Source organism: Zosterops lateralis (assembly GCF_965231275.1).
Source record: "Zosterops lateralis genome assembly, chromosome: 10".
NCBI lineage: Eukaryota > Metazoa > Chordata > Aves > Passeriformes > Zosteropidae > Zosterops > Zosterops lateralis.
Window position 1 is genome coordinate 19,490,014 of NC_139770.1, and position 267,896 is coordinate 19,757,909.

The 267,896-nt window shown below is 45.1% G+C and overlaps 8 protein-coding genes across 21 annotated transcripts; 2 read left to right on the forward strand and 6 right to left on the reverse strand.

Annotated features, from left to right (window-relative positions):
• Positions 1 to 3,440: 3,440 nt before the first annotated feature.
• ATG16L1 (autophagy related 16 like 1) lies at positions 3,441 to 24,215 on the reverse strand (the record flags this gene model as incomplete). 6 transcript variants are annotated; one of them, XM_083868694.1, is made up of 19 exons in its annotated part: positions 3,441 to 4,907; positions 5,307 to 5,408; positions 5,775 to 5,822; positions 6,201 to 6,350; positions 6,883 to 6,988; positions 7,802 to 7,922; positions 9,819 to 9,890; positions 11,356 to 11,426; positions 11,544 to 11,649; positions 13,636 to 13,738; positions 14,437 to 14,484; positions 14,687 to 14,743; positions 15,479 to 15,565; positions 17,791 to 17,856; positions 18,741 to 18,992; positions 19,182 to 19,255; positions 20,715 to 20,820; positions 22,998 to 23,091; positions 24,101 to 24,215. In XM_083868694.1, 19 exons carry the CDS (start codon positions 24,213 to 24,215, stop codon positions 4,814 to 4,816), a joined length of 1,872 nt encoding a protein of 623 aa, XP_083724820.1. In that variant the 3' UTR covers positions 3,441 to 4,813. The 6 variants fall into 6 exon arrangements, with proteins under 6 accessions (XP_083724820.1, XP_083724819.1, XP_083724822.1 ...); XM_083868693.1 differs by having other exon boundaries at positions 15,479 to 15,568; XM_083868696.1 differs by lacking the exon at positions 14,437 to 14,484.
• A 5,009-nt stretch (positions 24,216 to 29,224) lies between these two features.
• INPP5D (inositol polyphosphate-5-phosphatase D) lies at positions 29,225 to 81,870 on the reverse strand. Of its 2 annotated transcripts, none has more exons than XM_083868970.1 (28): positions 81,656 to 81,870; positions 76,709 to 76,772; positions 57,050 to 57,200; positions 54,770 to 54,941; positions 54,229 to 54,369; positions 48,257 to 48,344; positions 47,459 to 47,539; positions 47,211 to 47,282; positions 46,814 to 46,937; positions 45,635 to 45,741; positions 45,029 to 45,131; positions 44,028 to 44,224; positions 43,160 to 43,277; positions 42,595 to 42,691; positions 41,397 to 41,535; positions 40,621 to 40,729; positions 40,377 to 40,465; positions 40,057 to 40,138; positions 38,838 to 38,927; positions 38,562 to 38,675; positions 37,353 to 37,435; positions 36,295 to 36,382; positions 35,431 to 35,580; positions 34,604 to 34,697; positions 34,262 to 34,369; positions 33,478 to 33,747; positions 30,979 to 31,555; positions 29,225 to 30,223 (listed from the first exon to the last, which is right to left on the reverse strand). In XM_083868970.1, the coding sequence occupies exons 1-28, from the start codon at positions 81,787 to 81,789 to the stop codon at positions 30,221 to 30,223; spliced, it is 3,645 nt and encodes a 1,214-aa protein (XP_083725096.1). In that variant the 5' UTR covers positions 81,790 to 81,870; the 3' UTR covers positions 29,225 to 30,220. The 2 variants fall into 2 exon arrangements, with proteins under 2 accessions (XP_083725096.1, XP_083725095.1); XM_083868969.1 differs by having other exon boundaries at positions 34,262 to 34,372.
• A 4,312-nt stretch (positions 81,871 to 86,182) lies between these two features.
• On the reverse strand, positions 86,183 to 92,089 carry NEU2 (neuraminidase 2). Its single transcript, XM_083868583.1, has 3 exons — positions 91,977 to 92,089; positions 88,911 to 89,115; positions 86,183 to 87,188 (listed from the first exon to the last, which is right to left on the reverse strand). Exons 1-3 carry the CDS (start codon positions 92,015 to 92,017, stop codon positions 86,250 to 86,252), a joined length of 1,185 nt encoding a protein of 394 aa, XP_083724709.1. The 5' UTR covers positions 92,018 to 92,089; the 3' UTR covers positions 86,183 to 86,249.
• Positions 92,090 to 99,464: 7,375 nt separating this feature from the next.
• Positions 99,465 to 148,104, forward strand: NGEF (neuronal guanine nucleotide exchange factor). Its single transcript, XM_083868582.1, is given in 17 exon segments — positions 99,465 to 99,779; positions 107,465 to 107,519; positions 110,295 to 110,669; positions 113,977 to 114,091; positions 123,544 to 123,713; positions 123,716 to 123,958; positions 128,466 to 128,740; positions 133,429 to 133,589; positions 133,730 to 133,882; positions 135,805 to 135,934; positions 136,686 to 136,760; positions 138,707 to 138,796; positions 140,394 to 140,557; positions 141,586 to 141,741; positions 144,174 to 144,253; positions 144,699 to 144,803; positions 145,455 to 148,104. Coding segments are annotated over 15 exon segments (2,361 nt in total). The 5' UTR covers positions 99,465 to 99,779; positions 107,465 to 107,519; positions 110,295 to 110,398; the 3' UTR covers positions 145,628 to 148,104.
• A 157-nt stretch (positions 148,105 to 148,261) lies between these two features.
• On the reverse strand, positions 148,262 to 158,995 carry SNORC (secondary ossification center associated regulator of chondrocyte maturation). The gene is made up of 3 exons (XM_083868707.1): positions 157,410 to 158,995; positions 149,405 to 149,590; positions 148,262 to 148,697 (listed from the first exon to the last, which is right to left on the reverse strand). Exons 1-3 carry the CDS (start codon positions 157,501 to 157,503, stop codon positions 148,588 to 148,590), a joined length of 390 nt encoding a protein of 129 aa, XP_083724833.1. The 5' UTR covers positions 157,504 to 158,995; the 3' UTR covers positions 148,262 to 148,587.
• A 564-nt stretch (positions 158,996 to 159,559) lies between these two features.
• Positions 159,560 to 234,900, reverse strand: GIGYF2 (GRB10 interacting GYF protein 2). 7 transcript variants are annotated; one of them, XM_083868700.1, is made up of 29 exons: positions 234,802 to 234,844; positions 233,908 to 233,934; positions 222,839 to 222,918; positions 220,148 to 220,277; positions 217,905 to 218,000; positions 212,843 to 212,951; positions 206,082 to 206,193; positions 205,489 to 205,529; positions 186,020 to 186,199; positions 180,941 to 181,158; positions 180,693 to 180,852; positions 180,414 to 180,614; positions 179,725 to 179,915; positions 178,906 to 179,065; positions 176,830 to 176,996; positions 176,367 to 176,455; positions 175,262 to 175,369; positions 174,624 to 174,721; positions 174,023 to 174,123; positions 173,088 to 173,249; positions 168,213 to 168,371; positions 166,956 to 167,192; positions 166,267 to 166,389; positions 165,443 to 165,646; positions 165,119 to 165,327; positions 164,658 to 164,812; positions 164,040 to 164,209; positions 163,554 to 163,701; positions 159,561 to 161,465 (listed from the first exon to the last, which is right to left on the reverse strand). In XM_083868700.1, the coding sequence occupies exons 3-29, from the start codon at positions 222,877 to 222,879 to the stop codon at positions 161,398 to 161,400; spliced, it is 3,837 nt and encodes a 1,278-aa protein (XP_083724826.1). In that variant the 5' UTR covers positions 222,880 to 222,918; positions 233,908 to 233,934; positions 234,802 to 234,844; the 3' UTR covers positions 159,561 to 161,397. The 7 variants fall into 7 exon arrangements, with proteins under 7 accessions (XP_083724828.1, XP_083724826.1, XP_083724829.1 ...); XM_083868702.1 differs by lacking the exon at positions 233,908 to 233,934 and having other exon boundaries at positions 159,560 to 161,465; positions 180,414 to 180,611; positions 234,802 to 234,900; XM_083868703.1 differs by lacking the exon at positions 233,908 to 233,934 and having other exon boundaries at positions 180,941 to 181,140; positions 234,802 to 234,900.
• Positions 197,888 to 199,821, forward strand: KCNJ13 (potassium inwardly rectifying channel subfamily J member 13; the record flags this gene model as incomplete). Its single annotated transcript, XM_083868706.1, has 2 exons — positions 197,888 to 198,365; positions 199,199 to 199,821. 2 exons carry the CDS (start codon positions 197,888 to 197,890, stop codon positions 199,819 to 199,821), a joined length of 1,101 nt encoding a protein of 366 aa, XP_083724832.1.
• A 4,545-nt stretch (positions 234,901 to 239,445) lies between the features above and the next one.
• Positions 239,446 to 256,694, reverse strand: EFHD1 (EF-hand domain family member D1). 2 transcript variants are annotated; one of them, XM_083868971.1, is made up of 4 exons: positions 255,474 to 255,818; positions 247,856 to 248,003; positions 242,011 to 242,145; positions 239,446 to 241,027 (listed from the first exon to the last, which is right to left on the reverse strand). In XM_083868971.1, the coding sequence occupies exons 1-4, from the start codon at positions 255,761 to 255,763 to the stop codon at positions 240,893 to 240,895; spliced, it is 708 nt and encodes a 235-aa protein (XP_083725097.1). In that variant the 5' UTR covers positions 255,764 to 255,818; the 3' UTR covers positions 239,446 to 240,892. The 2 variants fall into 2 exon arrangements, with proteins under 2 accessions (XP_083725097.1, XP_083725098.1); XM_083868972.1 differs by lacking the exon at positions 255,474 to 255,818 and adding an exon at positions 256,638 to 256,694 and having other exon boundaries at positions 239,471 to 241,027.
• Positions 256,695 to 267,896: the final 11,202 nt, after the last annotated feature.

The following is a 267,896-nucleotide window of genomic DNA, read 5'->3' on the forward strand; positions in this document are numbered from 1 at the left end:
GTAGAAAGCATATGGAATAAAAACTCTTCAGGAGGATAAAAATAAGGAGGGAGAGAAAGGAGGGGAGGGGAAGAATGGGGGTGGGGGGGGAAGAAGAGAAGCAGTGGAAAAAAAGAGAAAGGAAGAAAAGAAAGGGGAGACCACAAGGGCACAAGAGATATCCAGAGAGAGAAGTCCAGAAAACCTAAGTGCTACAAAGCAGAGATGTCAGCTTTTTATTTTGTTGTCATAAAATAGCATCCTGTTAATGATCAGACAGAAATTTAAAATAAGGTGAAGCACTTCCCCAGTTAACAGAAGATTCAAAGTAGCTCTGGAAATCACCAATATGAATTGAATCACAAGATCAGACACATTCACAGGGAAAAAGGCTTTTGGAGGATCCAGGAGCAACCTTAGCCCTGTAAGATTCTGAAGCAGAGGAGCAGTATCAGGAAAGGATGATGCCACCCTGTCCTTACACTCCTCACCATCAGAGCTGTGTGAATGAGAGCACTGTGTTAGACAGACTCCAGCTCTGATGGGGTATGACTGTCCTTGCAATTTGCTCCCATTCTATTTCTCTGCTTGTTTTCCTATTTTAAAATTGCTTCAGGTGTATAACAGTTCCTAGGGCCTATTTGCAGACAACAAACCACAGAAAAAAGAAACACTTGGCTTCTTGAAAAGCTGAAAAAAATATAAGACAGACATTAGAAACAGACTGCACACATGTAAGCATTTCTATTTTTATTAAGTAGGTTTTTCAAGCCCACACCAGTATTTGTTGCTGACTAGACATGATGCTGTAGACTCAAAGAAACACACCAGCAAATAACATTAAATACCTTGTTGTGTTCCAAATGGCACAGGAGCTTTCACGAGCAGTGACGGGAACTTCTAAATTATTGAAGATGAATTTTCCAAGGCAGCTGTGTCTTATGCTTCTTTGCATCTACCAGAGGGAATTACTGCCCTCCTCACAAACATGGAAGACAATTTGTAGGGGATTTGAAAGCTCGTCTCCAGTTGCATCCATCCAGGATTTCAAGAATTAATCCCTCCCCAAGAGCAAATATTACCTGGGCTAAGATTCAGCTGGGAAGTGGTTAAGTCAGCAACAAGAAGGCATTACCCAAGGACACTCGGGTAGTCAGTGAAGAGGTCTACAATGTCCTATTCACATATTTTGCAAGGACTACAGACTTACATAGCACAGGACAGCTACTGAAAGCAGTTTATTCTAAAGTTCTGGCTCCTCCTTCCTGGGGCTGCAAGACACCCAGCCTGGCAAGAAACTGAACAGACAAGAGCCATTTATGAAAAAGGGAGTTTATAAAACACTAAAATGCCATTTTGATGGACTGTCAAACACAGAGAACAATGCAGTATTCTCATGATCACTAAGCAATTTATCTATTACTGCTTCAACAGCATCCAACTGACATGCTGATGCAAAACAACACACTGCTGGCTTGTACAATCCCCTCCTCAATTTACTTACAAAAGCACAACATCCAGGATTTAAGAAACACAAATATTTCAATTAACTTCAGCTTTTCTGTTCCTTTATCTTCCAAGAGTAGCTTTCCCTCCACCAGTGAATTTGGCCCTGGTATTTTTTACAACAGTATATGTTAACTTTTGGGCTGTGAGCTGCAGGAACAGCTGTAGCTTTCCCCTGGCTGCATCTGTTCATTTGATTACAAGGATCACATGAATCCTGTCCACTTGCCAGCCTAACAGCTCCCTCCAGCTCAAGCAACCTTGCAGTCACAGATCAGGCTTGCTTTTCACAAACAATCACTGACATTTGCCTGAATATAGTGGCTGGGGCTACACAAATTACTCAAAAATAATGAATGACAGAACCAATGCTCTTCAGCTCTTTCAGGGTTCCAGCAACATTTTATTAACTGGAAGTGGATTATTTGGAGAGCTTAATCACTGCTCTGTCTAATCAACTCTGGCAAACACAAACTAGCCAGGCTGGAACCACAGAAATTCACATGTGCCTGTGCTGCAGAAGGAAAGTCAGGTCCTTACTGTAGGAAGTAAGGAAGAAAACTCAAGAGAATTTTGACTCAGTCACACTTTGCAAAAGCAAAAGGGAGGGAGCTGATTTTGTACAAGTCTGTGCTGCAGCCACTTATTAGTTCTCCAGGAAAGGATGAGCATTCCTGTTGGTACATGTACCATTGCAAGCATCTTCAGGGGATCTTGGAAAGGATCAGCTTACAGCTTCTCTGTAACACATGTTCCTAGTGCACCCGTAATCCAGAGAAAGATGCACAACCCACTCCCAAATCCACTTGAAGGGCAGCTCCACCTCTGAGAGCAAAACTGCTACAGCCACCTCTGCACTGCAGGTACATTCATTGGCTCTTCTTCCCTCTGCAGGCTGAAGCAGAAAAGAAGGCAATAGAAGTAATCAAAATACTAGAAAAAAAAGAAAAGCTAGAATTGGTCACTAGAATTTCTTACATACCTTAGTGCTAAGGAACTTTAATCTAAAATGCTTAAGGACTTAGGTAGCTGGCTGTTATCCTTCAGCATTATTAACTTCCTTCATAACAGCATCAATGGGCCTAACAAAGCCCTTTGGGTAAGATCTGTGTTCATGCTGTAGAAAAACACAAGTGTAGCAGCCTAAATTATAAACATCCTAAACCCTTTCTGATCCTCCTCAGCAGAGCCTGCAGTTTTTATTATGCTAATCTCCCAATAATCTTTCATCATGCTGACTTGCCACTTTGTCATCTGCTTTCCTGCAGTAACCAAGGTCACCTGGACTCGTGGCAGATGCCTTTTCTAGAACCATCTACCACTAAGACAGGCATAAGAAAATATATCTTGTCTTTTGAAACTGTTCAGAATGCCAAGTTTTCATTTTTGCTAGTTCTCACTTCCATGAGCTGGATAAAAGCTTATTTTCTTAGGAAAAAAGGAGGGTGGCCAGTGATGGCTATTAGTTCTGAAACTTGTACACTCAAGAGCTGAAGATTTTACTTCATTACTCTAGAGCTGGAACCAGAGCAACATCTTCGACAGGGTTTGTGTTTTTAAAGAAATGTGCAACTCTTATTCCTGTCTTAAAAACTTGACAAGGTATCAGTCGAAGTCTCACAGCAGAAAAAGATGCCTATTTTCAGCAGTGTTTGAAATACAGATCCTGATTTCCTCAATTCAGTCGTTTATCTACAATACATCAACTTTTCAAGGACAGAGACACTTGTTTAACAAGGCAAGACTTCCTTCAGCATCAGGGCAGGACTACTGAGACAGGGCAAGCCCAGGCTGCACCTGCAGGACATCTAACCCCAAGCTAGATCCCTTTCCCCCTCTACACCAAATCCTACAATTCACCAGGAAAATGATATTTCAGTTCCCCCTCTGCACTCATTCCAAACACGATCTCACACACAGATGCACAAAGAAACAAATCGGAGCAGTGTGGGGTTTTAAAAGCAGAACACAGGTTTATTTACAGTCAAGTTCTTATGGGAAGCTGAATAAATAAAAATTTTGCCCCATATACTCTAATTCCCCTCTGCAGAAAGTGTCTGAATGAAAGGCTGGGTTAGAGGGAGACTTTCAGAGCAGCTCCCCCAGCCCAGCCCCTCCAAAGAACACACTTCCACAGTAAAACACTATTGGGAAAGAAGAAAATAAAGTGCAAATAAAAAGGCAATAAACCGCTGGTGGCTTGTCTTGAGGCCCAGATGATGTGGAAAGGTTTGGCTGGATGAAGATATGCCGGTGGGTCACACTCAGTCACATCATGGTTTGGGGTGCCAGAACAGGGACAGAGCTAAGACACTGCTCGGTACCACAGAGGGCTCCAGCGCAAATGGGAATATTGCACGTGTGCTCAAGACTGGGGCAAGTGGCCTGGAATTGCCAGCACCAAAACAATGGATTTGGGATTTGATGCCACTGCTCCCCTGTGTACTGACAGCCGCCAGGACAGGACGGATGAACAGAAAAAGGGACCAAACATCTGTATTCCAGGACTGAAGTCACAGGATTACTACATTCCTCATCACTGCAGCACATCTTCTACAACAACCTCAACAAGCTTAGCTCTCTCCTCACACCCAGTAACCGAACTGCCTGTGGTATAAAAAGGTTAAAAACCGATTTTGTGATGCCCAAGTTGTTGAAGGGCATTTCAACACAAGGGTGCAGAAGTCCTGAAGAACAGATCATTGCCTCAAGAACTGATACACAGAGTTCACATGACAGTGCTGGAGAGCCTGTGCCAGGATCAAAACAGATCCAAACTGAGCTGATGACTCAAAGGCAGAGCTGTCAGAGCCACGGGAGACTCTCTTCAAAAGCTGTTCCAACACTTCCAACTACCTAGGACATGTTTCTTCTCACCCCATGCCTGAACTAGGCCACCAGAACAGAACACAGGAGACAGGACATGCTTTAAGTCAGCATACACAATGACTTCTTTCCAAAGTTTCCACCTCAGAAGTGCTGTAGATACATTTATGTGACAGGGTATTTGGCACAGCTGTCTGGTGAGGAATCCCGCTAGTATCTTCAGCTCCACGTGGTGCATAGATACTGCAAGTAAAGGCATGACTAAGTAGCATTCTCCATCTACAACAGCTAATCCCATTCTGAGTCCGAGTGCCACAGTGCAGTTATGGCCGTGAGAAGTCTCTGACTCAGGCTCCTTTCTCCATTGCTTTAGAACTTCCCTCTGGCAAGCAAAGCCCATGTGCTTGTCAATATCCTGACTCTGGATGGATCTGGGCTCGGGTCTCCATGCTGTGCAGCCACGGAGCAGCAGCACCACACACAGCCTCCCACTCTGTGTCAGTCAAAACTCAGACCACAGCACAGCCTTGTTTCCTTTGTCCACACTGACCACGTGGGCACCTGCCGGCGACCACGTCACTGCATTGATGGAAGAACTGAAAGGGAAGGCAAGAGTAAGTTTACAAGAAAGATGATTTCCACAACAGCACTTAGCACTGGAATGAAATACTATAATACTCTCATTGCCAATTAAAAAAACCCCCACTTTCTCACATTTCAAGTGACTTGGGTTTTTAAGAAGTCTGAGGCAGGTACTATTTCTTCAAAATATAATTTAATGCACTTCATTAGAATCATTTCAGTTTAGCAAGATAACAACAACAAATCTAATCTAATTCAATCTAGAGAATACTGCCATGAATCCACAAAGACTTTGCATATTAATAATTCTCACATGCCAATAAAAGTTGCAAAGCTGTACAACTCCAACTTTTCAATAACTCAGATCCACAACCCAGATCCCCACCCCAGGCTGCATGTCCCACTTCCCTCACCTGTGATGCTTTGCAAGCGTCCTCTCCAATTTCCCAGTAAGCACATTCCAAATGTAGAGGGCCCCATCAGCTGAGCCAGCAGCCACATAGTTACCATCAGGGCTGTGAGATCAGACCAGGTGCAGAGGGCAAAGAACAATTTTCAATTCAGCAATTTTCAGCACACATCATCATTCCACCCACAACTTCCTTGGCAAGCAGCTTGGCATTAAATATTTTTTAGGAGTTATGTGTTATCACCTGCTAATACTAAGAGGTGAAAGAACTTTGAAATCAGAGCATTTCCAAGACATTGGATCAGTATTTACAGATACACTCTGGCTTGACCAAGAGGCAACCTTGGACAAATTACAAACTCTGCCCCAGTTTTTCTAGCTCTAATTGGGGACCAGCACAGCCAAGCACCAGGAATCACTCGGTTCAGCTGGGGAAAGGTTCATCAGGTATCTTTTTTGTGTCTGACCTTACCTGAACACAACTCTTGTCCAGTCAGAGCCACATTTGAATCCCTGGGCACTGGAAAATTAGAATCAGATAATGAGAACTCAATTATGAGAAGACAACTTACTAAAGACAATGTTAAGGATTTCTGCATCGTTCAGAATAAACTCCAGCATCCCTTAATCCCAATTCATGTTTCTCATACACCTTTCTCTCAATGGCACCTGAATAGATCTTCTAAGCCAAGCTGCCTTCTTCAAAGAGAAACATGAGAAGATCCATTAGAGCAGACCTTTGCTGTTTCTAGAGAACATTCTAGAGAACTTCACCATATAGAAAAAGAAGTGAGGAGACTGCTCTATTCACAGAGTCCTGAAAACCACTCCAGCACTGAGGGTAACCCACAATACAAGGTCCTGAAATTCAGAGTGTTCTGGTGAAGAATACACTCACCTGAACGTCTGCTTGACAGCCCCGACCCGCAGATCGATGATCTTGAGCAGATCATCACGGGAACAGGTCAGCAGCTCTGTTCGCTCCGGGTTCAGGTCCAGAGCTGTGATTCTTCCAAGCAACTCCAGTTCTTTTACAATGCTTTCAGTCCTAAAGACAGAAAGAAGGGGAAGAAAGAAAAACAAAAAGGGAAGGAAAAAAGAAGGCAGTGAACTAGGGTCCAGAAGCCAAACCAGTGCATCAAAACTTTGACTTGTCCCAGTGTGGAAGATAAGAAAAAGAATTACTGAGTTTTTCTGACATTTTGTTTCTTTCCCAAGCTAGATTCCACCTGGTGGATAGCATTTCCAGCAAACAGTTAAGACACTACTTTCCTCAACTCAGCCTAGAACAGCAAGCACTGACCAACGAAAACTATTAACCAGCAAGCAGGCTGTCTTTTCAAAAAAGAAATGGCATCCCCCCTCAATAACAAAAACTCCCACAACAACAACAACAACAAAAAAACTATAATACCAAACAGCATAGAAGTAGTAAGGAAGTCTCTTTAACAGCCTTTTGCCACTTCCACAAGAGTCTCCCCAACTGCCAAACTCAGGAAGAAGAGTTCCCTACTTCAGATTAACCTGACAGCAAACCCATAACCACTCCTACACCATAAGCTCTCCTACAATAATTTTACCTGATATCCCAGAAACGAATTTTCTTATCAAAATGTCCACTCATTACACATTGCTCAGTACACACGATGTCATTGCAGCTAGACCCTGCAAACACTGTTTTTATACCTAAAAAGGAGAAACCAATGGTGACACACTTAAATTCACATTATCCGAACTAATGAAAATTGAGACAGAAAACAATCCCTAAACTCTCCTGGCCCTGCCACACAGAGCAGGGTACTGGCACAGGGCAAACTGTCTTAAAATAATCCTGATTAAGTCTTCAACCTCTCTGCCCTTCTCAATCTCCTTTGCTGGGACTTTAAATGACAGCCACATCACTTCCACTTCATATTTAGCCAGCTATAATTTGCTACTGCTAAACAACATGAATCTGTCTCCTTGACCTACGTTTGCAATTCAGGTACCAAGGTAACTTTGAATCTCAAATGCTCTGTCAGTGCAAGTAAGTTTAAGAGCCCCCAGTGGGAGAAAAAACAAGGAAATAAGGTATTTCTCACAAAGAAAAGCCAGGATCCTAGCAATTTCTTCATTTGAGGTATTGAAATTTTCAGTATGTTTCCAGGAGACACTTCCATCCACCCACCTCAGGGTTAAAACCCTGGCCTGGCTCCAAGTTTTTAGTGGTAGACTAAAATACCCATCCTCAGACTGGTAAACAAAGAACACTCCCAAAAACAGCTGCTCTCAGTGTAATAGCATTAACAGTGCTTCCTGCATACACAGGATTTCTTATTCCAGGTAATACAGGCAGAAAGAATTCAGTTATTTAAAGAATTACAGAAAATGGGATGACTGCTAGCTTTTTCCATTTTTATACTGGAGAAAATATTCAGTAACTGATCTGACATTAGACTGCCACAAGCATTCAGCAGAAGCACAAAACATGGATGAAAGGCACAAGTCAGGTTTCCTTACAAACTTTGCTGCGAAGGTCCCAGAGCTTGAGGGTCCGGTCGTGACTTCCCGAAACAATCCGCGCATTGTCCAGCAAGAACTTGGCTGACAGAACTTTACCACTGTGACCTGTCAGGGTGTGCTGGGGACAGGAGATTCACATGGTGAAACTGAGTATCTCCACTTGCTCAAATTGTAATTTACATGTCTCCTGTATTGCTTGGCAGAAAAAACATCTATTACAGTTAAACAGAGATCACCATTGAGTAGGAGTGTTAATTATCAGAGTCCAACCTGGAACTGGGAAACACAGATCAGCTTTTGCTGCAGTTTCTCCAGTTCCTCAACAATCTGTACACCTACACTTCACGGACAGATGGCAACTACAACACAGCCTTGCAGGACAAAGCAATGACAAGGGGTTAAAGCACGCTGAAAATGGAAATTGTGCCTTTCTGCTTTCATATGGAGATTCCCTGAAGGACACAACAGGGTATCAAGTCTCAACTGTTATTACATCTTAAAGTCTGAAAGCTGAGACAACCAGGGATTTCAGAAAAACTCCCTACAGCAGCTTCTCTAAGTGCAGAGGGAGGCTCCCTGGGGCTGAGAACATGAACCACAGCAATTCTATTCACTTAGAATTGCTCAACACTTACATACTAAATCACAAAACAGACAATGAAAATAAGAGTTATAAAGAACAAGACAGAAATCTTTGTAGATAAATTTTTTTAAATACTCAATGGAGTATCAAATTACACAAAGCAATCTGAGCTTGGGAAAACACAAAATAAAAGCCCTTAAGAATGGAAAGAAACGGAAGTTTGGGAAAAAAACCCCAAATCTGATACACAAAACGTCATCCCAAAAAGACCACCTTGCCTTAAGAAAGGAACACAAACTCCAGCAAGGAGGATCTGTCTTCCACTCTGCATTTCTCTTCTGCCCTTGCTGCACAGACATCATATACAGGTATCCACATTTAGGCAGGGAGTTTTGGCAAAGTTTACAGTGGTTTCAGCTTTACTTCCTCTGGCTTATGTGCAAGCCATGAGAAGTCCACAGTGCTCACACTTGAAACAGAGGTCACTATTTCATCTTGGCAAACAATGAATGCACTCCAAAGAATTACAGGAAGATTATGTGAATGTTTGCAGATGTAACTAAGCTTTTGCAGTAACCTATGTCTGCTAAACTTGTATTCACTATAATTCACATCCAATAGTAGGTTTTGCAGCCAGGGAGAAGGTGCAAAAGAACAGATACTCTTCACTTTGCTGAGATTTGGTATCTCCACACCGAGATCTACCCAATGAATTACAGCACATTTGTTGGTTATAACCAATGTTGAAATGTCAGAAGATTTGACTATCAAAGTAGCATCTTACTAAAATAAAAATTTGAGGAGAACTGTACATAAGAAATGACAATTAAACAAAGCTCTTGGAAAGCCGTGAACTTTTTCGTTTGGTCTATCAAAAGATTATTTTCAAATCAGAGACAAGTGTTAGAGAAGAATATAAGTACAAAGTACTTGGGAGGAAAGGAGGAACCTTTCAAAAGACATGTTGAGGCTTGCTGCCTTGGACAGCCAGGCAGAAGGCTCCCTTTCAAGAATTCTGCTCCTGAATTAAAGCAAAAGTACTGCTTTGTCTTCTACAAAGCCCTTTTCAGCACCCTGCCCTTTAGAGAGGCTGAAACATTGAGGTGCTTCTCCATAAATCGTACAAAGCATTTAAAGTTCCCCAGAGGGGTACACAAAAGTGTACACACATTTTATGTGGCAAGGTTTTTCTAGGGGAGAGGTTGTATTGGGAAAATACACAGTAACTGGAGCTTCCTGCAAGACCATGTGGAGATCAACACTGTATTTTAGGTCTTGCTGTGAAGACTTTCAAGAGATATAAAGAACCTCTCAACAAAATTAAAAGAGTCTGTAAATGCCCAACTTCCAAAATTGCCACGTGCCCATTAGACAAAACTGGGAATACAAGACAGAAACAATCTGTGCACTGTTTTGCCTCACAAGACTCACCCGTAATCGATTGTCATCAACTGTCCAGATTCTGCTGGCAAAGTCATTTGAAGCTGCTAAGAGGTAAGAACCCTGTGAACACAAGATTCCTTTAAAATTCCTTCTGCTAGTCGATATGCAAACCAAATTCAAGTATTTCCAATAAACCATTACAACCATATTAGTGCTATTTTGTCAAAGGAAAAAAGGAATAAAACGAAAACCACAGTAGCAAACCTCAGTATGGAAAGCCAATGTAACTCTTCCCAAAGGGCTATGGCACCTGCTTGTCACAAAAATGGGAAGGTTTGTAGAATCATGGCTACAGATTATAACAAGAATAATGTATGCCAATTATAACAATAACCAGACCAGAAAAAGGACATTCATCTTTCCCTTCGGCTGCAGTGAGAAAATCCATTCTAGTTTACCCTCATCTGTTCTGGAGTTGTTTGGTTTTTTTTTTTTCTAGAGGCATAAAGCCCTGCATCATCTACCCCCACTGTTTAGAAAGGTCTCAGAGTGGAATTAGCCTGATTCTTGCCATTTTCATTAAAATTCTAGCATTTTAAGCTAAGATTTCAAAAATGACATCTGCCTGAGGAGAGAGAAATCAACTTGTTTATGGCTTTAGGCTTAGGGCTCCCGCAAGTCATCCATGATGGAGAACAGCCACCACAAAATTTATGCTTACACTCCTGTTCATCACAAAAGGTTTTCCTGAATCCTTTTAATTCTTTGACATCTCACCCAGGTAATTGTCACTGCAAATGTGTTCAAGCAACTTGTCAAACCCTAGGACTAGTTCCTCCTGCAGATTAACAGCACATCTCTAATGAACTGGTCGGTGTCTGAACGAAGCATCCTCTTGGGTGTGTATCGTAATTTAGCACACAGAATCACCAAATGGCAGAAATTATATCAGCTTTGTGCTAAGGAAGAGGTCTCAGCAGAAAAGTCAGATCACATATCCAGTTAGACCAATCCAAGACCCCAAACTCCTTGAAGCAGGACTGTTGGATGCTGATCCCAGTCATGTCTCCGCTGCTCCAGGTGAACATGACCTGAGCACATCTCACACTGTCAGCAAACACTCTGCCAGCCACACCATTGCTGTGCTGTGGCTGGGGAGAAACTGCTGGGAGAAGTGGGCATGGAACTGCAAGTCTTGGGATAATCAGACCTTTTACTATTCATCACAGACCTCAGTAAAGCACTTACAGAAAAAAACACTTTACAGGAATAAAGCCTCAGTGTATTTGCTTCTTCTGTTATGCCAGGTTCAGTGGAAAGCTAATTTCTTACTTTAAACAAAAATCCTTAACAGCCAATGTCTGAGCTGCATATCATCATCTGAATGGTAAAACAAGGATCAGAATTACAGACTGCATCTCATCAAATAAAGATCTTTTGTACAATTTTAACTACTTTCAGCTACTTTCATGTTTTAACCCATTTCTTAGGTAACTTTTCAATTAGAATGGAAACAATGGTAGAGAAGAACATATTTCCATTAATTTATTCCCAGTTATGAACAGTGGGTTGCACAGATACTCACAGCACTATCAAATTCTATGCTTGTAATCCCAGCATTACTGCCAGAGAGGGAACCTTTGGGCTCACACCTATCTGCACAGAGAAAGATGAAGATAAACTTGAGCAATGGATTAGAACAGAAGGTGACACAAAGTGACCCACAATGAGTATTTAGCATCCCCACCACACCCTAAAGCAAAAAGGTTTTACCTCCCAAGACTTCCCAAAGCTTAACCCTCCGGTCCATGCCTCCTGTAGCTAGTAACCGGGAGCCAGGGCTGAACTGCACCGCATTCACCTCCCCATCATGTGCATCCTGAGCAGGGGAAGGAACAGAACAGCCACCCAAAAGGGAATTAGCACACACCCAGAACCCACAGATCAGAAAGCTACAGAACTTAAAGATTACACAGAATCATAGCTGTGCATCTTTCAGCAGTACATCAGAAATAAAGCCACAGACTGAAACTCTGCTGTGGCTGGTGGGATACAGACAGCAAAAAGGCTGATTCTTATCTGAAGGAAAAACAAAGGCACATCAATAAAAACAGGAGCAAGGACTCGGCAGCAATAACAAACTACCAAAAGCCTTACAATGCTTCCTAAGCTTAGGCTCTTAAGTCACACCAGGAAAAAAAATAAATAAGGAAAGGACAAGAAACAGTAACAGGTGATGTGCTGTAGAAGGAAAGTAACTTTTCATTCCTCCATCTAGACAGCCATGGAACATGATCCAAACAGTTCATGCAACCATGGAACAATCAAACCAGGCTTGAGTTAAGCAGATCTACTAGGAAACAGCACAGCAGCTGCACTGCATTCACTGAGTGTGTTGGTGATTATGCAGTACAAGTGTGACAGCACCTGCTTGCCCAGGACTTGGGCTTAAGCTGTGCCTCCTCTGTGCAGATGCACTGACTCCTCAGCACCCCTGCTTCTCACAGCTTAATGTTCTGAATTCTTGAACTTTAAAAATCTATGAGAGTTTTAAGATTCATTCCTTTTTTATTCCTCTATTCATTTTACAGCTTTGCACGACATACAGTATTACCACCACAATCTTAATTATTTTTAAAGTATTTTCAGTAACTGTTCTTTCAAAACCAGCTCTTCTGGAAACTTGTATTTTTACGGAACTTGCTGCTTGAATGTGGTCTGTCAGCTCATGTTTAAGGCTAATCGCATCTCAAATCTGATCTTTCTGGAAATGCAGAGGAGCCATTCACAACAAAACTGGTGAAAGGTCTTGCCTAGAAGCTACACATGGCAATGATTCCTGAAGTGACTGCCTTCTCCATCTCCTACCTGCCTCTCCAAAGGTGAGCCCAGTCTGCTCCCTGCATTTGCCAAACCTCTGCCACAGAGCCCTTGCATTAATTCCTAGAATTCTCTGCCAGACCTAGACATGTCTTGACTTTCCACCTGGGCTCAAAACACTTGAGCTAAAGCCCAACACCTCTTCCCCTGACGGCCCCTATTCAAGCCAGCTCCATCTGCCATTTCAGTCATGACCCTATTCTCACATGAGGTGACATTGCTACTCCTTCCATCCATGACTTCCACTACAGAATATGGTTACACAGCAGGCAAGAATACACGTTTCCCTGGTGCAGTGAGCCACACTGATACTCTAGATGAAGAAAAGAAGTCTTTTAATATCCATGAAAAATCCACATCCAGCTCTGGAGTGCTCAAGAAGGCTCCAGAGGCCATCTTCAAACAAGCAGCCGCATTACAAGACAACTTCCTTTCAGTCACAAGACAATGCTCTGCACAGAAACTTAAGTTTGGCTTTATGAGGCCAAAGAACACATAAAGGAGGTCTCAGCTTGAAAACCTTTGATCACGCACAGCAATTGAAGACACCCCATCACCATGAGCTCCTCTTCAGCAGATTTGTTGGATTACATTTGGTGCCACAACTCCCTTTACTGTGGAGAACTGGAACTGAATTAATCCCAAACTGTCAGCAGTCTCTTCCTCCATCACAGCTCTACTATGGCATGATAGAATACTGGGACTGCTGGGAGCCAAGGAGGTAATAGGGTGGAATATCCCTGTGCCCTCAGAAAACTTCTTTGTCATCATCGACCTCAGTAAGACACACATCGAGCACACTGGCTCTGAGAAACATTTGGGCTAAGAATTAAATGGAATTAATGTTTCTACAAAAACAAGAATTCCTTTCTGTTTGACAGTGCTAATAGTAAGAGTCTCAGGATATCAGTTCCCACATAGAGGATTCTCTTCCTCCAAAACCAGAAGAAAGAATGACAAAGCAGAGAATTCCCTCTGTACTCACAAAGACACATATGGCAGTAGTGGGCACTCTCACTTCTTTACTGGCACCTGGATGTGGCTCTGCATTATCCTGGGGTGCAGGGAATGAGGACAGAGAACGCCTCCTGAGATGAAACAAAGCAGAAACATTTTAAAATGAGAAATGAACACTGTTTCTCTTGAGTTCATCCTGATCTATACCTGCCAATTAACTACTCTGTACAGAAAGTAAAAAATGGGGAAGGTACTTTTAATGTTTTCTTTTTATCCCATCTTTCAAAAATTACATTTGTCATGTAACACTACATTCACTTGTGGCTTTAGATATGTCACAGTTCACCACATAAGTTACCTGAAATGATTACTGACCTCATTTTGGAGCAGTGTTTTAATGTTTTCAATAGGAAGAGAAACATGGGCCTAGCAGCAGCTCCATCTCTATGTCTAGGAAGACTTAACACCATTTCAGCACTACATCCCAGGCAGCAAAATGCTCTGTTGCAAAGCTTGGGCTGCTCCACTTAAGCAAAGACATCCACCTACTGCAGAGCTTAGCTTAGGACTGGCTCCACTCTGGATACTAAGCACAGAGCCCAATGACTTATTTTAAATAACCCTACTAAAGCAGCAAAGTGCAGTGGAAAGTAAGAGCAAAACCCCATGTATTCTCTCCACAAAGAGGGGCTCATTGCCTCTCTCACTGTAAACAGTTTCTAGCCATAGTTATCAACTGCAGAATCTAATCAGCACAATGCAGCTGCGCTCCATGTTACCTCAACGGAATACAATCACATGCTGGACTAAGAGCGGATAATGTTTTCACCTGGCAGTATCAGAAGATTGATGTCCCAAAAGGGGAGACTCAGACAGACTGGAGGGAAAGGTCAGAGGTCAGCACACGGCAAGATGGAAGAAACAGGAAGTTGAGGAGAACAAAAAAGAAAAAAAAAAAAAGAAAGGCAGAAGCTAGAAGGAAGGCTGAAAATATTTGTTCACATTCCCTGCATCACCAAGATTTTGGTGTACATTGAAACCGATAAACAAAACAAGGAGGTGAAAGTGTTCTAACCTACCCAAAGATATTACTGATAGAGTCCAGAAGGCCTCCAGCTGGCTGGGAGAGTCGCTTACTGAAGGAGGGGAGGACAGGTTTAAACCTTGTGAATAGCTTCTCCACATAAAGATCAACACAAACACATTTCATAGCAACATGTCTCTGGAAAGACTCCCTCCCCTCAGACCCAGCCCAAGGCAGGCACCAGTGCAAAAGTCATCAGTAACTACAACTTGGAACACATTTTGTGGGTGAAGTTTCTTCAGTGTCTCTCAACCTCACCCTGTGAATTGCTGGGTTTAGATAAGACAGTCTGCCAAGTCTGAAGTTTCAATCAAATTACTCCATGATCTCACATAACTACCTCTTACTTTCCACTCACTGCTATTTCAGAGAAAGAACAAGATGCATTTAATCTAGGTGAAGATTATTTTCAGCATTTCAGATGAACCCAGCTATTTGCAAAGTCACATTGATATCTTGTAAAGTAATGGAGGCATAAAACAACAGGCATTGTAATACCCATGTTATTAACTATATAGTTTTTAAAACATTTGTTTTAAAGATTAAACAAAGATTTTTCAGGCACTAGGGTAATTTAGCTAAAACAACAAAGGAAAACCAGCACATCCTAAAGTGTGGCAACAGAGAACACAGCACATGAGTTTCCTACTGCTCTGGTAGTAGCACTAAATTGTGTTTCATCTACAGGCAACTAGAAACCTAAGTTACATCCCCAACATTGCTCCAGCTCTACTGTGCCCCTTGCACTTCCTCAGTGACATGCTACAAGAGTCTCTTGGTCACAAACCTGGACGTCCGGCTGACAGCTCGCACCGGGGACGTTTCCTCAGCTGTGTCAGAGGTTTCGTCTGCCAGCACTTCAATATCATCATCCCTGCTGAAGTGAGAGAAAACATCTCCTTTTCAACCAGCCCCTGACAGCATGAACTGACAGCATGGCACTGTTCCAGGGCCTGTCAGGGTCCATGCCCAGAGCAACCTGGGTTTATGGAGCTGTAGCAACACACAGGCAGCTCCAGGTAACACACACTGACATAGCTGCCACTGCCAGAGATGTAACTCAAACACAGTGTCTGAAAACAGATACAGACAAGCAACTAAATTTCAGGTTTTTTCTTTCCAGCTGTCAATTCCACTTCACTGACAGCAGGCCTAGAGTTCCACATCCCCATTTCTGTTTTCAGACCTCTTTTTCAGATTCTCTTTACTACAGGCATCCTATTTCAGCCTGTAGTACTAACCACTTACAGCATCGTAACAACCCACCACACCTGAGCAAGGCTTCACTACAGAGTGAATGATATTTGCTGGAACAGTTAAAGAACAAAAACTTGAGTTACTGCCAACACAAAGTATAGGTGATATCAGCACTGCTTTTGTTGTTTCAAAACAAACAAGGGTTATAAAAAACACAAGAGGTTGACTGAATTTTCCTGCTTCACCTACACCAAAAGCACACTGATACTTTCAACACTCTTGTACTTCAGGTGCTGCACCATTAGGTGTGAGAGCTGTTTTTGTTTGCTCCATTAAAGTGCTGCTGCTCAGCTGAACACAAGTGTGAGGTTCCAACCCATGGACAATAAATTAACCCAGCTAAATTACTCAGCTAATGCTGAAGGTTTTCCCCCATTAGTCACCATGGCCTCTGACAGCCTAGTATTTTTTCCTTCAATGATAATTTTTCCTCCACTGCTGATTTTGCAGGACAAACTATTTTTAAACACACTTTACTAACCTAATGCCATTTGACTGAAGAGAAGTTTAAATTCAGTATTTAACCAATGTGTGCCATCAGATAACACTCAGCTGCAAAAGCATTTAAAAGGACAAAACCATTTGTAATCCCTTATTTCAGAATACAGCTGCACTTCCTTCAATTTTAAGATTTTGGTGGAATGTATACATGAAAAGACTATGGAAATATATTCTCTGATTGAATGTATTAGGCTGGTGTTTCAATAAAATAGTATCAAGTTCTGCCAAATTTATTTTTTTTTAAATCTAAACTTTCTGCTATTAAAGCTATGTGTAGTAAAAGAACTTTCCATGTTAACAGTGTATTTTTAAGTAAATATAAACACCAGGGCACACCCCCTGAAACAGTGCCGTTTTTCCCTTCTGTAAGCAGCATATTTATGCAACACAAACTCTCTCAAATTATGAAATCCTAAAGAAGAAATCAAAGCCATCTCTAAAGCAGAGTTTGAGCAGTATATAGAAGCAATTATGCTACAGGGTGTCTCATACTCCCTTTCTGCATGTCCTTCCTCCCTGTCCCAGCCTTTTGCACAGCCCCCCTTCCAGAGGGATGCTCTGCTTCTGTCCTTTGCAAGGGCTTGCAGCACAGCTCTCAGTGTGACTCTGTGATGTGGACATAAAGAGAAAAGATCTCCAGAAAAAGGCTGCAGGCAGCTTTGACACCCTCAGCAGGGCCCAGGCACAGAGCACCAGATGCAGCTATTCTGGACCAGGCAAACACAAACAGCCTGATCAGCCCAGCTCAGAGCACCCACAGCTCCCACTGCCCACTTCAGCCACCTGACCCAACACCGCCCACCGCCAAACACGGCAGGGCAAGAACAAGGACTAGAGGGATTCTCATCAGCTCACCAGGTAAAGTACTCCACTGTTTCTCCCTTAGACAGTAAATCCCTGCCAGTATGGAAGCCATGTATTTTCATCCCGGTTAATTCCTGTTCCTACAGGAAATCCTTGAGCAGGTTTGTAGTCTAATATTTTAAAATCCAGGCATCTCCAGAGTAATTGTTTCATGACTTCACTGTTTCATGAAAAACTATCTTGAAGACCAAAGGTATGTATCTCAGCATAAAAACATTTGTTATAACAACATCTATTGGCCATATGAACCATTCCTGGGACTTTCAGTCCAAGCATCTATTTTCAGTCCTAAAAGAGCTCCTTCTTCTCTAAGTTCAGGTAGGGAGAGTTACTGCACATTTCTGACTTCACACACGAAGTTCAAACACTTTTCTACATCACACAATTTAGGACTAACAAAGACACCATTTATTATGCATCTGGATAAACCTGAGGCATAAACTGATGAAAGACACTCTATAAATCAAAACTGCTTACGGTTCAACAGGCAAGGGCTCTTTGGCAGCTTCTGCCAGCTCCTTCTGCAGCCTGGCCTGGCGTCTCCTAAGAAAGAGAATCCAAGGTTAGTAAAAAAGAAAAACAACATTTCCTTAATCCCATTGCAATAACTACCCTGCAGAGTTTTGATGGGCTTCATAAGATTAAACAAACAAACAAACAAACAAAAAAACCCAAAAAAAGTCCCCTGCTCTAATTTTATCCTGCTTTTCAAGATACTCCAAGCAGGAGAGGCAGTTTTCTTACTGTGAGTAGCAAAGGACAAGACCACTCAAGTGAGGCACAGTGAACCTATGGCCTTTTATGATCCATATGAATTATGCATTAGCTTGGAGGGCAAGAACTTGCCAAAATAATGCTTATGTTAGTGAATCTAATATAAAACTGCCAGCTACTGTAGATTAGTAATATAGGTCAGTCTCCAGGTATCATTAGCTAGCAAGTAAGCTGAAACAATTCAGAAGAAAAATTATTTTGCAAGGAAAAAAAATCCCACACAAACTACTTTTGCAATAAGTTTTACATAGCTCAGTCTCATGGCAGATGCTCATTCTAGAGGAATGCAAAAAACACTGAAGTTAGTCAAGTCAAAAAAGGATAAAACTAGGAGCAGTATAAGATGCAATATGAACAAGAGAAGTCCAAATCTAATACCAGCAAAACCCCACAGATTCTATCTGATTTATGATCTTCAGTACACAGTTAAATGCTGCTGAAGAACAAAAGAACATGTTTTATTCATTTAAAAGACAGAAATGTTTTCATGACGTATCAGTGTGTGCTGGCTTGAAAAAGAAACAAAGTTCTGGACTGTCACCATGTTGTGCAATAATAGAGATCTCAGAGGTCAAAACTAAATCTGGTTTTATCCTATGCACTCATAACTGAAAAATATATCAGTTTTATCAAACAGAGGTCATGGATCTCACCTTGAATCCTTTTCATTTTCTGCATTCAAACGATTGGCTTCTTGTGCTTTCTCTGCCATCCAACGTGAGACCAGCTCCTGGTTGTCTTCAGTAGTTTTCCTTAGTTTCTCCTCCAAGGCATTGAAGGTGATCTGGAGAGCATCATATTCATCTTTCAGTGTCTGATTAGCTCGCTCAAGATCTTGCAGTTTGCTACGCAATTCCTGGCACTCTGTTTCCAGTTCAGAAATCTTTTGCAAATACTCTGCAATCCTGGAATGGCAACAAAACACACAAAACCATGAGGACCTCCTTTGGGACCTGTGCCATCCTCCTTGTGCTGTTTGCACAATGCCTCACAAAGGCATTTTTAGCCCTAGGCTAAGACTCCTAGAGAATATTATAACTCCAATAAAGAGCTCCACCAGAAGTCCGCTCGCAGACAAAACAGTTCTTACTCACTTGGCTTCATTCATCTGCATCTCTTTGTCCTTCTGCTGCATTTGGTTGTTCAGATCAATTACAGACTGGGCCAGCTGGGGAGAGGAGAAAATTGCATTACAAACTGCAGGGATGTCAGTGGATAACACACTGAGCAGCCTTCAGTGCAAGCAAAGACTAATTTAGCATTAAAAGCATGGATCACACATTTCAGGTCCTTTTTACTCCAGCTCTCTATGCAGATCTGCTACAAAGGTCCTTAAATCTGAAAATCCACTTTCAAAAATGAATTGTGAAAAAGCTGCAGTCCTTTCATGTCTCAGTCTGCTCCCTCAAAAAGTTTCATTAATAGTCAGATCAAACAGAATGTATATTAGGAAGAAATTTTAATAGTGGAAATATCAATAGAGAAACTAGAAATTATCAAGCACACAACAAATGAGTACTGACAACCAAGAAACAAATCATCTTGTTATGGCCAGGACAGCCATTTCAGGAGACACACAGCGAACACAGTGAACACAGGTGCCACCAAGAGTTCTCATAGAGAAAGTTGCTGGTGGAGTGCCTGCAGAGCACAGGGAACAGAAGCCAATGTTGCTGAGCTGCAGCTGCCAGCTCACAGCTTACCTGGCAGCACAGCCTCAGCTGCCCAAGAAGAAGGAAAACTGATTTTTGGAAAGAGTGCCTGCCTGTGTAAGTGGTTTTAGGACAGCAGGCTGGGAGCAAAGAAAGTATTGTGAGTGCCCTGACCACTTGGTGCCCACCTCTGACAGAAAACAGTCTCCTCTTTGGAAAGCTCAGAATTGCTGACACTGGAGCTTCTCCACACCTCCAGTGGGATGTGATCAAAGAAACATGATAGCATTTTCCAGGCCATTCACACCTTCTCCCTATGAAACTGTGCAGTCCCATTCAGCTTCCAGACTCATTCAGTCCACTGCTGTGCTTTTAAAAACCCAATTCTGCTGCTGAAATTCCATATCTCCTTGCCAAAAAAACCCTCCAAAACACAAATCCAAGACCACCCCCTGGCTTTTCCTCTCTTCCAGGCCCAAGTATCATTACAGAATTCCTGGGTTCTGAACCAGCACTCCTTTTCCAGCCTAGCACTGTGGCTCTTTCGACTTTGGTTGGTGCTTGTTTACTTTGTCCACTGCCACAGAAGTGGTGCTGCAAAGTGAGACCAGTGAAACTACACACAGCCCCCTATGCCCCACTCATTCTAAACCTTTTTGAGTTATTAGTGGTCATATACAGCTCTGCAGCCCAGATCAGTTCCCTCCTCCTCTAATACTATTAGAAACCTATTAATGAAGCAGAAAATTCAGCACTTAAAAAATCATGCTATGCTGACAATGTAAGCTCTCATCTCCTGCTGACAGTATTACAGACCAGCCCGTCTCTGGTTGATTTTAATCATCAAAAATTGGGGAAGCTTAAAAAGGCTCTAGATGAAAGGAGGAAAAAATGATGATTAATGAGCCTGGTAAAATCATGATCAGGCTCCCAAAGGGCCACATATGGACCACAGAGAACATCCGACTTCCCAACCTCGCCACGTTTCTTGTGCAGCTCCGTCAGCTCCTCTTGGTGCTTTATCTTCAGCTGGGCCAGCTCCTGCAGCTGAGCGTCGTTCCACGTGCCGTCATGGCCTGGGCTGCAATTGGACAGACAAGAACAACAGATGTCCCAAACCAGAATCCACTTGTTTCTGTGTCTTTGCCAAGGTCCAGACATTGCTTCCTTTGGATGCTCTGCACACCAGGGACACAGGTGATTTGTAACAAACCAAGGCACAGCTCCACACCAGGCACTCTTCACCAGCCAAAAGGCCATCACACAGGACTGGGGAGTTACATCTCATGAGGACTAGATTCCCTTTTTGTACATTTCTAAACCAGAATTCAAACTTCAACGGAAGATAACTAGTCTTTGTTTAAATGTGCATGATGATGACTGAGTCTTAAAGGTACACTCTCTAAATTCTGGAACAATTACAAGTATTTTACCACCTGATTTGTTCTGGAGGGAGATGGTGAACCTTGAAGATGCAAGATGTCTGGAGAGGGTACAGAACCAAAAGCCAGGAAACCAAGGGAGTATTCCCAGGCCTTGGGGTTACAGTCCCAGGTGTGACAAGTCACTTCTCCATTGGCCTGACTGTACTCCTTTTGTGCATAAGTTTTGAAGTGGTTACTAATTGTGTTTTTCAACACTATTACTGTGAGAAAATCTTCAATTTTTATGTATCAGAACATTTATATCACCCTCTGCCCAAAACAACTATAGAGTTTTATCACTCGTGTCTCTGAAAACACAGACACAGGAACAGAGAAAATCAGGCTTTTTAAAAAGCATATACACACACAAACTTTGAGCACATTATCAGCTAGATTTTGAATTACAGCTTTTTAAAAAATCGTATTTTTAACTTCAACACCAACATCAGACAAACAGAACAAGGTAATTGTATCCCTTTCTGCAATAATTTTGTGTTGTAACAGTCCAGGGGAAACAGATAATCCATTCAAATGCCTCAGTGATATCAGTAACCTAATGCTCTTCTCAAAAAACAACCAACCAACCCCTCACTGAATTAATGCTGCATTAACTGCATTTCCAAAAAAATTGTGTGCAGACAGGAAACCAAGCCCTGTGGTAATATCCAACACATCCTATAGCTCCAGCCACGCTACAGCCAGAACTAGATACCACTCCTTGGCCTTAACAGAAGTAAAAATACTTTTCCTCAGCTATCTAGGATTAGAAAAGTAATTCTATTTCAAAAACCTGTTGAGCACAGTATCAGAGTTCAGCTGAGTATTTACTTTCAGATGCTGCTTCTGTGCCTTTCTTCTCATGCACATTTAGTCCAGCCTCATCTCTCAGAGCTGGCATTTAGCCAGAACATGATTCCCTAAACTGAAATGGTTCAAGACATCTGCAGCCATCAGAAAGCTTTTGGGAACTTTCACAGGGGTATTAACTCCAGCCTGCTGGAGTTCCGCCTGCAATTCCTGTAAACCCAGCAGCTCTTCTTTCCCTGCTATATTGATTTGCTTTGTATCCCAATGGGACACGCTCAGACAGCTCCCTGCTGTAGAGGGTTTCTGGCTCCAGGACAGGAGCAAAAAGAACCTCAACAGGGGAAGCAATTCTTACAGACACAGGAATTCTGAGCTCCTTGGCCCTGCCTCCTCTTAGTACACTGAGGGCAGAGGCAGGCAGCCTTCCCCTGTGAACAGACAGGCTGTCCAAGGGACACTCCTGGCACGTGGGTTTGCTGTGCACCAAACCCCAGCAGAACCAGCACAACCCCTGCCTGCAGCACCAGATGCTACTCCCAGGTCAGGGTGGAAACTTCCCGAGAAATCCTACTAAAAGCAGGCACAAAACACCTTCCTTTTGGCATCTGGTGCCTACTTATGACTGACACTTCACAATCATGGTTTACTTCTGTTATCTCCTTTCATGTGATGACACAGATTGAAAGAAACTAAGCCACTAAACTATCCCATAAGGAAGAGCAGGTGAACACTGTAAGTGTTACAAGGCAAACAGACCAGGAGCAGCAGCTCATTGTGGTCCACCTCTGTTCCATCAGCTTCCTTCCCAAACCTGGCCAGACCTTTCTGTGCTGCACACTCTAAACATGCTCTGACTTTATCACAGATTAGACACAACTGTAAGTTATATTTAGTCCAACAGGATTTCAGTTTGTTGTGTGCCAGGTCACTGTAGGGATCTGGAGCTGTTTGTGTGAGGCACCAAACAGTGGTTTAGGCTACAAGGGGCACAACAGACAGCTGCTGACAAAAAGGGAGTGTCACATACCTGATCTCATGTCTGCTCTGCATGTCATATTTTTCTGCTTGAAGCTTATCAGCCAGCACTGCATGAAGGTCTGACTTCTCCAGCAGCTTGTTATCTGCAGGAGCAAAAGGTGCACTTTAGACAACCAGAAAGCAAATCCAGATTCCCAGATTCTCCTGCCCAGACCACTAGCTGTGATCTAATCCCTTTAATTACTCTGACACAGCCAAATGCTACATGAGCCTCCACCACATCAGTGTGTTCTCCCTTCCCTTTGATCTCAAGAGTTAAGGCACCATCCACCCACAACCCCAGGGACTCATTAATCCAGATGCTCTGTGGGACTGGCCCCATGAAAGCTGAACAGAGAAAGAGAGAGCAACTGCTCAGGTGCATTGCTGTCTGCTAAAACAGAGGGAGGACAAAGTTCAGGCTCCTCCACAGCTCCTCAAGGAGGAGAACAGGCCTGGCAAAGGCCAAACCCAGCTCTGCCATTTGCTTTCCCCCCACAGTGTGTGGGACCCCCCTTCAATCCTGACACAACCCAGGCAGGAGAGGGGCAGGCACAAAAGCCCTGAACAGAGACTGCTGGCCCCTGGTAGCTCCAAATTTTACAAAAGACCACGAGCAAGGTCAATAGCACCATTGTTCTCGGTTCCACAAGCAACTGGGCGGGAATTGCGCAGACAATTCAGACATTCAATCACTGTCCAGAGCACAAAGCGCTTCAGCCTCTGAGAGAACTGAAATAACTACATATTTTCCTCGATAAAGCAGAAATTCCAGCTCTCCCGTTATTACAGACACGTCCCACACAGTCCCGTGAAAACGGCTCGGACGAGGCCCCGGGGACCCACCGCGGCTTTTACACTTTTGAAGAGGAGGAAACCCAGAATGGTTCGGGCTGGAAGGGAACGCAGCGGGGCACCAGGGCCCACGTGCCTGTCCCAGCAGGGCCATCCCACAGCGCACAGCCCCGGACAGAATCCAGTTCTGGAATACCCCCAGAGGGGAAGGCTCCGCATCCTCCCCACGGAGCAGAGCCTCCCTGCAGATACCGATGGGCACCGGCGAGGGAGAAGAGAAGCGCTACTTGTGCCGCTCCCCCGCGGGGCCTCGCTTACACTGGGCGATGATCTCCTCGAACGCCTGGCGCTGCAGCCGGTCCCGCCGCCGCAGCTCCTCCGCGATGTGCCGCTTCCAGGGGGGGAACCCGGCGGCGCGCAGCCCCGACGCCATCTCCGCGGCGGGCCGGGGCAGAGCGCGCCGGGCGGGCGGAGCGGGCGGCTCGGGAGCGCGGGGAGGCGGCGGGAGCGCGGGGAGGCGGCGGGAGCCCCCTCAGAGTCAGGCCCGGGCCCGCGGCCGCGCCCCCGCACCCACCATGGCGCCGCGCTACGTCAGGGGCCCTCGCGTCTGTGCGGCGCGCCTCCACCGCGACAGAGGCTGCCCCGCCGCTGCCTGACGCCGCCCGCCCGCTCCCGGCGCCGCCGACCCCGGTACCGTGTCCCCAGGCTGGAAACCGCCGCGCGAGACCGCGCTGCAAACGCGGGGGCGGGGTCACCCTCAGGCGGGAAAACAGGCACGTTCTGAGGCGAGGAGGTCCCGCACCGCGCCATTTTGTGTCCTCCGGGCAGGCGCCATCTTGAGAGTGGCTCTGCCGCCATCTTGAGAGTGTCCCGCGGCCACGTGGAGCGTGGCCCTGCCGCCATCTAGAGAGTGGCCTTACCGCCATCTTGGGGTGTCTGAGCCGCCATCTTGAGAGTGGCCTTGCCGCCATGTTGGGGCTCCCAACGCCCTGTAGCGGCGCATGCGGACAGGCTGCCGGCTGTGGGGGCGGTGGCGGGGCTGGGCCGGGCCGGGCTGGAATGGGCTGGAATGGGCTGGAATGGGCTGGAATGGGCTGGGCCGGGCCGGGCCGGGCGGGTCGGGTCTCCCAGGCCGAGCCTCCTCCGGTCACACCGCTCGCAGCTCGGTGTCCCCACGGGGCCGGCAGCACCGCGTCCCTGCAGTGACACTGGCGGGGAGGGGAACGAAAATGAGCCAAAAAAATGGGTGCTGGAAATGAGGGAGGGCTGATAAAAGCTGGTGAAACTCGAAACAGGCTACTGGAGGCAGATGAGAATCTCTCCTGCTGGAGGTTTATAAGGCCACTTGCAAACATGGTGAAGGATTTTGTAGTTTACTCTTGGCTGGTTTATGGATTGCAGGGTCCCAGCAGGGCCCCCGTCCAGCCCAGGTGTGGCTCTGAGCTGGCTTTGTGTGACTGACACTCAGGGATCCCTGCTCAAGGTGAGTGCAGCGCTTTGTGATGGGATGTTTCCCTAAGCTTGCTGCTCAGATTCACTTAATTCCTTCACTGCTTCCTGACTGGGAACCAGAAATGTTAATTTTCGGGAAGATCCTGATCACCAGTGTTCATCCCAAAGTTATGCTCAGAACACCATTTTCAAATTCAGCTTTGTTTTGGATCTTCATTTTACCTTAGAAAAGAGGGAACATGTCCCACAACTGGTCATTTTCTTGGTACTTCAAGCCATAATGTCAAGATGCAAATTACTGTGAAGTTTGGAGCAGATGTAAATTCTGTGTTAACTCTCCATCTTTTCTGTTGCAAAGGTCTCTTTTTATTTTCCATTTCCATCCATGCATTCTCTCTCGAGCCCAACATTTACTACCCTGTTCTGTGCCATCTTTATTAGTTATGATATAATCTAATACTTCATTAGTAGCGAGACTAATTTTGTTTTCTTTGTAATCTCAACCAAACCTTGGGAAAAATGCAGTAAAGTGTTAATAATAACTGTAATGTGTAGCAGATTAACATCCCTGGCACAGAATGGTCTCAGTTAAATAGAACCACACAAATATGGAACAGCTGAATCTGGATGGGCCTCTGGAGATTCTCCAGTCCAAGCCCCACATTCAGCAGACCCGTGCCTGGTTTTTGTGATGGATTCTGCAATACTGGGGTTTGTAAAACAGTTCTGAAGACAGTTTGCTGAGAGCTAGAGAAGAATGTCAGTTAGTTTTGATCTAAAAGGATACACTGAAGTATCCTTTAGTTTAGCTGGCTTGGGAGCTGGAGCAAAGATTATCTGCAGATAAAATTAATGGAACCAAATAATGCTAATGAACTGAGAACAGAAGTTCAGGGAAATTTGGTGATGCATAATGAGATAATGCTTTGTGATGATGCATAATAAGTTAATGCAGAAAAAAATATAGCAAATTACAGTAGGAAAAAGAAATCTCTCTCTTCTGTCAACCTGGGATTCAACTCTGAAATAATTTCTGAGAAACTTCAATAGTTTAACACAAATGCAATCTTAAAATACTTTTTATTAGGAACCTCATTCGAAACACCACCATGCACACACTGTGGAGTTAGGAGGATCTTTTTCATATTCATGTGAGTAATAACTTGATGTTTGCTTACATATATATTTAGAAAGAACATTTTGTACCTCTGCAGCTAACACCTTTCCTGCACTTTGAAAGGAATATTTGGATTATTCTGTAGCACTTGCATAACAAATCCTTCTGTAGGCCTTGCAGGAATGCCCTGGGGACTGCAACTGCCCTTTGGTGGCAGGTGTGACCAGCATGTGGGACAGTGCCAGCTGGGCATGGAGAACAGGCAAGGCCATTGACCCCATCACTGAACACTTCAGCCCCAACAACGTGAGCACCACACAGATGTAGCTGATGATCAAGAGGCTTTGCAGCACCCCTCACTTCCCCAAGCCCAGGCCACTGGCTGCACCTCTGATCTGTGATACCAGCAAGGAACATCACAAATGACAGCAAGGACAGAGACTGGTTGGCAAAGGCCCCATAGGGGAAAGTGTCGATTTCTCTCAGGAACAGAGTATGGAAATAAAAGGGAGATATTTGGGTATTGTCTATTTCCAGTCCATCTGCTGATACTGGCTAGGAGATCTCTGGGAACTGTCCTGCATCTCCTTGGTCAGTTAGTCCCAACACCCACAGTTTATTCACATATAAATATCTGAGCCTTCGCAATGTTATAAAAATAAGAAGCTTGGTCTGGGGGTGAAACCTTTAATTGGACAGTAAGTCCAATCACATGGACAATTACTGTATTATCACAAGGACAACAGAAAAACATTGTAAAATTTTAGCAAACCTTTCATTTTAAAAACAAGTGGGAGGATAGTGACTAAATAGTTACTTTTAAGCTGTACAGCAAAAGGGTGCTTGGTCCCAGTAGATTACAGGCTTAAGCAACATCACTTCTAACATCAAAATTACCCCCTTGCTATTTTGGTGTGAGTAACTCAGCTTAATTTGGTTTTCCTTCTGTTTTTCCTCTTCCTTGAGCCACTTGCTCTAATACCCTACCCTTATCAGGATGAAAATCTATCGCCCACAACATCTTAGGAAAAGGCTTAAAGGTGCCCTGTGGGACACTGGTGTTAGGTGCAACAGGTGCAGGCAGGAAATGGGGGGTTTAAAACTTACTGTGTTCTGCAACATCCTGGAGCTGGGAACTTCAAGCATTTTTGACAGCTGGGTCTCCATGGAAATAAGTACAAAAAGACTCCAGCTATTTTAAGAACTTAAAATAAAGGACGCTGGAAGGTTGTGGATAGATAATACATCTGGGGGAAATCAGTACATTTTTGGACAATTCATATCCTTCAGTTCATGTCTTTTGCTCATACTGCCTGTACTAACTTAACTGGACAACAGGAGAGGGGGCAGAGAAATGTGCCTGGTTTGGCAAGAGGGTCTCAGGCTCAGGGATGTCAGAGAAAGTAGCAGCTTGTTTTCAGTTCTGTGGTTTCATGTGGTTCAAGACACGGGCAGTAAAACCAGTAGAGACTTTGTGACAGGAATTAAAAATTAAATTAACAGAAGCACCAGACTTATTTGTTAAATTCAGTTTTCTGATACTCACATCTGCCAAGCTCCCACAGCTGTTGTTACCACTTTTACCATCCCAAGGCACACCCAGTCTGGCCACAGAGACAAGTTCTGTGTAGTGTCTCACCACTTGTCCCACTTCTCCACTCTGTGTCTAAGCTGTTCACCTTGGGAGACTCTCGTCCAGAAAGGCTTCAGAAAGCTCTTTACAGAGCCTTCTTTTGAACACTGTCCACTTGCACAAAGCCTGGTGGCATTTGCCACCATTCCATCAGCCTGTCTTTGGAACCCCAAGTGGGCAGGCAATCCATTTTTAGCATAGGAACAGGAATGGATTTTTTTTTCTGCTGGGAACTTGGAAGAGAGCTGCTTTTCTTCCCCAGCAACACGCCTTTCTAAAGGACAGGCCAAATTAAGTACCTGGATGAATTTTTATGCTTTAGCAAGTCCAGTGTTCTCAAACTCTGTTCATCTGCAAATCTGTGCACAATTTAAGCAGCGTTCCCAATTAGGAGAATGTTTACATAGAAAGCTATATTTGTTTTATATCCAGCTTTCAGTTTCTAAACTTTGGGGAATATACTTTATTTTTTACAGTTTAGGTAGTCAGGGATAAAACCAAAAAACCCTGAACTTGTCTAATTGTTGAGAAGTTACATTTTTTTATAGAAAGCTAATCCCATTTCCATCTTCACACATAGAAGAACACAGCCCAGAATTACTGGGAACTGATTTAACTCTCTGTGTGGGACAGAAAGCTCATCTGCTCCAGGGAGGTTTTTTACTTGGTAGCCACACAAGTTCTTCTGCAACCTGGAAAAGTGAAATGCTCCCCAGGGCCAGGGAAATACCACAGCTACTGAATTATTGCAATTACCCAGAGAGGGTTCTGGTGAATAAAGCAAAAGGAATGCAAGCTCATGGCCTCTCTTGCTGATTTGTAGGTTGGAGAGCCAGGTGCTTCAGTAATGATGCCTTGAAACTCCAACCTGCATGGCACAAAATCATCTCCTCTTGAAAGGTTTCTACCTCTAAGTTGTCCTCTTCCACCCATTCTCACAAGCCTGTGCTTGACCTCTTTCCTCCAGTAAAATTACTGTACCTTTTCTACACTCACACTATTAGTAACTGTGCCTGCTAACAGGTCCTGTGGTTTTCAAACCAGCTAAAAGGTCTGTGCAGACAGACAGACAGACAGATGATTCTCAGTTGTCCTTGTCACGTCCTCCCTGCTCTGCTTGGTGCCTTTGGTGTTTTCTCTGGGCAGGGACTACTGTCACTGAGCAAGCTAATGTAACAGCCACCTAAAGCTGAATCATGTGTCAGGCAGTTCTGAATTCTCAATGAAGAACGACCAGAAAGGTGACTATTTTATTATTTTTAAAGAAATCAACATAGAAACAATAGCAGTGATTAATTCACAACAGGCTTAGCCTTAGTAACCACAGCATTAATACTTAACACAAATATAACAGAAATGACAAGTATGTTAACATTATTCATTCTCAGTCAATGAACAAAAGTGTACAGTAAGGTCAGCATTAATCTATTAAGAATGCTCCAAAACCAGCTGGCCAGTGTCCTCCAAAGCAGAGTGCTTGCTGCCAGGCAGGCTGAGGTGCTGCTGTCTGCTCCTCCTGGGCTGCCATGGGCCCTTCCTCTTCCCATGATTCTGGTGTTTCCCTCTATTTGCTGGGATATCAAAGCAGGGCCTGCTTGAAGGAAAAGGAGCAACAGTGCCACGGGCCAGCCCTCACTTGCTGTGTCCTCTGGGTGGTGCAGGGATGCAGCCCCGAGCTCCAGGCAAGGCTGGCTCCACTGAGAGTGTGTGACCTGCATCAGTATCTGCTATTCAGACTCCTTCCCCACGCTCCCTGACCTCCTTGCTCCATGGACATGCTTTTGGAACTGTACCACTTTTAAGATGCTTTCTTTTACATATCACTCTTTAATAGGAATCCTGTAACACAAAATAGAAATCTTGCTTTTGTAGGAAGGGGGTTCTTTCAATGCACCCCTTCCATCTCCTTGTCCTTGTACCGTACCATCCTCTTTTCCAAAACATTTACTAATGCATGTACTTGGCCACCCACCTCTTGATGGAAGTACCAAAGTGACACTCAAAAGAATAACTTGCATTTGGTATTGTGGTCCTGGCCCCTCTTGGTCTGAGCAACATAGGATAAACTTCTCAGCTAGAACATTTTCATTATCACAGGGAGGGCTACACCCTCAAAAACAAAATTCCTCAGTCTCTTAGAACAAGACTAGAGGACATCAGTGTGAACAAAGCAGTAGTCTCCATCGTTCTTCCCATCGGGACTCCTCCTAGGGTACCTCCAGCTGCTGTGTCATGTTCACTGCAGAGACAAGAGAAGACATCAGCTTGTATACTGTCAATTCTACAAGTTTTGATGGAGATGGGAAAGAAAAAATCTGACAGCCTGCTCAAGTGGGCTTTTTCTCCTAAATGCGCTTACTAAGACCTCCCCTACTCCTTCTCATACAGCTCTTATGCTCTGTTGAAAAAACAAAAAACAAAACAAAACAAAACAAAACCAAAAAAAAAACCCAACACAAAACCAAACCAAACCACAACAAATAAACCCACCAGCCCAGGAAAGTATGTATCTGATTATTTCTGTAGAGGGTTCTGTAATGGTGTTGGACACAGTGTTCCAAGTTTCTCCGTGTTTACCACTAACTACTAGCTACTTTTAATCATGTTTTTACTACTTACAGCAAAGCAAATCCATTGCCCAATACTACAGATTTGTGCTATCAGGCCAGTATGGGCCACTTTCAGGAACAGCACAGTATGCCCAAAACAAGACACAACAAGGTACTATTTGCATTCCTCTTGCAGTCCAGCAGAAGGTAAAAATTCCTGCAAAGCTAAAGCCATAGTTTCACACCATGCCATGCTCTGCAGCAATACTGCCTTAGGATATTCCCTGGCACCCCCTGCTCTGCAAGCCCTGTAGGCTTGTGGGACAGCACTGAGCTCGGATAGGAACCATGGAGTGAGGATTTAGTGACTAAGCCAGTCCTACTCCAGTTGCAGTGATCACAGCCCAAGAGAAGCTCAGCCCACTGCATTGCCCAAGTAACGCACCGGGGTGGTTGTCCTGCTGACAGGGCCCTCCTCCATGCGGTGCTTCCCGGAGTGTGGCAGCTCCGAACTGTCCCGGTAGTCGCGGCCCTTGGAGTTCTGCATGTCCAGCACTGCCCGGCTCTTGGAGGGAAGGGGCGGCTTGTTCTGCTGACCCTGCATGCTCAGGTTGACTTCAGCCCTTGATGGCTTCACGAGTTTCTTGAGAGGTACCGTGTTTTCCAATGGTGTTGTCATCTTTGGTTTGCCTGGGCTCTTTTCCCCTGAATTCTTTTCTTCCAATTGGCAGGGAGAGGTGTAGGTCCGGAATAGCTGTGTGGGCACCAGGAAAGGTGGCGATGCCTGTTTGCCAGAGGTCTTGCTGCACTCAGGCTCCTGTGGCTTTGTGAGATGACAGCTCTGCTCAGGCAGCGGTGGCTGCTCTTTCCGCAAGGCCTTGGCGTATTCCTGCTCCTTCTTGGGGGCGACCTTGCCCTTGGAGGCCATGGAGCCGTACAGTGGGTTCTCAAACATCTCTGGCCTTTGCTGCCCCTCCTCCTGCAGCACAGGCTCTGCTGTGCATTTCCCCATGTCCGGCGGTCTACAATCATAGAAGTAGGGTGAAAAGGAGACATGTGAAGAGCAGACAAGAGAGTCATGGACTGATTTAGAGAAGACATGAATAGTGAATGAGGGTGAGCAAACTAAACTGACTGCCTAAAGGGGCAACAGAAAAACAAATTCGGGAAGAGAGAACAGAAGTGTGCATTGTTTTTACTTTGTTTAATCATTAGTAACATGACAGCAGAGAGCAGACATGCATAACATTGTGTAATCTCCCTGCTAGGTTACAGTCCTATCAAAGTAATGTTTGGATTCTTTTTAAACAGATAAACTGTCGAGCCAGGTCCTTTGATGACTCTGCGACACACACAAATCTGAATTTGAATATTAATAAGAATCTTCAGATCTGGCAGAGAGAATGGAAATGGTTGTCTAGAGGCTTAAAATAAGAGCTCACATCATACTGTGGCATTTTACAACTAGGTCAATCTCCTCTCCAATGCAGCATGGTATTCCTAAGGAAGGGATAAATTTCCTTAATGCACCCAAACGCACAGTGTAAGAGTAATAGCTCTGCTGTGGGATGAGACAAGCCATGTGCATTCCCAACAGAGCCCTTTGGGCTGCAGCTCAGCCTGGAATGACAGCACAGCTGTACAATGGGACAGAGCAGATCCTTTGGGTTTGGGTCACTCGACCTGATTTGGCCAGGCTTTCACCTTCAATGTACTTAAAAAATCAGCCACAATACCACTGAGCAGAGTGGAATAGAGGTGAATGGCACGTTCCTTGGGTTGTGTTCCTTGTCTCAAGCTCTTCTCTGGCAGTCAGTGCATGCAGAGCAGAGAGCTGAGCGATGATGGAGCACTGCTGGGTACAGAACAGATTCAAGCAGTGCTGGCAGCTCTGACTACCACGAGTTTTGACTTCCAGAGTGCCACACCCATTTACCAAGGAGCTCCAGCCCAGCTCAGAGAGCAGCTGTCCCTTGGCTGTGAAGAGGTCTGCTAGAAGGACACAGATTGCACACGTGCACTTGGGTGAAGTAGCCTCATCACCTCACTAAGCTGGGAAGAGATGGGATATTTTCAGTTGCCAGATTGAAATTCTGCATCAAGGCTTGTGGTAGAGGCAGTACATGGAGTCTAGCTTCTGCAGCAAGCTGGACATTTGTGTAGGGCCAATAGAAATTCAGTGAAAGTACTTCATGTATAGCACATGAGGGACCATTCCTTTCCATCCAGGGGAAGGATCTCTGCCACACTCCCCTCTTTTCTTCTTTGTTATTACAGTCAACTTTGTAAACTTCTTCTCTTCTCTTCGTAGACAATTAAACCTACATATATCAGGCTGAGACAACTGAGGTTGTTCAGTCTGGAGAAGACTCCAAGGAGTCTTCACTGCAGCCATCCAGTGCCTAAACCTAAAGGGCACTCACACAAAGGAGGGAGAGTGCAGATAGTGACAGGAGAATGGAAAAGTTTTAAAATAGAGGAGGAGATATTTAGGTTAGATGGTAGGAAGAGGGATGCTGAGGCCCTGGCACAGGGAAGTTGTGACTGCCCCATCCCTGGAAGTGTCCCAAGCCAGGTTAGATAGGGTTTGGAGCACCCTGGGATAGTGGAAGGTGTCCCTGCCCATGACAGGGGGTAGAATGAGATGAGCTCTAAGGTCCATTCCAATCCAAACCATTCTATGATTCTAAGATTCCATTATTTAATTATAAGTTTAACTCATTATCTTTGGCTTTCCTTTCACAAAAGTCTGAGGAACTCCTACACAAATTTTCTTTGAGTATGCAATGTCTGCACTTGTGACCTTCACTTATCTTTCTAATTCTAGAGATAAAATGTGTAAAGAGTATGTTGCACCTTGAACTCTAAACAGATAATGAAACAGTGGCTGTGCAGAATGACAGGAGAGAGGGGCCCAGCCTCAGTGCAAAACTCAAACACTCACTGGTACTCTTGACTCCAACCACCAATGCTTCTGTTTGCTGTAGGTTGGAGGGATGGTTTTGGAGATAGAGGTGACAAGGAGGGTGACGTGGAGGATGACTGACTCTGCCCCATTAGGGAGGTGTTCTCTTTGGACTGTTGCTCATAGTTCCAGAGAGAAGGTGTCTGCTCTGATGAAGGTGTCTGCTTAGGCTGGCAGCTTACAGAGGGTTGCTGAGAGAAGGCAGCCATGCCCAGGTAGTTGGGGTTGCTGATGTCTGTGGGGGTGGAGCTGCTCAAGAGAATAAATATGGTTGTTAGGGAGGTACATGCACAAATACATTTGGGTTTTTTTGTCTCCCTGCCAGCTACAAAGGAATCAGTGCCCACTGACTACTTAGATTCAATACCACCTACTTTTTTTTTTTTTTTTTTTTTTTTTTTTTTTTTTTTTTTTGTCATTGTTGCTTCAGAATCAGTGAATAAATGGGAGTCCTGTTGGTCCCTCACTCCCCTCTGGAGTGAAGCAGCTGGGTGAAGACCACCTCCCCCACCCCCAAAATAGTGCTGTGGCAGATGCTTCCCTTTCCAGGCTGCAGAGAGCACTCAGCTTCTGCAGCCACATACAGGGGCTCTCATGGGTTTCTGGGCCCAGCCAGAAGCTGCATGCAAGGAAAAGCCCCAGTGAAAACAGGTGAGAGGACAGCCTTACCCAGACTCGTCCTATGACTCTCGGAAAGGAAAAGCCAGGCAGTGTGAGCATAGCTCCCCACCCCAAGCTTCCAGAGGTAAGGTGGCAAGGTTACCGTAAGAGATCCTCCTTTCCAGGGCTGTCTGGAGAAGGGACAGCACTCCCCCAGTAGCGAGCGATGGCTGCTGCCTCTCTGGCCATCAGATGAGTAGATTTTGACTTTCTGCTGGAAATAAAAGGGCATTTTTTAAGTGGGTGCAAGGACCCAATCTGGCTAATGCATTCTCAGCTTTTGAAGCTTTGGAGCACAGGAGCATTGACCAGTCCTGACCAGAGAGCCACACAGCAGTTTCCCAGTGCTCAGCACACCTGTTGATGCTGCTCCCACAGCAAGCCCAATTTTGCATTTATGGCACCAACGATTTTCCTGGAACTGACTTACCCACTTGCCCTTTACCTGTGAGTCTGATCCCAATCTTTGTTAGGCTCTAAATTGCTGATGTTCTTTGGTTTCTGACCAGTGATTTCATCACGTTCAATCTTGACAAAATCTGAAGGAAAGATGGGGAATACATATCTCCAGAGTCTGTCTGCTCAAGTTTTCTGTGTTTGTTAAGGCATCTCTCTTTGTCCATCAGAATGATGGAGAGTTTTAAACTGTTGTTGCTGTTATGTTTTCAACTGCCCACTAATACATGTCATCTCTTGTTGACAGAGGAAGAAATGTGTGTCTTGAAATACAAAGGTCATGACCCACCAAACAGCCACATACAGTCATTTTACCATTGAGAATAAATTGTAAATGTCATGAATAATTGTAAATGGCTGCTTCTGTACTCTGAATGAGAACAACAGATAGCAAGGTGAAAAAAGCAAAGTTTGTGATCTTCTAGCTAAGGACTGCTCATTGAGAGCCTAACATATTCTTTGCTTCCCAGGATAACTGGAGCAGGGAGAGCTTGGCATGGAGTGTGTCATGTCACAAGTAAGGTATCCCCATTCAATAAAACCAGTGCCGGTGACAGACAGGGGGCTCTCTCAGTCTGCTAAATTTACTTGAATGATGAGAAACCCCACAGAATCCAATGTTCTGTTTTCCTGAAAGAGTACAGGTATGCTCCTGGGAGCTAACCATACTCACGCCTCCTTGCACTCAGCATCAAAAGCATTCTCTGTGACAACAGGCACTGCAGAGATAGTTTTTAATTCCTTGACAGTTATCAGAAATCTTTTAAGGTGAGCATTCTCTAGCATGAGCATTGCAGAGATGATGACGTTCCTTACCATACAGTTTCTCTCTCTGTTTTCCTTGTGGTGTTTGTAACTTGATTTCACCTTGGAAGATCCCTGTTTTCTCTCCATGGTGTGTCAGCACAGTATGGATAGGAGCTAAGGATTCTGTTGCTTCCATTCGCAAGGCAATGCAACCTTCCCCTAAAAAACAACAGGAAGACAATGCCAGGACTGAGAAACCAAGCACTGAAATAGTTTGTGTCATCTACTACCAAGAAACTGACAGGTCTGTGATTACTGGAGAGAATCTGCTTTAGATCACAGTAAGGAGCATAATATCTCCTGAGAAATGAGGGGCATTTATTTCACTTCATGTACGTGTGAAGAGTTTGGGCATCAAAGATACCTGTCGGTAACTTCAGGATTCTGAGCTTCCACTCCTGGTAAGGAAAACATGAGCCTATGCTGCTCTTGCTGCTAATGGGATTCAGGCAAAGAGCCTTCTGTGGACAAGGACTACAGTCTCTGGCTGCTGAGAATCAGGAGCCACAAGCACAGCCAAATACTTTTCTGTAGCCAGGAGAAATGCCTCAAGTAAGTGCAAGTGAAACAGGATTTGTGTGTTCTGAATAAACACATTTAAACATGTGACTGATGATTTAGTTCCTGTAAAGGACTTTCTTTTTAAGCCACTGCTCTTTCAGAGCTGGTAAAGCTCACACAGGTTTTGCTTTGAGTTCATATTCCTCGAATCATAATTACTTCACAAAATATTGCCCACGGTGTATTTCTGTGTATGTTGAGTTCTAAACAGATGTTCAGTCTATAGGAGTTACTTCTCTCCCACTCTTTCAGTGGTTTGGAAGAATCTAAGTAGATTTTGACTCATCCAGAACTTTAGAGCTAAGCGTTTACCATAAGATTCATCACTGTCTGATGACTTAATGCTGATCAGGATATGTTGATCCAGTAGGTATTCCGGGTCTGAAATAATTGGAGTCAGCTGTAAAGACAAGTTAAGGTGGGTCAATACAACACATGGCTGACAGGAGCATACTTCTCCCTGGGACTCAGTCCCAAATGGGGAAAACTCTGCTGGATAAACCCATGAGGATCAGCCTCTGATAATATCTGGATATCTGTGGTAGAAGACTGCACTCTTTGAGTCCCAGCACAGCAAATGAAATGCTGCAAATCTGACATTTATGGCATGAGCTGCAGTTTTCTGCTGTAGTCCAGGACTGAAAATTGCCTGATGAGGAAGGCATCTGGACTCTGACTACAGTCTCTTCCCAAAAATATATCTGGCTGTTGTAATCACTTACTGTAGAGCCTTTCTCCAGTATAAAGCACTCTTTCCAAAGTCAGCACTTCTGGGCTGTTTCAAAGGGGTATTGACATGCACATTTGCTCCAAATCCAGGAGCTCCTGTAGTTCTTTCAACTCCCACCATGCCAAGAAATGAAGAACAGCTCAAGAAGGACAAGACGTATCTGACACTGACACACAGAACACTACTTCTGGCCACTGATGTTCTTTTTAACACAGGTAAAAAATACTAAATCAACTTTTCTAAAATATACCAAGAGAAAGTTTTGTCTGGCCAGGCAAAGAAACTCCAGGACAGAGTTACTCTTTAAGATATTTTATTTTCCATTTTAAAAAAGGGGGCCTGCTCAAACCAGCATTATGTTCACTAAAAAGTTGAGAAGAAAGTCATGGTCCTGAATGGCATAATCACGCCAGCAAAATTCTTCATAGGCATGTAAGTACACTGACATGAAACTCCTTTCCTGCTTACAACATAATCTGTTTAGCCTAAGCCCATCCTGCATTCTTACAGTCCCTTTGAGTGTAAACAAGACCACAACAATGTTCCTGAAAAGAGTATTTATGAAAGTAAAAGACCTAGGGTTGCTTATGGGATGAAAGCGGAAGCTTCTCTTCCGTATGAACGTGGAGGTGTAGTTTACCTTTGGAAGTGCCTCGACAAACTTTACCACAAGCTCCCCTTCATTGCCATCCTCGTTTTCTCCTTCTTGGCTCTTTACAAAGCCTGCAAAAGGACAAGAAAGGGGTTTACCAAGAGAGAGACAGCAAGAACTGGGCTACAAATCCTCTTCACTATGCCTCCAAAAAGCATACAATTACTATCCTACTTGGACGCAAATTTTAAAGTATTAAGAAGCTTAAAGTCTGAGCTTTGGATGAATTTTTACACGGTAAATTTGCAAGTTGTTTTGCTGTAGCATTGTTAAATGCTTTTATTTTGCAGTTAAACTTGGCACTGAGGAGCTCAGTGCATACATGGACCAGAGGATAAGAACATGACAGCTCTTCCTACGCCACTCAAGATAGCATACTTTTGAAATTCTAATTTAAGATTCGTAATACACTGTTTCCATAGAAATTTATGCAAATTTTGATACAGCCAAAAAATAATCTTTTATGGAACTGTCTTTGACACAGCTCTCTGACATGCGATAATGTGATGAAGCATCCACCAAAGGCTTGCTGTCCCACTTACAAGAGCAGTTCTGTGATGGGAAATTGCTTTAAAAAACCCACAGCAAGGGCATGTAGGCTTGTGTTACATAAACAGCTGAGACTCAGCCCCACAGCATGAGCACAGGCAGTGAAATCTGCAGTGCTGCGGGGTACACAGTCCCACTTACAAAGTCACATCACTAGCATTCATTTCCCTTTTAGTTGATCCTCTGACTTATTCTTTATTAAACCACATTAATTCAATTATTTAAAATTATTTTTGTTAGCGTAATGCAGATGCTTTATTTTGAAATCACCTGATCATTTGTAGCAGGCATAATCAGAAATTTAATCAATCATGTCTTTGCTATGTAGGCATTTTGGTGATAAGCAAGAACAATACATGTTTCCCATCAAGAAAGCAATTAATCAGATTAACAAACAAGGTGAAAAAACTGTTGAAAGGCTACATGTCTAAGCATGGATTACAGCTACCTTGGCTGTGGGGTTTGGATTGTATTGCTGACAGTATAGAATGTCTTGCATACTACAGCAAATCTTTAGGACATTCCTTTTTTTGCATTGGAACAAATGATCCACATAGCTATTTTTTTAGATCAAAGCAAGAAGAAGGAGAACTAATCCAAACGTGCAGAAAACTTTGACAGAAACAATAAAGATAGCCAAATCCATACTTTCTAAGCAGCTCGAGTGAAACTCAATGTAGAACTTGGTCTGGGACTTGGTCTTCAGAGTGGCGAAGCAGTGCAAGAACTCTATCTCCCCTTGGGAATCTGTATATTTGGAGTCTAGGAAAGAGGAAGGCAAAATAATGTCACTTTTAGCAGGAGATAAAGAGAGGGCATTTTTGAATGGACTCTTAAAGAATCAGCTTTTTCTCTCAGCATATACAAAGCACTGCATTCTGTATCCAAGGTGAATATGGCACACGTGCACCCAACCTGACTGACCATTCTTGGAAACAAACTGCGAGGTGACTCCCACTTCAAAGGTGGCAAACACAGGACTGTGGTCACTTGTCATGATGTCAGTGGTGCAGCCTGCCAGTGAGAAAGGGAGGATGGTTACTGCCCTGCTCCAGGGAGGTCACTGCCAAAGAAATACTGTTCGGTAATTTTCCAGAAAACAACAGTCTCTCTGGTAACTGTCTCTAGTCAAAAGTGTTTCTCTACATAAACTCATGTCAGTACACAAAAAGATTTGTTCAAGGGACACCATTTTACTGTACCGTTTTGTAGATGACTGTCAGTGCTAGATTCCTCCAGTACAAAAAGCCCTTACAGGATTTCTGGTTACCTCTGCAACATGCACAGCTAATTATAGCTCTACTATGGCAGGAAAATCAGGCAAGAATACACTGGTGCTAATTCAGTGCTACAAAGCAACTCCTGGCCCAAGGTTAACAGTGGGTGAGCAAGGCCTGATTGGATCTAAGCACACACTGAGTTCCAGCAAACCCAGTCATTCCAGAGGTGCCTATTCAACCCCACACTTCAGCATCATCAGCTCTGTGATCAGATCAGCCTGCCTTATTCTTGAGAGACTTTTGCAGCCCCACTCCCAATCCATGCACAGGAAACCATGAACAGCATACTCAGATGCTCAGTCCTACATATAGTCAATGACATTTCAGGAACTGGTATTTGAGTCTTTTTTTAAACAGGTTTTGTGGGCTTTTTCTCTTCCCTGCCCTGCACTTTAGTGATGCTTCTCAGCAGGAAAGGGAACAGGCTCTCGGTACCACAGAGTTCTTCTGGAATATGATTTGATATGAGAGACATGTTTGCAGCTCCAGTCTCTGCAGACTGGCCTGTGCACACAGGGTCTGTCCTGCTGGCACTCACTGTCAGGAGTTCCTGGTAGTGACTGCACAGGAAAAGTGTTGGTTGCTGCCAAGAAATAACTGGTGTAAAGCGATCCTACAGCATGGCCTAAAGTTGGACAGCTGCAACTGTCCAGGTGGTGTTCTGCATATAAAAGAATAACAGAATGAATTCCCAACCCTGTAAGGTTACAGGCAGAGAGATTTTGGCTCCCCTCTGCCTGGTTTAACATCAGGTCCCTCTATGCTGAGTGCCTGGCAGTGCAGGGAGATCCTACAGACTCTGTTCTGAGTCATTTCCGTTTCAGACTGGTTGCCTTGTTATCGACAATCTGTTCTCCACCCACCATAAGACTGACACACAACGTGCACCATGGGGTAGGATTTCCAGAGCACTCGATCACACCAGGATGGCAAATTGTACTTCATCTGCAAACCAAAGGAGAAGTAATGGTAAGAAGAACGGAAAGGGCCAGTTTGCAAACGAACAGAAAACTCATTCACCAAAGCACCATATATTTGTGTCAAGTCTTTTTGTTTGTATTGACTCCTTTCAAAACACTACAAGGGCAGGAAACACAGAGATTGGTTTAGGTCACTTTCTTCTGCAGGAGTTGCTGTCACAGCTCTGCCATACACCTCTGAAGGGAAATCAGTTTTCACCTACCCCTGTAGCTTTTTGCTTGGTATAAGCATACTTCTCCCGGGTGCCTCTCTCAAAGCGGTAGGTTGGAGCAAAAGTAATCTCCTCCTCCTCTAAAACAGGGAGAGAGCTCTGTTACAGCTTGGCCATTAGGAACCCTCACCTGGGCAAGAGAGCCATTGCCCTGTACACCCTGCCCCATGCTGGGGCTGGCAGAGAAAGCTGGTGGATGTAGCAGAGGAACCTGCCAGCCAGTGCAGGATCTCACCGAACTGCAGGAACACCTTTTGGTCTCTTCTCTCGAGGAGCAGCTGGTCGAAAGCCAGCAGCTCCGGATACTGCTGCTGCCTGATCTTCTGGATAATATTCTCTGCTTCCTGCCAACAGGGAAATAGCAGAGCTGCAGATGATGCAAAACCTTCTTATAAATACTCCCTTCACGGGTAAACTGGTGAGTGCTCCTGAACTGTTTGACAGAGCTGTCGCCCCTGCCACTTCCCCGCCCCTCCCTTCACTGAAAAGCCCCAATCTTTGTGGCAGAACATTTGTCTATCAAAACAGGTATTGAAATGCCCACACATCCCCTACAGAACAACACACACACTGACAACCACATGTGCATCAACACTGAGCTTGGTGTTTTCTCCCACATACTGAAACCTATCCAGTATTTATGATGGCTCGCCTGTTCCTGAAGGCCTGTTTGAGCCATTCCAAGCTCATCCACCAGAGCAGAAGGGCAATCTCTGGACTGAGCCATTCAGGGACAGATGCTTGTTCACAGTGGGAAGGAAAGTTGGGAGGTTTGGGGAACCAAGGCTGCCTGAAGCAGCAAAGTGTGCCAGATGGAATTCCTGGGTCCATTAATCCTTGGAGAGGACAAAGGGAATTTCCTTACTCTCCCTCAACTGGGCCCACAATCACACCCTGGGGATCCCTTCTGTCTCCCCTCTTTTTGCCATGTTGCCCTATATTGGAAGCAGAGAGCACTCCTATAGCAATAGAATGTGCTGTCCCTGCAGGGTGTCCCTCAACATCCCGCACCATCGGGGGCTGTTCCACACGGTAGTTCAAGTCTCCCAGCCAGAAAAGATGAGTAAAGCGATGAGTGATGTTAAATGGACTCAGTTTCTTATCTCCCAGTGTCAGGAAGCGCAGGATGTTCATGTAGTTCTGGTTGCGTCTGTCAAGACAAGAAACATCTGCCTGACATCCTAAATTGCCATGTAATTTCCAAATGCCTGGGATGATGGCAGAGGCTGCAGTTTTACCAGGCAGGAGCTGGTCCGATTCAGCAGCTACAGAGGAGCAGATCAGAAACTGAGAACTTGCCACCCCAGCAGACAGGCCCAGGGAATGTGCTCCTGAGGGCACTTCTTCTGCTTCCTGGGGCTGTGCTTTTCTGACCTACATGTCCTAGAAACCCAGCATTAGATTGTTTCCTTCAGATTTCAGCAGCAAACACATCACTAGATTTTGGCAGCTTTTCCAGGCCCTGAGGAACCCTTCCATAGAAGTTAACTTCATTAGTAGCAGAGACCCTGTGCAGAAATCCCACATCATCTGTTTCCTGGACTAGGAAAGATGACAAGGCCAAAGTCTTAATTTCAAGCCCTCTTCACTTTCAAAACCACTCCTTCCAACTGCTCCTGCTCCTCCCAGTGTGGACACTGATCTCTCAGTGGTGTCAGGATCTTTGCCTTCCAGTCCTATGCTGACCAGAGCCTGCCTAATCCATGAACACTTATTTCACAGCTGGGTATAGAGAATTAGTCACTGTGGGGATATTCCTGTTCTATGCCTCTCTCCTGGTATTCCTGAGGGATCTTTCTCAGCTGTGTCCTATGGCTCACAGCACTGCCTACAGTCAGGAGGAAGACAGTCCCCTTCAGCACATTATTTTGGGATGGGAAAAGCCTTCCCGTATTTCTCCAAAGCACTGTAGACCATGGAACTGTTTTCCTCATGCAGTGGGTTTTCATGACAGGTCATGCAAGTGTTATGTGAGTTACACTTGGCTCTGCAATCATTTTCATTCCCCATCCATTCCCCCTGCACCCATGTGGTATGGCCACATAGCCAAAGTGCCTTGTTTAAATGTCCTTCCAGGAGATATTAAATTCATTTTTTATCATCAGGAAAACTTGTCTGTGCCTGTCTGGTGGGCCCTCCTTCCAAACATGGCCCAGAGAATTTCACCCTGGCTCAACAGCCATTTTTGAGATGGAAGAATGTATCTTACCTGTGTTTCTTTTCACTTCCTGAAGTCAAATGGCTGTTAACAAACCCAAAGGAGGTTCCATTAAACATGAATGACACCCCCACTGCTCCTTTATTACCTGGCAAAGGGGAAGCAAAAAATTACAAAAAATTAATCCACCTTCAGGCTGAGTCTAGCAAAGATAATAAAGCACCTAGCACATGTGAACTGGAGGATGGAGAAGAGAAATTGACTTAATCAGCACAGAAAAAAAATAGTACATACAGCACAGATTGTGGGAACAAATTTTTAAGGGTGTTAAAAAAATTAGTTGAAGGGACAGAAGTGCAACTTCCTTGTGAAACCCAAGAAAGAGCAATCCAATAGCCAGTCAAAAGTGTTTGCTGGGTATATAAATATATATCTATGTATATATCTATATATGTGTGTGCTAAGTATACACACAAATAGATTTCCTATCTTACAGGGTAAAATACAATCAGTGCTAGTGGGACACAACTTTAGGAGTGTCACATAAAGGTTGCCCAAGGAGTGTGGTAAAAGAAGAGCTGTTCCATGTGGGCTGCGCAGATCACAGCTGCCTCACCCAGCGTGTTGGCGATGCCCGTCTTCACATTGGCTGTGCAGATGTGGCTGATGCGGTTCTCGTGTTCTGGCTTGGCCAGGACAACGATCCTGATGTTCCAGAGGGTATGGATGGCTATCTGCAGGAATGGGAAGGGTAGAGGTTATATTTCTGTAAATACCTGCCAAGCTGTTCTGTGGCTGCAGCCTTCCTGACTCCTTTGATAGCACTCCTACAGAAATTTTCTTCCTGTGCTCAGGATATGTTTTCAGTCATTTTAATCAATGCTGGAAGGAAGAACCTTGCTATTTTCTAGTCCTTTTTTTCTAGTTAATCTTTGGATTATCTTGCACAAAATATTTTCCCAATCGCCATGAGAGTTAGCTTTCCAGATATGCTTAGATTTGTTTCCTGATATCACTGAAACCCAGGAACGTCCAAAGCTGGTCTTAATAAGGTTTAGTTTCTCTTCTGACTCTGCCTGTGTACTGTTACATCCTGCTTTGAAAGTGCAATAGCCAAGGGCAAGATCTAGGCTACAACTGACTCAAAGTTTAACAGTCTCCTTCTTTTTGAAAGTCAAAATAACACCAGCACTTGACTTGAGTGCTCAACATCTCCCCTTGCTCCTAGGCTGGCAGGGTCCCTCCTTTGGCAATGGGAGGTCACTGTCCATAGCAACAGGTCCATCTAGTCACCTCCAGGGGGGCATCTTCTGGAGCCCACAGACAAATCCAGTTCACTCTCCCTCACCCAGATGCAATGACAATAAAGGGAGGGAAAGGGAGGAGGTACAAGCAAAATCCCACTTATTCCCATCTCTTTTATTTGTACAACATGTACATCCTCATCTCCTGTGTTCCATGCAATAGCTGGAATAACCCCTTACCACTTTGAAGCTGATACTGGTTATTTCCTGCAGAGATTGCCTTAGGGTCTCCAGCCATTCCTTCTCCCCCTGGGGATCCTCCTGGGTGCCAATCACATAGATGTCATGAGGTATGTAGTCAGCAGTGTCATCACGGGTCCTCCCCTGCCCCTTGGAGAGGAACCAGGAGGTGATCTTCTTTGGGGGTGGGGCTGCACCTTTTATTAACACATCAAACACCAAAGGAAGTCAGAGAATGTCCTGTCAAAACCAAGATGAAGATAACACATGGGGACAGAAATTATGGGCTTCACATCTTGTATCACTTTGGTATCAGCCAGGGCACACTATTCTAAGATGATGATGTTACCCCCACTTGAGTCACTGAGAAAAGAGTGATTCTGCTTTGACCACCCTCCTCTTGTTGATCAGCTGTCCAAGACCAAGGCTAGCACGGAGTAAAGGCAGGGAGCTGTACTCCTCCTGGCCTACCACTCACTTGACTTATTCCTTAAGGATGGCCAAGCAGAGACAGCTCAGCTCACAGCAGCTGAACCAGGCTTCTGTCCCAAAAGGGAGAAAAATAACCTACATTCCACTGTCCTCAACCACACCCTTCTCTAAGGACCACAGACACTCAGCTGTCTTCCCAGGCTGGACATGAACTCTCCCTAGTCAAATGAGAGCAGCTGATGTGGAGTTTGTGGAATTGCTCCTGTCCTTTCTGCAAGGTGGAGGATGATGTGCACGGCTGCACCAGCTTTGTGGCAGCCACAATTCCCTGTCACTGGAGCAGTCCTTCAACAGGGACAACTTCATGGTCCTTTGAGCAGAACCATAAGAAGTGTCAAACCACATGCCAGATTAAGTCTAGATATCAGCTCTTCCCCTGTCTCAGGGAGAGGACAGCCCTGGTATACAGACCTGCCATGGAACACAGAGAGTGTGGAACTCGTGGTGCCAGCTGAGCACACCTTTAGACAGTGTCTGAAGGAATGCCCATGGCAGAAGGGAGCCCATACCCATATTCCAGGTGCCAATGAAGATGGTGATCATATCAGGCTCTGGTTGCTCTGAATGTTTATTCTTCATTTGCTGCAGAAGCTGACAGAACCCCTCTCTCTTCTAGACAGGGAGGAGCAGAGAAAATTAATGAGATACTTAACTCCTCAGATATGACCTCTTGAAAAACTGGCTGAACCAGGAAATCCCCAGCACTCTTGAAGGGCAGATTTAGCTCTGCACTATCCTGAAACCTTCCAAGAGGCTGCCTTTCCTGTGGTGCTTTTTAAGGCATTTAGCTTGTGCATTGCTTTAACAAATGCTGAGCTGGTCAGAAAAAAATCCTTTATTCCCCCTTTGTCTATATGAACCTTTTCAGTCCTTGCTTCTCCTCAGTGCTTCCTCTGTCCTCCTGCCTCAGTGGCAGCACTTAGGTGTTCGGTATCTCCCTTTAGACAGCATACTTGCTCATTTTCTGGATATTTCCAGAACAGAGAAGAAATTAATATTTACAAAGGCAACTACTGTCCTTCAACAGTTCCGCTTTCTACTCAGGAATGCCCCATTGTTCTACTCCCACCTGGGTACCTGCTCCAGGCTGGCAGGAAAAAGCACCATCTACGTACCTTGGAATCAGAAAAAACATATTCCTTCCGTTGTGTTTTTTCTTTTTCTGTTTCCAGAACAATCACCAGCTTGTTTGGAAGCTTCTGGGACTTGATGAGCTGCAAGACTGAACAGAAGGCTGGGTGTCATGAGCTGCAGTCACTGAAATAAGGGTCCCACCAAAACGAACAGAACCCTGCTCAAAGGCTTGGGATTTACATGGTCTTTTCTGTCTGTGCAGCTTGTCTAGCAGACCTGCATTTTAAAGTTGCTTAATCCTGTTCCCAGTAGGAACACATTTGGACTCCAAGTGAAGGGGACCCCCAAAAGTCTTCTGCTTGGAGCTCTTTTCCATCCCAAGCCTTGCAGCGTGAAATGAAGCCTTAACTTATGCAGGCAATCCCCCTGTATCCTGAGCCAGCCTACATGTGCTCCTTCCCCATCTGTTAAAGAGGATGTAAGACCTCATTTGGTGGTAAAGGTGATTCCTCCCATCTAAAATAGCAGCTAATTATTATGAACACCAGGTGGAGAAAGCCATGCATGAAAGCTCATCTTTTCAATTACTGCCAGCAACAGGTTGATTTTCTAGCAGGAGAGAGCCCAAGGGCATCATCTACTCTCTCACAAATCTCTTTGTCTCAACTTCAGTGAGCTGCTTTTTCAGACAGACAACAGAAAAAAGGGAAGTTGTTTGAATCAGGTGATTACAGACCAAACTGGCATTTGGTCTGTAATCAGAGAGAGATACCAATCTATGTACAAAAAAAATCAAGGGAAATTCACTGAAAAATGTAACTGAAACTGAGTGTCTGGCTTTTTACTGTCAAAATCATCATAGAAGTCAGCAGAACATTGAGATTTTTTTTCAGTGACATTGCTTTTCAGAAGAAAAATTATTTTATTGCAATGAGGTCTATAGGGAATCTTCTACCAAAACCTGCTCCCTTGCAGTGCTAATTCCAGTGTCTTCATTTAGACCCGGAGACTGGGTCTAAAACAATCTGTGAAAGCTGGTTATCCCAGTACTGAGATATCTGTGTCTTGCTGACTGGTGCTCATGCAGCACCCAGGACCTAGCAGAATTCCCTGTCCTCTGGGCCAAACCTTGCCCCGACTGAGGCTGAAGGGAACCCCTCCCCATCATCCAGGGACCCAGGGCCTAGTCCAGCATTTGTGACATAAAGCTGACATCTTACTTTTCTTGTGGGTATAAAACTTGTCTTCTGGACCATCCTTAGATCTCTTGATAATCAGTTTTCCCATTTCCACATCCACTTTGAGTTGCATTTTTGAGAAAATTCCTAGGGAGTCAGTTTTCACCTAGAGGAATAGAGAGCGGTTTTCCATGAGGGACCTTCTACACTTCAGTCACATGTATTACAAATGCAGCACTTCCCTCAATTCCTTGACACATATCATTATGCCAGTCTCACCAGACATCTCTTAGGCATTTTCATGGTGCCAAGCAGCATCCAGGAATAGCTGTTATCTCTGTGGCAGCACAGCAAACTTCCCAGGAGCTGAGATACTGACATAAATCTGCATTACTGTCCTTCCACATTATGATCAGCATCGTTAAAGGAGTAAATTTACCTCAAAAGTAACAGGGGGGATAAGGGAGCGCCGGTGTGTTGAATCAGGACCTTCAATCAACAGCGTTTTCACCTGTAAAATAATTATGTGTAATTTATTGCATTTTGTGACTCTGCATTACACTGAGAGGAATGAAATGAGAACAAAACAATCTTACTGCAGCAGAGCACTGCACTGATGATGAACAAAAAACCAACTAGAGGCAAAGGAGGACAAGAAGATGATATAAAATAGCTTGAAAACTCTACCTTTTCTTCAATAGAAGACAGCAAAGAAGTCAGCTGGTTGAGTTTCAATACAATATTGACTGGACTTGCTTCACCAAGCATCTGAAACCACAGTACAGGAGCAAAAAGTGAGAGGGAGATGGGTGATTACTAAGCCCACAGAGCACAGCCTGGAGTGCAGTCCCAGGAACACCTCACACAGACCAAGAAGCAGCACTTGTACCTTTGCCACTCTGATCTGTAATGGGCAGCACAAGAGTACAGAACATGCAGAAGTGTGGGAGGCTGGAAGGACAAATCTGCAAACCTGTTCCATAGGGTCGAGGCAACTGGCCATGCATGGGAGTCAGCTTGCTGCTAGGGACAAGTTTGCATGACCAGGCCTGGGGCTCAGCATACAGAAATCCTGGAATTTTGCTTTTCTGGCAGGGAGAGGAAAGTCATGGGGATTTAAGTGGGCTTGGGAAAAGGAAGGATGTAGCAGTGAAACTCCCTGGAGTGAGGTTTATGGAAAAAGAAGTATGCAATGTCAGCTCACATGCTGAGGGAGGATGGGGAGGTGGGAATCCTCAAGCAGCTGATGGCACTTTCCTCTAGGACAGGAAGGGGGAGCAGGTGGAGAGGACTATGGGATAAGTGAAACTGCGGAACAGAACTCTGTGTGCCCTCTGCACTGCAGCAGAAAGAGGCTAAAGAAAACAGAAATGGTGGTTCCCACCTGTACTCCACTGGCCATGGTTGCACACCAGAACCATCCCTGCCCCTGTTGACAGCCACCCACACACCTGTCCTGCTCTTCCCACCCCCCAGCCCCCTTACCTGGGAGCGCTGGTGGGTACCGGGATGCAGCTGCTGCTCAAACACCTTCTGGATGGACTCCAGAGATGGGAGAATCCTCGAGGCCTCACTGGGAACACAGACACGGCACAGGGCTAAGGCTGTGGCCGGCTCCCTCGGTCTGTCACACTCAGACAAAGCCACACAGATGGGATGACAGACACACCTTCACGCTGGGCACACGTCCACACTGGGCCTGCCCTCACCGTGTGCCTCCTGAGCTGTGGGATGGGTGATGGGAGCAAATCCCAGCTGCCTGGTAACATGGTCGACAGTGCAGTGTGAGTCAGGCAGCTGACTTTGCCTTGCAAAGCTGGAACATGGCCATACTGGCTGCTCCCTGGGTTTTGCTTTGGAGGTTCTAACTTCCTAAATCTCCCCAGAAAGGTATCCCAGTCTGGGCAAAACCCGAAGATAGACTGTACAAGCAGCATCAACCCAAACTATGCCAACTCACAGATCCAAGTGCACTCAAATGCCTCAGAGCCCAGCACAGTCTGGTGCCTCTGAACGCTGCAGCCATGGGAGCAGCTCAGTTCTGTACAGGGCCTGTGCAGCTGTTGAGGTAGCTGAGGATGTGCTGGGGACAATTCGGGAAAGAGGAAACTAATTTGCAGATATTTCATCATGACAAAGAGGGGCCAGGTGCAGCAAGGGGGTGGAAGAGGCAGCCCTTGATCTCCTGAGCAGAACCATTTACAGGTAACAATGACATTCCTCCAGTACTTCCGAATGAGATTCCCCGGGATGCTCATTTGTTGAAACACTGCTGTGTGAATTTGGCACAGAAGCTGCATGCCTGCGTGCTGATAATGACAAGACTTATCCCAGAAAGAGCAGCCAGGGAGCAAAAGTCAAAAGGGAGATGATGGTGGTGAGCAGCACTAGGATGCTTGCACCGTGTCTAGTCAACAGTGGATATTAATGATTTCTCTCACTTTCCTAAGTCTGAACGGACTGGATTTTATTCCATCTTTGTTACGGAAAGTGCTCCAAGGCAAAAGCGTGCCTGCCTGAAGATACTTGTCTAGGTGCTGAACCAAGGATGACTAATTGCCTAAATTAAACATGCATGTTTGACATTTCAATCTGAAAGACTTGCCTGACTGAACCAGATTCAAACCACGGGAGTACAAGGCACATGTAGGAATCTGGTTCTGCTAATTTATTCCTCCAATGCCAATATTCAGCTCTGGGTCACCAGAGCCAGTGTCACTGCAAACAGTTCTGGCCCCAAACCCAAGAGTCCCACTGCAGCCACCCCAGGAGGCTGCAAGCAGTTGCAGGAACATTGGATGAAGTTCAGCTCGAGAAGAGTGAAAAGATATTTACTGTGATGTGCAGGCTATCTCTTGAAAACACAGCAGCAGCTGATTGAAGCAACTCAGGAGTGATTTCCCGTGGGAAAACTGCCCTCTGCTCACAGTGCAACATGTAGGCTTGTGTGAGGAGGAGGAAGAGCTCCTGTGGGCGTTGAAGCCCACTAAAACCACAGGGTGTTTTTTAATTACATTTGTAACTTCTTTTGTTTTCTTCTCTTGACAGTATAAAAACCTTTAATGATCTTAATTGAAGCATCAGAAGCCTGTGTGTCCACATCCAGTTGCACAAGTGCTGGTATCACAAATGCTTGAAAAACTGCCTTAAAAACTCTATGTGCAAATTATCTGTTGAGGGAGAATAGTCAAGATATGCAGAACAGCAACTGATGACCAAATGATGGCTTCAGACAGCAGATTGATTAGACCACTATTGGTGTTTTTCACTGGAAGCTGAACAAATGCCCTTGTATGGGTAGTCCCTGCTCTCTCTGAGTCAGCTTTCCAGCTGCTGAAGGATTCCCTCGGCCAAGGAAACCCTTGCATGGAAACTTCTTTAGCACAGAATGCCTCACAAAAGTACCCAACAGCCTTACAGGTCTGGGTTTTGTTTGTATATTTCCAGTAAAAGATCTGCCAGAGGAAACAGCCTCTCCCCAGGGTGACTGTTTCTGGTACTGAAGGCTCTAATAAGGAGATGTGCCATGGCTGTCTGACCCCCTTGGCCACTGCTAGCCCTAGAAGGTAGTAGCAGCAGTAGCAGCAGAGTTAAAACCAGCTTTCCCAGTCTCTGATGAACACAGGGGTCCAGGCCTTGCTAAATTAATCAGGGACAAAGCATGAGGGAAGAGCTCACAAACTTTGCACTCTGGTCTGCTGTGGCCCAGCTGTGCTTGAGCTTCTTGGCCAGCTGTGCATCCTGTCCATGGGCAATACCTGAACAAACACAGCAATAACTCACAAACACTTGGTCCACTTCCTCTCCCAGCCTGACTGCTCACTGTAAGCTCTTTCTTTCTCCTGACCACTGAGCAGTTCCATTTCTGTCCCCTCTGCCTTGCTGACCAGTCACCACCCACCCACAGCCCGGGGTCACAGCACGGCCTGAGGCAGCAAAGGGCACTGGATGCTCCTTTCTCGCAGCGACTGCAGCGTGTCTGAGCACGACCCTGAGAGATGGCACAGCTGAGCTCTGTGAGGTGGGGAGGAGACCAGAACACAGATCATAAAACCCTCATGTTCACAGCAAGCCTGTGGCTCCCCAGCAGCCCGGCCAACCCAGCCACAATGAGTCTCATAACACTCAGCAGGAAATTCAGAGCTTCAGCTCTACTGCAAGAGCTCTACTGTGCTGATTAACAACTGTCAAGTTTTTGTTTGGTTTTTTAACCTATTCTCAACTAGTGTGAAAATAATGGAATTGGACATTAAAAGAAGACACCACGAAGCAGCCTAGGAATAACCTGTACTTTCAGCTGGAATTCCCTGCACAACTGAAGGAAGCTCAGGGAAATAAAAACAAAATTTAGGGAATGCCACTGGCAAAATTTGAGTTCAGATGTCACATAAGGGAAGTGAAAGGAATGAGACCAATTTGTCTTTACAAACAAACTGTGGGTCTGCTGACAAATAAAACTAGATACTGAGACATAAAAGAAACAATGGGAAGAATTCCACTGATTGATGAAAGGAATGAAGGGATTTGTCTTTACAAACAGTGGGTCTGCTGATAAATAAAGGTAGATACTGAGAAAGAAACAACAAAGAAGCAATAGGAGGAACCCTAAATTCCATGGGAATTCCACTGATTGACACAAGAAAAGGGGAGGGTATATATTAGAAGGAGGTCTGTATTAAGGGATTTGGGAAGTCTGTAGCTCTTAAGTACCTCAGCCAATGGGGAAAGAGAGAGGGAAATGCGGCAGAGGAAATTAGGATAAAAAGGAGGCTGTGTCCTCTAACAATTTGAGAGACCCCAGGGGAATACCCCATGGCCTCTCCCTTTATTCGAATAAAGTACCAGGACTCCTTTGTCTCCTTTTTGGATATAAACCTCTGGTGTTGAGGATTAATTTTCCTGATTGAAGTAATCTTAAACCCTAGACAACCTCAGAGATTAAAACAGTAGGATACTCAAGCATCAGATTATTAGCCAGCTGAAGGTGAGCAAGCAGTTTGACTGGATGGTAGAGATCCATGAGACAATGTGAGCAAAGAGGGAGAGGTTCCTCAGTGAAACCTAACAGGGACTGAAAGCAGCCACAGCCTGCAGTTCTGGACCATCATGAAAAAATTGAGAAGGCAGCTCCAACAAACCAAAATAATGCAGGTATGAGGAGGAAATTCTGGGGAAGAACTGCATGATGATATGCATTGCCATAGCTATGTGCAGAAGGAGAGAGGGCAGGCCCTTGTCCTTTGCTGGGTTTGTGGTGGTGCAGTGTCCTGTTTTGGGGATGGCTTTTATCCCATATCCATTTTTTGGTTTCGGTTTTTTTGTAGTGTCCAGGGTGCTCGCTGCCCTCCGACGCTGGGAGTACCATGATGGGTGAGAGCCATTACCATTTACCCATTTCTTTTCTTTTCCTTTGGCACTGTGACTAGAGTTTACTGGCTTTCTTCTCAGCCCCTTTGCTTCCTTGGGAGCCCAAAGCCAGTGCGTGCTGTGCCGGGAGTTTGCTGATCCCCCAAAGGGCCACTCGCTGTGCCCAGCCCAGCTCCAGGACCAGCCATTGCCCCAAGCTGTCCATGGCAGCGACTCCCTGCCCAGCCTCCCTGCTCCCTGCCGCTCCCTCTGGGCCTCTGCTGCACTGCAACCCAACACCAGGGCACCACACCACTTCTGCCACAGCACAGAGTTTTTGCAACACTTAGTTGGGCACTCCAGGAGTGCTCACCTCTGCCACTCCAATGTTCATTCTGCAGCCCTTGCACCATCCGGAGAGCACCGGGACCAGCTGCCCCTGAGGCTCTGCACAGGAAACCCCTTTTCCCTCGCTCTGCCATTGCCCACGTGCAGAGCGCCCCCTGCAGCCGCGGGGGAGTCATGGCAGCGCCTGCCCGGCCGGGAGCCACTGGCGCCCCTGGTGGCTGTGCCCAGAACTGCACCCACGGGGACAGCGCTCCACCGCCCAGAGATGGCCAGGGCTGGTCTGGTTTGTTTGTTGGGGCTGCTGTTGTTGTTATTAGTTTGTCTTGTTCTATACATATATATGTATTATAGTAAAGAACTGTTATTCCTTTACCCATATCTTTGCCTGAGAATCCCTTAATTTCAAAGTTAAATAATTTAGAGGGAAGGGGATCATATTTTCCATTCTAAGGGAGGTTCTCGCCTTCCTTGGCGGACGCCTGTCTTTCAAACCAAGACGTGTCCCTACACTCAGCAGGCTTCCACCAGCAGCAGAACTCACCCAGCTCTGCTCTAAGATATCACTTTGCAATGTCCAGTCACCAGAAATCCTACAGAAAATCCAGAAATGTTAAAGATGCCCTGGCAGTTATGGGAATTATATATAGCCTTGTTGCATCTCCTTTCTTTCATCTCTCCACGTGCATTTATGAGGAATAGGGTTGTGAAACCCAGATAAGCTGAAGTAAAATAAGAAGTTGGAAATAGGAGAAGCCAAGCATCATTACAACAGCAGCACCGGAGGTGTTTTAGTAACACAAGACTCTCACTTGTGATTTCATTAGATTTGAGTTTCCATTGTTGAGGTTTATTTTTAGCTGGCCACCTGGGTCTCCCCTCCCGTGTGTGTAGAGAAGCAAGACGCTCAGGCAGGGTGCAGAGGGGAAGCCCTTGGAAAAATCTATCTTCTATCCTCACAGGGGTTTGTCTGTGGGCAGCTGGCTTCTAGGAGAACAGGATCAGGCCAGCAGCACAACCAGTCTCACCTCTGCATACACCAGAGAGAAAGGTATGGCAAGCCATGGAGAGAAGTGTGGAAATATCTGCCCTCTGCTACAGAGTGCCCCAAGAGCTCTGCACAAGTATGGGCTGGTCCCTTTGTTTACAATCAGCCAGGGAGAAATAATATCCTTCCACTAGACAAGGAGGGAGCCCTGCAATGTTCTAGCACCCTGTCAGAATTTTTCTATTTGTGACATGGAAGGTCTACAAACAGGAAAGGTAAAATTTGTAGAGTCAAGAGTGTAGGCTTGTCCCTTTTATCATTTGAGCTGGCCTTCACCAACATCAGTGGAATCACTCCAAGTTCGCAACGCATTAGTGGGAAGGAAAATCAGTGTTTAAAATCTAGTTATACACTAATTTGTGCTTGTTTCTATAAACGGCTTGTGCTTGACAATCCTGTGGGTGTCATTTATGCATTACCAAATTATGCAGTTAATCGGTTAGTGCATTTTTTGTTTTGTTTCTTTCTAAACAAAGCATAAAATACAATACTCCACTGTCTGAACCACCTACAAGGAAACCTGATTGTTAGAGCTGTCTCTTCCAAATAGATTTCATACCTTTGGACCAGAATCACAGGTCACGAGATCTAAATACACTGCTTTTGAGGGCAAGCCAATTTCCTATGCCAGAAATGAGGGTTCTGAATACGTGCACATGGGACCTTTGTCAGACTACAGTGTTATGGCATTACACTCTAAAGACCAGCTTCTAGTTACCTGAAGAGTCCTTTGCAAAGAGCTGTAAGTAATTTCTTCAGTTGAGGAAGATTGCTTGAGCCAGTCTGCACGATCTCAAAGTCACTGATGATGTGAACTCGCAGGTAATCCTGGATGAGTTTAAGATGCTCATCAGAGACACTGTGAAGGAAACAGACAGGTTAAAAGTCAGCTCTTGTCTCTACTTCCAAATATCAAACAGCCTCCTTACTTTTCTCAAATTCCCACTGTTTAGGCACGTGGCTAATAAAACAAGTTCTCTCAGACATTACTCACCCTTCATATTGATAACTATACCTCAGTGGAGAAAGTATATGGATGATTTTAATAATTCAGAAATGTATTTTTTCTAGAAAACAGCTGGACTGTAAAGAGCAGCCAATGCACTGTTGATCTGGTTCCAGTGTTTATTTGGTAGTATAAATGAGGAGTAATTTTGTTGAGTCAAACAGGTCATCAGCTGTTCCAAACACAGAGGCCTGGTGAGCACAGAACTGGGCTGAAGGCTGGTTCAGCAGCCCTGTTGCTTACCCTTCCTTACCTGCTCGTGTCCTGGTACTGTAGTCTCTGGAGCAGGGTCTCAGAAAGGGACAGTTTATTCACATCTGCCGCCCGTGAGTTTTCGGGGAGAGAAGAGGCCTCCTTTGTCTCACTGCCCGGCACTGCCATGAGGATGTTGCGTGGGGGGAGGACAGGAGGTGCAGGTACCAGGTCTAGCAAGAAGGAAAGGAAAGGCACAGTCATTCCAGCTCAGAAATTGGACCTCTTGTCCCTCACTCCAGGCAGGGCAGAGCCCACCCTGCAGGGGCAGTCTTTGCAGAAGTCATCTCTTCTGGAGGGTTTGTGGAGGGATGTCAGAGCTGGGAAGCTCAGGCATCAGCACTGGCCCAGCTGTGTTTCTAGGGATGGCAGTGGTGTGAGAGCAGCTGGATGAAGTGTCAGGCTTGGAGCTCACGTGCAGGCAGCACATGCCTCTGCCTCTGTCTCTGTCTCTGCCTGCAGTGAACTCCACCCCAGCCAGTTTTGACTCTCCCGTCTGCATAGCAGATGTAAAGGTTAATTAGTTATGTTGAATATAATGCTTAGAGAACATAGCTGTACCTCACCCATGTCATTCCCATTATCATGGGGATCTGCTACTGAGGCACAATGGATGGAGGGACATGATGGAAGGAGCACCAGAAGCTGCTAATGGAAAGAAGTGAACAGCTAACGTAAGCAAACAGAAATGGAGAAAATAAACCCCATGACCCAGTGCATAGGGGCTGAATATCCTGCCTTGTCTTGTGGAAATTGAGTTGGAACGAAAAAGGATTTTCCTGCTGTGTCATCCTGCTGTTCAGCATATCTCCCTCTCTTGGGAGAAGAGTGGGTTCATCTCCACTGATCCCAACCATGGTTACCTTTCTTTTCATTCCAATTGCTCCAACACTTTGTTACACATGTTGTACTGTAGCTGGTTGAGTTGTGAGGTTTTGTTTGGTTATTTCCTAAGGGTGGAATTTGCATTACAAAAAGACCCCCAGGACTGACACACTGCTTTTGGGCCAGTGCTGTGATTCAGACACACACCCCTGAGCCATAGGTGGTTAATCTGCAGGGTGCTCATCTTCCACCTCTGCAGTTTCACATCTAAGATGACCAGACATCTGTAGGCCCTACACGACTCCACCGTGATGGCACAAACTGCCTTAACAAACCTAAATTCTAAACATGAGCAGCCCAGACCCAGTGCTAATCTCTCTTCATCTGAAGACTCTTAGTTTTGGCTAGAACTTCATTCCCTGCTGCTTGCCTCTCTCTGTATTATTTTTGCTGAAGTTCCTTCCCTGGCCCTGGGAGCTGGAGACTCAGTACAACTGGCAAAAATCCAGGAACATCTTTCCTGAGCAGCTTTGCAAAATTTTGTTCTGTTTCTTCCAGAAAATTGCATACCAAAATCTTCCAGCTCCTGGTAGTGGGTTCCATCAAAGGGTTACACAGACACAGGGTTGCACAGGCACATCAATCTGCCCTAGTTCACAGGGCCTGTCTCTCTGTCCCAGGGACTGTGTCCTTCAGACAAATTTGATTGCAATGCTCATCATTTCCAGACAGACATCAGACAGGACAGGAGGGATGGCTCTGTGGACATGACCTTCCTCTGGGAGAACTATGACAGATCTGAGGGGTGATCCAGGAAAAATCTGAGGAATGATCTGTGACAAGTGAGTGCCAGGAACCCACAGTGGCATTTGATATAAAATAATTGGGATGATGCCAATCACACCTCTTCATCATACATCTGCCTCTGTACATGGAGTTAGGTTGTCTGGCACTGCCAGAGCCATGCCCTCTGCTCAGGACTGTCAAGAATGTCCCCTAGAGTGGAGCAGCTGAGGGGTTTCAGATGCCCCTCAGCAGCTGCAGGTGTGTGGCACAGCAGAGAGATGTGCTCCAAGCCCCAGGAGAGCATCTCTGTTTTGAGAGAGGCCCTACAGATCCAGGACAAGGAGAGGGTGCAGAGGTTTGGGAGATGCCTGGACATAAACAGCTGGAGTCCAGATAAGGACACCAGATTAACCACCCCACACCAGATGCAGTATACTTCCACAGAGGGTCTCACTGTGTTCCCTCAAGTGAGCTAAAGTGATGCTCCAGGTGCCATACCACAGGAGACATGAGGGTTCACTGCCACAGGGCCTTGCCAGCTCAGGCCTCTCTATGCTCTGCTCTATTTTATGGCACAACATGTTCTAATCTCCTGCCTGCACTGCATATCTCCAGTCAAGAGGTATGAGTCAAGGGTCTGCATGACCAAGTCACATCATGAGTTTCTTACCAGTGTCCTCCTCCAGCTCATCAGCAGCCTCCTCCTCTTCCCGCGGCACTGGATATTTGAGGTGCCATACCAGACCCATGTTCTCCTTCTTGTAATACTCTATTAGTTCCTCCAGGTTCTGAAAATACCTCACAGGGACACCCTCTGATGCCTGAAACAAAACACAGAGGCAGTCATGGCATGGGATTTCCTACCATACAAACATTGCCCCTTGCAGAAGGAAAAACAAAGTCATAGAAAGAGGAAAAAGCCAGTGCTGCTGCCCAGAAAAGAACCTGTCCTGGCCTTGCTGCCCATCTGACCACAGGCTCTGTGCAGAACAAACAGAAACAGATAAGCTCACACATTCCAGCCAGAGTCAGCACAGATGCCAACCTCAAAGACTTACTGAAGCCAACTGGAAGAGCTCTCACACTGGGTTCAGGGTGATTGGCTTCACAGCAAAGGAAGGTTTTAAAAACAAATAATTCTCCCAGATTAATCTTTGTATTCTCTCTTTTACTGAACACAAAACCCCATGACTGTGTTATATTTTGTGGTATCCAGGAAGAACTTTTCTGTGAAATTGCAAGGTAAACATGGCTAAATCCAGATGTTAGCATCCCTTCCAGGATTCAAAGGCTCAGAATTGGGTTCAAATGAAACAAGGTACTGCCCACACAGAAATGCTGGGATGGAGGTTTGGAGAGTGGCAAGGACTGCAAATGCACATGGCATGACTCTGTGTGTGCCAGCTGAATTCTGTGACCAAACCTGTCTCAAGCACACTCTGGCCACTAATCTCAGCAAATGCTTACGCACAGAGGCCAGACACAGGGATAAGGTTTTGGAGGTGTTCAGAGCCAAAGCTTCAGTGTAATTATATCCACACATTGGCACAACAGTGACTCTGCCAGCAGGAACAGTTGCTCTGCCAGCAGCTCTGCCCCACTGCTTCAGCTACAGACCCTACCAAAGACAGACACAGTCTCTCATGGCTCAGCACAGACCTTCTGACCAAGGGAAAGGACCCTGCATCACCTCCCAAACTGCACTGAAGTGCCATCCAATCCCAAGGCTACAGCAACACGCAGCCAAAGCTTTGATCCCTCTCCTTGGGGCACACTCTTCCTGGCAGAGTGCTCCTGGACAAAAGGGTTTCCCACAGAAACCAACCCAAGAAAGCCCTGTTTATATCTACTATAAAAGACCAAGAAGTGGGGGCAGAATGGTGGAGAGCAGTTGTTTTCCATCCTCACGAGGCTGTTGTTCTTGATTTAAAAGAGCAATACTATTCACAACTGGGCAATCTGAAGGAAGAACTGATCACCCCAATAGCAGGCTTGACTGGCACTGTTTTGCAGGCATAAAACTAGATTTTGCATAGGAAACATGGTTAATTAGTAAGGACTTAAAGCTGTGCCTCCAATTTGACATAACTTGTTACGCAGACATTCTGCCCCTGACTAACAGGCAAGGTATTTAAATTTATTTTGGGGTTGCAATGATTGCCTGTAAAAAGTAATACACACAAAGTTTCAATACATGTTTGAACAAGTTTATTTACTTGCCATTCATCTTTGCTCAGTTTCTTATTCTCTGTGAACTTTTTTGTTTGAAAGGCAAATGTAGAAAATCCAAGAAATTAAACAGGCAAGATGTGAGCAAAAACCACAGCAGAACACAGGAAAATGTCTTCAGTGAGTCCTAGCAGCAAGAAGATTTCTTTTTAACTTTTCCTAAATAATAAAATCTCAGGCCAGAAATTAGGACAGTGCTTTCAACAGTGAACTGCATTTGAAGTCGTTAGTGCCCTCAGGCCTGCCATTAAAAATATCTTTCATTTTTAGCTACACCTGCACATCTTTAAAGGCTCAGCAAGGCACATTTTCACAACAAACATGGGTGATGTTTCTAGAGCTCTGCCTGTACAGCCTCCTTTTCTGTTTTCCACATAACTGCTCCTGCATTTAACAAGATTTATTATTCTCATACACTTGGAAATGTCATATTCAGCATGAAGGCAATGCTTGGGCAAACACTGGACTATATTTTTGTGAGGCCAGATATGTTGAAGCAAATCATAGGCTAAAACTTCTCATGATTCTACCCAGTGTAGGCCAAATCCTGCTCTGCTAGAGCAGCACAGACTCTGCACATTCAGAATTCTGACTTCTCATTTACACCAATTAATGCAAATAGTGTCAGGGTCCTCAGAGAGCAGACTCTTCTGCTGCTTGGTGCCAAGTGTGAAGGTTGGGAATCAGGGAAAACCATAAAGGAAAAAACAGCTCTAATCCATCATATGAAAGGATTCTGAAGTCACAGTGCTGCACTGGAACAGACCTGGAACAGTTCAGCCAGTATTCCATGCTTCTCTGTTCATCTTCCATCTTCTTCTGCTCTGAAATCCCCATTTTTGTGATTTTTGACCAGCATCCCCCCATCAGCCCAGAGGGCACTGGTAGTAGCTCTGGTGGCAGGATGGCAGCACATTCAGCCTCTGTCCCCTGCCCATGGCAGTGTTACCCACACTTCACCCTCTGATAACTCTGCCTGGGCTGCCTTCTGCCCACCTGCAGCCCCCATAGATGGGCTGGAGCTCATGACGCACAAGGCTTGGGGTGGCTTGCTTTGCCCTAACTACCCCAAAGAGCACCTGGGAAAAGGCATCCGCCCCATCAGAGCACACACAGAGACCCTAAAAAACACCAAGGACAAACAGGGTCAGGGTTTGCCATATGCATCCCTGTAGAAGGAAAGCTTTGCTGTATGTGCTCTCTCACTTCTTGAATTACTGCAACTTACTCCATTCCTATTCTTTCCAAACTCCTCCTTAACTTTCCTTTGCTACTTCACCACCTGCCTGCTTCCACAGATCTCTCCTGACTGTGCCTGAAGGCCCCTACCCTGTCCCTGCACAGCATCCCTGCCACCCTCAGTGCCCAAACACTGTCTTCTTAGCCTTGTTCTGCCCCTCAGCTCCTGCTCTCCCAGGGTGCCTGCAGGAAGACAGACTGCCATGAACCGGTCTTTTAAGGCCAAACGGAGTCTTGATAGAAGTGGTAGGAAAGGCTGAATTAGCACTTTTTTGCTGCTAAGGATAGGTCAGTCTCTGAAACTGTTCTGGTCTCTGTGGTAAGCAGAAGGAGCATTTTGCAACAGGCCTCCTTCCTCTAACTCACTGCACAGTCCAAAGCTGTGTTTCAGCTCAAATTCCCCAGCATGGCCGTCAGCCCTAGCTCTTGTGCAGCCTGGCTGGGTGCACACATGAGCAGAGAGGCTCTGCTGTTATGAACCCCTTCTACTCTGTTAAGTTGGCCCACTGTGCCCAGCCACCTCTCTTGATGAAGCTCCCCTTCTCCTCCTTCAAGGATAAGTGGAATTTGTGGCCATGTCGAGGAGCAGCTGGGCTTTGCATGCATCTGAATCCAGTTGCTCATTCCCGAAGAGAAGCAGCCTCCACCTCACCATCCCACCAGTGCCAGCTCATCTGACAGCCCACCTTCCCCAAGTCCAGTCAGGAGAAAAAGGACCAACTCCCCATGGCACACAGTAAAATAAAGAACAGCATTTCATATTTTAAGACAGAATTTAGCAAAGAACTGAACATGTGGCCTGAGCAGCTGCACAGAGAAAGTGAGAGCTGAAATAAGAAAATGGGGAACTGGCAGAGTCGGGAGCTCTGACAAGCCATGGCCAAGCACAGAGGGAAGGATGTGCAGCCTCAAACCTGCTCAGCACACACCCATGGTGGGGGAGCCTGAGGGTCCTTCCCCACACCACAAAAGGCAGTGGCACCACCTTGCTACACATTAGTTCAGCTGTCAAGAAAGCCTGAAAGCAAAATCACTGGATTATTCTCATTCATTTTCTTTTGTATTATAATTGTTATTATTTGCAAGGACCTCAACAGAGGAAGTGTGTGGGAAGGGCTGCACCCCTCCAACACACAGCTGTGCCCAGCAGCCCTCTCTGCCTTTTGCCTGCACTATGAAATGAGCTTCTCCCAGTTTAAACACCCCCCCAAACATCCCCACTCCCCACAGGAGAGCATGGCGCCCTGCTTTGTGCTGCCTCCCTCTGCACAGAGGTATAGCAAACCCTATACATTGTTTGAAATGGGAGAGAGAACAGTAAAAGCAAGATTTTGTTGCACTTGCTTCTCCCCTTGGGGAGGGGATGAGAACAGAGCCTGCATGACAAACAACAGTCACATTGTTTGGGACACAAGTGCAAGGTACTCAGATACTGCCTGTGCTGTGTGAGCCCCTCCAAATCCAACAGCTCATGGATCTTGCTCCCAGCCACAGAGCAACAGGACCATGGCCGAGGCTGTGGTGTGTTTCCAGCCAGAGCTGCCTGGAACTGCAGGGATGATGCCTGAGCAGCATCAGTTGAATGTGGAAAGTCTGGTTCAGTAATGTTGCTGTGAGTCCACAGGTTGCTGGATGACCTCCCTGAGGGCTGGTCTCTGCCAGCAAGCAAGGAAAGCAGCCCAAATCTGGGACATCTGCTAGGACATCTGCTTTCTTCCCACTTGAACTTGTGGCAAAGGTTTATAGGTGGGGAAGGAAAAGCGGTGGTGGATAATGAAGTACTGGTATTGAGTCAGGTTGTAGATGACTGTGAGCACATTACCAAAAACTGGATTGATGGTAAACTATTAGTAAACATTCTCCTGACAACTTGCTCCTGATAAACAGGAGCAAGGCAAAATGCAGCCTAAACTTTACACAAGCTTGTTCTGGATTTTGAGGAAGGAATCAGAGGCAGAACAGGGCACAGTGAACAAACCAGAGCAGCACGGGGCACTGCACAGTAAGCTGGAGCCACCCCAGCAGAGACAACAATGAAATCCACTTCCCGCCCCCCTGCCTGCATTTAGTCAGTAACTGTTTCCTCAGGATTATCACAGGATAGATCTTGTTTTAATTGCACAGTGAATTGTTTCAAGTCATTATAAATGTGGATGGCAAGTGTCATCTCCATGGCAACACACCACATCCCCAGAAATGTGCTCACAGGGCTCATGGGACGCCAGAGAGGTGTGGAGGGCGGGCTCTCCTTCTGTGGGGATTCTTCCATCATCCCCGCTGCTACCTTGGCTTTGTGCTGATGGCAGCCACAACATATGGAAAGGAAACACCTAGTGAACATATGCAATTTAGGGAACAGCCCACGAAACAGCAGAGTTGTACACAGGAATCTGGAGAACGGTGAATCAGAGACTGAGCAGCAATTTTGTAGTGGGAAGCTACATCCAAAGCAGAAGTCTCTCCAAGATCTATTAATGAGTGTCGTACAAGATGCAATTCTTCTGCTGTATTTAGTTCCCTAAGGCTTTAGCTGGACTGCTGTGGCCGGCTTGGGGCACAAATTCTTATGGAACATATGAAGCAAAATATAAAGTCTCAAGGAAAATTTCCAAGGAAGACCAAAGAGTTGGAAAATGGGTTTCACACAGAAAGCTCAGAAGAAAGGGACTTGTATGGTCTGGGAAAGGGACAGCCTGGAGATGTCACAGCAGCAGTTTTAAATTCTCTTCTAAAGAAGATGGCAACCAGAGGTGCTGCAAGGCCCTGAGGGACAGCAGTGCCAAGCACTCAGGCACTCCTCACAGCCAGTTGGCAAGTGGCTGATCTGCCTCAGCCCAAAACCAGGGCAACACTGGGCTCAGACACCTGCAAGGCCTCCAGCCACTCTGAACTCTGTGACTATGGGAAGCCCTCTGCCAATCTCCCACCTTCCTTTATCCAGATCCAGAACCCTTGAAGAGCATGGGTAGAGCTGAACCTGACCATGCTTTTCACCACCAGCCCTGGCATTTCAACTACATCCCAAACCACAGCTTTGAGACCTTCAACTTCTGACTCCAGCTCTTTTGGCTGTGAACCTTCTTTCCCACAGGAGTCTTGATGCCTCCTGTCCCCCAGAGTCTGCCCCAAATTCTGCCTTCCAGTTTTCAACTTCCTCCAGTCCTCTGTATGCTCACAGTACAAGGGCTGAGCACAACTAGCTACAACCTGCTCTTGTTTTCTTGATGAACTGACTTCTAGGCTGTTAATTTATGAGGATAGGTACAAGTAACACCTTTAATCACTAGACTTTGGTTAAATCTTGTGACCCCCTTTCCAAATTCAACCATCTGAACTGTTCACCAGGTTTTTGTATGGTTATGATAATCTGGTCTTCCTTTGTATCTAGTGTATCCAAGTAAAGCCATCTGGCCAAGAGAACTCCTTGCCAAAGATAATCCAAACATGGGTTTAGTGACGAGCAGCTCTGAACATGACTTTAAGAGAAGTTGGAAATGGAGTATAAAGACATGAAGTAAAAAGATGTAAAGCCTATATTAACTAGGAGAGGAACTGGTTAACTTGGGGTTCATTACAACAATTGTATAAATAGATGGCACAGGAAGTCTGGGGCCCTCACAAGGAAGAGGAAGTGTTTTCCTTTCCTGAGCCAAGGCACAAGGAGGAACTAGGAAACTGATCATCTGGTTATATTGCTTTAGGCCAATCTTTTCTAACTAGAGTACCTTAAAACATGTATTTAAACACATACATAGGCATTTCAGTAACAGGCAATAAGTTTTCAAAGTTACAGAATTCTCGCAAATACCCACCAGCTTAAATGGAAGCAGTAAATCAGGTCAATTCTACTGTGGTGAGAAAGGCTGGCAGGAACTGTTCTTTTAGATTTGAAAAAAAATATATATTATATTTTGAAGTTTGGAAAAAAGTTGTCTTCAAGACCGTATGTTAGCTAGGAAGTCTAGGTGGCATTTTTAAATTGACATTTGGCTCTCATGTAGACAAGCTTTTTGTATTTCACTAAAGAATTGAACCTAAGAGCTAAGAAATTCCTGGTAAATTATTTTTAAAGCATTTTTACCAATCTCACTGTGTTTCAGTTTCATTTTGTTATCAAACCTGCCTTATTTTTAGATCAGATCTTGTGCTAAGAAGTTTAAGGAGCATTTCACAAAAATGGGATCATAGACAGGAATCACAGCTGGGAGAAACAGCTACTTTCCAAAATATAAGCCACCCAGAAATGTACTCTAGTTTGAATGCAACACCTGGGGCGTGGAAGAAATGGAGCTACCTAGGAGCACAGAGGGAGAGAAGCAAGTGTGTAGCTGAGGAAAAGAGGGTTCCTGTGACCTGGAGGGTCAATAAAGAAATTAACTTTAATAGGAGGTGGGAACTTGTGGGCTGGAAAGGGAATTCTGCTGCTGGATAAAGCTCAGCAAGAGAGTCTCTGCCAGGGATGAGAGAAGAGGTAGAGGGAAGAATCTAGGGAACATGGGTAGAGCGTGCTGGTGCGTGGCCAGAGCAGCACTTTCTCACTTGGAAAAAATCATACAAATTTTGGGGAGAATAGCACAGTGTAAGTGCAGTTTTAAGTCATACACCTTGAATAACGTTGGAGGGATTGGAAAGTGAACAGTCCCTGTCTCCTCCAAAGTGAGAGATGATGGAGGCTTTTTGTCTCATTCCACCTTTGGTTTGTTCCTGATATTCAAGTCTGTTAATACATGTCACTTCTGCTACAGTGGCCTTTTAAGACTTTGGGTGAAAATCATGGAAGGCCATCTCACTTTTTCCTATGTGCAGTGTCACAGAAAGGACTTGAGAAGCACAATGCATTCTTTGTTTCAAATGCTTAACAGGTTCATGTGTGTGGAATGTGAGACCAGTTGTAGTTAATTCTAAAAAAGATCTGACTCTCGTATCTGCTACTGTTGTTCTCTTCTGGCTATGCAAGAGTTTTTCTTTCTGTGATCCCACCCAGGCTTCGTTCTGGCAGCCCAAAGACTAGTTGTGTTCACAGGTAGGCAGTGCTCCCATAGCAGAATTGGGACATTTGCAGATTAAGAGAGTCTGATGGAGGAAAGGAATATTGAAAGGAGTTCTCAGTAGCGTATTTTTACTGCCAGATTTTTATCTCAAGTTCCTTGCTAAAATTCTACATTCTAAAGAAAAATGTATTAGAAGTTCTGGAGGGCAAAGAAGTGGAAGTCTTTTGAACTGGCATTCTCCACACATGATAAAGATGTAGATCATAAAAACAATTTACTCAGATCCTACTTAAAGACCTCATTCTTTTCTGCTCCAGCAGTCCAGTACTTTTTATGATTCACATAAAAAGTATGTTAATTGCCAAATATCCAACTAATATAGTTAGATAGAAGCCAAGAAGAGCACCAAACAATTCTAGAAAGCACCAAGACCATGTACTTGGTATAGTTCTTCACATTCTTCAACTAAATAAACCATTCAAACTCCAGCCTTCAAAAAAGATTTTGCCAATACAGCACACAACGATTCAACCTGTAGCACCAAGAGAAACCTGCTGAGAAAACAACCCTTTCAGCATTTCTCTGTGGTATAATAAATAAGATTTACATCAACAAAAAGCATACAACAGTACAGTTCCATAATGGAACATGAAGGACTTGTATTAAATTTAGCTACAGGGTGCAAGTCAGATGAGTTGATGATGAATGAGCAAGAACTGCAGATCCATGAGGATCTGATGCATTTTTTTTAGCACCTCTGTAGTGTGTAGGTGGAATTTAAGGAAACGTTTTGGAGCATACTACTTCTAAGAACTTTAATGATTTTATCACAAGCTTTGTGCTTTTTGGTTTTCCACTGAAGAGCTTCAACACTTGAAGTCAAATGAAAATTTCCATTTTAATTGCTTCATAAATTATCTAGCTCTAGTGTTTTCCAAGATAAGCTTGAAAACTTGGTCTCCAAGAGTTGTCAAGGCACCTAAGGCAGCAAACGTAGCACACTTGTTTCTGAAGGCACTTAGTGAAGGTCACCATGATTCTGTCAGTGCTCTCAGCTGACAGTAGCTGGGCCGGGAGAACTATTGCAGGTTACCTGCTTCTTGTGGAAGTTCCCAGGCTCCCTTCAGATTTTTCCTCTGTAGAAGGCAATAAATAGGTACCCAGGCAACCATGTGTGGAGTTTGATGTTCTCAGGGAAAGAACTTCTCCCTGAAACAGGTGACGACATGCCCACAACGGCTCTGTCTGCACAGCTGGACAGGATCCCTCAGCTCACATCAGTCTTACACTGAGTTGCTGGGGATCTTCTCCAACCTGTGCAGCAGACAGTGGAGGATCCATAATCAGCTCTCTGCTTTCCCTATTGTCCTCTTGGCTGAATGAATCCCAGTTTTAACTGTCACCAATAACTAAATATGCATTAATTACATGAACTATCTAGTGGGAAAGGAAAAATGTAAGATTGAAGAGGTAATACTTATTGAAAATATGCTGCTGAAGCAAAGCAATGCAGGCAGAAGGTGCATGGGAAGCAGCTGCATGCACCACATTGAACTGCATCATTTTCTGGGATTGCATAATTCAAAACCCTAAGCAATGTACAGTAAAGGTAGGCGCCTTAGTTACAATTTCCTGTCTTCAGTCTGCAGAATTTCTCAGGTTTTAGCTACAGCAACTGATTACTATGTTTGTGACACTAAGGATGACCACTTTTCCTTTCTTTCAAGGGGCTGTCCCTAATTTCATTCAGTTACTGCAAACCCATACTCAATCAGTTGGAAGCCCTGAGCCATAGCTGCTGACTGAACAGACACAGAACCCAGCCTGAAGGAGCACTATCATTTAGCAAAACTAACCACAAAGCTAAAACCAGAAAGAAAACACCCTTCAAACCCTCTCCTTTTATGTTCTCCTCTGAACAGCACTTCTGGAATAAAAATAGGGGATGTTACACATTTTTTGTTACACTTTGGCCCCTAAAATTGGACTCACGGTTTCTGGGTTTGCATGCACAGGAATGTACAATGACAACAGGCTACTCAGTGCCTCTGTGAGCAACCAGTGCCTGCCTGTGGCTCCTGCCATGTCTGATCACAAGGAACACTTGATACTAAAGCTGTTACACAGCACAGGTCACTATAGCCCCATCAAGTTTTGGAGAATAAGGCTTAATGCAGTTACTTGGAAATTTTAACTCAGGCTCACCAGTCTGCTAACAGAGAGCAACCCCAGCCCACAAAGAGCTTCATCATCCTTTACCCATGGGGTTTGCTGAACCCAGTTGTGCTGCATGTTGACTCTTAAAATACTGCAGAGGGACAGCTTCAGAACCCTGGGATGGAACAGACCTCAACTAGTTTAGACTTTCAGAGGAGAACCAAGACTGAAAACTCTGGCAGAAGTACAAACTGAAGACATAAGAAGTCAGACAGCTGGGCAAAGGTCTGGGAACAACCAAAAGCTGCACTGTGACTTCATTCTTTCAGAGGGACTGAAACAACTGAGTCCGAGCTATCTTTGCTAAAGTCTGTTTCATTTCCCTAAACTATTTTATCATTTGAAATCAAGCCTTGCATGCATTTATGCAGCAATCTGAAAACTCAAGGATGTTAAATTCCATTTAGAAGCTGTAATAATTTCAACCACCAAAAGGTAAATTTGAAGAGTTTTACTTGTTTACCTAAAACAAGTCCAACCAGGACAATACTTTCAGTTGATATTCAAAGGTGATTTTATCTTTTTATTTCACATTTATGTCAGCAATACATTGCAGCCCATGTAGGTTGTATTGGTCCCATTCCCCAGAGGTGCAGTGCAGACTGCCTGAATGAGATCTAACTGGAGCCTACGTGTCACTTGTGATGTCCTGGATGAGTTCCATGTCTGCATGGAGAAGGATGCAGACTGCAATGATCCATCTCATCAGCAAATCAAGGTAGATCTCTGAAGAAGAAAGGGCATCACCTCTTCAGTATGGAGTGTAGAAACAATTTTTTAGTGACAGTGGTATTTGCCATAAGACTCATTGTAAGCAAATCTAGTATCTGTGTTTTCCAAGACTCATTCCTATCTTAAATGATGAGGACAAAAAGCCTCATACCACATCAACAATATAATAATTTCTCTTTCTTTGAGATAACAACTCAAGCCTTGCCTGTAAATGAGCACTTTCCTCTCTGGCCCATCATCCCTCAAAGCACAGAAGCAATAGAACAGAGCATTTCATTACCACACAGCTGAGAGGGAAATAATTTATTGTCTTTCTGAATACCTGAAATTGAGTTATGAAGCTTCATCAGAAATCTTTGGAATTTCTGGGCTCATCTCAGGGTTTGTAACTCTCAGGGTTTGTAACTTACCTGTTTGTAACTCGATTGTTTGCACACCTGAGCTCTTGTAACAGAGCAAGGGGAAGATCCAGCAGGGTAGGAAAGAGCTGGGGGTGTGTGATTTTGGGTGGTCAAAGCCTTTCCAAAGATAACAGGTGAAACAATTAAACTGCAATTGTTAAACTGCTTACTGTATAACAGCCCTAATCCTTATCTTCTGAGTCTGGAAAGATTTTGCAGCTCCTGGAAGCTGCTTTGTACCTTCAGTGAGGATTGGCTATTTGCAATTTTCATTGGAGCGTGATGAAGGCTTTACAACATAACACAATTATTGGAGGGCAAACAGCAAAAGAAATTGATGACATTTGTTTGCATTGAACTCATTAGAGGGAGATTTTGTCTGATAGCACATCCAGATAAAAGGAGAAGGGATTTCACTTCATGACATGCATTAGCTTCTAAATACCTGATTTGAATGTTGAAAAAAAATAATATCACTTTAACTTGGTTTAAACCATATTCTCTGATTTATTTATTTATATTTTTTTTAGTATTTCAGGAAACTGGAAGCATTCTGGAAGGGTTCAGTGTAGACAAAAGCTGGATATGGTTTGTTTGTATGAAGAATTTTGTATACTGAGAGATTCAGCAGCAGGAATGTGCATGTTTCAGGAAATACCTAGTTCTCTTATTAAATACTGTTTCTTTCAACCTTTCAAAATCTGTGTGGTACATTATGTTTGTTCCTACCTCAGATGCAAGAATGGAAAAAACATTTTCCTTGTATAAACAGATTTGGATAGTTTGCAGAAATATGAAATATATGGATTTTGCTAAGCACTGATCATAAAATATTTTCAGTCCTCCATGTAAAGTGCTTTGCAAATTGATTTAAATCAACATTAAATTATGTTGAAAAATATCCAAATTTTAATATCTACAATTTTTGGTAATAAAATGAAGCTTAATATAATTAAATCATGGTTTTGGACACACTAGAAATGTGCTGCCCTAACCATGCTTCAATACATTGCTTATCAGTATTGTCTGGTTGTTCACCTTTCCCTTCTTTCTAACCAAGAAAAGTTATCACCCTGATTATCTCAGCCCTGCAGTATCATCAGAGTCCCATGAGCACAGTGAGTTTTCTGTGGTAACAGATAACTCAGGTGAAATCTGTTCCATTCTCATAATTATCTTTTCTTAAGACAGTCTCTGTGCAATCTGCAAGTGGCACTTTGGGCAGACTTGTGCCTGCCCTGCCTTCACTGGAGCCCATGAGGTTGCACCATCAGAGCTGAGCAGGTATAAATGCCTTGCAGAGCTGTGACAGAAGCTGTAAGTGGTGGATGGCTGAGCCTCACCTGAAGTGTTTTTGCTTTATCACCCAATGAAACCAGCTCCAGAGCAATTTCCCAGTAGAAAGGTTTTGATCAGTTACAGAGAGATTAGCTAAGTCCACAGCAAATCACAAAGTCCTGTTACAGAAAACCTTTTGGTGGCCACATGAGCCAGAGCAGCACAGCACACTGAGATTACAGTGCAGCAGCAAAGAGAACAACAAAAACCTTGCATCTCTCAGCAAAGGGCTGACAATGGACTTGGTACTGCATATGACACAGGCAGACAGTGTCTCTGACGTTGGTGACAGCAGCAGTGACATCAGGAATACAGGAACTGATCTAAACTGATAGGTCTTATCAGATGCTGCTGTCAGGACAGCAGTCTGCACTCCAAAGCAGATTTGCACACCGGAAGAGGCTTGTGCTCCAGCTCCACCCTGCAGGACTCATAAACAGAAGGCAGAACTAATCCTGCTCGGGAGCAGGCACAATCATACCAACAGTGACATGACAGGCACCCTTCTCATTGTGCATCTTGCCCATCCCAGGAGAGAGAATTTCATTTGTTCTGGCATATTTAGTCAACACATATACGGTGTAAATCAAGGTGGTTCCCAAAAAAAGTGTTTCTAGGAATGCACTGGGGAGGGAGGGTTTCAGCAGAAAACCCTATACAGTGTTTAGGGCTTCTCCTACCTCCTGGGAGCCGCAGTGATCTGCTCTTACTGTCAGCTGGCACAGTGAGTCACAGCTGCTGGCCTGCTTTCTAACTGCTCACATAGCACTATTTGTTTCCTGTTGCACAAAGCCCCATGTCAAACCAGAAGAAAACTACCAAAAAAAAAAAAAAAAAAAAAAAAAAAACACCACACCTAAATGATCACTCACTATAAAACTATGCTGCCATCTATAATTTTCACTGAAGTTAGCAAAAACCACAAGTTAAAAGGGTCAGGCCCTCACTTTGCAACAGGTAATAAGTAAAAATGTAAGTAATGTTTTAAAATAGTGAATTTCAGCACAAATGCAAGAAGTGCTCATGCACACAGGAATGATGATCTGGCACTATGACTGCAAAATTAACATTTCCCATGTTTCCCCATGGAGCAGGAAGATGCACACACACTTCTGCCTTCTGTCAAAGAGCTGGGCAGCTAGGACAGCCCAGGGAGGGGAAGAGGAAAGAAAGAGACAGCCTGTAACTAACAACACTAATAGTTTCCTTACTGTAATACAGTCTCTTGTACAGCATGAGAAGAAGGCCGTTTTTCATGATCCCTTCTCACAACAAGGTAATCCACAAAACTCTGGAGTTGGTCAGAGTTTTGCTCAAAGCAAAAAGAAGTTATTTTAAAAAATGAAGGAGCTTCAAGCATGTGCTATGCAAGGCATAGCCTTAGTTCAATACCCTTTCTCCCATCAATGTGAAAAAAGGTGATATGTCAGGTTAGGATTTTCCCAGTTTTTTTCCTTTCTTTCAGGGAATTTTCTCCCATTTGTTTCCTAAGAGATGATAATGATGATACTTAAGAGAGAGAAAAGACGTAGCCATGGAAGAGAGAAAAGGGTGCAGCTGGATGCAGTCTGTTAGCTCAGGGGCTTTCTCTTTGGAAATACAGAAATGCAGAGAGATGCCAGGTCATGCCCACAGGAAAGCATGAAGAGGCTGCAGCTTCCTCAGGCTGAGGCCAGACTGCCACACAGCACAGGATACAACACATTATATATTACAATAAAAATATATTTATATAATAATTATATATATTATAGAACCAGAGAGCCATGGAATATGCTGAGCTGGAAGGGACCCGTAGGATCATCAAGTCCAACTCCTGAAACTGCCCACAGGACTGAAGGTAAGGTTGCAGGTGCTACCAAAAGGCTGCTTTGCAGGCGCCCCAATTTCTTAAGGAGACTCCACCTTTATCCACAAGCCAAAGCTGCTCCTGTAATTACTAGGTTCACTCCCTCAGCAGCTTTTACAAAGGATATCTTTGGTGCCAGCCCTGTTTGTGCAGTGTGGCAACATCTGTCCGTCAAGATACCTCGCCCAGCCTTCACACACAGTGGCACAAGGCCAGTGCTTGATCCTGCAAATGACCTATGAAGTGTTATCTGACAGACTACAAGCAGAACATAAGATGCAATCTAGCTGTCCCTGAGAAATGATTGATTTCACTGCACAGCAGACAACATGAGCTGTGAACTCCTGTTTGAGATGTACCAGAAATTGAAGGACATCAAAATCTGCCCTACCCTGTTCCAGTCCATATTCACTGACCAGCCAAGACCAGTGTCTTGTTATTTCTCAGCACCTCTTTCAAGCATCCTCACTCATGAGGCAAGTTATATTCTTGTCAGTGATCCTTTGAAGGTGAAGCATATGAAGGCAATAGAGGGTAAAGCATTTGGCAAGGGTAGTACCACAGGTTTTCAACAGCAGCTCTTGACTTCAGCACCTTCTCACACAGAACTAGAGTCACTTGTACTGAGAATATCCTCACCTGACTGCAGCCTGCCAAGGTTGGCAGTTTAAGGGGGTTATCTTTAGGCAGCAGAGACAGGACCTGCCAAGGACAGTTTAGCCCAGCCAGATGAGAAACTGATTCCTTTCCCACTGACTACAGACACAACTCTGACAGCTTTGACTGCATGTCCAAAATGAGGAGGGATGAATAGTGATGTTTCACACACATCCTCTGATCCTGGTAAGGGCAGTCAGGGATGGATGTTTAAAATTACTTTCAGTAACCCAGTCCTCAACTGGGCCAAGTTCCCTATTTGTTGCAGGGATGCAAGGTCATAAGGAATGCAGAGTGGGCCTTGATAAGGGTCATATTGACAACCCAGCCAGTTGAATAAATGAGATGCTTTCAGTGACAGCACAGGAAAGTTACATCTTTTGTGAATCTGGATGGCAAGAACTGACCTAGATGCCTAGTTGAGAACTGCAATTTTACTGTCCTCAGTTTGTCTCCAGTGTTTAGTTTGATCCTGTGATGCCCAAGGATTCCTTTTCTGCTTTACCTCTCTTTGCACAAACATGATTCCATTTAGCTAATCTCCAAACATTCCATAATTACACATTAATTATGTCTCCCCATATGAGCAAGGGAAAGTCATATTTGTTTTCACAGAGAAGAAAGTGAAGTACCACGGCCGTGACTTGCCCACAGGCAGGCAGCAGCTGAGCTCACTCAGGGGCAAATATTTCCAGCCTCCTGCCCCTGCTCCTGGATCTTTGTGCAACTGTGTTTTTTGCTCTCTTCCTGTTCTCTCTTATTACAGCAAGAGTTTGCAAACTAGCAGGGATATCTTGATGACTATCTTGATGACTCAGCCTGAAGATCTCTACTTGCTGTTACAGATCCTGTGTTTCAAGGGGTTTTCATTACCCCTACTCTCCTAAAATGTTTTCATCAGCAGGATGCAAGTTTGATTCATCTAAGCCATGCTTCCATATATACTGGAGTCTCAAGTAATGAAAGGAGAAAATTCATTCAGAAAAGAAAAGCAAAAATTCTATTTGTGTTTAAAGAAAACAGTCTGTGACAGTGACCTCTACAGCTCAGCATGCTTTGGGAGGACACCAGATAAGTTCCAGATATGGCAGGCAAGAGAGATTCCTGATCCTGCTAACTGCTGCAGAACTGCTGCAGATGTAGAATCCCAACGGCAGATGACAAACCATGCTACAAAACGCTGGAAGGACATATGCCAATATTTTTTCTTCAGCCTGAATGCAAAAGTCCACCTTTGCATGTAAAAATATGTACTTTCCTTTCTGACACCTGTCCTTGAACAGTTAATTTAACCATAAAAAAAAAAAAAAAGACACTATCGTTCCACGAGTTTGGGACCAGACTCAAGAAAAATGAAATCTACTCTCCAAGACTTAACAAAAAAAGTGGTGCAACTTGCAGCTTTAAAGGTGAAAAACCTCCCCAGAGTGGCAGAGGGAGAGCTGTCATGTACTCTCCAAGACTTAACAAAAAAGTGGTGCAACTTGAAGCTTTAAAGGTGAAAAACCTCCCCAGAGTGGCAGAGGGAGAGCTGTCATGTGCTGTGTATGTAGCTGTGATATGACATCTTCTAAACCTGCTGTCATCAAGAAAAATTCCTGAAGACAACAGCCGAGATCTGGGCAGGAAGACAGCCCTTTTATTAGGAAGAAGCACTGTGTAGATTTTTTTAAAAATAATAAATAAATTTTAAAAAATGTCACATTGATAATCAGGGATCATATTATCATATTTGTAACAAATACAGGCTAATCTCAAGATTGAGTATTGAACCTTTCCTATATAATTTTTATAAACCCAGAAATGAGAAGTATCTACTGATTGCTGTATTAATTTAATACCTGATCCAGTTCCATAGGATTAATAGACCCTTTCCTTTTTTTAATCTTTTTTTTTAAATGTCCACATTCCATCCTATTCAACAGCTTTTACATCCTTGCAAAGAAGTAATCTTTTCAAAAATCTGATCTTTTAAGACACATTAAGTAGTTTTTTGCTTTATCCAAAAATCAATAGACAGATAAGTGACCAAAAAGAGCCTGGCCCAGTTGGAACATTGTACCAAGAACTATACTAAGGCAGCACAACGCAGGAGGTGTAGTGTCTTCAAAACATGAGTTAACAACACACTTTATTTAGCCCACTCCTGATATTCAACCTACAGCTCCTGGCAACCCATCTTACAAAGGTACTCCACCACAGTCCCTCTGCATTCCGTGACACAGGAACAAGAGACATCCCTCGCAATCACAACATAGGGCCCAAGACAACCTTACAAATTTCTTGTTCATAAACCTTGATCCAGCATGAGAGCTGCCCATTGCTACAGCAGAGAAAAACACAGACTTCTTATGGCTGCAGTGCTCTGAGCACTGTACATGTACAACTCTGCAGACAAGAGCTGCACATGAGAACAGGCCCTTTGTCACAGCAGAAACAACCACGGTTCCAGTACAAACTGGGAAGTAGGACTCGCACCTTCCTGGGTAACGCACACAACTCCCTGCACAGACCTTCACTGGCAGGTGCTGTGTGCAGCCTGTGCCCCAGCGCTCTCCAGAGAGTGGCTGCACACAGGTACATTGCTCTCTGCTCAGGTTTCAAACTCTCCTGTCACTCACAGCATCTCTGTGCTGCTAGAACAGGCTGCAGTCCAGGCTGCATGTCCAGCACTTCTCAGACAATCTGCCAGCAAGGCAGCTGAGGGACAAGAGGGCACAGAGGAACAAAGTGTGTGCCTCTCAGTGCAGATACCCTCCGGCCTGCCTTTCTTCCTCTCCCACAGGGGAAAACCCAACATAGGATAATTTCTGTGCTTGTTTTCCAAAAGACAATGCAGTGTCAAACTCATACCCCAAAGTTATTCAGAATTAGGGCTCCCCAAGTTCCCTTCATCATAAAACTGCCAGTGCAAAGAGTAAGGACACCTTAAGCAGTGCCAAGGTCCCACACTGGCCCTGCCACAAAGCTGGTGTGGGACATAGATATTTGTGCCCATTGCCTGGGCCTCAGGTGTCCCCCAACATTCTCCCTGCCTGTGGGGCTCCATAGCTGTCCGGCACAGTGAGGGTCTGGTCTCTGCAGCTGCTCTGGGTACTGTCAAAGATAAACACTATATCACCTTCTGGGCTCTTACCACCACCACATCACACCAGCACAATGCATCAAAACACACTCTTTAGGACAGAATGGCAGGGATATATCAGAAGATGGGGGGATATCAAGTATCACTACAAAGAGCCTACAGCACAGTGTGTGGAGCCAGGTGGGGAATGGCAAGTTATTGGTTCCAGCTGGGTGCTGGTCCCTGGCTTGCATCCAGCTGAGCCTGCACAAGTTCCTCTGCACAATGTCACCCAGTGCTCCATGAAGAGGGATGAACTCTGGTGACATGCCATAGTAACACTACAGACTCAGATCAAGTCCAGCATAGACTCCTGCTGCCAGTTCCTCCTCAGAAACAGAAGTGCAAGTGAGGCAGAGGAATCTCAATGGCTCTGGGGAATCCAGCTGTCAAGGCCAACAGGGCCATGGTGCCTGGCCCTGGGCACACAGTCCTCTGGAGCATAGTGCCAAGAGGCTGGAATTAGCCTTGGAGGCAATACAGCTGTGTCTGTGCAGAGCTGCATCTGAGTGGGGCTCCTGAGAACAGCCTGAGCTACCCAAAAGTGGGTCTTGAATGAGCCAAGCTGGATGTGTGCACCCAGGACACACAATCCATCATTCTTACCCAAAGCCCACAGCTGAAAGCAGGCTGCCAGCACTCATCTGTTCTCACTAACTCGTGACTCTAGTTTCAGATATGCTGCCTCTTAGCGGAGATCTCAAAGAAACACTGATAACCCCAAAGCACATGAGGAAATACACAACTAACATGGTACAGGTGCATGAGAGACATATAAGCTGCTCATGAAGTTGGTAGAAATCTGATTTCTAGTGTGGGAAGCTAGTTGTCATCTGAAATGGGAAGGAATTATTGTAGAACCACTCTGACTAGCACGGCAAATTGGGTAGCATGGGCATTTCCAGCCCAGGCAGCACTGACTGTGCTAAGAGCATGGGTCAGCTGCAGCCCCCACTGCAGTAAACCCATGCCCAGTTCTTGGGGCTGTAGGAGACCACGCCTTTCTCCCCATCCCAAGTTTCATGATTTATATTTATAAAAAAAGAAGGGGCTAAGAGGTGGCACCGCAAGGGGAAGTGGCTCATTTAGGCTTCTAAATCAAAATAGGAATAAACAGAACATCTGAAACTCTTGCCCTCAATCTTGGTACTTTCTGAGACCAGAACTCAGTTTACGTTCTCTGGATGCTGCACAGTACAGCAACTGTGCTGCAATTTTGAATTGAAAAGATCCATGATGTATTGATAACAAGTTGGCTTCAGAGGAAAAGTTATTCCACATGCTGAGCTTCTCAGTTATATAAAACATGGCTGTGCCACCAAATCAAAGGCATGTGTGTTAAAGAGTATGCTGATAGCCACAGCTATGGACAGGACCAGAGACTGAAATCTCCACAGCAGTGGATTGGAGACCAGCACTGTCCTGGCCTGACATTATTTTAATTCCTTTTTTTTTTTTTTTTTTTTCTTCCCTGTTTGTTTTAGAATTATTTTGAAAACCAGCAGTTTTCAAGTACATTCTTGTGGGATCAAATAGTAGAGAGATGGCTTACCTGGACAATTAGCTTATTTTCCTTATCAGGCAGAATTCGGTAGGTATAAACACAATTTCGGTACCTGGAACAGACCACAGGTGATATGGTTAGACCATGTCCAGAAGGGAATTTCACCATGGCATCCCTCCCCATGAGAAAAGACATTGGAAAATCCTAAGACACACGTAGATTGCTTCATGCACAAGGGTTTTAAACCATTTCTCTTTCTCACTGTCTTGCCCTGGAGTCTGTGGACTAACAAACCTGAAATGTTTCTGGTCACTGAAACAGGAACATCAGCTTGCAGATGTCACAGCAGAAAGTGATATCAGCATTAGCTCAGAGGGAATTATTCCACTCTCTTTCTGGCCGGAAAGAGAGAAAACACCAAGTGGCTCTAGCTGTCAGTAGAGCAGGCATCTCAGGAAGAAATGAAAAAGCAAAAATCCAAAAGGCAAAGAGCCAAAATCAGCAATAAATTAGTAAACTGAAGGGCTAGTGCATTGACTTGTATTGGAAAAAGCAAATAACATATTTCAGCTAAATCACAGTACCACAGCTGATTGCCAGCTGATTTTCATCCACAGATCCTAAACAACAGCCTAAATGAAAACCTGTCTTCACTATCCTGGTGTGGATGTACACTGTACATGTGCACCTGTAGAGCACCTACAGCAAATATTTTGTCCCAACTAAATTCAATTAGATTTTTATTTAAAGGGGGATGGAGGAATCTTGTTTTCAGTGGAGGATCACATCAATGCACAGGAGCCCGAGGGAAGCCTGAACAGTGCTGTAAACTTGACATTCCTTAGCAGCTGCTGAGCTTTGTGCAGTTCACCAAAAAGTATTGACTAGAAAATATATTTTTATCTTTCTCAGAACAATAGATTGATCAAATCATTTAAGTCATCTGCAAAGCACTTAAAAGATACAGTATCGCTTTGAGCCAGCGAAAGGTGCTGGTTCAACCCCTCCCTTCTCAAAAGAAAGAATAGAATCTACACTCAGATCTTCCTTGGCTGTAGCAGAAACAGTGCAGTACCTGTGGAATTTTTGGAATTGTCACAAAATGTGGGCTGAGGTCAGCCCCTCAGCTAGGGGCAAATCAATAAACATCCTAATGTTTATCCTATTATTATCCTAATAAACTCTCTTAGAGTTGTGATGTGAGTCTATTCATCATATGCCCTTCAGAATCATGCCACACAGGAGAGAGGAGACTGCCAGGATTTCAGGCAGCCTTATATGAGGAGTCACAAAGAGAAACTGGAAATTAAAATAAATTCCTCATGGATCATAGCTGAGTTTTTTCAGGATGTCTGGAGGGTTGAGTCATGTATCCACATGAACGTGTGTCTTTTGGTAGCATTAATGCAAAGGATGCAGAAGAATTCAAGCTATTTCAAGGGCTTGTTTCACAGGCATCTACTTATTCACACATCTGGTACAGAGCTGGAAGTCACAGACATGATCCCCAACTGTAGAGCAGCTACAGCACTGCTAATTTCACCAATGCCAGGGCAATCAGTGCCAGGTCAGGATATACCTCAAGGAAGGGTATGGGGTTTGTTTTTATGTGTCAATGTAGCACTCCTATACCATTTACTCCTGCTGATATACAAATGGGGCTAAGCAGAATTATTATTATGCAATGGAGACAATTTGTGTGTGTGGAGATTATGAAACTGATAAACGAAGCAGCCCAATGGCTCTTGTTCACAAGAGGATCCTCATGCAGCCTTCACAGAAAGTGCCCCATCACACAGACCTTACAAGGCTGCTTAAACTCTTTTCATAATGCTTGAAAAGAGGTTTAAGCTGAGGACAAGTAAGATCAGTATAAGAACAATGAAAGAAGGGTGGTTGGGTGAGTCAGGAGAAGGGAGGATCGCTCCTAGGATCAAAAGCAGGAATCCTCCTTGCCAGTCTCCTAATTTCGTGTGTGTGGATGGACTCTTACTCCATTTTTACCCTTAGGCTTCCTCTCCTCGGCATCCTGACTGTCAAGTTATGTGGTCCCAGTTACCACCACATTCTAGGTCCTCCCTAAAAGCTGGGTTGAGTTCAGAATTGCTCAACCATTGTTCAGGCTGTCCATGTGGAGGGTAAATAAACATCAGCCTCAGTTTAAACAAGTCTCCAAGTACTTGTCATCTTCCTGTCCTCTCAACCAACCAGAGGAGGTAACAGTGTGACAAGGTGCTTCTATGTTTTTATGCACAGGTGATGATGTACATATTGGGAGTGCCTGGAGCACTAAACAGAGCTGTTATGCTAGGCCTGGTGCCAAGTGCACCATGAGAGAGACACAACATTGGAAAGGGCATCTCACAGGCAGGGTCCTCTTAGAGGGGTCTCAAAGCTGCAGCTGGTCCTCGACTATCACCTCTGAAAGTGTAGTTAGTCCTGCAGCCATTCACAAATGAACTACCAGCAGAAGGTCCCCCGGAGGAATAATACCAGTTAAGGTGCAGGGAACACCAAACAGGCTCTTTTGGATTTCAGGATTTAGGCATTCACCTTCAGGTGAGTAAAAGAGCCCGTTTCTTGTCAATAAACTGACAGGTCAAATGATTTAGTCATAGAGAAAGAAGGAGGAAAAGGGCTTTGCTTCTTGCCTTTTATGGGGCAGTGTGACCAGAACAGGGGAAAGCCGCAGGGGAGGAGCATTCCCCAGCCTTTCACTCTCTAAATGCTGTTGCTCTAAATTTCAGAAAAGGAGGTAAGGCACTCTTAAAAGGCTCTCCAAATACACCTCTCCTACTTGTCTATATTTATACAAACCCTGCTTTTCTAAAGCAGCTCTTTGAAGAAATCATTATTTCATTCTATGATATGATAATTATAAATGCTTTTGCTGGATCTTTACTGATCTGCACAATAAATATTACAGCTTTGTAGAATATGACATTTCTTTTTCAGAGCAAATTTTTTTTTTTTTTTGTTTTCCATATGTATACACAGTTGACACCTGCTCCTTTTCAACATAATTCTCTTTTGTGGAAACAATTTGCAGTCAGCCTTTCAATTTCCCACTCTCCCATTCTTTGTCTCCAGCCTCTCTATTTTTTAAACAGAAGTAACTGAAGAACTCAAACTTCAAACACCTCCCCATCAATAGCACAGCTGAAAATGATACATCTCTGAGGAAGTTTTCGGCTTCAGCAAAGGTGCTCATTTTTTGGAGACAACATTCAGAGGGAAAGACTTATTCACCACCTCTCCACAAACTAACTACAAACCAGCATAAGCTGAAAACTTGTGAGATCATTTGACAGCAGTCTGTGTGCTGTTTCCCAGACTGTAATTAATGCCAGCCCTTCGCACCTCTGATCCAGCTGCTCTTGACTGGCAAGGCTGGGGGCTCCTCAATTCTTTAATCAAACTGTTCATATTAGCTACCTCAGAATGGATTTAAGAATATAACCTTTGGCTCCCGGTTCAGAAAATCATGGTCATTATATTGTTTCTATTTCCTGATCCCATGTCTCTCAAGTCACAAAAGGCTTTCAAAGCTGACTGCATAAACATTTACAATGGAAAAACTTATGCAAATGCATGTTAGTAGGCATTCTTGCAGCACCTTCCCTTTCTATAATCCCCACCATCACTGGGTGAAAAATTTTGTGTACCTACTGGTTACAAGTTAAATCAATGGTGTAATACTAAAATCGCTCCATGGAAGCAACAGTCTGATCTAGTAAATGGTTCCCTGACTGACCACTTGGGCCCCCAACCCCTGTTACAGAATTTTCTCCTCCCTCCTGCTAGTACTGGCTATTCATCTGCAGCTGCCCTTCTTTCTCTGCTCTCTCCAGAAAGACAAAACTCTTCCCTGTCTTGTTACAAGCACCTTAACAGGCAAGCACCGAGGCTCTCTGCACCTTGTGAAGACCCCCCACTCTCCAGCCACCCCTCTCTGGCAACCCAACACCTACGCCCACAAGGCAGTTACCCAGCCCCATGCTGCTCGGCAGCAAACACTGCTGTCAGCAGAATCTGACCTCAGAGACAAGCAGTTAGCCCAGAGTTATAAACCACCTTCACCACTATAAGAAATATACTTTCAGACAGAAAATGAGAAACCTGCTTGTAATGTAATGTGGGGTAAAGATGAAACGAGTTTCATTGATCTGCTGCAAAATGGCAGCAAAGAGGATCTGATAGGGTCCCACAAGGGCTCTCTTGATCTCTCCTAAGCAAGGAGCAACTGTCTGATCTCTCTGTAAGACAAAGTCAGAGTCAAATATCTCAGATTTACCTATTGACTTCAGTCTCCTCTCATCCCTGCTGTGCTGCCTTCAGGAAAAAAACCTGCTCCTCACAAGCCCAGGGCAGGAGGCCTTGCTCTCTGGTCCCTGACTTAACCCAGAATGGGGGGATCAGGGCTACCAGGACTTCTCTCCCTATTTCCCACATGAAACGTTTACCCCACAGGCCACATTAATGATGCAGATGGAATCACTGTTGTGCTGGGTATAATATGCAGAGCTCCAGTGTTTTTCACATCCAGGAACTATTTCAAGCTTTTTACTGAAAGCAACACAGTACAAGCAGGGAGCTCAAACGTACACTGAACCAGAGCAAGAAAAGTGCCTGGGAGGGCCCAGGCTCAGGGCTTGGGTCACTAAGGACAAATATTTGACCCAAGCTGTTAAGACACTCCAGAAGTTCAAGAGGTTATTTTCTCTCAGAGCACAGCAGCAGCGCCTTTGACCATTCTCTCCTTTTGAATCAAGGGCAAGAGCAGCGTGAGCAGTACATAACCATGGGTTTATTCAGCCTAGCTCCTAACCCTTCCCCACCGCATGGCCCAGTCTGGTGAAACCAGCTGTGTTCTGGTGAGGGCTGCACATTCCCAGTGAGCACAGCACCTGTTTGGCTCTGGGGCGGAGGCAGGGGTGACCCCTGCCCAGCAGGGACAGCAGCGTGGGCTGAGGGCGCGGTGAACGCTGTACTTACAGCACGCAGAGTGCATATGCCGAAGCAATTGATTCACTGGCCCGCACAAGGAAGCTGCCGTCCTTGCCTACTTTGGAGAGCAGGTCTTCAGCTCTGGAGCGAGTGATGTTGCCGTGGTACCAGCACTGATCCATCTCTGGAGCTGGAGGAAGCCTGAATGCCAACACAGGAGCTGCCAGAGCCGCCTGTGTGTCTGTGTGTAACGATCAGCCAGCTTCAGCTCACCAGCTTCCTGTTTCAATAGCACAGAGAGGGAAAGGAAACTCAGCCACGGACAACTTCCTCAACTCAAACAGCTCAGAGAGGGAGTGTGACATATCCCCGCAGCCCCCATTCTCCCTCTTCATGCTGCTGCTGAAGTGACTAGCAAGCCCATGTTCCCTGCCTTTCCCTCATGCTTTGTGTCCAAAAGTCCCAGCTGGTGATCTCTTCTGCTTCCTCATAGATTCAGTCCCCCAGGCTTTAGTGGCCTGCTGTCCAATTTATGATCTCCTGCCAGATCCTCTGAGTTTTTATCTTTTTCCTGTCTGTCTGTCCTACCCACCACAGGTCTCCATGGGGAACAAATAAACTTCTGATCAGAAACACACTGTGCATTAGGATACATAGCACTGGCTGCCCCATTCCTGCCTTGATTAGTCCTCATATCTAACTAGGTGTGAGGAGGGGACTTCAAAGAATTAAAAAAAAAATTAAATGACTACTGCATAACTCCATGCATAGAAGGAGACTGAAAGGCTGATTTGTGCTGGGGATTTTTGACCAAAGTTCCCTGTCAGCTGCTGTGAGATGGATTCAAAGACCTTTCCTACTCTAAATCCCCAAAGGCGGGATAGAGCAAAGCCGTGTCTTGCAACCTGCGTCAGAGAGGGGAGAAATGGAGTTTTCACTTCCCTTTTCTTTGTCTGTACATCTGTCTCTCAGCTACACTGTGTGGCATGTTTAGTGCTGCATCTCCAAGACATATCTGCAGCAATGCCAGGACATTCCTGCAGGGGCACTGCCTGCATGACAATTTTGGTTGTCTATTCTGTACTTCCAACCACTCTGCCCTGCAGATCCACATTCGAGTGCTACCTGAAAGCAGCAGCTGAGCTGGGACTCAAAGTCCAGAGACAAAGGTGCAAACCCTGCTAGCCCTATGCAACCCTTGGTTCCCCAAAGGCAGAAGAAGTGCGGGAACTGCAGCACCTGGGCCATGCATGAAGTGCTATGCTGTACACTGCAAGGACAGCAAGGCAGGAGAGAACAGACTGTCACTGCACCAGGGGAGGCTAGAATGTGTGGGTGGGGAGAAGGAGAGTGAACCAGCACAAGCCAGCATCCATCCCTGTAAGTCTTCTTGTGGCTTTCAGTTATGTAAAGGCTTGATCAGCAGTGTCCAGCTTAACCACTGCTCTGAGATGAAACTGTGGGCAGCAGCAGCCCGAAGCTGTGTGGCCAGAACAGGGCCCTGCTAGATGAGCAGAACTGCATCGTGCAGGGCTTCCTGTCCATGCTGAGCAAGCGCTGTCTGCACACCAAAATTAGCCCAGCTGAACCTGGCCTTCAGCTCCACCAACATCCACATAGGCCTTTAGCAGACAAACTCCTATGGATTTGGCTGCCTAAATGGAGTCAGACACTGAATCTCATGAAGGGGTTCTGCCAGTGGACAGTAGCTGTAAGCTACAGAGTGATAACAAACTCTATTCTCCCAACCAAAATGAGAATTTGCATATGGCAAAGGCACCATGCAGTTGCTCTGACAGCCCTGCCTAGCCACAGTGCACTGCAAACCTCACCTGCACCAAGTCCTTGGGATTTCTGGTACCTCCAGTAGCTTCTCTGGAGCACAGCTGCAGCAGGAAGCAGAACAGCTCTGAATGTCAACCACTGCTTGACCTCACAGTGCTCTCCATGCAACAGACATGTATCTGGATGCAGAGCAGGCAGACCTGCTCACAACATGCGTTTCCATAGAATGAAACTGTTTGGAGAGCTTCTCCTGATCTGCAAACTAACACCAGGTGACAGGTACAAGCCCTCATTAGACATCTGAGACTAATTAGCTGCATACTTAGCTCCTATCAACTGCACCACCAAGCTACTGCTATTTTGCTATTTCCTTCAAATCCCATGTCCAGGCACACACTGCTCCTTGATTTGGAGACAAAAACAAGGGGAAGGGTTCCAAGTACAAATGATGATTATGGCAATTGAATGTGCAGGCTGGTTTCTGTGAGTATTTCTTAGTCCTTGAAGAAAGCACAGTACAGCTCCAGTTGCTTAAAAGGTGAATCTCAATCCCTAATATAAACAGCTCTGTGATCCCTAATGACTTGTTAGCTTGGAATAATATCTTATCTACACTACACTACACAGACACTACAATAGGTACTTTATCTAAACGGGTTTTGCTATAGATGTCCAGGTAGTACTGTAGTAGATGAATGTCCACACACCAGCCTCCCCATAACCAGGAAATAAATACTGTCTGTGGCATCATTCAAGATGTACAGTGGTCACCCAGCCTCCCCCCCTGCCCCTTATATTCAGCCTGTGCATTGCATCAGCATGGGAACTGCCAGGCTTAGCCAGATAAAATCTTAAGTATGCATTTCTATGTCATGAAACTAGAGTATTCCATAGTACTTGATGAGGAGGTTAAGTCTATAGTGCAGCAGTTAGCTTTGCTGAAGTCTAAATATACTACTCTCTAATTAGGCATCAGTGATAGGCTGTTGGCCACAAAGCGGATTTAGACTCTGGCCTACATCTAAAGAGCATATGAGTAATACCCAAAAAGTACTGGCTACCTGAGCCTCTCTGCTATTCCAGCCCAGCGTGTTACTGACCTGCTGCTTGGGAAAGGCTTAACAAGTTACAGGTATATTTGTGAAGGTCACTAGATCCCTTTACTCCCTTGGTATTTGCAGCATCCAGGTGCCCCAAAACAAATCTCCAGGAAAGTCAGGGCCTCTTTTCCCACCACCCATGAAAGCTGTCAGTAGTAAAAGGCAAGAGTAGGAGCACTGTGCAAGCAGACTCACAGACCTGAGCAGTAATACTGCAAAGGATCCTATGGGACTTGCTAGTGTTCACCAAAGGGGATATGTGTTCTGAGAGACCTCTGAAACGCAGGTGTTTTTCTTCACCATGAGGGCAAACAAACATATTTTCCTTGCAGTCATTGAACATGTGTGCACACAGAGGATACAACACACAGGAAACAAGCACAGACTGGTTCATATGAAGAATTTTGTCCAGAGACATGGGTAACACTTTCCTAGCTCCATCTGCTCTGATGTGTCTCACCTTGTAGCCATTTGTTTCTGGCCAGTCCCTTGTCTAGTCATTGTAGAATGCCCCCTTTCAAAACACACAGTATAGTAGTAGAATAGCATCTCTCTCACCAAAACTAGACCTGTTTCCTTCAGAAATCTGCTGAAAAACTATGTCTATGTTGGAAAGCCTTCCAGCTTGAGTGTTTTATGCTACTCAGGCCATGGTCAGTTCTCCTTCCTCTGACACGGGTGCTTTTTGGCTGAAAGTGGGGCAATGTTATTTGTTTGACCCAGCGCCTCATAATACACTGTAATAACAAGACACAGATTTGTTAACAATAAGAATAGTTGCTATGTGGATCATAGCTTGGCACTTGCATTAGAAAGACCAGCAAGCACTTCCCCTCCTGACTCTAAATTGGGAGCTCCCTCTGCAGACCTGTCCTGATCCTGCAGTTCCCATATAGACAAAATGCCATTTTTGCCACCTGCTCTGTCCCCCAACATGGAAGGGTCCTGGTGCCCTCAGTGATTCCTACTGTCACTGCCCAGAGAGAGGGAGGAGCCAGTGCACACAAGGCTGTGGTTTTCTTACACATGAGAAACTGCACCTTCTCAATGCAGTGTGAGCAAAAGGACAGCATGGGAAGTAAGGAGAAGGTTAAGGTAGACAGAAACCTCTGGAGTGCCTGGGAACTCATCAAGGCAGCCCCAAATGCACTAAAGAAGTTGGCAAGGAATATCCCAAGAGCAAGGCATCACATGGCCTTGCTGAAATAAGGAGACAGAAAGCCCTGAAAATTACAGGAGCCCATATTCCTACATTGCTTGTTCCTACAAAGAAGCAATGCCCCCTTACCAGAGCCAAAGCAGTTTCGTGAAGAAGATGACAGCAGATATAGGATAGTAAGCCCAACACCCTCTCTAGAAGTTTCTCCACAACTTAGTAAATACCACTCAGCACAACCTGCCACCATTTGTTCCCCTGCAGTCCCTGTGCTGTCAGCACATGATGAAGTCTATCAGAGTCTATCAGAGACCTCAAGGTGTGACAAAGGTCACACTTGTTTTGGGCACCTGATGTGTAAAAAGGCAGCCAAAGAAAAAAGCAAAAAGGGAGAACAGGCAATAGAAAACAAAACCAAACATGTTAAGTTGTGGTGTGTTTAATGGACTTGACGATCTACAGACAAAACAAGACAACACCAAACTTTTTACTCCTGTGTGCAGCAGGAGTAAAAAAAGACCTTTTATGGGGGACGAGAAATGACAGTAAAAATATCAGCAAAGATGGTTTTCAGAGGGATGCTGATGGAAAGGCTTGAGATTCAGTGTTCTGAGGGAAAAGCTTGCTTCAAGGTGAACATGACAAAAATCATCTCTTCACATTGTCTCTGGGTCCCATATTCAAAGAGGCAGGAAAACAAAGGTGAGCCATCGGGCCCAATGCCCATGTACTGCAGATCCGAATAAGCACAGAGGCCCTTGAAGAGTATGCTGGGCTTTGTCCAGTGTGCTGGATTTAAAGGGCTTTTGTTGAGGTAAATTCCTAAATCTTTTCGATCCCTTGGGTCTGTAGGATGAGTGTAGAGTAACCAACTATCCTGACACCTGGCATTCGAGGGAGGTGGAAAGGCAGTAATACTTCCATGGCATCCAAAGGGAGGTTCTGTTAGCCTTTCAACCCGCTGGCCTCCCTCAAAGTCCAGCCCATGGTTGTAGCTGACAGCCTGGATCCTGGCTCCTCTGTTGCTCCTTGCATTGCAGTAAAGGACCTTTCTGCCACAGGTATGCACCTCTGCTACCTGGCACTCCACAGCACTCTCCTCCCCCACAAAGTTCCCTTTCTCCCATGTTGCCCCATGGTCAGAGCTGATGAAGCAGAAGGCATGAGGGGTGGGGTGTTCCTTGGGGTCCAAGATACGATAGGCATAGGCAGGAATCACAAGGCTCCGGGCCTTGTTGAGCAATTGTAACCCATGACCTGGCCCCACGGCAAATGTGGCCCAGTTCTTGTACTCATTCCTAATGGTCCTGTCGGTGATGTCGTGAGCAGTGCTCCAGGTGCGTCCTTGGTCCATGCTCGTGACATAACAGAGACGTACCAGGTTGATCTTTGTCTTCAGCTGATGCTGCTCAGAGATCTTTCCTGGGACAGCTATGAAGAACAAGATGAGTTTCCCCGAGACCTCATCATATACTGGGCAGGGGTTCATAGATCGGTGGCCTTCCAGACGTGCACTGACAAGGGTCTCCATCCTTTTCCACTGCCAGGGCCCACAGGAAGGGAGACAAGAATGGAACACACTGTTACAAAGAGACCCACATTACAGTGCAAGGATTTCTAGATAAAACCTACAGAAGAGCATTGGGAGAAACAGACACAGGATAATGGATAGAGCAAGAAATGAGAAGACAATAATCTGGCATTGCCAAAGGCAAGTAAAAATTATTTAGATGACACAAAGCAGGTACACTTCACCAAGCATGGGGGTTATGTCCTTTTCAATTACTACTCCCTGAGGAACTGACAGCTCCATATCTCAATGCAGCTGGTGGCTGATGACACCCTTTAAAAAGCTACAGCAACTGATTTTTCAGAAATTCGCACAAATAAATATATGGCACACAGACATCCCCGGTGGTCAGAGTGCACTAGTACAGACACTGCGCTGTGTCAATTATTTTTTAGGAAGTCACAGAGAAACCCAAGCCCTTTTCAAGCATCCTGGGTGATGACAAATCCCTTTTCATTTGGGCTCCTGTTCCTCCACTTTGCTGTGAATGTAGGTGAATGGGCAACCCAGCCTACACTGAGGCACCTTGCTAGGGCCGATTACATGGCTTTGGTGTGGAGATTTGGACCCTGAGCTGTCTGACTCAGAAAATAGGTCACAGAGCTGGTATAACTACCCAGCAAGCCCTCTTTTCCTCTAATGAATAGCACATAACACAATCATGTTTCTAACACTAGCATTGCAATTAGAAAACGATGACTACATAATGCTATTGGCTTGGTAAGCAAAGCAGTAGTTTCCAGTAAGATTATATTAATTAGCTTTTCTGCCCTGATTTGCTGATTAGCCTTTTTCTTCATATATTATCTTTTTCTATCCAACTAATATTAACTTTTTTTGAAAATTTAGTATTGCCATTTTAAGAAACTCTAGCATGTGAACACAAATTACTAAGTTTACAACCAACTGAACCCCACTAACTCAATTACAGGGAGTTACACAGGATGTTACCTGAATAGTATGACACTGCAGGTGTGCTCAGAGGCTGCTTCTGCTAGGCAGACTCCAGCTCTTAAGAGCCTATAATCTAAGACAACCAACGAAGGTTTGGAATAGAAAAATATAATTACTTTTTTTTCCCCAAGACACTAATGCCTTTGCATATGCAAAAAAATTATTATAAATAGAGTTTCCACCACCCCCAGCCACCCAGCAGCATAACTGTTAATAATAACTGGTAGGTTAATAAGATAGCCAATTCACTGGCACCAACAAACCAGACACTTTTTTTGCATGGAGAGACAGCTATTCTCAATTGTTTTTTAAACCAGAAATTAATCCTAAAACAATGAAGTAAAATAAAAAAGAATAGTCGCTGTTTGCTAATTTACTCTTCCCCATCATTGGGGCATTTCTTCCTCTTCCCTGAGGTATTTCTGCCTCTCCACCACATTTTTCCTGCTACAACAGGATTTTTGTCCCATCTCTGTATCTGCATCCCCAGCTCTGCAATGATGGGTCAAAGCCACCCCTAGAATATCTACTCCATTTTAGTCCCCCCAACAGCTGCCTATAGGGTTGAATCCCAGCAGTTATAAGGAGATGTGCATTCTTCATAGCCAGATTTGTCTCCTGTACCTGGGGAGGAGAAGCTGCCCTGTTCCTACAGCAAGAGGGCAAATACATTCAACTCAGTAGGAGCAGGTGGGCAGAAGAAGGGCAGTGTCCCCCACTTCCTCCCTGCACTGGTACCTGAACGTGCTGCGTGGCTGGGTTGTACATGCCTCTGCGCATGACTATCAGCTTGGCATGCTCATCCACGGGGTCCTCCCGCTCCTCAGCAAAGGCCAGGATCATGCTGAACCGTGGCAGGTAGAGCAGGGCTGGAATTCGATAGCTCCAGGTACCGTTCCGGAATAATGTTTCTTGCTCCAAGACAGGGAACGCAGCCATTGTGCTAGAGGGAAGAGGACAAAGCACACTGCATTTTGACCCAGCAAAGTGTGATGGAGCTGATCCCACTGCTTTTTGCTCTCTCTGCTCAGTGGGACCTGTCCTGCATTGAAACATATTCTCTGCTACTTTCAGTTTGCCTTTCCTCCTGCTTTCCAAAGAGAACCTAGGCATAGCATAGTAGCTGGAACTCAGGCCAAACTCACCTCAGGAACAGCCTAGTTGGTCTGACTGGAGTGTCGCAAGGTAAGTACACCAAATACAGTTAATGAAAAAGCTGTGCTTTGTCTTTTTAATTAAATGCATAGGGTGGGGTCTTTTTGGGTTTTTTTTGTTTACTCTGTAATTCAGAAGACTGTTGATAATAAGACATTGTAGTACATGCCCTCTGAACACCATTAATTTCTCTGTTGATGTTGTATCCAAAACTTGGCTCAGAACTTCTGCTTTGCGAAATATGAAATTAAAATACCATATAAATGACACATTGAAGCAATCTCTGGCCCCAGGTGTGCCTCAGTTTGAGGATGGCAAGTGCCTCACTGAGCATGAATAAGGAAAGGAAAAGGACACCCCTCCTTCCTTAAGACCAAAGAATAGTCTGAATAGTGTCACATCACTTGGGATAAAATTTCTGACCAGGCAGAAGCCTTGTCCTCTTTACAATGATTTAAAAGCAATGTTATGAAGGAAAGCAAACATGAGGGACAATTTAAGGAAGCTGCCTCTGTGTAACTGGTCTGTGCTAAGCCCTTCTTCAGACCTACTTGGCCCTCTGTCCTCTTGCACCAGTGAGCCAACTCACCCCAGTAAAAAAGCTAGTAGATTGAGGGAATTATGTCTCAGCAGATGGGGGAAAAAATAAAAAATAAAAATAAAAATTAAAAAAAAAAAAAAAAAAATTAAAAAAAAATATAAAAGGAAAACCATAAAATTCTCACATGATGCACCAGAAACTGAAGGTTTGGATATTCCCTGCTCAGCAGAGAAGGCGGGGAAGAAAGAAAGAAAATATTAAAAAATCAAGCCTTAGATCTCTGACGCATTGAGTGGGTAGGATGGCAGGAAGAAGATGACAATACACTATGAGTAAGAAATTCAAATGCCTCCTACCTTGCTGAGGCAAGACTTGCTGGCCTCTTCGTTGAGGATTCTCCTATTTACCTAAATCTTGGCAAGTGCTATAGGAGCTACTGGACACAGATGAGCTCCTGATGTTCTTGAAGGCTGCCTGGATTATTCAGGACCAGATCTGAAGGCAGCTTCAGAGTGCTTGTACCTACCTGGAGAATAGTTTGCACTCTTCCATCTTTAAGAAGATTATATTAGCCAGCCTAATTAACATAGACTTGGTCAATATTTTTCGGGGTTTTTTTTACAGTGTTTGTTTCTGATTTAAGAAAACAGAGATAAACTGAGTTTATCCTCCAGACAAGTCTGAAGCACAAGGCTAGCTGGCCCACAAGACCATACATTCCACTCTATCCAGACCCATAGCTAGGCAGCGAGTATATTCCTTGCTATCACCTTCCAGAGGCTATAAGTGTTAGCAAGATTTGTGAACTCACAGCACTGCTCAGAAGGGTCTGAACTGCACTGTTCTAGCTAAAGCCAGCTGTAGAGTCCACAGCAAGCCACAGCTCCACTGCCACTCTGATCCAAAGGCACTGGAGAGGGAAGTCTATCTCCCAGGAGCAGCTGCTCCCTCCTCACTGTCAAAGAAGGTAGAGCAGTGTGAGGAAAGGCAGCAGCACCACCACTATACAGAGTGTTACCAGGACCGGATCACAGCTATCCATGCAATAACATGAAGGAAATAGCAAGACCTTCCTAGAACAAATAACTGTGCTGTTCACTACTTACCAGCATGGATCTGGCTATTTATGGCTCCTGAAACAGAAACTCACCAGTGTGCTTCCAGACTATTTAAAGGGAGATTATTTAAAGGGAGATTAGTCAGCCTGTCTAGTGCAGCACAGGTTTCCTAGCGTTCCTGCTCAGAATGCCATCCCCATCTTGCAGTCCCCTGCTTCGGAGCAGGGCAACAGGGAAGGAAAGAAAAAAATAAATAAAAGAGAGGAAGAAAGGGGGGGAGAGAGAGATCTGGGCTGGCCCATGAAGCCCTTGATTGAAAGCCAAGAGACTGGTGCCACGGGAGGCCATGCTGCACCCTGCTGCACATGCCCTCCCATCTGAGCCTGTCACCTGCACAGAGCTCTGCCCACACTCTCAGCCCCTCTGTGACATGCTCACTGTGAGTGTCACAACATCTTCCACTTACTGCCAAGTGGGGATTGAGGAAATAGCTGAACTGGGAATAGCTGCCATAGAAACAAGCCTGAGGTTCCTGGACACAGCAACTATAATCAAGGAAAATACTAGAATCAAGTGACATTTCCATCTATCCAGAGACTAAACAGAGATACATTTGAGTTTGTGTGCATATACACTTGTACATACAATCTCTACACACAATGCAGGTATTATGGCTGTATGCATATATACACACATGCTATGTATCCATCTGCAGGGAAAGTTTTCCATCCTTTTTTAAACACACAAAGTCAGTATTCAGCTTCTTCTACATTCTCCCTTGTGGATTCTCATGCAGAGATTGAGTCATAACAGTTTGAAGTTTCACACAGAATCAAAAATTCAGGATCTTTAAGTAAGCTTAAAATTCATCATATATATATATATATATATATATATATATATATCTCAAAAGAAAGTAAAATAGTGCTGCTTTAGTTACTTGCCCAGCCAACTGAAAGGAATTGATTTTTCTTTTGATCACAACCTGTATTCAAAGGCATGCCCACTAACTAGACCCTCCTGAATAAAAAAGAAGTAAAATTGGCAAACCATTGACTGGACAGCCATATGAAGAGTATTCCAATGCTCATACTCCAGGACTGCAGGAATTCAGATCACACATGCTAGTCCTTCCAAGGCTACATTGCCAGGGGATGCATGTCTCCACGATGCAACTCAGTTCCTAAACCCTACTGAAATAGCACTGGCTGGCCTGCAAGGAAGAAAACAGCGTTGGAGCCAGCATACCCCAAGGACATGGGTAAAGCAGAGATCACGGCAATATCTTTTGCAATACTAAGAGCTATATTGGGAAAGAAAGATAAGCTTCTGGGAATACAGAGGCCTGAAACACAAGCAGGAGACTGGAGAGCTGTACACATGAAGACAGAAGTTGTTCAGACCTGTATCAACTCAACAACCTTGGAGAGAAGAGTTAGCTGTACTTCTGTGAACTATAGGAGTAAGAAAGGGGAACTGAATGTAGTAATTTTTTTCCTAAGAGAAAAGAACATAGCTGGTCACCTCTTTCTGGATAACAGAGGTGCTAGTGAGGAGAAGGGAAATTTACCATGTAGCCATTGAGCCAATATCCCCTACTGCATTTTGGTATTTACTAGAGTCTTTAATTTATTTTCCAGGCTTATCCTTGCAAAGTATCCTGTTCAAGGAGGCTGATGTTTACCTGCAATTCCTCTCCAAGGCACGAGGGAAGCTGCTGCACTGAGATGCAATACTCCACCTCTGGCAGGACTGGGCAGACGGGGAAAGATGAGCACACTGGAAACACTAAGAGACGGGGGAGTTAAACTGGAGGAAGCCATTACTCATCATTTACAAGTTACACAGCTGTAATGATTTCCAAAGCAGACACTGTTTCCAGCACACCAGAAGAGTCAAAAGAAATAACAGTTGTCAACAAGTGAATTTATGGTGGATTTAATGCCTGGAAGGAGCCCAAGTGGCAGTAAGGAAAAGGTGCTGGTAGACACCAGGGAAAGGGTACTTGTTCCTTCTACTTCTGTCCTTCAAGGCAGCTCACATGGACTTGGACCAGGATGAGCCATGGCATGTTTATTTAATCTTCTCCAAGAAAAGTGAGTAAAAAGCATAACATTTCCATTGGCCTCAGCTTCTGTAAAAACCTGTTCTGAACATGATCAGAAGCAAGCTGAAATGACAGCATATCTTTAAAACAAACTAACAGAAATGAGGTACTATGCTGAACTCGATCCCTTGGTCCCTGTCAGAGAGCTCTACACTCTGTGCAGCAGGTAGCTTGGTTTCAGATAAGTCCCAAAAGAACTATCCAACCCATTCAGGGAGAGCCTGGAGATAAAAACACACTCAAAAAACCCAGAGTCAAATACAAAACTCAACTAAAATTCTACTTTTCAAGGCAAGCACAAAAATCCAGGACTGGTTGTTCTCTACTCAACATCAGACCTGGACTCACAGTGTTTTCCAAATGTATAAAGTCAACCAAGCATTATGCCAAAACAAACTCCTTGTCTCACTTAAACGGAAATAAGACATTTCCATTGGGATATTGCATAGAGGGGTCCCAGAAGTAGTCACATTCCAGTTGTATAGGGCTAAGAAATAGAAGACCCAGTTTGATTCTAGAATTATTGCTACACAGTGCACTCCTGCGTGGAAGTTTTGCTCCCTCCTAAGCAGTATGACTGTGCTTGTTTCTGCCAAAGCCCAGCATCAGAGCACTCCATCTCCAGCCTGCTTATACCCTTAGACTAGACCCTACACTAAATCTAGGCTATGGAATTTCTTAACAAGCCAGGCAACACACATTTATTTAGTCTACTAAATCACCCTCAATGTAAAGTGAGAAAGATGTTATCACCAAAAACTCTCAAACAATAAACCTTAAACAAACTAAACCGTTCAGAATTGAAAACTGAAAAGACACAAAACTGGAATTACTTTAATACAGTAGCCAATTCAACTAAACTTTTTAACCACAGTAGAAACAGAAAGTTTCTTATGTGGTAAAAACTTGATACCACATTTACAAGGGGATTTTCCATCTCCCCAGTACATGCTTTCCTAAACAATCAATCAGGGTCTGCTTTCAAACTGTTGTGGCTCAGCTTGGCAGTCGCTCCTGTGCCTTAAAGGGGAGGTTTTCTTAGCAGGAGAGAGGAATTACATGAAGCAACAGTACTTTTCTTAAAATATATTTGGTGGAGGAATACACAAACTCCATTCCTGCTTGAACCTATAAAATGTTGTATTTACCTTTTTAGATCCTAGCAATATTCACAGTTAGGAAAACAAAAGAGAAAAAAGGAAAAAAAATGAAAAAGAAAAAAGGAAAGCAAAAAAAAAAAAGGAAAGCAAAAAGGAAAACAAAAAAAAAAGGAAAAAGGAAAACAAAACAACAAAAAAGGAAAAATAAAAAAGAAAAAAGGAAAAGGAAAATAAAAAAAAATACCTTTTTTACTCTGTGTCTTCTGGAAGTCACGTCAAAAGGAAAAAAAAAACAGAACCAAAAAGCAGTCCTATTGGATTAGACAAAAGGGAGGCTCACCACACTCCTACCAACTGCAAAATTATTTGTTGGCAGCAATGTCAGCTGTCTTGGAGCCCCAGAAAAAACTACCAGGTAGCATATAAACACAAGCTTACATTTAAATAGCAAACCTGATTTGCATGTAAGGTGTGGTTCCTTGTGAGCCAGACAAACAATAGGGAAAGACCTTTACATTACCATAGTAATTAAGCAGCATATTTCTACCTGCATGGATTGGAGCACTGTGGCACAGCTGTTGATTCTATACAGTTCAGCATGCTGTCTCATTTCTTGGTGCTCTACTCCCCTGGTGCTGAGGAAGGCAAAGTTCCTCTGATTGCAGCATGTGGACTCCCAGGGCTTTCTCTCAGAGTATTGAGCTCTGGAAAGGTTTGCCTAAAGGACCCAAAAACTGTTATAACCAACAGGTGATGGTGCTGTGATAATCTAACATTCTTGCTTCACACATCTCCAATCCATCAAGATGCTCTTTCTGGATAAGAAATGGGTTAACACAGGACTGCCAGGCAGGAATGACATGCTGATGCATTCAGGTGCAGCTCCCAGAGCCTCTGTGGAAGTGTTCCGAGGCCAAACTAGCCAAGCAGCTACAGGCAAGGAGCTACTGGGGGGAACCAAGCAGGGAAACAGGGAGGAGAGTACAAGCCTAAGGTCACACCTGAGGAAGGGACAGCAGCACCCCTTCTGCCAGCTGTGCCCTGGCTGGCTGAGAGGCAGCACCTACAGCTGCTGCAAGTACCCAAGCAAATAATTTCACAACTACATTGTGCTACTGCTCTCAGAGATGACAGCAGTATGCCATTTCCTATCCCATTTCTTGCTGCATCCCTTGCTTTCCCCTCTTTTCTACTGAGTTTCCATTGCTGCTATTAACTTCTTGTCTTTGAAGTGATCTGAAAGAGTAACAATCCTGTGAACAGATCTTGCTAGTCATGCAAAAAGAGTAAGAAAAGTTTCCTCATTTGATGGCCGTTGTGGTTGATCTGTGCAAGCCGAATAGGAAGCTGCAAAGATGCGGATTTACAACAAATCAGCTGAGCAATCAAATTAAAGTAATGCTTCTATATTACTTTGTTTCTCTTGAGCAACCCTATATCCTTTCCTGTGCCAGCAGGAATGCTCATCTTACCTTGGCAAGCCATCAGAGGATATCAGACTGGGAGAAAACTAATCCAGAAAAAAAAAAAAAAAAAAAAAAAAAAAAAAAAAAAAAAAAAAAAAAAAAAAGTGAACAGTTTCTGCTGGGTCATTGTCCTGGACTGCGTCAGCAAGAGTCCATCAAGCAGCAGTTGGAGCAGGAGCATGAAGCTGCTGACAGGAGGAGCAGACTCACCACCCAGACAAGCTCCCAGCCATTGCATCTGCATCATAAAACCACACCTCTTGTTTACGAACTTTGCCTGACTGGGCAAGTAAAGTACAGCCTTAATTGGGGCACAAAAGAGAAGACCAAAGGCATTTGTATCTCACTGCATTACCTGGAATCAAACAACACTGTGAGGGAAAGTTCCTCCAGAGACAATGTCATTGATATCCATCAGATACTAACATTTAACAGTGGCTCCTGGGGAAAATCCAGAATCAAGTAAAGCAGAAGCAATTATTGGTGGAAAAAAGACACTGAAGAGGCTGCTAAGGTGCAGTCTGCCAGGAAGCAGGACATGAATTATTGCTTTATGGATTTCTTCACCTTTTTTCTTCTCCCTGGCTAGCAGCGGTATTATTCTATTCAGGTGATTTTCTGAGTCACACACTTGGCTTCTGCAGCCAGACAATGCATAAATACTCATTTGTTTCATAGAAATCACCTTTCCCATCTGCAGCTTAAAACTACCTGTCCATCTCTTCCGAGTGCAAGTCCGAAGTGTAGCTTGGTATGGCGGCAGTGGTTCCACGGGCTATGGTGGCAGCATGCATATGGCAGCTCTGCCTCTGGCCACCTCCCACCTTCCCTTATCATCTCTTCCTCTCTAAGTAAAATTCCACACATTCCCCTGCAGCCAGTTGGGGCGCCCTGCCTTTGACCCACTCCCCAGGGCCAGTCAGTATAAGACATGTCTATGCAGAAGCCAGCAGACTAGAAAGGCTAAATCTGCTCCTAAAATGAAGGATGTACTGCTTAGTCACATAGTCATAATCTCATAGTCATCTCTGCTATGAGATTAAAATGAGTGAATCCCAGTGCCTGTGCAGGACAGTCCCACAATCAACATGTGAGTACCCTGTACTGCTTCCCTGCAGCCACCAACACCATTGCCAGCATCCAGGCTCCAGCACTGCTCTTCAGCCTCTAGCCCACAGCACAGACCTCTATTTGCAAAACCCCTCCTTTCTGATAAAAGAAAAAGTGCTTTTCCCAAACAACATGCTGTGTTCTGAAACTATTTTACAAAACTGTTCCTTTTTAACTATCAAAAATGAATGTCCCACTGTAGACAAGTACAGCCCGATCCTCCCTCTTTCAGTGTATATCAAAATCAGTGTCACCACTGAAGTTTAAAACAGGTTAGGTCTGAGGAGGATCAAAATCTTCACTTCTATTGTTCCACACTCACTTCATTGCCCTTATATCTGATTGTTGTAATGAAAACGTTTTTTTAAAGGTTAAAAAATGCAAATAGGGTGTGTGGGTGCATTAATAAGAGGATATAAAAATAATGCAGAAGATAATATAATGACAGAATCCTGAACAATGGAGCATTTGAATTTGGAGGACCGTGTTCAGTTTTGGGTGTCACCTCTCAGGAAAGCTATGGCAATAGCTGCAAATGGAGGCTGAGGAAAAGAATTCAGAAGCTAATGCTCATGAGAGAATGTGAAAAGAAATTAGCAGGAAAACAAGAGATGGCACATCCAGTGAGTGACATGCAGTCCATTAAACATAGTCAATGTATATTTCCCTTGCAAAATGCTCAAACCTGATTCCATTGATTCCCAACATCATTAGAAAGGCAAGGCTGGCTCAGGTAATTCAGTGGTTTTGCTATGCTGTACAGTGTAGCTGCTGCTGTCAGGCAGCTGTAGTTCAAATCAAGAGGTCTGTGGGGTCAGATCATGTGAAGCAGCAATTACACAGTACTGCAATTTTAAGTTTAAACATGATGTGCTGCTCTTCAGGCATTGAGGAATGTGGAATCATTGAGGAAGAAGACAAATCCTATAGACAGGGGCTTTGACTATAAGTCTTTTCTGCCAAGGAAGGAAAAAAAAGACAAGCAAGAAAAAGCCAAAATAATAATAATTATGAATGTAACAAGCAAATGCTAATGGCAGACGTCTTTGGGAAACAGGGTCCACTGGATGAGAAAACATCCACTGTTTTTTTAAATGCCAATTCTAGTTAGGGAAAAGAGCCTCTGAGCACATTTGAGACCAGCACCTCACCATCCTTATCAACTGTAGGTGCAACAGGCGTGGGGAGCAGGTACTCTTTGTGTTTGTACTCTTTCACACTCCTTTGACTCCACTTACATTACTTTTGATTTCCATCAGGAGGAGTAAGCACAGAATCCTGCTGCTGGTGCCTCTCTCACAGTAAATACAATTTATTTCCTCACTTTGTGAAAAAAATTGGACAAAATCAAAAAAATATTCCCTTAACTCAAAGGGCAACAGCATTACCCCATAGCAGACCTGTAAGCCTTCTGGCACTCCATGGTGAGTCATGGGTTTGTCACAGGGAAGCTTCATCAGCCTGTGAGAGACAACACCCAATAAACAGCCTGCCTATTATACACATTACACCATTTCTCCATTTACTTTGCCCATTTGGAACAAAAAAGAAAATACACTTTATTTTTGTTAACAAAACGAATGGCACAATCTATGGGAAGTACAGGAAGAGAGGTGGTGAGGTTTGAATACAAAAAGAGGATTGTAGAAGCAGGATTTATTTGGCCCTCAAAAAAACACTGAGAAGGAGTCACTGCAGCAATTTAATGACTGGAAAATGCCACAAAACCGTAGTTCCTTGGTTCATGTATGCTGCAGTGCTTGGACACCCAGATAAGCGAATCTGAAGCACAAGGCTAGCTAAATTTACCCTGGGCAACTCTTGCAACAGAGAGGAGCCCAAATTCCAGTGCATCCCTCATTCCTGAGTCCTGCCAACTCTCAGACCAGGAGTGCACAGGCCTGATGGTGACCTTGATTAATCATTACAGGATTAATTGCTGGCAGCCCAGTCCAGGCCTTCAGCTGTAAAAAGGGACATTGACACTGGTGACCATGATTCTATGATGTCTGAGAGCAGATTAACCCAAGCTTAACTCAGTGGACATCTTCTACGGAGTAGTCTGGGCATAAATCTGCATTTTAAAAAGAGTAATACTGTGCCCAATTAAAATATTTTGAAATTAACAAAACAATTGGCAAGTTCAGTGAACTTCAAAAAGAAAATATAACCCAAAGGAAAGATTAGTATCAAATTCAGCAGGCTATGTGATGCTTTTTCTAAGAGTCAATCTAAATATAGTCTTAAAAATACAAAGCGAGTTTTCTGAGGATGAGGGGAAAATTCTCTCCTAGGTATAGCACTGATCTAAGCAATCGTTATTATTTGTCTTCCTTTGAAGCACTCAGCCTAAGCTGGCCCCAGAAGAGGGACATTCAAATCATAGCAAGAAAGCAGCCTGGTAATAAGAAATTATTTCAAGAGGGAAAATTATCACAGGCATTCGATCTGATCCAAAAAGCCTTAAAATAAAACCTGGCTGGCTCTGCTACATCCACCCCAGTGCCCAGGTATGTGAACACACATGAAATTAAGAAATGGCAATCTAAAAATAGTCATAAACATGTAGGTCTTTTCATTTCAAATGGCTGTAAATAATGTAAAGCAAGAGCAGTTTCTCAGCCAGTGGGCCTTAAAAATGGAAGTGAATACTATTTACTGTTTCCACTTGAGTGTGCAGATTTGGACCGAAGTTTCGCCCAGTTGTTAAAGATTTATACGGGAGGTTTAACAATCCCCTGTCATTAAGCCTTGGCACAAGCAGTGCAAAGGACGTTCAGGGCATATTTGTACTAACTTATCTGGGTAAAGAGAAAGCTGTTCCTTTAAACTGTGTTTGCTGTGACTCTGGAAACTAAGCAAACAAAATCAAAGGGACACTTTACTCTCAAGCAGAACTGACAGGAAGGTACAAGGACTGAAGGACAGCAAACTTCTGTAGGACATACCTGCCTCTGGATTTACAACTGAATTGCAAATCCCAAACGATTTGGGGGAGTTTAATTCAGATTTTCTGGACATACCTCATCCTGATGGCAAATGAGAGACTGGCTCAGCCTCTGAGTGTCAGGTGAGTAAAATCCTATTCTGGGGGAATGCTGGAAGAGGAACTGCCTGAGGAAGAAACCTTGGGCCACAAACAAAGGCACAAATCCAGGGCCTAAGAACTGACTTTGCTCTACAAGCAAAGTCACACTGAAGGAGTCCTGTGCAAGCCAGAGAGAGCACAGTTGTGACACTGTTGAAATACTGGCTGACAGGGAGGAGAGACACCACTGGCACAACCTGGTAGGCATAAACCCCACCACCCACAGGGAGGAAGCCTAGTCAGAGGGGAGACCCAGACTGCACAGAATGGCATTAATGTGACCAACTGAACAGCAAACGTTCCAAAATCAACCAAGCTGTGTGTCTTTTTCCAGGGGCAGCACAAGTAGTGAGTTTTCCTGTCAAACGTTTATGTGTGATCTTGCTTTAAAAAAATATTTAAATAAAGACAGGAAATATGAAAAACAGCCTGTTTTCCTCTTAACTCCAGGCTGATCCTTCCCCTCTGCCTATTTTTCCTTTCACTCTCAGGAGGCCAATTGCTGTGAATCCAGTGTAGCTGTGAACTCTGTCCCAGCAATTATGTATATTTTTAAATGCACAAAGTAAACAAGGACTCAAATTTCATAAGAACAAGCTGGCTTTTCTGATCTTAAACTCTCAACAGTTTCAACCGTTATAATGGAGCTGTCACTTCCAGACCTAGTTGAAAGTAGGAAATTGCACTAAAATAATGAAAACTATTTAGAAGATTTTGCTGAACCTACGAGAATTGCTAATTGGCTGGCATCCATTTTAAGAGACAGACAGGAATTTTATTCAGGGCTGATTTTCTACTGATTCAAATTGGGGCTGTTAACTCGAATTTACTTTAAGAAAAACTGTAAATACAGGAGTATATGTGAAACACCACAGTAACTGCCAGACAAGAATCACCCATAGAACCCATTGTCCCACGCTGTTATATTTTGGCTAGGACATTTGTAAGACAATGTAAACTGCTTTAACAATATAATTACCCTCATCCGTCCCTGAGTATGTGGCCAGTGCCTGGGAATTTTATACAGGTTTTCCTTTTGAAAGTAGCTTGTTCTATGATTTCTATAGGCAATTATCATTTCCCCCCACCCCCCAGTAGTTATTGGAGGAAATAATTCATGTTTCCAAGCAGCACCCCATGGAAACTGCCCTGTCATGTCTAAAATAAGGAAAACTGACAAGACTCAGTAAAGCCTGAAACAATCTGGAAGTCTCATTTCCCTCTTGCCTTTCTCTTTCCTATGTGAAATCATCTTGGAAACAGATATCTGTGAAGAAACAGGTCAAGCAGGTTACTCAATCTGCAAAACTTGGACTTTGCTGTTCCAAAAGGGAGCAATTCCTAAAACAAGAACCCTTTTTAGGAGCAGTTGCAGTCAGCTCAAATAAACTTAAAAAGAACAACAGGGCCACTGAGAAACTGGAAATCTAGACAAGATGCTTGCTTTTCACTTGGGGACTGAAATGTAGAAAACATCAAATGAAAAATAAGCAAAACCAAGAGAATATTCAAATTGGTTCATTTTTTCCCCTAATTTCAGTATGTTCCAGAGTTCTTTTGAACACATCAGGTTATCTCATGCCATGTTCTTGCACTTACATGGAGCTTCTGCTCAAGTAACTCAGAAGAAAAAGGACTATAGAAAAATGCAGGAGTATTCACAAACTACAATATACTGCCCCCAGTCTAGAAATGGGGAACTAAGACTGACACGCTCAAGATTGCCCAGGGAAGTGTGGCAGAGCTAAGAAATTACATCTACTCTCCCAGAACCTGATCCCGTGCCACAGCCGTGAGATTCACTATCCTCATCCCAGCCTTCCTCTTTCTGTGCTTAAAAAACGGGAATGAAGAGGAGGGTAAAAACTACTGTTAGAAGGAAAGATCCAGAAGGGAAAGTTTTGCCAACCTTTCCCAGCGCTTGGTTAAAGTGAGCTACAGAATTGCAGCTGAGGACACCATGGCACTAATTTGACAAGAAGATGGACGTTCTCTGTGGATATACATGTGGCCAGAGCATGGCACATGTCCCTCATTTTCTACAGTGCCATGCTGGCTAGTGCTGCAGCTGGCAAATTAGATGCAAGTGGGGAAGACTTGGGGTTGATTACCTGAGCCCTGAGCTAGTCCCCCAGTACTGGGAGAGAAGAGGTTGCTCTGCCTTGGAGCTGTAGTCCAGCAAAAGCTTCTCATGCCGCCAGGGTCTAAAAACGGCCATTCTGAAGGGGAAGTTTGCATCTGCCAATGCCGTTTGCTAATGAGTTTCCAGAGTTGTGTATCAAGTGCTTTTCCTGAGTTACTAAAAACCCAGAGCAACAGGCTGTAAGAATAGAATCAGCTTATGTCATGTTTGAAATTAGCTGAAATTAGCTTGATGCAGTTGACAAGGATAGCATGGCATGGCAGCACTCCAAACCTGCCTGGCTTTTCAAACTAGCAGTAACCAGCCTAACAGGATTCTGATGTCTTAGTGACTTTTGACTCCCTTGCAGCTACACATTTGCAAACAGATTCACCTAACAGGCACTCCTTGGACCCTCCACCCAATAAATACCAAGAGAGGAAAAAGTGAGAACTCTACTATTTCTTGATCAACAAAATTAGCCTTCTCTTTCCCTGCTTCTGTATGGAAGCTTTCAAATGAAAAACCCTATGAATTCTTACCTCTCTGCAGTTCAACCAACCACCCATGCTCATTTCTTCCATAACAAGTGTTTAATACACAACCAGCAAATCTAGAAATAGAAGTGGGCATAATTATTTTTTTTCCCAAGAGCAGCACAGGTCTTGTCTGCCCAAGGGACACTTGGCCTGTCTGCTTACTAATGAGTCTGTCTTGAAAAGCTTCGATCAAGACATCTGTTAATCCTCCAAGTGTCCTAGCATTACTAAACCCCTCTGCTTTCATCAAGGCATTACACCCTGGATATTATTTCTTGTACTATGTTTTTGTCTAAATCATTTCATCAGAGACTAATACCTTAGTGTTTCAACTTTTTAAGTAAGTTCTACATTGCATACACATTCCACGGCTAGAAGGCTTCTCACAGCCCAAACAGAACAAATAAAAAGGAACAAGGACTCGCAACTCCCACGTGCAATACTGCAAAACAGAAGAGATCATCAGGCAAACTGCTGAGAGCCTTCCTGTGTACATCCTTGCAGAGTACATGGGTATCTCCTGATTTGAGGCTACATCCTGTGATTTGCCCCTAAGCCCTGAGATCTCCCAGCCTAGGAGACGCAGTGATTTGGTTTTTAATTATTCACTTACCTTCCAGAGATAAGCCCGGAAAACCTCATGAGTTTTCAACCACAGCTACTTAGTAACAATTTCACTAGTATCTTCTCAGCAGAAATAAGTAATGGGATGGCATCATTGGCAAGAACATTTCATAAACAGCAGGAAGAAGGAAAGGGGGCTTCCTCTAGAGGCAGGAGTTCTTGTTAGTAGGGAGGTATCAATGATGTCAGTGATGTCAGAACAAGGATGAGTTTTATACATTTTACTTCTCAGGACTCTCTCAAATTCTTCAAGCAAAGATGCATTTTCACCACTGTATGTGTAATGATTTAAGGAAAGGAATATAAATAAGGTCATATTTTTGGTTTATTAGTTTTATAATAAAAAGCAGAAGAGTTTTTAGATTTCCACTTGTGCTCTTCTGTATGATTTAAAAATTAGGTTGACTCGTTCTATACAGCTGCAAAGAATGTGTGTGTTTATGTATGTGTATATATGTATATATACACATATGTAGTATAGCTCCAGAGTAGGATTTCTTTAACACCTTAGCTATTGCCCATGGCTGCATCTACCACATGAGACCCAGGGGATGAAGCATGGAATTCATTGGGATAGGGCTGGACCACTCACTGAGTTGTATGGACTGAGCAGGGATGACAATTAGTAGTGGCATATAAAAAAACACATCTTTTTAGATGATTGTTCTTGAATCATAAGGAATCAATAAACAGTAATAAAGATAAACTATGCTGCAGAAAAAAAAAAGGAGTTTTTAGTGTTATTTACTAAGTATATATTGATATATATTAGTTAATTTACACAAAGTAGTGAAGAAGTAGTCCATGTTTCATGCAGAGGGGATTGTATGAAGCCATGTATCTATCCTCTTCTGTCATGTGTTATAACATTTGTAGAACACACTTATTTGGTGGTCCTGTGGACACATAGCTTACCTTTACGCATAGAACTACTCACAATGCTGGACTTAATTCCAGAAACATTTTTAGATCTAGTGAGAACATTCGAGTCACTTTTAGCCACTTTAAATGTACTGGTTTCTCCTTCCATCCTCATTCACTTGGTCTCAGGGTTTCTAAAGCACATGGTTTGGAAGATTTATTATATGGGTCCAATGTATTTATTTTTAGCCTCTGAAGTGTTTCTAAAACAGGTTCTCTGTAACATATGTGCAAGACAAAAAGGATTTTTTGTCACAAAAGTGTAATATATTCTGTCTTGGTTTTGCTTGCTATAAATAAGGTACCAGCACTAAATCATGGCAATAGAACCATTATGTTAGCTTCCTCAGCTGAAAGACTATCTCAGAATTGGAGTGGTTGTAGTTTGATTCTGTTAAGCCTGTTTATAGAATTCAATCTTATTTACAAAATAAGTGCAAAATGTTTAATTTCTGGAAACATATGGGGTCAAATTATTTGATATTCTTTCCGCCAGTATTCTCAATCTTATTGTATAATTTTCTCTGGCTTCTGCTGTGAACCTCTTTGGTCCATGTATTACTCTCTGGTCCATCTGTTCTCATGCTCCACCTGTTTGTCTCCACCTCTGTGCCTTAATCAAATAATACCTTGGTCTTGCACCCAAATAGTTGAAATTCCTTTGTCATGTACCTTGCTCTGGACAGAGACATGTGCTTAACTGTCTTCTGCCACCACCTAATAGAAAGCGCCAGGATTATAAACACTTCCAAGGATGGCAATCCCTACCAGGAACAATGAAAATATAAATATTTGTGTAGTTAGGCAGCTGAGGGCTGTGAGAGCTTTAGGGTAAGATGTTACCATGCCCATAGATTGTTCTGCTGGCAGTCAGTCCCCCTGGGGCAGGGGTGGCTCACAGGATATGTGAGAGCACCACACTCACACTGGCTCCAAGTCTGTGCCTTCACCTCAACCACTGATGAGGCTAAATGAATTCAGAATTCATAGCTGCATCTGCTGAGAGCTAAATCTGCCAGAGCCTAGGGCTGAGTCTGTGGGTGTTACTATTCCCCTGACTCAGACAGAAATATCTCCCGATGCAAATGCAGGCCTGAGCTTGTGCAGAGCCCCAGAGCCTCTGTCAGGGTGCTCTCACGTTGGCACTCCTTAAGGGTTTGGCACCCACATGAGCAAGAGCGTCTGCCGATGAGTAAGGCCTGCTGCTGGATTTTGGACTGTGCTGCATACCAGCAGAGCTGGGTTTGCCTCATTATCATGCAGAGTGAAAGAGTTTAGAGATGACATTCCACTCCAATTAAAACCAAGTAATATGGATGAAAGTTGCTGCCTAACACATGAGCAGGGATGTAATGGGCGACTGTTGCTGGTGGGAGACAGAGAGTTGGTTTTGGTTTGCACAAGACTTTAAGAAAAGCATTTTGAAATGAAACCATTAAGATGCAGCTAAATTGGCATTTGTGTATACATTCAGACAGTATTTAAAGAATAAATATTAAAGGAGCCATGTTATTTATAAGGGCTTGAAGTCAAAATTTTGTCTTAAAAGAGCTCTATCTGGTTCATCAAATATACATGAAAGGTGCATCCCTATATTCAGCATCCAAAACCTTCCAAATGAGTCATTAATAGGGCATTTACACTTAAAACAACTTCAACATATAAAAAGGAAGAAAAAATTATAATATTTTCTGCCTTTCTACAGCACAAACATGCTACAGCCAAGATAGCAATTTCTTCATTGAGGCCCAAAACAGAATGATGTGCAGGTAGACATCATTTAAAGGGACATCCAGCTATGGATGGATTTTAGCTGATGACAAAACTAACACAGCACTAGGTAACTCAGCATAGGAGTTCATTGCCCTGTGTGCTAAGAGCACCCACCTGCATATTTGAGTGGACAGTCAGACACATCGATACTGTTATCTTTATTCCTGGTGGTGGTAGGGACACATCATACAGTCAAACAAGGACAATTCTTCTGTGACTGCGTGTCCCTATATAGGCAAACCACTCAGTCTAGTTGTATTCATACCTGTTATTTTCTGCTTTGAAACATCCCTGAGTCACACAGCTGGAGATTTCAGTCTGTCTCTAGTTTTAATTAAGCAATCTTCATTACTCTCCCAGGCTGGGCAACAGCGTTGTATAATATCACCAAATTGAGCAGTTTTCATTTCAAAATCCTTGTGTTAACTTCCTTATTACAGTACTTAACACTTTTCAGTCAGCCCATACACCTCTCCACTTTAAAGAGGAATTAGGAATTTATTGAAGGACTGGATTCACCAGCAAGGAGAGCCACCAGTCTCCTGCTGCACCCCTTCCATCGCAGGGAAGGCTGAGAATAGGGAGCCAAAATAAGTCCCACACAAATGATTGCCTTGTGGCAGTGGAAGAGGGTGTAGAAAAAGTCCTCCCAGAGGCACAGGCTGTCAGATCAGGATCAGCACCAGGCACACCAAAATAGCCCATTATCCAGGACAGCAAAGTACTAGGGAGGCATGGAATCCATGATCCAGCTGCCTGCTCTATGTGCTGGAGCTCTGGAAAACTGCCACTGAGAGAGGGGCCAGGGCATGTGGAGCCGCAGGTTTGGCAGGGAAGAAGGTGGCTCTTTCCAGCAGCTCAAACACCACTTGCACCCCTCCTGTCTCAGCAACAGCTGAGGCAGCCAGTCTGGCTTTCCAAGGCTGCCAGACCCCAGCAGCTCCCTCTGCTACCAGTGCCCACCGCGGCTGCCACCAGTGACAGACCACACAGTCTGCCTCTGCCACGACTCATTTAGCTGTGCCTGCCTGGCACGTCGTGGGATGAGGGAGAGATGCTCAACTGGTGCCAGAATGTACCTCCTGCTCCAGACTTCCACACCAAACTGCCCACAATAAATTCATTTGAAATACCTGCAGATCTGCACAGCTGCAATCTCAGCTTTCAGTCTGCACTTCTGCTACTAAAAGCATCCTTATCTTTGATTAGCCCTAGCTGGCTAACAGAAGTTACACCTAATACACCTTTGGTACATCTGATACCTTCATATCCCATTAAGTCCACTCTCTTTATATGGTAGTCACATCCACTGCCAGTCTATGCCTTGAAAATACCTCCAGTCCCACCCTCCCAGAGGCAGCAGTGCTCCCTGTTATCTACACACATCCTGGACATCCTGTCCTGTTTTCCTGGACATCCATTTGTCCAGGTCCACACTGTTCTAGGAACCTCAGTCCCTTTTAAAGCTTATATTAGATCTTACCCAACATCCCTGAGTTCAGCTGTTCTTGTGCATATTCATGGCATTTGCTGGTAAATGCCAGTTTTTTACATAAGCAAGTAAAATTTATATACAGTCAAATTCCTGGAGGCTGGATTATGTGTGAGTCAAAACGCATTTTTCCAGTGTTGCTGTATGTGCATCACTTGCTGGCTTCACTGTTGTCATCTTTCCCTTTTTCCTACAGATTGCTTTGGTCTCCAGGAGCTCCAGGGAAGTGTTTGCCTGCAAAGCACATTCAGGTGGGTGGTGACTCAAGCCATGTGATTTCAACGCAGCATGTGAATATACTTGGGAAGGGGTACTCCTGACAAAAGACCTGGCACTCACCTACCTTGGACTATCAGAGATGAATACCTTCTTCAAAAATTCTCTACAAACACTCAGACGGGGTACTTAAGGTCCACACATGCTTGAGCCATTCTCTGTCACTGAAGTTTGACTGCTCCCAGAAAAATGTAATACTAAATTTGAATGCACCCTTTAAACATATCCCTAGTTTTTTAATACACCTAAACAACTGGAAAAGTCAGGAGTATTTGACTGACGTATCGGTAAATGGTTTCTCAATACTTTCTTAGAGTATCAATTTTGAAATCAGAAGTATTGACTTCAGAAATGCATTCTGTTATTGAATTCTTAATTGAAGAAAGTAAAGAACAGTATATATTGTTTATAACCACCACACTGAACAAGTGCCCCCTCTGCCTCTCCTGGAAAACATGAAGGTCTTTCATCCATTGCTATCTTCACTTCTGGTCAAAGATCTTATTTGTTAGGGGCTGTTTGATAACCTGGAAACAAGTTAATTTTTCAGGACAGGCACCCTTCACTCCTCTCATGAACAAAAGAAGGAGTATCTGGCAAAGATAAGCACACAAGTTTGCCAGGGGCACTGAACATATAGATAAGTCTTTGGGTAACCCAGCTCAGTGTCACCTGGCCATGCAGGAGGCTCCTTCTCTGCCAAGGATCTTTGTAAAAGCCCAACAACATCCATGTACTCTCATATTCACCAAGTAGGTGAAAGGTGAAAACAGCCTTCCCACGTGTGCATCTCTTTGCCTAATGATCTCTTTGGATATTAACATGGTTTTGAAACTACTCCTGACTGGTGAGCAGCTCCTGTGAAAACGTTATCTACTTTTTCAATAAAACACCAGCAGCAATTTACAAAACGTTGCAAGCTATGTCAGCTTTGCAAAGGTCATGAGAGAGACAGGCCTCAGTCTGAGTCACATAGACAAGGGGTGGCCACTTGGAGCACAGAGGAACTTAGATGTAGAGGAGGAGCTTGTTACAAGTTCATCTCTTTGAGTGCCAAGGCATAAAATAATCTATAGAAGAGAAATAAATAAAAATTTAGCAATTGTTAGAGTTTGGGGTTAAGTAGGATTATAGCTGTAATATTAATTGTAGTCCTATTAGAATTTCCGTCACAGTTGCAAGGATCAAGCATTTGGGGCTCTAGTCTCAGGACAGAAAGAAAGGCACAGAAAAAGAATTAGCCTCTTCTTTCTTTTCAAACTGTTTCCAACAGCAGCTCTTTTTATTCCGTTGCTCCACACACCCACAGAAGAAGAAACAGGCTTAGTGAATCTCTGCACCTCAGAGTAGTTTACAAACCAAACTTAACACCACCACCAACAAATAGGTCCTTCATACACTTCCATTAACACTGGAAATAGTCCCAGAGCAGCCACCACAGTTCCAAACAGTCCAAAAGGCAGAACTGAAGTCAGGATCCAAATTTAGAGCTGCATGCTGTGGTTCAGGTTATGAAAGAAGAAAGCAGACATTCTCCTCTGCAGAGCCAATAAGCTCATGCCCAGTCCATGATTTCAGGGAGTGACCTTCTCTTTATAAGGATAAATCACAGTGCCTTCAAAAATACTGAGAAGCAGAGGATTCACAGATGACGTCCCAGGGTCTGCTGGAGTGACCCTGGGGACAAGCATGGGAAATATGTGCGGAACACATGAGTTCACAGAGATTGCAAAGACCCATAAAGAAATTGAAACATCTACTTACAAGCTATCTTGTATCTTGGCTATACTGTAACATAACAAACCAGTGATACATGTGACATCTTTAAACAGCATCTAACTAATTCACAGCACAGTTTTATGCCCTTCTCTCAGCCTGCTGTCAATTTTATATTCACATCTCCTATACAGCATCTCTTTCTACTACTCATGACAGCCCCATCAGTCACAAAATCATGTTATATACTCAGAAAGACTTTGACAGCTGAAAGAATTCAGCAAAGGACCAGAGAATGCTTAAATAATCTGTTCACATTTTACCCAGTCCTAAAAAGGCTGAAAGATCAATGGACATTTTGCTGTTGTGATGTGCCTCCTAAAAATTCTCAGGAGTCCTGGCATAGTCCACATACTGACACGCAGAGCAAAGAATTTTTGTGAAGTCCCTGTGTTAATGAGGAGGTACACTGACACTTGAGGGGAACCCTGGGAAAGCAAATCAAGTCCCTGCACTACATAATCTTGTCTATTCTACCTCCATGCTCAACAGTTATGGATTTTTCTTCACTTACCTGCATGGCAGGAGTGAATGCTGTTGATAAGTACTAGAAGGCACCCAGCCCTATAAAAGGCATTAATTCTTCTATTACATGGAGAAGTACACATATAATAGACAGATTTATAGAGCTTTCTCTTCAGCTCTTACCTTCTATTCCATAACATTTTCACCCTCATAAAAAAGGACATGGCCACTATCTGTTATACACTCTAAATCAGTCAGTAATACCAAGCCAAAATACAACATTTTTCCAGTAATATCTGTCATATGTCATGCAATGACAACCATGAGCATATCAAAGCAATGTTCATAACATTAGAATAAGGCTTGTAAGGTGATGACCTCAGAATGATTTCTCATAAAAAGGCCTGTAAAGTTCCCGTTATCCTAAACAGATGATGGACTATGGCCTCTGAACTAACCAGAACTTTGTTCTCTCTTCTCCTGTTACGTTCTGTTTTGTCTGTCTTCAGCTCTAATTCAGATAAAGCTGATGGAGTTGTGGAGGTTACCTGTCTTCTGCTGCTCTGCTGCTGATCCACCATCTCAGTTGCCATAGAGACAAGCTCTGGAAGCCATGGACAAGGATGGGAGAGAAGCCACCCACAGGCTCTCCTCCACGGGTGGGCTCTGGCAGGGCCGTTCTCAGCAGGTACGGAGAGAGTCAGGTTCGCTCTCTGAAGGCGAGGAAGAGTCAGCAGGTGCTAACCCAGTGACCCACGAGGGGGACTTGCACACACATTACATTGCTATTCAAAGAAATTCCAGATACTACCGATCCATGAGGCTGCCAAACAAAGGGAAAAGAAAGACTTCGAGAGAAGCAATGCACACGCAGCATGCCACAGGTGAGTACTGACCCAAACAGCATTATGCTTCTTTTTCCAGTGAGATTAGGAACTAGAGGAGTCAATAGAAAGAAGAAGGACAAGAAGATAGAAAGCAGCTCAGCTGTCAGCACATAACAGAATACCCCTGCCCTACAGCACAGCAGGCAGAGGAGTGCCATCCCTCTTTTCTCAGCTTGGAAATGTAAAATGGTTGGATGTTTAAAGACACTTCATGACAGAGAATCTAAACGTATGTGGGACTCTGCACTGCCACCCCTCTGCTCTGTAAGAGAAAAATAACTTAGAGAAAGACATGAAGCTGACAATGAAGTAGATGCTTCTTTAGCATACAGAAATGACATATTCAAAAGTACAGAAAACAATCAGCAAAACCAGAGGAAATTGCAATGGTTCGTTATGAGGGAGGAATAAGACTTCTGTGAAAGTGCAGTCTGCTACTTTGCACTGAAGAGAGCTCTAAGAAACACTTAGGCTCCCTTTAAACAAGAAGGCTGAAATAACAGGAACACCATCCAGAACATACATGCAGGTGTGGCTTCAGTAGAAAAGGAATGAGTTGACTTTCTCTAAGTATGAACAGTACAGAGCATGACTGCAAGGCCAGGCTGGAACAAGACATTTTTCAGGTTCTAGAGCTGGAACCTTGCCTGAGCAGATGTCTGTGAAAGAAGCAAGAGAAAGACAGGAGAAATTAAGAGAGAGACAGGAAATGAGCTACTACAACACACTGAGAAGCACTGGAAACGGGGCTGCATAAAGGAAATTGAAGTGATCTTAATCTAAGTCCTAAATGAGAGAGACCTGGAACTGGGAACATAGGAAATGCCCTTTGCTTCCATCTCCAAGGTGCTTTGAGAAACTGAATTTTAAAACTCCTTCACAGCAAAGTTACCAACCCTGTCTTCAGGTTATAATCTAACAGAATCAATGCACTGGACTATGAACTTTGTATAGCTGTATGAATCAAAATGATACACCACTGCTTATGTTCCACTGCTGTGCAAACCACTGAAAGCTATTGCTTTGTTTTGTAGCAGTAAAGCCACCTCTTCAGCTCCTGAAAGTAGATCAAGTTCCTTAAGAAAAAAAAGAACAGACATCTTCCACCCCCCAAATAAAAGGGGTGTGGGAAATGTCCCCAAGAAAACAGGTGTGTCCTGCCTGCCTCGCCAAGGGAGCCATGCTATTTCAGTAGTATAAAGGTCCATTCAACCTTGTGGCCTGGACAGAAGGAAAACTCCCTCCTTTCTCCAAGTTTCCAAGCAGACAGCAGCAAAGAGCTCCTATTTAATATTCTACTACTGCTGCAATGAAGTTTGTGGATAAACTGAGTGTTGCCAATGGCAGAGCAGGAGCTGCTCTCCACCCTGCGGGTACAGACAGGACCAGAGCAGAGCCACCCTGTCCCCACCTCCCAGAGCACTGCTGCAGAACTGGCAGAGCACAGACCCCCCCCTCCCTCCTGCTCCCGGGTGTCACAGCGTCCCCTCAGCTGCTCAGGAGGTCCTTACCCCTGTGACCTGCAGCTGCCAGTGCAGCAGCACCAGCACAGAAGAACTCACATTCTTCGCAGATCTGCAGCGTCATGGCATCAGGACATTGGCAGAGGAGGACATCCCTTATGTCTGGCCAGTGTCACTGAGGAAGGACAAGCTAAGAGAAGGGCTTCTCTCTTAGCAACTCGTTAGAGTATCCACGACGCTGACCTGTACTTCTCTGCCACTCCTCTCCCTGTATTACCACTACTGAAACACGACTGGTTCCAAACAGGGATTTTCCTTCCATGCCTGCAATTGTTCAGCAAGACACACTGGAAATGTGTCTCTTGTCCAGTCTGTAGAGCAAGACCTGGGCTAGGAACAATAGTTCTTTCTCCAAGGTAACTGCAGCAAGTCCTCCTCAGAGCTAAGGCCTTTAAAATCAGCAAGGATTGTGTAAACAGCATTTCTGCCCTCTCTGCTTCTCTGAATCCATTCCCTCTCCCTGAAAATGGACAGTGGGTGCTTCTAAACCAGCCTCATTTGTAGCAGGAACTTCTGACAGCATTTGCTGACATGCATGGAAGCAAGGGATGGGTGAGCTATTTTATACTGCCTTCCAACCCATTTGAACAGCAGCTATCCGAGAATGTGACTCAAGGTCAAATGTTAACCGGTTCTCATTTTGCACAGGGAACAACTGGAGGGCAGGAGAGGGGAAGGCAAGAGGATAGGAAGAGACAGAAAAGAGAGAGTAGGATACAAAATGAGAAAAAAAAAAAGACTCAAGAAATGAGATCACAGAAAAACAATTTTAAATTATCCAAATCTAGCCGAGGGAAAGGCTTCCATATAGGCACCCTTTGCACCAGCCTAGCTTTGGCTTATAGCCTAGGAGCTGTAAAACATAATAGATGCTTTTCTTTAACTGGAAAAAGGAACTGTTGAGTTTTCTTCTTAAGCAATCTTCTTTGACAGAAGGATAAAGTGTTTAAACTATTCAAAGTGAATAACTCAAACTACTGTTTCATAAGGCCTTGGCTCTATTTTAGGAAGTTTTAAAACTCTGTATGTCATCCTTTCCCTCTGAAAATTGATTAAAAATGTGCATCAGAAGCATGCTACAGTCAGAGCACTGACCTGACTGTGCTTTTGCCAGTGTGAAAGATAAACAGAATTATGACTTAGACCAAAATATTTCTAATAAAAAAGCAGCAAGGCCATTTATCAACAAGCCTCAAACAATGGGAGATTTAATTTGAAAAGTGAGATGCATCCTCTCCTGCCAACTACTGCAGTAGTAAGCCTTGGACTTAATGCAACTTTGACTCCCTGCGAAAGGATCAGTGGTTCATCTGAGGGAAACTGGAGAAGCAATTAAAAGTAAAGCTCCTCTCTCACCAAATCTAACCTTGGTTCATCTAGTAAACTGAACATCTACCGTGTGCCTGAAAGCAGAGCAGTAATGAAGCCTTCATTTGGGAAAGCAAATATTGGCATGCATAGGCACACACAGATGAATGTTTTCTGCCTAAATAATTGCACTGAAAATCACTCATGTTTGGACCCAGCCTGCAGTGGTGAGACTGCAACTCCCCTGCATAAGAACTGACACCCTAAATCCAACTTCACCTTTTCTCAACTGCATTTGCACTATGCAAGAGGATGACACTTTGATCTTGTTTGAAAATCAAAGCTAAAATGCAACCAGCTTTGTGTCTCTGGTCTTCACGTTGCCTTTGGTGCCAGTAAACCACTACTTACAGTAAAGGCAAATTAAGAAAATGACTGTTTTAACACCCTCTTGGCTTTCTCTTATATCACAGGTTCACTCAAACACTGTGAGCCCATCAAAGAGCCTCTGAATGTTTTATCTCATAAGGGATCACCATCTCCAGCAAACTCTGATCCAACAACTTTAGATGAATTATTGATCCAAAGGTAAGGAGGTTCCCATGCAGGGTATTCCCCATGCCTTCCCTGAAAACTAATCAGAGTAGTGTCAGAATGAGAATGCTTCTTTTGGGAAGAACAGCTGGAGTAAGCTGTAGCTCTGATCCATGCCTTCTCACCTTGACTTGTGGTGCTGCTTTCAGTCTTAATGACTTAAACAGTGTAGTATTAGCATGGTGGTAAAAGGGAAAAAATCAGTGTGGTTTGGGGAAGATAGTGAAGGAAAAAGAGGGAACAAGAAGACAGTTGGGGAAGATGGAAAAAAGGGGAATGTCATGCAGGATCACCCAAGAGTGTTAGCAAACTGTGCAGACTGCCTAAAGCAGTTTCTTGAGAATAAGAGCCTGTGAGGATTTTGTTATGGAACATCCCAATATTAGGATAATCCCATTCTTGGCCTTCACAGACAGCTCTCCTGAAGCCTGTTACACAACCCCGTGTGGAAAACAGGATTTTATAGCTGAAGAAGTAGCTACAAAGATGTTTTCTAAAGTATCCAGACTTTTTCTTTGCTGTTTAAAGAACTGATAAACAAACAAAAGCTTTCAGTGAGGTAGTCCTTTTTGGCTTAAATCCCTCAATAACAAAGGTCCAGCAGAAGACCCAGGTCCCACAGCTCAGAAATTTACATACATAAACCCCTCTTGCCACTGCAGCCAGGCAGAGAGAGGAGCAGCTACCTATCCCTACCTTTTCAAATATAACAGAGGTTTTCTCCCAAAATCCTTCTTCAACTACTGACCTCCTGTGTGTACAACTGTGAGACAGTCTCTCCTTCTAGTGTAGATCAAGCTGGAAGCAGTAAGCATTTGTCCTTTAGGGGTGCATGCATCCTGCTGCACCGTCTGGTCCTAATTACTGAGACCAGCTGTGTTGGGGTAATACAGAGTGCTTTCCCAGGCACCTTTCCTTAGGGAGAGGATGCCAACAGAACAATTTTAGCCAAATGTCAAGTTGTATTTAAATAAATTAATTGTCTTGGCTAAAATTGATTGCCCCTTGGCCATAAACTGAGCATATGAAACTAGACAGCCACAGTCTGCTGCGATGTTAAACCCATCTGTCTTCTTCTCCTTGGGGCATAATCATCACTGTCAGTCTGACATCCTGACACTGGCACTTAGGCGGCTCTGAAATGTGCAATTTCTGATTCTCCCTGGAGCTGGAAACAATGAGCTGTGCTAGGAGTTAGTTTTATCAAAGATGCTGCTGTGCACAGAGCCTGGCAGGTCAGTACAGGTTCTAAGTCATGTGTTTGCTAAAAGCAGGCAGTCCTGCTGAGTGGCATCTCTTGAAACTGAGCACAGAGATTTAAGAGAATGAGACCAAAGTTCCAGCTCAAATTCAACCCATGTTCTCTTTCCTTCTCCAAAAGATCAGTTGTAATTCATAAGAGGACCACCAGAAATCAGCATCAGGAAAGCCTACAAGAGCCTTAAAAAATGACATTATTTATAGTAATCAATAGCACCTCACTTCTATTTGGAAAAAAATGGCCATTATGCAGATAAGACTAAATAAAGTATTATTGCTGGTCTCAAGACATGCATGTAATTTCTGCCAAAAAGAATAAATCTGGTGCCTGCCAGCTAATTCTTCTGAAAGCAGAAGCTAGCAGTTCTGCAGAAGGGACAGTACAGGCACCTCTGACCAGGACTGGGAAGGTCCATGACATTCTCAGGAGTGGATCACTACAGTCCTGAGGGCAAGTGGGGAAGCTGTGCTGCATCTCTTCACATTCAGAGCCATCCTACAGCAACCATGTAAATACTAGGGCTGGGCAGTCACAATCCCTTTTCCTTGCATGAAGATAACCAGCAGGTCTGACAAAAATGGGTTCTTCACAGGCAAGGATGTCATTTCACATATAGCCATGCTACACAATTCAGGGCAGAAAGTAAACACAGCTGGGGAACATAGTAAAGAGCTTAGGAAAAGGAACTGTCATCTGCATTGTACTCAGATGGGATTTTGATTTGAATCTACATGCCTCTCAAAGCCCTGAGAATAGTAGAGTAATTCACTGATCTCAGAACATTGATTTCTGGACAAAAGATGTCCTCCAACATTATTGCTGGTGTTCCAAACTCTGGATGGCCATGGGCCATCCATAAGATACTTCGTAAGAGAGTTTTTATGTCTAACTATGCTCAAATGATATTTTTTCCTCATGACCTTTCTCTTACGTGATCTCCAGCTCCCCCTAAGCACTCCAGAGTTCTCCACAACACTCCATGGCTCCCTCTCAGTCTTGCCCATTGTACAAAGGTCCAAACCCCTACAATGACAAGCCACTTCCCAACAACTGGGCTGATTTGCCCTGAGCATCTCAGTGCTGAGCTTCTAGCACAACTTCTGCTTCCCAGAGTAACCAGAGCCAAAGCTCTGGAAGGAGCTGAATTCATAAAAAGCTGCTCTTTCACACTGAGATCAGTCCTTCCAGCTCTGATGTGGCAGCAGTTGTGTAGAGATCATAGAAAGCTGTCACAGAAGATACACTGGAAGAGAAACACAGTGTGAAATTTCACTTTGCAAAGATCATGGAGGCCATTGATCCACCAGTGCAGAGCAAACTATTTCTTTATGTTGCTTATGAAACCTCCAATTCAGATAGGCAAGGACCATCTAAAAACCGTTTGCTCACATTTGATCTGAGGTCAACAAATGGAAGTACTACAACAGTGACTACAGATAGTCACCTCCAGCAGCAAGAAGGAATCTAACTTACTTGAATTCCTGCAAACACATGTATTAGAGAGAAGCAGTACACATGTGAAATAGCTCAGCACTCTGAAGGGTGCTTACTTGAGTTTGGATTAGCATCCCTTAGCCCAGCACTCTCGGTCCTGGGCAGCAGAGGGCACTGCTTTTATAGCCTGATTTAATCAGAAGAGCAGCAAAAGCCTCTGGAGAGTCCAGGACCTGGATTCCAAAAGGATTTATATCCTACTTGAGCAAGTTTCCTCCTACTTATGAAATACATTTCTTAAAGTTACCTCCTCTTTATGCTGCCAATGGTGCTTCAATTTGCAAGTGGTGAAGTCAGAAATAGCTGGTGCAAGCACTTGTTGACCAAATCTTTAAACTTTGTTGCTCTAAAACATTTCTTTTTCTTTCAGAGATAGATTTTTTTTCTATCCCTCTTTTTGTGCAATCTGCATCCCAAAAAGTCTAAAAGCAACCGCATTTGCAGAGAGAGGTATTTTGAAAACTAATACATTTTCAGTAAAAATAGCCACTGTAGGTATGAATATGTCATTACTGTCAAAATCTCATATTTCACAGGATCACACAGAATAGCAAGCAATAACACACACAATGCTAATAAAGCATCCCTCCAGCATATAGCCAATGGAGATCTCAATCCCTGCCTGCCCACCTATTCCACCCAGTCTCTGCTTGCCAGGTTTTTCAGCCCACTCATATTTCCATTACTGTGCAAGGTTTAGGCTTTTCTCTCTGGGTCTCCCAATCTGATCTGCTTCATCTGGACATGCCTTGACCCCCAAGTTCTCCATCAATCTCTTTGTTTCACTCCTTTTCTATCAGCTTCAACTTGTAATTCCCCACACAGTTTCCTCAGCCTACTATTTTCTAAACCTATTCTTCTCACATTCCCCCTCTGTAGCTCATATCTCAGTGTCCTTTTGGTCCACATGCTCTTCACCATTTGGCCCCTTATAGAATCCTCCTAGCTCCAGTGCCAATTTTTAGTCTTTTCCAGTTCACCATTTCCTGAAACATCCAGCTGTGGGTGAGTTCCTCTCTTCATGGCAGTCTCCTGGTCTAGAAGTAGGCCTCTTCCTCTCCATGCTTGAGTCTTGCTCCTTCTGTTTTTCAGTCAAGTGGTTTTCTCGTCATGCTGATCACAGAAATGGCCTTTATTCACAGTGCCTAGATCTGGACCAGACAACTTTTACAGCTACGATATCAGAAATTCTCTCAGCCCTCAGCACAACACACATTTTCTCCATGGGCAGGAACTCAGGAATTTTAGGTACTAATCTAAATCTAAAATTTTTGTGCATTGCGGACAGTGGAAAAGGGTCTGTAATTCTATAGGATTTTCATCATTGTGGAAATGATAAAACCCTTGCAACCCCAAAATTTCATTTTGCATATCGACAGAAAGCAGAGCTTCTGGAAGGAGAGAACAACAGGATTTCTGTTTTCCTTTAACAGAGATCAAATAATATTTTCCTAAGTCCAATACATAGGGGGGCTTTAATATATAAAAAATAACTTGTCTCTGGCAGATGGTCAGTAAGTAAAAGTGTAACCCTGATGATTATGAGCATCAAAAGGTTAGAAGTGCATAAAGATCTCATAAATGGCATTTCTGAACATTTTCAGTTATTGGTAAGGCTGCCAGTACCAACAGATATAACTAAAGTGTTTTGATGAAAGATTAAGGACCTTCAGGAGAACAGATATGTTCCTAGCCTTTAGGATCTAAAAATACTAGGGATGAGAATTTCCACCTGTCTACCATTAAAAAGTCAAAAATCAGGAATAGAAAGTATCCAGATATACTGATTGCCAAAATCACTGTTAAAAAATACACGTGAACAGAGGGAACCTGAATGAAAATGAGGTATGAAAAAGTCCTTGACTAGGTATAACATGCAAATCTATTAGTAACTTCACACTTCTCAATAATTTGGTTAGCTCAGATTAAAAAAGTACTTCTTACCTCATCTTGTGGCCTTTCTTGGTGTGAAACTCCCACTGACTAGAAGGGTTTGGAGAATTTTTCATGAATAAGATCTCTTGGGCTGCCTCTTCTCTTTTTAGCTGCTAGCAGAGGAGATCTAATTTCTAAAAATTGCTGTAAGACAACATTTAGAAAATGCATTTCACTTTCATTCGAAAACAAGCTCTTTGCATAGCTTTATTCTAAGGATTGTTTTTGAATTGAAATACACATAATAAATCTTAATTCAAATGATTACTCATTTTTCAAAATTACTAGTGCCTGAAAATACAAACCAAGATTAGGAATTTATCCCTCAAGAGTAACTTAAATGAGGTAATAAACTAATTATAAACTCTCATCAATCATCACATTTTTAACACAACATGGACCAGGTCAGCCAATATTTAAAATCTTTTCCAGCACCAGTACACTGAAGCTGGAAACAGTCTGCAACAACACAAACCCTTCTTTGCAGAACATACACAAGCTTAAACTCCTTCCCTTTGTCCACAGGGAGCTGAACCATGATCATGCTCCATATCAATAGAGCACGGCCACCAAGGACCATTTCCAGTGCCTTTATGCTTGCAGAGCTCTAGAGACAGAAGCGGAATTTGGTCTATTGGGGCATTGCATGGCTTCTGTCACCAACAAGAGCAGAGGGCACAGAGCATCACTCACTTCTACAGTGCTGCAGGAGGATTATGATGGGGCTTTAATGTATGTTGTTCTAGTAGCCAGATCCTTTCTTCCTCCCTACAACTAGGCAAGGAATTTTAGGATTAAATAGAGGGATTTTGGTAAGAAAACTGGTTTGTCTTAGTTTTTACTGATTTTGGTAACTGGGGAAAAACTCTTCAGGCTCTGGATCAAATTGCTTGTTGTTACAGTGAGAGAAAAAAGTACACCTCCTCTAAACTCCTACCTCATGTTTAAGATAAGGTGGAGTAGGAACCTCTCCAGGCCTGAGCTTGCCATTTCACAGCAGTGAAAAATTATCCAAAGTGGCACTGCCATGGTCTTGACATGCATGTGCATGTCTGCCACCTCTGTTGGCACCCACTTTGAGTTCACTCTGTATTGAGACAATACATACACAGATCTAGTTCTACCAAAAAAAAGAATAATTTTCAAAGAGTTTAGCTGCCCAGACTTGCTTACTGTGATGAGGATTAGCTTGAGTGAGTGCTGGCATAAAAGCAGAGGTAGAAATCTGCCTCAGGGAATCGAGTGAAAAGTGCAATTGAGCAGCTAGGTCAGCTTAAACTGCATACAAAATCCTAACAATTGTGGGAGTAGGGAGGCATGTTACAGCTGTTCTTCATAGTTCAGTATTGACTGACTTGAAGTAGTATCTGAATAAGGTGAATAAGGCATTCAGCATGTTCAAGAACCTTTCTGAGTGACCAGAGAAAGCAGAGCAGCTCCAGGAAGAGACTGACCTGCCCTGGAACAGGCAATAACATGTGGGATGCAAGGGAATAACACATCTCTGGCTCTGATCTGGAACCTCCACCCTCAGCATGAAGATCCCAGTCACCAGACCACTGTGACAGAATCACTTGTTTGCCTGCCTTTAGTTTCCGCATCAAACTCTAAAAGCTTTCTGTTTTGTCCCCAAACAGAAAAGCAAGACTTAGAAAATCCCAGCAAATATTGTAGGACAAAAATATCTCCTTCTTGCTAAATATAATTTTTTCTTCCAGTCCCATGAGTGCTGGGAACACTCTGTCACCTCAGTTGGAAGAAAAAGTATTTCTCAGGCACTTGCTTTGTTTATGGACATTCTCTGTATGTCAATGTGAAGTACAAGAATAAGGCTGGGAAGGAAGAAGGAATGACATCTTCGAAAGATCAAGTTACAGTTAAAAAAGAACCAGCCCTAAAGGAAGGAAAAGTAGAGTATTGGTCATTGCTGAGCAGTGTAACAGCTCTCTGAGACACGGAAACACAAGCTGGGCCTGCCAAGCTGGGCCACAGGGAGCATTTCACTCCTAGCTGGTGTTTCACCTCTTCAGAGCTTCCACTGAGTTCATTATCATTACTGATTTCTGTGATATTTTCAAGTTTTCATCTCAGACCAAAAGTAAAGTTATGTTTGAAAAAGGGAAAGAAAAGGGAAGACAAGGTAGGATCAAAACACCAGTTATGGGATCATGAGAAGATGCTTTTTATTTCTGAATGTTTTTCATAGCACGACACAGACATTTTTCTAAGAAGAAATTTCAATTTCCAACAGATTTAACCCTTGAGGGTGAAGCAATGTGTTAAACTCTTAAAGCATACTTCTGAAAGATTTATAATTTTTTTAGTTAATATATCCAGAAGTTATATTTAGATATATGTTCATTCTAGTAGTGTTCATTCTTATACACTGATTTCACTTTGCATACTAGAGAACACTCCTCACTGTTCTTGGTCCTTCCCTTGAGAAAACAGTAAACAGCATATCTGATTTTCCAGATTTCAGGGTAATGAAGAGGCTCCCTTCTTCTAAGAAAGCAGCTTTTTAGAAGCCTACCCACTCTTTAAAACCCTTGACAATGCCCTGGCAGCAAGCCACCAAAAAATGAGCTTCAGATAGTTGCTGCTGCTTTATCCTTTCCACAAGGTTTTAGCCACCCCCTCACTCACCTGGCTCCCCCAAACCCCAAATCCCCAGAGTTTAATGGCTGATAACCCATACTGACCATCTCTCCAGTGACAATCTCAGCCACAGCTCTCAGGCTCTCATCCCCCTCTGTAAGTACAACACAGGCTGCAGCCCTCACCCTCACCCTGGTATTTCCTTTTGATTGCCTCGTTCTTCTGACCTCCTGGTCTGGGACTGGACAAGGACCACACTCACAACCCTCTCTGAGCCCTCAATGACATTTCCAGCTGTTTTTCTTTCCCGTTCTGCTTCTTAATGACTTAATAACTGAGCTCTCCAGTGTGCCAGATCTAGATCTAGTTCACATAAGCTGAAGGAGTTTCTCTGGACGTATCGTCATGTGCTGATTAAAAGCTATCCTGACATATCATTTAGCAAAACCAATATAAAAATGATAAAAAGGAAGCCATTTTACTCACACAGACCAACACACGGATTTTATGTTATTGCATAAATTACTTTACCACACACAGAAAAAAAATCACGGTTATTTATGCAACAGGGAGAGAGCAAGCACAAAGAATAGCAGAGCATTTCCCTCTGTAACTCCTCAGCTGCAACGTGGTGCAGGTGACTTTTTTTTTTTGGCTGAGGGTTTTTAACGTGCGGTGAAGAGCTGCACCCAACCTGTCTACAAGCACTTGAACTAATGTGAGGATGTAGCCGTACTCTGGAGCTCAAGAAGATTTATCCCTGAGGCAGAAAAACAATTACCTGAACGAAGAGAGATATGGATTACTGAGTACTGAGATACTTACTTCCTAAACGAGGGAATATATCCTTATGGAAGTAGCGACGCTAAGGAAGGGGAGCTGAGGGAAATGACCGAGCGGGTGCGAAGCCCTGCCGGAGAAGGAGAGGCGGGTAGCAGCCAATCCTGTGGGGTAATCAGGAGTGCGCTTCCCGGCAGGAGGGATTAGGCTGAGTTTCCCAGTTACATTCCTCCATCTCGGGGTTTCACTCCTGGAGAAGAAATGCACCATATGCACCAGATCTGGAAGCAGTTCAGGAGAACCCCCCTCTGCTACCCCCTTTCCTCCCTCAAAGCCGGCGCCATCCAGACATAAGCAGAGAGGCGCAGGGGTGGGAGGCAGCGCTGCGCCCCGGGGCCGAGGGACGGGAGGTCAGTGGCGGGGCAGGACCCCTCCCGCGGTGGGGTGGCCGTGCATGCAGGAGAGGGGCTGGGGCATGAGGTGGGACACATGGGGTGTGTGGGTGCTCGCTGGGGGAGGGTGCCTTGCTGCGGAGGGAGGGAGCGAACGGAGAAAAGGGCTTCCCTGCATCGAGGGAAGAAACCCCGCTGCAGGAGCTCAGGGGGGATGGAGGTAGGGGCGCCTCCGGGGCAGGGACTGCTGCCTTTTGGGGGGGCCCTTGGGGAGGAGGGAGTCAGCCTCCCGGCGGAGAGAGGAGGGACCTGCGCTGCAGGCTGGAGGGGAACCGGGGCACTGAGGAAGTCTCTGCGGGCAGGGGTGCCGAGACCGGGGCGGGGGCTCTGAGAGGGGACCGTGGGGAGGAGGGCAACGACACGGCGCCTGAGGGGTCTGCGGGGCTCGGAAAAGATTTTCGTGGCGTTGAGGGGGTCTGCATGGGCGGGCTCTGAGGAGCTCTGGGGGAACTCAGGGGTCGGGCGGGAGCTCGGAGGGCTCCGAGGGAGCGGGGCTGGGAACTGCCGGGCTTCGAGGGGGCTCGGGAGGGATTTGGGGAAGGCTGAGGGAGCTCCGCCAGGATTTGGCAGAACTCCGTGGAGCCTCGGAGGAGATCTGGGAAAGAGAAGAGGGGCTGCAAGGGGCTAGGGGGGCTCTGAGGGGCTGGTGGGAGCCCGCGGGGAGGCTCTTGAGGGGATTTTGAGGGAGTCTCTCAGGGTAAAATGTGTGGGAGGCTTTGAGGAGCGTTTGAGGGGGCTCTGAGAGGATTTGAGGAGGCTGTCTAGAGATTTTAGGGAAGAGCCATGGGAAGGCTTTGGGAGAAGGGGGTGTCTGAGGAGAGACTCTGAGGGGACCAGAGAGGCTCTGGGGAGGCTCAGAGGGCCGGGAGGGGGCGGCTGCGGGGGCGCCCCGGGAGCGGCTGCAGGCCCCTCTCCCTCCCGTGCAGGCTGCTGCCTTCCTACCCCCGTTACCGTGGCAACCGCCCGGGCTCCCCCAGCCCCGCACCGCCGCCGCCGCCGCCGCCGGAGCTGCTGGACAGCCGCCTGCCGCCGCGGGCCATGGAGCTGCTGGCCGCGGCCCTCAGCGCCGCCTGCGCCTTCGACCAGGAGGGCTCGGCGGGGCAGCTCACCAGGTGAGGGGGCTGAGGGCGGGGGCGCTGAGGGCGCGGGCGGGCCTGGGGGCCGCTCTCCCGTCCCGTCCCGTCCCGCCGCTCTCCCGTCCCGGCGCTGCTCTGACGGTCCCTCCGCCTCCCCACAGGGAGCCGCTCGCCGCTGAGGAGACCCCGGCCGCCGGCACGGGCCAGGCCCCGCCCGCGCACCCCATGACGGCCGACTCCTGGAGGAACCTCATCGAGCAGATCGGTAAGGAGCCGTGCCCGCCGCGGGCTGTCCGGCTGCGCCTCACACAACTTGGCCGCTCTGCCGCTCCCCGCGCCGGCGGCGGCACAGCAGCCCCTAGAGGTGCCCGGCCGGCCCCCGCGGCCCCGGGCCGGGGCTAGGGACCGGCGGTGATGGGGGAGCCTAGGGCTTGTGCTGCGGGACCCCAGCTCCCTGTCCTTGCCAGGAACCCCCTCGCCGTTGGTGTAAAAAATCATTAGCGTGGCTTTTTGAGATCTTTAGGGGCATCAGGTTTGCGCGTTGCTCGGCGGGGGGTTAATGCTATCGCAGAACAGCCTCACCCGTGTTTATAAATAATGATTATTCTTGTGGTTACGAAATAATTAGTCATTAAGGTTACCTCAAACTTTCTACTAAAATATGATTTTGCATACTCGAAAAGGCATAAGACTAAGGTATTTTGTCACCCATCCTTGTTGGACATTAGTTGTATGCACCAAGTTCTGCCTCTGTTCAGTGTAACAGCCACTGGCACAGCACTTTCAACACAGGAGTAAGTTATTTTCCCCTTTGTGGTCTCTAAAAAGTCAAAGCTGAGGTTATCTGGGTGGCTGTGGAGGAAAGGACTGTTAAGCTTTTGCTCTTAGAGTATTTTCTTTTATTTTTTACCTTTATTTTTTGTGGGATGGGGAGAGGATCTCCACAGCTTGTTTCTTGGTTTCCCACATCAGAGTTGTGACATTCCTCAGAGGGATTTCATCAACAACAAAGTTAAATCCCATCCTGAGGCAGGTTTTATGGTGGGAATATAGAAGCTTTGTTTTTAAACACTCCTGCTCAGTTTCAGGAAATAGAATCAACATACTTGAATCTAGAGGGCAGGAATGCAGCACTTAGCATGGGAAAATCCAGTAGATAACTCTCACGAGCAGCAGTGCAAACCTCCCTGGCAGGAATGGAAAGGCTTCTCAGGCTGTCTCTGCTGTTTGGTGGCAGGCTGTGGCATGCAAGGCTGATTCTTGGTACACCTGATGCCACTGGGATAGTGCTGGAGAAGGAGGCTGGTGTGAAACCAGCAGCCTGCCAGCATCTGTCCAACAAACCAGCTGAGTTTGGGGCCTCCTGGAGGAAAGTGGTGAACAATTTTGCATGAGTGTTGCCAGATCTGTTACCTGCTTTTGGCTGTGTAGATAGTAACCTACCAAGGGAGCTGTGTCAAAACACGGTCAGTTTACAGGGACTGTGCACCTCAGAGGTGAAATAAAAATACTAAAACCAGCAGGAGTTCAGAGCAACCCCATTGCTATATTCATATATATTTTAATGCAGTGTATGTCAGAGAGAAGCTGTGCAAAAGCTCTGCTCACATCAGTGTAACTGCAAGTAGGTCTGTTGCACCTTTATGGAGGACACTGGGTTTTGACAATCTGAGGTGTTATGTTTATCCCCACCAGAGGTGTTACATCAGATGGCTGGAGCTCACTCACTCCTTTCCCTCCCTCCTGCTTTTGAGACATTAGTGAACTCTTTCCCTAAAACTGGAGCAGAGAATTTCAGAGAAAACCTCCCTGGGCCTCCTGGGATTTTATATAGCTTTCAATGCAATAACGTTTACTTTAAGAGCGCTGCTAACTCTCTAAGGCAAGGATTTCCACAATTAGTAACTAGTTTTTCAATTCCCCTCCCAGGTTTTAAAGAGGGCTAGGAAGGGAGACTGTGACAGCAAAATCAAATGGAATAAACAAAAGGGAAATGTCTGTTGTGTAGTATAAAAATTATGTAAACATGCCTTAGGAAGGCTTAAACACTGAGGTCAACAGAGAACACCAAACTGACCACAGGCTGAACCGTTGGCCAGGTCACAGTAGGGGCAGTTGGGACATTAAGCAATGAAAGGAGCTTCAAGTCTCTGTTCAGGCTTTTGACATTTTGTACTCGTTCACTTACTAAATGTAAGCATTTACTAAATAATTACATAATCTGAGTTGCATTCAGCTATTGATCTCAGCTTTTTTGAAACACATTCAGTCAGTTCCCAGATGTATTGTTCTCCTTTCAACGTGTCAAAACCTTGTTCCTTGACCTTGCACCTGTTACCCCCTCCTGTGCTGTGACCATCTCCTGTTCCATCTGGGCAAGACTTTGGAATAACTTCTCTCCCTCTCTCTTATCTACAGAAATTCTCTACCCATTGTAACCTTTTTACCAACATATGGGTAGACCCGTAGGACCAAGACAGCAGGGATATCTTTTATCCTTGCTAACACAACCCTCCTTATTTCTTCCTACCCTTCTGCCTAAACATCTACATGGCTTTTGTCTTTCTTCTGCACCACCTTTCTGCTTTCTCCCCATGTTGCTCTCTGTGCTAGAGCTTCAGCCAGTGTCTCTTGCTGTCATTTCCAGCCGAGTCCTAGTGGTGGATGCTTTCCATCCGTCAGATCTTTCCATGTCTGTATTTGCTTTGCCTGCCACTGACACCTCTGTAGCTCTTACCTGGTCAGTCAGGGAACCTGGAAACAAATCCAGCTTTGGTTATTTTGGTTTTATTTCCTTAAAGCAAGAGAGAAACTAATCTTTTAAAAATGGCTGCTGTTCAGATGTGCACAAGATGTGTAAGTCCCCCTTACACAAAGCACCCTCTGACTTGCAGGGCAGAGCCAGCAGCACAACACGGCTGTACACCTGCAGTCAAACACTGCAAGTATAATTATCTCCAATTTGAGTAAAATAGATTACGCTTCAGTTTCCCAGCGTGTTTTCCCTTGAGTCAAACACCGCTCGCACTGCTGCAGGATGTTGCTTCCCAGCTTGTCCTGCTCTCTGTGGGGCAAAAGGAACCCAGAGCCCTCAAGCACAGGCTGACCATACAGATCAGTACCACCAAAAGCAGCTCCAATTTAGCAGGCTCTCTGCTACATACCTGAGGGGGCCTTTTCACTGTGCTACATTCTCAGCACCCTCCCTGATGGTGAAAAACAGCCTGAAATGCTTAGGAAAGCCATATAAACCCAGTTGACGCAGAGAGAAATTACATAAGTGGCAGCAGCATGCAAAACTTCAGGGGAAGTCTCCTCTGCTCAGTATTGTGTAGGAAGCTAACAGAAGACTATATGGTTTCCTAGGCACAGCTACCCTTACTGCTATTTTAATCTGGTGTTGAACATCTTTCCAGGAAGAACAGATAGCAGGACACACTCGCAGACTGCAGTAATGCTGTGCTTGTTCCTGGACCTTTCCCCAGGATATTTCCTGTATAGTTTTAGCAGTGATTGGTACATAGCCTTGTTGAAACTGGTCCAGAGATTTAATAGGCAGCAACATCTATATTTCTGCCTTGCCTTAAATGAACTTTTAATCCTATTGTCTCTTACCTTATTACACACAGAATTTCAGATCAAAAATCATGAATACATGTGACCAGATAAATTTTAACCCCTAATGATTCGGACAAAATAAATTTAGCATGGGGTTGTTTAACATCAAAGGGTTTTTCTCTTTATTCATTCATGTTACACTGCAATTCAAGTATAAACCAAGGGAGATAATGTAAATTATGCTTCCTAATTTCATTAAGGGTGGAAAGTGACTCAGTGTGCTCATGCTCTCCTGCCTTTACATGTCTTCGAAATTACATTTTATATTCAAGCAATTAAAATTCTGGGTCCTACAGATGGTTGAGAAAGAAAAATGGGACAGTTTGAAAGCCCTCAGAGAGACAAAGGATGTTCTAAAGATTGCAATGAACTTCAGGATTCCTACCTTTTTCATGCTGTCAGTTGATATTGGAGTGGGGGCAAATCCTGTGCAATTTCATCTACTCCTGAAGTTAGTCATTGATGTGCTGTCACATGGTGTGAGCTCAGAGCCTGTTCCTTAGTGCTGTAGCAAATAGGTACCATTTGAATGTTAATTTTGTATCTTCAAGCATCATAGAAACTGAGAAGGAAAACAGCAGGAGATATTAAGCAACATGTCCAAGGCTAACCATGAAGTCCATACCAAAACAAACCTTGTAACTATAGCTAGTTGTCCCAAAGCTTCACCTATCCAATGCCAGTAACAGCAGCTCAGTGTTTCCTCATTAGGATTTTTGTGGCCATCAAATTGCTCCTTTTAAAGTAATTTCAATGTGTGCAGTATTACTTTTCCAGACACACACTTAAACATAGTTATCAACCTATATAACATGTAACATAGTAATACAACAGAGAAAATCAAGGTTTAAAAGACACTCAAAAGCCTGACAAATTGCTTCTTTTATGTCCTCTGAGTGATCATGGATTCATCTGTGTTACTAAATGTTTTGCAAGAGCAAATTGTTAACAACACTTTAGATTTAGAAATGGCCTTCCATTTATAGTTTCCACTTCTGGCTGAAATAGGAATACCATAATTGGCTTTTCACTCTGCGTGGAAGGGATACCTCTCACCTCTGCTGAGGTGAACTAATGCAAAGCAATTGTCCTTTCCCACGATACTTTTCTACCATTCAGTTGTAACCTCTCGGATCTGTTATGTTCCTTCCCAGGGCTCTTGTACCAGGAATATCGAGATAAATCTACACGCGAGGAGATTGAAACCAGGCGATTGCAAGATTCCCAGACAGACCCTGAGGCGACTTCACCCAGTGAGGAAACCCCATCTGAAGCAGAACCCACAAGTACAGCCGAAAACAAAGCTCCACCACAAATCAATTTGCTGAGAAATTCCAATTCCAGGTTCAACTTATGGCAGGATCTTCCTGAGGTCCAGAACAGTGGTGTCCTCAGCATCCTCCAACCAGATGAGATCAAGCTGCAGGAGGTAATGGAGGAAGGCAGAATATTTCTTAACTCTGTTGCTGCTTAAAAAATGGAGAGTGAGTTAGGCCAAATGATCAAGATTTAAAAAGTAAATCTTCACAGCAGTCACAGACAAGCCTTGCCCTGTTGAGTACTTTCTGAGTTGCACTGGTTAGCACACCACTCACTCCTTTTTTCAGAAACTGCAGATGTTGTTCTATATGCTATTGCTGCTGGACATTTCTGTAGCAAAAGGAACTTCTTTTCCCTTTTCTCATTCACTGTTAGGAACAATTTACAAAGGAAGAGGGATATTTAGGAGATTTTTACAAAAGAGCTATTGGTTCCAGTGTGCATTAATCCTTTTCTGAAGTTACTGTCAGGACACAACTTTCCACCAGAAATCTTACAAGAATTCAACCATTACCTGCAAGGTTTTGAATATGATGACATTAGTAGAAATAGAAGAGATAGAGATTGATAAACTTCCTTATATTTAATTGTTGTTACTTGGAGTCTGTTGCAAACAGTAAAAAAATAATGACAGGTATATTTGCATTTAGCCACGCAGTGCAATGACATCACTATTTTAGAGCTGTGTGCTGTGACTTACAGGACTGCATCAGACAGTGAAAGGAGTGGGTGGGGGTAGCTGTCACAGGTGATGACAACATCAGTCACACCACAATTTACAACTGGTTGCTATTTTGGGTATGGTGGGGGGTGTGAGTACTCTTTGTCACTGCACAGCATTGCATTCATAGCCAGCAGTGGGGAGGGCAGACCTTGGTTAGTGTGCAGTTTGCATTGTGGTGTGAGGAGTGGGCTTTCCAACTGCACTGCTGCACCAGGATTGCTTCTGATGAGTGTATCTGCTTAGCCCTGGCTCATGGGATTGTACCCAAAGTGCTGGAGAACATCTCAGGATGCAAGCAGTTCCTCCTAAGTTCACTTAGACTTCCATAATCCACACTGATGAACACCTTGTGCACACAGTGCCAGTCCTGGCTGGGGCTGTAACTTGACTGTCACACTGGAAAGGCTCGTCCTGTGCACCCCAAGGATATGATGGGCAAGGCTGTGTTATTCACACCTTTAGTGGAGGGGACTTGGAGGGGACTGGTGTTTATATACAGTAGTTTGGGCTGGCAAGCACAGGCTGTTAGTGTATCAGGGTTAGGGATGAAGGTGAATGAAAGGATTTGTTGTTTTTCCGAGTTCTTCTGCTCTGGTTATTTGGATTTGTTCTGTTTACCTGGCAAAACATGGTACTTCCAAGTGCCAGCATTAAAAACACAATATGGCATTTTAAAAAATGACAAGCTTTTTTTTTTTTTTTTTTTTGCTTCAAAATGAAGCATTTTTTACAGTGAAGTATTTTGCTTAAAAGCGTGCATATAGATTTCAAAGCTTGTCATTTTTGTTAAGTTACATTCACTACCTGTATGTGTTTTGGGGAAAAAAATCTTTGTGCTGCTAAAACCCAATATTAATTGCGCTCAATTTTCTTCCCTCTGTTAAAAGAACCAGAGAAATAAAGCAGCTGGAGAATGGGACAGTGCTGTCATAAAGAAGTGCTGTGCCTTCTCCACTGTTACTTTGTCAGACCTGAAATTTTCTTACTTCTTGTTCTGGGATTAGCACAGTAAGAGATTATAAAATTGCTCGAAGCCAGAAAGCTGTGAAATTGGCTGAGCCTTGTGCAGATTGAGTGGAGAATTTGCTTTGTGAGGAGAATTAAGGTCAGAAAACAAGGAGGCCTAGAGAAATCACTGAAGCTGTTGAAGAGATGATGTTGAATTCAGCCTTGCTGTAAGCAAGCACTACTTGCTACTGCAGTTCTGGAATTCTACTCATGTTGGATGTGAACTGTGAGAGTGAGCTGTATGTGAGGGCTTAATTTAGTGAAAGTAAAATGTTCAGCTTCCTAAAGGAGAATTGGAGAAGTTTTCCTGAAGTACAAGACAGCAGAGATTCTAGAGTAAACATCTTAAGGACAAAACTGTATTTTCTGACCTATTTTATCTTCAAAGCTGTAGTAAACACAAGGACTAGAAAAGCTTGCATGTCTTCAGCCAGGATAGGTGGAGCAAGAGTATTATTTTGACCACAGGGAGAAATATTGGTATATTGTTACGATTTGAGACAGCCCAAATAACGATACATAAAAACTCCAGTTCCTCTGGAGGGCATTATAGCAAAAGGTTTATTGAAAGACAGACTCTTATCCAGTGTTTTGGTACAATCAGTAGGGTTGGTCATTTAGAGCCTACACTTCCTTGTAAACATCTTTACCAGTAAACAAGCTGGAAAAACACCAGGTGTCAGGAAGACAATATCTACAAGGATTGTTTTGGATTCCTCCTTAATGATTTCCCAGGCCAGGGTTGAGAGAGTTATGCACTTGAATTTCCCACAGGCCCAAGCTAGTGCCTGAAGCCTAAAAATCTATGTTCTGACCACTGTCGGTTCCCACACTGGTACACAAATGGAAAGAAAGTTGTAGTTAACACCTTGCTTCATAGCTGAGGAAGGGAACACCACTGTAGCTGTGACACAGCAGGGCTTAAACAGAGAAAAAGTTGGTTATCTGAAATAATCTTCAAAGTGAAAGAGACTAGAACAAGAAGAAAAATCCAGTGTTCATTAGTGGCAATGATGGAAAATTACTAAGCAGCTTATCAATTCAAGATTAAAAAACCCCAAAACAACGGGTTTTCAAGCATCAAAACAAGAAACTTGACCAGAAGAGCAGTGGATGCTTGAAAAGTGTCATGGAAAGTGATTTTTTATTATCCCCATTGGAACAATCAAGGCAGATATTTTCACTGTGGATTTCATTATTTCTTTAGTGTAACCTGCATTCTGGACCTGCCCTTGCAGGTCTGGCACCCTCCATTATGGCAAACAGCAAACTTATACAAATTCTACAGTCAGACTTGGCAGAAAAAAATTCTTGACTTGGAGTCTCTGGAAAGCTGCAGTGCAAAATGATTAGAGGTGTCAATCTCCAGGATACCTGGAAGGGACAGGCTATCCTAACACATCCTGTATATCTTTGGCTGTTTCCAGTTCTCTTATTTGTCAAATAGAAAGGTATAGTTAAAGCTGTAAAAGTTACATTTAGGACTGAGCCAGTCATGCAGAAAGAGAGAAGCGCTCTCACAGGTTCATCCGGTGCCTGGGCAAAGCTTCTGGGAGAAGCTGAGCTGATATTCCTCCACTTTTCTTATTAGGAATCTGGCCTTTAAAAAAATCCAGCATCCTGTTATTCCTTAAACATTGTCTGTCACTGACTGAGTTCATCTGTATCAATACCCTTTGCTCTATTTTCCTTCTGGGAGCTGTGCAGGCACAACCTCCTCCAGTGCAGGAAACTACTTTGTTGGACTTCAGTGCCCACTGGCACTGAACATTTCCTAGGCTGCCAACCCTGCAAGGAGCTGAAATGTCACTTTGACTGCTATTTTAGCAGTCTGGATTGAGTAACAGTCCCCCCTTGCTGTACCCATTCACCCAGATCTTGGGCTGCAGGACAGTGTCAGGAACACAACCCAGGCCTCTGCCTTGAGTTCTTATGTGATGCACAGTGATATTTCCAGGAAAAGGCCAAAAACTGATCTGTGGAAAGTTCAAAATAATTTCTTTAAAGAGAAAAAATGGACAACAACCAAGCCATGAGACAGACCCTGAGCTAATTTAGAATATATTTTTCTATGTACACATGACAAAAAACACTGCATGTGCCTGTGGCTCCATCAGATTTCCTCAACTTTAGCTGGGCCCCAGCAGCTGCTGAGAGCCAGCAAGCACAGCTCAGAGACTGGCACCTTAGCAGAGTGCAACAGAGGATCTGTGGACACAAAGGGAGCATTGAAGCAGATTTAGATTCAAAGGAACAAAACTTTCACTGAACTACCAACTACCTTTCTTAGTAATAGCAGCATGGGCCACAGGCCCCAGGACAAGGAACCCAAAATACCCCTTCATCAAAAGATGCCTGAAGGATCTAACAACTTTTCATTGTGTTGAAGATCTTATGAGAATCTTCAGTTAATCTTACTTCAACTAATAGATTCAGTAGTTGAGTAAATAAAACCTTTTGTATCTATCTCTGACCAGAGGCAACATCTCACCCATAGAGTAAGGGATCTCTGAGTGGTAATAGTGGAATGTCCCTGCAGCGCTTGCAGTAGATAGAACATTCTATATCTACATTCTATATCTGATTTTTATCTCTGAACCAAACCATCAATTTGTCTTTCTGCTTCCACAGACCATATCCTTGTCCTGAGGAAACCAGGCTTTGCTCCAGAGTTTTCTCTTCTAACAGGATAAGCAAAGGCTGAAATTTGGAGATTATTTATGGTTTCTGGTAGTAGGTAGGGGGCTACTGTGTCTTGTCCTGGTCTGTTGTAATTTGGGGCAGAAAAGTGTTTGGCCAAGGCTGACCAGGGAGTCTCACTTGGACAATAACAGCTGTACTTTCTCTAGGCCAGGGCCGATGGCTGTGGGAGGAAAACTTCCCTGTTGAACTGTCTCCTGTAACATGTGGCAAATGCATTGTGGGCTTAGCTCTCCCTGCAGCCTGGGCCTGCAGAGTGGGTGTAAGGTCCGTGGCTGAGCAGCACGGATGTTTTCAGTAATGCCCAGAGTGCCTCTCTGTAGAAGGTACCTGTGCTGACTTCCTTCTTTGGGATGTTCCCCCAGGCCATGTTTGAGCTGGTTACTTCTGAAGCATCGTATTACAAGAGTCTGAAACTGCTGGTGTCACACTTCATGGAGAATGAGCAGTTGAAAAAGATCTTACACCAGTCTGAGGCACACATCCTCTTCTCCAACGTGCTGGATGTCATGGCTGTCAGTGAGCGGTAAGTTGGCTACTGAATGGCACTGAAAGCAGTACCTTTAGGTAACTGCAGCTGTAGAGGGATGGAGGAGCTGACTTCTCCTGGGAATTGCTTGGGACAGATAGGTCACAATTAATATGGGTGCTGACTTTCTCATTTAGCTTCCTGTTAGACCTCGAGCAGCGAGTTGAAGAGAACATCGTGATCTCAGACGTGTGTGATATTGTCTACCAGCACACAGTTAATCACTTCTCTGTGTACATCACCTATGTCTCCAACCAGACCTACCAGGAGAGAGCCTACAAGCAGCTTCTGTGAGTTCTAGCTCTTGTTGCTGGACTATTTTGAAAAATTGTACACAGATTTAGCTGTAATTTTTGATATTTATGAGATAGGGCTAGAGAGCACAGAAATGGGATTTCCTACTTCATGATTTCTTACTGCATCTATAAAAAAAACACAATTAAAGGCTTTATAATAAGGATGGGTTGATGCAGGTAACATGGCAAGTAAATTCAAAGCCAGCATTTCTCAACTGTAGGAAATATTTATGGTGCAGGCAGGGCTATGTGCTTGTGTAATGCACGTATTTTTAAACTGCAAATAGAGGCAAGCGATGGGAGGCCAAGAATATAATATAGATCTCTGATGAGAAGAACAGCCACTGCTTTTCCCAACCTTCTCAGCAAGGCATTTGACTTCCCCAATTTTATAACTATTCTTTTTCAGAACAACAGGATTTTCTGAAAAGGAGAAAAAAAAAGCTATTTTCTTCACATTCTAGTGTTATACCATATTTTTCAAGTGTAGCAAGTCTTTTGGTCCAGTAGGAATTCTCTGATACCAGCTCAAAACAACAAGTGCCCTACAAGCTTGTCTTAGAGAGGAGGAGAATCAATTTTTCTCTAGTTACAATATCCTGGATTCTTTCAGGACAGCCATTGCACTTGCTGCAATGTATCTTCTCCTGTAGCATTAGCTGGTTCAGGCGAGTGAACCATGTGTGTCTAGTCCTTGCATTTCTCTGCTCTCTAACTTTTGAGGAAAAAAAAAACCAAGCATTTAAGGGACCTTTATTGAGCTTGGCCTGCTGTTCTCTCCAAAAAGAGGGTACCACAGAGTTTCCTTCAGTCAGAGGTGAGCAATACAGCTGCAGAATGTTTGCCTACAGCCATTATCTAAACACTTAGAAGCAAAGCTCCGACAGGCTGGGTTACTTGAGCTTGGAAGGGACCTGTTGGAGATGAGGTACTCCTAAATGTTCAGAGGGCAGCATTTCTTTTGTCTGCAGGAATACATAAGACAAATTGAAAAGAACAAACTGCCTTCCCCAGGCTCCCAGCTAGCACAGGAATTTTGCAACACTTGGCTGAACTCAGAGCCTGAGGTGTGTCACAGTTTCCCCCATTTGACTGTTCCTCAGACACATGCAGTTCTATTCTGCTGTGAGTCACACTGTCACACAGGTACCTGCTACAAGGGGGAGAAACACTGCCAATGGCTTCTTTGGTATGTTGTAAAGAACACACAGTACAAACAGGTTTTGCACAGTTAGCAACCTCTTTGCATCCATGCTGTTTCTGCCAGCCAGGACTCCAGCAGCACAAGCCTTGCTCAGGTTCGCTCAGTCTGTGGCTGCCAGGAAGCTTTGTCTGCCTGTGGCACCTGGGACTGCTCTGCTCTGCACAGCTGTGCCTGTGGCCCAGCTGTGCCCTCATCTCCTGCAAGCATCATTAGGGAAGGCCCAGGCATGTCCCCTGCACTTCTCAGACCAGATAATGAGTTCCATCTCCTAGCTAAGCAGCAAGCTTGAGCTACTTTGTGGCTTGTCTTGTTCTTATGACTGTGTGAGTTTCACCTTATCACAGAGTTCCAACTGTGTAAAAATACATAATTATGCCTCTGACTCACTTACTTGGACCCACACCCCATTCACATACACCTACACACACAGTGTATGCTGCTGAGCTAGATATGAACACATGTGAACACTGCCGTGGCTTGTACATTAGAAGTCTATTTTTTTCCCTCCCCCACCACTATAAATAGTTTTAGATTTAAACTAAAATACACCCAGAGGCATTCAGCCCCCTCCTTCCCTCTTCTCTCCTATTGGGAGAGGCCAGGCAGATGCTGTATCTGGGGACCAAGCTGCTTTTGGGTCACCAGCCATATACCAGAGTCCTAGGCAGGGTAGCACTCAAAGTTCTCAGCTTCTCTCTCTCTCTCCTCTCAGCCAGGACAAACCAGCCTTTCGGGATGTGATTTCACAGCTGGAGCGGGATCCCAAGTGCAAAGGCCTGTCCTTTTCATCCTTCCTGATTCTGCCATTTCAAAGGATCACTAGACTCAAGCTGCTGGTACAGGTAGAGTTTTGCTCTTCTCTCTCTCACAAAGGACTTCTAGATCACTCCTGGAATTTTCCTTTCCAGTAGCTGTGAATAGGACTTAGAAACAGCCACGATTGACCCTAGAACTGGATGAAGCCTTTCCACAGAGTCAGACATTCTCCACAACTATGGGAAAAGGATTTCAGTCACTCAGAGTCCATCCCCAAATTAGTGCTGAATTTGCCAGATAGCCTTTACTGAGCGAAAGAGTTGAGAAGGAGCTTTGTCAAGCTGCCAGAAGGGGTAACAACAGTCCATTAACCCAGCTGCCTGATGGTTAGGATGGTGACATACACATGCAGAACAGCTGGATGACATAGGGATGCTTCACCATGGTGGCTTGGACCAGTCAGCCATTTTCCTCCTGTGCTTTGCCATCTTATCTAAGCACTTCTGGAGAACATGCTTCTAGAGATGAGGAAACACCTCAGTCCCAAATGGTCTTATCCCACTGGGATTACCAATAACACTGTCTATTAGTGCCAGCTCTAGTTATTTATTAATTTATTTTTATAAAATAAGAATCTACCTGTTATATTTCTCTTAGATATAAGGTAAGATGGGAACAGGTTTTAATGAGAAAGAGGAACTAAGAGGTGAGAGTCACTCTACTGTGTCACCTTTGCTGCAATTGGGCTGATGGCCAGAAGTAATTTGTAGGCTAGCAAATACCTTTCTGTGCTCTCACATTGGGATCAGCATTAACACTGCCTTTTCTCCCCTGCAGAATATTTTGAAGAAAGTGGAAGAGAAATCTGACAGGGAATCTACTGCCCTGGATGCACATAAAGAACTGGAAACAGTAAGTTTGAATAAGTTAATAGAAGGCCATTAAGATTAAACCACTGTGCTCGTTTCACACACACACACACACACACACACACACACACACACACACACATTCCTCTGAAAAAAATCACCTGCAGACTACATTCTGTGCTGAAGGTGTTTCTTTGAATCCTGTCACTGTTTTTCAAGAGAGTTTTGGGTTTTTTTCTAAAGTCTGAAAGATGGGCTAATCTACTTGCACTTAGACATCAGTGACAATTAACCCCTTGCTAACAGTGGATGTAAGTTTCTGCCATGGGAAAAGTGCAAAGAATGTTTTCCTTTAGAGTGTCCAAGAACACAAAATGAAGGTGATGGATCCCACTGAGAGGTGTGATTAAGTGAAAAGTACAACTGTGTCAGGTTTCCTATGACACAGCACACTTCTTCCTCTGACCTAGAATAACAGCTTCTAATGAAGTACACAAGCCAGCTTTTAGCCCTCTTCCCTGAAGCTGGTAGGTGGATGTGGTGTTCAGTTATGCTAGTTACTGATGTGCACAAGACCTCAGGAAGGCAGTGGGATGTCCCATCTGGGCTGTTCTGTTATGGTTAGACAGGATAACACCATATCTGAATGGTCGAGACATAGCTGACAGCTCTATGGGCTGGGACAGTGTTTCAACCCTTCTCCATCAGGAGCTTGGAACATCTGACTCCCGCAGTTCAACACAAGTACCTGAAGTTGAAAACTGTGCTAGAACATCAGCCTGAGGATGGGCCTGCAGTTTCTGACTGAAACACTAGAACAGAACAGGCTCTTGGATTTGCCTGGACCTAGGAAGTGTATACTTGGAGATCACCAGGGATAAAGACAGGGACTTTATCAATGAAGGATGTTCTGCATTGAGTTAATATTTGCAGAATCCCTCTTGACAAATCTGGTAGCCAATTATTTTTCCATTGGTCAGTAGCCTGAGGAAGGCAGTTCCTGTAGCATGCAGATGACTGTAGCTGCTGATGGAAAAATGCTGGGTTTGTATTTTGTTATCAGTGACTCACATGATCAGTTTACTAATTCTTTTGCAAGGTTAAACACTCACCTGTAAGTGTTTAAGCTTAGATACCTAATATCCAACTACATCCAGGCATCACAACAGAGACCATCTGATGCTTACTTTTTCTATAGTTTATTTTCTCTCTTTCTATTTTGAGAGGCAAGAGCTGATCACAGTTTCAGTTACTAATGTTCTGATAGATTTTGAGTAGCAGAAACAGAGCACAAAGTGGAGCTTGCTCTCCAACGTAATTTTTCTACCTAGCCAGTTCTCAAGAGAGTTGCTCCTTATGAAACAGGCAGTGGCATCTAGGTTAAGGTCCCTGTAACAGCCTAGTGCTTGCACGTTGGTTGTGGTTTTTCAGTTAAAAGTTTGTACTCAGAACACAGCTGGGCTCTGTATGATGAATGGCTCTTTCCCTAGGACATTTCATAGCCCTGGCATCTAGTGCTGCTTGGCAGAACTACAACATTTGCATTTTTGAGAAGATGTTTGGCTTCATTCTCTCCTTGAAGATGATACTGCATATCTACCTCATTTCAAATGTTGGGAACGGGGAAAATGAGATATATGGTGTGTCAGGATCTGGAAAACAAGCTGTTCCTTTTGCTGTACAACCAGAAGCACTGTTTTATACTGTCTGGTTCAGTAACAGAATGTAGCCACCTAAGATGTCCTCTGACAATCAGCTGCCACCTATAATACCTTCTGGGTGTTTGGGAGTGTTTTGGTTGTTGGGGTTTTGGGGGGTTTTTCCCCTTCTCTTCATGCACCCACAGTGCTGATAAAAGAACTTGGCTTTGCCAATTCCTGTTTACAGCAGGGTACTTAACCTGATCATGGTCAGGCCTTTTCATGCTGCCCATCATCACTTACCTGCTTGAAGCCTACAGAGACAAACTTTTGTGCTGTCTTTTCCCAGGTGGTGAAAGCATGTAACGAAGGTGTCCGGAAGATGAGCCGAACAGAGCAGATGATCAGCATCCAGAAGAAACTAGAATTCAAGATCAAGGTATAAGCACAGGCTGGACAGTTTTGGTTCACTATCTGCACGTTGCAGACAGTCTCCAAAGGGGCCTTTCTGAAGGGGCTGCTGCAGGCACAGCACCTCTGTGTGTGCTCAGTGCACACCTGCTGCAGAGGCTGGGGCAGCACCAAGGGCAGTGTGGTGTGTACATACACAGGTGGGACACACTGGCATCACCTCTCCTGTGCACTGTGCTCCCGCTCCAGCACTCAGGTCTGGCTCTTTCCTCTCACCTCTCTTTACAGGTCAGCTTTCAGCTGTTATTATACATACAAAATATGTTAAAAATGTTAAATATGTTGAATATGTTAACAAAATATGTTAAAGGTAGATGAAAGCTACAAGCAAAACAGTTTAAAACTGAAAAATACGCAAACCCAGACAATACCCCACCATTTTAATTCTTTCCTGTACTAATGCGTTGTTTTCAGCCTCATTGTACAGTCTCTAAATGCCTGCTGCTGATCTGTTTTGACTCCATTCCAAGGAGGGAATTTCTAAGTCAATATTTATGAGTGTCTGGTTGGATCTCAGTTGATACATACCATGAAATTCAGTTGATACATACCATGAAATTCCAGTGTTGAGTATAAAGTTGTCAGTTCTTTTCTTGAGTGCTGTAGAGATGCTTCTCATGTCTGTCTGCTTCCCAAACTTTAAGAATCATACTTAGCTTCCAAGCAATCTTTTTATTTACCTGAACAACCAAAACAAAAAAAATTGATTTTTATAGAGCACTTTACCAGTGTGTCAGGGCTACCACTGGACAGTAGTAGATTAGGGAAGCTACACAGTTGCCTCCACCTCTTGTAAAGCTGAGGCTGTAATGACAGGCAAGAGCTGGTTCATCTCTGGAGCAGATCTGCCTTGGGGACTGGCACGGGTACAGCTCTTCTGGGGAAAAGAGTGCAAGGGGTTGAAAAGAAAGATTGTGCCACCATGCATGTGATGAGCACTGGGAGTGAAACTGGAAAGAGTGACAATTATACGTGTATTTTTCAATATTTCAGTCATTTGGAAGTATAGTGTTCTTCTCGTACAAGATGTGCTTTGTTCTGGGCTTCTTGGTTTTAGCACAGTATGTGTTGAAACTCCAGCAGAAGTGCTGTGGTAGGTGCATGGACAGTATCTCCTCCTGACTGGGACAGACTCAACCAGAGGAAACCTGTTTAAACTTGGGGTTTTTGTAGCCAAAAGGCCAAATCCGTGGTTTTGAAAGTCAGTCTTACTATTTAGGGAAGTTCAGCCCAGGTGACAGGATCTCTCAGAGAGAGATCAGGGCATAGGCTATTGTTTCATTCTGGCACTTGTCACTTTAGCATTGCCGTCCTTAAATGTCTGTCCATCCTCAGGTCCCTGCTATATCCCATCCAACTTCTGTCACACTGTGCTGGGCTGTGTGGATGGCAGAGCACATTTCCCTCTCCTTGCAGCTCTGCTCCAGCCTCTGCAGTGCAAGCTGTGGTGATGGGAGCTCACCACCCTCCCTTTTGCATCTCTTGGTGCTTTCAACATCATAATCACTTGAATCCATGGTGTTCTGCTGCTCTCCTGAACTTTGCCATCTTTTCCTCCCTTCTAGTCTGTACCCATCATCTCTCACTCCCGCTGGCTGCTGAAGCAGGGGGAACTGCAGCAAATGAATGGTCCAAAGACATCACGAACGCTTCGCACCAAGAAACTCTTCAGAGAAATCTACCTGTTCCTTTTCAATGATCTGCTGGTGATTTGCCGGCAAATTCCTGGGTGAGTGAAAAATTCAGGTACTACATGGGATACTTCATTAGTTCTACTGCCCTGGGTTTATCCAACCGTGATAACTGTGACCCCATCCTGTCCCTCAGGCACAGGGAAGGCATCTTGGCCTGACATGTACACCTCCCTCCAGCAGTCACCTTGCCTTTGAGCACAGCTGACTCTTCATGGGTGGCACAGCTCTCTCCAGCTGAAAATTCATGGCCAACAGGAGTTAAACAGATCCCAGGGCAGATCTGCCAGCAGGGTGATTATGCATCCAGCAATGTGTGCAGGGTGGCAATAAGTTACATTGGCTGGTGGGTTGACCCTGGAGATATGTCTTCCTCTCAAGTGATTTTTAAGTCATCACTTCCAAAAGAACAGCACAGATTTAGTCAGTTAAAACTCTTAAGAAAGCCAACTAGAAAGTTAGATAAGCAGGGAGGGGTATAAATTTCGGCCTGAGGTCAGCAGTTATATTTGACATGATGTAACCTGCCTCAGGAGGGGAGGATGTGGTTGTGCTGAGAACTGTGCAGGCAGACACTGGTGAAATACAGCAGCAGAGAACAGCATGCTCTTTGTGGTGTGAATTAGACCCACTGGTTGGGAGCATCTTGCCGTCCACTGTTCCTAATGAACGTGTCGCCGCAGTGTCTGTGCACCAGGAAATGTTTTGCTTCTGTGGCAACTTGTATCCAGAAAACACAGAGGTGCTTCATAAATAGGAATGAATTAAGCCTCACAATCCTCTTTGAGGGAGCGCCACCTGTATTTTGGACGTGGGGAGCTCAGACCGAGCAAGCAGCTTGTTCCAGGCCATGAGGGATGCCCAGGGCATAGCATGGAGAGGGTTCCTTGCTTTGCAGTGGGTTTTCATAGCCACACACTCATGCCTTCCCACAGCAGGACATCTTTTTTCCTCCTGCCATGCAGCAGCTCCTGGTCTGTGTCCTCAGTACCGTTCTGGGTGGCTGAGGTCAAAGTCTCCTGCAATAACTACAGTTTTTCCTAATCTCCTCTCTGACCTCTCCCAGGGACAAGTACCAAGTCTTCGACTCTGCTCCCCGAGGGCTTCTTCGGGTCGAGGAGTTAGAAGATCAGGGGCAGAGTTTGGCCAATGTCTTCATCTTGAGGCTGCTAGAGAATGCAGATGACCGGGAGGCCAGCTACATGCTGAAGGCATCATCCCAGTGAGTATCAGTCACTTCGCCAGTGCTCTCTCCCTACATCCTGTCTTCATGGGGACCAGCTGTTCACGCTTTCCAGGGGTGGGCAGGGAGGGATCCCACTGCTGCAGCTGAGCTGGTTCTACCAGCCTCACTGTCCAGCATAACTTCCCTGAGACTACTGAAAGGCACTGGTCACCTAGGCAGGTTTCTCTCCTGTATGGTGTATTTAAGGCATCTAGGGTGATGGCAGTTCCTGTTCTGGGACAGAAAAGTCAGAAACCAGCCCAGGCACCGGGCCTCAGCTGATTTACAGCCTGCAGCATATTCAGAAAGCAAAACCAAGTAGGATATACACTGACAACACTCCAGTGGCTCCACTGACTCACAAGGATCATGACCATGCCTGCCCAGCCCTGTGGAGTAAAGTGTCTTCTGCTTGTGGGTGAAGGTGGGAGAAAAGGCTGCTTCCTCTGTGTCTCCACAGCCAGTGCCAATCTTCTGCAGCCCTTCTGCTGCTCAGGGCCTCCTTGTCTCCCTGGATACAGGTTTTCTGGCTCACTGATTTTTCACTTCAGGCTGAGCAAATGATTCAGCTGTGCTGGCACTGACCTGATTGTTTTGGAGCACAGGGCATGGCTTCCTCACTGACCCAAGCCTTCCCAGGCCCACATGTTCTAGCCATCAGTTAAACAGCTCCTGGAGACAATGCACATCCCCAGGCTGATGTTATCTGCTGTTAGTAGGCTGGTATTCATATTCCTAAATGAACACCGGCCCGGGGCTTGCACCCTGACCCCTACGCCCCACCCCTGCAGCATCAGGACAACAAGCCCCCAGTGCAGTGAGCAGCTGCACCTTCTCCCCAGACATATGGCTGCAGCTCTGCTGCACTGAAAATAGAGATGTCAGTCACACTATGCAGGGCAAGTGCACGTGTGACGTCTGTGAGGATTGGCTGTGCAGCAAACCATAAACCAGGCCAGGATTTGCTCAACTCAGGGGAGGCAGTCAGAGGTCTGTGCTCTGCATCCTGTCCCATCTTCTAGGTGGCCACAGCAAGTATGTTATGCAGAACGTGGCTTGCCAACAGGTCTTGGGCACTGAAACGTGTCATATCAACTGCTGAGGGATACTGTTTCAGAGATGGAGGAATGATTGAGGCAGTACCAGGCACAGACTGAAAAACTAAACATTTAGAAGAGATAAGTAGGTGCCAAATAGAGACTTCTGCATCTGTTCTACAGCTCTTGCAGCTCTTGCATCAGGTAACAATGACCTGCTCAGTGGCAGCTTGCAGTTCATGCCCTGGTGGGCTCTGCCAGGAGCTGACACTTTATTTGGACATAACCAGTTGCATTGATAGAACTGGAGTGTGGGTGAGCTCCTTGCAGGCTGAGAGGAGCTGGGCACTGTGGGTGGATCCATGGAGGATCTGTGTGCAGGGCCAGCATACAGACAGGGCCACAAGCACAGCAGCACTCTGGGTTTGACCTCTACATGTTATAGCTCCTCTGTGCACAAAGCCCTCATCCCATACGTGTTCATGTGGTGTGACCTGATGGTGTTTCCACTGGTCCTTGGCATTGTTCTTCATACCTGAAGTATAAGGTATTCCGAACTCCACAGATCAACCTGCCAGCACTTGTCCTTTACATCCCCTTTTTAGGCCCCTCTGCTCTCTGAAGACACTCCCATGGCTTGTCATGTGTGTCAAGCTCAGGCTTTAAAACCACCTGAGAAGGTAGAAAAATCTGGCTCTTTGGCAGCTGGAAACAGCTGGTCCTCCAGGCAGGAGCTGGAGCCTGTGAAGGTGAACTGTCCCATTTCCTCATGGGGCAGAGGGAAGCCTGAGGGGAGCCAGGCCTAGGACTTCCCCAGCATTTGTGAGTTCTTCATCCTTCCAACTGCAGGTCTAGGTTTTGCAGCATTGCTGTTCACATGGGTCTTGTTGCCATGCAAGTGGTACCCTTGGTGTGCTGCAGTGCTCTTCTGCAAGGGAATTAATCATCTCTGCCCTTTAAATGTTCCTACACAGCAGTTGCAGGAATAAATGGTTCCTGTAATTGCTTATCTCCTGGAAAAACTGCTCCTGTTGACCAGCCCTGCCAGGAGCTGCCTTTGCTTCTTACTTCTCAGAGAATGCCAGGCCCCCACCTTGCTGTAGGCTCTGGGCAGTAATGCCAGCAGAGGGACCCTCCCCAAAGAGGGACAATGCTGCCTGTGGGGGAAAGCCAGGGCTGTGCAGCAGGGCCCAGAGCACTGTGTCACATGTGACATCCCGACGGGGGTGTGCAGCAGTGGGGCTCAGCATCACCACTGAACCTAGGACCCTGGAGGGGCAGGCAGGAAAAGGCTGGAAGGGGGAATATGAAGTCCAGAGCTGGCTGGGCAGGAGAACTAGGGCCCCTACAACTCTTTCATCTTCACAGCCTTGGTTTGTCTCCCCCATCCAGGAGTGAAATGAAACGCTGGATGATTTCACTAGCCCCAAACCGGAGGACCAAATTTGTTTCATTTACATCCAGACTCGTTGGTAAGAGACACAGCATGGGAGCTGAGAGCTCTTCACCCCTACCACAGGGCACCTTATTCTGCCTGATCTCAGTGCAGCCACATATCTGCGACCTGTGCCAAGGCTGAACCTTCTCCCTGGGCTCCCCTCCTCTTCCACCATCAATACCCACTTGTCTTTGGGCCTGGCCCTGACCTCAGCCCCTCCAGTCCTCGCCCTCCCATCCAGGCTGCTCATGGCTGGCTGCTCATGGCTGGCACTGTGGTAGCAACGTGAACCTGGCTCCCTTCCCAAGAGTTGCTCTCCCAGTACCTGTGGCTGGGCCACTCCCTGGCTTCCCCAGAAGCCCTTAACAGATCAGAGGAACCATGTACAGAGCTCATGGGGCTACAGCCACACAAGCTGTGCTGTTCTTCAAGGGGCTTCATCCCAGTCCATCCCTCACTGTTGCCCTGTTCCTTGGCAGACTGCCCACAGATCCAGTGTGTCCACCCATACGTGGCCCAGCAGCCTGATGAGCTCTCCTTAGAACTGGCTGACGTCCTCAACATCCTGGACAAGACAGATGACGGTATGGGCATGGGATGGGATGAGGATGGGATGGGAGTCCCTGTGGAAGGATGGGCCTTGCTGCAGGCAGGCAGCTGCAAGTCTCTCCCTGCAGCCCAGAAGAGGCTCTGGTGTCAGTGTCACAGCCAGAGAAGGAAGTTACTGCCTTCTCCTAATAGCCAATCCAACTGCCTAATAGAATCCAGTTGCCTAAGTTGTGGCAACACTGGCACAGCCTCCCAGCACCAGCTGTGGGCCTTGGTAAAGCTAGCACAGCCACCCCAGATATAACCCAGTGCTATTCTTACCTTCATAATGGTTTAATGGTTTACAGCCACGTGGTCCTGCTCTCTGGGGTACTCTTGTAGCTGGTGGTCTCAGTCACATTGGGTGTCCGCTGGGGACCACTCCTGTGGCTCCAGGGGCAGCAGAGGGCACTTGGTGGAAGCAGTGCCTGCTTTCTGCTGGCATTGAGTCAATTGTCCTCACACAATGCTGCTCAGGTGGGCAGGCCTCCCTGCTAGATGGACAACCTGGGTCTGCTCCAGCACAGGCCTCTGAGTAGCTTCCAGAAAGCTCTGCCAGCTCTAACGGCTCTTTCCAGCACTGCTGTCCCAGTACAGGAGCAAGGGCCAGTCCTTCCCCACTTATGCCTGTCTCTGTCTATGCTCAGGCTGGATATTTGGGGAGCGTCTTCACGACCAGGAGAGGGGCTGGTTCCCCAGTTCTATGGGGGAGGAGATCCTGAACCCCAAAATCCGAGCCCAGAACCTGAAGGAGTGTTTCCGGGTGCACAAGTCAGATGACAGTCAGAGAAGGAAACTGGGCAGCAGAAACCGCCAATGACCACCGGCATCCCCAAGCATCTGGAGTGCCTCAGAGAGGCAGAAGACAGAGGCTGCCAGCTGGGAGGAGGTGGCAACTGTGGGACACTGTGGGGGACCTGGTGCACTGGACGAGGCACACACACCCATGCACATACTGTCATTCTTAGGTCCCCCAGAAGCACTGGTCCTTTCCTGGAGATTAGTGCTTTAAATTGTAAAATAACCCTTTTCCAAGTGTTTTCTGTAAAGACCCAAAGAGCAGGAGCTCAACAGACACTGCCTGAAGGCCACTGAGTGCAGGCTAGATGAGCCACATGTGTTGGTTGGGGCTGGCTCGGGCTCCTTGGGAAAGGCAGTGGCCACAAACATCACTGAGCAATTAATATCACCTGGTTTAAGCACTAACAGCTCACTGCTACCTTCCAAGTCTGGGGTGCTCTGAAGCCAGCATCTCACAGGGGGAGAACTGAAGTGAAGCAGTAGTCTCAACTGTCTCTCAGAGCTCATTGGCAACAGGCTGGGATGAGCCTCAGGAACTCCACCGCCCTAGTCCTGCTCTGAAGCTGCTGGGCTCATTCCCCCAGGCTGACCCTTGATCGCTTCCAGTCAAATGCTCTGCAGTGCTCCACACTCAGCTCTTCTCCAGCAGCAGCCCAGCCTTGCTAGACCTGACCCACATCTCTGCCTGCCTGACAACCCTGAAGCACACCTGGGCTGTCTCCCATGGCTCAGCCCCCTCTTCCACAGCCCACCTCCTTTTGCAGGGCCACTGCAGAACCCCAGCATCGTGGCCTTTCCTGGTTGATCGTGCACTTGTGGTCTTTGCTACTTCCTGCTGCCAAGGCCAGAGCAGGGGTGACTGTGCCAGCGCTGTCTCGCACACCACACAAACCACAGGAGCACCAGCAGCCCCAGCTGCCACACAGCAGGGGAGTGACTTTACCTGGGAGCTGCTGTCCTGCGTGCCCTGGGAGGCCCAGCAACCGCCGCCTGCATGCTCATCACCCACCCCCATCAGCCTCCCTGTACAGGCTCACCTCTGTGTATATATGCAAGTCCTGTGGCCAGCAGAGCCAGCTTGTCACTCCTTCCAGCACTGAGCAACGCATGAAGCCCTGGGCACAGCACTGAGAGCAGTGTGGGGCCAGACCCAAGGCAGCCACCCCTTGTTCAGCAGTCCCACACGTGGCTGAGGGCCTCTCAGCCACAAGCTAGGCCCAAGCTGTGGCCAGCATCCATTAGGAAATCAATTATTTGGCACCTTTCTGTAACATGGCAGAGGACTGTCTTCAGGCATTGTAGCCTGTGCTGATGTATGCTCTGGCTGTGCCATGGTTGTGCTCAGAAAGGGGACGGAGAGCAGCTGCAGATGGAGCCACGCTGCAGCCATGGGCATGGAGGGGAGGAGCACAGCCATGCCCGGAGAAACGTGGGGAGAAAGGACACATGGAAGCTGTGAAGGGAGTCTAGGGAACTGCTCTTTGGACCACACGGGACATACAGTGTGAGGCCGAACACAGCTGAGGTGGGTTCCAGGGCTGTCCCTACTGACACCACAGCCCCGGGACAGCCAGCCCAGAGCCAGCACCCAGGACCAAAGTGGTGGGAGCCACAGTACTGAAGGGGGAGAGAAGGCATTCTTCACTCAGGCCCAGATCAGTACCACCACATTAACATGTGACAACAGGCAGCAGGGCTGTGCTGCTTTGGCCACCTGTGGGAAGTTCATACTAACCAGTAGTTCCCAGTCACTGCCCAGCCCCAGAGCTGGGCCAGGAAGGACTTGCAGCCTCCAGTCTGGTGGACTGGGCAGATTTAATGGGGACACCCCAAGCCAGGTCTCTCCAGCAGCACCCCACAGTCACCTTCCTGAGATAACCAAACCTTCGGCTCAGGATCCAAACCTTGCAACAGCCACAAATTCACTAGTGCAAATGCCAGAGGAGCTCCAGCTCTAGGAATTCCTCAAAATTACCTGCAAAATTGCCGCATCTCACATCCTTGAGCTTGGCAGCCCAGCAGCCAGCCCAGTTCAGCACAGGGCCTGCAGCCACACACACCTGTCCGGCATGTTTCTCACAGCACAGAAATGCTCCTTTGCCTATCAGATGTTTCACCAGCTCCCCAGAGTGCCAGGATGCCAGCTCCTCACTGCACTTCTCCAGGGAGAGGGGCTCTGCTGCTGTGCCCTGTCCCATCACTCACCACCAAGCCCTGGATAGCTCCAGCCCCTTCTGCTCTGCTGCGATTCCACAGGACTCCAGACGCCAGGCACAGGCTGTGCCAGTTTCAGGCGCTGAATGGCATCCAGTGTTATTTCCTCAGACCCATCCCTGCACGCCTCTGTCTCAGTGGTCTCCAGTGTTGTACAGGGCCAGGCCTGGGGCCCACAAGCACGGGCTGAACCCCCCAGCCCTTGCCAGATTGCCTCAGTGAACTGAGGGGACTTCTTGTTGTCTCGTTTTCCCTTGTGATAAAATGTAGCTGAGCAAGCCAGCACCAAAACACTTGTGTGTCTCCTTCCTCCCCAGGACTGATCACTTGTCTCCTCCCCAGTCTCCTCCAGTGCAACTGGCCCAAATGCAGTGGGTGAAAATGCGGTTGCACACGAACTTGGGGTGGCTTACTCCCGTGAAAAACCCTTCCCTAGGAAAGCTGTGCAGGGTGATGCCCAACACTGTTACCATCACTCAGACTAGACCTAGAAGGGACATTTTGAGCTCCCAGCTCAAAGCCACACACTGCCACAGGTTCCTTCTGAGTGGGGTTGACAGGCCCTACCAGGTCTGTGTCACCCAGGAGATACACACCCCCAAGGGCAATGAGCAGTGGATACAGCCTGGCTGCCCAGTACAGGGCCAGCAGTTGCTTTTCCTGTATCTGTGGCACCATTTCTCCCAGGGGCCCAGGTAGACAGTTCAGGAGCAGTCGAGGGCTGGAGACAGGCTGGTTGTGTAACAGAAAAAACTTTTATTGAGTTCAGGAGGCTGAGAACTTTCTCAGTGTGATGACGACCAAGGCCACAAGCACAGACGTACCCAGGAGGGAGGCAATGACAATGGCACCAATAGCTCCGGGCCCCAGCGAGCCTGCAGGGAGAGAGAAAAAAGCATGATGTCAGCAGAGGCAGTGGGCCCCAGATGGGAAGGGCTGCAAGGGTCACCCCACACCCAGCATAGCCCCAGGCTTCAGGCCACACTCCTGTCCTGGAGCTCCCTGCACTGGCCACGTCCCATGTCCTCACACAGCCCAGGTGTGGTCCTACAGCAGGGGGCTGTAGCCAACCACCACCACCTCAGCAGCTCCCAGTGACAAGTACAGCTGCCACAGAGTGGGTCGGTGGTGCCCAGCTTTCCTGCTGACACTCAGACTGGGAGAGTTGCTTTGCTTGTGGCAGGACCACATCTCAGCTGGTGCTCGCTGTCAGTCAGGAGCCATGAAGCCAGGAAAGGCACTCATGCTCCCTGTTCAGGGAGCTCCCAGCGCACACTGTCCTAGAGAGCCCTATCTGCAGTCAAGGCAGTTTTCTTTTCAGGGCAGGTGCCTGCCATGGCACGTCTTAGGGCAGGAAGAAGGGTCTTAGAGCCATCTTGGAGCTGGCAAGAGCTCTGCCAGCAGAGGCTTTTCAGCAGGGAAGTTTCCACTAGTAGGCAGTAAAGGCAACCCTCCCCCTCCCCAGCAGCGTGGCTTTAACCCTTCCCGGAAGGAGAAAAGCTCACAGGGAGCAAATCCACCGTGAGGACATCCCCGGCCGCTGCGGGAGCAGCCGCGGGCAGTCCCTCCGGCAGCCACTCACCGTCCCCGGCGTCCAGCCGGTGCAGGTGGGTGGTGTCCTCGGGCTCCAGCTCGGAGGTGTACGGGGGGAAGGCAGTGGCGTCCGACAGCCGGGCCGTGGTGGTGGCAGCGTCGAAGGGACCAGCTCCAGAGGGCAGCTCGGGCGGCTCGTTCCAGAGGGTGGGGACCGAGTCCTGCGGGTACTCTGCTGGAAGACAAGCACCCACGGCACGGCGGGCCCGGTCAGGCTACCAGTGACAACCGCAGCTCAGCAGGTCCCTGGGTTTCAGCTGCCTGCCAGGTGCCCCCGAGGTGGATGAAGGGTGAGCTGAGGGCTGAGAACCCCGGTATGGCAGAGCCCTCCTCTGAGGGGGCACCACCTCTGCTGAACAGCCATACCCAAAAGCAGCTAAAGGCAGTGCTTCTGTGGCAACCTAACATACATACCGCACACACGGGACAACACAGAATGCCCCAACACCCTGCAACCTCTGCTCACACACAAAAAGGCCCCAGCACGAATGTGCACAGCTGGTTTGTTCATGGATACTCCTGGGACTGGGCTGGGAAGGGCTGTCATGCTACCAACCAGCAGAGGCCACCTGTGCTAGCCAAATTCACAGCATCTCAGGGCCCTTCTGTCCTGCACCACCAACCCGTGCTGTGCAGGATGCTGGAGGTGCTGGCACAGCACAGGACATGGCTCCCCCAGACAGGACCCCAGAGCCTCGACTTCCCCCTGCTGCACCCCCGCCACACTGGGGAGATGAAAGCCAGGCCGGGTTGTGTTTAATGTTACCACTCGTCTCCTGTTATTCCTTCCTGCCGTGGGTCAGAAACCAAGCCAGAGAGCCCTCCCTGTGTGGCTCACTGAGCACTCCCTGTCAATGCCCAGCCTTGTTCAGGTGGGCCCTGGCAGGAGCAGGAGACATTCCACAGCTCCCTGCTGAAACCACTGGGAATGTTGCACTGGGGGGAGAAAAACGAACAACATTCACTGCCAGGGCCCACCTGAACTGACACAATGGTTACCAGGACTGGGAGACAGGGAGTCAACAGCTGGAGCAAGCAGCCCAGGTTCCCTGGGGCAATGCACAGAGGTATCCCCAGGCACCCCAACTCTGGCATGTGAACCTTGGTGTACCAGGGGCACTTGAAGACTTGTCCCAGGTTCTCCATAGCCCAGGAAGAGAGAGGGCAGCAGCACATCTTGGCAATGCCAGCCTCAGCTTAAAGTGCCTCGAGCCCTCCTTGCCTACACTGGACAAGAAGGTGCTTTGGGAGGAAAGGAAAAGATCCTCATTAATGGGCTGCACCACACTTAGTTCTTGCTTAAGATCCCTCTGTGGAACAGAAGGGCCAGAACACTCACCTTTCCTGCCCGTACAAACCCGCTGAGAACTTACTGCAGGGCTTGCATCAAAGAGTAGCTCCCACCATCCCCAGAGCTGTTCCAGGCTGCCCACAACCTTGGGAACGCAGCAAAGTTCTAGACTAGTTTTGAAAGCTCTTTCTACAGGCAGAAAAGCTACAGAATGTCCAATGAGACAGGTTTAATCCTGGCCCAATGAGCACTGACAGACAGTAAGTCCCAAGTGTGGAACCTGTGCCAGTTAGACCAAGGCAGGAGCCCAGCTAAAGCTGGGTGTAGCAAATACCGTGTCCTCGTACACTTGGTATGTCCATGGTCTCTGCACCAGCGGTGGCATCTCAGCTCCCCTGTACATGCACACAGAGGTTTGTGTTCCACAAGAGCTCCCCAAAAACACCTGAGCCTTTGCAGGGCCCTTCCCAACCTGTGCTGCAAAACCAACCAGCAAAGCTGAAGCTCATATCCCATCCCATGGCTCTTCTACAAAGTGCCATTTCCAGTGGACCTCTCTACTTTAAATCCTGTGGTTTCACTGCCAGAGAATGGAACAAGAGGAAATGCGGAACTGAGTGAGCAAATGTAGTTAACTCAGGAGAGAACCAAGCAGAATTGGGTTATTTAGCTGCCAACAGTGGCATGGGAAAGCTGTTGGTTTAGGAACATACCAAACACACAGAATGCTTTGGAAGCAGTCTGGTTCCAGGCTGCTTTTGTAAGAGAGAATCTGCACACAGAAGAGCCACACTGCAGCCGTGACCTTCTTGACTCTGTCAACACCCCCAGGACCAGAACCAACACTGCCACTGTCCCCACCTGGCAGAGGAACAAAGTGCTGGGAGAACAGTGTTGCTTCCTTTCCCAAGAATGTTTTTGTTCTCCAGGGCTGCATGTATGCCTTGCGTGTGACCAGGGACTGGTGTTAGCTCAGATGATCTGTAACAGATGCAGGCACCATCCAGGGATACTGTATGACCTGGGCTGGGTCTTCCCAATCCCCACTCTCAAAGGGATGAGGAGGGAACACTATCTCTTCCAACCACAGTGCAAAGGTCCCATAGGTGCCATCAGACCCAGAGGTGCCAGTAAGTCTCTCCTGTTCTCAGTGTATCTAACTCCTGAAAAATTTCTGGCAGCTCTCTTTAAGCAGGACACAGAGCTTATTTTTGATAGCCAAATACAGAGGAAACAGTCTAATTTGTTTATGATCCTCATGATTTTTAAAAACTTGGATGGCTGCTGGATATGTATTTTGTTAATTCCCTCATCCAACTGACACACACTTTCAGTTTGCCCACACAGAAAGGGCAGAATGTGCTTAATGTGCATTTGCTGTCCCAAGTTCTTGTGGTTTTACCCTACCAGCACTTCAGCCCAGGGAAACACAACCCCTTTCAGTTGGGTCTGGTGCCTCAGGAACAGTTGTGAGCTCAGAGGCAGCAGTAGATTCCTGCACACATAGAATGAAGTACCCAGAGCTGAGCCTCCCCAGGAGCCAGGGCTCCATGCTGGTCCCCTTCTCAGCTCCTGCCCCTCAGTGCTGCTGGAGCAGGTGCTGAGGGGCCTGCTATGGTTCCCCCACAGGGTGGGGGAACACAAAACGAGGGGCAGGTTCCTCCAGAGCCCATTGCTGCAGCCTGAGAGTCTGCTCAAAACCAACACTATTCTCTCCATGTCTCTCCTTTGATTTTCCCTCCTAACCTAAAAGCTTATGTCCTCACATGCCTCCACTCCTGCCAGCTGAGAAGCCCAAGCACCCATCCAGTTATCTTCATGCATCCAGCAGGTTTCTTTAACAAGCAGAGGTTTCATACCAGCTTCCCTGACAGTCCCAATGAGTGTCAGCCACACTGTTATTGGCTGGGAGTGGCAGATCCCTAATGGACCCACTTCAAATGCCACAAGCCATCAAATGCCAAAGCAAGAAAAGTGATGGGAAGGACAGAGTTTGTGTCAGGTACCAACCCCCAACACGTGCACACTATTAGTAAGGTCTCATGTCTCCAAATGAGACACCAGGGCCTTTTCCAGCCACCTGCTGGATATAATCTGGAGAGATTCTGTGTACAGGCAGGGGACCCAGTTTAGGGGGTTCAGTTCTCTGCTCTACTGCTGATGTTTTGGGTGATCACCACAAGTCCTGCTCCTCCCAGGCTCAGTTTCTCTGTGCATGAGCAGGAGACCAGGATCTAAACACCACCTACAGAGAAAGCAGCACCAGAGAGCCCTCCTACCCATGCCATTGCTTCACTCTGACTGTGACCAGGAGGACGTGGCCTGTGAACCTCAACAAATGCCTCAGTGCTCTGGACCCAGCAGCAACTCCTCCCAAGGAAAGGGCAAGTTGAAGGGAAGCTCCATGGCAATGGAACAAGAAACTGTATTCTTAACTTGGAGAAACACCCAAACATGGTGCCATCTCCAGGGAGGGAGTGCAACCAAGAGCTGGAAACTAAATATCAAAGATAAGGTAGTGCATGGCTTTTCTGTTCACCCAAGAACTTTGTGGAAATAAAAAATTAGCAAGAAACATGCTCAAAATGCATCATCCATCACAAGACCAGGTATTTAACATCTGGGAGAAAGCCATGCATTAGCTGTGCTGCCGTCAGTCTCAGGAGTCCATCTTCTGGAAAACTCCTGTGGTGCACTCACATGGTTGGTTTACCCTGGAGGGACTTGGCAGGGGCAGCTAGGGGCACGTGGAGGAGCTGCCAGGCTGCTGAGGCACACCAGAGACCCTCCACTGCCAAGGCTCTGGGCCTCAGTGCAGGTTGTTCCAGAGGGAGGGAAGCCTCCAGGCCCTGGCACAAATGAGCTCTTCCCCAGCATTAGCTCTGTCTCAGCACTAAAGCACAAGCTGAGGGCAACTGCTGCTTTCAGACTAACAGTAAAAGCCTTTTCATGAGAATTACAGTTGGAGAACACTTAGGAGAACAACATGCAATAATCTTATTAGAATTTTACTGGAGATAGAACTGGACAAAATGGAATAAAATTATTAGAGTGTTTTGCAGAAGGCCAGGTGAATGATGGCAGTTCTTTCTTCCCACATGTTAACACTAAAAATTGCCTTATTTTAGAGACATCTGTTTGCTGCACTGTCTTCTCCCTCTCCCCAGCACAGGTTAGTTATAACTGAGGTGAGGATATGGGAAGAAAATATCAGTTATCACAAAGAAATCCATGATGAGTTTTCCAAGTGATGCAGGGGCCAGTGGAACTCCAGACGCATGGGCTGTAGAGAGATCTAGAGGGGATGATGGCAAAGGCAACTTGACAAAACTGCTATTTCCATGCTCAGAAAGAAGGTGGGGTGAGGCCAGCACTGTGACGTGGTTGCCAGTACCCCAGGTACCCAGTGACTGAAAGGTAAGACTGGAAGAGTCTCTACAAGTGACAGCCCTGGGGGAAGCCAACTAAATCTGCAGGAACCAGACCCTCCCCACAGGCCAACTGTAAGACCTTAAGGCAGGCAGATGCGGCCACATCACATTGTTGTCCCTGGACGTCACTTGCCAGTGGCCAATAACCTTCTTCACACCAGCTGACTGCAGCACTTCATCATCCCCACTCTCCACCTCCACCCTACCTTCTCCAACTCCTTATTCAGGAGTCAATATCAGCATCAGAAATTTATAAGGAGTGTTGGAGCAGAGCAAGGTTGAGTAATGGCTTACAAAGTCCTGGTTTAAGTCTGGACAGATCTGCTGGAGCAACATCTTTTCCTTGTATTTACCAAATGAAACCTATTTACTGCTATCCACGTTCTAGTATGTTTTCAAAAATCTTTAAAATCCTAATAAACTTTTATTCTCTTGTAGCTGAAAACAAAGACACACAAGCTGCTAAAGAAAGATGTCCTTGGTCAAGGTGTTTTCCTGTGTCTTTTTCTTTAGTGTGTGTGCTCTGTTGCTTTTTTTCCCCCCAGATTCATTCTGATGTGCTACTGCAGTAAAACATTAGCTCAAAACAAGCTCATGAGCCCACATGGGGGTTTAAATACCAAATATGCACATGATTCAGAAGCCTTGCAAAGGCTTTGTACTAACTTCCATCTCACTTGGAGCTCTGAATCCATTATAGGAATTGAAACTGGGTTTGCTGATAGAGAAAAAAATAAAAATCAGCTCTTCACAATCCTCCTGTGCTCTAGGCCTATGCACCACTCGGGTGTGGAGAAAGAGGAAGTGGAGAAGGCTTAGGTCTGTCACAGATCCTTGAGCTGTGTACCCAGATGATGTGGACAAAAAGGGTTCAAGATATGGTTGGTTGCTTCCCCATCTTTGAAAAATGTGATGTTGGAAAGAGCTCAGTAACTTGGAGAAGTTCACACTTTCAACAGTCACAGAGCCCCGACCATGCTGTCCAGGAAATCAAGCCAGCTGGGCAAGCAGCCAACAGAGAGAGGAGACTCATCTGGACATGGGGTCTGTATGCCCAGCACCAGCTGCAGCCCTGTCCAAGGCACAGCCGCCCCTGCTCACTGCCGAGGGCTCTGCTGGGGGCAGTCAGAGGTGCTGAGACCAAAGGGCAGGGGCTGGTGAACTCCAAGGCCAGCAAGGGGCTGTCCAGCCCCAGGTGGCCACGGCAGGCACAGGGCCAGGGCAGGGCTGAAAGGAGCCCTTCATCAGCTGCACAAAGGGCAGCCTGTGGCGGGCAAGGCCAGGAGCTTCTCTGTGCAGCAAGGCAGAGCTGCGGTTCTGATGGATACTAAGTAAACTTGTTTACAGAAAGGGCTGTGAGTGTATGTGCTGAGACCAGAGGGCTGCCTGTGTGCCCTCCCCGTCTTTGTCTGCACCAGGCCTGAAATTTCCTTTTCTAATGGAGTAAAAGGCAGAAAAAGTTCCACTGTTCCTCAAAGCACCTGTACTTGGGGGGGCAGGAACTCTCCATGTCTAATGCAGCAGAGAATCCTTCTGATCCTGGGATGCCTTACTGTCCAGGCTGGTTTCCTCCTGTCCTCTCCTGAAGGAGCAGGGAACAACCTGTTAGAGGCCTTAAGTCTCTGAAACACCACAGAGAAAGCACAGAATCCCTCCTACACCCCAAGATCTGAATGTTGCACTCTCCAGTACAAAGCCCTTCAGGCCTCACTGTACGAGGTAACAGGATCAAGGAGACTCGGGAGGTGTCACAGGAGCAAAGTGACACAGGGCAGCAGCACCAGGCACAAACCACAGCTGCAATGCCAGAGCAAGCACATGGAAAAGCTGGAGTGGGGGCAGAGCAAATGCATCAAATACTGGAAATTTAAAACAGCATAAAAGATCCCAGCTTGCAGAAGAAGTAGACTGAATTCTCACTGGAAATCAATCACTTCCTGCAGAGTGAAATACGGTAATGATTAAGAAAAAAATCTTACCTGGCATGGGGAAAGAGCATGGCCGGTCCTTCTGAGAGCAAGAGCAAGGCACAAACAGAAACTGTGGTAAAATGATTAATGTTCCACTGTACCAAAAACCTCATGGTTTGAGAAGGGAAGTACCCACGTTTTAGTGCTCATTTCTTAGTTACTTTGAAGGTTTCCCAGCAGGAAGGTGTCCTAGGAGAAGATACCAGCTGCACTTACTCTGCTCCTCCACCCACAGATGTTCCAGGCAGCAGTGAATTCCCCTACCCATAAGAAAACGGCTTTAAAAAGAATTCCATAATTTCATCTGCTAGAGAGCTGGTCAGGATCTCCCTGTGAGGCAAAATGCTCAGAAGAAACTGGGAGAGAACTGCAAAACAATATTGCTCCACATCTTGGAAGGCAGGACAGGAATTTAGGAAAAGAAATGCTGTGCCTGGTATCTTGGCCCCAGCCATCTCTTCAGCCTCACCTCCACTGCAAGAAAGGCTTTAGGGGAAGCAATTCCCCTTAAGAGTTTCCACCTGTATGCTCAGAGCCCATCAGTGCAGTCGGTTTGGAAGTCAGTTTTTCCCCAGTTGTAAAACCCACCTCAGACCTGCAGCCTTTGAAGCTGCTGGTGCCCTCAGCTTCCTGCAGCCAGCACAGCTCTGCTGAGGCAGGAGCAGATAAAGCTGAAATTAGTAACAATGCCCAGAAAAATGGTGCCTTACACAACAGGCTTCCCTCCCATTCTTTCTCCCCACCACCTTACTGAAAGCAAGTCAGAGGCAGGCAGCTTTCCAGCACTGCCCTGGTGCCCCAGCTCCAGAGCGACCCCAGAAGGATGTGCACCTTGGCTTTGGACTGAGATTTCCATGGACACTTCCCTAGTTCTGCCTAAAGCAGCTGTTGTGCTCTGCTGCAGCAGAGACCACAGAAGGAACCAGGAACTGGCACACATGCTTTAGCCAAAGAAAAATGTTTCTTTCCATAACTGTAACTTCTTCCTGCCATTAAAAGCTGAGGGACAGTCTGTCCCATCAGCTGCTGAGAGGTTTTCCATCTCCTGCTGATTGATGAGTGCACTAACCCCCACCCACCAACACTCACATAGGTGCTATTGCTGTTCTGCTTAGGAAAAGTTAAAGGATTTTCTCCACTGAAAATATACTCTTGCTCACCAGCAGCCACCAAAGCTAGTTTCCCTTAATCAATCCTAATTCAATACATATTTAGGGATGTTTTCAGGGAAGGGAGAAAAGGGGCAGTATAGTAACAAATCTCCCATGATTTTGGGCTTTAAATGCAAACAAAGCTCCTTACCTGTCAGCACAGCAGGGACCAGGATGCTGCACAGCGTTAGCAGGACCAGGCGAAGGACTCTGTGGCAGGGCATGGCTTCCCTCAGGAAAAGCATCAGCAGGAATCCTTAGAACTCTTCAAAGCACAAAACAACTCAGAAGTTTTACTGGTGTAATAAAAATTTTGTTCAGTCAGATAAAACAAAAAAGGAAAAAAAAAAGAAAAAAAAAAAAGAAAGAAAAAGGAAAAAGGAAAAAGAAAAGTCCTTCCCAAAAGCAACTGTGCAGAGAGTGCAAAGCCCAGCAGAGCCTCCCTCGCTCTGGCTCCAGGAGCACACCTCCTCCCAAAGGCAGCTCCACCCTCCCAAACTTGTACCTAAAACCCCATAGGCAGCCAAGCACAGCCATCAGGACCCTGTCAGGCCACTGCACACATGAGCAGTTGTTGGTGAGCCCAGCGGCCACGAGGATGCTCCTGGAATGCCTCCCCTCGGGATGGCCATCCCCAGGCACAGGAAATAACACAGGAGCCATTGGGGCAGCTCAGCCCAAGCCCCAGCAGCCACTCGAGGGCTCTGCTCTCCCTCACTGTGCAGGGTGGCAGAGCACTGCAGGGTGGGGAGAGCAAAGAACAAGGGCCTCAATCTTCCAAGGCAAAAATGCCCTGACACAGAGCCAGAGCAGCTCCATGGCGTGCTTGTTCCTGGGTGGAATACTTACAGACCTGGCCTGGGAGCCATGGGTGGTCTCAGCACTGCTGTCAAAGTCTCCAAATGTTCCAGGAGAGTCGCCTTTGGCAGTCAATGCCAGCATCCTCCTCGGATCCCAACTGCTCAGGCACCACCTCCTCCTGCCAGCCTCTGCTACTCTGTCCCTGCCTGCCTCGGGGGCTCATGACAGTTCACAGCACAGAAAACCCAGGTTTGTTTCAAATCACGTTTGCAGCAACAAAGAATGGGAAAGGATGAGGTGCATAAAAAGGGGAACACTCCAGCTGACTGTCACAGAAGAAACGTCATTAGTATTTTGGAGCTGATAGGATGATAAATACTTCACAGTTTCCCATCATGTAATGAACACATAAACACCCCTAATGCCACTTCTTTATGTTCTGAAAATATGACATGAGTAGTTTTGTCTTAAATTTCAGATTTTTCTGCAGTGATTGCTTTGCTTTTTGGAGCCCCTGTTTTCCCCATCCCTACTGATCCAAATGACTCTTGCTACAGAAAAGGGCCCTGCTCGTCACAGAAGGTGACAAGGCAGTCACCTGAGAACACAATCTGCACATGCCACCACCTTACCTTCACACTAAACATGGAAACCAGAGTATTTCAGTATTAAGAACAGCACATCTTCCCACTAGTCCATCATCTACAAATTCTCAGGAGCCAAGTGAGGTCCTCAATGTTCGACAAATTACTGCATGTTTTCCCTGCTTGCATTTCTGCATTTTCATTTAGCAATCGAGGAGCTGTTCCTTTCCTGCTTTCCAGACGAGCTCAAAACTAACAGGCTTTTGTGTACTTGTAACATGGTGTAGAGCAGTCCAAAATTAGCTTGCAGAAATTAGATCATACCACTAAAAAACCAGAAAGCACTTATGAACTACACACCTTATACGCTAAAAAGAGAAGATATTAAAACAAAGTCAGGTTATCAGCCTAAACACAAAGTGTTCTCTCAGATACCAACTAAACATCATGCAAAGCTACCCTGTAAGATAAGTCTTAGCATACTTATTTTCCATGGTCATGTGAATGGCAGGACATTTACCATTACCTTTACTGGGATTTTCCACACAAAAACAAGTAGAAAAAAAGGAAAATAAATCTAAAAAGAGAAACCTACAAGGTATCCCTGTGGACTTTGGGGTGAGGGGATAAATAAAACCTCTCATTGAGGGCAGTGCATTGGAGTGCATGGGGTGGGCACCGACTGGCAAAGGAGGCTCCATGGCCAAGTGTTTGTGTTAAGAGCAAACCAGCCACGGCTTGATCTCCCTTGCATAAACAGCACCAGTGTGAATGCACATGTTTCTCTACAGACAGCAGAGGAAAATTAAAGCTTTCTTGTTAGAAATTTCCAATATCAACTTACTGGTGTTTATTTGAACTCTAAAATTATCAAGTAGAAAAACCAACCAGTATTCCTCACCAGGGAAGAAATAAAGCAGCAGCTGTTGATCCACATCCTGTGTATTTGCTTGCTGTTTCTTGATGCAAACTGGTGCAAGTCGAGTTTGGGTGAGTTTTAGTACCAGAATTATCTCAATACTCAGCTTTGACAAAAGCAAGCAGAAAGTTTTCTCTCAGATATAATACAACCAGGTTTTATTTAAGTTCTCTCTTTTTTCCCCCCCCACACTGGCAAAAGTTCAGAGGGAGTTTAAAGTTTTGTAAACATTTTAACTACCCCTCTTCCCCCTTTTATGAATTTACAAAGCAAAGGAGACAGGGAGACCAGATTTGCAACAGTTCCAAGTCTCTCCATGCTATTGGATCCAAAAACTATATACAAGTCTGCAGCAGTCTCTGTATAGTTACTGTACATGTTTGGGGACGGGGGAAGAGAGAGGAGGAGGAGGGGAAGGTGACCCCAAAAAATGAATAAACCAAACAAAATAAAATCCAAAGCCAAACTGCTCTTGAGCAACTCAAACTGTTTTCTTTAGGCAGTGATGACAGAATAACAGACACCTTTATACAACTCCACCAAAACTGCAGCATATCTCCCTTCGCAGGTTACACCCCTCTGGGGACGGGAGATGGGACCAGGGGGTTCAAACTAAGTGCATTTGGCAGTTTTCCTTCTCTGTCGTTTGTGGTGTGTGTGTGGGGGTGGGTGGTTACGTGGAGCAGGGAAGGTGGTGTTAATCTTTCGGTGAGAGAGGAAGGTTATGACTCCATAAACACTCAGAGGTTATGGATCCCAGTGAAGGTGCGTGAAGTACTTTTAAGGTGTAGAAGATAAGCAGGGCCATCATTGCACAAAGCTTCGTCCTCCAGTGTCTCTCTCCGTGACGAAAGGGCATCTCTGCTCGATACCTAAGCACTGCTTCAAGTGACAACCAGCTGAGGCTGCTGGCACATCTCTGAAAGCCAGGGTCCACCCTCTCCAGAGACTACAGATCCACACTGTAAAGATCCCACTGTCTCTTAAACGAGACAAATTTGCAGGAAAAGAGCTCAAAATAAACTGGTCCTAACCCTCTGAAGGTAGCAATTAAGGGGTAAATTCAGCCTGAAAGAAGAGATGCCACCCCCCCCTTTTTCCAGAGCAGAAGTCCCCACTTGTCCAGGAAGGCTGGAGAATGCCGACGGGAACTCCACCAGCTTCAGCATCACCACCTAATGAAGACAGACTCGAGCTTTCCCTCCAAAAATTATGTGCTGAGAAGGGCTGGCAGGGGGTGTGCAACTTCAAACCAACCCAAGCTAAACTGTGCCCGCTACCGCCCCTCTCCTGTTGCCAGTTTCTAAGGGTAGCTTATGAATGCAACTCCTGGCCAGGAGAGCACCTCTTGCCCTGATGGAGCAGCCAAGTCAGTATCTGTGTGGCATTTTGGTTTTGACCAACATCTGTTAACCACAAACTCTCTCTCAATCTCTCTCTCCATATGACTGCACGTGTTGGATGTGGTAAGAGTAACCAGGAGAAGGAAGCAATGCTTTGCGGAATCCCAATTGATTTTTTTTTTCCAGGTATGTCAGCAGAATGAATCACAGCACAGTGAAAGCTTGCTGCCCAATTCAGCCTTGTTGAGAACAAAGCCTAACTCCCACCCTCCCGGGACTGGGAACAAAGTCCACTGGAGTGGGCTGACAGTAGGAACAATGCCTGTGCAGTCCTGGGCAGAAAGGGTTTGCCGGGGCCAGAGGAAGCAGCCTGAGATGATTGATCCTGTGATTCACTGCGAGGCAAAGAACGACACAAGGTGGAGAGTACGGTGTCCAAATGGAGAATCCATGGTTAACAGATGCAGGAAAAGCCAGTTGATTTGCACATGCTCAGTAGTCTTCCAAAGTCTCTATTTCTCCCATATTGAGCCGCTCTGATGAAGCATTCACTGAAAACCCTGTGAACCAAGAAGGACTGGTGTTAAAAATCTGGCTGTGGCAGAGTGTACTTGATACAAAACATCTGTTACATGCAGTACCACGTGTAAGAGAAAGTGAATCTAGGGGTAATTCAGTAAGGCTACAGATACAGTCACCCAAACTGATTTTTTCCTTAATAAGCTAATCAACTGTATATTTAGACAAGCATCACTTGGTCTTTAAAATCAGATCAGACGACTGTTTTCAAGTTCCATTTAAAAGAAGTCACTTGCAGAGCCAGTACAAGGCACATCTAAACATAGTGGCAATGTGGCTCTGCAACATCTCAAAAGGGAGCATGCTGAAGTCAACTGGTTCTTGAAAGTGGCTGTCAACACCACACTTGATCTGAGAGGGAGAAATGGGCATTCTGAGAACTGGGAATCCACACGTGGAATCACATTCCGATGCTTCAGGAGTTGAGAGCAATTTCACCCTTTACTTTAAAGTCTCAATGCATGTAACTATGTGATCTAGTAGCAATTATATGTATTTCCACTTTTTTTTTTTGCAAGCTTCCATCTCAGGAGTACAACATGAAATGTACAATGTACAAAGGTACCCAGGGCTATGCAGGTGGCTCAAGATGCACCCAAACTTCTACCCAACCTTTTAGCTATATGTGCTTGAGGACATGATGAACAGGAGAAAAGTGCAAGAAAGAGGAAACAACGAGGAAACAAATCCAAAAAAATCAAATGCAGCTTTACTATTGAAATCCCCTTTTTAAGTCTGTATGAACCCCATCTGGAGTATGGGAACAGGGAAAGTTTCCCTGTGTAAGACTATTAAACACAAAGTTGACACCTCAATGTCTTGAGAGTGCTACACTGGTTTGCTCTGTGCTAGACAACCAACTGCCTTTCACTTGGAGAGACAAGAAATGCTCTATTCAGTAGGTTTAGGGAAATTGTTCTGGCTCCCTCACGTGGCAGAGTGGCCTAAAAACATCTGAAATTACTTTGTAAAAGAGCGAGTGCACACGTTTTTAAAAGGCTTCATGGGCTACTTCCCTTACAGTTGGAACTTCTAAATTGTATTCAGTGATTTCTTCTTCACATTACATGAGTTGGTTTTTAATACATTCAAGTGAATACCCAGATCAGACTCAGTGGATGGGCACCTTGGGGTGACATAAGTCAGGATTCCACTGAAGTTCCATACACACCAGTGCAGAAATCACTGATTGAGTTAAGCATCGACTTTGGCGACACCAAAAATAGAAGACAAAAACCAAAGGCAAGGCTCTGCTAGAGCCTTAAAAAGCAGTGACTTCAGTTGGACAATAGCTGTCTGCTCTACAGCAACTGGGCTCAGCAGAAGCAGCACAACAAAGCCTGAGCCAGTGCAGCAGCCTGGTTTCCCCTCTGTCACACAGGGCACAAACACAGACACATTTACTCCACATGAACACAACAGTGACCTGTCACCCCACAGTGTCTATGCACTCACACAATGGCCTTGTACCTTAGAGGCTACTTCAAAGAAACTCTTCCATCAGTACTACAGGGGATGGTTAAAATCAGCCTCACAAAAATTAAGACACAGAACATAATAAATAAAGGACTACTAATGATGTCATCTTCTCCACAGTCTCCAACTGAAAATCTGCAACCACTTCAACCTTTGATATCTTTTCTCACTAGGGTAGTGGTTAGCTCCTGAAAAAAGGTGACAAGTCAAAGGCAGCCTTAGAAAGCTGATCCTCATAAAAGAAAGGAAAATATGCTTTTCTTCAAAGAACAAATCAGGAATAAAGCAATAAAATTGCCATAAGTCAACTCAAAAGAGGAAAGGGAACTTAACTGACATCCCTGAACTACTTAGAGGTTTCCAGGTAATAACCCAGATATCAAAGAGGCCATTCCATGAGGGAAAGTTTGACAAAAGTTTTCCATGAGACTGGTACAGAATTTTTCAAATCATTAAATAAATAATACTACTGAAAAGATTCTAAAGATATTGCAACTTTTCTACTCAAACTCAGTATTACCATTTACCTCCACATTCCCCAAAGCAAATCACCACTGCCAAATTAAACATTAATTTTAAAAATTGAAACGGACCTAACAAGCTGGGATCTGCTCGAACCATTTTCTGTTTCTTCTTTTTCTTCCCACTCTGCACAGCCTCAAAGTTGGACTGCTGGTTGTTGCTCTGATTGGTCTGAAAGACTGAATGTAGCGAACTGTGGTTCATCCCCCACACTGAATCCTAGAGAACAAATTAAGGACAAGATTATAGAGCACAGTGAAGTCCGGTTTATTTACACAGAAAATATTCAGAGAGCCCAAAGCACTTCCTATATCCATGTGGCAGCACTAGCTACTGATGTATCCACCTCATCTTCCCACAGCATTTCCCAGATCACCATGCAAAAACACTCTTGGATCTACAGTTGCCCTCAACTGTTAAGTTACAAGGGAAACTTGATGCTGTGGTGAAAACTGGAAAGCTGCTTTGTCTGCATTTGCCAGGATGTTGATGAATCCAGCATTGGTGCTGACTGTCCAGCCTCACCCAGTCCCCAGGCAGAGCAGAGCCACCTTTACCTGCTGTTGCTGCTGTTGCCGCTGCTGACTGGCTTTCTGTTTGGCACGGCGCTCGAGGAACTGCTTGGCAAACTCCTTGGCCTCAGGAGTATCTCCAAGGTAGGCTCGGATGTAGTCATGGACCTCATAGGGAGACTCCACTTCCTTCAGGAAGGAAACAAACGTGGGAACTGCAAGAAGAAGGGAGACCATGAGCGGGTGCATGTTGATAGCAAACACACACATGCAAATAAACATCAATGTCAAATTTCTGTGTCAAATATTTGCTGGTCTAGTAGTTTGCCCTTCCCAGTTCCCCACAATAAAGACCTATCATGTAATGCAGGATATAACTGGATCCTTATCTATCTGCCTGATAATGCTTCCATGACTACCAGAAATCCTCAGGAGGGCTCTGGCTGACAGACTTCACAACTTTTTCAAATCCCACCAACTTGCTATAGTTAGGACAATGAAAACCTTAAAAGAGGATGCAACCAGTTCTTCTGGCCATTATTTAATGATGTCCTTTTGCTGAGTGCATTGGAAACATTGGTTTGATGTCATTACAGTCCCTCAGAACTACTCTGTCAGGAAACAGAACAGATATTGTTCCCCCCATTCCTTTCCATCTCTTACCATCTAAGTTGTTGGCTGTGTTGAGTGCATGAAGCATCTGTTCACACCACTGAGTGAATCCATCCTGGGCTTTATTAACCCCCTGGAACAATTTCAACAGCTTCTCCTCTTCTTCTACCTTCTTGTTTTGTCTACTTGTAATACCTACAGATTTACTGAGATAAAGAAAATGCATATAATTAGATTATCAGTTACCAGGCTTACCCACAGTACAGTATACAGTACAGTGTTGTAAGACTATTTTACAAGATGCAAACACGTTTTAAGAACAAAATAATTTTCTAAGCAAGTAACAAAATGAACTGTGAATGATCACCTATTAGTTATTTTTGTTGTCAAAAGACATCCTGAATGACACAGAAAAAAAAAACAGGAAAACACATGAAGATGTTCTAACTGCCAAGTGATCATGCCAGGAGTGGCAGTCTTTCTTTGCAAAAGCTCCTTCCCCAGATTCCTACCTGAGGCTGGCATTGCTTTTATTTTTATTGGTTGAGTTACGAGGTCCCACTTCCTTCACTGCATCATCCCAGAAACCCATGTTTGAGTTTTTGGTATCGGCATTACTCCAGATGCTACTGACAAGGTCAGATGCCCACTGGTTGCTGGGATTAGTGTTTAGAGAGCCCCACACTGAATTCCCAATGCTGGTGTGCAGGTTTGAGTGCTGCTGAGACATAACAAAGAGATGCTGGTTATTGGCACAGACCCAGAAGAAAAGACACGAACAGATAGAGGGAACAGGCATGGCTGCCTTCCTCCATGTACTGACCAGATAAACGTACCGTGGTATTTCTGACTCTGTTTGGCTGCTGGTGCTGCTGTTGCTGCTGTTTCTGCATCTGCCTTGCCTCTTCCTGCTGTATCTCCAGCAGGGACTTGGTGGTGCCTGTTGGTTTGGTGACATTACCCCAGCCTGACAATTTTTGCTGCTGTTGCTGCTGCTGTTGCTGGAGGGCCTTCATTAGTTCGCGCTGCTGACGCCTTTGCTGTTGCATGCAAGACAAAAGTGCTTGTATATACTTTCAGATGATCATTACTACTCAAAAGTCTGACTTGGAAACTGGTTTTAAACTGAATTCACTTTCTTCTGGAGAAGTTTGGCTGACCTATTATTGTTCTGGGCCACTACAGTTCCTCCAAAAAGGGAAACGTTAAGTAACCAGTAAATACAAATTGTTTATTAGTCTGGGACAGACTAAATTTATCAAATCATGACTGCAGTCAGCTTTTTGGAAGAAGACCTTCTCTCCTACCATCTCTTGTTCCCCTCCAACCTGCCCTCCCTTTAGCTGCCCTGGTCTTGTGAATATCTTCAAACATCTAGAATACAGATGTGAAATAACTGTATACTGTTTTGTGAACATATTACACTCTCAGGGTTAAAAGGGTGCAGTTTTCCCTTTCAGATTCCTGTACTAAAAAACGATAAAAATTTTCACACAAGTGCTTACTGAACCTATGCCTGAAGGACAGGATTTGAGTTATGCTATTTCAAAAAAAACATTCCTCACCCTCACCATTCCTTCTAATAACTGAAGTGACAGCTAAGCAGTCCCACAGCTGAGTCCCCTCTAACAAGTTGCACTCCACTGCTGTCAGTGTTTACCTCTTCTCGGAGCTGCCGTTCTCTTTCTTCTTCTATCTTTTGGATTTCAGCCAATGACAGCGTGGTCTGGGATTGACAAGCTCCTGAATTTGATTGCTGACCCCACGTTGAAGATGAAGGGAGCTGGGCCAAAACAGACATCAGGAATTACAAAACATTTCAGAGAATACTGCTGGAGTATAATCAGGAAAGAAATGGTATAAATTTGAAAGTTTAACAAAACCCTAGAAAGTAAAAAATGGTATAATAATAAAGTAGAAAAAGGAAGAAAATACAAATTATATAATCTTTGAACTGCCCTATGATGCATCAATCTTTGACACAGTGTTTAAATAATAATGTAACACATCATTACTTGAAAAAAAGCAATTCATTTATATTTCAAAGACTTTACAGCAATTCCAAGCTTGAGAAAACTTGCACATTTTGGCAAAAAAATCTTCTATACTCATGTGTGATGTGTTCCCAGTGTGCTTCTACTGACAGAACATTTTCTGGTTTTAATTTGTAGCTTCTCTTCCTCTTTCTTTTCGCATCAACTCTTCATCCTCTTCCCTCTCCACCTCATCTGTCATAGACACCTCCTCTATCCCTGCTCTGCCCAAGCTATTACAGACCACCCTGAATGCAGCTGTGGCTTTACTTCCCACGCTGAGCTGAAAGGAAGCTCAACTGCAGGAACAGGTTACCTTCATTTGTGCAAGTTGCTGCTGTTGCTGCTGCTGCTGCAGCCGCCGTAAAGCCTCCTGCTGCTGCTGCCTCTGCCTCATGATCTCCTTCTGGCGCTGGAGTTCCAGCTCCTTGCGCTTCCGCTCCTCCTCCTCCAGCCGCTGCCGGGCCGCCTCCTCCTCCATGCGCAGCCGGCTCTCCTCCAGCCGCCGCTGAGCTTCCTCCTCCTCACGCGCCCATTTGGCAGCCTCCTCTTCCTTCCCAGGACACAGAAAGGAATACTTCTCAGTAATAAAGTCATATAGTCAACATTCCCTAAAAATACGTGTTTCCCATTGCTCCTCCAAGGAATTTGGAAGAGAATGACACCTCCCTAATTCACACCAGCTAATTCCTTACTACTTTCCTTCTAGAAGATACACACCTTTCAGTCTGAGCTTCTGCCTACTTATACTACTTACAGTACTGCCACACTTTCAGTAGAATAGAACTTGGCAAAAAATAACAGGAAAGAAGGAACAGGTAACAAAGATGGAGATGTTTACTGCTGTTACTCAACACTTGAGTTCCACAGAAGACACTTCTGCTAACATATGACAGAAATGGTGATGGGCATCTTACAAGGGATGACACTGAAAAGGCATTTTTAAATACTAACTGGGAATTCTGAAATGGACCTGGAAGTTAACGTGAAGCCTATCGCATTTCAAGATTAGTTTGATCAAGGGACTGTGAGTATCAATTAGGGGACTGGAAGCTCAAGTTCCCTGATAAGGACTTCTAATGCTGACCCCAAGGAGAAAAAAATCCTGTTAATAAGAAAGAAAAGGGAAGAAAAGAAGTTGAAACTCTCATAGGGGATATAGACTTGGCATTGCACAGAAAGACTGCCAAAATTGATCATCTCAGATGACACTGATGATAAAGTAAAGGCTCAGAGTGTGCTAATTCCAAACTTATTCTGATACTGTACTCTACCTCAGAGTATAGGAGTATAAATACTGTGCTGCAAAGCCATTCTTAAGGCTAAATGTAGAGGGAGAACACTCACTCCCACCAAATTTCTCTACCTAAGAGTGTATTCGATGCTGATTGTTTTGGCTAAAGACAGGATAGAGGTAAACAACCCTTTTTACACTCAACCTGATACTGTCTGCAAGCTCAGCTTTCTTTGACCAAAACTGATAGTCTCTCAAACACTGGTGAAAGTTTCAAAGCCTGTTTGTTGTGGAAGCCTTCATAATTAAACAGAAGAGGTCACTTTTGCCATTTTTCACCTGTTTACGAATTAACTCCTCTCGCTGACGCCTTTCCTCCTCCTCTCTTCTTCTCTCCTCCAATCTCCTAAGTGCTTCCTCCTGTTGTTGCCTCTCCTCTTCCTCCCGCTGCCTCCTTAGTGCAATTTCCTGCTCTCGTTGTCGCCTCAGGGCCTCCTCCTGGAATTGGGAACAAAATGTCAATCTATAAATACCATTTTATCAACAAACCACATCAGAACACAGATCATAGCATTGTCTGGCCAAATGAGTAGCCTCAAGAAAAGCTCCCTAGCTCCAAACTAAGCTCTACCAAAACATTGCATTAAGCATTACAAACTCACATGCTAACAAGTATTTCAGATGCAATGTGCACCTCCTACATAAATTGTTTTAATGAAAAACTGAAGACATAATTGCCCGTCTTCGGTTACAAGAAGAATGGTGTTGAGAATGACAACAGAAGGTGAGACTCCTCTTTTCACTATGCAGCACGAGCAGTTGGGCATTAGATCTATAAACATTTCAGTGTGTGGGTATCATTAATTCCTTTTGTGGGGGGCAGTCACCTGTAAGTTGGATGCTTTTCCTACTTACAGGAGTTTCTGAATACTGACTGTTCAAGAGCACTACAAAACTCAAACCACATATCCAGACACCAGAAAGAAGCTGACGCAGCCCAGTGCACTCAAGAACAGTCACTTTTGAAGTCTCAAGAGTTTTGACTGGGCTTTCCCTATACTATTTAAATATTATGGTTAACAAGATCTCTTAAGGGCTTTGATTTTGTGTTATCCCTAATAATCTCGAATTATTTAAATAGCTTCCAATAAATAACATTCTGTTTTCCAAGTACTAAAATTATTTACTCAAAAATTAGCAAACATTAGCACACTTTCCTATCAACATGAACAGACAATTTTCCATTCTGCTACTTGGGTTTTTTTGAGGAATAGAGGACAAGCAGCTTCCTGTATATTGTTAAATGGGATCCCACCTGGGGACCATTTCCACCTGTTCTGACTTTCCCTTGCATAAAAAAGCCTGAGTTTTTGCAGCCTTTTCTCTGATGTCCAGCAACTGAGTTAAGGCTACCCTACTTTCCACCCCTTCTGTTGTCTGACTTACCCTACTAGCTCAACCTGAAGAGCTTAATTTTTGTACCAGAACCTTTTCAAGCTTTTATAATTTTGTATTTTCCTTTAAAAATGACCACTACTTCAATCACGCCCCTACAAGTTTTTTGTAAGCAATACATTATTCATAGGATGATCGGGGATTAATTGTGCAGCATATGGATGTAAACTCTGAGAAAAATCAAGGAAGTTAATTGTGAAAACTACGACCCTTTTATTCAATCTGACTCCAAAGCTTCATATACACACAGCACAGATAAACTACACTACAGTTCCCTGAACAACTGCCCTGTTTTTTCTCTGACAATGAATTTCAGATGCCTGCAACAAAACTGTCAGTAGAAAGAACATCTTTTATAAGCAATTCCATGACACTGAACAGCTGCTGGCTGAAGGCCAACAATTCATTCATATTCCTGAATATCATTAAAGTGGTTTGGTGTTAGATGTAAGTGCAGTAAGTGGGTTTTTCCACTAGCTGGACATAGAACAATACCCTGAGATTCATTTTCTCATTAATCAAATCAGCTTCAAACGCAACACACACCACCTGAACCATTTTCGAAATTTGGGCCTTTAACTGTGTTAACTGGACACAAGCAGTCCAATCACAGTAATCAAGTGTCCCCAGTACAAGTGCTGAAAAATTTCTGCTTGCTGTATCTTTTATTGAAAAGGCTGCTGAGTAGGCTGGAGGTGCCAGTCTTTTTTGTTTGCCTGGAGACCACAGAGCAGGATCTCGGCTCAGGAGTCCTCAGTGCCAGCCAGGCTGGGGGCTCTCCCTGACACAGCACGGAGCACCTGGGAGAGATGAGCAAAGTCACCAAGTCCTCCTGTGGGACAGCACTTCAGTAACATCTCTGCCCTACTCACCCTTGGGAAATGAGGCTAGAATTGCCTTTAAAAAAGCTGTATGGATCTCCTCCTTGCTCAGGCATGCCAGGAGAAACATTGCTGACTGACATCAGCAAATTACTTCCCTCTCCTACAGAACTAAAGATGAATGGTGTTTTGCTGACATGAGAAAAAAATTCTGTAAGATACAAAAATGTGGGAAACAGCCTTTTTTCTGACTCTTCACAGCTATAAAAATGTTGTCTTAATATTTACTTCTGTATCTTGTTATTTGAGGTTTTTGTTTGAGCATGTGACCAAAACCATTCAAAGCTCTCCAGCTTTCTGCCACTGACTGGTATGGGAAACAATCAATCAATCCTTTGGCTCTTAGTGTTCCCATGTTCATAGATTTCTGCTCCAAGACATTCCCAGTGTTCTTTGGCATCTTTCTTAGCAATTGTTTTCAAACATATACATCTTGCTGTACAGCCAGCTTATTTCACATCTTTTAAAGTATTTGTAATATTACAAAAAAAAAACCTTAAGCAGCAATCCCCAGTTCAATAGACTCTGGATTTTTAAATAAAATAGAGAATTTTTTACAGTTGGTGACATCTGCAATTCTGCTTGTCTATGTCACTAGGGCTCACAAATCTTAACACTCCCCTTTTTGAAAGCAGTATTTTAAAGGGAGAACTAAAGACATAATTCAGAGAAAACAATTATTAGCTGCTTATTAAACCTCAAATTTTGTTCCTGAAAGCAATCAATTATTATAAAATAGAAGATACCAGACCAGAGACAAAAACAAAATACAAGAGCTACACAAGCTGGGCATTACTGTTTGCGATTCCACAGTGAAAAGTAATTGATGAAAACTGTGAACAGAACTGAATTCAACATTTGGTATGACATTTCATCCTACAGAATTGAATTTCTATTAGTTATTTTTTTTTTTATTTAGAATTCACCATCAACAGCATATTTACTAACCTTATATACTAGTCTTTTATGCAGTATTACATCAAAAGCCTTCCTGAAGTCCAGGCAGATTAAGTCTACTGCTTCACCCCTCTCAGCTCTCACTGTCATCTCCTCAAAAGAAGTTAATCAAATTTGTTAAGCATCATCTCCTCTGCATAAATCCATGCTAATAAATCAGTTCATCCCTGATTCTACAATGCCTTTTAGTACAGAAGTCAGATTCAAATATTGACCAAAAAGTTTCTTTTTTTAATACAGAATACAATGTTATTTTCTCTTTCCAGAGCAGTGCTTAAACTCTTTGTTACCTTTTCAAGACATTACTGCTCAGAATTAAGCATTGTGGCAATTATTGCATTGGTAATGAACTAAGATACTTGCTGTTACTGCTTTTCAACCCCGCTCTGCTTCCTTGGTGTAAATAGTTATTTCCCATGGCATCTCAGAACAGAAGAGTCAGACTGTTTACTGTACAAATCCAAAGTGGACAAAAAAACTTTGGAATTTAACAGACATTGTTATACACAGAGGCAAAACTGTTAAGAGTTAAAAGAAACAATCCAAGTCTACTTGAAGCCAGCACAGATGACACAAATAGTTACCAGCTGAAAAATGCATTCTTGCTATTGAACCAGATCCAAAGCAATCTATCTCAAAAGTTAAACTTTTGAGTATATTATTGCTTCAATGTTAGTTTGACCTCAAGTGGAGGATGCTTTTCTGTACAGCATAATGACTTCCTGCATATAAAGTAGATACACTAAAGCAAGGAGCCATTTATTTGCAACTTGATTCCAAAAGACACCATGAAATTATCTACATATCATACTGTACAAATTAAAATAGACCTTCTGTGACAAACCCCAAACCCTGAGTGAACAGAGATCTACAATGGACTTCCAAACAAAACTAGAGATTCTAGAGGCTTCCTCAGAAGTGTCTGATCCTCAAAGCAGGAACATGCTTTACAACTGCCTACCTAAGCTCATAAGAAATACTATAAAAGACAGAATTGCTTAGTACTTTTGCCTGTTATTCATGTGGTACTTTTCAGGACATCTATGACTAACTCCTTAGTGAATAAGCTCAGCCTTGTGCTTGCCTTTATCCTTCACATGCAGAGTGAAAACTTTAACTTTCACTGTCTTTCCCTCTTGCAGCACTTTTGCAAAAACTACATTTTCTCCCATATAGAATTCAGAAGCAAATGCTAAAAACGCCAAACTAATAATGTCTCTATTTTGTATTCTTGGACAATTAAGAACATACTAAAATTCCTACATTCATTCTCCTACTGCAACAGTGACCACATAATTTTTTTTAGGAAATATGCTTCATCAAGCTACATCCCTTCCTTTCCCAAGTATCAACTAAAGTAAAAAAGCTGACAGACTATTACCCACATAATTTACTTTAAAAAATAATTTATTAAGTTAAAAAAAAAAAAAAAAAAAAAAAAAAAAAAATCACAAACCCGGGGAAAAATAATCTGAATGTCACATCACTTTTTGTCCACTATAGCCCTCTGCCTCTTATTCATTTGAAACAGCTGCTCAAGCTCCATCTACTCCAGAACATATCCTTGACTGCATAAATGGGAAATAAAAATCAAAACATGCAGTAGCTGGGCAACTAACTGAAGTCTAACATTGACATTAAAAAGTTGAGAGGGAATATTCCACATGGAATAAAGGCCCTATGCTCACAGACAGGAATCTATCTTAAAGTGAAGCATCAAAGCCCATTTCTCAGATTGCAGTTTGGGCTCTTAAAAAAATCAAGAGCGAAAGAGTCATAATTTAATATACTCACATGAAAAATATTAAAACTCTCTTCATACCACACCTACCAAAGATTACTTAGACCCCACAGGATTCTTAAAGTGAGTTTTATAAAATATTAAAATTAATTAGAGATTAACTACATTGGGGAAACTCACTTGCTTCCTGCGGGCCAGTTCTTCTTCTTCCCGTCGTTTCCTCTCATCTTCCTGCTGCCTCCTAAGTAGCTCTTCTTGTTGCCTCCGAAGCTCCTCCTGCCTTTTCCTCTCCTCTTCCTCTCGTTTGGCCCTCATTTCCACTTCTCTCCTCTCTTGCTCTAGCTACAATTCACATAAAACTATACTCAGATGCAGGTAACGTATTCCTACACCATTTCTTAGGGCAACTCTGCTGATATTATAGTAACAGCTTAACAGATGAAGCCTCTGACAGATGCTCTCCCTTAATTGCAATTTTACCTATCAGCTGCTGCCTACTGAGGTCAGATTCCTGAAATAGTCTAGAAAAATTTTGGACAATTTCTGTTTGTAACAAACACTGGTTCTCTAGTCAGTCTTTCTACATCAGCTCCTCAAAATATCCTCTGAGTTTGGAAGCGAGTAGTGAGTTGCTTTGCAATCATCATAAAATAGTAATTTTCAGGAAATGTACAAAGTCATACAGGTTCAAATTCACAAAAACAATTTAATACTAGAGTACATGTAGAATAACCCTGGCAAATAAGACTCTTATGATTCCCCAAACCGGTTCTGGTGAAAATCACAAGGATTAAGAGTACAACTACCTGGTCTGAACTCAGGGTTTGGCTTGACAGCTCATGAGGATGTCAGTTTAAAAGAGAGGTGGCAACACAAATGTAGAACACAACCACTATTTCAGAGGTCAGTAGTACCTCCACAGCAGTGGTTTCCAAACAGCTTTCCACAAGGATTTCATAACTTGTTTTTATAACCCCTATTCTCTTTATGGTGTTTTACATGAAAATCTAGTGAAAATCATGCATTGAAGAGCCTAGTCTTCCATTGGCTCAAGAACCACAATTACATTGCAGAAGAGCAATCCCAACTTCTTACAGTACAAAACAGTTTCTGACCTTTGCAGCCTTGGCCTTCTCGAGCTGCTGAAGTTGTTCTAGAGCTGGTCCCTGAGCTGCAGTATCAATGGGTAGATCCCAGACACTGCTTCCTTCCCAGACTAGACAGTGAAGAAAACAAACATTGACAAGCAAAAATAAGCACATGAACAAAACATAACTGAAAGGGAAGAATCTTGTGTATGCTGTTACAATGATTTAGGAAATAAAATCATGTTAACACTTTTGCCTTAGTCAGTAGAGGGCCACCTTATCTTCCTAGAGAACAAGGCTTGTCCATGACTGAAGGAAGGCTGGGTTTCCTATGAAATTCCACAGAAGAACCAGCTATTCCAGCTCCTCCCATCAGAGCAGAATGCCCTTAAACAGAACAATCCCTTCAGATCTAGACTTTCCACAGCCATTGGAAAAATTACCATATTCCTCATCGCTCTCAAATGGAACTTCTATCTACTTCAAGGCAAAGTAGGCTGGCCCAGTTAAGCATCATGATGCAGAAATAATTTCCCTTTGTGTCAAAAAGGGAGGGATCATCTCTCAGATGCTGATCCTTAATGCACAGACTTTTCCCAAGAGACCTGTCCCAGGCTAAGCGCCTTACCTGTAGGCTGTGAAGCTGACTGAAGTTCCCATATTGAGCCAGTGTCCGGCACTGACACAGACCTTGTAACAGGTGGCATCATGTTCTGTTCAGATATTCTGTAATACCAACAGGAAGAGTCAACACGCCACTTCCAGGGAGAGGAGTGCTCTGAACACGCATGAGATTCAGTAACTTGTAACATACTGCTTTCCTTCCACACCTCTATTTAAAACAAAAATATGACGTGGACAACAGAAGTTGCTTGCAGAGTTCTTGCTGATCTCACCCCTGCTGCTAAGTCAAGGGCTAGGCTACAGTTTTGCATTTGTTGCTTAGAGGCCAGTTTGAGGAACAAGCACCCAGTACTGCAGAACTGGCAAAGCTCCCCAGTGACCAGCACAACAGATCTGTCATACAGGTAGTCCTCATTTCCATAAAGCTCTGAGGCCAAGGTTACATATATAAAGAAATACTCCATATCCTCAAACTGTTTCCTTTTATTCTGAAACATATTCTTATTACCATCTTTAACATACACAACCCTAAAATATTAGCAAACTTAACTAGGACAGACAGTTGACAAGATGTAATTATTGTTATATACAAACTAAAGTACAGGAAGAACAGATTTCAGTTAAAAGTCTGGGCTAGCTCACCTCATCTTCAGGGCCTGGAACTGCTGAAGGAGAATAGCGAGCTGCTGCTGCTGCTGGGATGAGAGGGCTGCCTTCTGCTGCTGAGCCAGCATCTGTGCATACTGTTGTCTTCAAAAGAGAAGCACACAAATGGTATTTGTTCACTTATGCCCAAGTTGCAGACAGATTCATGCTCTGGGACTAATGCCCACCGATCTATGGAATGTACATGGTAAATACAACAGGAAACCACAGAACAGGAGCTTGGCAAGAATCAAAATACAAGAATACAGCCAGTTGGCTCACAGGAGCAGAAACAGACTTCTCTTCACCCTAAGCTATGTCACCTGGCTATTACTGCCCATGTTTCTCTTGTAAGTTGTGCAATATTAGTTCCTTTTTTTGTCTAAGTTCCATAACATTAGCTCAAATTAATCTGGCTTTGATCATTGCCCACCTACAATCAGTCTCTTCCCCAGTATGTCAAGGCATTGGCTAGTACAGGAGCAGGCTCTTGCCTCATTCAATCATAAGCTGGCAATCAGTATTGAAAAACTATAATCATGACGCAAGCTTTCAGGATCCCCTGAAAAAGCAGTCTGACTGCATTCTTTCCTTCAAGCTGCTGCAAAAAAAGCTGTCAGGAATTGGCCATAACTGAACAACTGAAAGCTTTGGCAAAATGGATGACAAATGGCTTTGCCCAGCAGGACCTTCCATTGATCTTCAAAGAGCTGAGCAAGCAGATCAAAGGTAAGCTCCGCCTTCTCCATCTCCAGTTCCAAAGATGTGAAGCCTTCTCCTGACATCCAAACATCTGAAGGTCATTACTAGACACCTGGGATTCAGTTTGACCATAACAGCTAGGTATAAAAGCAAGTCTCACCAAACTAGCTGTGTGTGACACTGGGAAGGACTCTGAAAAGTGAGCCAGGGGCAGACGCACTGCCCTAACCCTGTAGACTATCAACATCTCCAGTGTTAATGGAAGCAGCTACTGCTGCTGGAGATGAAGCACTCCCAACCCCACTGCCCAAGGAAACAACGACAAGCAGCTGAACTCAGATGACTAAAAATGCAGACCAGAACACAGCCACTGGAAGATCTCTGGGACAGGAAGTCTTACTGTATCAAAAGATGCTGATACTGCAGGTGCTGCATTTGGATCAGAGCCAACTCTTGCTGTCTAGTCAGTCGCTCTTGGTCCAGCTCACCCTATGTTTAGGGAGAAAACATTCTTTTTCAGTAACATATATACTAAGAGCAGTAGATTGTAAATGAAGCAATGTAGAAATTATATTTTGACCATAAAAAAAAATGAAAATAGAAAAAATACCTAGACCAAGATCAAGATTTACAAAGCCTGTAAAATACACAGCACCCTGACATACGACAGGACCCACCCTCCCAGCCACACCAAGCATTTTTAAAATATAAGTCTTTTCTACTCTTGCAAAAGTAATCTAACACTAAGTTCAACTTCGGTGCTTGGAACATCTGCAATTCCAAGACAGAGTAGGTGACACCTAAATAATTCAATTCCCAGTTGTTAGAGGACTATTTGAATACTGTAACTGTCACATAATTACCAAATGTGGAAGCGGTGCTGGGCCTGGAGTGAAGGGAACCCTGCCCCACATTTTCATGATGTCTCCAAGTGGCTGGAAAGTCTCATCACAGGCTCTCTTCACCAACAGTGACATTGTGAAGTATCCAGCCTGGAACCACTCTGCCATCTCCTGATTACTGAACGGACCTGAAATCACATCAACCAACACACGTTGTGGGGAAGGGGAAGCAAGGCCAGGTTCAGCATGCTGGGAACAAGGAGCTGGCTAAGGTCACACAGTGCCCAGCACCTGGTGCTCCTCTCTGCCTCACCCACTCATGGGGACAGTTCTCATCCAAGGCTGAAATGTCCATGCACATCTCCACAGGGGCTACAGCACTGCCCTACAGGCTCAGCAAAAGTGCATGATTTGCTTTCACCTTGCCTCGCCTTGCAAGCTCTGGGGTGAAAGCCAAGCTGCCACAAGTGGTGTGGGGCTTGGCCCAGCTCATCCTCCAGCAGCACTCATTGCTTCAGGCTCACAGCAGCTGCAGCTTCCACTCTGGAGCTCAGCAGCACCTGCTGGCTGACAGCACTCAAACCAAAAGTGCTGCGTTCCCAACTGCACTGCACAGATAATTAAACAATCTTAGCCTGCTTCAACTCTTGTCTTCAAACCAGAGGAACTCTCATGTTCTACACAAGTTCTGCTTCTGGAACTTGATAAACGGATCCACCTCTAGTGAACAACTACATTTTTTAAGACAATGAGGATCCAGTTTCTTTCCTTTATAAAAGTCTACACTTTTCCTTCTCATCCTCTTTTTTCTGAGAAAGATTTCAGTCATTCCTTTCAAAGGAGGGCTCCTATACCAATTTTACATATTCAAATACATACAAAACCAGTATAAAAGTAATATTTAACCAAGTAAGAACAACATAAATACATTTCACAAAACAGCTTCTGAAAAGCAGGAACATTCAGTAACCCTTGCCTTCTCTGTAGGGAGTATGTCTAGAAGGCAATTCCTCCTAGAGAATATGAAACCACAAGAGTTTTATATGAATAGAGAATATGAAACTACGACCAAGAAAAAGAAAACTATGTGGAAGTGTTCACTTCTTGATGTCACATTGAATTACTTAATCTAACAACAAAAATATTTAGATTGTCACCCAGCAATAAATGCCAAGCAGTGACTGACATAAACTGAACAAACAAAAGCACTTTATGGTTAACATTCTTTAAACTTAAAGGGATGAGAAGTAAACCCTAAAGATGTGCAATACCTGCAGACAAGAGATTGAAAGAGATCCCACAAACAACACGCCACCAGTCCTATCTGGAATTCGCAGTTGAGAAGTAATTCACACTACACAGTGTGAAGTACAGCAAGGAAGGAATTCACTGTTTAACTGCACTTTTGGGAAGGAGATAAGCAGTTGCTAAAACAGAGCCCTGGGACCTCCAAAAGAAAAGTACCTTCTGAAAGCAAAGATGCAAGTATCTATATGGAAGGCCTGCTTCAAATTTCATTGAAAAAAATTTCTTAAGCAAAAATTGAAAGCAGGGAGCAGTTCCTATCTATTATAGGAACTAACAATGCACTGGCTGCAAGTCCAATTTAAATTGAGATTCTGCACAAGCACCGGCTAGTGGAAACTTGATTACTCTTTGCCCTCAATTCTAAACAAACCACCCTCCCTGACTATTCCATGTCTTCAGGCTGAGTGTAGAAAACTGATTTCAAGGTTTCTTGCAGATTCTTTACAACAAGCTACTTAAGTGGTCACATTCCTCATTTGTTTCCACGGTTATCTCAAAATCTGAGTAACTACTGGCATGTGAAACAGGTTTTAGTCTAACCTTATTTACAGAAACATGAAATGATGGCAAACCTCAGCCATGATAAAGCACAGTTCTGGACGTTTGGCCTGCTGAGCTCATGGGGGCAGTGATGGGTTGAAAATATTTTCAAAACCTAATTCTACACTGGTAAATTTCCTGTGCTGCTTTTGTAAAAAGAAGCATCAGCATCTGTTGGTGGCAATTCTGTGAAGAGCTCTTTAGTAATTCTGTGAAACAAAAGAGGAAGTGTAAATGGCACAGACCTACCCTGAATTTCTCCTTGTGGATCTTTGTAGTACCACTTCTGCATGGCTTCATGGAATAGGGGCATAGAAGAACCCTTTGCTCTGTGCTCTTGGATTTTTGCTGCTAGTCTTTCATCATCAAGGGCACTGTCCTGCAGATATGCCACCATTTTTTCTGCTTGCTGCAAGAGACATCAAAATCAGCACGAAATATAAGAATTAGACTGGGGCTAGAGATTTGAAAGTGAGTTTACCAAACACAACCACTTTGGGCTACCCAGTGTTACAGAATGTATCAAAAATGACGGGCAGTCCCAGGACAGGAATGACTGCTACACAAACCTGGAGTTCTGTCTACCACACTTATCAGGCAGAGTCCTGTACAAGCACAGTTCACCTGCTTATGAAAAGCTTTAAAGCAACTCTCATGCAGTACCACAATGAAAAATAAAACAGGCATGGGAGCATGAGCACAAAGAAGGCTCTACATCTCAGCAGTCACTATAGTTTCATCAACACAGTGCTGTGATTCATTTACAGGATTTTTGGTTGGGTTTTTGTCTGATGTCTTGACAGTGGTCATAAGCATTATAGTCTCTAGCTCTTTAATAAAGGGTATAGCACCCTGACCCAGAAAAATACAAAAGCTTGAATTATTTGCCAAAAAAAAAAAAAAAAAAAATCGAAAAACCAACCCAACAAAAACAGAGAGAAGCAGCTTTCAGTACACATTGTAAAGTTTCAGCTGCATTTCTGATTTTATGGGCTTCAAATGTTTTTTGCATTCCACATTCCTCCAGTCTCACAATTGTCAACAACAAAGGAATTAGAGGAATTTTACCTGCTCTAGGTGTTTGAGGCCCTCTTCATCATCTGGGTCAGTGGGAATGTTGCCCATGCCTGGAGCAGCTGTGACAGGTGTTTGAACTGGCCGCAGAGCAGGATTTGAGTTGGAAACAGGAGGAGGAAGATGAGCAGAAGCAGCTGTGTCTGCAGAAATCTGTGGCAAAGGTTGAGCAAGAGAAGCCAAATCTAAAGAAAAATCTTAAAGTTAGTTCATTTTTTTAGCATAAATGACAATTACTTTTAAGAACTTAATGCAGAGACTATTCAATGGCTCAAATTTAGCACCAAAGCAAAAGTAGTTTCAGATCTTCCTGAATGTACTGCTTACAGCACAGGCACCCAGCCTAACTTCAAGGAACAAACAATTTAGTTCTATCAGTGCAGAACCTGGCACATTTGAGCATATCCCATCTCCTGGCCACACACATTTGTCCAGACTATTCTGCTGTAACACAGTGAGGCACATCCACAACTAGCTTGTTTTTCTCTGGACCACATTTCAGTGTGAAGTACCAGTGCACAGAAAGCATTTGAGATGGCATATCCAACAATTCTTTATTTATAGACCAGTCAGTGAATTCTGCATTTTCATCACCATAATGCAGTCCTTGCCTCTTTCAAGGGGCTAGAATTACTCCCAGTGAGTAATGGAAACTTACTAAATTTATCTGTCAGGTTTATTACCTTCCCCTCTGTTGGACATTTTGGCTGACAGTGTATTCTCCACTCGATTCTCTTTATCTTCTGTTTTTTCTGTTCTTTCTGGCACAGACTCTTCCTTCCTTTCAAAAAGGTTTGTCTGCAACGGGTCTGGAGGTTGAGATTTTGGAGGGGTGTCTGACCTGGCAGCAGGAGATGATGCCTGAGCTGCTTCTTCCACTGCTTCTGTAAGAGCGCATAGTTCTAAGTAACCATTTGAATTAACAGAAATTCTGCAATGACTGTTGCAGAAGTCCCTCTTACCTGCCACTACTCTTTCTGTTTTCTCCCCCTCTTTCTTGGTCTTTTCATGATCTTTGGCTTCTTCATTGTGGCTCCCTTCAGAATCAGACCTTTCCTCCCCTTCCTCCACAGGCCGGAAGTCCATCTCCTGTTCCTCTGGTATTGGCTCCTTCTGCACTTTCTGCAAAGTCAACGCAATCATCCATGATCCACCTGACATCACAGAACATTCGCGCCAAGCGACCCCAGGGCCCAAATCAGCTTTTTACCTTTAAGGAGAGAAACGCTCCAGAGGAGTCAAACGTGCCCATCTCTTCCTCTGCATCCTCCAAGCACCACTCAGGGAGACTGTCCCTGTCATCGTCCATGCTGCCGCTGCCGCAGCGCACGCGGCGATAGCCCCGCTCGTCGTCTCGGTCCCGGAAATCAAACTCGAATCTCCGCCGTCGCTCCATGTGCTCCCGCCAGCCTGCGGAATGAGGGCCGTCTAAGGCGGGGAAAGGAGCTTTACCACACGGTCCTGGGGCAGTGCTCACGCACCAGGGGGAGGGAGGGACACTGACAGCAATTCAGAAAGACCCTACACGGTACAGCCCACCTATCGACAGGCAACTTCAAGGATAAGGCAAAGAAAAGGAGCATCTCGTCAATAAGCAGAAGACTTTCAAATATTGTCTACTGTGTATCCTCAAATTATAACTGTGGAATAAGCATTATAAACTACACAGGCTAAAAAAGTTCGGCTACAAAATCTAAAACGGGCACCAAAATAAGATCAGCAACACAACTAGTTGCCAATTGAATTTACCAGCCATCATTGATTTAAGTCTTTTTTGGCACCTTTACATGTGTAAGATCATGTATTTTCCTTCAGAGACTCTGCAGAAGTTGCATCCTGAACAAAACACCCATGTTTTTGCCTCTTGCCCTCAGATATGCTCTTGTGCATACATGAAAAATGGAGTGACAACTATTCAAATACCTTTGAAAGGACTGGTCAGTCTCTTGAATGTTTTTTTTTAGCCATGGGATACCAAAACTTGGAAAGATAAGAAGTGGGAGAACTTTCTCAATTCATGTATGAACTTCATATTCAGAAAACACCTTCATTCAGCCAAGCTTCAAATCCTCTGAGTGGAATAATGCTATTTAAGGGGTAAAGAACTGGCTGCTAGGGAAAACAAACTGGGAGTGAAAGGACTGTAGACAGCTTTCCATGCAATACAAGCCATCTTTATCACAAAGGTGCAAAGAAAAAAATGAAGGCACCTTAGTGCTTTTCATGGTGGTTGTTCTTTACTGAATAAAAAAAAGTAAATTTTTTTTCTTGTTCCAAGAATGTGCACACCAGAATGAGTGCAGCCTCACAGTATCAAATGTCTACAAAATAAATAAATAAATAAATAACAGTAAAGGGGAGAAATGTGGTCCTGTTTCATGATTGATGAATGTTTCCACACTAACCTTAATACCCTATTCATATTAGCCATGCAAAAATCCACCTTTGCCTCACAAATACAGGAAATGTGAAAGAAACTCCTTCGAGAAACATTATGAACTTCAATCTTAAATTTTACTAAGGAAACACAAATGTTAGATTTTAACAAGGCCTTCACTACTCCATATGCACTTCTTTGCAAATAATTCCACTGGATAACTTAACCTATGCTCCTAGTTATGCCCCATAAAGAAAGTACTATTAAACCATCAAATCAATGTTCTGAGGCAACTTTTTCAATGTTATTAAGGAAAGGTGAGAGGTTGTTGACAACCAGATAGCATTTCTGCTTGAGTCCCTGGACAGACAGCTCCTCATTATGAGCAGCAATGTCCATGTCAGGGCTCCCAGCAGGGGGACAAACAGACCTACAGCCTCAACCTGGCAATGCCATAATGTATGGATTGACAGCTCTGCCTGTTTGCTACCCTAGCACTCAAAAAGGGCTGAGCATCTCTTCTTCAGCTCTCTTTTGTGTGGAATAGGAAAACTGAGTATTAAGAATTGCCTACACAGCAATAAATGGGCCATCTAGAGACCCTGCATTGAGAGGAGCCTCTGCTTTTTCCCAGTTCACATGCCATACCAGGAGTGCAGCTCTTCATAGTGAGACCTAGAAATGTGGATTTTGAATGTGAATTCTAAGCACTTTGTTAAGCCCAGGTATCTGCCAAAGTTCCAATGAAGAACCATTGAGTCTGCTTGCAGAGATTTAGTCACACCACCTTCTACAGCCCCTACATTGTCAGAGCTATGTGGAAAGGCAGAAAGACTTAGGTGTAGCAGACTCATGCCCTTGTTTCTTACTAATAAAATGTGTTTGTAAAAGCCCAGTTAGAATATAGGCCATAATTCAGGTCTGAAATATCAGCCTGTCAACCTTTTAAAGCAAGCCAAAAGTAGAGATAAACCTGAATTCCTACCTGAACTTTTTTAACCAACAGGACACAAACACAGCTTTAAGTTCAGCCCTATACTGTCACTAGGCAGTAGTTACATGTTCAATATTTCACGTGTAGAGACAATTTTAAGCTTAATTCATCCCTTGCAATTTCTGGTGACATTGCAGGTAAAAGACAGGACTACTGGCTACTTCAGGAAATCCAAGAACACATTAGCTTTATAATAGCTATTTCTCTCTCAAAGTTATATTCTCTAACTTAGCAGTAAAATTTTCAATACACACTAAGCATATATTATATATAGACCTAGTTCTTACTTTGCTCAATTTTGAAACACAAGGAACAATGCCCAAAAATTCAACTCTAGTTGAATCACAGCACCTGATTCTGAAAGTAGAGTGAATCAAGATGAATTTGAAATGCCTTTCAAATCAAGCAGCAACTAAAAAAAAACTTTACATCAGAGTACAGCCTAAGGCCTCTCTCAAATGCTTTTGAGGAAGAAGACCAATCTGAAGAGCTATTTAAGCAAAGACAAAACCATATGAGAAATTCTAGGGAATAATAACTTATTTCTATTCCTTAAGGCTGACTTGGTAACCAAACCAATAACCATCTAAAGATCAGTCACTAGTTTTGGGACCAAAACAGGTTTGTACATGTTTCTGACAAAACAGACTTGCCTTGCAAATTTAAAGGGCAATCACTGTATGAATGCCAGAATTGGAACAACAGAAAGAGGGGGTTTTTATACATTTATAATTTTAAAACGTAGTTAAAAATTAAAAGAAAAAAAAAGAACTTCGAAGCAGCCAGTGCATCTAACTCTTCTAGCAGATATTAAAGCCAGTCTAAAGCTCCTAGCAGGAAGTACACAGAGCCAAGCCACAGGACGGACCAACTAAACAAATGCCAACAGTCATCTGAAGACATTTTTCTATTTTTTAGCAGGACACATGATGATACTATTACTTAACACCAGAACAAGTACAAAGAAGTAGTTTAAGCCACGGCAATTTGAGTTTAACTCATTGTTTAAAGCAAAAATGTGATTTAAACCATTTTGATAGTTCTGTGGCTACTACTAAGAGGAGAATTCAAATACAGCTCTGATGAAAGCTGGAACTAAGACAATACAGCTGTCAGGTCAGGCTATCTCAAAATTAGCAACTTTTCTGCAGATTCATATAAGTCTTTGAACAGGCTTTCAACTATACCTGCCAAAACTAACTCATAAGGGAAGTTCAGTTAGTTTCTACTACACTGAAAATTCAAATAAGCAGTAGTATTTTTCATGACAGAAGTGAAATGGATTTTCAAAACCTTCCTCAGAACACCCAAAAAAGTTCAAGATCTGAATGAACTTCTGAACTTTGAGGTCTGTGCTTCCTTTTAAGCTAAAGCATGCAGACTGGTACTTGCACAACACTCCACTCCTGAGTATCATGCTGCATCATGAGGTAGCAGATGTTGCCTGATGTTGCCTCAACTAGATAAAGCAGCAGTGTCTGATCAACAACTGTGACCAAACACTGGGGAAAAGAAAATTATATTCTTCAAAATTTGTCTTTTAGCCTTGCTCTAAATAGAAAACATCTGATGATAAATCAAGCCTTGGGCTCACTGCTGAATTTTAGTACAAGAGAACAGCTGTTTGAGAGCAGAGTTATACACAGCTGTGAAGAAGGCTCAGAACAGAGGTGATGGTTGCTCACAACAATAACTGCACTGAAAGTCTCAGATGTTGAAAAGAGCCATTGTAAGAGCAGCTGGGAGGTTTTTTTATTGAACAGAAGAAGCTGTCCACCTCAGCCCTAAAAATGTCCTGTGCTTTCTTTGCTTTCCTATCAGGTTTAGCACGGAGCAAAGGAAGCTCAAGCCAGGGGACCTTATCACCCTCCAGAATACCAGAGAGAAAATTTAGATTGGGCATCAGGAACAATTCCTTCACTGAAAGGGCTGTCAAGCACAGATGCCCAGCAAAGTGGTAGAGGCCTCATCCCTGGAGAGATTTAAAAGCCATGTAGATGTGGCACTTAACGGCATGGTTTAGTGGTGGCCTTGGCAGTGCTGGGTCAATGGTTGGACTCAACCACCTTAAAGGTCTTTTCCAAACTCAACAATTTTATTATTCTAGGAAGATGTAACAGTAGAAGAGCCTAACTCTCTCCTGGTACTCCAGAAGCCTTCTGCAGCCAAAAGATAGCCAAACCCAGGATCCCACACCAGGTATGACTAAATCATCTCCCAAGAGAAGGAAAAAACTCCTATAATATGTTTCAGTCCTCCTACTGAAATACCAAGCTCTGCTTGCATTTCTCCTGCAAATCCAGCAATGCAATGCTGGAAAGCATGTGAACAGACTTGCCCTGTCAGGCCTGGGAAGAGGAGAATGAAACCAAACAGGTGCCTAAAATTTATTGGGACAAGATATCCTGTAACCAACTACAAAATGTGTAGAGCAACATATTTTGAGGTTTTTCCAAGGATACTTCTTTGCACTGCAAACATATATAGAAAACTAGAAAGAGGTTAATGACCGAAGTGGCTTAGTGTCAGTGTCACCCTGCAGCCTTAGGTATGCTGTCTAATGTGGGTCACTTCTCTCCCCTCATGGTCACAGCCACAAAGAAACAGTATTATTAAAAGATCCTTATTTTACCAGGTACATACACACCTGGAGCACAATATAGACAAGTGCACACCTGAAAAGTATTGTTCCCTTAAATATGTAAGGGTACTGAAGATGCTAAAAGGAAAGGAAAAGGCGCATAATTTTATGATGATCATTTTGTGACCGAGAGCCCCACATGTGCCAGAACCGTATTTAATAGACAAAACTACATGAACCTATTTTTGCCCTGCATGTGGCACCTCCCTCTCCTCGTGGCCTTTGCCCTCTCTCTCTCTGTAAGCATGACTGCATGTTTGCCCAGCTCTGCTCTCACCTGGACTGTGAGGACGCCACCTCTCCCCATCCCTCCGTGACCCAGCCAGTCGCCAGCCTCCATCCTCATCTTCCCCATTCTGCTCCTCCCTGAAGGTGCGCCAGTTCTCGCTCTCAGAGCGTATAAATTCGTGTTTCCTCCCCGCAGGCACTGTCCCACCTTCCTCAAAGTTTGGTCTCACTGCAAAGAAAACACAGGCCAGTGAACACGTGTCCTGTCTTCAGAAACACACAAATACAAAAGGGTTGAAATCTTGCTCCCTTGGAGGCAAAAATGCACCAGAAGCGGTCATAGGATCCTAGGAGAGGAATGGAAATTCAGGAAGGAAATGTGACAGGGATTTAAGAAATCCAGGTCCCTATGTACCTTGGGATGGAAAGACCAAAAAGGAAAAAAAAAAAAGAAAAAAAAAGAAATCTAGAAGGAAGCAAAGTGTATAAGCAATTAGAACATGGATAGGAAAGACAAAGGAGGAAAAGGCAGTTTAAGAGTTGTAGGGAAATGTAATAAAAAGAAGGCAAAAGTGTGCAGAGAAAAAGAATAAACTGCTTTATCATGAATGAAATGTCTCAAGCTAAATGGGAGTGCAGTGTAAACATTATATAAAGCAAAAACATTTCCTACTTCTGTAATAAAAAGAAGGTGAGATCTATTTATTTAATCCGACATACAGCAGTCTTACTACTAGGAAACACTGAAAATTCAAAGTAGCATTGAGGAATAAACGAGAAGAAACTTAGCAATGTTAACATTATGCTGTGAATCCATCTTCTGGAGAGCCATAATCAGTGTATGAAGGGCTAGAAGCAATTATGACTGAGCTGAAGGATAAGTCTACTAGAAGTTTAGGAGATAGGACAGTCTTTTAGTTCCCAGTTATACATTATGTTGTATTTAAAACAAAACACAAAATCCTCAAGTAGTTATGAAGAGCAACCTTGTCAGAAAAGGATGATATAAATATTTTTATGAAAAGACTCCACATTATACACCAAGATTTCCATGTTATACACCAGTAAGCCAAGGCTTAACGCAGATGCTGCTTTCACTGCTGACTTGCCCTGACAAGATAACCCATCACTGAAATAAATTTCTTCAGCTGTGTAGCACCAGAATTCTCACAGGAACCACAGTGATGCCATTTCCTCAAGGGTATTACTACCCAGTGTTAACCTGAAATTGTGATGTTATCTATAAAAAGAAAAGTTTTCAACTACTAGAAAAAGTAATACTGAATCTTCCTTCTTAGGAGTCCTAAAATCCAAAAACGTAAGATGTTATTTGGTGAAGTCTGTTTAGTGTGCCTGCTTTCTTGGACAGGAAAAACAAAAGAAAGCACGATCATGTATTAAGACTCCTGGGGTGGAAAGACACATTTTTAAGAATTTAGTTTAGGAAGCATAGGAGAATGGTGTCTTAGCATCAGGCAATCTTTTCAGTCAATGAAAAAGATGAGGAAACAAAGATGATCTGAACTTCTGCGGCACATCAGACTTTTGTTTAGAACATGAAAAATCTTCCTGCTAGATTTACTGCACTCTGGAGACAAGAAGCATACACCAGCTCTCTATTTAGCATGCACCTTGGAGAAAAACTGACATCCCTTCTCCACTATCTCAAAACACTAGAGGAAAAAAACCCTTCATCTTTCTCCAGCTCTAATTTAAAGTTAAGCACCAATACCAACAGGAAATGTTAGCTATGGAGCCAAGTATAATCCAGTTACACCTCTACTTCACTGAAGGGGACATCTGGCTGAAAATCACTTCTGTATTTGCTGGGTTTTGAGGAAAACAAAAAAAATCTGAAGGCAGTGTATTTTGGGGAGTCTCTGGTAATACTCCAAATAAAATTGCCTTCATTTGGTATGTGCAAGGCTGGCAACTTCTTTTCTCTGGAGTGGCTAAATCTTTGCAGATGAACGTCAGCCACGTTGTTTTCCCATGCTTCATGAAAAAGACAGGAAAGAAATACGCCAGACAGAAAAATCTAAGTTTGGGATTTTTTTTTCTTCTTTTCATTTTAGGTATCTAAAAATTCCTAATGCAGACTACAGTAAGAGAAAGCACAGGGAGGCCTCTCACCCTTGCTCCTTGGATGGGCCTCCCACAGTAGAAAAGCAGAAGGCAAGCTACAGAGCCGAGTCAGCTGGAAGTAAAACACACAGAGAGGTGCACAGGAGAGAGCTGCAACCCAACAGACCAGGGGAGCCTAAGTCCCAGACAAGGAAAATGTTTCATTCTTTCTGAATTTATTTTTAAACTGCTACAAAGAGGAAGACATTCAATTTTCTTCATTTTGCAGCACAAGACACTAATTTTTTTCTTACTGGAACAGTTATCGAAATAAAAAAGTTATGTGAATCACTGCTTTGAGACACAAGAAGCAGTATTTGTACAGATATGTCTACTATTTTCATAAAGACTCAGATATTACTTGACACTTATTCAGTAACGTTAATTTGAGAGATTTTAGACTCTACCAATTAAGGAAAAAAAGGGTATGTTCTTCCATTGTAAGTTCAGCTGATTCTGGAGACTGCTCTTTAACTGAGACAAGCTCTCAGCTCACAGGCTCTGCTCCACTTTTCCAAAAACATTTAGGAAAAAAGTCACTTAAAGAATATTGTGATGTCTGCTTTGCCACTGTATATCCAGGTTTTAGCCCCACTGCACATCTACTCATGCTATAGTCAAACCAAGGAAACTCAACTCAGGTTCTGTTAGTCCTCAGGAGAACAGATGTTTTTCCCAACAACTGAACTATCAAAATCAGGTTTTGTTCATGCTGAACTTGCAGAAAATTGAGTTTGAAACACATCTCTGTAGAGGTTACAAAACAACAAATGCTGTTTGCCAAGTGGGATCCTGCCCCTCTTCTGATCTTAAATTCTATGGCATTGGAAATGTAGAAATGAAAAAAAATCAAGTATAAGGGGTCAGCATTATATTCATCTGAGGATGGGATCACCTGTGGTTCCAAAACCTTTTCAAACACACCAGCACTCCAGTGTGTCACATCACAGACTGTTCTGATGACACCTTCAGTGGAATTAAAGAGAAAAAAATGCAGTGTCATGACATTCTTCAGTTTATGGCATTAGGACATCACAGCAAGCACCACTCAAAGAGCAAGGTATGTGTCCAAACAGGTCTGGCATTAGATGATCCTGAAGATTAGACAGACCAGCCAAGAAACTAGTTTTTTGCAAACACAAACCAGTCACAGGTTAAAGACCAGAAAAATCAAGCTACCAAAGTGACAGAAAGACTGTGACAAACTGAATACAGGAATATTCCTACAGATTACATCTAAATTCATAACTTCCGAAGTCCCAGCATATTCTTTGCAAACTGTTTCTAGATTTGAGAGCAATCATTTCAGCAGAAATTACTTAGATCAGAGTCAGGACTTGGCAATGTTTTAAGGATGAAAGAAACTAAAATGCAATCTATGGTTTTGCCTTGGACTAATTGACTGGACTTCCTGAAGAGAAGGAGCAGTAAAAGGGCACCTCTGTTCAGGCCTGTCACAAAGCCAGCACTGGTGTTTACAGAAAACTTCAGACAGAGCTGAGTGGTATCCAGCCAGAAAAGCCTACAGCTGTGCAACACTGATTTGAAGGGATACTGACTGTAGGGAACAAGACTGGAATCGTGGATGTGGCCCCATGGCAACACATTTATGAAGAGGACTTACTAACAGAATGGCAAATAACTTCTGTTCTCCAGGCTGTCAGCCCACGCTTCCTACGCCACGCTCACTGTCTGGAAAGAATAAACAGGAAAGCGATGACTGACAGCACTGCTGTTTCCTCTACAGAGGGGCAAGAACCACGAGAGTCTATTAAGTACTTTAACTTGCTCGCTTCTCTCTGCTGCCTGCTACACAATTCCTCAGGAGGAAGATAAAAATAAAAACCTTTGCAGTCAGTGTTTTTAAAAGAACTAAAATAACTTTGCCTAAATGTGTAATTTTTCATTTATTTCACAGAATAATAAAATAAATGTCCTTAAGGTGATGCTTCTAGAGAAGGACTACTTCTCATTAGAACACTATTGGACATGCTAGGAACACCACAGGAAAACAAATACCATGAAGTGACTCACAGTGACAGATCAGAAGTTCTGAATCCCTTTTCTAGCTTCAAATTTTCAATCTCTCTGCATAAAATCTCAATATCAACAGTAGGTCTTAAAAATACACTGTCAAATGCAACTCCATTTTTTTTTCACTAAATTGGCCATTATCTGCTGTCACCAACGTGAGCCAATAGATTGAAAGGAATTAACAAGAGGTCAATTCCATAACACACCTGAAAAACACACACTGCACCTAATTTCACCTGCTCTACCAACTGTGTAAAGATTTCCAAGTCATTCAGCTGAATTAGATTAGAAAACCAGTGACCACACAGCATATGCTTTCTACAGTTCAAAAGATGGCTTCTAAGAAAATATTGTTTGAAACCAAAATCCTACTTGTGACTAAGTGAGGCTGTCTGCAGTGGAGGGAAGGGTGAAAGGCGAGTCACACTGTCCTACAGCCTCGTCACACTGGTGGGAGTCCTCTGGCACTACATTATTTGCCCTGGTTCTCAAACTCACTCTATGCCTATCAACTTTCCGTGCTGTGCCTGAACATGTATTAAAATGTTCCATACTAATGAAGCAAAAAATTAATGTTTTGCAATTCAGGGTTGGGAGAAGGTTAAGGAAGAAAAAATAGGGAGGATTTTGTTTCCTAAGCAGGAAAGTCTACATTAATGATTTTCCCAGCAGGCCTTCAGTAGTTTTACCGCAAACAACCAAAGCCTTTGTTTCTCAGATCCTCTTACATCTGACGTTCGGTCAAAGCCCTCACATCAGCAGCTCACCAAGGGATAAAAAAAATATGTGAACCAGTTTTGTGTTCCAGAGCTGTCCTCAGAGCTGGTCCAGCAGGGAAGGACACTGACCACTCTGCGCAGCCGCTCGCTCAGATGTATATCAACAACTCCTCTCATTTCATGAGGGAAAGAGCAAACAGCCTAAGCGAAAGTGGTTTCATCTGCCGCATGGAATCAGCAAGCCACCTAATCTGCCTTGTTTCATTCCTAGGCTTTAGAAAAATCCTGTGCTTAATTCCATATTTTCACAAAGGAGCAATGTGGAGATGGAAACGGCCAAGTCTACATCTTCTTAGCAGCATTAGGCTGCAATTTAGCAACACCCTCCTGAGACCACAGGCTGCACCATGAGCTGCATCCACCGTTCCATTAACCTTCCAGAGCTTAGGACCTAACAGGAAAGGAAGAAGTGGAGCAGCAGTGGGACACAAGAGTGTCTCTCCTAACCCAAACAAACAGTAGTTGATACTGGTTAGAGAACAGGTATCAGTGAACAGTGTGCATTTTCAGCAGCAATACGGGAACTTCTCCAACTCAGCAATTCCAAGGGAATTTTGGCTTTTTCAACTTTCATGTAAAACTTTAGGTTATACAAACCTAAAAAATTATCTTGATTAAGGAGGTGAGGGGGAAGACATCCCTTCCCCAAGTAAGTGTTTGAGGATTTCTCCTTGGCTGCTAAGGGTTTGTGTTGGGTAAAGAAATGCTCCTAACAAACCAGCATTCTTTTCCACATGATCAGAGCCAACCGGCCCCCCTGCAGGCAAAATGACCAATCAAATCAGCTTCAGATGGAAACCAATCCCCCCAGCATATAAACACAGGAATGAGACATACAAACCCATTTTTAAAGGTTTTGGTTTGGGTTTTTTTTTAAATCTCTACCAACTACTTGTGGGAAGTTTCTTACTAGTGCTGGGACCAGTACACCAGACCAGAGCAGTCCCTCTCCTGAAGCCCAGGTTATCCCCTCCTCCTGCACAAAGACCCTCTGAAGACTGGTAAGTACACAAAACCATCATATTTTTTTTCTTCCTTTTTTTCTTATTGTACAATTTGAATTGTTCTGTCACTCTTTAATCAAAGAAATCAAACTTCTTTTCAGGGCAGAGAGTTTTACTTCTAAAACTTGCTAAATTAAGCATCAGTTTACAGAAAATGGTTGTCGATTTTTCCCCCTCAAAAAGAAGAAAATATTCTCTCAGGTGACCACAGTCATAAGAGCACAAAGATCAAAACCAAAGTCTTTATGCAGTATTTTTTCAAAAAGTTTTTAAGATAAGTGCTGGAAAGGCTGTGCAGACAGGGAGCATTTGTGAGCTCCAGCTACAGCAGCTGAGTGTCATGAAATTGGCCAAGAATCATGGAAAAGTCACCCTCACCTTGCTACACTCCTAACTCAGCATTTAGTTCCACCACAAAAAAAACAAGCTTCACATCTTCCAGCTTTTTGTCATCTCCAATTATATCTCAGACTTCAAGAGTTTTTAATCAATGCATTCATCCCTGTGCTTATGGACACACAGCGAGCCGGCACCGCTGCCCGGGACACCACATATGGACATGGAGTGAACTCCACTGTCCTGCAAAATTTAGCCATTCTAGACAAGCCATGGGAAAGTCTGCATCACACAGGGCAGGACTGCTCCTCAAAAACAGCAAGTTCCACAAAAACGGGAGGCAGCAAACTTCCATTACTGTAGCTTTACATCAAATAAAACTCTCCCTTCTAAGTTTCACGTTACTCCTCTTTTATCAGTATTTAATTCTGCATTTAGGCTTCTTTATAAAGATTCTATATATACTAGAATATTTTAAAGCCTTTACCAAGACTTTACTTAAATGTTGCTTTTCTGCTTCTCTAAGAGTGGCCGCACTAGTTGGCCCACTCAGGTGCTACTTCAAAATCAAGAATTAGTGTTCCTATGGATCCTCAAAGTACTTATGTGACAATACACTATATATAAAATGGAACATTATTTAGCTTCCCAAAAATCAAGTATATAAGCAGCCTTGTTTTCTCTACCATAAAAGGAGACATACCCTCCTATTTTACCACCTCTTTTCTTTAAAGTACATTCTGCAATAAACTGTCAAAGAGAGTCAAAAGTACAAGGTCTCACATCCTATCCTTTATGGCACTTGCTTTGAAAAATATAACTTGGGGTCAACAAATTCAAGTTTCCATTTTTACAAGACCTACTTTTAAATGTAACAAGTCCTTAAAACTTATCTTAATTCTATACACTGCTCAGAAGTAACTTTTGTCACAAACTACTTCCAGTCATCTCAATGAGGTATTAGCTACAAAACCAAATGGACAAGTGTATTTGAAATGTTAACTGCTCTATTCACAACAGGAATATAAATTTTCAACCAATGCAGCTTCTCAAGCTGAATTACTCCCTACATTTTTAAGACTGTCCCCCGATCTAAGTTATATGATCCAGTTATGTCATCTGTACTGAAAAAACCTTCATTTCCTAGTAATAATGCCAGAGCATCTCCAAGGGTGCCCATTCATACTAAAAAAAATACACAATCTAAAAATAAGAACACATAAAATAGCTATTTTAATAGCATGAAAAATGCCTTTAAAAATTATCTTAGTTTGCTGTTGCAAAGTGCAGAGGCGGCAACAGATCCACCCTTGTCTGCACAATCCCAGCTCAGAGCAGACAAGGTTTAAATCTGAAGCTTGTACATGATCATGTAAACCCAGGGCAAGAAAAGAGGGAATGTACACATTCCCAGACAGGCATGCCACCACCTGGGTTCTAATAAACCTTCAAGTAATGCTGCAGTTATAAGCAGTTTTTGCAGTCACTCCCAGAAAACAGCAGGTCCTCAGGACCACTTTCTGTCAAAATGAAACAGCACAGTGTAAACTGTTTCAAATCCCTTCCAAGTCCAATTAGAACAGACTTAGTTAGGACTAGAAGCTGGGCAAGTAGGACAACACTACAGGAGTCTCCCCTGAACACAACTCCTCACCCAAGCTCCTCAAAAGTTTGCAGACGCATTTGTGTATCGAGCTGAGAACAGGTCAGAAGTGTCACTTTGAATGCCTTCAACTCAGAAGGCAAACAAAAATGGAGACAGTGCTGCCAACTGAGCTTCCCTGCAATCCTAGCAGAGTCCTTAGAAAAAGCTAAGCAAGAGGAGAGGAAATCAATCAGAGGTGGCATGGAACAGGAATGCAATAAAGGCTGTTACGACACAAGGAAGACTGCATCAATCAAAAAGGCAAAGCATGGGAGATCCATGTGCTGGATCATGAATTTCAGAAATGAAAGCAACATCCTCAAGCTGTAAGGCAAGGTTTTATCACATGTAAATCATTAGCTAGCCAAGTCAGTTTAGAACTTGTCCCACTACTAGAAGAAAGAACCTGAGATTTTTTTAAAAATTACTACTTATCCTACCTTGATTTGTCTTAGAAGAGTGTATAGAAAAAAGAAGCCAGGATGAGGGACAAGGTGATAAAAAGACTGAAAACCAAAAAACGCTAAGAACTGACAGAAACACTGGTGTGATAATTTCGTTTTCAAGAGAAGGTAAACAGGAAGGATTAGACACAGCAAATGCGTAATAAATGGTCAGCATGCCACAAGAGGCTTAGAAAAGTGATTTCTGACAGTTCCTGTCCTTCTAGTCAGGGGCTATCACCTGAGAGATGGAGGGATAAGAAAAACCCCAAAGCTTCAACAGTTGCATAAGTCGGGAACCAGGAAAAGCAAAACCCAGCAAATAACGTAACACAAAGGTTGTTGAGAGAGAACACTGGATAAACCTGGATAAGAAACAGCACATGTATGTTACAGTGAAGACAAGCATTCTCCAACAAACACAGCATTTTTCTTTTCAAGCTGAAGCAAAATGTCTTTCCTAAAACATACACTGAATCTGGGATTAATATGGGGTCATCAAGGACCATGCCAGGCAGGGGATTCAATTAGGTGGTTCAAATTGTACTTTATTAACACCTTTTAAATTCAAAGTCACATTTGCTCTTAAGGTGCCTCTGCTTTTGAGAATACAGAGGACTGATCCTCCAACCTTGGTAAGCTATTTCCCACAGGGCAGTTGCTCTTTTGCCTCTTACTCTCAACCCAAGTGCACTGCTCTCAGAGTCTATTTGCAGTTTCTTATCTGTTTTTCTCACTCCAAGAAGCTAAGACTTGGGGCTCTTAATCCATCAATAGCACTTGAAAAAAGGGATTTTGGAACTCAAGCTTATACATTTCCAATGCTATCCCTGCCACTGAAATAGAAAACTAACATTGTCAACAGTCATAGATTAGAAAAATCAGAGCACTATGCCAGTGCATAACCTGGTTAACCTCAGAATGCAAACTCACCTGCTTGAGAATCTCAAGGAGCAGACACACAGGACTGTTCTGAAGTGTGCTGTTGGGGGCTAATGTAGGTTCTCTTTCTCAAGTGCCTTCAAAATCTGTCAGGAATCAATCCTCCCCCATTGAAAAAACCTCAAAGTACCTGATTTTTTTTTCAGAGTTTAAGACAACATTAAGTGATTAATCACCACCCTAAGAAGCTCCTTAATCAACAAATCTGAGATCCTAAATGCTGACAGCATTTGTTTTAAGTCTGTAGTGTTCAAACACATTGCCTTAGCACTCGTGCAAAGATCTGAAGCGCAGCCAAAAAAAATGTACCATCTTAGGAATGTTTTCCCTTTTTTCTTAATGTACGTAACACCACAGTCAGCATCAGAATCATTTTCACTACATGTATTTGTTTTGTAAACCCAAATTGCTTAGAGTCTACAAAGCAGATCCTGCCCTCAAAGTACAAGAATTTAAAGAAAAACACACACTTTTGGCTTTTGGTTGTGTTTCATTGCTTTGGGACTTTGCTGGTTTGCTGGTTTGTTTTGAAGGCATCATGCACTCAGAGGCATTTTGTTCTGTAAGTGCTCTCTATTCAAACAAGGGAATGTTTCTTGTGAGTACTGCTTACTCTAAGACGATAAACCAAGACACTGTTCAGGCTCATTTTCAGCATAGTCCCCATCAAGTTTTCCAGCTCCTTCAAGGCCTCCAGAAGGGCTCATCTGAATCTTAACACAAGGACTGTGCTCTACAGACAAGATATTAATCACTGGATTACTGAAGCATGTATGATTGCATTCAGGTTACTGTACAGCAAGAGTGAGAACTGCTATTCAAGGAGCTATGCAGCAGACTGAAGAGCCAACTCAGTGAAGGTGGAGGGCCACGCAATAAACTGGATGGACAACAACCAAAATTCTCCAAGAAAAGTAGCCTGGTACCATATACCAGCAGAACCTCGCTAAGTCCACTGTAGTCTCTCACACAGGGAATAGTTTCAAAATATTCCTCCTGGGAGATGTGAACTAGAAAATTAAAAATAAGGGGAAAACCACCAAATTCCACTCAAGCCATCATCTATCTACTCTATCTTCCTCTGACTACAGCACGGATAGAAGTAATAGCTGCATGGTTTTGAGAAGCTACAGAAGAAAAACAAAACCTTAGCTGAATAGTCACTGTGATGTTAATCCTCGTATCTCAGTAGGCATTAAACACAAGTAAAAGCAAAAGAGAATGTTCTCCAGTCACTTAAAGTTGGTTGAAGATTAAGCAGTCATGTAAACTGCTGGTTTATGGGATCAAAGATCACAAGACAAATTTTCACCTACCATAAATTCATTCTGAATTTCAGGATCTTTATTTCTAATGCATTTCAAGAGAAAACTAAGATGGTACTGTTGGAAGGGAAAAATCCAATTCCTCTACAAAAAAATGCAATAGGCCAAAACAGCCATCATTCAAAGGAAAGTCAAAACTGACAGGAAACCAAAACTGACTAAATATACCATGTATAATTATCATTTGCAGAATCTACATTTTTTAATTCTCCATTATTCTACAAACAAGCTTCTTCACAACCTTCTTTAAAGAGGTTGTACACCATGAAGTCTCTATTTTACACAAACCTGTAGTTAATACTAACTGTCCCAGGTGAATTTTAAACATCCAGTATTTATAAAATGTATTGATTTGAGTGACCACTGTCTTTTCAGAAGACATGCACGGCTCTGGCGAATTCCACAAGCTTTGAGGTTTAAAAGCAAACAAAGGAGGCTAATATTTCAAATACCTACAGGTATCCATTTTGCTTCCCATATCTGCAATTCCACCTTACTTTCCATGTGCTTGCTGTCCTATTTTATTTGGTCACTAATAAAAATTGTACTGCCCAGGCAGACTAGACTGGAAATTATGTCTCAGTGTATCCTCTGTACTGGTCTCCTGCCCTCTTTTTACTTGACCCTTACATAAACAGCCTCAGACTCCCAGAAGCACCTCTGCCCTGAATACCGTTAATTCCGTTTAACTGGACAGATGGGCTCAGACAGCAGACAACTCTTGAGCTAGGAGAGTCAGAAAGGGCTAGGAGGTAAAGTACAGCATTCCCCTAAAATGCATAAATAGGTTACAGAAATAATATAATAAACATTTTTTTCCTTAGTACTATACTATTGTTAGTAGTATTCATAATAGTATTGGTAAATTATTATACTCTGCTCATAGGAAGTTACAAAGTCTAATATAATCAGCAAAATTCAGCTTCTTTCCACACACAATATGCCTAATCCCATCCCACTCACCCCTAAAGAATTAAAGCATGTGACTCCAATGCAAATTTAGGAAGGCAAAGTATGAAATGTATATTTAAACAACTAAGCAGGGAGAATTTGAGAAGTAGTCAGATTTTTAAACCTAATCTTTTTTAGCAAAGTATTACCACAAACAGTGGTAAATTCCTCTCCAGGCTCCTGACTTAATCTTCTCTGGATTGCAATGTATAAGCCCTCCTTTGTTGGCTGCAGTATTCCTACCCCTGCTGATGTGTCAGAAGCTGTGAACATTAGGCAAAATACAACTATGTGGCACTGTATCACTTTTTTCCTTTCCTCTCCTTTCTAGAAGATGTCAACAGATACAGCAGAGGGCAACAACACCAAATCCAGCGCTCCCCTCCTGTCTCAGAGATACCTGAGGCTGGTGACCAAGGATGGACACAGCACATTCCAGATGGCCGGTGGCCAAGGCGGAGGTGTGGCGTACCTCCGGGACGTGTGGGGGATACTCATGGACATGCGCTGGAGGTGGATGATGCTCATCTTCTCAGCCTCCTTTGTCATTCACTGGCTGGTCTTTGCAATGCTCTGGTATCTGCTGGCTGACATGAATGGGGACCTGGATCTGAACCATGATGCTCCACCTGCCAACCATACTATATGTGTCAAGCACATCACCAGTTTTACAGCTGCCTTCTCCTTCTCGCTGGAGACACAACTCACGATTGGCTATGGCACCATGTTCCCAAGTGGGGACTGTCCCAGCGCTATTGCACTGCTGGCAATCCAGATGCTCCTGGGGCTCATGCTAGAAGCCTTCCTCACAGGTAACCCTTCCTACTGCATCTTTACATACAATAGGTCTAACAACTGGATTTAAGAATAGAGCTAGAAATAAATAGTGTTCATTCTGATATATGAAAAAACAATTAAAGTAGTCACTACAAGAATGACAAGATTTCAGCTATGTAGTATTTTAAGTTAAATACCTTTAATCAAACAAAAATCAACAAAAAATTAGGTCTTATCAATATCTGGACTTAAGAATTTCAATATTCATTGGAAAATACTTGTGGTGGATCATGGCATATCGCTGTCAATCATTTATTTCTTATACCATTCTCTCTCTCAGCTATTACCATATAATTAAAATATTTAAAGTCAGTTTGTTTTGACTTTTAAGATATGCTTTTGTCTAATTGAGCTATCTTCATTGATCTTTAAGTCAGTGTTTACGTACTCCTCAGTACCCAATGTAATGAAAGTTTTTACAATGTCACAGCTATTTTAAGGTGTTTTAAGTCATTTAAAATATTCCTCATGTTTGAGGTAATTCAAAACACTTTCAAAATACATAGGTTAGTTTACTGTGTATTAGAGCTTCTACAGCATAAGATCAGTTCCTATTACCAATTACAGTAAGTTGGGGCAATTACAGCTGCAGTTAACTTCCAAGTATTAGTAAGTGAACATAATTTAGAAAAATAAGTATTTTAGGAAAGCTATACTTTTTTGAACAAAAGCAGGTTAGTACGATGCCAACCTCACAGTTTGCAATCATGGTCTTTCCAGCCTCAGCCTGCTTCTGCTCCATTGGAGCCTGCAGGGAACCAGCCCAGGTCCTGTGCTCACACTGAGTTTGCTCTTTCCCATGCTCCAGGTGCTTTTGTGGCCAAGATCGCACGCCCAAAGAACCGGGCGCTCTCCATTCGCTTCTCGCGCTCCGCCGTGGTCACACACACCGAGGGAAAGCCACAACTTATGTTCCAGGTAGTCAACATCCGCTCCAGGCCCCTGACCAGTGTCCAGATCTCTGCTATACTTTACCAAGAACAAGAGAATGGGCAGCTGCACCAAACTAGCATTGACTTCCACCTGGACAGCGTCACTGCGGATGGGTGTCCTTTTTTCATCTTTCCACTGACCTACTACCACTCCATCACTGCATCCAGCCCGCTGGATGCTCTCCTTCAAAGAGAAGCTCCTCACCACTTTGAGCTGGTCATCTTCCTGTCAGCTGTGCAGGAGGGCACAGGAGAAACGTGTCACAGGAGAACATCCTACCTCCCGTCAGAGATCCTGGTGCACCACCGCTTCGCCCCCCTGCTGGCTCGTAATGCCAAAGGTGAATACCAGGTCAAGATGGAGAATTTTGACAAGACTATTCCTGAGCTCCCAGCTGCAGCTGACTCTATGAGTCCAAAAAGGACTGACAAGGAGATCCGCATCAATGGACAGCATACCGACAGCTTCCAGCTCTGTGACATTGGCCTCATAGAGTAGAGAGAACAGACCTTGAACTTTGTGCTTTTTTAATTATTATAACGTTAAACTTGCGGGTTCCATTTAAAGACTTACTTTGTTGCCTGACCTACCATCTTCTATTGATCTCTCTCTTGTAGTCCCATCCTTTTGATTACAACGTGATATACAGAGTGAAGAGAAGTGTGTCCACTGAGGAGAGGCTGCATTAACCACCCAGGATGAAGTCAAGTGCATGAATCACAGTACTAATTCTTGGGAAATTAGAAGAGCTGTCTGCTGAATTCACCAGACTATGATTAAAGCCGTACTGACCCTGAAAGGAGAGATCTTCAAAACTCCCAAAGCTGACCAAAGTCAGAATTAACCAGCTTATGACAAAATGGACAACAAAACAAAAGCAGAAAACAATATGGGGTCATCCAGCAAACACAGGAGTTCTGGTATAAGTAACTCTGTTCATCCAAGACCTTATCTTTTCTATTCTCTTAACTCTTTGGGAATACAGACTTACATCATTTTTCAGAAGGCTGAAAGTCCTGACAATATCTCATGGCAGTGAACAGCACTCTGGCTGTGCTTATTAAGCAAAATTGTAAATACTAAGTGCACTTCTTCATTCTGCCAAGTAAGAGAACATCTCACTCCCAGACAGGTCTATGAAGACACTATCAAAAAATCTGAGTGTATAAGACAAATACTGCAATGGAAATCTTTTCTTATTTGAAAACACTGAATAAATTATTTAGCAGTGGAAAAAAATACTGTTTTTAATGAATGAATGTAGGGTTTTTTTAAAGGCCCATACATTCCACATGTTTTCACCTTTGCATTGCTTGTCTTAAGTATATCTGACCCAGAAGGATCCTCTATATATATGAGAAGTAGAACTGCATCCATTGGTATTTTATGCTTTCTAACATCAATCTTTGCCTGTACACACAGCACAAAAAATATTTAGAGACACTTGAATCAATTTTGAAATAAAAAATTAGAACAAACTATACATGAGACTTCTGTATTTAAGTGCCTCATAAATCTAGTGCAATTAAGATGCCATTCTGAAGTTCCTAAATAATTCAAGATGCTAAAGGAAAAACACAACTATGGATAACTATCTCCAAGCTCTCAACAAAAGCAGTGCCTATTAGGTGTTCATATCTGAACACTCAAGTAGAATTAAAATGAAGTTACCTTTCAAAAGTAAAAGACTTGTTCCAGAAACCCAGATGGCATAAATAGCAACTTTCACTGACAACAGCATAAGACACTACCAAATATACTTCCTCTTAACTTCACCCCAGTGGTCAGCAGCAGGAAAAATTATCTCAAGCTATCTAAAGAGATAGATTACACTGAATTCTTCTCAAATCACAAAACTGTTCACTGAACTGTGCTCATAACCCAAACAGGGTTGTCAAAAAGCTACTTTAGTTTAAGGTCTGGGGAAATGGGGAGCCACCCCACAGAAGCATTCCACACATGGTCAGGGAATGAGGCAGAAGGGCCACATTTTTGTTCCAAATGAGCTCTCATTCCAAAACAGTTTAAGTGTTGCCTTCCCCCATTGCAGACCTCAGACAGATTTGATTTATCACAGACACTCCCAAAATCTTTTTCAAACTTAATTCTATGGATAAACATTCATGATTATCGTGGAGCTTCAAGAGTAGCACAATAGCAACTTACACTGCCTTCATCCCTTTTCATCAGTTTTTTTTAGTTGTTGACTCACACACAATTTAAAGAGTTCTTTTCCACCCTTGTGTCAACAACAATAATTTTTAATTATTCCTTGCATTTTTCTACATTTTCTATCAATGTAAGACATTGGTAAGAGTCCTACAAACTAAAAATCAGTGCAAAAGCAGGAGAACAGACTCCCGTGTCAAGGCTGAAATAGGGCAGCATTCTGTGTGAGGTACTGAGTATTCTGTTTGACAGTATTCCAGGTGAGACATTGTTTTTTCCCATGTATCATATGGGACTATAATCTCACGATTTAGAGCCAAAGGTATACAAAGCTATTTCTGATTTCAAGTCACATCTAATAAAAGGTGGGCTGATTTGTTTGTTTCTACATGACTTGATACTTTAAAATTGTCCTGGTTTTAAAATAATTTTCTCTTTATAGATTTAGTTTAAAAGGAAGTACAACAGCAAGTATAAAGTAAAAATATGTTGTTAGTATACGCTAAATGCAATCTTCAAATATTACATTTTGTAATGCAAAGCTGAATAATACTGCAGAAGGAAATTAGACAAAGAACTGTGTAGTTACTTCAGAACAAGGGCAGAAAATACATTAGTATTGCTTTTACAGTTCCAGAGAACTGGTGAACCATGGATGTCAAAGTACTGTAAATATGCCATGGCCTCAGTTGGAGTAGAAGCCTGGGAAAATTGCTGATGGGCTCTGATGCACCAACATAGCACTCTATGCTTTAGCACAGCAAGGACAAACTGGTGATGAGTCTCCTGTGAATGCACTTCCTGCCAGCAAGGAATGGCAGGAGAACAAGCCAGGCAGAGTGAGGGAAAGTACAATTCAAATAAATTCAACATCCTTTTTATAGATACTTGAACACACATTTTATAGTCAAGTCTTCTGAACCTAACCAAAACCCACACATTAACCAGAACTCAACCAGGTTCCACAACTGACCGACTAACAGGAGTTTAAACTATATAACAATTATTCACTACCAGTTTGTTACTGCTGGTAACAAACCAAATCCCTTCAGCTACTAAGATGGTATTAGTCAGGAGGCTGCACAGAAAATTAAGCAGCTTTTGTGAAGAGAGACATGCTCAAGCAAGCAACTTGCTCATTTTCTTTGCTAATGGCCTCAGCCTCCCAGAAACAATCTGGGTCCTAAGTGAAGTCTGTCAGAACTGTGACAATCTGCAACAGAAACTTGCAAATACTTTGGCAATCGTCAATCTGCATGCTTAAACCAGGAACAGATACTATTTATGCTGAGAATCAGTCAAATGTGACCTTGCAAACTGTTGTGAGCACTGAAAAAGCAATCATTAAGTTTTAAGAACAGCATACTGACCACATTTGAGAAGTGTTTGTTGAATTTCTATTACTTTAAAAAAAAATTATTTTTAATTGAGGGTTCTTTGCATTGTCCTCCATTACAAATACCCAGGAACTGTTTAAATATTTGATCTCTTAATAATTCTCTAATGGGATCATCCAGAACAAAGAATATGAAAGTTGGCAACTCAGTAAATTATGTAATCTGAATCCAAGGCCCTATGAAACAGAAAGGAAAAACTGAAGCATGGTAAAATTATAGAATAAAATGCTAAACTAAGTTTAACCGAGGTAACAGAAACTGGTACAGGGACTTGCTAAAGCACATGAGGCTGAATTATAACCTGCACGTCAATTCCTTTCTCTTTGGCTTCCATAGCTTTGTGTGGATACTAGTATTTGCTGTTAAGCTGGGACTACTTCTGGCACATCTGTATCCCCTTCTCATACTCAAAATATTTTGTTATTGGAAAGCCATTACATAACAATAACTACTTGTAATTAACCAAGGCTTGAGTCAGAACAGATCAACACTTTCTATCAGTATTTCTGTGCTCTCCACATTCTCTCTCTTTCAAAGTAAAGGGGAGAGAAATGGTCTTCCTATTTACTGCAACATTAACCTCTAATACAGCAATATTATTGTTAAAACAATATTTTTATAATAAAACTCCAAAAGACTGAAGGTCTTTTGCCTCTCATACTGACTAGCAGAGAAATACAAGAGACTAAAGAAAAGCAATTAGGTACTTAAAAAGCTTCATAATTTGAGAAGAAAGACATCATCTCTCACAATGAGCTTCCCACAAATTGCATCAAGGACACCATCTTCCCTAGGGAACAGTTCCTGGAAGATCCATTCAATAGCCCTGATCACTAGCAGTTGCTACAAACACAAAATGCTCTACACTAGCTGCAGATGAACCTCTGGCAGAAGTCAACCTCTGTAAGGACATTTTGCACACTGTAAATACTCCTCAATTTCAACTGAGAAATACATCTGATCCTATACCAATATGCAATATTTTTATCTGTCTTTATCAGAAATGTGGTATATACTATAGCCTGGAACTCGAATGCTTTTATTTCTAATTGCAACAACAAGGAGGAGCTAAATAAATGAAATTAAATCAACTGCAGTAGATACTACTTCTATATCCATTTTTTGGTTAAAAAATGCAGTCCTGAAATCTCAGTAGTACTTACTTTCTTCCATTTTCATTTTTCACTAAAAAAAATCTAAATATAAAGATACATGGAAGGTCTGAAGTTTCACTATTGACATTTAAAATTGGTCAATCTTTGACCAATATCAAATTATTTTCTTGAAGTATCCTCTTTTTAAAGGAGACAATGAGGAAAACATACACATCTTGATTTTGTGACATTCAACTTAACAAGAAGAAAAATAAAAGCTTCTGTTCACAGCTTTAGAAGCTGTGAACATCAATTCCTGCATGGAGAGAGGACTGGAAGGGCTTTGAAAGCATACTCCTATGGCACATGTCACCATGGTAATCTGGAAAATTATAAATATTGCTATTTATGCTGCTCTTACTACAAAAATGCCAACAGCTATACAGGGATTAAAATACATTCCTGTCAACTTCTAATTGCAATTGGATCTCTTTGAGTTTGTCTTTAAATTCAACCTGCAATTATCTCTTCTTATCTTTGCTTTCTCAGCATATTACCAAGGAGGGTATGTAGCCAAGACTCCTTTAGCAAAGCCAAAGACTCCTTGGGTCCTAAACAGAGAAGACACATTGTCAGTAAGCTCTTACTAGTACAAAGCCTTTCAGCAGGCAGAGCTGTGCTCCGTGCACATGGAAACATGCCATGGAGAAAGAGAATGGGCATCCCAGAGAACAAGCAACACATGAGCCTGCGCAGCAAAAGTCACTGCAGTTCCCAGACAGCCAGAGCTGCCCTGATGTTCCCATCACCCTTACGATGTCTGTTTCATCTCCAAGATGACAAACCCATTCCAACTCAAGTTCAGCTCAGATGTACTGGGCCAAAATTAAGGATCCAGCATTCTGCCAGAACATGGCCTGTGTGCGGCATTTCAAACAGAACAGGGGAGAAACAAGAGACAGAAGAGCAGATAACCAGACTGAACAGGAGGTTCAGATGATGACTTAACTAATTTGATCAACAGTAAATCCATCAGCACGGGAACCTCAGGACACTGCTGGGATCTCTTTCACATTAGCAAGCATTCAAAACAATTCAAGTTCAAATGGGCAAGAAGTCCTGGGTACCAAAACAGCCCACACCAGGAATGTTTAAAGCTGCACTGAAAAAGGTGTATTGCCACAGCACGCCTGTTCATCAGCAAAGGCTCCCATCACAGAGGTACAGGAACTTAGTTCCACTTGTAGACATCACAACTGAATTAAATAAACAGAACCTACTTACTGCACGTTTCTGATCTACCACATTTAAATGTCCAATAGTGAGAACAACACAAAGTAAGAGAAACAACGCTTTGAGAACACACTTAGCAACCTGGCACAGTATCACAAATCTTGTATCAACAATAAACTTGGAGCAATAAGAAAGGCTGATATATGTACAGGCCCCCAAACACACCCTGCTCCTCCCTCCCATTTGCTGCCCACACAGTAACAAAACCATACCTGGATCTTTTCGCCCTGGTTTTTCAAAGCGTCTGTCTCCCCTAGAAAGGCAGAATAGAAGTTTCAAATAAGGTTTTGGAACTACTCCAAAAGCTCATTTTAGGTATAGGTTTTGCTGGTTTTCTTTACTTGGTGGGAACTTTTTTAAAATCAGAGCTTGATGGACAATACCTTTAGAGGTCCAAATGCCAAGTGAAATTTTCAGGAACACCAATACACACACACACGGCCCTTGGGAACTGGGTATGTTTTCAAATGTGCCCCTAAGTACTGCAAACAATGTCAAGACTAGAACTGAAGCAAATCCTTAGCACCAGCACTTCCATTGCAACTATCATAATTTATGCTCTCTTAAAGCAGTTAGCTCCTTCTTCCCAGGAACTCAGCAGAAAAATTCTTTGCAAGAAATGTTCTTTTACTTTCTCCAGAGCCTCAAGAAACATTACTGTGTTTGATTCCATCTTAGAAATTCAGACACTTCACTCACAAATATAACTAATGACCTTTCCTAAAGTGTATTTATGGAGTCAAAAGGCACAAATGGAAGCTGAACAGATGTGTGTAAAAAACTTTAAGGGCTAGAGTTCTGTTACCTTTCCTCCCAACTCTGTGATCTGTGCATTTCCCTGCCCCCTCCTCGCCCAAATCCACCCTCCACTTCATCAAAACTTCTTTGGTAGAAACCGCTTTCTCCTCGGCCTCTGCCTGAAAAGACAAAAAACACAAGTGTTTGTATAAATAATAATAGAAGTTGAAAGAATCAGGTAGGTTTCCCTTTCCTGGTGTCCCTGAGAACTGATCTTGCAGTCTTAAGCCCCAGTGAAATTATCTGGGACAAAAGGAAAAAGGAACAACGTCTGAAGAAAGTCTTATGCAAAAATTCTTATCAAGAAGTGCAAGACCAGACAGAACAGGCAAACAATTCTGAAATAAATATGATGCAGAAAAACACAGATACTTACCCAAGAGAAATTACCAAGTAAGTATGCACTGTTCACACAACATCCACATTACGTGTGTGCTTCACACACAAAAATCAGATCACTTTTAACAGCAAACTCCAGTATAATGGCACTGCACTGTGGATATACTCCGAATTATTACTGTCAAGGGTCATAAAGGAGAAGAAAGCTTCACCACTATTAAGTTCTAGTGACTGCCAGCAAAAATCTCCCCCAGGATCAGTGGGAAGAAAAGAAGGATCATAGGATGGCTACAGCCAGGTCAGAATGAAGAACATTAGCTATAGCTTAAACATTATCCTACTGACCTTTCCAGTAAATTATTCTCTATAGGCAGCTACCAAGTACCAAGCCTCAAGCCAAAAATTACAGATATATCCTCAAGCAAAGCATGTCAAACCACATCTTCAGGGGTTGAGAAGGCATGGGGTGTTTGGGTAAAAGAAAATAAGCCCCACACAACAGAAAAATAACATCCACATACATCCCTCCCAGCCCATCAAAACAACTTCCTGCACTGGTTAAATTAATGGCTGAGGTGAAGTTTCCAGATCTACAAAAGATAAACACTGCTTCACACAGTGCTCCAGCAGAAGAAATGGCACGTTTCTAATCAGCTAATTTACCATTTCAAGGTCTCATGGGAAGAAGATGAACAAGTGGAGCATCTATCAGCTAACTGTTAGGATAACGCCTTGTCTACATACACATGCAGTCTCTACAGTCGAGTTCCAGAACCTAAAAATCACCTGGTAACAGGAATTCCTGGCTGGCTAAGTATCTCAAACATCAATCTTTTCATATTTCTCTCTTCCTGGTTCAAGGAAAAAAAAAAACAAAACTCAAAGCACAAGGTGCAAACCTGCCCAGGGATCTGCAGGAGTAAGACAGAATGACCAAATGAAACAGGAAACAAACACCTTCAGAATGAACTGCAGTTCTTGTAGTCTTTTGGAGAAAGTAGTAGTAAAAAGCCTCTACTTTTAAAATCTAAAAACCCCTGGATGCATCAAGGAAAATCATACCATGTTTCAGTATCTTATGAATAGAAAAATTTGAAATAATCAAGACACTTGCAACAGTTTCTCTACTATTCTACACCAAATCTCTTAGAAGGGGTGGCAGGGGAAAGGGGCAGAAAGTTGCTTTTCAGGCAGAGGAAAAGAAAAATGATCCACAGATAATGCAGCTGAGGTCTTTAAATAGACAACTGCTTCTGTATCAGCTAGAACAGGTTGCAAGGTGTGTAAGGAACAATTTTAACATTCTCTTTAGACAAAACTACCCTGTTCCATCACCAGCAGTGGCAGATCTCCCAGAATCACAGAGATGCAGCCTTCCTTACCACAGAGTTTTGAGGATGCCTGATTTCAGATGAATATTGGACAAATTAAAAAACAGTTCGGTTCAGGAAATATCCTGAGCTGCAAACATCTGGCAGCTGAGCCTCTTCACCTTTGTGTTTTTCTCAGTCTTTACTCTCCTGCCAAGATGCCTTCTTTTGGCTGTTACTAGACTATGGACACTACGGAGCTGAGCAAGTCCATGCATATTCAGCAAAGCTGTTTTTACACAAACTCAGGGAGAGGCAGAGGAGCGGACTGAGCACTCAAGGTAAGAGAGGAGAAATTAGCATCGGACCTATGAGAGTTATTAGAAACACTTTCACTACAGGAAGTCTGATACTACAAAGTTGACCATAGTCACAAGTGTAGAACAAGTTGCAAAGGCAAGAAACAGGAAGAGGTGATAAAACATCAAAAATAGCATTATGTTTATCCAGTTAAAGCATTATGGGTCCCCTAAAATCCTGGATGAGGACTCCAAGTTTTTATTCTTCACAAATAAAGGTCAGAAAAGTTTCAGCAGCTCATGTGAGAGCAATCTTTGCCTAATTTCTTCACTACAGGAAAGCTCCCCTCCTCCCACAAGAGATAATAAATCAAAAGCTGTTGATAGAGTCAAAACAGAACAAAAGCACTGACTCATCTCCTGTCCCTGAGGTAGCAGAGGTGGGAAGTTGCACACACTTTCCCAACAAAAACAAAGCAGCCTTATACAGTGAGCAGCAGCAGCACTGCAGTGCTCCCCCTTGCAGAGTGAGCAAGGTGAGTGCATCTGCCTGCTGGGAGCAGACACACCTCCAGAACCAGAGCACTGGCAATATGGGACATTTCACCTGCAAATAAAGCAAGTGTCCTGTACAAGAGAAAGAATCAGTTGTTTTACCAACAGCATGGCTTATGGCCATTTAAAAGTATGTGAAATCACAGCCTGAGAAACCTCCTCCCACTTACCAGCCCTGTATGGTGGTCCATCAGTATTTCAGTTGTGCTCAGCCACCAAAATGGTCTGAATTAAAAGATAACCTTGCAAAATTGTCCAAACAACTGATCTCAGGCATTCAGGTTAGGGCTGCCTGTGGGGTCACAGTCCTCAGCTGCAGTGATACCACACAATACTGGACAGGACTACTGAAGTCACCTCTGCCCTGGCTGTGTTGCCACCCTGTCCATGTGTGGAAAAAGCAAAGGCCCATCAACAGAGCCAAGCAGAAAGAAGCAAGTGTGCAGCCCCAGCAGACACCAAGCAGGCCACAGGGTGGGAAGCATCAAACAGATCCTACCAAGCTACAGAAGAGAAGCAACCAGCCAAGGAAAACTGTGCAAAGTCAGTCATTCAGCAAGAACTATGTGGGTGGGTCTGACCTGAAAGTGCACACTAGGGCACAGCTAATGCTGGTCACAGAATGCAAGGGAAATATCCTGCAGAGAGGATAAAACTGCACATGTAAGCACACCCTTTGACATTCTGCTTCTGCACTCCTTGGCTTATTTTAAACACAATGCTACTTCTGACAAAAAAATATCTGGCACACAAGCAGCAGACTAAGTGTATATGTCACACAAAGTACTGAATGTAAAGTCAAGAAATGTCAATAAACCTCTCCATTTAATAACGGAGTGGAGCAAATGTGTCATTTGTATTTCAGTAATTTCTAAAAAAACTCAGGATGAGGACATCAATCCATTGGACACTGCAATCTTAACAGCTAAGTCTCTAACCTGAAAAATAGACAAGTTGGAATTTAAGTAAAAATGTAAGACACAAGCAGGAGGGTAAGAAGCAGCACAAACTGTCATTCTAATTGTCATTACAAAACACCCCAAAACCCTACAGAATACAAGAAGTAAATTCTTGAAATTACAGCGTAACTGGAGTTTAGGATCTACAATCAAAGCCATAATATTCTTTGGGAAAAACAGAGTAACTGTAGTTCAACTACTGCTGTTAGATATGCGAACATTACACTTTCACACCATTGACACACTTTACAGCAGAAGCAAAAACAGATTACAAAGGGCAAAGAGGGTGGGTGGGGAAAGAGCTCTAATAGGAAGCAAAGGACCCTTCATAACAGTCCTAACCAAACGGGAGAACAGCTACAAAACAAAGTGTCTGTAAGCTTACAGCCCATTCCAGGGACTATTTAAATCTCTCCTCATCTGAGGCTCTTATTCATGAATGTTGACATTCCAGTCCTGCCAGCACAAAGCACACGGCTTAACTGCACACCACAGGGAGCTCCCAGGAAAACAAGTCAATTAGAAAAGAGTCACGTGCAGCTACTTGGTTTCTTCAGACTACAACTTCTTAAAAAAAAAAAAATACAAAAAACCCACCAAACCAAAAATTAAAGCAACTTCCAAGTAGTTACCACGTTCTCATCACAACCTTTTACCTGTAAGTAAAAGTTGGGGTAACTCCCCAGGAAATATTTACTGAGTGTTATCTTGCAGTTTTTAATACTGGTAAGTGAATCCCATTTAGAGTTCTACCCGTAACACTCCTTTACCAGCATTTCTTTCCGTTGCCAATCCACTACAGATTGCTTCTCGTGCTCTCAAATGCTGGAACACAATTCCGTGATTTGTGCCTCACCCGGGAAACTTCATTAACAAATCTAATCACACATGCAAATTCCTCTACAAAGCTGCTGTGCTGCAAGTCCCTTCAAGACAGAAATCTCATTTCGGTAAAGCTGAAGCCCACACTGACTCGGCAGCAGCTTTGCTGCACAAAACTGTCTAAAGTACATGGAAAACACCAGAAAACCTTATGAACCCAGGCAATTTTGCAGTGCAAAAAAAAAATGCTTTCCAACTGTTAAGTGAGGCAGCTCATTTAGTGAACAAACTCCCAAGAAATTTCAAGTCCTTCTCAATGTAACTTGAAAAAACAAAACTGCATTTAAAGCCTGCTACTTACAAGCAACACTTTTGTAAATGTCAACAGTCCTGTGCAACTTTCATAAATAACTACGGGAAAAGCGTCCTTGGCTACAACACCATAAGTGTGTAATTATGAAAATGGTACCATTTTGTCCTGGCAGAAACCCTAATTTCTTTGCTGTTGTAGGGAAGACTCATCTTGCCTAGAACCCAACATCAATTGCTCATGGGAAGAAGAGCAGAAGAGTGGAAGAAACAAGCAGCAACCAGCATCAATGGAAGAAGCTCAGAAAGCTGAAGAAATTTACTGCAGAAATGTGTCCTTTACAGCTTAGTCAGAGCAGCCTAACAAGCACATCATATAACAATTCCAACAAATTAAAAGATCAAATTAGGTCAAAACAAAAAAGAAAGGGAAAACTATTACTTTCGCAACAAAGTTCTTGCTAGTATTTCTTAACAAATCTTAAAAATTAACTATGGGAAACCAGGAATATATGTAGCAGCTTTCAAACAGTCTTAATACGGCATACATTTTAAGTTCTGTCCATTAAAATGTAAGGAATCAAACTTTACTGCCAAACAAAACAGTCATGCATACAAGTAGATTCAATAGTAGAATTACTGGATTAGAAGCCATATTTGCCACATTTAGCCTTACAACCTCATTGAAACCAGTGGGGGCAATTAAAAAACAGCCCACTGCTCACTGCATAAGGATGGCATTGTAAATAGTGCAGCAAGAAAACAAAGAGAAATTTGACAAAAGAAAGCAAAATAAAGGGTTTGCCAAATTAGAAATGGCCAAAGTATCTTGATACTGAAACTAGAGAGCACACTAGTGGGTGTATGATCTCAAATCACAAATTTTAAGCAGTATTAATTTAATTTGCAGAATTAAGTCTTGATGCATCTAAAAAACCAGCCAATACACGTATTCCTAGGAAAAGTGAAACATAGGTGGTAGAAACACACACATTAAAATAAAAAAGCAACAACTCTCAAATGAGTATACACATCTATATATATATATGCACACTTTTCTTTCAAGGAAACCCTGAGCATTTGTGCAAATACAATGACAAATGAAGCGGAAGCACCAGGAAAATCTAGCAATAGTCTCATAAAGCTTTAAATTCATATCATAGCTGGAAAGCAATCACAAGAAGATAAACAACAATCTACAAATATCAGAGATGTAAACTAAAAAGAAAGCAGGATTAAGGCATGAGAACAGAAATAATAGAACACATTAAGTCAAAGCAAAATTTTGGTCAAGCATCCAATTACAGAAGTACTTTCTGAAGATCTTATTGAAAATATCACTCATTAAAGACACGTAGAATTAAATTTAAAAGGGCTCTAGGAGAAACCTCACCTAAGCACCTGCAAAGACAAAGGTTATAAGATTATTTACTCTGTATTTCCAAGCTACTAGCTTCCTACTATTCTAAATGTAACCCATCATATTTATATATAAAACCCCCCCAAAAAAAGAGTTCATAGAAGCGTCCACATTGAAAGTGAACTGCTGAGATAAATTCTGGGTTTAACAATTTGATTTGACTTTGAAAACACAGCTTCAGGACATTTTCTCCATTAATTTGCAAATGTTTGAGGTAATCCTGGATGAGACATCAACTACAGTGATGCACTAAAACTGGAAAGACTCAAATGTCTCCCAAATTCAAATACATCTTTCTATTCACTGCTTACATTCAGGATGTTAACAAACGAAGATGGCTTTTCAGAACACTGAACTCAACCTACTACAACCTTGATGTCTTAAATACATCCGTAGATTTTTTCTACCCTCTCCCTATAAATTGGTTTTATGCTTTTAATAAAGTTATTTTTAACAATTCTAACCAAAGAATTTCATATTCCACCCCAAAACTACCTTTGCCTTTTGCTTTCCCACCCACCAACCTGGCAAAGGCATGTAACAGAGATACCAGCTGTGCACTGAGATGTGCAGAATCATCACTGAACACAGTATTCATTCTCCAGCACCACCTTGTTGGAAACGTTTCAAAGCTTTAAGCAACAAGACACTGAGCATGAGAACGCATGGTTCTAGGCAAGCCCCACGTAACATCTCTGAGCAGCTTTGACCTGGATCACCTGGATCCTTTGCAGCACATCCCACCGGCAGCTCACCTCGACCTCTAGAGGAACTTCGACCTCGAGGAGCCCCCACCACCGTTCCTCCTCCACGTCCCGTCAACCGCAGGACAGCAGCACTGTTTACAGACATCGAGAAATTTCTCTGCCAAGAACAAAGAGTCACGGTCAGATCCGATTGGAAAAACCTTCACAAAAAAAAAAAACCCAATAAAAACCAAATAAAAAGGAAAAACAGAAACATTTATCATTATCTTAATTTTGGCTTTGGTTTCATTATAAATTCTCTACAATTAACACTAGAAAGGAAAAGGATTCCATGCTCACGTGAGCAGCTAAAGTAGTCTATAAAAGGATCTTGGTCATTATTACCATTTTCAAGTTACTTAGCTGAGCCTTCTATGCATTGAAATAAGCATTTGAACACCTACTCCTTTATCAGGTTGCCAGCACAGAAACCATCAGAACATCAGCAGCGTCAAACACACATTCTACTGCAAAAAGTGACTGGCACCTGCCTGTACTTAACACCAGTAATTAATACCAATTCCAAACTTACTTCTTAAGCAAAGCAAGAAAATGTAAAGACCAGGAGAATTTGGATAAAACTATATTTACCAATCTCCTTCGCAGAAATAAGTCTTTTTATTCTCTAAAGATCACAAGAGTCATGTATTTTAGGAAAAACTAAGTTACTTAAGGCTTCCAAAATTTAAGTGACACTCATTTTCATAAGATAAACACCAGTAAAATATAACTTTAGCTTAATATGAAACAATTGCTAAAGCTATTTCAATAAAGAATGGATAAATATAACCAACTCTGATCCTATTCTATGAGCACAAATACTTAGAAAATTGGGCCAAAGAATTCAGAAGCATGTTCAGAAACATTAACAAGTAAACTTGAATTGACACAGACTTTCTGAATGCAAGTTTTGAATACTTTGAATGCAAAGGACTCCAAACAGCTGTTATATCAGGCTTCTTGAAAGGAACCTAAAGCCAGCAAGGTGCTTACATCAACTCATGTGAATTACTATGACTTTGAAGGTCATCAGAGAACAATGAGACAAGTGATTATATACTATTTAAAAATCTAAATCACTAACATCAAAGCCAACAGGAGTTTTAATATATTACAGAAACATTTCAGAAACTGCTTGATATGTGCTCCCTACAAAAGTAGATCTTCCTTCAAGAGAGAATTGGTAACTAATTGGACTTGAGGGGGAAGAAAAAATGCAGTCATGCATGGCAAAAAAGCAAGGTCAGCCTCCAGTAAATCTGTTTTCTGAGCTAGCTCTTAAAGTTTAAAGCAACCGTTTCAACTGCAAGTCAAAAGGAACCACCTCCATCTGCCTCTGAGCAAACCACCACCTTTCTGGGTGTTGATATTTCTGCTTTTTTGTGAAGCACTGAAATATTTCACTACAAAAACATATTTAAGCTATTATCAGAACAGTTGTCTTGCATAAGAGATTCTTAATTTTTTTAATGCCTTATTCTTCCTTTAAGAACAGGAAAGAAAATTAGAAAATACTATTCTTATTTTCTTTTCCAATTCATTTTTAATTTGACTTGTCTGCCTGAACCCTGAGCAACTTCTCCCTCCTCTCTGTAGAGGCTGCTGCCGTGAAGGCATAGTGGTAACAATCCACATGGTAAGATCACAGCAAGCAATAAAAAAGCAAAGTCAAAAAGCAAAAATTGCACTACTATTGGTCAGTGTGTTCCTTCAATGACAGTGCTGACAATGCACACCAAAAAACAAAGCTGCCACAAAACAGCTTTAGCAGCAAATGTAATGTCTTAGGAAACAGATGTCAGGAAAATAACCAAGGAAAACAGAAAAGGAGTTATATTCAGCAAGAGTTTGAGCCTCCCTTAACATGCAAGCAGGTAAGATTAAGACAGCCAAATTCTCCCCCAAAGCAAATAGGAAAAAGGGGAGCAGTGGGAAAAGCTAAGTGCTCTGTGGTGGAAAGCCCTGTTAAAGTCATCTGCAGAATCCTTCTTTGCTTCAACAGACACTACCCTGGAAATGTATAATATATTTACAATCACAGATTTGTCTAAGATATTTCATTACATTACGTGAATCAGTTGAACTATAGGTTAGCTCAACAACTTTACCTTCAGAAAAGTAACATTTTACATAAAAAGAAGTAGCAATTCCACCCAAAGTGTGTCTGTGTCCTGTTACAGGGAACACTGTAGTCTTAAGTATCAAATTAAATACTACAAGACTAAATACATTTAAGTTTAAATTCATATAGCTGACACGATCTGTCATCCATCCCAAGACAATACATCTTTAAATCAGCTTGAGACAAGTTCTTCCCACAGTACACATAAAACTGCAGTGCCATCAGGTGGAAAACACAGCAGGAATTGTTCTGAATCTAAGGCCAAAGTAATCCTGACAGGCTGAGCTGCAACTGAACACTACACCAAACTACCAGTGCTCTGATCAGCCTCTCCCTCTAAGGACTCTTCCCCTCAAGTTCTGATAAAATTCTATCCTAAGTATTCATGGAGGGGAGTAAAAAAGTCTTTCAAACCCTCTTTTGTCAATCTTAATTGTAAGAACTTTCCTGCACCACAGCTAGCAGCAAATCCATTAATATTCACCTCAAGATCACTTCTGAACATGATTCTTAATGATAAAAAGTGTTCTGTCATGGGGAACAAACACCAGAATTCCCAACTTAAAAAATGCCATTCCCTTGGTTCCTTGAATCAGTCATGAAGACAGGAAAAAAAAGGACATGAAAAACCAGATTGTTCACATCCTCTGGGTCCCCAGAGAGCATTAAAGGAAAAGGTTTCTTATGAAGGGAATATGGACCTCTTCTTTCAGATTATGATTTTTGTGGAGATTTTAGAGAATTGTTAAACTGCTTAAAGGCTCCTGTATGATTACAGGTGAAAAGGAGCAGGAAAAAGCACTGACATGGTATCATACACCAACTCCTCAGGGGTTTTCAGACTGGTGAAACACTGGGCACTACAGCAGAGGACCACATCTACCCCTGAAGCTCAGCAGCACTTACCATCTCACCTGTACTCAGCATACTCTCTATACCAGAGCCCTCAACTCGTGTTATTCCTTGCAGAGAGTGTCCTGACAATCACCAAAAGCAGCATCCCCTTAAACTGTAAAAGGCCTGTAGTCCTTCCTGAAGGACTCCACTATACATCAGGAAAAGAATATGTCCAAAGACATTTACACAAAGGTTCAACATTTCAGTGTGTTACTGTATGTCCAGCTGACCATTTCTGGGGCTTGCCCCTGAATCCCTTCTCTTCCTACTCAAGAACAGGAGCTAAGGTAAGACTTCACATAAAAGCACAGTCCCAATTTCAGTTGCCTTTAAAGAGTAACCACAACATGAGGTGTTCATACTGTATCCATGTGAACTCAAATATAACTGCTGATTTAAAAACTAAACCATTAGTATCTTGTGTGAAATAACAGCATCCTACAGGGACACAAGAAATACTGACCAACTCTGAAGAGGAAGAAGTCCGGAAGAGATGAAGAGGATATGCCAAAACACCCACGCACAAAATGAAATGAAAAACTCAAGAACACAACAGCCTGGGGCAGGCAAAAGAAGAAGGATGCTCTGATCTCTTAAGAAACTAATAGTAACACTATCCACCCCTGCAAAAATCAAATTACTCAAGCCAGTAAAAATACTCACCTTCCTATTACAAAAGAAACAAAACAAAACAAAACAAAACAAACAAACAAACAAACAAACAAACAAACAAAAAAGCCAAACCACAGTATTTTGAAGTAAGAAAAGTGCTAAGAAACATGAAAAATTGGAGAGCAACTGCAAAATCAAAAGTTCTGACAGCCAGAAAGAGGAAACCAGCTCAGAGTCAAAAGTCAGAGGCACTTATCCAGAGAAGATGAGTAGTTTTCTCCATTAGAAATCAAATTTAAAGCAAGAGCTTCCAAAGATCAGTCATCCTTGAAATGGAATCCTTATGGAGTACCTGTTCTCACTCTCATCCATCTCTATTTAGTTATATACCTATAAACGAGCAACTGCTTCTATATAGAGCAGTAAACAGTACACAACAGTAAGCAGTTAACAGTCTAAAAACTCCAGCACCTCTCTAAAGAACACAAAACTGAGGCTACAGAATTTAGCCACTTTTGTGACACTCTGGTTTCCAAAGAGAAGGTGGTAAAAAACTGTAGAAAACATCACTAATCTGAAAATAGTGCATACCTAAAAAATAGGTAACGCTTCCCAGACTGCGATCCTGGATTTAACCAACCTGTCTACCCTTCAACAGAATATTGGATGAAAAAAAAAATCCAAATTTAAGACATTAATTGTACATGGATAGAATTTAAACTTTATGCTGACACAGGATGCTTTCATAATTTATTTCTCTGTATCCTAGGTTACAATGAAAAGTTGTAACCAAAGTTATGTACTGTATTACAATCTTCATAAGCTGTTAATATAGGTGAGGCAGCGTTCTTTATCTCCCCTATGACTCACCCGTGGTAACTCCCTCTAGGGGACCATCCCCACTAATGGGCCACCAGTGTCTCCCTTGATTCATGGATTTACATCATCCCACTGTGAGATGCCCCACTCAGGGGGAGGAACCAAACAATCCTACCTGGGTATAACCTGAGGCCTGGAACACCAGCAGGGCACTACCACTGGATTCCCAGAGGACAAGAGCTCAACAACCACCACTGGACCTCCAGAGAAGGACCCTTTCTGCAGGATCACTGCTCCAACAAAACCACACCCATCACTCCAACAGGACTGCAGCAACCATTTAATGAGACTGCTACCACCACTCTGACCAACAGGGTGTCACAGTCATATTCTTGCTCTGTCAGTTTAAGTCAGAGTTTCTGTACTATTACTTTTATTTTTATTTCCCTATTATATTGTAGTTCTGACCTGGAATCCCCTGATGGTTTGCTTTCAAAACTAGTACACTCTGAGACCTACTAATCTCAAATTTTATTGTTTTTCTAAATGGAAGCACACTCTTTATTATGCCTTTACACTAATAACAATCTAAAGATTTAAAAAGAAAAAAAAAAAACAAACCTGTTCTTCTTCTGTAAAAGGTACAAGTGCCAGTGGTGGCAGGGGCTCCTCTTGTAAAATAGGCAAAAATTCCTTATCCAGAAGGTCTGAAGGTATCTGTACGAAAGAAAAAGAGCATTCTACTACATGCAAGTATTGCCACTTCAGGGATGATGCCACACACACTGATTCACAAAAAATTTTTAGTCTTCCAACTCTGTCTCCATCTACCCAGTACTTTCAATAACTCTTATTGTGGGTGGGTGTAACTCTGCTGCAAATTTACAACCCTCAGAAAAAAATTCTTATAAACAAGGCATCCAAAGCATCACCCACCCACAGATATCAGAATTCAAATTTACACACCACTGCAGCTGAAATCTGAATGAAGTGACATTTCATCTGGTAAATTAAAAATTATTGCTTTTAATTTCAACACATTTTTATAGCCAGATTATAGCCAACTACCACCTACAGCACAGAGGTTTGTATTTGTTTTAAAGTAAGCAACTCCAATTTACAACCAACCAGGAGAGTAAAAAACAAAACCAAACCCAAACCAACCAAAAAAGGCACACAAAAAAAGCCAAGTACAATGAAACTATATGTGTAGATTAACAAGAGAACACAAATGATTGAAATCAAAATAAATTTTATACTAATTTTGAATCAGGAGCTCCATCAGCAGATGTGACCTTGAGAACATGGACAAGAACCTCCAATTACATAGAGCCAAGTGAGCTCCAATTATACCAATGGACAACTGCTTCAAAAACATTTAGTTCATAACACTAAAGAGATTTTTTCATTTAGATATATGTTAGCAGAAATCTTCCTGCTTTCAGTCAGATTCTCTTTTAATTAGAGATGCAACAGCTTTAAAACACTGCTGTCATCTACTAGCTGACTAGAATGACTGTCAACAGTCCTCTCAGTGTTCATAATTAGAGCCACTCAACACCCTGGAAACATGGTTACCAAAAGAAAGACATACTCTAATCAATGTCCTTCTAGCAAAAACATAGGAAGAAAACACTCTTTTTGACCATTCATAACTATCAGAGAACTTCCTGTAACACAGGGTATTTGAGGATTGTTCTGAATCAGCCCCAAGAGCAGAAGTCTCAGCATCATCTGACATAACAAACACAAACTGTAAAAAACAATGACTTCTGACTGGCTGACCTATTCAAGCATAACATCAAGATTTAAATCACAGTTTCCTGTAGAACAGGACAATTCTGCCTGCTAAAGCACAGCTTTAAGCTACACCACACTTAACAGACTTAGAAAAATCTTTGACATTCAATGCCCTTAAATCCATGCTTAAGCAATATGGGACTCTAGTGTTGTATGAGAATGTCAGCACAGCCAAGACAGGATAGGAACATGAAACTGTGTGTGCACATCTCCATTTCAAGCTTAAGGCACAATCCTGACATCATTTCTTGCAGTCCCTCCCTCCCTCAAGGGTGAGCTCCCAGGGGAATTCAGTTGCCAACTCTGTTGCAACAATAAACCAACCACTGTCACCATCTAAAGAAAAACCCAGTGTTTACAACAGCAAAATGTATTAATAATTTGCCTGAAAGATCGCTGAAATTTTATATCATCTTTTTTTTACATCACTGAGAACTTTTGTTTGAAGTGAAACCAGAAAAAGTTCTTGATTTTCTATACTGCTCTTATGCATTACATGTCATTGTTTCTGTGTCCTGACTCCCAGAGAAGTGATCTACCTGAGGACTGCTCTCATTGGGATAGTTACCTGCTGAAGTGAATTGACTAAAAATGGGATAAATAGAGACCTCTTGCTTTTTTCAGATAATCTGCTCAGATGATTTATTGCCTGACTTTGTAGCTGAATCAAACAACGATTATGCACTACATTAAATAAAATCCTACTGAGGCAAGCAAATCTGCACAGCTGCAAGGAGACTTTAACCCTCAGTCATCTGTGGCAGTGGTACTGAATATGGCAATCAGGTTTTTTTGTTCTCTACAGTACAGGAAGTTACCCCCTAAAATGGAAAAAACACACAAAAAAACCCCAACACACGAACAAACAAAATTATAAACAAACAAAAGCCCAAAAAACATATTGAATCTGGTAAAAGTGCAACCAAACAAGTGTACGCATTAAAACCCCCCAAACCAGCCCGGGACTGCATGGGATGTGTGACATCTTTGTCCATAATCACAAAATACAAACAAGACTGTCATTAGGAGTACACACATCAGGCCACCTTCCTCTTCCTGCTCACCTTATTATCCTTTAGAAAAAGTGCCAACATTTCTTCTCTCCCATAGCGATAGTCTGCTAGTTTGTACTTCGGCAAAGCCGGAGACAGAGGAGGGGATGTCACGCTCCCGCCACTAGACAGAGCTCGCAGCCTAAAGGAAGGCAGAAAAGCAATGAGAACTGAATTGAGAACATCTTCACCTCTGCTACCATCCCTTCACACATTTATAGACTTGACGCAAACAAAATAAATACAATACTGAAAGTAAATACATTAACAGTTTAACTTCAAAATTCAGTGCTTCAATAGGAAGAGTGGAAGAACCTCCCTTGTTTCACCCACAGCCACGAGAGCAAGAAAGAAAAAAATTCCCATGAGCACATCAAGGAATTCAACTTGAAATTCAATTTGCCCCAGGAAAACTCTTATGTTGACTATATAGCAAGCCAGTTATACCCCTGTAAAGCCTTGCCTAAGCTATTTACACAGGCTGCACACAAATCAGTGGGGCATCTTAATGACAACAGCTTCCCTTTTGCTAAGAAAAATTCTTACAATTCTACAGGAGTGCAGCAAAGATTGAGCTAAGGAAAGAGTCTATTCAGATGTTTCATGAAGTTTAATGGAACAGCACAGTAAATTTTACAATGAAGTTTCTTCTTGTCTCTCTGGAATCCTTCCTTAACACAAATTCCTTTTTCACAAGTTAAAATTAATGGCTTTTTTTTTTTAGAGTGCATATACCATCTAACTTAAGCTATCAATAAAAGAAAAAAAAATAAAAGGTATGTACAAAATATAGTGACACTCTGCTTCAGAGACGCTGGATGCAGCAATCTAATAGATGTAATTTATGGTAACAGATAAATATGCTATTACATTTGTTCCCATTGCACACAGGTAAGTTACTTGACTTCTTGCAGGGAGCATCTTCCTGTTGTACATCATTCCCCCTCTGCAGGTGAATTAGTCTCATTCTACACAGCTATTTCCTCAGCTACACAAATATCTGGTAATTTTATGTTTGGGGAATGTTTTACAAAAGGATATCTGTGTCAAGAAACAAAACCCTGCCCATTTTCTTACATTCTCTTTGATGGGCAACTTAGACAAGTAAAACAGTAAAAGCTCTTCTCAGCAATCAAAAAATCCTTGGAAGAGAAGTAGCTCTAAACTAAAACAGTGATTCAGAGGCTACCTTTCACCTAATTATTGAAGCATGTTTGATTTGTTTTACTGTTCTTTAAACAGAAAAGAAAAAAATCATTTGCAAGTCAAAAGCTGATCTTATTTTTTTAGTTTGGTGCCACCCTGTGGCAGTTCCTCAATGTACCACTTCCAAACAAATTCTGCCTGCAGAAGAATTATTTAAAGGATTTGATGGCTCAGTGCAATGTTCAGCACCAACCAGATCAATTGTGACCCAGAGTTTCACTGTTAAGTGATACAGTAGCTTACGTGACAGACACGACTATACCACAACCCAAAAGAAAAATTATAAATCTTATGTTCCATTATTCGTGTAAAATAATACTAATTCACTGAAGTAATATATGCTTCTGTGCATAATCTAATCTGGTTTTTAAACTCACTGGAGACTCACTATGACACAGCAATTAAGTTACTGTTGAAATATGTGCTTTTTTTAGAATTGTCTTCCCCCTTCTCTTTTTTTAATATAACTTTGGCTTCCATCCATCAATAATCTAATCATGTCTGTCTCTTACACTGAAGAGCACTCCAGCACAAGGTATCTGCCTGGTGGGTATATTTATAGATATAGATGAATTCATTCTTTAACCTTCTTTCATTCTAGCAAAACAGACTAAACTCTCATTGTTTCACAGGCTGCAAATCATGTCTTACACCCTCACTGAATCCTCCCCAATTTCTGTACATTGCGCACAGAAATGTGTCAGCAGAAGTGAATGTGTTATTCAAGTAACAGTTCTAATCACATGCAATGCAGCAACTGTATTTCCTATAACCACTCCCCATTCCCATTCACACCCTTGGGGATCAATGACTCTTCAGAAACCACACCACTCAGAATCCTCTTTGGTAACTGAAGTCACCAATGCTTTAACAAGAAATTGGAACAAATACTGAATAATCACACCCATGCAATTGCTCTTCAGCAAAGGCCAGGACAATGCATGTCAGACAAGCTGTAAAACTAACAGCTGACAAATTATATGACAGCAGGGATTCCCTGAACACAATAGCTCTCTTTTCCTGACACTATTCAATACAAACTTGCAGAACACTGACATAAAAGTCACACTTTTACTATATTCCATGTAAGGACTGGGTTTTTTAAAACTGGGAAAAGACAAGGCTTGCTTAGCTATAGATTTAAGTATAGTGAGGAGAGTTTAAGAACTTCCTTATTAACATAGACTGAATAAGCACATCTTCAGTTATTCTGTGCACACCTCTGAGATCATAAACATTACTCCTCCTCAAATGCTTGGCAGCAAGTTAAATATTATGCATTAACTTAAGAAAAAACCCAACTCAATTCATACACAATGCCAATTCAAAAAATGAGAACTAATATTGCTTTAGATCCAAGCCATGGACTGAGGTGAAGCAGGACAAAACAACAAAGATACTATGCCCCATTCAGTCCCATAATCAATTCTGCTCCAAAGGAAAACAAGAAATCCTTTTAGACAAGTTCTGGAGTCTGATAAAGCAGACAAAACTTACCATTCAGGCCCAAAGTTAAGTGTCTGAGTTTCTGCTGCCATTTTTTCCTGTTCTATTCCTCTTTTTTAAAAAGTGTGAACCTGAAAAATAAAAATATTTATTATGAAAACAGCTGGATTGATACAGCCCTTCATAGATTAACTCAAAATACAAAAGGATACCTGGTCATGCAAAGAAGTGAAAAAATTTGACTACACTGATTTTTCTTTTTTTTAAGGAATTCATTTCAGCTTTCCAACACAGATTGATTTACTAACACAGGAGCAACTGCATCAAGATTTCTTCCCTAAATCCTCTTTTAACAGCTCTAACAGGACACTGGATTAGGGTGTCTGAGGAAACAATTTGTACAAACACAGAGAACTTGATGCATAATCCTCTCCTCTAAGAGCAGTAATGCTTAATTAACAGAATTGCTGCTTCCTGACAATTACAAGAGGATGAAAACCCCACCAGAATTACAGCAAGACAGATTTGCCAGCTGAGTGGCAGAGTATTCAAGAATTTTCCACTGCTCATTCTTGAAAAATAAGCCTCCTAAAGATTGAGTACATCCAATGCTACAACATCCTCCAAAACTCTGCAGGCAAATGACAGTATTTTTTTCATACTTGGTTTTACTAAGCAAAAAAAAAAGTCTAACTTCAGACTTCAGCTAATTTCATTGCTATTAGCCAAGGTAGGTCCTGCAGAGAGTAGCAAAGCTTATGTGAAGTTCCTCATATCCAGAGTGTGTAGATAAGAGCAGATGAAGCCGTACAGGAGGGAAAGAACAAGACTAAGGCTATGAACTCTTCCCTAACAGAACCAAGTCTAACTCAGGCAGTTCTGGAGAAGTGTCTTTTCATGCAATAAATACAGCTCCTCTCTCCTCCCAGCACCAGCCAAATCCAAATCTGCAGAGGAAGATTGTGTTCTTAAAAACCAAACACACAGTAGGTAAATCCCAAGAAAAAGGAGAATTTGGAGCATCATTTGCAGACATTGGTTGATCAGACTTCAAGAACCCACAACATCAGGGAGGGAACTTTGCTGTATACAACCACATCCTTCAGCAGATCCAGGGACCAATTAAGGAACTCCTTAAGTTCATCTATACTTCACATGAAAAGGTGATGAAAAAGAAAAACAAAATCCAGGGAGATAGAGGTGAAAAGGGCATAAGTTACTTTAAAAAACAAGACAAAACCTTAGAAAGGAAACTTTTTTTCTTATAGACATTCCACAGAAATAAAAATATTAATGTTAAAGAAAATAAATCAATACCCTCAGAGCTAGAAAATGACAAAACATGCTAAAACCAAATATGCCAAAACTGCTCAGGCAGATTTTACCCAAATACTCTGGGCATGAGATTACAAATGTTTATAAAACTCTGTGAAGCCTAAACCCACCAACTAACGTTCAGCTCATGTATTTTAACATGCCTATCTTCTTTGTCCCATACACAAAGTCATTTATATACAAATCTTAATGTTTTTATTTTCACAATTCCAGACAATGAAATGGAATTATCCCAACTACCAAAACCTAATGCAAAAATACCCAGATATTCTCACAGACCTAGCCTGAGATGATTTTGGTCTGATCTAAGTTGCCTTTTTGAAGCTCATTAGAACATTCAAGGTATATCCATTCAGCATCCTGCACATCAAAATAACAGGTGAGGTACCCAAAGACAACATGCACCAGCCACAGGGGAAAACACTGTGGGGCAATTCAAGTAAACCACCATGCACACTTGAGCAGAGACAAGCTTCTAACACAATTCCTAGCAGCCTTAATTGGATGGCTGTCCCTCCACTTCCGGCAATGCCTGTAATCCTTCTGCTGGGGATGGCAAGTTTTCAGATCAATCCACGTCCATCACCAGGGAACCTGGGATTTTTAACTCCTAACATCAAAGCTAGTCTCCTATCAGTAATACCAAAAAGGCTGGCACTCAGGGTTAAACAATGAAAACACAGCTGAAAACCATCAGATACAAGGACAAAGCACTAAACCCCAGTTAGGATCAAGCTGTTCACTGCTTCTGGACCCACTCAGCCCCACTCTTCACCCTCTGCATTACCTTCTCAAAGCATTGAGGATGCTGTGTCATGTTTCTCTACTAAACTCCTCAGCAGTTTAGTACCTACAAGAATGCCAGTCTCATCCCAGCGAGCTGCTTTCCCTATCCCTCGTTTTGGCCACTGCACTTTGTGAACTCTTCCTCTTCTGTATTGCACTCAGGTAAGTTACTACATCTCTAGAAGATCTGACTGTATGAATTTTGAACTGAAAACAAGACAATTGTAAGTGGATAAAATCGTACTGAACACATCCCTCCCAAAACCCAAAACAGAATAAAACAGATGTGCAGATAATCTGAACAGATGTGAAAGGTGAACTGAATAGACAACATTACCCAGGCATAAAACACACATGAAAAAAATTACAGACAAGGCTGAGAGAAAAATGTTGGCCAAGAGGCACCCTGGAAATGGGCAGTGATTTGGGAGGAGGAAGGCAGAGAACAGGGAAAAGGCTCAGGAAAGCTAAGACAGCAAGTGCAGCAGAGGAAAACACTAAAGCCACGTCAGAGCAGATGAAACAGAGGGAGTGGAAAGCTTGTGCTGCTTTCACTGGCTCTCACTGGCAGCCAAAAGGGGAGAGCGTGGAAGCTCCTGAGAGGAAGCTCTGACAGTGACTACACCACACCTGGCTGTGTGCAGGAGAAGCTGCACCAACTGGAAAGGCAAGTTGGAGTGGACAAGGCAGCACTCGCATCACAGAAGGCAAAAGTCAGGGTGGAGCAAGAAAAAGGATGAGGAATTCAGAGATGGGAATGAACGATCAGGTCACAAATTTAACCATTTTGGCTAAGCAAAAGGTGTACATAGATCTTTATTATTTAGATCACTTTCTTGGGTTTTATTAAAATGCTGCTTCCTTATAAATCAAGGATGGCAAATTACAAAAGTAATATACATCTAATATTTCATCCTTGATATAATTTGATGAGGGAAAAGCCCCTTTCTGAACAGCTGGTTTTGTGAGTTGAGGTTTTGTACAAATCAAAGGCGATTGATTGAGGAATCACCTCAGCCACAGATTTTATATGGGCAGAGAGCACAGGGGCAGCCTCAAGCTGAAGGGAGCAACTGAGGCAGTATTTTGATAATGGCCAGTTAACACCACTGCTCAGCCAAGGTGGCTACCTGGTGCTTCCCACTACTGCTCCAAACAGGAATATTTTTCCAGAGTTTTCTTAAAATAAGGTCAATAGTTGATCAAGGTGCCAGTGCAACCCTATAATGAGCTGGGGCTTTCCTGCATATTTTTAGGGGAAAATGGAATTGGCTCAAACTGGAGCTGGGACCCCATTTTCCTGGAGTGACAGCCACAACCAGCCACCAACCGGCCATCAGCATGCAGGAGTGAGAAGAGAAGAAATCACATCAACCCCACCAACAACCTGCAGGCTGGCAAGGGGAAAAAAGCCCCCTATTTTGTCAGCTGTTTAGTACTTTGGAAGTCAGAAGTCCACTCTCTGAATAGACACAAATTGTAATCCAATAACATGAAGCCTTTAAGTGGCTTTCACTCACAATTAACAGGTGATATTATACATGCAGAAGCTGCCATCAGCAACACTCATTTCACTGGTTCACTTTAAGGAACAACAGTTATTTTAACAAACTTACAGTTTCTTAAATTATTTTTTCAACCTTGCTATTTATATTTAGTACCTTACAAATGTATTAAAGCTCTCAAACATCTGCTACAGACACAAGTCAGAACTTGATTCTACTAGCTAGATTTATGTGTTAAAATGCATAAGATGTTTCAGCTGAAGGGCTACAATTACTGTGGCACGTTTTGCCCACAAGCTCTGGTATCTTATTTAAAACACACAGCTAGCTAATAAATACCTAGACAAAAAGCTCTTTTCAGAGATTTGAAAGATCAAAACTACCATGTTTTGCTCAACCTCACATAATTGCCATTTAAGGCTCATTTATTACTGATGGGCACCTGCATTAAGATTTTCAGGCAAGGTTAAATTCCTACATTTCAGTTACAGAATTCTCTCAGCTAGCAGCACATGGCTCTCTGTCTCGCAAAGATGTTCTGCTTTTCTGGGTAGAGACTTCCAAAACAAAGGTTCTTACAATTCCAAGTAAAGCCTAAGCAATGGCTGCATTCAGGTCTGACCATCTAATCTCTTCTGCAGACAAAAAAAAAAAAAAAAAAAAAAAAAAAAAAAATTCAAGATTTGGACTATCATTGCAATTTATAGCTTTGGGGCCACTGCGTGCTTAGTTTTTTTATTAACTTTGGAAACCTAAACCTTGAAAAAATATACCCCTGATTCTTCCTATACACAGCTATTTTATTTTTAAAAGGTCTATTCTTTGATCAGAAATGTTTAGGAGGAAAAGTATCCTTTCCTTTCAAGGCAGTTCTGTTGCTACTGTAGGTCTGAAAATGTCTTTTAAATCTAGAAACTGGATGAAAATGTAGAACCAAAGAATACAACAGAAATTGAACATGAGCAGACTTAACTGCAAGGAAATAGGTTCTCCTTAAATAAATATGAAGAAGGAATTTAACAGCAGTGTTCCACCATTCAACAGCAACATCTCATGAAGATGAGAACACTTCACCTTCCACAAGCAAGGAAACATTCCACAGGCAGCCACTAGAGCTGGCTAATGTCAGTGCCAGTAACTGTGTTTTTTAAAAAATTAACAGGTTGGCTGAATAATTAATGCTGATTTTCTTTAATTCTTGAAATATTAAAGATGATCCACAACTGTATGCAAGCCACCTTTGAAGTACAGTGGTAAACAGGATGACTCAGGTGGCTACACAACCTGTCCTTTTGATATTAATCACTGGCTAAAGCAGACAACACTGATTAAAGGACACTGACATAATTAAGGCCAGGCAACAGATTTATGGAAGACATGCAATCAAAATATACTTTTGCAGGAGTAGAAATGTCATTGCTTGAGCAAGTAGATAAATTTTAGCTTCTGCAGGACATTTCATTTCAACAGAACGTTAAAAAGGACAAAAACATTCAGAACCACACAAGAAGTCTCAAATCATCACAACCTAATTTTTCTTTTCTTCTAAAGAATCTACAACACCACATCTCATATAGAACAAAATTCTCAAAACCAAGTAAAAGGTAAGACATTATCTTCTACAAACTCTGTAACACTGGCCACAAAACTCCTAAAACCTAAGTATGACAAACGTGGATATGGTAAATAATGGAAATGACACATCATCAATAGTAGCATCATGAATTATTCAATGACTCAGTCCAGTACAGCAGGTTGCACTGAATAAGGCAAAGTCAGGAGACTCACAAGCAGAAAACACAGGTGATATATAAGAAATGCAAGACTATTCTGGAAAAATACAGTCCTGAAACCATGCTGAGATTTATGACATTAATCAACTGTTAAATATGATACAACATTGACTAGAAGAGCTAAAAAAAAACACTTAACCCAGGAAAAAGAAAATGCAGACTAATTATACACCAAATTTCACCGGTGAAGGGATACTGTGTCCTTTCTGCTGTAAGAGGCAAAAGAGCTGATAAATCAGGTGTTCGAAGATTGATAGAACCTGACAGACATGTCCTACAGTGAGAAGAAAAAACATCAACATCATCCTAATGCTCTATTTATTGAGCTCTGAAAAAAAATTAACTATCTCAGTCTGTAAATGATCACTCAGGTAAAACACCAGAGGACCCAAGTTAATGCAGTGAAGAGACTGAAGCAAAACATTCAGACATAATCAACAAAGCTAGTATTTGATCAATGTGAAATTATTTTCTAGTAAGTACATTCTAGTTTAAACAGAAAATTAATCAGAGAGAAAAAAAAATCTATTAGTCACATTAGACAAGATGCCAGACAAGTCACAAGAGTCCCTTCTGGCTTACCAAACCTGATTCCTGATAAAGGCAGTGAATTTTCCAAGGCCTATCTATCCACACACCAAGAAGTTTTTCCGAAGGGAGCAATGTCCAAACCGTCCACTTCTCCAGAAACTACACCTCTATTATGATTATTATTAGATATCTAGAATTCTTATAACCTCCCTGTCTCAAACCCTTGCAAGAGTATTTCAATCTCTTGGCAGTTTCTGATCAAAAATTGTCCATAACTACGGCAAAGGGCACTTGTCTCTCACTGCACAGGTGTACCCAAAGCTCCATGGAGCAGCTCAGTCTGCAACATGCCCCACCCCAGTCAAGAATGACAAATCCAAGTAGCCCTTCGAGGATAGAAATAACACAAGAGGCTAACAGGACCTACACACCTAATAACCAAATCCAAGAAAAACTTAGAACATTAAGTAACACAACTCTAGATGTTCTCCTCCTTTCCTACCTACTCTTGTGAACTTGGTGGTCAGAGGTGGCTGGAGAGCTCCACTTGTTGCTTCACCCGCACAGAGCCAAACGGGAAGGCTTTTCCCACCTTCCCCACCAGAACACAGCGTGACCTCCACCTTTATTAGCGACTCCCAGCCAAAGGCAGACACCAGCGATTAAGCCTCAAGCAGAGTCAGGGAACCACACCCTTGGCCCTGCCACTGGCTGAACACAAATGCTTCTCATTCCAAATCCTATCCCAAAATCCTGCCAGCACTCACTTTCCAGCTAAAAAAATCACTTCCACATCTGTCTACCTTGTACATGGAAGACTTGCTGGCAGATCACTATTTTGCCTGTGCCCTTCCACAAGGCAGGAACTACAGGTCAAGATGCCAAGTCTGTCTGCCTGCACCCCAGCAAGGCCAGCAGCCAGATTGTGAATGCAGCCAAAACCCCACCGCACCCCTCTCTCCCACTCATCACACACATTATACAGCCCATACCTATTTTCAGGGTGGAAGAACACAGCTTCAGACTACATGCACTGAAAACAATCACTGAATTATAGATCTGGGTTGCTGAGAGGGTTCAGGGGTTCGTTTTTAAAATGTCATTTAAGTAACCAGCTTCTTTGGGCTTTGGAAAATATCTCCCTCCCCTCCCACCCTGTTCCTTAAGGTTTCCTGCTCATGCTGTTCCGAGACATCCTATACTTCAGGAAACATGCAACAGTGAGTGTTTAATAAAATACTCTACCAGAGAGAATCAGAATGTGGATCACACTGCATACTACATATGAACTATAATACTTTTTAATAGCTTATCCATTTTCACAAAATTTGCTAAAATAACATTCACTTGTTTTGATCTGAGAACCATATCTTTGTAAATTGACTTGTGACGTTAACCTGATCCTTAGTACCCTTAAAACTTAAGTGTTACAGAGAAAATCACATACACAGATGATTCAGCATTAACTAAGCCTACCATAAAAGCTTCACTGGTTTTAATGGTGGTTGAATGGGGCCTCTGATTAGGTCAAGTTATGAAATGTTTTTACATAAAAACCTTGCCATATGCTATTCCATGATCAGCCTCACTCACTTTCTGTCACACACAGTCTAACACATCAGCCCTGCTTTGTGCAGGAGGCTGGAGCAGACAACCACCAAAGCCTCCTCCAAATAAATCATCCTCAGATTCTGACACACGTAGCTCAAAAAAAAAAAAAAAATCTGTTTATAAACCCACTACTTGTCAGCCAAACCAACTCCTTGCCCCACGACATTGCGACTCTAAGGCTGAACACAAATTCAGCTATTCAGCTTTTTATCCTCACAGAACTTCACCCAGAGTCATCTCCAGAGGGTGCAGAGTGTATCTCCCTTGTTTCCTGCAGTCTGAACAGACACACCACCACACGTGGATCGCAGCTGTTTCCACCCAAACTGATCCACCCCTGGACATGCCCCCGAGTCTCCCAGTCACACAAGCCAGGATCTTTATCATAAAATATTACCAACAATTTACATTTATTGTCGGGAAGAGAAGGAACATAAAAAAAACAGTTTCACTGTAACCAGAGTCTGAAACAAGTATTTTTCTACTGAAAAAAAGGACAAAATTTCAAGTAACAAAACACTTCACAAACTTTAGTGCATCATGCTTTCACTGGAATAGTAACTATTTAACAGCACAAAAATATCTTTCTAACCAGTTTTTGTAACTGTATATGTAAGCTTGTTTATCCATTTATAATGACAAACTACATATACAAGCAGACCTACTAAAGCCATCAAGTTATTGTTCTTTATTTCCCTAATTTTTATAAACATATCGCCAAAGAGAAAGAATATGATAATGCACTGTTTTAATAACTAACTGAGACAATCAAAAATTAGTAAATGATCCAACAAGCAGTCAACAACACAGTATTTTAACACAATTCTCTAAATATCCATCAAAAATTTTCACTGACCTATACACACTACAACCTCTACACAGCTCATAGGATTCCTTCTACTTTTCTCTATAATCCTGAGGTCTATATATCCAGCTTCTATATATTAATAGCTTTAAGGATTACAGGAGAGGCTCACTCCTGAAAAAACACACTTTGATTTCATGCTTGGGAAAAACCTCAGATGCATCCAACCAATTCTATACATCCTTTCCATTTAAAAAAAAAAAAAAAAAAAAAAAAAAAAAAGAGGCAAAGGTAAAACTTTCAGTGGCAGCCTAGTTTTCCATGCAGGCATCAAGCCATCTCTACAGTGTCTAAATTCAAGGAATGTTTAATCACCTCTAGAGGAAATGGAATGAAAGCCCTCCCTCTGCAAAAAAAGAGAAGTGGCCACGTTTTGTAATCAACACACAGTGGCAATCTCAGCTCCCAACAAAGCAATGCAAAGACCTCAGCCTGCTACAATCTCCAGCTGCCATCTGAGCTAAACATCAAAAAATAATGGTATTAAACCTCCCCATGATGATGTGGTTATATATATCCACACACACATTACCACCAACCACAAGAGGGCCAATGCCATACAGCACTTGTCACTTAAAACATTTAATTCTTAGTTCCATCCATAACTTAGGCACACCTTGAGCAAACTTGCCAAGTTTTCTCACTTCTGGTGATCCTCAAGCCAGATCCTTTATGCAAACAAACAAACAAAAAAAATGTTCCAGAGTCGAGACCAAGAGATAGAGGAGAGGCTAAACTGGACAGGAAACTGATTTTGTTCCCATAAGAGCAAAGCCCATCCCCCTGCAGCATTTCACACACCTTGGATTTCAAATGTCACTCTATGAATTAAAATAAATTGATGAGAAAACCACACAAAGAAAGAGTCTCTTTCAAGGCAACTGCTTCTTCAGTAAACAAAGAAAAAGGTTTCCCCTCATCAAGGCATCCAAGGCTCTCTAGCAAGCTCTGTAGGGAGAAGGCTCCTTGCTCTGCCCCACAGCTCTATCTACAGTCATGAATTATATATAGCTTATCTCCACTAATCTTTGAGCAGAAGCACTGAAGGGGAAAAAAAGTAAGAAAACCAGAAAAATTAAGGAAAACTGCTAGGAAATTGATTTTGTTTTTCTAAATCAGACTATGAGATAACTTAATACCATACTTTAAAAAGTTCTAAGAAGAATTTTAAAGAAGCATTTCATTTCAATGAAAGAATAAGAAACATATATGTGACAGTTACTTGAACTTGCAAGACCAGACTAAAGCAGGCAAAATCAAATTTCATATTATTAGTAATTAAAATAAATAAAGAAAGAAAAGGGCCAAAGGGAAAAACACAGATCACAGTGCCCAGCTCATCTTCATTCAGTTACTGTGAACCTGTGTTTTCCCTTCCAGGTTTAAATAGAAAGATCTTTCAGCCCAGAGAGATGTACCAGCAAAGTCTTCAGCCCCTCAGCTGTCCCAACAATTTGTTCCATGGGACTCTGACATCTGGGGTTGCTCTTTATTTTAATGAAGCATCTACAGATCTTTAAAAACTGCCCATCTTTTTCATACATTCAGGTATGAGAAACTCCAGTTTGTGACAGAACTTCATTCAGACAACTGGCCTTAGCAGAGGGGTACAGCGCTGCTGAGTCTCAGTTCCTTAAAAACCCCAAAATCTACTTCACACTCCCTTTTTACAGTTTTTTTTTCCTCAACTGAGGAGTAAAACAGTGAGGAAAAATTTAATTACAAAACCCTCAACTGTCTATTTACAAGCATTATTTTTTCACTTACAAAACCACAGGTATCTTAGTTTTACTTCACTGTATGTTTTAGAAAGGCAAGAAAAAATGCTAATAGGAGCACCTGAGGATATTTTACAATCCTGTAACAAAAAGGGTGTCTGCAAGAGCCCAAGTTTTTACTGTGGTATCAAAGCTTTTTCAAGCATAGTGTGAAACAAATAATTCCTGCTCCAAAACCACATTACACTTTAGTCCAGGCTCTTGCTTTAAAACACAGGCTCAAGTACCATTCAGAAAAAGGCCTCCAAAGAAACACAGTGACCAGGTGTTCCCAGGCACGTTCCTGTATCCAGGGGCTGGGAGAGCCTGAGAAGCTCTTAAAACCACTCAGCCCCAGTGTTTACACACAACATTGTCAGACACTGAAAGTCCCAACATAAAAGGTGACATCAAAGTCCCAGGGTTAAAATTCTGCCTTCTCTTTAGTTCAGCTATTAGACAATAACTTTATTTTTTTTCTTTTTAAATCACACATTCATGGAGAAATGAACACCAACACACAACCACTGACATCAACTGACTTGTGGAACTACCCAACCCTGGGGTGCAAAGCAAATGCACGGGGGCCATGGACAGTCCAGCACTTCTGCTGGCACCCCCAGGGTTAATCAGGTTTTCACACCGGCATCAGCTAATTGCTCAAAGGACACCTAGTCAAGAAAACCAACACCTCATAGTAATAACGCTCTTATTCTCTACTGCAGCAGCCACCCAATAACAAAACTTAAAAATACCAAAACAAAGTTTTTGTTGGTGACAACTACAACCAATTTTGTTTACAAAGGTTTCCAATTATCACACTGTGTATCAACCAAATGCTCCATTCACAGAACAGCAAATTAACTTTTATTTATTAAAGAGTTTCTTAAGAACAAAAGCAACCAGCAGTCATAGGAAAAAAAAAATTCACACGTACTTTCCAGGAACTTGCCCAAGTCAGCTCCTGAAGCAAGGAAATAAAATGAGCAGCAAGAAGTTAGAGGAATATAATCAGAATTCAAAAGGCTTTTCCCCGCCCACCCAAGCAAACAGATATTCAAGAATTACAATAAAAGCAGCACACCACGAACGTTGAACTGAATGTTACTGGGGAAAACGTGGATTTTTATTCCAGAAGCACTACTTGGCAACACCTCCTTTTGGCCTACACCTTGTCCCAATTAGAAGTGCAATCACAGAGAACCGAAAGAGCCGTAAGTGCTCTGTTGACACTCAAACTACTTGTCTTGGATCAATACCAAACGTACACAATTGTGATCGATGCTCTCTTCAGCCTGCCAAGGCCTCTCCAGTCAAACACTGCCGGTCACCGCTGCTCCCAACACCCCGCAGCCTGCGCGGGGAAGGCTCGGAGCTCCCTCCTTCCGAGGCCACTGTACCCCGGCGGGGCCGGGCGTGCTGGAAGCGGGGCTCCCCGCGGCGCTCCCGCCGGGCTGGGAGGGGACGAGCGAGTTCACAGGGGTCAGTGCGGGGGGAGACGGCCCCGGAGGGCGGTGAGGAGCCGCGGGCGCCCCGCCGCCGCTTGACAAGTGCCAAGGACCCGCACGGAGAGCTCAAGGCCCGCTGGCCCCGGCTCCAACGACCCGTGCGAGGCCCATGGGGAGCGCAGGGGGGCCCTGCGGGCGCACCCCCCCTCCCCCCGGGGCGGCCTCGCCTCCCGCTTAGGCCGCGGGGCGCCTCGGTGCTGCGGCAGCCCGGGCGGACGGGGGCCGCCGGCGGGGCCGGTGTTCGGACAGGGGGCGCGGCGGCGGGGGCGTGGCGGGGGCGGCCGGGGCGGCGGCGGGGCCGGGAGGCGGCGGGACGGCGTTACCTGCGCTCCCGGGCGGAGAGTCCCTCACAGCCGCGGCGGCTCCTCAACCCAACAACACAAGATGGCGGGTGCGCCGCCACGCAGCGTCACGTGAGGGGGAAGCCACGCCCCCCGGGCCCGCCGCGGGACCCGGATGAGCAGCGGCGCTTCCCGTCCACCCCCGTGTGACGTCACCGCGGAGCGGGGCGGGCCTCCAGCGCCCCCTGGCGGAGGCCGCGGCACAGGCCCCTCCCGTCCCCTCAGAGCCCGCGGGGACATGGCGGGACCCTGCCCCAACCCCGTAACCAAATCACTGCGCCACTTCCCCCTGTCCCTGGCACTGGTAAGGCCATACCTTGACTGCTGTGTCCAGTTTTGGGCCTCTCAATTCAGGAAGGGTTTTAAGGGGCTGGAGCGTGTCCAGCGAAGGGCCGGGGAAGGGTCAGCAGCCTGAGGTGCCGCTGAAGGAGCTGGGGCGGAGCTCAGCCTGGAGCAAAGGAGGCGCAGGGGGTCCTTCCTGCTCTCCACAGCTCCATACGGCAGGAGGGTGAAGCCGCTGGGGGGAGCTGGGCTCTGCTCCCAGGGAACAGGGGACTGACAGGAGAACACGGCCTTAGGCTGCAGCAGGTGAGGCTTAGGCTGGACACCAGGAACAAATTCTTCACGGAAGGGGTGATTAGACATTGGAAGAGGCTGCCAAGGGAGGTGGTAGAGGTGTTTCAGGAGGTGTTCAAAGGAACAGCTGGACGTGGCACTGAGTGCCCTGGTCTGGCTGACAAGGTGGGATCAGTCCCAGGCTGCACTCGGTGACCTCAGAGGTCTTTTCCAACCTGGATGATTCCGTGATTCTGCCCCTCCCGCCGCTGCCTCACACACACACACACACACACACACACACACACGCAGCCTCAGCAGCGCCGTGCGGCTCCCAGCCTTATCTGTCTCCTCTTGTGGTTCCGTCAGGCAATTCAGCTTTATCGGTAGCCACGAGAAACCCTGTGAGAAGCCGCCGTGTGTGAGCCCTGACGGTGCCCTGGCAGCAGGGCTGGACCTGCTCCCGCCTGGGCACTGCAGGAACCCTGAGGACACTCGGCTCTGGGAGTCACCCCGGGAGGCGGCGGCAGCTGCTGCTGACAGAAAAAGGGGCATTAGATGATACATATTTTGACTCTTCTGATGGAAAAATCAGGAGCTCAAGGCAAACTTTCTTCGGCTAAAAATACCAGTTTATTTTTAGTCCCCAAACCCATATTAGTACATGATGCAGAATAGCCCCATGTGGTTCCTTCAGCGTAAAAAACTATTCCTGGCTGTTACGCACTGCTGAAGGTATAAGTGTTTTCAGCTGAAACAGTTTCACTCTAATCATGATGTCAGCCACAACCCGTGTAGCTTTCTCCACATCCACTTCTAGGTGAATAAATACTCGTCATTGTACACTGAATGACAGCCAAAAATTATGCAACAGTGAATAGTAGTGATTCTTACGAGCAAATGGGTTGAAAGCCTGTAATTGTTGGGGCTTTTTTTTTTAGCCGAGTTACATAGGACTACCTCACCCAAAAACCTTAGAATGGAATTTCTCCATTAGGAGGCTGGTATGGAAAAGCAAAGCACCCTAGAAAAGGGCTGGCCTCTGATAAGCTGCATTCAATCCCCCTGGTTGTTGTCACACAGCTTGAGCCAATACTAATAATGATAAAGAGAGGGAGGGAGACTGTGCTGCATTTCAAGCTGTCAGTGAGAACTTCCAATTTCAATGCAGAAGCAGCTGTGCCTTGTTATTCTACTTATCAAATGTGAGTTTGAGCACTCAAAAATATTTTCACATGCTCTAAGACAACCTTTATCTCAGACAGGAGATGTTTAGCACTTGTGGAAATTTTTTTTATCCCAGTTAGCACAAACATTATATTACTGAGACAAAAAAAAAATCATCAAATTCAAGAAGCATCTGAAACATGCCTCATCTGCAGAACTTGGCATTTCGGTAAAATACCTCAAGGAAACTCAGATGATGATCTTTTGGTAAGAGCAGATGCATCTTAAAACTTCCACAACTCATTCAAGCAGAACAGGGAGAATGAAAATTCTCATTGAAAATTCAAGACTGTACCCGTGTGGTAAAATTCCTGCATGGCTCAATGACAGAATGTCAGCTGATAGTGTGGAGGTGTGAAATCACCCCAGCAGCCAGGCTGGGTACCAAGGGCACGATGTACTTCAGAGCCCTGGATTCCTGTGCCAATTCATCCACACTATTAAAAAACTGAGTGCAGGGAAGCAGGACCTCAAACAAACTATAAACTTTCCTTACTAACCCCTTGTTTTCACCCATTCTGGCTCGGAGGCAAGAGCCTGCCTCCCTCAGTGCACTGGTAGAGCTGTGAACACAGAGCACAGCTTTGAGATGATAAATAATGACCACAAAGCAGCCCAGAAAGATCTGTCACAGTCATGTTTCCTCTCACCCTTCCTGCATTTTGTTACTTGGAAAAGTGTTTCCCCTGTTTGATGAAATAACCAGGGATTTTGTCTGGGAAGAGTCAGTGTCTTCTCAGCAGCCTCTCTTTTCCATGTCCTCATTTGTCACATCCCTAAAAATAATGAAACCAGCAGCAAAGCAGGCAAACATCCAACTGCAGTTTTTAAAGTCAGTCAGTTCAATGCATCTGTCACCTCAGGTGGCTTGTGCTGAATGACAGAAAACCACAAACAAGCTGCTACTTCTGCAACACTCAATTACTTTTAGATGTCTTGGATTTATTTGGACACTCCCATAAGGTTAAAATGTTATTTTGCCACCTTAATCTTCACAGATAAACCCCGAATCTTGAGCCAGGAGGAGCCTGATCACACCATTTCTCTTTCTCTCAACTGTGACCACACTGAGCTCTTTAGATGAGACTTCCTGCTGCCCCAGGCTGTCCCCTGCAGCCAATGGCAATGACTGTGACAGGAGCATCCTTGAGAAATCCACTGAAATCTGAGCATCCAGACAGGCTGAACCCACCCTCAGTGCTGGCTGAAGTGCCAGTGACTCCTCTGTTGTACTTTGCCTGCTCTGGGAAATGTTAAAATCCCTTCAGGGATCAAGGACTACCGGAAGTTTCCATTCTAGATTAATGACCTGAGGCAGGTATTTGCCCCTTCTGAGAAAGACCACTAAGTGCAACAGGCTTTTCATCAAGCTCCTCTACTTGCCAGCACAGACTTGAGAGTCACTTGGGGCATGTCAGAAATACCAGACAGGCATTAAGGTACAAGCAGGCATCACTAAAGAGAGCTGGGATTGCCAGGACCTTTGAGAGCCACCTGTGGTGACATCAGGCATAAAAGGACAGAGCATCAAGGATTAGAATAGATAAATTACAGGTAAACACAACTAAGTGTTGTCACATGGTTCAGTGTGGGAGATACAGCCAACCAACTTCTCTTTAGGACTTCTGCATAACCTAATGACACTGTTATCCAATCCAATAATTGCCAGTAAAACAGAACAATTTAGAAAGCAAATTATTTACCAATATCCATTTTTGCAAAGCTAATTTCAAAATACACATTGCTGCAACCTCCAAATAAATGCACATCCAAAACCACTTACTGTTCACTGCACTGAATGCAGGTCCCATCTAACAGCACCTGTTTGAATTGAACAAAACCATAGACAATGCTCATTTCCTTACTGAAACTTGTCAGCTGGAATTGACTCAATTCTGTTGAAATAAAACCACTGGAAAGCCTTTTTCCACCCTCTCCTCCTGCAGCCCTGGGCTCCTTACCCAGCTGCATGTGCAAAGCAGCACAGCTCAGCAGTGCTTGCTACGTTGTAAAGAAAAGAAAAGAAAACAAACAAACAAACAAACAAACAAAAAAAAAAAAAAAAAAAAAAAAAAAAAAAAAAAAAAAAAAAAAAAAAAACAAACACCACAACAAAAACTGCAGTGTCCCAATTTTCCTGGGGAAATAGAGACTAAGGAACCTTCACCCTGATTTTACCTGACCTCTGAGCCCTGAAGACTCCTAGACACAGTAAATGTATCAGAGCAGAGCTGCATGGGATAAAATATTTATGGCTTCACCACTGGACCTGAAAGGAGGCATGGTTAAACCTCTTCCTGAACCCCCTTCCCAGTGTGGCCATGCCAGCAAAGCTTAGCAGATCAGCAACAGTAGAAACAAAATGCTTAGATACATTTACAGATATCCATGTATTTTTTTCTTTTTTCTCCCTTAATAAAGGCAGAAGCAGGAAATGCAAAAGGAATTCTAGCTGGAGCAACCTGCCCAGCTCCCAGCCGGGGCACTATGGGGCCTGAGACAGAGGCTATTTTAAGATAAAGAAAGGCTGACAACCTTCAGATGTCAACATTTAGCAGTGGGCAATATTCCAAGTATTTACATAGCCATGTCCCTTTCTGAGGAAATGCAAACATTCAGGCTTTTTACTCCAGAACTGCTGTGCAGAAGAGGAAGTGTTATCAAGAAGGGGTTGAACACTTCCCCCACTCATCCAAGCCAGGATGCTGAGCTTTGGGGATGACTGCTGTAATTTGAGAAAAATGCTCTATTCAAAGACCTGAAATAAACCACAGACAAGACTGGAGATAACAATGCTTTATTTTTACATTTCAGCAACAGGAGAAATAATTGAAGATGAAATTATCTGCTTTGTTGTAAAGTATAAAAACATTTAATTATAAATATTTAGCTAAAAAAGCGTGATTTATAAAATATAATCTGTGAAGATATATACACAGTTTAATCGTTTAGCAATTCTTTCACCTGACATTAAAGAGTAGAGGTTTTTCTATTTATTATTCCATGCTCACAGTTTAGTGCTCACAGTTTAATTAAGCAAAACAGACAAGTGAAAAGATGACTGGTGAGTTTTGTCCTGGGAAAAAAAAAAATTAACATTTTGCCACAAATTTGGGCAAAACCAGAGGCAGAATTTGAGCAAATCCATGTCTCGAGAGAGATCTCTGAGGGGAGTTCCCCTGCCAGGACTGACAGTGTTTATACCCAGACAAGCAGGGGCATCTCAACATTTGTGGGCAAGTTTCCTGTGTTTCCAAGAGAAAATGGCTAATAGTATAATGCAAGCCCTCAAAATTCAATTCAGTTAAATGTGCTCATCACCTCCCTGCTCCCTGAGCAGGGGTTGCTCAGTATACTGTGCTGGTGTCCTCTGTTGTGCCTCTAATGAAATCAATGTCACCTTCATGATTCAGGCTATGAGCAAATTTCCAAATAGAAAACCCCAGTGTGCCATCCGACTGCACTGTCCAGCTGACAATAACTCCTAAAAACAGATACAGCTGCCTAAGGCTGGAAAATAACAGTGAAGCTGTACAGTACACTAAATATGATGGAATGTGAAAGAAGATAAATGGTCAGGCAACTCAGTTTTCTATTCCTCATTTAAGAGAGCCAGCTCCTTCCCTTTGAAGTCTTGGGAAATCTTGCCTCTTATTGAAGGGTTTGTTACTATGGCACTTCAGAGAAGAGAAACTGGAAGACTTCAACATGCTGGGTGGCAGAAAATGCTACAGGAAATGATAGTGAATTTGATCCATGTACCTAGTAATTATCTTTCTCTCTTCACAGTGTTTTCACGGTGCCTGTGGCACGGGGCTTTGAGGAATTAGAACAGGGTGACAACACCCAACAGCAGTACAAATATACAGAAGTCAAGCTGTACTTTGTACACCCTGATTTACACAAGACCTCACTATTTGCCGGTAAGCAAGGAATGAATTAATACAGGATTAAGAGAAAAAGGATGAATAGGAAAGAATGAAGTGGGCAAGCATGACTCTTGTCAGTGCTCGCCCATGATTTGCTACCTGCTGTTTCTGCTTTAGGGTGATGTGCTCGTAACAGTTCAGAGCAAACAGACCCTACACAGCTCCTACTATTCACATCATTATAAATGCATAGTAACTGCAAGAGTTGTGCCCTTAGGAGCTCAGGAGGATCTTCAGGAAAGGAAGGCTAGCAAAGCTGTGATGAGTTTTAGGCAGGATCCAATAGTTCTGTCCAGGCAGAGCCCTGATCTGGGAAACGTACCAGGTCGTGTGCAATTTCAGAGTGCATATTGGCTGGTTGGTTACTGGGTAAATGCAGACTTTAACTCCCTGAAAGCTGCTCGGCGGTGCTTCCTTTCCTCCTCTTCCCGCTTCCGCTCATCCTGCTCAGCTTTTATCTCTGCTTCAAACTTACTGGCTGAGGAGAGGGCTTGAGCCTTTATGAGACAGAGAGAAAATAAATGAGTGTCAAGCCTTGCATCAGAGGGAGAGCCAAAGCCTGAGCTGCTCCCAGATGAGCAACACAGAACTGCTTGTTGGGATCCTCTGTCAGGATAGCTCAAGTATTAATTACACTGCAGTGCTTAGGTATTTACACCCAATACCTGTTACCTTCCTCGACTTCAACATCAACAAAAGAAAGGTCACTTAATAATAAGTCACTAACAAGTGACCAAAACAAGGCCATCAGTACTGGGTCACATACATTATTTCCATAAGCAGGCAGCAGAGCATAGGTTGTGAGTATGCAGTGGGAGAAACTACTGCAGAAAACACTCTGAATCACAGCCAAAGCTGAGAACATCATACTACACCATGGATAATCTGCAGATCAAAGAGACATTGTTTACTTGCTGGCTATTTTTCCAGCTTTCATCTCAGTACATCTGCTGTGCAATAGCTGTGTTAGGCTCTTGGGAAAAAACTTCTTATATAAACAAGCAGGATTATTTTCTCTCCAAGAGAGCTTTCAGAAAGGGTGCTTTGTCAGCTTCGGATGGCGTACAGCTCTTTCTGCCAACCCCAGGACCCTGCAGAATGATTTTGATTCCAAAGGTTACAGAGAAAGAGATGTCTGAAATCCTATACTCCAAAACACTCCGTTCACCATTGAACTCAAGATTGTTCTGGTTGAGGGAGGTTTTGCAAAATAGGAAAAATCTGTCCCTATTGCATTAGTTTTCATGACACTTTTGTCTTCAAAAGCTGTCAGCCACCTAGTCCCCGCCACATGGACACAGGTCAGCAAATCAGCTCTACCAGGGTAAGACTGTGAATTACATTGCTCTGGTGTGTTGACTGAGCCACAGAAAGGCTCCACAGCTAAAGTCCAACAAAATTTGAAAGGAAACTCAGCCACAACTGAGTAGCTGAGATTCAGCTACAGCTGAGTTTCATATTCCTCTGTGCCACACCATACCTTAGCTTCAAAGAAGTTCTTGGCTCCTTTGACTCCCTCAATGGATACATCTATCTCCGAGAGCTTGGCAAGAGTCAACAGGCCGCTGTCCTCCTCGAGTTCCCCAGCTGCAGCTTTATGGAAAATCAGCAGGAACTAGTAAGACAGACAGGAAACATTCAAGTTTTTCACTGAGGCTCAAACAACTGAAAATACAAACAGCACAATCACCTGGAGAGGGATGGAATTCACATTTCAGAGCATATGAAACCAGGTCTATGTAAAGCAAGTGGCACCGAGGAACCTGTGCTTCAGTACACAGTCCTGTTACAGAATAAAAGCAGTAGGAATCTCACAGGAAAACAAGGTTTCCCGGGAATCAGAGGCCTGGTAAAGCACAGTTCCTACCAAGCCTGGGCTGCTATGTGGCCAGAGGAAGGAGGCCACCTCTGCACCTGCCAATACAACCATTGGGCAGGCTCAGGTATAGCTCTTTATGTCCCCACACCCTAATAGTGTATTCACAAGCCCTCCACCAGCTTCCCTACTGTTCTAGGGACTTAGGTCACATTCCATGACAATGAAAGCAGGAAAAATACACCTCTGTATTTGGCTCCCTGAACCAAGGCAGCAGTGCAGTCCTTTTAGAGAGAACAGCATGACCTTGTGACAGAGTGGCTTGAACAAGTGTCCACAGAGCAAGTGGGTGTTAAACTTCTGTCCTGCACTGGACCGTGGCCATTTAACAAATCCAAAGTCACTATAGCAGAGTGTGAATTGGGAAGTGAATTGCAAAGAGAAACAAACAGAAAAAGAGAATTATAGCTAAATCCACAAAAGCATACTTCTTGTTTCTGTTTTAAAGAAGGAACAAAACCTGCCTGCTTAAAAATAAAGACCTCTGCACCACCATCCTCCTGCCAACCGAACTCCAGGTTAAGATGTGAAAATTCCAGGTGTACTTGCAGAGGTCCTGTAATTCCCTGCTATTCTTGGTGACCCCAGGAGGTGTCTCAGTGCTCAGAACAGCGCAGAGAGAACAGATACAAGGACAAACCACTCAGGTACAAAAGGAGCACAAGCAACAAAGCTGCGTCAATACAGCACTTCAGGCCAGGCCAGAGGGCTGCAGATACCACGTAGGGGTGCCCTGAAATCCCTTTGCACAGGAGCATCAAATATTTCTAGCGCTGTTCTCCTCAGACTGCCAGGCTGGGGAGTCTGCTGTTTCCCACGGAGAGCCCGTGCTGTCCCAGAGGAGGGCAGCAGAGTCCCAGCAGCCACACTGAGCCAGCCCTGCTTCAAGCTGCTCGCAGAAGCTGGTGGGAATGCAAGAGTTTGGGAAGGCCTCCCATGAGGAAGGGTGTGGAGATGACAGCAGCGCTGGCCACCCTCTTGCACAGGCAGTCACCAGGCACTGCTCCATGCAACAGCCTCTTAACCTCTGAGTGCTCAGCACAGGGCAAGCAGAAAGCAGGCTGGGCTTGGGAAAGGAACTTTTCCTTTTCTAAACACACTGTAGTTGGTTGACCCTGGCTGGATGCCAGGCTAACAAAGCCACTCTATCACTCCCCTTCTCATGTGGATAGGGGAGAGAAAATATAACAAGTTCATGAGTTAAGGACCTGGAGAAATTATTAACCAAAATACTGTCATAGACAAAAAGGGCTCAACTTGGGGATATTAATTGAATTTATTACTAACAAAATTAGAGCAGAATAATGAGATGTAAAATAAATCTTAAAGACTCCTCACCCCTCCCTCCTTGCCAGCTCTAGCTCCTCTCTTCAGTGGCACAGGGAGATGGGGAATGGGGGTTATGGTCAGTTCTTCACAGGTTGTTCCTGCCACTGTGCAGGGAGAAGAGTCCTGCCCCTGCTCCAGCATGGGCTCCTCTCTCCACAGCTCTGCAGGTCTCTGCCAGGAGCCTGCTCCACCATGGGCTTCCCATGGGTTCACATCTTCCTTTCAGACAACCACCTGCTCTGGCATGGGTATCCTCCATGGGCTGGAGGTGGATCTCTGCATTCCCATGGACCTACATGGGCTGCAGGAGGGCAGCCTGTTTGTTTCACCATGGTCTGCAGGGGAACCTCAGCTCCAGCACATGGATCACCTCGTGCTCCTCCCTCTCTGACCTGGCTGTCTGCAAAGCTGTTCTTCTCGCATATTCTTACTTCTCTCTTCTCTGGCCATAGTTACCTCTGCACAATAACTTTTTAACCTTATTAAATATGTTATCACAGAGGCATTACTATCATTCCTGATTGGCTCACCTTAGTCAGTGGCAGGTCTGTCCTGGAGCCAGCTGGTTTTGGCTTACCAGACATGCGGGAAGATTCTAAAAGCTTCTCATAGAAGCCACTCCTTGTAGACCCCCTGCTATGAAAACCTGGCCATGCAAACCTAATACACACATGTAAGAAATAAATGGTTCACTGCTGAACAGGCAAAGTATCCTGCTCAGAAAGAAACCAAATCCTCCCCAAGACATCTTCCTCTGCTCAGTTCCACTGGGCTCTGGCTAGTTCCCCTTTGACACCACCAGGCACTGTGACACAGAGGGCTGGCAGCTAGGCTGGAATTAGTCATGCTTCCTCCTGCTCCACCCTGAAAGTCCCACTTCCTGGCATTGGAAAAGAGCAGTGGAGGCAGCACAATCCTAAGGTCTGATACAGCTGTCACCTAGGGAGGGACTGCGTCATGAGTGTAAGTGAACATGAATCATCCTGGACTAAGGGATGGGGCAGCAGTTGTCCAGCATATGGGCTGCTGTGGCCACAAAGGGCAGGCTGAGTTAAAGGAAACTTGGGACTAAGACACTGGTTAGGGTGGACAGGGCACAATGTCAGTCCCAAGGATCCAGCAAGGTGGACTAGGGGACATCATGCTGGTTCCCACAGGAGCTCAGCAGCAATTGCTCCAGCACAGCCTGCAGCCCACCTTATGACCTTACCTTGTGGTACTGGTCCTTACTAACTAGAGAACACCAGCAATCTGCATTCAGCTCCCACTGCCAGCCTGTGTAACACCCTTGCTGGGCCCAGGACACACCATGTGCAGCTCAGTCTCAAGGAAATGTCAACAGAAAGGCAAAAGTAAATAATGTAGGTAAGGCACCTTTCAAACCTCTGATCTCAAAGAGGACAACACGACCCACACTTTCCAACCCACTAATCTGGTAAATTGTATCTGCTCTCACATCCTTCATGATCCAAGACCTGCCCCACAGAGCCAGGCTGGGCATCATGCAAGGAAAGATGTGGGACTGACAGGCAGCAGCAGCCTTGCAACAACTTGCCAGAAAAGCAGCACTATGTAAGGATGTGGTTTGCACCAACCCTGGTAGCAAACACATCATATGGGTCAACATTTCAGCTGGTGAGGGTGTAAGAGGCAGTGGGTGGATTTCTGTGGGTTTTAGGTAGCAGCTCCAATTACACATTACTATCACAATAATTAACTCTGGTTTCCTGTGGTAATGATGGAATTAGACAGTCAGAGGTGTGGGTTTCCCCCCTCCAGTACACCTAATCTTTTTAAGCCTAAATTTCATTGCTTGAGTCACAGCAGGAGTCTCCTACAGTTAATTGTTAATGTATTGGTGGATGTTCAAAGGTCAATGGTAGAAGGCAGCTTTACTAACAGGGCCTGTGGTTCATCAGCAGCCTGCCTGCCAGGCAACAGCTTATGTGGGATGGGAGGACACTACTCAAAGCAGTAGAAAAAGGTGATCTATTGCAAGTGAAAGAGGTCCCTACCAATTCTCTGGCCAGGCTGCAAGAAGAATATGTTCAGGCAGGTATGCCAGGACTTGGTATTCTCTGGATAGGCAGACAGGAGCCCTCCAATACCATAGTTGCACCCTACTGAGTTCAGACATGCATTTAAAACAGGTTTCTCCTGGTATCATCTGAACGAACCAAGTAAGCTTGGCCACCCTCCACATGCTTGTATGTCACCACCAATGAGAAGCAGAATGAGACAGGCCTATGGGATGGCACAGCAGCTGGACAGGGGACACCTGCAGCAAGGCAAGAAGCATCCTGCTCCTCTCCACCACAGGAAGCTTTGGGTGTCTGCCAAAGCTGCTGTGTAATTTGTCCCCAGAGCTCTGCCAGTGATGCTCCCTCATCCCAGGCTGTGGGCCAGTCAAGCTTGCAGTTGCATGACCATTGTTTTCCCTTCTGGCCAGACTCTTCAACAGCACCAGCTGCTGTGTGCCACATGCCAGTGGCTGGCAGCACAGGCACCCCTGCAGGAGGCTGTGCTCCAAACAGGTGGCAGCAGAAGAGAAGCTGCTCTGCCACTTGTCCCATGCCACTGAGGCTAGGACAGCACCGTTCAGGGCCTTGAGGATAAAGGCATTTCTCTTCCATGGGAGAGAGCCCCTGCAGCAAGCCTGGAGGCTGCCCCCAGCTCTTCACCTGGAATGAAAGGTGGCCCAGAGTGCACACAGAACAGAGAGCTCCTCATCCCACAGTCATTTGGCAATCAGTGGCCTGGGGCCATGGGCACCATGCTCTTCCTGCTCCACTGGATTCTTCTACCTCCAGTTCACCTTTGACTGGGCAGCAGGGAACTCAGGCACAGGCTCTCCTTTCCCAGATTTGCATACCCTTCCCCCTGTCTTATAACCCAAGTCTTTAGCCCCTGTCTTTTCCTGCTGCCCTCTTGCAGTGAAATAAATCCAGCAAAGTCCTTGGAGCACAAAAGCAGAGGAAGATGGTGGGATGTGCCAGCACGGAGAGATGGTGCAGCAGCTCTATGAGTGACAGTCACCCCTCATGCCCCAACCAACCCAGCCAGTCACAGGCCTTGGCTGCTCATCCTCTCTCCCAGAACTGCCAAAGCTCTCAAACTCCCACAATGGAGAGCTTGACGTTCTGAGCCCTACCCTGGAAGAGGTGTGGTGAGAGCATCATGCCTGTAGAAGGGAGCCCAGCTGCTGGGGCCCACCACAGGCATCCCATGGGACAGAAGGAAGCAGCACAGCCCTCAAAACCAGTACAAGACATAAGCAGTGCTGCCCCTCCTCTTGTTACCTAAAGGGCTGTGCATTAATTCAGAAAGCCACAGTGTGACATCTGCTTGTGACCAAGCCAGCTCTCAAAGACTGAGAGGAGGAGATGATGCAACAGGAGCTTTTGGTACCTGGGTTCCCCCTTCCTGCTGAGATGATCTGAGCACCCCCAAGTGCATGTAGGTCACTGCTCAAATTTCCTCTCTTCCTCTGCCTGGCAGAGGATCCTGGCCTGTCCTCCCAGCTGTCACAATACAGTGGTAACAGACATGTTTGAGCTGTGTCCCTGCTGAGCCAGTGGGCAGTACCAAACTACTGCATCCACACATTTATTCCTTGCTGCAGGGAGGTGACCACCCGCCATAAAGCTTGCCATGGCTGGTCACTGCATGATGCAGAGAGGGTTCCAATACAAATTGGAGAGAGCCTTTTGTGCCCCATGAGATGAGCTGTTCCAAGCAGAGCTCCTGCACTGCACCTGCAATGAGGCCTCAGCTGCTGTACCACAGGAGCCAAGCAATGAGACCTGGAAACTGAAGGGACATAACTCCCTCCAGCTATAACAAGCAGCTCAGTGAGCACTCCCAGCAGCTGCAACAGGGCTCAAATGTGCTCCCAAAGCAAGCAGGGAGGTTGGAGAGCTTTGGCGTCAGGTACCATGACCTCCATGTGGAGATGGAATGCTCTGAGCCCTTGGCATGGGGAAGCTCACCAGCTTCTCCACTGCACCCCACCACTGGAAAAGCAGAGGGGCGAGGGCACAGCCCACAGAATACAGGACCCACCTGCCTCCTCCTTCAATCCTGCAGCCACATCCCTGTCTGTAACTGCAGCCCCCCTCACCTCACGAAAGCTGAGTTTTCCATCAAAGTCTTCATCCACCTCCTTGATCATGTTCTTCAGCCCCAGGTGGGTCTGCGGGGCTCCCAGCTTTTCCATCATCAGCTTCAGCTCCATTAGGTCAATATATCCATCCCGTCCTGAGTCATACCTGCAGGGTGCAAAGGGGAAGGGGTCAACCATCATCCCCATACACATCTCCCCAGAAGAGGAACCATGCACATGGATAAAGTCACTGTGTGGTTCAAAGCTCAGGGGGGAGGGGAAGCTGCACGACATGGCCAGTGCTGAGATATATTAAGCTCAGAGAAGTAGCTGTCAGCTTTCAGAGCTGTCTCACCGCAGAGAGAAGTACTCAGGGGAGCTCAGACCAAATCACCCACACAGAAGGAGCATGGAGAAACTCAGCTTATCTCAGTGGAATTTCCATTTCACCCACTTCCCTGTCCAGCACAAAGGTAACTTGCCCTCAGCTTACACCATGCACCAACATAGTGAGGGAAAGGCATGCAGAGTCAGCTGCTGCCAGGCTTACTGCTAGTTTCAAGGAGAAACAGGGAGCAGAGACCAAGCAGAACTTCTTGGCAGAAAGTAATCTTTCTTTGTAAGCAAAACTCCTCCCCTCTGGCTGTTAACATCTTTGCTCTCCAAAATGCTTTTGTACTACAAGCACCTGCTCCAGGGCAGCTGTTTACTCTGTGTCCCCAGGCAGAGCAGAAAGACAGTCTCAGGGGAGCACAGCAATCCTAGCCAGACCTGTGCTACCAGGGCTGCAGCACAGGGACAGGCTGGCAGAGGAAACCAGTGCCCACCTCCAGGAGCAAGACTTGAGTGGGACCATGCTCCCAGTGGAGCACCAAGGACTGCAAGGACTCATCAGAAGAAAGCATGCGTGCAAGGGGAGAAGTGCTTTAGGAATGGGGAGGCAGTGAGTGATCTGCTGTGCACAGCCTGGGGCTGTGCACCAACTTCTCCCAACATCTGCTGTGGGTGTGGGTAAAGCATTCGGCCCATCAGGCAAACGCTTCACACCCACCAGGGCTATCGGCTTCAAAGTCCAAAAGCTGCAGGGATGGGCCCTCTATTATCTGCCAGTCAACAGCCCTCTCTCATCCTGGTCTTGCCATCAGGCTTAGCGCAAAGCTAGGGCTTCACAGGAGAGGACAGGGCAGGGCTCCCAAGCTGGGTTCAGCCCTGGCACACAGCCTGACATCATCTCAACCCTGACAGAGTTAAATCCTTTCAACAATTCAGAAGGAAACCCCAGGCACGGTGCTGAATCTTTCCAGTGGGCAGGAGCTAGTCAAATCCTCCCACCCATCATCTTTCATTGACTGTCAGCTCCCTTCCAAAGAAATGAGGTCTGTAGCCATCCCAGAGAGAGATCTGCACAGTTGTGGTGACTCTGGAAGAAAGCCCTTTCCAGCTGAAAAACCTCACAGCCACAGAGGAAGCTGTGGCAAAGGAAGGCATGAACAAAGCCCCAAACTGCGTACGGGCAAGAGCAGCACAAGGCAGAGCTGCAGCCAAGATCTCTGCCCCTGCCTTCTCAAGCACAGGCACAGCATGCTTTTCCCCCAAACTAGGGGGCCTCCATGACTTTCCAGAGTCCCACCACCCCAAAACTATTTCTGATACTCTTTGTGACTCTTAGTTTCCAAGGGTCCCAGGACTAAGAGACTCTCAATGACAGGGACATAACTGCCAGACTAGGCTGGCACAGAGCCCCTGTTACCAATTTGCCTGCACACTCTGTACCTAGCAAACCCATGAGCCCACCAGGCTGGACCACCTTCTGAAAAACTAGGAAAGAAGCCTTCATCAGAGCAGAAACCAGGTCACAGACCTGGGATGTCAACTGGAAGAAGTGCAGCAGGTTCTTCACAGCAAGGAAGGTGTCAGTTAATTAAGGTACATTCACAGCATTACGCAACCCAGCGCTGAGATGCACTTCCTAGACATCACAGAAGCTTAGCACATGCAATATTTCATTGCCAACTTGCTTTTCTTTCAAGTTTGGGAGAAAGGGTGCAGAGCTATCACTGTTGGAGATGCAGTGCCTTTGATTAGACACAGCAGCAAAACGTGCAATGGCAGAGAGGCACGTGGGGTTGGCTTTTTTGGGGGCCCAACAGGCTCATGCTGCCCTTTGGGTGGGTGCAGAAACAAAACAGTACCAATGTATTCCGCTCCAAGGGCTGCTCATCTGGGGTTGGGACACTGCCCAGCCCCACATGGAAACTCTGGGTAACAGAGATGAAGGCAGAAGTAGGGCACAAGCCCAGGCTGAGCCTGCTGTGCTCATCTCACCCTCCTGTTATGGATACTACCTGCAAGTAAACTGGCCCAGGGGCCAGTACACTGCCCTGAAAGGGTTAAGCATGGGGCACAGCTTCAGGGCTCATCCCTGCAGAGAGGCAGGACAAAGCCAGGATTGTGAGAAATGGGGTCTTGCCAACAGCGGGCCTGGCAGAGCAGCGCTCTGTACCAGCCACACAATGGGTGTTGAGCATGCTGAGCCAGAGTACAGCTGGTGCTCAGAAGCACCCAGAAATCAGGTTACCAGTCCCCTGCACTCAGGGACAGCCAGACAGAGGGGCACTGAAGCCCAACAGCAGCACCCTGCAAACTGCTTCATTCCCTCCCTGCCCCCTCACCTCCTAGAACAGCTGAACTATTTTAGGACCCGGGTACAGCCGCTCGGCTGCTGCGCAGCCAGACTATTTAGGGAGAGGCATATTTATAGGGCACAAGAAACAGCACAATTCATTCCCCCCCACCCCCCCCCAGCAGACCACAGGCATTCAATACTGAGGGGAAAAATGCAGACTGCACCTTGCTGGTCAGTTGATGCTCCCAGCACACCTCAGTCCTACCAAAGACCCCACAGTCTGCCTTTTGAGAGATCATAAAACTCCCAGTCTGCCTTTTGGGAGCCCCCTTTCAGGGCCCTGGGCTCAGCCAGCCCCGGATGCCTCTCACACACAGCTGCCTGCAGCACAGCCCTGCCCTGGTGATGGACAGCCATCACCTTCACAGGCAGAGCTGGAAGAGGGCACCAGGGCAAGTTAAATACACCCCAGCACCCAGGGGAGCCATCCCATCCTGTACTCCAGGAGTGGCAGGGCAAAAGCACACAGCACTCAGGTGAACCCCACCATCACCCACTGTCCTGCTGTGACACCACAGCTTTGCTTCCTTCAGGCTCAAAGCTCCCTGGGGTGCAAGCCAAGCCTCACCCGAGTGATGTGCAGGCATTACAGACAGAGGGGAATTGTGCCAACAGGCACAGATGTCTCATGTCACTGGAAGGCCACTCCAGCAGTAGGTCTGTGCCATGGCTACAGCAGATCCCACCTGTGACAGCTGGGATGCTGCAGGCAGGTATGGGCATTGTGGCTGCTGTGATAAAGCTTTGCCACACTGCTGCCACAGCAGCGTTCCTGGCAGCAAATGAGACACAACAGCAGCTGCCAAAATCTGCTGCAACAAGGATGCACCCAGATTCCCAGGCTGGCTTGCTTCCACCCGGACTGCAGAGCATGCCTGGCTGCTGAAGCAGAGAGAGAGGAAAGCAGGAGACAAAAATCAGGGGGAAGGAGGGAATACCTGCTCAACAGACTTGCTTAAGAACACAAAGTCTGTTACACACAATTATTGCCCAAGTACAAGCATTGCAGTGGTGTAACACAGGTGCTGGGGGAGTTACATCACAGAAGAAAGAGGGATCAGGGGAGGGAGGAAAAAGGAGACGGCAAGGACTGTGTCACCTGTAGTAACTCTGCAGTCACCTTCCAGCTGCCTCTAAAGCCCCACTTAACAAAAAAAAAAAAAGACAATTGAATGAGATAACATTGATCCTGAAGGATCAAAGAGCAGTTTCTAAACATTTACATTTCTTGAGAAGAGCTGCCCTTCCTGTACATGTTTGCTGCACCTTACCTTGCTTCACACACTATGGGCAACTGTACTTTGATCTGCAGTTCCTGTATGCTGCAATGGCCTAATTGAAGCTTTGAAATAAAGCAGTTGGAATAATGATGCTGAAGTAATAATCTCTTCTTAAATATTTCAAATCCTAAGTAGCACTTTATTCCCTCTGAGCGTTGTGTTTCACCTTACACAGAGCAGGTGGTGCTGATCTCTGCTCCCTGATATCCAGTGATAGGATAAATGGGAATGGTTCAAAACTGCCTCAGAGAAAGATCAGACTGGACCTGAGGAAGCCTTTCTTTCAGCCTGAGAGGGTTGTAAGACCCTGGGACAGGCTTCCTAGAAAGGTGGTCAGTGTCCCAAGCCTGTCAGTGTTTAAGAGACATTTGGACAATGTGCTTAATAACAGGTCTTAATTTTTGGTCAACCCTGAAGCAATCAGGCAGTTGAACCAAATGTGATCATTGGTGGTCCATTCCAAATGGAATATTCTATTAAATTGCCAAAAGCTTTGGAAACAATTCCTCCATATAAGGGTGTGGACAGGAACAGGTTCCTCAGCCTCACACAACTTCATCCTCCCCAGCCCAGGCAGGAGCTATCCTGCTCTTGGAGGGACATGAGGGCAAGATGAGAGTCTCCTCCACTAAGATCTTCCCCAAGATGTTGGGCAAGACCTGCAGGCCCAGGCTGAGTCGGCACAGGAATAACCTCCCTGTCCACTGGAAGCCCAGACAGCCAGGCAAAGACCAGAGACAGCTGGTCACATGGAGCACACAACAGCTGGAGAGAGCAGCTCTGCTGCAACATGTCCGATGAGGCTGGGCAGCTGGCAAAGGGGCTGCTAAGTGGCTCCAGGAGGGCAATGGGACATCACAGCCTCTCCCACCAGCCAGATGCAAGGCACTTATACAATGTGTAGGCAACACATGAAATTCCCTAGATATAAAAAGCAATAGCAAGACTGGAATTTCTCCACTCCCTCGCACCCCACAGATGAAGCTGCTGTTTTCCTCCCCCTTACATTTCTCATAAAGGTCATTCCTGCCAGGCAGAGTCTCACTGCCTGGTTTTTACACTCCCCTCTGCCATTTTCCTGGACAAAGATGGCCCCAAGGGGAGCTGTGAGACTCCAGAGGCCCTGAGAGTTCATTTAGACAGCTTGGGAAAGAGAGGTTATCATGTCACAGTCATATCACAGTCCTCACTTATTGTCAGAATAGGCAGCTAATTAGGTCACATTATAATTAGCCTGAGCTGTAGACTTCCTGGCTTCTGCCAAAAAAATACCCACCCTGAGAGCTGCCTGCACCCAGCACTCCAGCAGACACCTGCACCCCATCTCCAGTGGAATGAGGCCAAAAAGGAGAGATGTGGACAAGAGAAGGCTTGGACAAGAGAAGGGGAAAAATGAGCCCAACTGTGTCAGCCAGAGCAAAGAGCATTATTTCTGCTTTGGAAGGATGCTCCTGGCATAGCTAGCAGCACACAGACTGGATGGAGCACTATATTTTGGGAAGTCCCACTTTCAGATGAGTTTTGCTTCCACCCTGTCAGTCACAGCCACCATCTATACCATGGGATGCCCTGAGAGGCATTCAGGGCAGCTGCTATCACTAGGACATCTGTTCAGCTGGAGCACCATGACCCAGCCCACATCATGCACAGGACCACAGGCTCAAATTCAGTCTGAACTACAGATTTAAAAGTCCCACCAAACTGATTTGAATTTTTTTTTTTTTTTGATGGGAAGTTTCATAGTGGAAACCTGGCATCCTGTGGCAATGAAAAGATATTAAAGGAAAAAAAATAAACCTTTGAAAGAGGGATGTAAGAAAGACCCTGAGATGTAGTGGCCAGGGCCAATAAGCCATACAGAGAACTAAAGCCTTAATCACATTAACTCAAGCTCTGACTGACAGGAATTAAGGGGAACATTTCCTCTCCTCATGGAGCACGTGATGTCAGCCAATAGTTGAGACAGGTCACTGGGCAGCAGATGGACCAAAGACCAGATCCTCTGCCTCTGCAAACCTCAAGTGCCTGTAACAGTGGACACCAGGACATGGTTTACTGGCTGCATGTCCAGGAAAAACAACAGGGGAGCATGCAGCCCATCTTCTTCCCCCTTTGGCATCAGCAGTTCTCACAGGGTATGCAATGCTTTCCAGCTACATTGACCAGCTGATTAGCATTCAACTGCAAAGCCTAGCTTTTCCTGCTTACGAGGCTGGTGTTTAATCACGTCATTGTTGAAAAATTAGGCTGCAGTTCAGCTCTTCCACTTTTTATTTCTCAAAACCACCACCATTCCTTTCGTCTTCCCTATTGCGGCAGTGCCGCTGCTCTCACCTGCAGCTTTCGGGCCTTGCCTGCATTGTTTGTCCTCCAGTCCTCACAGCACCATGTCTCAGCCTTCCACAGAGTGGGATCTCCTTTAAGCAGAGTCAAAAGGGACACAGAAGAGAGTGGAGCAGCAGTCCTGCCTGGACCACCTCGCTTCCCGCACCAGCTGCCAACGCAGCGCTGCCTGTGCAACAAAGAACTCCAAACTCCAGTAAGCGCACAAAAGCCCATCGCCTGGTCTCCTGTGGCAACAGCCTGGCTGGGACAGGCAACACCCCGCAGTGCTGGGAGCTGGCAGCATTCAACCAGCTCTTGATCTCCTCACAACAATCCACGGTGCCAGAGAAAGCTTTCAGCTAGGAGAACAATGATCTTACAAGTTACAAATCTCACTTCAGTCACCTCCGTAAGGTGAAATACATCTTCACACCCTGGTCTATGATGATGCCACCTCCTGCCTGGCAGGAGCAGCTCCCTCGCAGCCTGTCCTAGGGCTGGGAGGACACTGCTCCCCAAGAGCCCATGAGTCTGTGGTACTGGAGGGAAACCTGAGCACAGACAAAGGTACCCAGACACAGCCTAACTACAGGAGCCAGGATAGGGTCTGGAGAAAAGGGCAGGATTGTGGCCCCGGGGAAGGCCAAACCTTTCTGCTTACAGAAGCAGCTCTCCCTCTTGCTAGCAGCAGCTTGACTTTAATGCAAACCTTCCTGCTGGGAGGGGAACCCCCTCCCAGCCCCCACGAAGGGGGTAGCAAGAGGAAGCTGAGCTCAATCTTTGTTTGGGTGCACGGGAGAGAGCATCAAGCCTGGCAGACAGGACTGCGCGCCGAGCTAGGACACTGCCGGGCAGAGCCAGCAGGACTGCTGGGGGCGTTCAGGGTCGCAGTTGTTTCGGATTTCGCAACGTCCAGCGCCTGTGCCGGGCCCCGGCACACAGACCCACCTGCTGCCCCAGGGTGTGGGGCGGAAGAGCGCCTGTGCTCTCACAGCCCCCCGTTACCTAGAGCGTCCCACAAAGCCATCGCTCCTGGATCCACCACAAACAGCCACCGTCCCAATCCCAGGCAGAGCAGAGGCCGTGAGCTAACGCAGGGCTGAGCCCCAGGCAAACTCTAAGAGCCCCCCCGGCAAAACCCAGGGACAATCTGGGGATCAGATGGCGCTAGGAACGCGCCGCGGCTTCCTCCAGCCCGACCGCAAAACCGCGGAGAAACGCGAGCACGCCGCCGAGAGCGGGCAGCCCTCCTCCAGATGTGCCCCGGGGGTCGGCCCAGGAGCGGCCCCGGGGGAAAGCAGAGCCCCAGCCCCGGAGCCCCTCGCCCCGCTCCCGCCCCACTCACAGGCGGAACATGCGCTCCATGTCCTTGATCTGCCGGCGGCTGAACTCCTTGAACTCGGTGTAGGGGTTGAAGACGGCGGCCCGCCGGGGCTGCGCCGCGCCCTCGTTGATGTCCTGCCGCCGGCACAGTTTGGCGCTCAGCTCCGCGCCCGCACTGGCCGTCAGGCAGCTCCGCTCCTCCGCATCCTCCACCGCGCCCTTGACCGCCTCCACCTCGCCCTCCGCCGCTGCCCCGCTCTCCTCCAGCTGCAGCCGCCGCTGCAGCTTCTGCGCCAGCTCCTCCGAGGCCATGGCCCGGCGCTGCCGCCGGCTGAGCACACCTCGACTCCGCTCCGGCCGGGGCCGCCCGCCCCGGTGCGCAACTTTATTCCCCCACTCGGAGGGAGCGGGGCGGGACGGGGCGGGGCGGGCGAAGGGAGGCCGGGACGGGGCGGGCACTTAAGGAGGCACGGCGGGGGTGGAAGAGGGGGGAAGTTGGGGGGTTGTCGCTACTGTGTCTGGAGGATGGGATGGGGTTCTCCTCCGCGGATGTGGTGCGCCAGAATTCCCCCAGGCTGACCTCTGACATGGATACTCTCCCACACAGCAGAAACCCCCACACAGCCCGTCTCCTCACATCCTCATGCAGGGAGCTCCCCACTCTATGGTCACTCTCCCATGCATTCCTCTACCGATAGGGTTCTCTCCAGATCCCCCCTGCACCCCAGAGCAGGGCGCTGCACTGGCCGTGGGATGCACAGACCACAAACACCCCACAACGCTGCCTGCTCCGCTCGTTCCGGGAGACGAGATGAGCCCCGAGCCCGACCCGGGAGCCCCCCGCCCCCGGGGAGAGCAGCAGCATCCTCTCGGTTCACCAGGCGCTGCAGGGACGGCGGAGATCAGGCTTGCCCCGCACCAGGACACAGGGACCCCTTAAACCCTTCTATGCGCCTCCCTTCTCTTGCCTCCTTGCTCTAAAATTAGCCCAGGACAAAGCTCGGCTCAGGCCTGGATTCCCTCTCCCTCCCCAGAGAACATGGGCCGCCGGCGGCCTCTTCCCACCTCCCGGTCCCCCTTGCCAGGACAGTGCCCCGCGCCATCCCTGCTGTCCCCCGGCTCCGCCAGGGCTGTCCTTCCCAGCACTGCAGCCCCTCGCCCGGCTGATGGGAGCCTGATGGCCTACCCGGGATGGTATTAGGGCTGGCGTACGCCGGTTTAGGGTGGCGGCTGATGGGATTTACCCACCGGGGAGGAGGAGGGGGAGAAAAGAACCAGCTCGGACACGCCGCCTACTTATGGCTCCCGCGTGCCCGAGCCTGTGCGTCACGGGGAACCGGCCCCAGCCTCTGTCATGTGGCTGTTTGACACCTCCGGGCAGGTAGTAAGCAGTTCTCTGAAGTGGTGACCTGCAGTTGACCCTCTTGGATAAGCTCTTTCATCAAACCTATTCAGAAAATGACTGGTGAGGCCATTTGTAGCCACCCCGCCCCTGCATACTGCCCCAGCGGGGGTCGGCAGGGTCAGGACGGCTGCAGGTTCTCCGCAGCATGTGATACAGCGAGGCCGCTGCAGGTATATCGCACCAGGACAGCCTGGAAACGGGCTGTTGTGTGCATGGGGTGCGTGTGCTATGCCCACACCACATCGTCCTCACGCGGTGCCACGTCTATGACGGAGAGACGTTCCTTCCACCAGAGAGGAATGGGGAGGAGAGCGGGGAGCTCTGCTAGGGTCACTGGCCGCCCTGAAGAATAACGAGCCCAGCAACACAAGGCGCTTCTGTGCCTGCAGGGTGCCCGGGAAAAATGAGTAGCTGAGGGTGAAATCAGCAACTGCAAAGCCAGGCTGCCATCTGGCGGAAATGAAGCTCTAGGCTACTCCGGCCGTGGGTGGGAGACCGCCGCAAAGGAAGAGTAGGAGAGTCAAGGAAAGCGGTAAGCAAGGGGAGGGGAAAGGTAGGCAAGGTAAGGCAGGCCCTTCCCTTCCCTTCCCTTCCCTTCCCTTCCCTTCCCTTCCCTTCCCTTCCCTTCCCTTCCCTTCCCTTCCCTTCCCTTCCCTTCCCTTCCCTTCCCTTCCCTTCCCTTCCCTTCCCTTCCCTTCCCTTCCCTATAGTGATTCCAGCTCCATCCCTAAAGTTGTTATCCTGGCCCCATAATTCCTATCACAGCCACATAGTCCCTATCCCAGCTGCAGCCCTACAGCCCTATCACAGCCCTACAGTGATTCCCGCTCCAGCCCACAAGCTTTATTTCTCCACCAGTCCTGGTGTTTCTGCTCCAGCTCTGCGTCTTCCTGATCCTGCCATGTGAAGCTGGTCCTGGATTAAGGCAGGATCTTAATTTCAGCTTCAGCTCTAGAATCCATATTCCAGCCCCAGCCCACAGTGCCTATTCCAGCCCCATAGCCCCTGTATAGCCCCACAATGGTTTCACCCTAAGCCCTGCCATCTCTGTCACAGCCAGATCTGCTGCCTCAGCTCCAACTCCTCAGCTTTCCACTGCCTCTGGCTAAAAGCTGCTCCTGGTTGTCACTTTGTTCCCATGCTGTTGACAAGACAATGAATCAACAGCTGTCATCACTTAAATATCTCTATGAGCTGCTGCACTCATCCCGATGGGGCCCCGACTTTGGGGGCAAATGAGCCCTGGCCCGCAGCACACAGCTTGCCCTGCACCCCACCTGCCCACAGACCCCTCAGCCAGCATTGGGTGCTGGGAACAGCTGCTCAGCCCCTGGTTCTGCATCCCAAAAGGTGCCCCTGAGCTGGCTCTGAGCCCCAGGATCAGCCCTGAGACCTCCACTCCCAGCTCATGGGTGGTATCATTGCTGGGAGGGCTGGAAGTCCCCTGGCAGCTCCTGTAGCCCCCAAGCTTCAGCTACATCCCCTTCCCCATGGGATTTATCCACCTCCAGCCCCACCATTTCCATTGCTCCATATCAGTTTGGGTCTAGATCCAGGTTCATTTTCTACTCATCCTGTTATATTGTCTATTCTCATAGTTTTACATTATTCTAATTGTATTAGGACTTAATGATACTATTGCATTGCCATATTTTTATTTATTCGATTTTTTTATTCTATTACTAGATATATGATGTTTTAAAAATAAATGTTATAGTGCTGTGAGGCCAGAGGGTATATTGAAGCCCCTGGGGCTGAATCCACACCCAAAATGATGTGAGGCAATGGAAACTCTGGAGCTGGATAAATCCTGTGTGGCTGGGGGTAGAATCACTGTGGGGCTGGAATAGGATGCTCAGCTCTGAAATGTGGTGAAACAACTCAAACAATGCCCTGTTTTGCAAGCTACCAATAGTGGGCTGAGAGGGGCAATATGTGATGGTTTCTGGTGTTGAATCATGCTAAAACTCTGGCACACTATCTAAATCTGGCAGGCTAGCCTCAAATCAACCTGCTGGTAACAAAAAGATTTAACAGATAAAGTGCTAAACTGACCTGCAAGCATATCACTGGGAGTCAGCTCCTTCACACTACAACACTCCGGTCCACTTTACAAATAGTAGGTTCTAATATATTCCTCCATGGAGTGAGTGGAGATTCTTCCACTGGGTTTTAGGGATGCTCACCAAGGACGGCCAGGGTACAATCTCTGGGCTGGGAGAGAGACTGTGGGGTGGAGGACGGATTGTAGCCCAGGAAAGGGACAGGGGGCCAAGGTGAGGCTAGAGGGCAGGGGAAGGGATTGTGGGTGGGATAGGACCGGTGTGGGCGGGAAGGGGCCCGCAGGAGGGGACGGGCTGTGAGGCCGGAGCAGGGCCTGGGGGGCAGGGGAGGGGAATCACAGCGGGCCACGGAAAGCGCCGCCAATCCCAGCACGAGGAAGGCGATGGATCGGCCAATCGCGACCCGCCGACCTCGTGTTATCCAATGACAGCCGCCGATTCCACACGGCCTGTTCCCGCCAAACTGAGGCCCCATCACCGCCTGGCGCTCGGACGGGCCCGCGCTGCGCTCCCCAGGGACGGCTCCCCGACAGCTGCTCTGCAGACACGAAACACACGGCTGAGGCTCCGAGACGCCTGTGTACCCGGCGCTACAGCAAACGTGAACGATTCATGGACTACAGTAAGCCGACGGCCACAGCAAGCTGACAAGGACATACAGTATTTAATTCTCGAAAGATGCAGGGCAGCGAGCCTCAATAGTACTTGGATGGGAGACCGCCTGGGAATACCGGGTGCTGTAGGCCTCCCTTTTTGCCGAGTGCCGGAGGCTTCCCTTTTTGCCGGGCTCTGGCCGGCCGTACCCGGCTTTGCCGGGGCAGCCGTGGCCGGAGGTCCCGGCGGCCTTTTTGCGCGGTGTCGGGTGCGGCTACAGGTGGTGGAGTTGCCACGGATCGGCCCGGTTGGCGTGTGGCGTGGCAGTGAGCTGGTGGGTCAGGGCGGGAGGCCGGTGGTTGGTGGTCGAGAGCGGCGGCGAGGGCTACTCAGTTGCCTACGGCCATACCACCCTGAGAACGCCCGATCTCGTCTGATCTCGGAAGCTAAGCAGGGTCGGGCCCGGTTAGTACTTGGATGGGAGACCGCCTGGGAATACCGGGTGCTGTAGGCCTCCCTTTTTGCCGGCTGCCGGAGGCTTCCCTTTTTGCCGGGCTAAGCAGGGTCGGGCCCGGTTAGTACTTGGATGGGAGACCGCCTGGGAATACCGGGTGCTGTAGGCCTCCCTTTTTTGCCGAGTGCCGGAGGCTTCCCTTTTTGCCGGGCTCTGCCCGGGGGTCCGGCAGGCCTTTCGCGAGGTCTCGGGTGTGGCTACAGGTGATGGAGTTGCCACGGATCGGCCCGGTTGGCGTGTGGCGTGGCAGTGAGCTGGTGGGTCAGGGCGGGGGGCCGGTGGTGCGTGCTCAAGAGCGGCGGCGAGGGCTGCTCAGGTGCCTGGGGCCCTGCCAGCCTAAGAACACCTGATCTCGTCTGGTCTCCTAAGCTAAGCAGGCTTGGTCCTGGTTCCTACCTGGATGGGCCAGTGCCTGGGAATACCCGCTGCCATAGGCCACCACTTGTGCCTCTGACCTCCTTTTTTGCCGGGCTCTGGCCGGCCGTACCCGGCTTTGCTGGGGCAGCCGTGGCCGGAGGTCCCGGCGGCCTTTTTGCGCGGTGTCGGGTGCGGCTACAGGTGGTGGAGTTGCCACCCAGTTGCCCGGTTGGCGTGTGGCGTGGCCGTTAGCCGGTGGGGCAGGGCGGGGGGCCGGTGGTGCGTGCTCAAGAGCGGTGAGGGCTACTCAGGTGCCTGGGGCCCTGCCAGCCTAAGAACACCTGATCTCGTCTGGTCTCCTAGGCTAGGCAGGCTTGGTCCTGGTTCCTACCTGGATGGGCGAGTGCCTGGGAATACCCGCTGCCATAGGCCACCACTTGTGCCTCTGACCTCCTTTTTTGCCGGGCTCCGGCCGGCCGTACCCGGCTTTGCCGGGGCAGCCGTGGCCGGAGGTCCCGGCGGCCTTTTTGCGCGGTGTCGGGTGCGGCTACAGGTGGTGGAGTTGCCACGGATCGGCCCGGTTGGCGTGTGGCGTGGCAGTGAGCTGGTGGGTCAGGGCGGGAGGCCGGTGGTTGGTGGTCGAGAGCGGCGGCGAGGGCTACTCAGTTGCCTACGGCCATACCACCCTGAGAACGCCCGATCTCGTCTGATCTCGGAAGCTAAGCAGGGTCGGGCCCGGTTAGTACTTGGATGGGAGACCGCCTGGGAATACCGGGTGCTGTAGGCCTCCCTTTTTGCCGGCTGCCGGAGGCTTCCCTTTTTGCCGGGCTAAGCAGGGTCGGGCCCGTTTAGTACTTGGATGGGAGACCGCCTGGGAATACCGGGTGCTGTAGGCCTCCCTTTTTGCCGGCTGCCGGAGGCTTCCCTTTTTGCCGGCCTCTGCCCGAGGGTCCGGCAGGCCTTTCGCGAGGTTTCGGGTGTGGCTACAGGTGATGGAGTTGCCACGGATCGGCCCGGTTGGCATGTGGCGTGGCCGTTAGCCGGTGGGGCAGGGCGGGGGGCCGGTGGTGCGTGCTCAAGAGCGGCGGCGAGGGCTGCTCAGGTGCCTGGGGCCCTGCCAGCCTAAGAACACCTGATCTCGTCTGGTCTCCTAAGCTAAGCAGGCTTGGTCCTGGTTCCTACCTGGATGGGCCAGTGCCTGGGAATACCCGCTGCCATAGGCCACCACTTGTGCCTCTGACCTCCTTTTTTGCCGGGCTCTGGCCGGCCGTACCCGGCTTTGCCGGGGCAGCCGTGGCCGGAGGTCCCGGCGGCCTTTTTGCGCGGTGTCGGGTGCGGCTACAGGTGGTGGAGTTGCCACGGATCGGCCCGGTTGGCGTGTGGCGTGGCAGTGAGCTGGTGGGTCAGGGCGGGAGGCCGGTGGTTGGTGGTCGAGAGCGGCGGCGAGGGCTACTCAGTTGCCTACGGCCATACCACCCTGAGAACGCCCGATCTCGTCTGATCTCGGAAGCTAAGCAGGGTCGGGCCCGGTTAGTACTTGGATGGGAGACCGCCTGGGAATACCGGGTGCTGTAGGCCTCCCTTTTTGCCGGCTGCCGGAGGCTTCCCTTTTTGCCGGGCTAAGCAGGGTCGGGCCCGGTTAGTACTTGGATGGGAGACCGCCTGGGAATACCGGGTGCTGTAGGCCTCCCTTTTTGCCGGCTGCCGGAGGCTTCCCTTTTTGCCGGGCTAAGCAGGGTCGGGCCCGTTTAGTACTTGGATGGGAGACCGCCTGGGAATACCGGGTGCTGTAGGCCTCCCTTTTTGCCGGCTGCCGGAGGCTTCCCTTTTTGCCGGGCTAAGCAGGGTCGGGCCCGGTTAGTACTTGGATGGGAGATCGCCTGGGAATACCGGGTGCTGTAGGCCTCCCTTTTTTGCCGAGTGCCGGAGGCTTCCCTTTTTGCCGGCCTCTGCCCGGGGGTCCGGCAGGCCTTTCGCGAGGTTTCGGGTGTGGCTACAGGTGATGGAGTTGCCACGGATCGGCCCGGTTGGCATGTGGCGTGGCCGTTAGCCGGTGGGGCAGGGCGGGGGGCCGGTGGTGCGTGCTCAAGAGCGGCGGCGAGGGCTGCTCAGGTGCCTGGGGCCCTGCCAGCCTAAGAACACCTGATCTCGTCTGGTCTCCTAAGCTAAGCAGGCTTGGTCCTGGTTCCTACCTGGATGGGCCAGTGCCTGGGAATACCCGCTGCCATAGGCCACCACTTGTGCCTCTGACCTCCTTTTTTGCCGGGCTCTGGCCGGCCGTACCCGGCTTTGCCGGGGCAGCCGTGGCCGGAGGTCCCGGCGGCCTTTTTGCGCGGTGTCGGGTGCGGCTACAGGTGGTGGAGTTGCCACCCAGTTGCCTGGTTGGCGTGTGGCCTGGCCATTAGCCGGTGGGGCAGGGCGGGGGGCCGGTGGTGCGTGCTCAAGAGCGGTGAGGGCTACTCAGGTGCCTGGGGCCCTGCCAGCCTAAGAACACCTGATCTCGTCTGGTCTCCTAGGCTAGGCAGGCTTGGTCCTGGTTCCTACCTGGATGGGCCAGTGCCTGGGAATACCCGCTGCCATAGGCCACCACTTGTGCCTCTGACCTCCTTTTTTGCCGGGCTCCGGCCGGCCGTACCCGGCTTTGCCGGGGCAGCCGTGGCCGGAGGTCCCGGCGGCCTTTTTGCGCGGTGTCGGGTGCAGCTACAGGTGGTGGAGTTGCCACGGATCGGCCCGGTTGGCGTGTGGCGTGGCAGTGAGCTGGTGGGTCAGGGCGGGAGGCCGGTGGTTGGTGGTCGAGAGCGGCGGCGAGGGCTACTCAGTTGCCTACGGCCATACCACCCTGAGAACGCCCGATCTCGTCTGATCTCGGAAGCTAAGCAGGGTCGGGCCCGGTTAGTACTTGGATGGGAGACCGCCTGGGAATACCGGGTGCTGTAGGCCTCCCTTTTTGCCGGCTGCCGGAGGCTTCCCTTTTTGCCGGGCTAAGCAGGGTCGGGCCCGTTTAGTACTTGGATGGGAGACCGCCTGGGAATACCGGGTGCTGTAGGCCTCCCTTTTTTGCCGAGTGCCGGAGGCTTCCCTTTTTGCCGGGCTCTGCCCGGGGGTCCGGCAGGCCTTTCGCGAGGTTTCGGGTGTGGCTACAGGTGATGGAGTTGCCACGGATCGGCCCGGTTGGCATGTGGCGTGGCCGTTAGCCGGTGGGGCAGGGCGGGGGGCCGGTGGTGCGTGCTCAAGAGCGGCGGCGAGGGCTGCTCAGGTGCCTGGGGCCCTGCCAGCCTAAGAACACCTGATCTCGTCTGGTCTCCTAAGCTAAGCAGGCTTGGTCCTGGTTCCTACCTGGATGGGCCAGTGCCTGGGAATACCCGCTGCCATAGGCCACCACTTGTGCCTCTGACCTCCTTTTTTGCCGGGCTCTGGCCGGCCGTACCCGGCTTTGCCGGGGCAGCCGTGGCCGGAGGTCCCGGCGGCCTTTTTGCGCGGTGTCGGGTGCGGCTACAGGTGGTGGAGTTGCCACGGATCGGCCCGGTTGGCGTGTGGCGTGGCAGTGAGCTGGTGGGTCAGGGCGGGAGGCCGGTGGTTGGTGGTCGAGAGCGGCGGCGAGGGCTACTCAGTTGCCTACGGCCATACCACCCTGAGAATGCCCGATCTCGTCTGATCTCGGAAGCTAAGCAGGGTCGGGCCCGGTTAGTACTTGGATGGGAGACCGCCTGGGAATACCGGGTGCTGTAGGCCTCCCTTTTTGCCGGCTGCCGGAGGCTTCCCTTTTTGCCGGGCTAAGCAGGGTCGGGCCCGGTTAGTACTTGGATGGGAGATCGCCTGGGAATACCGGGTGCTGTAGGCCTCCCTTTTTTGCCGAGTGCCGGAGGCTTCCCTTTTTGCCGGCCTCTGCCCGGGGGTCCGGCAGGCCTTTCGCGAGGTTTCGGGTGTGGCTACAGGTGATGGAGTTGCCACGGATCGGCCCGGTTGGCATGTGGCGTGGCCGTTAGCCGGTGGGGCAGGGCGGGGGGCCGGTGGTGCGTGCTCAAGAGCGGCGGCGAGGGCTGCTCAGGTGCCTGGGGCCCTGCCAGCCTAAGAACACCTGATCTCGTCTGGTCTCCTAAGCTAAGCAGGCTTGGTCCTGGTTCCTACCTGGATGGGCCAGTGCCTGGGAATACCCGCTGCCATAGGCCACCACTTGTGCCTCTGACCTCCTTTTTTGCCGGGCTCTGGCCGGCCGTACCCGGCTTTGCCGGGGCAGCCGTGGCCGGAGGTCCCGGCGGCCTTTTTGCGCGGTGTCGGGTGCGGCTACAGGTGGTGGAGTTGCCACCCAGTTGCCTGGTTGGCGTGTGGCCTGGCCGTTAGCCGGTGGGGCAGGGCGGGGGGCCGGTGGTGCGTGCTCAAGAGCGGTGAGGGCTACTCAGGTGCCTGGGGCCCTGCCAGCCTAAGAACACCTGATCTCGTCTGGTCTCCTAGGCTAGGCAGGCTTGGTCCTGGTTCCTACCTGGATGGGCCAGTGCCTGGGAATACCCGCTGCCATAGGCCACCACTTGTGCCTCTGACCTCCTTTTTTGCCGGGCTCCGGCCGGCCGTACCCGGCTTTGCCGGGGCAGCCGTGGCCGGAGGTCCCGGCGGCCTTTTTGCGCGGTGTCGGGTGCAGCTACAGGTGGTGGAGTTGCCACGGATCGGCCCGGTTGGCGTGTGGCGTGGCAGTGAGCTGGTGGGTCAGGGCGGGAGGCCGGTGGTTGGTGGTCGAGAGCGGCGGCGAGGGCTACTCAGTTGCCTACGGCCATACCACCCTGAGAACGCCCGATCTCGTCTGATCTCGGAAGCTAAGCAGGGTCGGGCCCGGTTAGTACTTGGATGGGAGACCGCCTGGGAATACCGGGTGCTGTAGGCCTCCCTTTTTGCCGGCTGCCGGAGGCTTCCCTTTTTGCCGGGCTAAGCAGGGTCGGGCCCGTTTAGTACTTGGATGGGAGACCGCCTGGGAATACCGGGTGCTGTAGGCCTCCCTTTTTTGCCGAGTGCCGGAGGCTTCCCTTTTTGCCGGGCTCTGCCCGGGGGTCCGGCAGGCCTTTCGCGAGGTTTCGGGTGTGGCTACAGGTGATGGAGTTGCCACGGATCGGCCCGGTTGGCATGTGGCGTGGCCGTTAGCCGGTGGGGCAGGGCGGGGGGCCGGTGGTGCGTGCTCAAGAGCGGCGGCGAGGGCTGCTCAGGTGCCTGGGGCCCTGCCAGCCTAAGAACACCTGATCTCGTCTGGTCTCCTAAGCTAAGCAGGCTTGGTCCTGGTTCCTACCTGGATGGGCCAGTGCCTGGGAATACCCGCTGCCATAGGCCACCACTTGTGCCTCTGACCTCCTTTTTTGCCGGGCTCTGGCCGGCCGTACCCGGCTTTGCCGGGGCAGCCGTGGCCGGAGGTCCCGGCGGCCTTTTTGCGCGGTGTCGGGTGCGGCTACAGGTGGTGGAGTTGCCACCCAGTTGCCTGGTTGGCGTGTGGCGTGGCCGTTAGCCGGTGGGGCAGGGCGGGGGGCCGGTGGTGCGTGCTCAAGAGCGGTGAGGGCTACTCAGGTGCCTGGGGCCCTGCCAGCCTAAGAACACCTGATCTCGTCTGGTCTCCTAGGCTAGGCAGGCTTGGTCCTGGTTCCTACCTGGATGGGCGAGTGCCTGGGAATACCCGCTGCCATAGGCCACCACTTGTGCCTCTGACCTCCTTTTTTGCCGGGCTCCGGCCGGCCGTACCCGGCTTTGCCGGGGCAGCCGTGGCCGGAGGTCCCGGCGGCCTTTTTGCGCGGTGTCGGGTGCGGCTACAGGTGGTGGAGTTGCCACGGATCGGCCCGGTTGGCGTGTGGCGTGGCAGTGAGCTGGTGGGTCAGGGCGGGAGGCCGGTGGTTGGTGGTCGAGAGCGGCGGCGAGGGCTACTCAGTTGCCTACGGCCATACCACCCTGAGAACGCCCGATCTCGTCTGATCTCGGAAGCTAAGCAGGGTCGGGCCCGGTTAGTACTTGGATGGGAGACCGCCTGGGAATACCGGGTGCTGTAGGCCTCCCTTTTTGCCGGCTGCCGGAGGCTTGCCTTTTTGCCGGGCTAAGCAGGGTCGGGCCCGTTTAGTACTTGGATGGGAGACCGCCTGGGAATACCGGGTGCTGTAGGCCTCCCTTTTTGCCGGCTGCCGGAGGCTTCCCTTTTTGCCGGGCTCTGCCCGGGGGTCCGGCAGGCCTTTCGCGAGGTTTCGGGTGTGGCTACAGGTGATGGAGTTGCCACGGATCGGCCCGGTTGGCATGTGGCGTGGCCGTTAGCCGGTGGGGCAGGGCGGGGGGCCGGTGGTGCGTGCTCAAGAGCGGCGGCGAGGGCTGCTCAGGTGCCTGGGGCCCTGCCAGCCTAAGAACACCTGATCTCGTCTGGTCTCCTAAGCTAAGCAGGCTTGGTCCTGGTTCCTACCTGGATGGGCCAGTGCCTGGGAATACCCGCTGCCATAGGCCACCACTTGTGCCTCTGACCTCCTTTTTTGCCGGGCTCTGGCCGGCCGTACCCGGCTTTGCCGGGGCAGCCGTGGCCGGAGGTCCCGGCGGCCTTTTTGCGCGGTGTCGGGTGCGGCTACAGGTGGTGGAGTTGCCACGGATCGGCCCGGTTGGCGTGTGGCGTGGCAGTGAGCTGGTGGGTCAGGGCGGGAGGCCGGTGGTTGGTGGTCGAGAGCGGCGGCGAGGGCTACTCAGTTGCCTACGGCCATACCACCCTGAGAATGCCCGATCTCGTCTGATCTCGGAAGCTAAGCAGGGTCGGGCCCGGTTAGTACTTGGATGGGAGACCGCCTGGGAATACCGGGTGCTGTAGGCCTCCCTTTTTGCCGGCTGCCGGAGGCTTCCCTTTTTGCCGGGCTAAGCAGGGTCGGGCCCGGTTAGTACTTGGATGGGAGACCGCCTGGGAATACCGGGTGCTGTAGGCCTCCCTTTTTTGCCGAGTGCCGGAGGCTTCCCTTTTTGCCGGGCTCTGCCCGGGGGTCCGGCAGGCCTTTCGCGAGGTCTCAGGTGTGGCTACAGGTGATGGAGTTGCCACGGATCGGCCCGGTTGGCGTGTGGCGTGGCAGTGAGCTGGTGGGTCAGGGCGGGAGGCCGGTGGTTGGTGGTCGAGAGCGGCGGCGAGGGCTACTCAGTTGCCTACGGCCATACCACCCTGAGAACGCCCGATCTCGTCTGATCTCGGAAGCTAAGCAGGGTCGGGCCCGGTTAGTACTTGGATGGGAGACCGCCTGGGAATACCGGGTGCTGTAGGCCTCCCTTTTTGCCGGCTGCCGGAGGCTTCCCTTTTTGCCGGGCTAAGCAGGGTCGGGCCCGTTTAGTACTTGGATGGGAGACCGCCTGGGAATACCGGGTGCTGTAGGCCTCCCTTTTTGCCGGCTGCCGGAGGCTTCCCTTTTTGCCGGGCTAAGCAGGGTCGGGCCCGGTTAGTACTTGGATGGGAGATCGCCTGGGAATACCGGGTGCTGTAGGCCTCCCTTTTTTGCCGAGTGCCGGAGGCTTCCCTTTTTGCCGGCCTCT

Excerpts from the sequence above, each read along its gene's own strand:
- INPP5D (XM_083868969.1), bottom strand. The coding sequence starts at position 81,789 with ATGGATCAGTGCTGGTACCACGGCAACATCACTCGCTCCAGAGCTGAA. Across the intron at positions 47,540-48,256 it reads GTACCCACCAGCGCTCCCAG|ATGCTTGGTGAAGCAAGTCC; the intron begins GTAAGGGGGCTG and ends CTGTGGTTTCAG. Across the intron at positions 35,581-36,294 it reads AGACAGTGATGAATCTTATG|GGGAAGGTTGCATTGCCTTG; the intron begins GTAAACGCTTAG and ends GTTGTTTTTTAG.
- SNORC (XM_083868707.1), bottom strand. The coding sequence starts at position 157,503 with ATGCTTTTCCTGAGGGAAGCCATGCCCTGCCACAGAGTCCTTCGCCTG. Across the intron at positions 149,591-157,409 it reads GGTCCCTGCTGTGCTGACAG|CAGAGTACCCGCAGGACTCG; the intron begins GTAAGGAGCTTT and ends CTTGTCTTCCAG. Across the intron at positions 148,698-149,404 it reads CCGGCTGGACGCCGGGGACG|GCTCGCTGGGGCCCGGAGCT; the intron begins GTGAGTGGCTGC and ends CTCTCCCTGCAG.
- EFHD1 (XM_083868971.1), bottom strand. The coding sequence starts at position 255,763 with ATGGCCTCGGAGGAGCTGGCGCAGAAGCTGCAGCGGCGGCTGCAGCTG. Across the intron at positions 242,146-247,855 it reads GAAAACTCAGCTTTCGTGAG|TTCCTGCTGATTTTCCATAA; the intron begins GTGAGGGGGGCT and ends CTGTCTTACTAG. Across the intron at positions 241,028-242,010 it reads AGAACTTCTTTGAAGCTAAG|GCTCAAGCCCTCTCCTCAGC; the intron begins GTATGGTGTGGC and ends TGTCTCATAAAG.
- NEU2 (XM_083868583.1), bottom strand. The coding sequence starts at position 92,017 with ATGAGCATTGGAATACTCTTCATATGGCTGTCCAGTCAATG. Across the intron at positions 89,116-91,976 it reads ATATGGCTGTCCAGTCAATG|CACAATGGCTGCGTTCCCTG; the intron begins GTTTGCCAATTT and ends TCTTCCCTCTAG. Across the intron at positions 87,189-88,910 it reads CAGCCACGCAGCACGTTCAG|TGGAAAAGGATGGAGACCCT; the intron begins GTACCAGTGCAG and ends GGGCCCTGGCAG.
- GIGYF2 (XM_083868699.1), bottom strand. The coding sequence starts at position 222,879 with ATGGCAGCAGAAACTCAGACACTTAACTTTGGGCCTGAATG. Across the intron at positions 163,702-164,039 it reads GGCAACAGCAGCAACAGCAG|GATTCAGTGTGGGGGATGAA; the intron begins GTAAAGGTGGCT and ends TTTGTTCTCTAG. Across the intron at positions 161,466-163,553 it reads AGCAGATCCCAGCTTGTTAG|GGTTTTCAGTGAATGCTTCA; the intron begins GTCCGTTTCAAT and ends CTTGGTTCACAG.